Source organism: Zalophus californianus, chromosome 4, assembly GCF_009762305.2.
Source record: "Zalophus californianus isolate mZalCal1 chromosome 4, mZalCal1.pri.v2, whole genome shotgun sequence".
Lineage (NCBI taxonomy): Eukaryota > Metazoa > Chordata > Mammalia > Carnivora > Otariidae > Zalophus > Zalophus californianus.
Window position 1 is genome coordinate 21,625,245 of NC_045598.1, and position 241,924 is coordinate 21,867,168.

General features: G+C 41.8%; 3 protein-coding genes, 1 non-coding gene and 1 pseudogene across 24 annotated transcripts; 4 read left to right on the plus strand and 1 right to left on the minus strand.

Annotated features, from left to right (window-relative positions):
• Positions 1–14,568: 14,568 nt before the first annotated feature.
• On the plus strand, positions 14,569–210,293 carry EPB41 (erythrocyte membrane protein band 4.1). 18 transcript variants are annotated; one of them, XM_027571680.2, is made up of 23 exons: positions 14,569–14,788; positions 18,409–18,515; positions 100,765–101,225; positions 106,772–106,984; positions 109,303–109,407; positions 121,339–121,381; positions 129,301–129,376; positions 131,879–132,097; positions 139,883–139,970; positions 142,783–142,935; positions 145,029–145,126; positions 147,686–147,858; positions 159,022–159,191; positions 163,125–163,181; positions 163,334–163,372; positions 164,331–164,393; positions 169,459–169,635; positions 193,902–194,351; positions 195,568–195,696; positions 202,446–202,547; positions 203,694–203,774; positions 206,686–206,790; positions 207,247–210,293. In XM_027571680.2, the coding sequence occupies exons 4-22, from the start codon at positions 106,931–106,933 to the stop codon at positions 206,782–206,784; spliced, it is 2,376 nt and encodes a 791-aa protein (XP_027427481.1). In that variant the 5' UTR covers positions 14,569–14,788; positions 18,409–18,515; positions 100,765–101,225; positions 106,772–106,930; the 3' UTR covers positions 206,785–206,790; positions 207,247–210,293. The 18 variants fall into 18 exon arrangements, 17 of the variants coding, with proteins under 17 accessions (XP_027427481.1, XP_027427509.1, XP_027427456.1 ...); XM_027571645.2 differs by having other exon boundaries at positions 14,709–14,788; positions 18,409–18,504; XM_035727259.1 differs by lacking the exons at positions 14,569–14,788; positions 18,409–18,515 and adding exons at positions 18,551–18,816; positions 171,408–171,458 and having other exon boundaries at positions 100,748–101,225.
• On the plus strand, positions 160,005–160,111 carry LOC118356942. The gene has a single exon (XR_004820051.1). It is a non-coding gene; the product is annotated as a U6 spliceosomal RNA (small nuclear RNA).
• TMEM200B (transmembrane protein 200B) lies at positions 208,528–216,058 on the minus strand. Of its 4 annotated transcripts, none has more exons than XM_027571733.2 (2): positions 215,777–216,058; positions 208,528–212,118 (listed from the first exon to the last, which is right to left on the minus strand). In XM_027571733.2, exon 2 carries the CDS (start codon positions 212,096–212,098, stop codon positions 211,175–211,177), a length of 924 nt encoding a protein of 307 aa, XP_027427534.1. In that variant the 5' UTR covers positions 212,099–212,118; positions 215,777–216,058; the 3' UTR covers positions 208,528–211,174. The 4 variants fall into 4 exon arrangements, with proteins under 4 accessions (XP_027427534.1, XP_027427525.1, XP_027427552.1 ...); XM_027571724.2 differs by lacking the exon at positions 215,777–216,058 and adding an exon at positions 214,084–214,184; XM_027571751.2 differs by lacking the exon at positions 215,777–216,058 and adding an exon at positions 212,618–213,374.
• A 3,736-nt stretch (positions 216,059–219,794) lies between these two features.
• On the plus strand, positions 219,795–227,946 carry LOC113926941 (annotated as a pseudogene).
• A 174-nt stretch (positions 227,947–228,120) lies between these two features.
• LOC113939770 (serglycin-like) lies at positions 228,121–228,952 on the plus strand. The gene is given in 2 exon segments (XM_035726970.1): positions 228,121–228,716; positions 228,718–228,952. Coding segments are annotated over 2 exon segments (438 nt in total). The 5' UTR covers positions 228,121–228,378; the 3' UTR covers positions 228,818–228,952.
• The last annotated feature ends 12,972 nt before the right edge of the window (positions 228,953–241,924 follow it).

Here is a 241,924-nt window from a genome sequence, read left to right on the forward strand (position 1 = left end):
AGTGGGGCTTGGGACAGGAGAGTGGAGCAGGGCCAGTGTCTTCAGGCGAAGGTAGCAGGACAGGTTCTCAGTTGGGGTAGCGGTTCTGTGGGGCTCAGAAGGAGGACGTGCCGGTTGGCCTCTGTGCCAAGCATGGTGGGTGGGCAGAGGCAGAGGCGAGGCTGGGGAGCTTCTGCTTAGACATTAGGTCCTCAAGCCGGAGGGCAGACACTTTTGGGGGTCCCGACTTCTCTGCCCAGGTACTGGAGGACAGAGGACCATGCTAGTGAGAGCCCCATGGATGGTAAGTGGCAACTGGGACTGGGTGGGGGCATCTGAAGGACCGGTGTGGACTTTTCCTCCTGCCCATCTTGGGTCTCTGATAAGAACCTCTAGGAAACCCCCTTCCTTCTCCCAACACCTGGTTGTGCCCAGTGTGTCCAGTGTTTCCAGGCAGCTGGAACTGCCCACACAGGGGCTTGTCTCTGATGGAACTGGGAGGAAGAAGGCTTTCCTAACTGCAGTGCTAGCGTCCATGTGTGCCCCTCAGGCCCCACCTGCCCCACTGCCCCCTTCCAGCTGCTGAGGGCAGGTTGTCCCGGAGCGAGGCATAGGAGTTTTTCTCTTCATGTGTTTGGCATTTTATTCAGGCATTCCCAGATCTTTGCTTTCCTATCAGGGTCTGTCCTTGTTCCCTGTGCCTCCCCCGTGCTTCACCTCCTCTCCCCGCCCCTTCCCCCCACAGACTCTGCCTCAGTCCCACACCCCTGACTCCCTATTGAAGCAGTGAGCTGACATCCTTGTAGAAACAAATTAATTTTCTTCCCTTTTTGGGACAGATGGAGAGAAACTGACGTCTTTGTCTCAAACCAAAAAAAAAAAAAAAAAAAAAAGAAAGAGAAAAAGATACCTCCTCTCCCTTTGACAGTCACTTCCTTGGAACAAAAGCTGTTCCCTTTTTGGGGAGACTGTCACTCCAGCAGGGGCTGAACTAGCATTCAGGAGGTGGGGGGCTTAGGCACCAGGATGGGCGTTGGGCACATTAAGGGTAGGGATACCCTTAGTAGACAAAGCACAGCCCCCTTCTCAGGGTACGGACCCCAAAACTCCAGACCTAGGAATTTTCTTCCTCCAGGAAATGGCTTCAGTAGCACTTTGGAAGATGCAGAGCAGTGCCCAGTGCGCCTAGAGACTTCTGTGTCTGGATGGGAGGGGAGTGTGTCAGCAAGGCGGGGACCCTCCTGGACACTCCTGATCATGTGGGACCCCTCCTGCTAATGCCTTGGAGAGATGTCAGAGAAGACAATTTAGGGACGGGGGTGGGGGGGAGACTTCTGAAGAAGGTGACATTGGACCCAGGGCTGTTGATTCTCCCCACAAGGACTGTGTCCCCTTCAACTCTCTCAAGGCTGCTCTGGGTTTGCTCACTGCCATTTCCCATGGCTATAACAGATCTGGCTGCTTTTTTACTACTCCTCATACGTAAATGTGTCCTGGGGTCTGCAGAGGCTGGATCCAGACCATGTGCATTTAAGGTAAAGCAAACTTGTACCAAAATCAACTTGATGCCAGGCTGTGCACCCCAGGGATTGGGACTTGGAAATAAGTCAGATACAGCCTGGCACTCAGAAGGTTCAAGCCCAGGCTGGGAGCCAAGACATCAACAGAGCATTGCATCTCAGTGTCATGGGGAAGTGTCTTTTCTAGCTTTTTACTAAAACACATTTGTAGCAATTCTAGAAGAGTTGGAAAAGTGTCAGAGGGCCTTAAAGGACGTGTAGGAGTTGGCCACCAAGAAGAGGGAACAGCGTGTGCAAAAGCATGGAAATGTTGAGGTGCTTGGCAAACCCGAGAAAAGCTGTGTGCATCTCGAGTATGGGGCTTTACTGAGCACTTTTGAGCGCCAGGCTCTGTGCCAAGCACTTCACACACATCATCCCATCCGAGCCTCATGACAGCCCAGGAGAGGTACTGTTACCCTTATTTTAGATAACAGGCTCAGAGGTCAAGTCACTCATCCCTAAGTCACAGAGCCTGTTGGTGGCAGCAGAACTCAGCAGGACTCCAGGGTCCGAGTTTCTGGTGAATTCTGGGCACCATTGATACAGAAGTTGCTTAGATTAGTGGCTGGAACCCCGGAATGAGGATTTCTGAAGACTTAAAACCAAATGGAAAACTGAAGGAAAAGGGCAATTTTCCATGAACTATTGTTCCTCCTGAAGCTCTCCAAACCTTCACATTTCAAAATGTACTGTGCACGATGCATTTTAAAGCTCCAAATTGACAGCGTAATTCTAGATCATCACAGGGCTCTCAAAACTGTGAAGTGGGTCTGATTCCCGCCCGCCCCCCCCCCCCCCCCAGGTTTCCACTCCTCTATTTTCAGGAGGTGGAGGCAAGTTTTGGCTTCCGGTTTCAAAATGTCCTACAATTTCCTATCTTGTGGTGACAGAGGTAGCGGTGAAAGCTGAAGTCAGATTTTGGCTTTCCCTCGCGGTGTCTCCGTTTCCTCATCTGTAGAACGGACTTCCTTCATGGGGCTGCTGTGAGGACTTAATGAGTTAATGTACAGAGAGGGTCCCGATCATAGGTAAGCTCTTAGCACATGGCAAGTAGTTGCCATTACTCAGGAGTGGTGCTGCAGCACAAGGTCGGAGCTGGAAACCTAGAGGGAAAAGCAGATGAGGCTTCAGGGGCAGCAATGCAGAGAGAAGAGACCGGGGACCCAGCCTGGGGATCCCCCCTGATTTCCAGGCTCAGGAGCCACGGCGAGGCGCAGAGAGTGAGAAGCTGCTGGAGAAGCAAGAGGAGGATGGGGGGGAGAATGTGCTGCCATAGAAACTGGAGGAGGAGGGCGTTCCCAGAGGGAGGGAGTGATGGATAATGTCAAGTGTCATATATGAGAGGTTGGAGGTGGGGAGGGCAGGAGGGTGATGGAAATAAAGCAGAGCCTTCAAGTGCAGTTTCCTACATGGCTTGGGAAGCCCTAAGTCTGGATTCAAATCTCAGCGCTGAAGCTAAGTGGCTGGGTGACCCAGGCAAGGTAGTTGCCCTCTCTGAGCTTCTGTTTTCTCTTAGATCTAAGACAAGGGAATGGGTCAGTCTCTGATGTTTTGTCTCTAATAAAGAGTCCTGATTCTTCTGGGTTCTTGGCCGCTTGCTTGCAGTGAGATCTTAGGTCACTTCACCTCCAAGAATCCCATCTGAAGGCTAGAGATAACGGCAAGTGAGGTGCCTACCAAAGTGCCTGGCACATAGTAGGCCCCCAGTCCAGAATTATTCTGTGCCAATAGTGGGGAGCGAGAGGCAGCAGTCTAAGGAGGCTTGCTTAGCTTGGAATTTGAAATGCTCCTCACGGTGGAGGAAGCCACCAGCGCCTGGAGAGGACTTGGAGGAGCCACAGTCCAGGCTAGGCCCCCACTAGGCCTCTGCCCAAAGACCAGCCCCCTATTTTCAGCGGCAGATCCTTAGCCTGGCCTCCGGCTGCCTTCCCCACCTGGACCTACTGCAGATCCAGGCTGGGAACCAGCTCAGAGGCTTCAGAGCCCCTAGGAGGTAACCCCCGCCACACACCCCCCACCCCCCAGGTCATGGTCCCGGCGCTCACACACAAAACACTACATGCATCTTTTATCACTTATTTATTATTACATATTCCTTTATTTCATTCCTGGGCACTGAGCACATAGTGCGGGCAGCTCTGGGGAGGGAGCCCAGCTCCGAGCTTACAGATGCTGGGAGTCCAGAGGAGACTGGGGTGTGGTTCTGGCGGCAGGCAGCTGGGGAGTTCCAAATGGGGCCCGGAGGGGCTGGGGAGAGCCTTTGCTTATCCTGACGTGGCAGAGCGCTGGGCCCGGGGGAGGGGGGTGGCCCAGATTCCAGCCCCATCCCTGGCGCTGGCCACGAGCCCCACCTGGTGCAGGGTGGTGTCCTGCCACCCTTGGTGAGAGGCCAGTGGGGTAATACTAGTATCAGATACACAGCGCCCCTCTTTGTTCTAAGCACTTGACATGGGTAATTTACTTAATCCTCACAGCTCGACTATGGGGTAGGCACTACAGTAATTATTACCCCCACTTTATAGATGAGGAACCCGAGGCTCAGGGGAATGGACTGCCCAGGGCCCGACAGCTTGTCCGTGGCTGCACCAGCCAGGATCCCATCTTAGATCTGTCAAGTCCACTTCCTCTGCTCTCCTCCTCCTGCCTCCCACGAGGAAACTGATGACACAGAGGGCACCGGGGAGACTTGCGCCCAGCTCATGGTCCCGGACGGAGCCTTCCTGGTGCTGGGTTCTGTGCCTCATCACCTGGATGGCAGAGGCACATGCCAGCCTCCCAAGAAACTGCCGAGACCTTGGCAGGTCCCTCTCGCCATCTGCTCCCTCCCTGCCTCGGAAGGCTTGCTTGTTGTAACATTTTTCAGCTGCCTGCTAGCACTCTGTGGTATGACCTTGGGCGAGTCACTTCACCCTTGGAGCCCCTTTTCTCAGTCGTGGATGACACCACTTACAAGAAGTCGCGACGATTTACAAAAAGCCTTGTCTGTTTTGGTCACACAAATGTTCCCAGCAAATGTCACTGCAGCTGGCGCACACAGTTACTCCACCGAGTGGATGGATGACGTGCCTGGTGCATAGTAAATGCTCGAAACGTGGAGCTTTTAATGTGATCGAACGTTTGAGGTTATACCTGCTCTGACCCACATCTCTTAATGCTGTAGGTGGGTCAGTAGCAAGGGACTTTGTCTTTTAACCATCTCCTTGAGTTTCAGAAGATGGGACAGCATGCGTTGGAGAAGGAATTTTCAAGAGGACATCTTTTCTCCAAGTTCTTTATACATAGCTTTCCCCTTTTGTCCTCACCAAGCCTGCCCTCCCTGGCACCCAAGAGAGGGGCCCGGTCCGGAAGGAAAGAACAATCCCTGGGTGGCACTGGCCTGGGCCTTATGGCCAGAACATTTGAGTCATGGGGATGGAGTCCCTTGGCAGGTGTCGATGCAGGTGACATCCACCTGATGGGGCTCATCTTCCAGAATCTCCCCTTGGGAATGAATAAGTCCCAAGCCAGGAGACGGAATATGGGTTTGACTCTGTCCTCTGCTTCCTTGCTTTGTGACTTTGGGTGGGTCTCTGTCCCTCTCTGGGCCTCTGCACAATGGAGGGACAGAGGTTGGAGTTGATGGGTTCTGAAGGTTCTGCCATCCTGGGAGAGAACAGAGACCTTTCCCTCATGTTCCTTGATCCCAGAAACAGACACCTACTGGTAAGACCCACTGGGCATTTGCCCAGAGGCAGAGGAAAGGGTGCCTGGGGGTCTGGTATTTGTAATTGGAGCTGCCCTACTTTGGGGATGAGGGAGGCAAGCATGTCAAAACGAAGCTTGACTCAAACACCTGGCTTTTTGCCTATCCCAGGTCCTATCTTGGTACCAAGGACCAACCTTCTGTTTTCCCAATAAAGAAAAACACTATTCTCGGTGTCCACATCTCTGGCTGTTTCCTTTGCTTACCTTCTGTGGTCTCCTCATGGGGGTGGGGGACCTAGTCTGGGGGTAAGACAGACCTGGCTGCTCGCACTGGATGGGGTGGTCTAGCCCCACCTGTGGGACTGTCTCAGAGGGAGACGCAACACTGTCCTTAAGAACCCTATCTGGGGCGCCCAGCTGGCTCAGTCGGTAGAGCAGGCGATTCTTGATCTCAGGGCTGTAAATTTGGGCCCTGAGTGGGGTGTAGAGATTACTTAAAAATAAAATCTTAAAAAACAAACCCATCTGACGAGAGACATACACAAGGCAGCTGTAGCCACTTTCTAGAGCATGCCCCAAACCAAAGCTGGTTTCTAGAAACCCCCTCTCCCCCAACCCTCCAAATTGGCTCCTCCTTCTCTGTGGCCCACCCCCAATCTCAGTCCCTTGTCCTCCAGAGCCCTGCCCACCCCATGTGCCTCTTGGGGCTCCCACAAACTCCCCCCTCCTTTTCCCCTCCACCCTACTCCCACCTCCGTTCCATGCTCCTGCCCCACAGTGGCCCTTCTTTTGGTGATAGAAGCCCCAAACCTCTGGGTGCATTGAGGGAAGCCCTGGGTGTGGGGTTGGATGCCCCAAGAGACCTCCATCCCCTCTGTGTTCCCCTACTTGATGGTTGCTGGTCCTCATGGTTAATAAGTAATTCTCTGGAAGGGAAGTTCCTGACGCAGGATCTGCCTCCCCACCAGCTGTGACCAGGTCTTTAAGAGGGCATCAGGATCTGGAGCCCCTCTTCCCCTTCTGACACAGCCTCCCTTCAGAGACCCTTAGCCTCTCCCGGCTGGGGCTGCCCACCCTGGGGCCGGCTGTGTCAAGGTACTGAGCACCAATGCGGGTGGGCTGCCCTCACCCGGACTGAGATCTCAACCCCCCTCAGCTGCAGACTGTTTGGGTGGGAGCATGGGCAGGGGGCTTGACTGCCTGGCCTCACCTTACTCACAGCGAGGGGCTCAGGTGAAGACTTCCCAGAGGTCTGGCAGCTCTGCCCAGAGCTTACTCCCCCTGAGGCTGGGAAGAACAGCTCCAAAGTGTGTGTGTGTGTGTGTGATAGAGAGAGAGATTGCACAGCAATCTCCCTTCAGTGTGAGAGCACCTCAGTGTTTATGTAAGTGCACCGTGGAGATTTTTATTCACCTTTGTGTCTGCCCTGAAGAAAAGCATATCTGCCTGACCACTCTGGGCATCATTTTCTCTTCTGTAAAATAGCGTGATTATTGTAGCTAACTTACCAGGACTCTTCTGAGGACCAGTGAGACAACAGCTGTACATGGTAAGCAGGGCACAGTATTACTGATGGGGAAACACAGTCTGCCTTTAACCTTCAATAGCTCCCAGTTGCTGGAAAAATCCCGATGACCTCTCATGCCCCTTTCCAGTGGGGGATTCTAGGAATCCAAGTTCAATCTTGCCTGCCTGCAACCTCAAATTCCCTCAGAGGGAGTTGACAAGGATGCACTTCAGGAAGAAGACTGCTGAGGCCCAGCCCAAGGGCGGGCAGTGCTCAGGGAAGTGCAGCAGGCACGGCAGACTGCGGCCATGTGCCAGCTTCCTTTCCCCTTCCGGGTCAGCTCCATTCCCTCTGCCTCCAGGAAGCCTTCTCTGATTGCTCTGTACTGCCCCTTTGCCCTGTTTCAACCTCCCACAGCTGCTATCTGGGCACCCTCATGCAGGCTGCTGGGCTGCATATTGTCAGACATATGCGAACCCTGCCGCTCCCTAAGGGGAAAGGAAAGGCCCATGAAAAGGAACACAGGTGTTTTTCCCCAATAATGTTTATGGTTATTACAGAATGCTCATTATAAAAACAGAACCCTGGTAAGTTTGGAAAGAACAGGTAAAAACATCACCCATGGTTTCCCATTCTATTGACATGTGAGTGTTCTTCCTTACCCAGGGGAAGCCCCGGGGTGGGGGGGAGGTCCACAGGTGACCCCAGAGCTCTCTGAAATGTCATATGCCCCGTGTGTCACAGTCACATGCAAACAGACCCACAGACCAGGAGGCCACACATACCTGACTGCACAAAATCTTCTGCATACACATGCTCCTTCTCTCACACAGACCCCCTCCTGGCACTTACGTACATATTGCTCACAGACACACGCACGCACCCTTCTTTGTACACACACCTCCCACCGGGGCACACACTCATTTATACACCTATGTTGGCACACAGGAAGACAGTCCGACAGCTTATCCCGGGAGAAATCCAGGGAAGGTGGCAGGACAGGCTCATTTCACAGACGCTCCTGCCACCTACCGGCCGCGCCTGGCACCAGCACCCTTATTTAGTTCACCCCTTTTCCTGGACTGCTGGCTGTGGGTTCATCCACCTCCCCAAGCCCCCTCCATATCCCTGGAAGCTGTGGACTGGAACTGGTTCCTGAAAGAGGCCTTTGAAGGAGGGAGGCATTCTGTTGGAAGACACAGGGTGAGTGTGGGCTGGCGGGAAACTATCCCGGGCCACCCATTACGTGTCAGGCACTGCTGTCCTTTACCACTATTACCTCTTTTCTCAATCCCACGTGCCTTATGCAGTGCCTGGCACGTGCAAAGTCATAACAACTATTTCTAGTGAATAATTCAAGACATGAAGGTGTTTGTTGTTGTTTTTTTTTTTCAGGGGAGGCTGTTTAATGTAAGGTATTTTTGACAAATTAAGATGGAGGCTCAGGGCAAACGACTTGCCCAAAGTCACACAACAGCTTCCTCTGTTGCTCTGAAGAGAAAGAAAAGGAAGATAGAGCAAAGCTGAAAATCTCTACTAAGCTGGAGAGACCTAGCTCAGACCCTGCCCCCAGGGAACCAGGAGAAGTGCCCAGAGGTGGATGAGGTCGACCTGGAGGGATGGTTTCTCTGCTCAGGAAGGTTCCCCTACCCTGAGCTATTGCTTCAAATGCATTCATTCAACTCATATTTATTTACCGTGTGGTAGGCTCTGGGCTCAGACTGAGGACGAGCAGTGCACAAGCAGAGGAAAGTCTAGTCTCTGCCCTCATTCCAGGGTGGCAGCTCCAAAAGGACCCCTTCCTTGCTCTCCCACCCCCGGGGCCCCTGGGACCCCTCTGAACTTCTCTTTGCCAGCTGTGCTGAGTGGATGGGGGATCCAGAGTGACAGCAGGGAGATGTGGGTCCAGGTGGGAAGGGATGGTTCACCCTAACTGTCCAGTATTGAGATGGGAGCCTTAGACCTGCAGTCGGGCAGACCTACGTCTGGATTGAGACTTGGCCATGAACTTGTTGTGTGACCTCAGTCAATCTCTTACTCTTGCGCCTCGGTTAAAGCAAAGAGCTTGAATGTCAACAGTGGTTCCAACTCAGGGCTCCTTAGAAGGGCTGGTAGAGGCCAAAGAGAGGAAGGCCAGGGGGAGGCCAAGCAAATGGGACCCTACATATCCCCTAACTCTCACTGCTTTACTTAGAACAGCTCTGCTTCCCTCTGTTTCCCAATTGGGGCTTCTGTGGCTAAGTGAGTTTGACAGTCACTTGGACTAGTTGATCTCTAAGTTATTGTTAGGCCTAAAAGTTTTAAGACTCGGTCCATGTCTTACTTGATCCCCAGATGATGAGCTAGAGGAGGGCTGGGACTAGGTCTGAGTCCTCTCGCTGTCTCCCCACCCCCATCCCGCAGGCCTGGCTACGAGAGGAGGGGCTCAGGCTGTGTCCACCCGGTGACCACACGTGGGTGACATCAGACTGATGGCATGGCAGGGACTCAGCCAACAGCTCGGTACTGACCACACACAGTGCTGGAACTGCCCGAGGAGGTAAGGGCAGGCAGGGAAGGCTGCCCGGGGCTTAGGGGTTGGACATCCATGCCTAGAAAGCAAAGGAGGGTTCAGCCGGGTGGAGCAGAGGACCCCTGAGCAGTCCTGGCTGGAGCAACCCAGCTGTTAGGATGTGGCCACAGAGAAGGTGGGGTGAGTGTGGGGTCACTTTCAGGTAGAAGCTCTGGAAGATCCTGGTGAAAGGCCTGCCTGGGGCAGTATGGGGATGGGAGGGAGACATGAAACCAGATCCTGCTCTGGCTTCAGAATCCCCAAATCTCCCGTGGGGGACCTCATACGGGACCCACTGGGAGGCTTAGGCCTGAGTCAAGACGCCCTAGAGGGATCCTGACTTTGGGTTCACAAGGTCATATATTTCTGTAAAATCTGCAAAAGTAAAATATATTAACTTGCACTGGCTGAGATCTTTCCATCCTGACTTCCCTTCCTTCCCACCTGTGTCCTACAGCCTTGAATAGCTATAGGCATTTTCTATTCTTAACCTTTCATTCTTTTTTTGTTTTGTTTTTCCTAAGTAGGCTCCACGCCCAATGTGGAGCTTGCACTCACAACCCTGAATTCAAGAGTTGCATGCTCTACCGACTGAGCCAGCCAGGCGCCCCTTCATTCTTTTTCTTAAAGAGGCCCTCAGATAAGCTTCAGGCTCCACAATCCTGGATCCACAGGGGTTCTCCATTTTCCCAGTTGCAAAGAGAGCAAAGGCTGTGGAAGGTCTCCATAGGAGTAAAGATGATCTCCCTGAGTCCTCCTGAAGGCACTGAAAATTGAGGAGAAAAGAGGAGAGACTTGTCTAGGGTCTCACGATCCAGGAGAGTCCCACCTGAGCGCCCCCCGTTTCAAGACCCCTCTACTGACCCCGTGCCACCCAGAGCGGCCACCCTCTCAGGAGACCCGGAGAGCGGGGCTCTGTGCCTCTGCCTCAGTGGCTCTAGGACCACGAGGTGGCAGCAGACACCGTGTTTCCTTCTCCCCGGAGCTCGTTCCACCACAGCTCCCCGGCCCCACAGAGCCAGAATTTCAGCAGGTTCCAAACGCCTTCTTCAGCTCTTTCCTGCCATCTCAGGAAACAGGGAGTCCTGGCCTGGCCACTTACTGGCTGTGTGCTCATGAGCGAACACTTCACTTCTCGAAGCTTCGTTTCACTCAACCATATACTAGGGATATCTCGTGGGAACAGGTTAGTGAAGCACCTGGCAGATACATAAGCTAATCATCAGCAACCGCTGCTGGTTCAATAGGGGCTTCTGGAGCTGGAGGCTTCCCTGAGAGGGAGTTCTCCCGGCGGGAGTGGCCCCCTCCCCACACTCGAGCAAACCCAGAGGAACCCCTAGGCAGCAGGGCCTTCCAGAGCCCTTACATGTTCATTGGTGGGGCACCCTCTGCGTCCATGCCTGGGTCCCTCCCCGGACCAGGGCATCTGACTTGGCTTTTCCGTCATCCTTCTCTTGGAGGGAGCTCTGCAGCCTCGTGTCCACCTCAACGTCATCCTGGGGATCTGTCCCAGGCTTCAGATGGGTTGTCCTGGGCTGGGGGTGGGGGTCCTTGAACCAATGCCTGTCAATTCTCTCTCTCCTCTCAGCCCTCCCCAAAGGACTGCGGCACCCAGCCAGGACATGGCTGTCTTTACCTCAGAGACCTCCTGGCTATCCCCAAGTCTGCTACCCACCCACCTCCCCCAGCTGCCCCCATCTAAACGTGGCATTCACTCTGGGCCAAATACACCAAACCAGCTTTTGTTCCCAGTACACTTCACCATCCAGGCCCTTATGCAGTTTGTTCCTCCACCTGGAACACCCTTGTCCATTTCCATATAGTGAACTCATCCTTAAAAATCTAGCTGGTGGGCCCCCTCCTCCAGGCAGCCTTCCCTAATCCCCCAGTTGGGGCCCCTTCTCCTCTCTGGGCTCCGGTATATTGTTTCTTTTAGGCCTTTCCCATAGGAGGCCATGAATCACAACAGGACAGTCCATTATGTTTGGAGAGCAACTCTGTTTACAAATGGCTTCCCCTTTTAGTGTCTTGGAGCTGGGCAAGGCAGCAGGGTTGCGCCATTACCTCATTTGACTGACACGGAAACAGGCGAGGAGAGAAATATGACTGGCCAGGTCCCACGCCCTCCCTCCCTCGGTGGAGTCAGGACTGAAAGCTGCAACAGATTCCAGCCACACCCCCTGCCTCAAGCCTGAGCTTGCCGGTCTCCACCATCCCTCGTGCCCTGGTCTTGTGACTCTCTTCCCCTTTTAGACAGAGCAGGGTATTGGCCTGTTTTTAATAAGGTGCTCAGTAAAATTGTGTTGAAGTAACAGATGCTCCCATATTGGCCCTGGCCCCTCGCCCTAGCCCCTAGCCCATGCCCTGGCCTCTTTATCACCCAACTCAAGACCCAATCACCCAATCCAAGCTGGTGGCCCTGCTCAGGCACTGGCAGGATAAGGAGCTGGCTGGAGGCCCAGGAAACTCAGAGGAGGAGGGGGGACACAAACAGGTTCCTTCCCCTGCCCCAGAAGCTTATCAGCGCCCCACAGGCTCCAGGCAAACTGGGTGCTCAGCTTAGGGCAGAGATCTGCCCTCGGCCTGTCACCTTCACGCCCTCCATTGCTCTTCAACTGGATGACCTTGGGTTGTCACTTCCAACTCTCTCAAGTCTCAGACCCTCTTTAGAACACTCTTGGCCGTAAGCATTCAGCGAGATCAAATGGGAGAATAAAATAACTGCCATCAGTAAATGGGAGTGGTCTCCTCTGGAGGTCTCCCCCACAGGGAGCAGCTCAGGGAACTGCTCCCTACAGTCTGGGAAGGGAGGGGACGCTTCACAGGCAGAGGTACTGGGGCAGGGGGACCCTGAAGTCCAGGCAGTGACAGCACCCCGACCCCCTTCTCCCCCCACCCCCCGCCCCGTGACCGACAAGGCCACGTTGACCCATACAAGTGCAGAAGTCACCTCAACAAGAAACAGAGAGACTGCCTAAGCAGAGAGGCCCCTGGAGCAGGGCAGAGCTCTCTAGGTCTCCAGGGCCTGGGGATGGGGGGCGGGGGCGGGCGTGGGCAGAGAGAGGGGAGGACGGCGACATATTTATAAGACACAAAGAGAGAGGGTCACACAGAGTCACACCCTTTATGCAAACTCACCAACAGGGACACACCGTGACACAGATGCAACCCCCGACCCCCCCACACACATACAAATACACAGAGCCACACAAAAAATCAAGATCACAAACACAACCCCACATGTACTCCCCACGCACAAACTCGGAAACGCAGAGCTCTCCCCGGCCACCCCAACACACACATTCCCCGGCACACACACACACACACACACACACTTATCAGGCCGGGGCACGCGCTGGCGCTGCTGAGTCACCCGCACGGCAGCTCGGCCCTGGGAGCCGGAGCCGCAAGCCCGCCCGGGGCGGGGAGGGGCGGGGCCTGCGGCCCGGCTGCGCCGGAGCCTCGGGCGGCTCTGCGGGCATTCTCCTCGCCCCGCCCCCTGGGCGGAGGCGGAGCGTCAGAGCGCCGGGAGCGAGAGAGAGGAAACCCCTTTGCAGTGACGGAATCTAGGCATTCACAGCCTGCTCTCTCCTGGGTTGCTGGAATACACGTGGGAGCAATTAAAAAATAATACTGGATGCATTACTGGGTATTTGCATATGTATTTTCATTCTCTCATTTAATTTTTGCAACAGCTCTATATAAAGTTTGGGCTGTTGTTAATCCCATTTTACCCCCCCCCCCCGAGGGAAAATGACTTGCCCAAAGGCACAAAGTGGTAAAACGCAGGGCCCAGACTCAACTGCTTCCAAAGCCTGAGAACGTAAGCCACTGGGCATTATTACCTGGTGGGCAGGTGAAACTAAGCAGGTGAAAGGTATGTCAATATGCTTGGGAGCCTGCATGTGTGTGTCAGCTTTCCCCATGCGTTCTACAGGGCTAGGGACTGAAGGGTCTCAAGTGTCTCGATTTCTGGTTAAAGGAACTAAAGCTTCTTCGGTGCTTTGGAGCCCACCCACCTATATCAGAAAGCATCCCCTAGATCTAGGGGCTCAGGCAGACCCTCTGCTAGACTGAGTTTCTTGAAGGCAGGGACCAGGGCCCTGAAGCCTAAAACAAGACCTGACTTGGAGGCTGCAGTGAATTTGGTGGGGGCAATACATTAATTTATGACCTTGATATAATATTAACATCAATAATCATAATAAGTGCTAGCAATTTTTGGAGGCTTAGGAGACTGGCACTGTTCTTAATACATGTCCTTTACATGGATCATTTCATTTAATTCTCACAACAATCCCAGAGAAAAGTACTTAAAAAAAAGAGAGATTTATTTATTTCAGAGAGAGCGAGAGAGAGCGTGCGGTGCGCCAGCGTGAGCAGGGGGAGGGGCAGAGGGCAAGGGAGAGAATCTCAAGCAGACTCCCCTGCATCCGGGAGCCCCACACAGGGCTCCACGCAGGCCTCAAACCCACGACTCTGCAGCACCCAAGAGTCAGACACTGAACCGACTGAACCACCCAGGCGTCACGAGTAAAGTACTTTTATTAACTCCATTTTACAGTGGAGGAAACAGGCTTGGAAAGGGTTAGTAGCTTGTTCAAATCAAGGGCAGCGCTAGGGATTGAGACCTACGCAGTTTGATTCCAGGGCCCATCTAATAGGAAGACCACTGAACTCCCAGGAAGTCACTTGCCTTTACTGGGCCTCAGTTTCCCCCACTTGCCCAAAAATGAGGTAGCGAGGGGAGGGGACTTGGACCAGTGACTATGTAAGCCCCTTCCGGTGCTGATGGACCCTAAGGAGGGGGAAAGTCTCTGACAAGAGTGGCAAGATAGGGATGAGAGGAACAAGAACCATACTTACTGAACACCACCTATTATGTGCCAAACCTGTGCCGGGAACTTACCATATATCACTAATTCTCCGAAAAGTATTGTAAGATTTATAGTTGAGGAAACTCAGATTCAGAGAAGTGACTTGCTCAAGGTCACAAAGAACTAAATGGGGGGACAGGTGATCTAGGTGAGTCTCACCAGGGTCACTTCCCTAGATTCCCTAGGATCAACTCCCTTCCTACCACCCTTCCAGCCCTTAGGTTAGGGGCAGCACCACGTGGCAAATTGCATCATACTTTTGCCGTATGACGTCAGACACCACACCACCCAATCCAGGAGCTCCCTACCCAATCCTCCCCTGACCCTCGGGTCAACACGGGGCAGCTCGTCCGCGTCAGACCGCACCTGCAGCCCCAACCCTTTCCCGGTTGCGACGCTCGCACTTCTCGGCACCGTCTCTTCACCGCCCCGCCGATTGGCAGTTGCCTGCGCCAATCAGGAGGTCTGCCGGGTCGGGGGCGGGGCCTCACTCCCGAGTTGCCCTGTCAGTGCAGGTGGAGGCCCCCGGCGGGGCAAAGTGGCAGGAACCTCTTAAAGGGCGAGAGCGGCGGAGAGCGAGAACGCGGCCCGGCCCGGTCCGGCCAGGTCCCCGCCCCGTCCGGCCCAGGTGAGCCTGGACTGTCCAGGGGCGATCCCGGGTCCCCGGGAGGGACGGGGTGAGGGACAGATGGACCCACCTCCAAGGGCCCGTGCCGTCCCGGTAGGGGCGAGGCCACGGTCTAAGGGTCAGGGGAGGAGGGCTCTCGGGGTCCCGGCCCCAGAACTGGGGTCCACAGGGGCCTGGACGTCTCGAAGTTTGGGGTGCGGGGAGGGGCGCGGGCGAGAGGAGGGGGGTCCGGGAGCTCGGTCCGGGGCTGGACGCTTGCGGTTGGCGGTCCCGCGCGGTCCCGGCCTGCCTGGGGCGGGGGGTCCCGGGTAAGGTCTCCGCGGGCGGGTCTCCGCAGAGTGCTGCGGCCCCAGGTACCCCCCCCCCCACCCCAGCCCCGCCCTGTCCGGCCCGCTTGCTCCTGCCCGGCCCGCCGCAGCGCTGGCCGGAGCGGGAGGGCGGGCGGCGCTCAGCGGGAGGGGGGCCCCCCGGGCCTAGAACCCCGCTCCTGGCCCCGGCCCTTACGTAACTGACTTTGAGTTTCCGGACTGAGGGACCCGTGAGCTGGGGTGCCAGCTGTGCCAGCCAGGATGGCCCTCCTGTCGCCGCCCCGGCCCCGCACGCTCCCTTCCAGGCTTGGTCTCGGGGACTTTCCTCGGTCTCTGGTCTCCCCAGGCTCTCTGTCGCTCTCAGGTTCCTGCTTGCTCTCATCCCCCCGATTCCCCGTGTCCCTCATCTCTCCTCTCTCTGCTGTCCTGTCCCTATCCCCAGTCTTACCCCGCGAGTTTCTCGTCTTAACGTACACTTTCCGGCAGACCCCACCTCTTTTGGGTAGAGCTAGAGTTCTCCCCTCCAGCAAATTGGAGGTGGGGACTTGCAGACAGACCCCAGCCCAAGCTTGCCCCAGAAGCGGGGAGGGTAGGACTGTTCCTGTAGGGTTGGTGGGGGTATTTCAAGGCCCACAGCTTCCCTGGGGTGGGAGTGGCTGGATGTGACCCCTCACGTTCACGGACTAGGGCTGAAGGCAGCACCTTCCCTGCTTCTGGAGCCCTTTTCTCCCGAAGGAGGCGGCAATGCCTGGCCAGGCCTGGTGCTCAGGGCAGCTGGGAGTCCCTGTGAGAGCTGCCTGGTGTCAGGTCTGGGTCAGATCCTCAGCTACTGAAGGGGAGAGGGAGGGCCAGAGCACTGGCACAGAGCCCCTGAGGTTTCAGCAAGCTCCCTACCTTCACCCCAGTTACAGGCCTGGGCAGGAGGCTGGGAGTGGGGAGGGTCAACAGGAGGGGGTCAGAGGACTTTTGCCTGGGGGTAGGGGAAGCGTGGAGATAGAGGTGACAGACTGTCAGGTCTGAGGAGCATGCACTGGGGTCACCCCCTGCCTTCAGTGAGGCAGACACCTCAGAAATAACTCCTGGACCCTGCTGCTGCTGGGGGTGTGTAAACAAGCTGTTATATAGCAGCCATGAGGTGGGAAAGGTTAATTCTGACTGGGATTGTGGCAGGAGAGACTTTGCAGAGAAGGGTGGAAGGTTTGGGAAGAAGGGGATCCAGAAGCTTTAGGGAGCAGAGAGGTGGGAGGAAAGGGGACATCAGGTGCCCTGCAGGCTTTGCATGCAGCAGAACTGGGTTTAAATCTTGGCCCTGCCACTTTGCTGTGTGACCTTGCATGAGTCACTTCCCCTCTCTGAGTCCCAGGTTCTTCCTTAGTCAATAATCCAGACCTCACAGGCATTAGCACAATCAAATGAGGTAATAAGTTTGCAGTGACCAGAATGACACCTGGTCCCGGAGTAGGCCAGTGAGGGTGTTTTAAGAAGGGAACGGAGTGAGGAGGCCCTGAGGTTTCGTCTGTATATTAGGAGTCAGGCCGGGCCTGCCAGGTCCCAGCAATGTGTGAGGCAGCTGGAGCATCTGCATGAGGGGGTGATGCTCAGTGAGGTAAAGAGGTGCCACACCCATCTGTCTCCGGATCAACCCATCCCTGCATGGCCTAGACTAGGCTGGCCTCCCTCCTGTAGGTTGCAGGTGCCAAAAGAAGCTCCCAGGGCTCCCAGGCTGCTGCACCTGCTAGACTGGTGGGGGTGGGTGGGGTTCCTGGTAGGGCAGGGCCGGCACCCCCTCTGCAGAGTGGACCCTGGCCAGGAGCCTGGCTGGCTGTGCTGGGCAGGAATATCCCAGCCTGGCTGGGAAGATGCTGACGCTGTATAGGCTCTGGAGGCCCAGAGCTCTGCTGGCTGGGGTTGTGCCCAGCTGATGGGACCCAGCTGCAGGGTGAGACAGAGGCCAGGGTGGCAGTGAGGAAGGGAGATGCAAGGAGACATCTCTGGAGGGGGAGCCTGAGCAGAGCTTCTCTGTAGAGCCAAAGAGGAACTGCATGGGTTTGTCCCTAAGCCCTGCCCAAGTACCACATATAGGTCTGCTAGCCACAGAGCTAAACAGGATACCCACAAAGGGCTCCCCATAAAGAGCAGAGGGAGCAACCTGCAGGTCAGGGCCCTACTGGGGTTTCCTCAGAGGGCCAGCCCCTCCTGGCGTCTGCCCAGGTAAAAGAGCTGGTCATTGAAAGGCGACCTTGGCCCACCTTTGGACCTCAGTTTCTCCATCTATAAAACACGGTTTTTAGTATAGTTGAGTGCAGACATTCCTTGGCCCATGGGTTTGTGGCTGAAGTTGGTAATGGGGTAAAAGGTGAGAGGGGGAGGGGCAGGGTAGCCATGGCTGAGCTTGTGGAAGAAGAGTTTGGGTCAGGAACAGCTCGGATCCTGGGCTGACCATTTGATAAGTATTTCAGATGAAAGGACTGGCATTGGAGAGGTTCAGAGTCTTGTCTGGGGCTGTGCAGCTCGTATTACAGACACCAGGGGAAAAAAAAACCAAGGGAAGGCCAGCAGAACAAAATCCAGGCAGATGCCTGTTGGAATCCTGGCTCCACCACTTAACTAGGCTTGGAGCTATGAAGGGACACACCCAAGCGCATGCAGAGAAGAGTCCCTTCACCTCACTGTCCTCATCTGTAAAATGGGAATAGTAAGAATTTTGCCTTTGTCCACTTCCTGGGTCACTGTGAAGGTCAAAGGAGATGAGATATTTGTAGCATTGGGTGAGAGTGCTGTTGATTTTTCAGTCCAAAGTTGCAATTCTGGGTGCGTGTTTTGGGGAGAGGGCATTTCTGACCTCCCCTCTGCTGAGAGGCTGTACCCGGGGACCTGCTGGAGAACAGCCCTAAAAATAGCACCACCGCTTACCAACTGGTTACCACGTGCCAGGCACCGGGCCCAGAGCTTCACTTCTATTGTCTCTTTTAATCCCTACCTTGTCAGGTAGGTGGTGGCCTGACCCACACTAGGTCCCTCCAAAACCCAGGCCTATAGCTCCCTGTAATGACAGTAGCTACCAGTTATGAACAGTTTACTGTGTGCCAAGCATTGTGCAAAATGTTTTCTACATATTAACTCACTTAATCCTCACAACAACCCTGGAGGTGGGCACTAATGCTATCCCCATTTTACAGATGACTCATTGAGGCACAGAGAAGTTAAGAAGATGGGCCCCATGTCACAAAGCTAGTGAGCGAGAGCCAGGGTTTGAACCCAGGTTCGTAAGCTTCCTCGTTGAGGCACTCATCACCGTTGTAACTCATTCAGGAGTCACACGCCTTCCCCCTCCCTGCACTGTATATTCCATGCGCGCAGAGGCCACGTCTGTCTTCTTCAGACTGTATCCCCAATACCCTGCACACGGTGGGTGCTCAGTGAGTATTTGTCTACAGGGATCCCGCTGCCTTCCGTGGGCTGGGGCTGGGAGGAGCTCTGGGTATGCTATCAGATGATCAGATTGCCCACTAAGGGGGTGTCTGCCCTAGCAGAGCCCCGGGGGCAGCAGCTGGGCAGGATGTTCCCCTGGCCAAGGATGAAGAGGGGCCCCAAAGAGTGTCTTGCTTGTGTCTCACTGCTGTTCTTTGTTTCCGTGTGCCCCTGCGGTCATGGTGATGGCTCCCCGGCTTCTCCCGGCTTCTCCCGGACGGGCTGCACGACCCCACCGGCTGCTGCTGGGTGAGTCCTGGTTTGCCTAAAGACTACCTCTCGGGCTTGATTCTAACGTGTGTCCTGCAGCGCTGAGGCCACTGGGAGGTGTCCAGGAGCCTAGCGGTGGGGCAGGGGGAGGGGGACTGAGGGAGGGCATTCTGTGACGTTTGGATCCTACCCCAACCAGCTGACTTCTCTCCAGATACTTAGCACACTGGGTGGTGATTTTTTTTTTTAACGAATTTATTTATTTATTTGACAGAGAGAGACACAGCGAGAGAGGGAACACAAGCAGGGGGAGTGGGAGAGGGAGAAGCAGGCTCCCCGAGGAGCAGGGAGCCCGATGCCAGGCTGGATCCAAGGCAGACGCTTAAAGACTGAGCCACCCAGGCGCCCCGCGGGTGGTGATTTTTGAGACATGTGACCCAATGCAAAGGTGTTTGGGGCCAGACATGGTCAGGAATCTGCATTCTGCCCCTTGTAGCGGGGGGGGCTCTTCGCAGGTCCGTTTCGCATCAGTAAATTGGGAATCTTGACAGCTACCTGACATGGCATGTTTGTTCTTTTCTTCATGTAAGCCCCAGGAGGGCAGGGATTTTTGTGTATCTGTTCACTGCCGTTTAGTAGCTACTCAATGAATATTTCCGAATGAATGAGGATATTTATTCATTCCCTGTCACTATGCCCCATCACCGTGCTTTGTGTTGGATTAAATGGATCATTGATAGAAAGTGACCACCATCAGAGGGCTCAGTGGACAGGAGTTCTCTCTTAGCTCCCTAGACTGGGGGGTTCCTTAGGGTGAGGGCTCTGTTTTTGTTTTTTATTTATTTGTTATTTTTTTAAAGATTTTATTTATTTATTTGACAGAGAGATAGAGAGCACAAGCAGGCAGAGAGGCAGGCAGAGGGAGAGGGAGAAGCAGGCTCCCCGCCGAGCAGGGAGCCCGATGCGGGGCTCGATCCCAGGACCCCGGGATCATGACCTGAGCCGAAGGCAGCCGCTTAACCGACTGAGCCACCCAGGCGCCCCTGTTTTGTTTTGTTTTGTTTTTGTTTTTGTTTTTTTAAGATTTTATTTATTTGACAGAGAGAGACACAGCCAGAGAGGGAACACCAGCAGGGGGAGTGGGAGAGGGCGAAGCAGGCTTCTCGCTGCGCAGGGAGCCCAATGCCTGACTCGATCCCAGGATCCTGGGACCATGACCTGAGCCGGAGGCCAACGCTTAACGACTGAGCCACCCGGGTGCACAAGGGTGAGGGCTCTGTTAAGCGAGCTCTGGGTGCTCTGAACTGAGGGTGGGGCCGAGTACCACACCCATCAATCAGCACAGAGAGGGCCTGAGCAACTAGACTCGGGGGAGGGAGCAACGGAGCCTCTAGGTTTCCCCAGGAGAGAGGGGCAGGCTGGGGAGATCTGGGGCTGAAGGTGGGAGGGGTTAAGAGGGTCTCTGCCTCCCAGTCTGCCACTTTCCTCCCTGTGTGACCTTGGACAAGTCACTGACTTCTTTGTCTTGGAGACCTCATCTGCAACATGCATATCATAACACCTCCCCCACATGGGTGTGGGAAGGAGCCAGTGAGAAGTGCCCAGCACAGGGCCCTGCTTGGTAATTGTTGGTTTCCTCCCAGTGCTGAGCTCGTTCTGGGAGGGGGCCAAGTCAAGTATCCCTCTTTTTGGCTCCTTTCACCTATTTTAACTTCCCACCCAGTTGGGACTACAGTCCAGGAGTCAGGAGCCCCAGACTCTCCAGCAGCCTGGCCAGGGCTCTGGCCGAAGGGCTGGGCTCTACCCAGTGTGGATGCAGCTCAGTAGAGGTCCCAGTCTTGCTGCAGGACTTGATTCAGTAGCCTACCTTCTCTGGGCCTCCATTGCCTCACCTCCAGCATAGGGTTACTAAAGCACACTTCCCTTGAAGAATTATTTAATGAGCAAATGGGTGGATCAGGCATTATAATCACTATTACTTTTGGGTCTGGCTGAGGAGGCTCCAGGGGAGGGCCCTGGAGAATCCCATTCCCTCTTGGCGTCAGGATCCGGGGAGTCTGTAGTCATCGTATGTATTATCGTCATCAGATGTTTCTCATATGCTGGGTGGGTTGTTACATGCTATTTCAGATGCATTATCTCATCTAGTCCTCCTGGCAATCCAGGCATTATGGTCCCCACTTTATGGGTGTGGGAACTGGTACTGAGTAAATCAAGTGAGTTACCCAGAGTCACATAGTTATTTCGGGGTAGACCTGGAGTTCAGACCCAAGTCTGCTCACCCCAAGGCCCTAATTCTTAGCGTAAAACTCTCTTACCTTCCCCTAGGGGGCAGAGACTGTGCCCGAGTCTGCTCTACCTTCAGTGCTCAGCAAAGGGCTGGTGAGGGCTACAGGACTGTTTCCTGAACACACACACACACACACACACACACACACACACACACACACACACACACACACACACACACACACCTACACCCCATACCCCCACTCAGGCCGGTGCTCTAAGAGTCTCACAGAGGGTCAACAGGAGGCAGGAGAAGGCCTGATACTGGTGGGGAGGCAGACCTGGCTTAGAATTCCCTATCTATTGCTTACTAGTTGTGTGATCTTGGGCAAGACATTTAACCTCTTGGAGTCTTAGCTTCCTTATCTATAAAAGAGGAATAATAAAAGAACCTATGTACCTCCTAGAGTTCTTATGAGGATTAAATAATGCAATGAGGTACAAGGTGAGTACCCGATGATAGCGTTGACAGTAATTATTGTTATTATTATAGTTTTGAGTGTTATTTTAGGATTACAAAGATAGCCCTCTTGGGACAGTGGAGACTGGGTCTGGGAGGGGCCTGCTGGGGACAGGTAGGTAGCAAGCTAGTCTGACAGGTTCTGAAAGACACCAGTAGGGTTAAGGGATGGAGGAGGCCTCTTGGAAGTAAGCATGTACCTCCCTTTCCTAGCCATCTGCTTTCCCTCATACCCCTCCGTGCCAGGCCCTGTGCTGGGCATGGGGCACCGAGATGAATCTGTGAGGTCTCTGCCTCCCCAGCCTGCCCCAGCTCAGAGTCTAGCTTGGGGGAAGGACCCAGAACTACCACCTCCACCTCTGATCAATGCACTGAAATGTGAACTGTGACTATCTCCTCAGGCAAAGATCAGGAGAAAGGGCATTCCTAGTGGAAGGAACTGTTTTGCCGGGGTACAATCATGACCTGCACTTGGAATGCAGCTAGAGAGACAGGCTTAGGAGAGCTAGGGGGACTTGTCCCAGAGCCAGTGGGGGGCCATTAGATATGCAACAGGGGAACGACATGGTCAGGCTTATATTTGGGGAGGATTGCCTGATATGGACAACAAATGGGAGGGGAGAGGCAGGGGCGACTCTGCAGGTGAGGGGCGCTGAGATGCAGCCTGGGACCGAGCCATGAGATGGGGAGCAGTGGGTGCATGTGAGGTCTGTTTAGGACCCGAGCCAGCAGGATGTGATCATGGACTGCGGCGGGCAGGCAGGAGAGGCAAGAGGTGAGAGTGAGCTCTTAGGGTCTGTGGGGTGACGGGGCCTGCTGGAGTCTCTGGCTGAGGCACATGTCCAGGAGGAGGAGCCAGACCTGGATTGGGGGATGAAGCCGCTTGTCTGTTTTTGCCACCTTCTGCCTCAGTTCCCCCAGGCAGCAGTAATGTCTGAGCTGGACACTCGGGCAAGACCTCAGTCCATTGAGGCCCATGCCCCCGACTCCTGCCTTGGGGGTCACTTCTGGTGACCCTGGCTGGTCCGGCTGGGATGAGAGAGCTCTTTGGGGGTGGGGGCCAGGCAGGGGCCATGTGGTGCAGAGAAGGCCTGGCTTCTAGCTCTACCAGTGTCACTGAATGCGTGACTTCTGGAAGTCACTCCCTCTCTCTTGCCCTCCTTTTCCGCGCCTCAAGAGAGAGGACAAGAAAACCTGTTTTGCCTGCCTCACAGATTCAGTGATAAAATGCAATGTCTAGAGACAACAAATATTTATTGAGCACTGACTTCGTGCTGGGTTCTGAGGGGGGTTCCTGCCATGAGCCCAGCTTCTGCGTGGGCCCAGCTGAGTAGGTGGTTAACTCTTTCTAGGCATCGGGTATCTGAGCTGGGATTTGAAGGGCAAATAAGAGCTCTCTAGGCGGGCAGTGGAGGGAACAACTTTGTAAGCATGGGGAACAGCATGTGTGAAGCCTTAAATCCACATAATGTGCTCAGGGCACGTCCGTATGTAACGTAGTTTGGTGTGGCTGGAACAGAAAAGGGTGAGGTGATGCCGTGCCGGGAGAGGAGGCTGGGCAGGAGAGTGGGGCCCAGATCATGCAGGGCTCTGGGGACGGTCACTTTGGAGGTGATCATGCGCAGAACTGCCTGCTCTTCTGGGACTGCTAGGGCTCTTTCCACCCTACTCGCCCCATCTCCCCATCTCTCCCAACCCCAGTCAGTCCCAGTGGCTGCCTCCTCACTGGGGAGTCAACCACCTGGGCTCCCTGCCGGCTCTGCCGCTGATGAGCTGTGTTTCCGGCCCTTGTCACCTGCCCTGTCTGCACCACTTTTCACTTCAGTAAAATGGGGACAGCTGGCCCTCCTCATGGGGAGGGGCAGTCGCTTCAGTGAGATAGTCCTCGCCGGTGGCCTTGCACAGTGTCTCCATGTAATGGACAACCACAAAAAGGCGCTCCAGTTCAGTCCTCAGTATTTGGATTCCTCAATCTCTTTGGTCCCACCCGCTTGTTTCCCCTGCCTCTCCTGGCGGCCGCTCTGGCCAACAAAGGGAGGAAAGGATTAAGAAACAAGCCCAAATCTCCAGAGGGGTCCTGGCTGACTGCCCAGCTCGCCCCCATCTGCCCCTTGCCCCCCTTGGCCTCAGGCCCAAGGACTCTCAGTCTTGAGACCTGGGCTCCCCCCAACTCCCCACCCCAGGGGCCCCTTCCTGGCTGGAGGCCAAAGCCAGCAGCAGCCTTGAAACCGGGACAAATATTTTGAAAATCTGTGGCTTTATTTTTTTTCCCCTGGAAGCTGATAACCAGGCCCTTTTTTTCTAGGTGACGGGGAGAAGAGTAAGTGTGGTGTCCCGTATCTGTGGGAGGCCCTAAAGTCTGGGCAGACCTGGACCTGAGCCTCCTGGAGTTTACAGTAGAGGCTGCTGACCAAGTCCTTGTTGGTACAGATGCAGGAACCCCAAATCCGAGTGGGTGGCTGATGGTGCAGGGTCACGCAGCAGGGACCCAGTTCTTGAGACCCTTTTTGTGCTACCCTATGAATGGGTGTGATGTGGGGACCTTGGCTGTCACTTCACTTTTCTGAGCCTCGGTGTCCTCTGCTGTAAAATGGGGCTGATTTTACTGTGAGGATTGGCAGTGATGTAGATAAAGCTCTTAGTCCAGTGCTGAGCACTATGAGGCTTCAGTGGTCGGTCCGTAGTGTTAATACTATTATAAATGCCGCCTCTAAGAACCTTCTTCCTGCGTCTTCCCAGTCTAGGGCCTTGATACAGTTTCTTGTTGAACAATTGACACCCAGTGAATCGGTTTCAAAGCCAGAGGCTCAGCATCTTTTACCCTCCTCCCCCGCTCCCCCTCTTCTGGTTGGCTGGAACACTCTAGCCTCACCCTCGGCCTGGTTTTGGCCCCTGCCCCCAGCCCATCCTGCCCTCCTGGCACCTAGCCTGCATCATCTCCCTTCCAGGAGCCACATGAGGACAGAGTTTCCTTCTGCCCTGCCTCTGGTTAATGCCACTGCAAGCACTTTGGGAAAGCAGAGTCGGAAGGGTCTTGCCTCACCCAGGCCTAGGCTGAGGGGGCTGAGGTGGAGGGTGAGCTCCCTGGAACTGTCCTCCGGGAGCTGGGGCAACAGGAAGACTTCTGCGGAGGTGGGGAAATGGGTAGGCAAAGAAGAAGAAACCTGGTCCACAGCCCCCATGTGGTGGAATAGAAGGGCTGCTAGACTGGGGGCTGGCGGGCCACACCCCTCCCCCAGCTCTTCACCTGCCCTGGCCGAGCCTCCGTTTGCTGGTTTATAAAAAGAAGGCAATGGATTGATGTCAAAGGTTTCTACTAATATTATAGGATTAAAAGAAGGGATTTGGGAGCCGACAGACCTCAGTTTAAATCCCAGCTTCACCACTTACCAACTGTGGGACCTCTAGGGAGTTCTACCTCCGAGAGCGTTAGTTTTCTCACTAATAACGTGGGAAAAATATTAGCACCTTCTCTTAAGATTACCTAAGGGGGGCTTTTGGGGCTAAATTAGGAAATCCAGGTAAATACTCAGTCCACAGCTGGCACATTGGAATTTACTGTTGTTGTTATTCTACGGTTAGTAGAGACAAGAAGGCCGGTCTGCAAACAGTTCACTGAGATGGCAGGGCTTGAGAAATTCATTTGTTCGTTCATTCATTCATTTACTCACTCAACAGATACTTAGGATTTGCATGGGGAGGACACAGAGAAGAGAAGCAGGGAGGCACCAGCAGGCTGGGGTCAAATAGACCTGCCCATTCTAGCTGTGTGATGTGGATCAGTTACTTCTCTTTTTTGGATCTCACTCCCTTATCTGGGAAATGGTGAGATGGTGAACGTAATCTTTGCCTCCAGAGTTGTCATAAGGCTTAAGAGAGTTCAGGTACACAGTGGGTGATCAGTCTGTGTATGATTCCTTTCCTCTCCCAGCTCTGTTAATGACTGGGCCTATGATCTCAGGCAAGTCCTTAAATACACTGGGCACACTTCCACCCCAGGGCCCTTGCACTTGCTGTTCACTCAGCTTGGAACTCTCTACCCCCAAATACTTTCATGACTTGCTCTCTCATGTCCTTAATTTTTTTTGTTTGTTTGTTTGAATGTCACCTGCTCAGTAAGGCCCTTCCTATCTTATTTAAAATGGTAAGACCCTTTCCTGCCACAACACGAACATTCCCTGTCTTCCCTCCAGGCCTATTTTTTTTCTCTCCATAGCACTGATCATTCTTTGACATACTGTATTTTAGTGAACATTTGTTTATTGTTTGTCTCCCCCCCCCCCATTGGAATGGTAAGCTCAGTGGTGACAGTGATTTTTGTCTGTCTTGTTCAGTGTTATATCCCCTGGATCTAGAAGAGTGTTTGGCTCATAGTAGGTGCTAAATAAATATTTGTGGAGTGAATTAATGAATAAATGAAGCCTCTTCTCTCTGGGTCTGGCACTATGCTATGCAGATAAATAATTCTCAATAAGTAATTGTATGAGTGGCCATCACCCTCTCCATTTGCCAGATAATACTTTGGCTGGGTCAACACTAAAGCCCTTTTGCTTCTGACATTTTCTGCCAGGGCATCAGTTTCAGCTGGAGTGCCCAAATCTTTTGTTCCTGAGCCTGAGCTATGCAGAATTTCTAGTTGGGGCTGTTTGGCTGTTGGGCCCACAATGGTTATTATGTCATTATTGGTAATTAGCACGTAGGCCCAGAGGATTGAGCTTTTTGTTTTTCAGCAGAAATCACAGCAAAGAGCTGTGCCAGCCGGGGAAGCCCAGGCCTCGTGCAGTTTCCTCTGTAACTACCCCCTTCCCAGCCAGGGGTGCATGGCTTAGGCAGACCAAGAGAGAGGTGTCCAAAGCTCTGGGCACATGGGTAGCCAGTTCACCGCTGTCTTCCCTAGGTAGTACCCTGCAAAGTTTCTCCTCCACACCCTCAGCTCTCTCTGCCTGGTATAAAGGGGGGGGTGGTTCCCTAATTCCCCTGAGGGAGCTAGGTATAAGGTTTCTAAATATCCAGTGGACAGGGGCATTTTCTGATGCTCAGGATTCAGTATTATGGGTGAGGGAAGTAACCCTGGGTTTAAGACTCAGGGGCCTGGGTTTAATTCCCTGCTTAGCTGCTTGGTTGTTGGGTCACCATAGACAACTCACTATCTCTTGCAAGGCCTCACCTTTCTCATCTGTCAGAGATAGAGACACCTACCTGGCCTCACTGGAAAGAGCAGGATAGTGTAGTGGGCAAAGGATAGGGTTCTGGAGTCAGACGAACTTGGCTTCCCAACTATGCCCCTCCCTAGCTACATGACACTGGGCAACCTGCCTCATCTCTCTGACTTCAGTTCCAAAGCTATAAGATGGTGTTAAAATATTACCCACTCCACAGGGTTGTTGTAAAAATTAAATAAGAGAAGGCAGGTAAGGTACTGAGGCACCTAGCAAGTACACTGTACATCTTTTTTTTTTTTTAAAGATTTTATTTATTTATTTGACAGAGAGAGACACAGAGAGAGAGGGAACACAAGCAGGGGGAGTGGGAGAGGGAGAAGCAGGCTTCCCGCTGAGCAGGGAGCTGGATGCAGGGCCTGATCCCAGGATCCTGGGACCACGACCTGAGCCGAAGGCAGACGCTTAACGACTGAGCCACCCAGGCGCCCCTACACTGTACATCTTTGCTGGTATTAGTACAATGACCATTGTGGAAATGCAGGCAATCTGTAAATCGTAAGAAGAGTGCTAGCAATAAAGCCAGGCAGATGTGGATTTGAATCCAGTCTTGGACACTTATTAGCTGGGTGATCTTGGATAAGTGTTTCGCTTCCGCATCTGTAAAATGGGAATTCTAGTCATGTCTTCCTCAAGGGACTATTGTGAAGGTTCACTGACGTACTGTATATAAAAAGTACTTGGTACACAGTGTTTGGCACATGTTTTCTGCATATTATAGACAAGGAAGAGAAGAGAAGGGACTTTCGTAGACTCAACTTGGCATCTCAGTGGTAGAACTCTGATTTGAACCCAGATCTGCCTGCCTCAACAGCCCACATTCCTTTTACCTCTTCTTGCCATCACCCATTTATGGGATGATGGTAATGGTGACTGTTCTTATTGTTCAGGACTCATCTCGTTCATTCTGCGACCCCCAGTGCCTGTAGGAAGGAGGTGCTCAGGCCTGCCTGCTTCCCTGTGGCTCCTCCTCTGCCCTCTCCTTGGTGAGGGTTGGGCCGGGCTGACTTTACCCGTTTTAGAAGGGGCTCAGCTAGCTGGTGGCACTGAGTCTCTCCCCTTGTTTCTTGGGAAACCCTCTAGACCTAGAGGATACCTGGCCCTGGGAAGAGAGATTAATGGGTTAAGCTTGAGGGAGCCGGAGGCTTTGCTGGATCAGGGTCATTAGGCTCACTCCAGCTGGCAAGAGGAGGAGCTTGGGGAGGGTCACCGGAGGCCAGATCCCCGTGGTCCCTCCTTGAACGTCCCAGGGCTGTAGTTAGAAGCAGTCACAACACCCTTTCCCTGGGGTCTCGGGACAGAGGTTGGGGTTGCTCATTCATAACATTTCCAAACTGCTTTTCTGAGAGTGATATGGAAGCAGCAGAGGACAGTGGTATCAGACAGACCTGGTTTAAGCTGTGCGATGTTGGGCAAATCACCTCACATTTCTGGGCTGTGGTTTTTCAACTGCAGTTGAGGGTAATGTTACTTTGCAGGATCGCTATGAGGCTTAAGGCAATGAATGCATATAAAGTACTTAGTATGTGCCCTGCACTCAGTAAATACCTAATAAATGCAGTTGTCATTATTCTTATTAATAAGTTATCTCTAAGGGCCCTTCCAGCTCAGACATTCCTAGGTTTTTACGGCTGTAGAATTTAGCTTGGCCTGCAGCTTTGGAAGGGAAATGTAGGTGGGCTCAGAAGAAGGTGGCGAACAGAATCCTGTAGTAGGGGTCAGAAGACCTGTGCTCAAGTCTGGGCTCTGCTCCTCTCTGCTGTGGGACTTTGGACAAGTCCCTTCTGGTGCTGCACCCACTTCCCAATCTGTTTAAAAGTCAGCAGCCTGGGCTTGATGATCTCTAAGGGCCTAGCCAATTCTAACATTTTGTGAATTGAGAAGCCTAGAGGAGTGTCTTAGCTACTGTCTACTGGGTCCTCTTACACTTTCAACTTCCTTCCCTTCTGCCCCTTGTTTCTTGGAGTGTCTTCACAGCAGAAAGGACCTAACTCGCCAACTCCAATGTATGTATGTCCAGTCACATTTTTTGTTCTTACTGTGCTTTAGGACCAAGCTTAATGCAATTTTTGCAAGCAAAGTGCATCGTGTCATAGAGGTCAAAGCATGCTCTGTGTTTTCTTTCTTTCTTTTTTTTTTTTTAAAGATTTTATTTATTTATTTGACAGAGAGAGAGAGAGAGAGAGACAGCAAGAGAGGGAACACAAGCAGGGGGAGTGGGAGAGGGAGAAGCAGGCTTCCCGCCTGAGCAGGGAGCCCGATGCGGGGCTCGATCCCACGACCCTGGGATCATGACCTGAACGGAAGGCAGAGGCTTAACGACTGAGCCACCCAGGCGCCCCGCTCTGTGTTTCCAAATACAAAAGACAAGGTATTGTATAAAATTACTGCACATGCTGATTTCTTTGGCCTTTATCTCAAAAATGACCAGAACAGGCAGCCTTGTATGCAATAATTAAAAAAAAAAAATGCCTGCAGTCCATGCATCCTAAAAAAAATAATCATATGTATGCTTAGAGAAAAGGATGTTTGTGGAGTAAAAGAGATAAAGATGGGCAATAAACCTAAATGTTGGACATCTGGGTTAACTAAATTATGGTATATCCACTTGAGGGCACTGTTAAAAATGGTGATGCAAATGTCACAGTATATTATTAGGTGGAAAAAAAACTCAGTCCCAAAACAGTATGATTTAAGTTTGAAAAAAGCATTAGGTTGAACTATACACAGTGGGTGCTGCTTGACCATTTTTAACTTATACAATCAGCAATTTCGTATGACTTAATTTAATATACAGAAAAAGTATTCATGTAAGAGAAGGTACTAGAAGGGAAGTCCCCCACCAAAATATTGATGGTAGTTATTTCTGGTTGATGATTTTATGGTGATATAATTTTTTTCTTCTTATTTAACTATATTTTCTTCCTTCCTTTTTTTCTTTTTTTTTAAATAAAGATTTCATTTTTAAGCAATCTCTGCACCCAACCTGGGGCTCCAACTCACAACCCTGAGACCAAGAGTCACACGCTCCACTGACTGTGTGGAGCCCCTTATTTAACTATATTTTCTATGAATAATTCAAGTACTACAACTAAAAATAATTGCCTAGAAAGACATACCACTGTATGAACAGCAATTTTCCTTATCATAGCCTGTTAATCATTTGTATTTAAAAGGTCTAAAATGACTGCAATTTTATGACCATGGGCAGGATGGAAAGACAACTCTACTTCATGTACTTTTGTTACGAGGATTGGTTTTTATTCACTAGTGACTGTTCAGAACACTTTGTTGGCAGGCCCAGCTTTTCAAAACCCTCTTCATCTCTTGCCACCCTGCACAACAGACAAATGTTTTCCATGAGTCCTGTCACTGGGGCGTAAGGCCAGCTGTGTCCCTAATCCGCCCACGTCCCAGATTTGGGAATGGTTCAGACTCCCAACTATTTCCCCCACTCTACCCCCACTCTCTCCCAACCTCATCTCTTCCAGGTCATCGGAGGCCCCAGCTACCATCCCTGGCCTTCCCCACTGTCCACCACCTAATTTCACCCTCTTCTGTGTAGCTGGTGTTTGAGCTCAGTTTGCAATGGGAAAGGATTAGGACCCTTTCAAGCCATCTTTTTTCTTCCTTTCTTTTTTTTTTTTTTTTTTCTTAGTGCCCTTGACTGCTCCAGGGGCTGACAGGCAGCTAGCAGGGCCTGTATTCCCTAGGAAGGAACAGGAGGGGTGGTGGAGGAGGCAGTGGTGGGCTCAGCTGGCAGGCGGGATAGAGATGGCCCCTAAAGACCCCAACCTGGGGCTTGGAGTATGGCACAACCGCCACCCAGATGTGAGCATGAAGCAGGCAGGCAGGGAGCTGAGTTTCTGCCTGGAAAATCAGCCTCAGGGATGGTGCTTGGGACCTTTACCCTTGGGACCCAGGGGCTGCCTCTGTAGGGTGAACTGGAACTGGATGTCTGGTTTGCAGAGGCCTCTTCTTGAGAGGGCAGCTGGGCACATGACTACGGGTAGTTTGGGTAGTTTCTCTGCCTTCAGACTGGGCATTACTTATCCCCCCACTCCCTACTGTGTGGTGGGCCCAGCTACACTCAGGGGTTGAGCACTTCGCCTAATAGGTGATGGTATATAACCTAATTAATAACAAAACCAGTCATGTATGCATAGTACTTTAGAGTTTACAAAGCCCTTTCATCTCCAGGCTAAGAACTGAAAGTGAAGACTGGAATTCAGGTCTTGTGATTCTAAAGCCTATGCCAACAGTTTTTGGTGTGGTGTTGCAGAGCACTCTGAACATGAGTGGTTTATACCTGCCTTAGTCTAGCTATTTTTTTCTTAGCCTGAGACCCCTACTTTTTTTCAGGGTGATGATTGCTAAGTACTACATACTCCATTCATCCAAACAAGCCTTTTTAAATATGATGTGTCATTGGCTAGCACTTCATAGCATAGAGACTAGTGGTTTTTATGAATCTGAATTTGCTGGATAACATAGTGGTCATGCCGAGCCATCTGGTGATTGATTTTCAGGATTTATCATTCATGGTACCAGATTTCCAGGTCTGATATGGAGGAAGCCTCTTAGGCACAGACATGGTAGGGTAGAGTTCCCTGAATCAAAAGTATGGCTTAACCTGAGAACCTGAGGCCGGGGACCAGAATATTCAAGAATAGGTGCTTCACCTCAAGTACCCAGAATGACCCTAGCCAAGTCACCTGACCTTACTAGGCTTCAGCTTCCTATCTATAAAACGGGGATAATTTTGTTCACTTGTTCAACAAATATTTATTGAGTATGCACTGTTCTGGAAGATCAATAAGAGGGGCAAAATCCCTCTCCTCTTGTCATTTAGTGGATCTAAACTGCAAAAATGTATTGAGAGGAGCAACAAATAATTAAATATATAGAAAGTCAGGTAGAAGTAAGGACTATGAAGCAAATTAAAGCAGGGCAAGGTGAAAATAAAATCTTAAAATAAAAGGCAGAGGGTGGTGCCTGTCTGGCTCAGTTGGTAGAGCATGTGACTCTTGTTCTTGGGGTTGTGAGATCGAGCCCCATGTTGGGTGTACAGATTACTTAAAAATAAAATCTTAAAAGAAAAAAGGGCAAGGGTATGTGGGTGGAGGCTGTTTTAGATAGGGTAGTCAGGTAGTCCTCAAGTGGTTCACTTAGGATGTTTCAAACAGATAATTCATGCAATGTGCTCAGCTCAGTGCTTACAACAATTGAGAGCTTAACAAACATATTATTATGTTAGCCTGCTCCACACCTCAGTCCATATTTTAGTCTCCGAATAGCAGTAATAATGAACACTTACGTAGATCTTACTATGAGCTAGGTACTGTTCTAAGCCCTTTACATATTTTAACTGATTTAATTCTTACAATAACTCTTATGAGGTAGAACTATCATTATCCCCTTTTATGGGGTTAGAAACAGACACAGAGAAGTCCAAACAGTGAGGGAGGGCTGGAGGCTGGGAACTGAACCCAGGTGTCTGTTTCTAGAGGCTGAGCTGCAGATGGGAGGGGGCTGTGATCAGATACCAGGAGACGGTGAAGTTTGCATAGGCAGTTTCTGATGTCAGATGGCCTGGCTTCTTACCCTGGCAGGTCAGAGGTCTGAGCCTCTCTGCCTCAGTGTCTTCATCCCTAGAATGGGAATACCAGAACCTATCTTACCTTATGGGGACCTTGTTTAAAACATGAGCCTTCATTCTGTTCTGGGGGGTCCCAGCCTTTTCAGAGTGTAGCCTGGCAGGGAGTGTGAAGGGTCAAGGGGCCTCTGAAACTTCGGAAAGGAAATAAAGGCACATCAGGCTAACTGTCAGAGCAACCTTAAGTTCAGCTGGAGCGCAGACCTCGGAAGCTAGGTCTTTATGATTTTGAGGGTGCCAAGGTGGAATTAGGAGACCCTTAAATGCAAAAGACAGCTGAAATCTTGGCGTGGCCACAACATTCAGCTTCCGTGTTGGGCCTTACACAGCTGCCAGGAGAGGTAAGGCCTCCACGAATGTCAAGGTGTGAATGGCGCCTAGACACCATCAAGTTAGTAGATGGGGAAACTGAGGCCCAGAGAAGCTCAGTGACTTACCCAAGGTCATGAGGTGCATTAGTGGGCAGTCAGCCTTGGGCTTTCCTTGAGGCTTTCAAATCTCTGCCTCTTACCTGGGCCTCCTCCTGGCGGAAAGGGCCTCACCTCGGTCCCGGCCACTAGCTGCCTCATTCCCCACGTGGGTGCTGCAGGGGCCGGGAACACCCGGACTCCCAGGGCGAGTTCGATGCGCTTGCGCACACGCGGCCAGCCCCTTGCCTTTTTCCCTCTTTTTCCTTCCCCTCCCCGGCCCTTACCCGCCTAGGGGGAGGGGGGAAACTAGAGGAGCCCAGAACTTGTCCTCAGCCAATGGGCTGACGGGCCGCGGGCCCGGCCCCCTCCTCCCTCAGGCGCCGTCCAATAGAAATTTACTACAATGTTGTGGCGAACGGAGGGGGAGGGGCGCGCGCGGGCTGGCTGGCTGCGGGCCAGGCGGCCTCGCCTCACAGAGGGAAGGCGGGAGGGCGCGCGCCGGGGCCGACTGCTCGCTCGCTCACTCGCTCGCTCGCTCCCTCCCTCCGCCGGTGGGTTTAGTCAGTCAGTCAGTCAGTCCGCCAGCAGCCGGCGGGCCCGCGAGCCGCAGAGGGCCCGAGTCTCGGCGCCGGCGCCTTCTCCTGCCATTGTTCGTCGGGCGGCTGCAGCGGCGGGCTCGGGAGCCCGGGCCCCGGGGACCACCGGTGAGGCGAGGCGGCTGCGGCGCGCGAGCGGGGTTGGGCGGGGGGGTGGGGGGCGCGGAGCTGTCCCCGAGGGGACGGTCCTGGCGGCCGCGGCGCCGCCGCAGCCTCTTTGTCTGCAGCCCCCCGCAGGCCCCGGGCGGGGGGCGCGGGCTCCGGGGCCTTCGCGCGCCGGAGGCTGAGGGGCTGCAGCCGGGACGCGGCCGGCCTGAGCGGAAGGAGGCGGGGGCTGCGCCGAGGGAGCGTTGCAAAGTTGGGCTTGGGGTCTATTTTTGACGAGGTCTGCCAATCACTGTCCACCGGCAGGAGCCTTGGAAGAAAACCAAAAGGAGGAGGATTGCGGGTTCCGGGCGGCGAAGGTGTTGGGTGCAGCCGCAGAGCAGTTTCTTCGTGACGAGGTGGCTGGGCTGTCTGGAGAAGTCTGGCACGATCTGAGGGCTGGAGGGGGCCCTGGAAGGACTGTGAGGCCTTCCCGCCGGAGACACCCGCCCCACTGAAAGAATTCCCCCGACCCCGAGGGCTCTGGCGCGCTCCCCTTAGTCCTCGCGGTTCCCAGTGACCAAAGGGTTAAATCTATTCTCTCAGCATCGTGACCTCCTTTTTCAGTTCCTGCATCTGTCGGCTTGGAAGTATTTCCTCCTGCTTGCTGGGCTGCTTCTACCTGTGGGGGGGGGGGGGCGGCGCTGGATGTAGGCTCGCCCTGCGAGAGGCACCACCCGGCGATTGTTCCGGGTGGGGGCTTGCCAGACCAGGTCCATCCGCCCCAGGAACGCGCGTTCTCTGGAGAGAAAGTGATCTCACGTGCAACAAATTGCTGACGGATTGGTTTCTGGCCACATGATAGCCACTGTCATCCTGTTTTTTCTCTAACTGTGCCCTACCATGAATGCTAGTCTGTGGGGACTTGCCTTTTTTTGGCACGTACTGCTGATTAGGAGATAGGTGTTTTGTTTTGTTTTAAGAGGTGCCGAGCCCCCCCTTTTTTTAGTAGTCTGGGTGATTTCACAGCTGCTGTTTTGTTCTTTCTGTTTTAAGGGGAAAATTGCAAGAAATGGTTATGTCTTGTGTCTTAGATATTATTATAGTGGATTTATGCTGTCTTGAGGATACACTGTATATGCTGTTGCTCACTACTGTTTTCTGTATTCTCAGTCCTGGCAAAGATTTTAGTTGGTTTACGCTTTTATTTATTTTTATTTTTTAAAAGATTTTATTTACTTATTAGAGAGAGAGAGAGAGAGAGTGCGCACAAGCAGGGGGAGAGTAGGCAGAGGGAGAAGCAGGCTCCCCGCTGAGCAAGGAGCCCTGTGTGGGGCTGGATCATCCCAGGACCCTGGGATCATGACCTGAGCCGAAGGCAGACGCTTAACCAACTGAGCCACCCAGGCGTCCCTGGTTTATGCTTTTAATCAAGGAGTTGATATACATATCTCCCTTACTTTTCGTGGAAACTTGATGTACTCTTCATTTCCCTTTTCTGTAAGTTGGAAACATCATAAGTTCTTTGCCAGTTGTATAATTTTTGGTTTTGTGAATAGTTTCTTGGGACGTTATTAATATAATCCATGTAGAGTAAGTAGCAGGATATCAGGCACACAGTCAGCACTCAGTAAATGACATAAAAAATGGTTATAACTGAACATCAGATTGCCTTGGAATCAAGATGCTAATTCACAGTGCTTTCTACAAGAAGGTTATAATTAAGGTAAACACAGGAGTTATTCATTTGTCTGGGGGAACCTGAAGTAGGGTATTTTTTGCCACTATTAAAAGTGAACTCACTGGCAAACCCAAGCACAGTGTGCTAACGTTCTGATTTCTCTTTCTTCTAGTAACAAAACCACACTTTTTTCCCTTATATAATTGAATTCAGGCTTGTAAATAAATGTTTTTAATTTTAGGCCTCACCAAATTTCTCCCAACATTTATACTCGTGTTTTATACCAAATATATATTAAATATCTTATAGATAAGTCCCCAATCTACCTTTCTACCTTTATTCTCCTTATTACTTGTATTTTTCAACCAAGAAGAACTGTTCAGTAATAAATCGTGCTTTCCCATCCGTGTGCCTTTGGCTATGCAGTTCCATATATGTTCTTCCTGCCTGTTTTCAGGTCTTTTACCTTAAAAATGCTCCATATATTAGTAATTTGAAGTGTGGGTAAAAGTTCCATGTGTGGAAGGAACTTGATGGAATTTTTTGTTTTGTTTTGAATTTTCTTAAGAGATTCATTTGTATGGCCAGCTAGTTCAGTTTTCTTTAGCTGGTGTTTATTAAAAGGATTTAGGTCCTAAGTGTCCCATCAATATGTGTAGCCCTTAGTAGTAGATGATGGCCGATGGTGCATTAAGAAAGCTACTTAGGGCTTCCATTCTACTCAGAGCTAAGAGCTCTCTACCAGTCGATGAGTTTAAGTTTAATGCTTGGAAACTCTGGCTGTCAGCAAATAGGCTAAGCTAATAGAAATAGACTAAGCTAGGGGTGTCTGGGTGGCTCAGTCGGTTAAGCGTCTGCCTTTGGCTTGGGTAGTGATCTCAGGGTCCTGGACTGGAGCCCCGCTTCAGGCTCCCGCTCAGCGGGGAGCCTACTTCTCCCTCTCCCTCTGCAGCTCCCTCTGCTTGTTTTCTCGCACGCTCTCTCTCTCTCAAATAAATAAATAAATAAATAAATAAGAAATAGACTAAGCTAACAGACCCATCTTTTAGGTCAGTCTCTGCTTGCTTTATGTATCTCTTCTCTTGGTGGTCTAGGGTCAACATTTCCTTAATGTTTGTTAAACACTCAAATCATATTTGTTTTCACGTAGTAGATATGTTGAACAAACCTGTTTTAAACTAGGCTTATCCTCAATATAAAATATAAAATAACAATATAATAATTTATATATTAGCAAAGTAATGCACAAATTTTCCTCTTTGCATATTTAAAAGTGCTTTTATCTTATCTTGTTTCTTTTTTCCTTATGAAACACTTCTAAGTTGGGACGCCTGGGTGGCTCAGTCGGTTAAGCGTCTGCCTTTGGCTCAGGTCATGATCCCAGGGTCCTGGGATCAAGTCCCACATCGGGCTCCTTGCTCAGTGGGAAGCCTGCTTCTCCCTCTGCCTGCCGCTCCCCCTGCTTGTGTGCTCCTGTGTGCGTGCTCTCTCTCTTTTAAGCTAATATCTAAATTAACACATGATTTTATTTTTTTTGAAAATTTTATTTCTTTATTTTAGAGAGAGAGAGCAGGGGCAGAGGGAGAGGGTGAGGGATAATCTTTAGCCGACTCTGCACTGAGTGTAGAGCCCCACTCTGGTCCTTGATCTCACAACCCTGACATCGTGACCTGATCTGAAATCAGGAGTCCGACACTTAGCCAACTGAGCCACCCAGGGACCCCTAAATTAACAAATGATTTTAAATGATTCCTGTCTCCTCTGAAAAAAAATGGTCATGGCATTTGTTAAGGTTATGACCTATATATTTTTTCCTGTTATTTTTTTTTTTTTGTCAGGTTTGTGCCCTACATTTAGAGTTCACCAGTGTGATGTTTTCTTGTGTGCAGCTTGAGTTTAACATTTTTGGAAATTACAGAGCTAGACTTCCATCTCATTCTTCAGTTTTTATGGTCTTAATTTTAAACAAATTCATATTATGGGAGATGGTGTGCTTACAGTGTTATTTGGTTTCCTTCCTACTTTTGCTAAGAAAGCTTCAGAGTTAAGTCTGTTAGAAGTGTTGGCTAAAAGTCACAGGATTCTTGGGGCGTCTGGGTGGCTCGGATGGTTAAGTGTCTGCCTTTGGCTCAGGTCATGATCCCGGGGTCCTGGGATTGAGCCCCACGTCAGGTCCTGGCTCAGTGGGGAGCCTGCTTCTCCCTCTCCCTCTGCCTCTCCCCCTGCTCATGCTCTCTCTCTCTCTCTGTGTCTCAAATGAATAAATAAAAATCTTTAAAAGAAATTAAAGTCACAGGATTCTTGAATTCTCTGCAGGTATTTTGATATGCACATCCATAGATTGTGATTTTAAAATATATGGTCCATAATTTGTGATGTGAGTGATAGGGCTTGCATATATTGTTTTCTGAATGTCCAAATCCAGTTTAATATTGGTGATCTGATTTTATAACTTTAATATCTCAATGGCCATGGGGAGGGGGGTGCTGAATTTGGTTCTGAAATCAAGAGGAGCACATGTTTAGACCACAGTCTGTTTCCCTGTTATCGAAGGAGCTGGCCAGCTCAAGTACTGTCAGTGTATTTTTCCAAGAGTCTTATCAAATTCGTGATTGGTCACATGGCACGTTCAGATGCAGATTCATCCCTGCCTCTAAAGAACTTGTTTTTTTCCTCTATTGCTTGAGAATGGAATCACCTTATTTTATTTGTGAGCTAAGCAATAATAATTTTAAGAACTTTTTTCTTATGAACAACTTTGGTTTTTTCTCAAACACCCCAATGATGAAACTTAAAACTTTTTTTTTAATTTTATTATGTTAGTCACCATACAATACATCATTAGTTTTTGATGTGGTGATCCACGATCCATTGTTTTCGTATAACACCCAGTGCTCCATGCAGTACATGCCCTCCTTCATACCCATCACCGGGCTAACCAGTCCCCTCTTCCCTCTCCCCTCTAAAACCCTGTTTGTTTCTCAGAGTCCATTGTCTCTCATGGTTCATCTCCCTCCAATTCCGCCCCCCTCATTCTTCCCTTCCTTCTCCTAGTGTCCTCCATGCTATTCCTTATGTTCCACAAATAAGTGAAACCATATGATAATTGACTTTCTCTGCTTGACTTATTTCACTTAGCATAATCTCCTCCAGTCCCATCCATGTTGATGTAAAAGTTGGGTATTCATCCCCTCTGATGGCTGAGTAATATTCCATTGTATATATGGACCACATCTTCTTTATCCATTCATCTGTTGTGGGGCATCTCGGCTCTTTCCACAGTTTGGCTGTTGCGAACACTGCTGCTATGAACATTGGGGTGCATATGGCCCTTCTTTTCACTACATCTGTGTCTTTGGGGTAAATACCCAGGAGTGCAATTGCTGGGTCACAAGGTAGCTCTATTTTTAAATTTTTGAGGAACCTCCACACTGTTTTCCAAAGTGGCTGTACCAACTTGCATTCCCACCAACAGTGTAAGAGGGTTCCCCTTTCTCCACAACCTCTCCAACATTTGTTGTTTCTTGTCTTGTCCATTTTTACCATTCTAACTGGTGTAAGGTGGTATCTCAATGTGGTTTTGATTTGAATTTCCCTGATGGCTAATGATGATGAACATTTTTTTGTGTGTCTGTTAGCCATTTGTATGTCTGCTTCAGAGAAGTGTTTTTTCATATCTTCTGCCCACTTTTTGACTTGATTATTTGTTTTTTTGGTGTTGAGTTTGAGAAGATCTTTATAGATCTTGGATACCAGCCCTTTATCTGTAGTGTCATTTGCAAATATCTTCTCCCATTCTGTGGGTTGCCTCTTTGTTTTGTTGACTGTTTCCTTTGCTGTGCAGAAGCTTTTTATCTTGATGAAGTCCCAAAAGTTCATTTTTGCTTTTGTTTCATTAGCTTTTGGAGATGTATCTTAAAGAAGTCGCTGTGGACGATGTCAAAGAGGTTACTGCCTATGTTCTCCTCTAGGATTTTGATGGATTCCTGTCTCACATTGAGGTCTTTCATCCACTTTGAGTTTATCTTTGTGAATGGTGTTAGAGAATGGTCGAGTTTCATTCTTCTGCATGTGGCTGTCCAATTTTCCCAGCACCATTTATTGAAGAGACTGTCGTTTTTCCATTACATGTTTTTTCCCGCTTTGTCAAAGATTATTTGACCATAGAGTTGAGGGTCCATATCTGGGTTCTCTATTCTGTTCCATTGGTCTATATGTCTGTTTTTGTGCCAGTACCATGCTGTCTTGGTGATCACAGCTTTGTAATATAGCTTGAAATCGGGCAACGTGATGCCCCCAACTTTGTTTTTCTTTTTCAACATTTCCTTGGCGATTGGGGTCTTTTCTGATTCCATACAAATTTTAGGATTGTTTGTTCCAGCACTTTGAAAAATGTCATTGGAATTTTGATCGGGATGGCATTGAAGGTATAGATTGGTCTGGGTAGCATAAACATTTTAACAATGTTTATTCTTCCGATCCATGAGCATGGAATATTTTTCCATCTTTTTGTGTCTTCTTCAATTTCTTTCATGAGTGTTCTGTAGTTTCTAGAGTGTAGATCCTTTACCTCTTTGGTTAGGTTTATTCCGAGGTATCTTACAGGTTTTGGTGCTATTGTAAATGGAATCGTTTCTCTAATTTCTCTTTCTACAGTTGCGTTGTTAGTGTATAAGAAATCAACTGATTTCTGTGCATTGATTTTGTATCCTGCCACATTCCTGAATTGCTGTATGAGTTCTGAAACTTAAAACTTAAAAGAGGCCTCTGAATTTATCAGTTATGGGCCTTAATTATGTAGAGAATCTAGAATTTTTGGAAGGTAATCGATTCGTTGTATTTATAATAGCTTTTAGGTGGAGAAGAGCCAGATTCTAAATATATGTGTTAATTTTTGCTTTTTATTTATGTTTGTTGTTATGTCATTGGTGGCTTACTATATGTCCTTTTTATGAGTAGATTCATGGTATGTTCAGTAAAATGCAGTGTAACAAATACTCTGGTGTACACACTGAGGTAAATTATATTTTGATTTACTCGGCTGCTATTTAATGAATACACGGTGAGAAAGATTAACGGAGCTATAGCAATAAATAGTATTCAGAAACTGAAGGCATTAGAAAGGAGAACTTTGATATTTTATTTTGAGTGCTGATCTTATTTAGAATTAACTGCCTCACTGACACTACTTTACATGTTGGTTTTAGAAAGTTTAGTGAGAGAATCTGATTATGATGAATGTCTGTTTATACTTATTTTTGTTAATTATTTTTTATTTAAATGGGATTGTATCCACCTTGAAGTATTTGAAAATAAATTGGCTAGTTCTTTGGACCTTAAAGAAAAGCAAAATACCAATATTGGGTGTGGTCAATACAATTCAAGGAATGATTTGGAAAGACTTTAACATACCCTACCCCCTAATCTTTATCAGCTTCCTCCAAAGTCACCCTAAATAAATATGCTATCCCTAAAGGTTCCTTGTATATGAAATTCCAGAGCCATTCTGCCATCATGTTTTGTTTTTTTTTTAAAGATTTTATTTATTTATTTATTTGAGAGAGCGACAATGAGAGACGGAGAGAGAGTACATGAGAGGGGGGAGGGTCAGAGGGAGAAGCAGACTCCCTGCCGAGCAGGGAGCCCGATGCAGGACTCGATCCCGGGACTCCAGGATCATGACCTGCGCCGAAGGCAGTCGCTTAACCGACTGAGCCACCCAGACGCCCCTGGCATCATGTTTATTTTATTATTTTGTTATTGTACTTATTAAGACCAGTTCTCCTGTTGCAGTTATCTCTTGATTATCTCCAGGATAAATCCATATGGATTAAACTGTGATTATTTGTTGCTGTCTCCCTTTCATGGCTGAGGGTTCTTCGGGTCACTGCCACCAAACTAATCTGGGCCCACTTCTGTCATTCAATTCTCAAGAGAATCTCTGTTTGTAGAAATTAAAATTGTTTCAGAGCTATGTGGAATGGAGCCTTGGGTAGGGTTAGAGTAATCTTGGCAGAGTGGGTAGGAAGAGGCAGAATTGTCTGATGGAATAGGTAGAACTATGACTAAATATTTATATTGATAAATAAGATTGGAAGAAGCAGTAAATGCTCTATTAATGTTATCTAATTTTTTCTATATATTCAATGTATACGTATAATTCTGTTATCTAATAATATTATCTAATAATAGGAACAGGAACCCCTCAGTTTTTTTTTTTTTGGAAATAGGTGGAAATAATAAGATAAAATAAAATAGGATATAATATTTACTCCTGAAGTTAATTTTGATTTATAAATGCAGCTTGCCTGCTTCTTGTGCCTTCCATCCTCTGCAAAAAGTATCCTAATCCAAACCAACTTTTGGTAGGCACTCTATATATCTGAATTGTAGCACTGGATACAACACAGACTGAGGTTTAAATACTTTCTACATTAATATTCATTCAGAAAACTTTTATATTCTATTTTGATAATATCTGCATTAAGTCATAAAAAAGTTATGAGTTTGAGTAATTCTCAGTGATTTAACAACATTAAAGCATAGGGTTATTTTGAATTGGTTAAATTTAAGCCTGTGACCTATAAGTAAAGTAGAAATGTATACTCTTGGTAATTTATGAATATATAGTACCATGTCAAGGTTGAGTTGTGATTGCTATTCAGCTATTACTTAATGCTTATATAAATTAAATAATCCTATTAAAATCATTTTAGCACAATGAGTTTTTTTTTTTTTAAGATTGTATTTATTTATTTGCCAGAGAGAGACACAACGAAAGAGGGAACACAAGCAGGGGGAGTGGGAGAGGGAGAAGCAGGCTTCCCGCGGACCAGGGAGCCCGATGCGGGGCTTGATCTCAGGACCCTGGGATCATGACCTCAGTGGAAGGCAGACGCTTAGTGACTGAGCCACCCAGGCGCTCCAACACAATGAGATCTGAACAGTGTATCTTTGAATACATCATCTTATAAAGAATTGCCATTTTAATGTATATGTCAATTTTTTTTTTTAAGATTTTATTTATTTGACACAGAGAGCACAAAAAGGGGGTGCAGCAGACAGAGAGGGAGAAGCCGGCTCCTCACCAAGCGGGGAGCCTGATGGCGGGGCTCAATCCCAGGACCCTAGGATCATGACCTGAGCCAAAGGCAGATGCCTCACGACTGAGCCACCCAGCACCCCTATATGTCAAGTATTTTCATTTACCAATTCTAAGTTCTACATATATTAAAGTGAGAAGTGTTTCACTTTGATGATACATTTGGGACAGGTTACCAAAATAAATGTTTCCGTCTAGTTTTGACCATATAGACACAGGCAGAACTGTCAAGAAGCTCCAAGGATTTAAGCCCTCAAATTTTATTTACTCATTTATTTTTAATTTTTGTTTATTTATTTTTAAGAGATTTTATTTTTAAGTAATCTCTACATCCAACTTGGGGCTTGAACGCACAGCCCCTGAGATCAAGAGTTGCATGCTCCACCGACTGAGCCAGCCAGATACCCCAAGCCCTCCAATTTTACCTGTCAACCATCTTAAAGAGAAGGCTTTTTTTTTCCTACCACCCACTTGCTGTTTCTTGCCCTTTATCTTTTTTAATGATTCAGAGAATTGACACTGTTGCTAACTTACTACCTGAGAGTCCTGCTAATTTTGATGGTATTATGTAATTATATAAACCTTTTGCATGGTGTCATATGATGTTGTATATATGTCCTCCCACACGTGTGTCTTTAGAGTAACTTCTTTCCATCTGGTGTTGGAAATGAGCTCTTTGTGAGGTTATTTTTAAATCTTCAAGCTTTCTGGCATCCTCAACTCTTGAAATAACATAGTTGCTTTTGAAGGCCAGAAAATCCACATAGTATATTTAGTGTTTTTTTCCCAGTGAAAATGTAAATAGTATTTTAAAAATCATATCCTGTGTTCTAAACAGGCAAAACATGTATTTTGTTTTTAGATGGTCTCCAGATAATTTTGTTAAAAGGTAGGAAATAGTCAGTTGTTGCCAAGTAGATAAAGTAAAGGAGAAGTACTTACGGGAAAGGATGCCAACAATAAGAAACCTGTTAGACGAAAGAGGTTTCAGAGATATTTATTCTCTGAAGGTTTATTGGTATCCTTTTCTGAACTCTTGCAGCATTTATTTGTTATATATCAGATTTATTGTGTGGTTTTTAAAATTTTTTAAAAAAGATTTTATTTATTTATTTGAGAGAGAGAGATTGAGAGAATGAGTGGGAGATGGGGCAGAGGGAGAAGCAGACTCCCTGCTTAGCAGGGAGCCCAATCCAGACACTTAACCGACTGAGCCACCCAGGCGCCCTGTTGTGTGTTGTTTTATATTGTATATGAAACTGCTATTCCCCAATGAGATTGCCAGCTTCTGGGGGGCAGAGGGTCAATATCATGTCCTTCATTTCTTCCTCATGCCCCAAACACAGATATTGTATAGTACAGTAGCTAGATACATAACATAGGGGACACACTAGACATATAGAAGTATAGTGAGAATATGATTTCCCAGGATAATTAAGATTTACGACCTGGGTTATAATCCTGATTGCTTCTGATTCCCTCTGTGTATGTGTGTGTGTGTCTTATTTTTTTGGGAAGTCACAGATATCATGACACTTTACTCCTAAAATGCTTTGGTATGCATATCCTACAGACAAAGACATTATCCTACATAACTACAATACCATCATTATACCTAAGAAAATTAACAATATTTCCATAATAGCAACCATATATATGGATTGTGTATTGGTGGATATTCTATATATTGATATATAATTATATATGTAATATATATTGATTGACAGTGTGTGTGTGTGTGTGTGTGTGTGCGTGTGTGTGTGTGTGGCATGGAGCCCAACGTAGGGCTTGAACTCATAACCCTGAGATCCAGACCTGAGCTGAGATCCAAGTGTTGGACACTCAACTCACTAAGCCACCGAGGCACCACAATATCCAATCCCTGTTTTAAGAGATTATTGTCATCTACTTAGCAAGATTCATCCGGTAATTCCTTTTTTCCAGATGCTATTTTTGTTGACTTATTCTTGCTAGTTATTTGTCTCTAATATGACCATTAATGAACACTGGTGTTTGTAGGACTGAAAAGACTAGTACTGGGGTAAATGATTGCATAGTGATCATAGCATCATTTATAAATATACTAAAGAATATATCAGGGGGCCAAAGGGCAAGGTATTTCTGTTTTGTTTGGTTTTTAGACTTTTATTATGCCTATTGTGGTAGGCAGCCTTTAAGATGGTCCCGAGTGATTCCTTCCTCCTGGTCTTCATGCCCTTGTGTAATCTCTTCCCCTTGAGTGTGACCTGGACCTGGTGACTTAACTTCTGATGGATAGAATACAGCACAAGTGGTGGGATGTTACTTCTAAGATTAGGTTACAAAAGGCTGTGGCTTTTGTCTTTGTCCCTCTCCTCTTGGGCACTTTCTGGCTCTCTTCCTGTCACTCAGATCACCAGCTGCCATAGCCTAAGAATGTACAGGCAGCCTATAAAGAGGCCCACATGGTGAGAAACCAAGTCTGTCAGCAGCAATGTAAGTGAGCTTGGAAGCAGATCTTCTGAGGTCTGATAACAGCCATGTGAGTGAGCTGGGAAGTAGATTCTTCAGGCAGACTTGAGCCTTGAGTTGAATGCAAACGTGGTTGACACTTGACTGCAACGTCATGAGAGACCCTGAACCAAAGGCATCCAGCTAAGTCATGCTTGAATTTTTGATCCACAGAAATTGAAATAATAAATGTTTGTTGTTTTAAGCCACCAAGTTTTGGGGGTAATTTTTTTGTTTTTGAGATTTTATTTTTAAGTAATCTCTATACCCAATGTGGGGTATTTACAACCCCAAGATCAGGAGCTGCATGTTTCACTGACTGAGCCAGCCCGTTTTGGGGGTAATCTGTAGTATAACAATAGATAGCTAATACATCTCCCATTTGTTAATTTAATAAATATTGATCATCTATTTTTTAAAAAAATTTTTATTATTTTCAATTAGCCAACGTGTAGTACCTCATTAGTTTTTGATGTAGTGTTCAATGATTCATTAGTTGCATATAACACCCAGCACTCATCCTAACACTCATCTTTTTTTTTTAAAGATTTATTTATTTTAAAGAGGGGGGAGGGGGAGAGGGAGAGAGAGCATCCTCAAGCAGACTCCCCACTGAGTGCAGAGCCTGATGTGAGGCTCCATCCCAGGACCCTGAGATCATGACCTGAGACGAAATCAAGAGTCAGTCACCCAACTGACTGAGCCACCCAGGCGCCCCGATCATCTGCTATTTACCAAGCACTGTCCTAATTGCACTGGGACACACAGTGAATAAAGTAGAGTAGAAGAAGTGTCTGTTCTGGAGCTTACATTTTAGTTGGAGAGAACAGATAATAAACATGTATACAAATCAGGGGTAAAGTAAAATTAGATTTCCCTGAGGATCAGGCCAAGTAGGATAAGGGGACAAAGAGTGAGGGAGGTGGGGTGGATACTTTAGATAGTAGGGAGCGGTCAGAGACAACCTCTCTGGTAAGGGGACTTTTGAGCAGAGTCCTGAATGCTATTTAGAGAAGAGCATTCCAGGCAGAAGAACAACCAGCACAAAGGTTAAGCATGTTTGGTGTGTTTGAGAAACATTAAGTAAGCCAGTGTGGTGGGATCAAAATGATCTTGGGGAAAATGGTAGGAGTTGAATTCAGAAAGCTTGAGGTAGGAGAAGGAGCATTTCATGTAGTGCCTTGTTGGCTATGCTATAGACTTTGCATTCTTTTCTGAGACAGGAGTTCTTGGGAGCATTTTGAGCAGAGGAATGGCATGTTCATTCACTTCATTCATATTAATTGATTATGCACAATGAGCAGGACCTTGTGGGTGTATGTGATCACAATAATGTAAAGACGTGACCCCTGTCCTAAGAAAGTTTAATGATCTAGTATTAGTAGAAATGACTGGGCATGCACAAAAAATTAAAAAACAAAGGCACTGTGTTGTGGAAAGACATGTAGTTACGGGGAAAAGCACAGAGCAAAACCTAGATTAAAATTCTGGCTCTTCTACTTGGTTTAATACATTTCAGTGACTATTTACTGGGTGGTATTATATGGGAGTTAAAATAATAATGCTAGTATTTATTGATGACCTATTATGAGCTGAGCTCTGTGCTGTGTGCTTTATAGATAATGACATAGGTGTTAAAGAGTATGAGCTCCAGGGCTAGAATGCCTGGTTTTAAATTCTAGTTGTATCACTCTTTCGCTGGTGACCTTGGGCAAATTACTTAATTTCTGTACCTCAATGTTTATTATATAACATGGAGATGATGAAAATATTTGTACTTTTTAAGGTTGTTGTAATGATTAAATGAGCTTATGTATGTAAAGTAGTTAGAACATCGGCACTAGACAAATGTTAGCCATTATTTTTGCATTTAAACCTCACCACAACACCTATGCAGCAGGTGTGATTAATCCCATTTTACATTTCCAGTAGCAGGTTAAAAAGTAACTTGTACAAAATCACACAACTAGCAAGTGAAAATTGTCTTCAAAGCCACATTCTTTATGGCTGCACCTTTGCTTACTCAATATGTCCGTGAACAAGTGGGGAAGGAGAGATCTGGATACAAGCCTTCTGTTAAAGCTAATGATTTCTTTTTTTTTTTTTTTTAAGATTTTATTTATTTGACAGAGAGAGACACAGCGAGAGAGGGAACACAAGCAGGGGGAGTGGGAGAGGGAGAAGCAGGCTTCCTGCCGAGCAGGGAGCCCGATGTGGGGCTCGATCCCAACCTGAGCGGAAGGCAGACGCTTAACGACTGAGCCACCCAGGCACCCAAAGCTAATGATTTCTTAATGATTGTGCTCTTGTGAAAGTACTTTTCCATGCCTTAGTTTCCCCTCTTCTGTAAAATGAGGATCATACCAACATTACACAGAATACGTAGTAATGACAAAGAAAAACAAACTTTATGGTGTGCCTGTTACCTGCAGATACTAAGTGTTAGGTCCCTTTTCCCCTTGATAAAATATGGCCTCATGGAGATGGGAAATAATCTATGGGTAAGAAAAATAATTTTTGCATCTTGACCCATATCTTTTTTCTACTTAAATTGTGTATCTATGTGTCTATATGATTATTAGATGTAAATGAATATAGCTATTCAGAAATAAATATGGTTTTGTCTAGTGGTGATCTTTGGATTTGATTCAGACTTATACTGTAATATTTTTAAGCCTGTGTGTGAGTTTTCTAAAGACCCATTTCACAGCAACTCTGGTTTCATAGCTTCGTTTCCGGGTTGGTAGGACACGATCATGTGGTTGATGTCCCCATTGTTGCTTTTATCTTTTGCAGCAAATATGAAAGTAAACATACGAGGTTGAAAAACAGGAAGAGGTTTGGCTGATGTTCGTTGGTAGGGTATTTTTGCAGGGGAGCATGTACACAAGCCACCTGAAATCTGAAGTGCCTTGAATCTTTGTGACTTTAGCAGATACAAGAAGAAATACCTTATTGTCGTAATGTAATAAAAAAACAAATGATTGTGCAGTTTAACAAATTAATGAATTTGCAGATATTTCTGCATGTAAACATTGGAGAAATGAAAGAGTGTGTTCCTCTTTTTGTTTGAACAGCAAACTGATGTATAACTTTATAGTCACCCCAATTCTGGGTTCTTTTTAGCTATGGAATAATTTTTCAGTAAGGAAATAATAGAGTTTTTTGTTTTTGTTGGATATCTGTTCTAATATCATTACTTTGAACTTCTTCAAAAGCCAAAACTTAAAACAGCATTTTTCTAGTTAGCTCTTGTCTTTGTTCCTAAGGAAGGGAATTAACACATATCAAATGCTAGCTATAGATCAGGTACTACTGTCCATATATGCTAACTAAGTACATATATTAAATGTAAATTTTCCATCTTTGACATTCAGTTCACAATGAGTTTTTATTGCTTTGGTGAAATCCCTTCCTCTTTCCCTTTTTCTCCTTCCCTCTTCTACCCTCCCTTTCTTCCTTCCTCCTCCTTTCTTAAATGATTCTCTCCCATACTCTTGCTGAACAGTTTTCTATTAATAGTATTTCGGAGGCAGTGTGATGTAGCAGCCAATAAAGAGAGGAGTTTTGGAATCAGATAGACCTGGGTTTACAATAAGGTTGTTTTTGAAAGGGAAAAAACTGCTTTCTATTTTAATAAAAGTCAGGAACCTCCAAAGTTGGCTTTAGAAGATTTTGCACATGGGGTGGAATAATTGGAGCTCACAGCAAGGACTTTTGTTCCTGAAGATTCACCTTCTGAGGAATGCCTTGATGACCTCAGGGAGTACTGCTTTCTCTCTAATTTTCTGCCCCGGACCTCAGGGAGTACTGCTTTCTCTCTAATTTTCTGCCCCGGAGGTGAGTCTTCTCTTAATACTCCTGAAGCACACAGCTGAGACCAGGCTGGAACATTTAGTACTTTACTAAAGGCTAGGAGATACAAAAGGGAAATAAACACAATTTACTAGTATGCTTTGATATAATCTGGCTCACAAGATAAAACTCCTTTTCTTTTTTTTTTTTTTAAAGATTTTATTTATTTATTTGACAGAGAGAGACACAGTGAGAGAGGGAACACAAGCAGGGGGAGTGGGAGAGGGAGAAGCAGGCTTCCCACTGAGCAGGGAGCCCGATGCTGGGCACCATCAATAACAGGTCTATACAGCCCTTAGGAGAGACCACAGTTAATCATAGAATATCTAATTACCAATCACCGAAGAGAAACACAAACAGTAGAGGGATTTGGGGGTAAAGTTGGGAGGGGGTTTCATAATCTCTGATTATAGTTTAGTAATTTGGCACAAAATAGCTCTCAAAATATTCCCTTCCCATTCCTTAATTATTAATACCACGTGATACCCAAGGAGCTACCTTTTCATTGGTTGTAATTTTATCTCAGAGTTTTGCCTGAGGAGATTCTGGTACTTAATCAGGTCCAAAGTTTGGCTGAGAACAGTGGTGATAAACATAGCTTGGTGTGATCAAGAGGAACACCTGGTGCCCTGAGCAGGCTGAGTTTAAATGTTAAAGGAGGTGGCCTTTGTATCACAGACTATTAATTCTGGAAGAGGGTATAGAACTAGGCTATTGATACAAGGTTCCTGAGCTTATTTCTAAGATAGCCAGAGTATTAGGGCCAAAGACCTTTGGATTCACAGACCTGGTTTAGAATCCTGGCTCGGTTATTGATTAGCTGTGTGTAATTGGGCAAGTTATCCTTCCTGTTTCTCAGTTTCTTCATCTGTTAAATTTATACAACATTTAACATTATAAACCTACTTTTTAGAACTACTGAAAAGATTAGAAATAGTTGACCCTTGAACAAATTGGGGGTTAGGGACACTGACCCCATGCATGGTCAAAAATCCATGTATAACTTTTGACTCTCCAAAACTTAACTACAGCCCTTAGGAGAGACCACAGTTACTCATAGAATATTTAATTACCAATTTATTTTTAATTTTTATTCAATTTTAAAAAATTGAATTGGCTGTTACTAATAGCCCACTGTTGAACAAAAGCCTTACTGATACATAGTAGATTAACACGTATTTTGTATATTATATGTATTATATATGAATTCTTATAATAAGTAAACTAGAGAAAAGAAAATGTTATTAAAATCATAAGGAAGGGAAAATACACTTACAATACTCTATTTATCAAAAAAATCCACATATAAGTGGACCTGTGTAGTTCAAACCGATGTTAAGAGTCAACTGTAAAACGTAATATGTTTAACATAGTACCTAGCACATAGTGGGCACTTAACAAGTAGAAACTAATTATTATTATTATTGTTTTAAATGACATTCCTTTAATCCAGCTTGTACTTTGACATACATGTTCTGACCTTGGCTTTTATTGTTTTTGACACGTTTATTGAGGTATAATTTACATACCATACGGTTCATGGTATAAATGTATTTACCATACATTTCTAGTATAATTCAGTGTTTTCTAGTATGTTCACAGGGTTTTGGAGCCATCATCTCAATATAATTTTAGGACCTTCTTGTCTCCCCAAAAAGAAACCCCAAACCCATTAGCAGTCAATCCCCATTCCCTACTCTGCAACCCTAGTGCTAGGCAACCACTAACTATGTTTCTATTGATTGGCCTGTTCTGGGCATTTTATATAAATAGAATCATACAATATGTGGCCTTTTGTGACTGGCTTCTTTCACTTTAGCATAGAATTTTCAGGATTTATCCATATCGTAGCATGTATCAATAGCTCATTCCTTTTTTTGATGAATAATATTGTGTGGATATATACCACATTTTATTTTTAATTTCTATTCAATTTTTTTTAAAATTTCTATTCAATTTTTAAAAATTGAAGTAAAATTAGGGCGCCTGGGTGGCTCAGATGGTTAAGCGTCTGCCTTCGGCTCAGGTCATGATCCCAGGGTCCTGGGATCGAGTCCCGCATCGGGCTCCTTGCTCAGCAGGGAGTCTGCTTCTCCCTCTCCCTCTGCCTCTTCCCCTGCTTGTTCTCTCTCTGTCTCTCCCGCAAATGAATAAATAAAAATCTTAAAAAAAAATTGAAGTAAAATTAACATACAATGCTATATTAGTTTCAGGTGTACAACATATTTATTCAAAAATTCTATGCAATACTCTGCTCACCATGATAAGTATAATTACCATTTGTCATCATACAATGTTATTGTAATATTATTGATTCCTTATGCTGTACTTTTCATCTCCATGACTTATTTTATAGCTGGAAGTTTGTGCCTCTTAATCTTTATCTATTTCACTCCCCCTCATTTTATTTATTCATTCATCAACTGATAGACATTTGTGTGGCTTTCACTTTTTGACTGTTATGAATAATGCTGCTGTGAAAATACGTCTTCATTTTCCCAGGTATATACCTAGGAGTGAAATTGCTGGTCATATGGTAGTTCTATGTTAATGTTTTGAAGAACTGTCCTTGGATGTTTTTTAACCACTCTTTTCTCTTTGATTTCATGGTCTCCTGTTTTCTGTCAGCCTTCTTCACTGTTAGTTACCAGTAGCTTGCTGAACTATTTTTTTTTTTTTAAAGATTTTATTTATTTGACAGAGACACAGTGAGAGAGGGCACACAAGCAGGGGGAGTGGGAGAGGGAGAAGCGGGCTTCCTGTGGAGCAGATACGGGGCTCGATTCCAGGACCCTGGGATCATGACCTGAGCCGAAGGCAGACACTTAAGGACTGAGCCACCCAGGCGCCCCTTGCTGAACTGTTTTTGATTACATTCTTTTACTGTTTAGCCGTATCCCATCTTGCTTAAAGAGATAATGTCATTGCAAATGAATCTCTTTTTCTAAACATATATCACCTATCCATGAGATGTTCTTTTCCATTTCGTCACCTTTTTTTAATCTGTTATTTCTCTCTGATTGAAAATGTTTTTTTTAAAGATTTTTATTTATTTATTATTTGACAGGGAGAGAGAGAGAGACAGTGAGAGAGCGAACACAAGCAGGGGGAGTGGGAGAAGGAGAAGCAGGCTTCCCGCCCAGCAGGAAGCCTGATATGGGGCTCTATCCCAGGACCCTGGGATCATGACCTGAGCCAAAGACGGACGCTTAACGACTGAGCCACCCAGGTGCCCCTTGAAAATGGTTGTTGTTGTTGTTTTTAAAGATTTTATTTATTTATTTGACAGAGAGAGACACAGAGAGGGAACACAAGCGGGGGAGTGGGAGAGAGAGAAGCAGGCTTCCCGCGGAGCAGGGAGCCTGATGTGGGGCTCAATCCCAGGACCCTGGGATCATGACCTGAGCTGAAGGCAGACGCTTGACGACTGAGCCACCCAGGTGCCCCGAAAATGGTTTTAAGAGATAAAAGTTCAAATAAAATTCCACTGAAATTTGACCCATGCCTTGGTATGTTATACCTGGTGATGAAAACTCAAAATCTGTGATAAGAGGAGAGATCTTCAAACAGGTCTTTAATACAGTGATACTAGAAGTATGAGGCAGGCTAAATTACTCCATTGGTACTTGAAATGCTTAACAACAGGGGCACTTTTTTTTTTTTAAGATTATTTATTTGAGAGAGAGTGAGTGAGACAGACAGCACATGAGCAGAGGCAGAGGGAGAGGAAGAGAGAGAAGCAGACCTTGCTGAGCAGGGAACCCAACCAGGACCCTGGGATCATGACCTGTGCTGAAGGCAGACATCTAACTGACTGAGCCACCCTGGCGCCCCACAACAGGGGCTTTTTAAAGAAAAAGAATATAAAATTATGAATACAAAATTAGAGATGAAAACAAATAGAGTGAGAAAATAAATTACAACAAATTACATATTTTTAGAAGTTGAAAAATAGTACAAATGTCATAAAATTCAGAAAAATAGCATAACATTTTTGATTTTTTTCCTATTTTTTTGGCTTCATACTCTTCTAGAGATTTTCATATTATGGCTTTGAAATATCACTTGGCCTTGGCAGGGGCCAGTTTAAATGAGGGCCCTGAAGCTTAAGCTTCTTTAGTTTTACGGTAAATCTCGCTCTGCATAGTAAGTAATATTAAGGTATTAACCAAGAGGTTGAAATATGCCTTTTCTGTGTTCTAATCATTGATTGCAGTTGTTTCTTATAAATTACTTGTGAATCATTGTTTTTTGGACTTAATGTTCAATTATACTTTTTTTTGTGTACATTTCTATATCTTTCAGGAGTGTGTGGTACTAATTAGTCATCTTTGATTGCAAAAGGCTTTTTTTTTTTTTTAACACCTCCCTCCTACCCCAAATGCAGGTATCTTTCTTTCGCAAAAAGTTTGTTAGTATTAGTGTGGGGATAAAAAACAAGCCAAGCCTGAGTTTGATATAGCCATATAATTTTCAGCCTGAGCTGTCTCTTCTGTTCAGTTTCAGACTAAATAGTCTATTTTTTCAGGCCCTCAGTACATTTACTCTTTCATGTCAACTTTAATCTTATTTATCTCTTCTTTTGGTATTAGTGCAGATCAAGTACAGTATTAAAAGACTCTATACTCTGCAAGTCACTTAGAAGTAAACTTGCTCCATGACAGTATAACCTTATTATCATTAATATTTTTGGCCATTTAGGTTTTTGGAATGACTTTCTGGAGGTCAGTGGTTTACAGATAGCACAGACAAATATGAAAAGTTAGTACAGTAGAAGAACTAATGCTTTTTTTCCAAGGCACATACTCTTGTTTTATACATAAAAGTTTAGACATTTTGCTTGATTTTTAATCTCAATTGATAATTTAAATATGGAGATTTAAATAGTTAACACTAGACTTATTGTGGGGATCATTTTATAATGTGTAAAAATATCAAATTGTGTTGCACATCTGAAACTAATAGGGTATTGTATGTCAATTGTAATTCAATAAAAAATAAATATTGAGAGCATAATACTGTTAGATTTTTTCAAAAGTTTTTATTTAAATTCTAGTTGGTTAACATATAGTGTAATATTGGTTTCAGGAGTAGAATTTAGTAATTCATCACTATATGTAAAACCCAGTGCTCATCACAAGTGTACTCCTTAATACCTATCACCCATTTGTTAGTCCATTCTCTGCCCACCTCCCCTCCAGCAACCCTGTTTGTTCTCTATAGTTAAGAGTCTCTTAAGGTTTGCCTCTGTCTCTCTTTTTTTTTTCCCCTTCCCCTATGTTCATCTGTTTTGTTTCTTAAATTCCACATATGAGTAAAATCATATGGCATTTGTCTTTTTCTGACTGACTGACTTCGCTTCGCATACGATTAGATTTTGAAGCTGAGAATATTTTGTATATTTAGTTTGTATATAGTTGTGTATTTATTTATATATTTAAGTTTTGAAGCACCACTATGTCTTCTAATCCAAATTTAATTATAGGTCTGATAATTTACTTCTTAGTGCATTATTTTGCATACTATATTGTATTTTAAACATTCAGTTTAATATTTCAAAAAAGAAAATGATTTCCAAATCACATTGAAAAGTGTCTGATAATGTGTCCCAGTGAATATTTGAACTTTGTTTTGTCTTTCATATATATATTTTTACATTTGAGCTTGAATCAATAAAAAGCAACATCAGGAAAGCATTTGGGATCAAAACATATTTGCTGTATTCATTGTATTTTGATGTTGAATAAATGGCAACATTTGTCTTTGAGTCTGTCTTGTTCTGTTCAAAAAACAGAAAGGGAAGAGGGAAAGAAATAAGATTAATTGCGTATACTTGCGCTAAGTACTTCACTTAGTATTCTTACAGCAGTCCCATGAGCTCGATCCCATGACCCTGGGATCATGACCTGAGTGGAAGGCAAACTCAACCAACTGAGCCACCCAGGTACCCCTTCACTTGGTATTCATACAGCAGTCCCACAAGTCCGGTGATGTGTCCTCATCATATGTCAGGGGATGTATGATATCAATAATTATTATTATTGGTTATATCAATTATTACTGGTTAAGGTAATATCTGCCAGATTTCTCCACTGTAAAGTTACTATTTTTTTGCTTTCCATATTCTAAGAAGCAAGTCACTAAGTCCAGCCTACATTCAAGGTGGAGGGAATCAAACCCCATCTCCTGGAGGGGAGAGTATGCAAGAATTTATGGATATATGTTAAAACCACCACAGTAATTAATAAATATTTTGGGGGAAATACTTTGAAGCTATGCAAATTTCATGTTTTTTAAAGTTTCCACAGATTGATTGTTCTCTCTCTTTTTTTTTTCCCACAGATTGATTTTTATCTTTGTCAGGGATCTTGCCTGAAGTAGTTATTACTATGGTGTTCTAATGATGATTTTCTATTTTTGGAGGGCTTTTTAAAACCAATTACTGGGGAGCTCCTGAGTGGCTCAGTCAGTTAAGCATCTGATGCTGGTTTTGGCTCAGGTCATGATCTCAGGGTCCTGGGGTTGAGTCCCACATGGGGCTCTGCACTCAGCATGAAGTAGGCTTGGCATTCTCTTTCTCCCTCTCCTTTAGTCCTTCCCCTTCTTGCAAGCATGCACGCTCTCTCTCTCTCAAATAAATAAATCTTAAAATAAACAAACACAAAACCAATTACTGGGACTTATCCCCAGAGTTTCTAATTTAGTAGATCTTAAGTGGGGCCTGAGAATTTGCATTTCTAACAAGTCCCCAGTGATGCCAATGATGCTGGTCTGGGGATATGGGAACCACTGATTAGAATGTTATCTTAATCTCAGGGAGTTTCCTCACATCCTTTCCCAGTTAATTCCTGCCTACTCAGCCTTCAGGAGCAACCACTGTTCTGATTTTTATGTAATTACATTATAAACATACTGAATCTATTTAGGAAAGCTCTACTTATGAAAATTCAAATTTTAAAAAAGCTAAATATAGGGAGAATTGATTCTTATCAAAAAAGTATTCCTTTTTGGAAAACAAGGAGGGGAAGATTAAGGGGAGATAGTCAGTAGGCATTTCTAAGGTCAGCCTCACTTCTCCAGTCTTGTCTTTCCTGTTTCACTTGTTTTTATAATGGCGATGATATTCTTCCCTTTCCCAGACTTAATATTTTACTTTTTTATATCCTTCATCCATCATATTCTCTTTTTTGTCATCAAGTTCTGTTATATCTTTCATTTTAATATGTCTTGGGTTTGTCCTTTCATTTTCATTCTTTTTATTTTTTTATTTTTTTAATGTTCTTTTTATTTATTCATGAAAGTCAGAGAGAGAGAGAGAGGCAGAGGCAGAGGGAGAAGCAGGCTCCCCGCCTAGCAGGGAGCCCAATGCGGGACTCGATCCCAGGACCCTGGGATCATGACCTGAGCCGAAGGCAGACACTTAACCATCTGAGCCACCCAGGCGCCCCTTTTCATTTTCATTCTTGCTGACGGAGCACTAACCCAGACCAGGGCTAAATTGGTGCATTAACTTCTTTTTATATATAAACTTATATTTTAGGACAGTTTTAGGTTTACAGGATTATTGAGAAGATTGTACAGTGTTCCTGTATACCCAATACCTAGTTTTACTTATTAATATCTTAGTATGGTACATTTGTTAAAATTATTAAACCAGTATCGATACATTAGTATTATTTTTTAAAGATTTTATTTATTTATTTGAGAGAGAAAGCACGAGTGTTGGGGGGGACAGAGGGGGAGGGGGAGGGAGGGGGAAAGAATCTCAAGCAGACTCTGTGCTTAGTGCAGAGCACAACTGGGGGCTCCCTCTCACCACCCCAGATCGTGACCTGTGCTAGAACCAAGAGTCGGTCGCTTAACCAACTGAGCCACCCAGGTGCTCCCAATTTTTTTAAAAAGATTTATTTATTTATTATTTTAGAGCATGCATGGGTGGGGGGAGGGGCAGGGGGAGAGGGAGAGAGAGAATCTCAAGCGGACTGCACTAAGTGCGGAGCTGAACGTGGGGCTCAATGTCACGAGCCTGAGATCATGACCTGAGCTGAAATCAAGAGTCACCACTTAACTCACTGAGCCACCCAGGTGCCGCAATGCATTATTAACAAGTCCAACTTTATTCAGATTTCTCCAGTTTTTTTCCGAATGTCCTTCTTTCTATTCTAGGATCCACCCAAGATACCTCATTGCATTTAGTAGCCAGCCATGTCTCCTTAGGCTCCTCCTCTTGGTTGTGACAGTTTCTCAGACTTTTCTTATTTTTGATGACCTTGACAGTTCTGGAGATTACTGGTCAGATATTTTGCACTTGTAGAATGTACCTCCGTTGGGATTTGTCTATGTTTTTCTCATAATTGGACTTGGATTATGTGGTTTTCAGGAGAAACCGCAGATGTAAGGTGCCTTCTCATTGCATTCTAACAAGAATATGTACTATCACATGACTTTTCTCTGTTGATGTTAAACTTGAGTTTGACTTGAGGTAGTTTGTCAGGTTTCTCCACTCTAAAATTTCTCTTTCTTTCCCCTTCCTTTCCATACTGCAGTGTTTGAAAGAAAGTCACAATCCACAGCCTGCACTTAGGGAGTGAAAAGTTATGCTTTTCCTCCTTGGGGGCAAAGTATCTACCTCAGTTACTTCTGTTCTCCTCCAGTTATCTATTCAACCATTTATTTATATTGTATAAATATATTCGTACTGATGTGGGTATTTATTTATATTTTGGGTTATAATTTAATACTACTTTATTTTGTTGTTTAATTATTCCAGCTTTGGCCATTGAGAGTTCTTCCACTTAGCCTCTAGGTTTCTTTGACATACTCTTGGTGGGGGTGGGGGTGGGGGGGTGGGAGTGAGAGAGAGGGAGAGATCAAGCAAGTTTTAACACTTTCTTACTTTCTGGCAGTATAGGGTCTTCCATGTTTATGTAGCATATTTCCTGTCCCAGTTTTGGAATCAGTAATTTCTCCAAGGAGCGCTGGTTCCTTTTTTTGGAGAGTAGTGTTAGAAACAAAATCTGTACATTAACAGTTTAGTTGATCTTATTGCCTTTAGTCTTTTTCCTTCCCAATTTGTCCTGCCATATTTATCTTCCTCTAATAGAGCTTCAATGGCATAATTTCTATCCTTAAGAGTTACTGTAGCTCAGTACTGCTTATCTGATCAGATATCCTTAGTTTATCTTTTATGGCCTTACCTAATTTCTCTCATTGTTAAATTGTTTATCTCTCATTTCTTCTTACGCTGTTCTAGCCTTGGCATGATTTGCTTTTCTTCTCTAACCCTTCAAGTCTAATTCCCACTTTCCTTATTCTTCTCTTTGGGTTCTTTAGGTTTATGAATGGTTAGACTTGTATGTTTATCATATCTGATAATTAATAGTCAAAATTAGAACTCAAATCTCCAGAAGAAGTTCCAGACATCACTTGGCCCACGTTTTCATTTAGAGATAAGGAAAGTGTGGCCCCCAAACCTGGAGTGACTTTGAACACTTCATGGCAGAGATAGAACTTGATCCTTGGCATTTTCTCACTTTGTATAGTATTCTTTTCACCATGTGCAACTGTTTCTCCCATTTCTGTATCCTGTTTTTAAAAAATTGAGATATAATTTACATACCATAAAATTTACCATTTAAAATGTATAATTCAAAAAAATATATAATTTAGCACATTTTAGTATTCATATCATTATTATTTAATTCCAAAATATTTTCGTTACCCCAACAAGAAAACTCTTACACATTAATAGTCACTCCCTATTTCCCTCACCCCCAGCCTTTGGCAACCATTATTTTACTTTCTCTCTCTTTGGCTTTGCATATTCTGGATGCCTTGTATAAGTGGAATCCTATAATATGTGGCTTTTGTGTCTTTTACTTAGCATAATGTTTTCAGAGTTCATCCATGTGGTATTTGTATCAGTACTTCATTCCTTTTTATTGCTGAATAATAGTCCACCATATGGGCATACTATATTTTGTTTATCCATTCGTTGATGGATAGTGTCTTGCTTGTATTTCTGACTATTATGAATAATGCTGCTATGAATATTGATGTACAAGTTTTTGTTTGAAAACCTGTTTTCAGTTCTCTTGGGTATATACCTAGGAGTGAAATTGCTGGGTCATATAGTAATTCTATGTTTAACTTTTTGAAGAATTGCTATACTGGTTTCCACAGTGGCTACACCATTTTTTACATTTGTACCAGCAACATATGAGGGTACCAGTTCTTTACACCAACAGTTGTTATTTTTCTTTAAAAAAAAATTAAAGCCATCTTAGTGGGTGTGAAATGGTATATCATTGTGGTTTTGATTTGCATTTTCGTAATGACTAGTGATGTCGAACATCTTCTAGTGTACTTATTAGCTATTTGTATATCCTCTGTTGAAATGTCTTTTCAAGTCCTTTGCCTATTTTTTAATTGGATTGTCTTTTTATTATTGAGTTATAAGAGTTCTTTATATATTCAGTAGACCAGACCGTTATCAGATACGATTTGCAAATATTTTCTCCCATTCTGTGAGTTGTCTTTTCACTTACTTGATGGTGTCCTAGGAAGCACAAAAGTTTTTAATTTTGGTGAAGTTCAGTTTATCAGAATTTTTTAGGTTGCTTGTGCTTTTGGTGACAAAACTAAGAAACGGTTGCTTTATCTAAGGTTATGAATATTTATTCTTATGATTTCTTCTAAGAGTTTTGTAGTTTTAGCTCTAATATTCATATCTTTGATCCATTTTGAGTTAATATTTTATATGGTATGAGGCAGGGGTCCAAATTCATTCTTTTGCATGTGGCTACCCAGTTGTCCCAGCATCATTTGTTGTAAAGACTTTTCTTTCCTTCACTGAATTATCTTGGCACCCTTGTTGAAAACCAGTTTGGCATAGATGTATGGGTTTATTTATGGACTCTCTATTTTATTCCATTGATCTACAAATGTGTCCTTATGCCAGTAACCACAGTGTCTTGATTACTGTAGCTTTGTAGTAAGCTATGAGTCCCTTACTTTTCAAGATTGTTTTTGCTGTCCCTTGCATTTCCATATGAATTTTAGGATCAGCTTGCCCATTTCTGTAAAAAAAGAAGTTGGGATTTTTTTTTTTTAAGATTTTATTCATTTGAAACAGAGAGATAGAGAGAGAGAGTGAGAGCATGAGCAGGGGAGAGGCAGAGGGCGAGGGAGAAGCAGGCTCCCCGCGGAGTCAGGAGCCAGACGTGGGGCTCAATCCCAGGACCCTGGGATCATGACCTGAGCTGAAGACAGATGCTTAACCATCTGAGCCAACCAGGCGCCCCAAGGAAGTTGGGATTTTGATAGCAACTGTATTGAACCTGTAGATCATTTTAGGGAATATTGCCATCTTAACATTGTTTATTAAGTGTTGTAATCCATGAACATGGGATGCCTTTCCATTTATTTAGGTCTCTAATTCTTTCATTGATGTGTTGTAGTTTTTAGTACAAGTCTTAGACTTTTTTGGTTAAATTTATTCCTAGGTATTGCATTCTTTTTGATGCTATTATAAATGGAATTATTTTCCTAATATAATTTTCAGATTGTTTATTGCTGATGTATAGAAATACAGTTGATTTTTTTTTAAGTAAGCTCTACACCCAATGTGGGACTTGAACTCACGACCCTGAGATAAGCGTCTCATGCTCTACTGACTGAGCCAGCCAGGCCCCCCAGTACAACTAATTTTTTTTTTAAGATTTACTTATTTATTTTAGAGAGAGAGAGAGACAACATGAGCATGGGGAGGGGCATGAGCATGGGGAGGGAGAGAAGCAGACTCCCTGCTGAGCATGGAGCCTGATGTGGGGCTTGATCTTACGAATCTGAGATCAAGACCTGAGCCGAAACTTCCTGTTGTTCCACATTATCCCCAGTATTTAGTACTGTTAGTGTTCTGGATTTTGGCCATTCTAATAGGTAGGTAGTGGCATCTCATTATTGTTTTAATTTGTATTTCCCTGGTGACATGACGTGGACCATCTTTTCATTTGCTTACTTGCCATCTACGTATCTTCTTTGGTCAGGTTATGTATTAGGGCCTTCTGCTTATTTTTTAATTTATTTTTTAAGTAAGGTCTATGCCCAGTGTGGGGCTTGAATTCACTACCTGGAGATCAAGAGCCACACAGGCAACCCTCTTCTACTTATGTTTTAATTGGATTATTTGTTTTCTTTTATTGTTGAGTTTTAAGAGTTCTTTCTGTATTTTGGATGACAGTCCTTTATCAGATAGGTTTTTTGCAAATATTTTCTCTCAACCTGTGGCTTGTCTTTTCATTTTCTTGATAGTGTTTTTCATAGAGCAGAAAATTTTAATTTTAATGAAATCTGGCTTATCTGTTCTTTCTTTCAGAGATTGTGCTGTAAATGCTTAAGACCTTAATATTTTTCTTGTATTTTTGAATCAAAAGGCCTCATATCAGTTATCTATTGTTACACAATTAATTGCCTCAAAACTTAGTGACTTAAAATAGTAACTATTTTACTGTTCATGATTCCATGGGCCAGGAATTTGGGCAAGGGCTCTGTGACAATGGCTTGTTTCTGCTCCATATGGTATGGACTAGTGCAGCTTTTCCTACTTCATGTGTAGTAGGAAGTAGTAGTAGTGTAAGTTACTGAGGCTGGGCGGGAGCTGAAGGATGAAGATAGCCTTACCCTCATGTCTGGTGGTACAACTGGGACAGGTGAATCATTCAGAGACTGGCTGGGAAGACTGGGCCTCATTTTGTGACTTTAACATTTTGTAGGAGGAATTGTTAGTGGCTATCTTTGTAGCCCAATTACCATAGCTCTTTTTTTTTTTTTTTAAAGATTTTATTTATTCATTTGAGAGATAGAAAGCACGAGAGGGAAGAGGGTCAGAGGGAGAAGCAGACTCCCTGCTGAGCAGGGAGCCCGATGCGGGACTGAATCCCGGGACTCCAGGATCATGACCTGAGCCAAAGGCAGTCGCTTAACCAACTGAACCACCCAGGCGCCCTACCATAGCTCCTAAATAAATGTTAAATTAGGTGGAGAATTTTAATCTTGAATTTAAACTGCTGTTTTCTGTTTTGGATGTTACTTTCAGAATAATTATTGGAAGCACCCTGATGAAACTTAGGCAACTGACATTAAAATATATCATCTGGGAAATGACTGAAATAACTAGTTTTGATGTTAGGTTTGGTTGGTTCAAAGACTAGTGTTTTTTGGGGATGCCTGGGTGGCTCAGTTGGTAAAGTGTCTGCCTTCAGCTCAGGTCACGATCCCAGGGTCCTGGAATTAAGGCCCGCATTGGCTCCTTGCTCATTGGGGAGCCTGCTTCTCCCTCTGCCCTGCCGCTCCCCCTGCTTGTGCTCTTTCTCCCTCTCTCTCTGACAAATAAATAGAATCTTTAAAAAAAAAAGATTAGTTTGTTTTTTTTTTTAATCAAGTCTTGGGGAAACCGTTCTAGTCTGGTTACAATTATGTCTGATTTTGAGATGAGTTTTTCTAGTCTTAAGTTGGGAAACCAAAATATCCAGAGACTGCCTGCACGTTGTATAACCAAAGAAAATGTTTACAAGGGTCTGACATGTGTTATGCCAGGAAATACGTATTAGGATATTCAATGTGTTGCTTGATAAGAAAATGAAAGCATGACTTTTACTTTTCTTACTGGGGACTTTTCATGTCTGCAGGTCTTAATCAGTTACTCATTACCCTGAGGTATGGGATGTGAAAAGCTCATAGAAAATCACTAGGTGGTGATTTTGGCCTTCAGTATGTATTTTGCAGTGTGTGACCAGATTATCATAACGTTTAGTGTGGAGTCAAATATTGAGGAAGAATGAGTTGTAGGTAGTTATAGGCAGATTTTATTAGATGAGTGTTCTTTGGAAGAACTGTTTTAAATGAGTTTATACTGAGTTATAAGAAATGCTTGTCAAAAATTACCTAAGCTGTGGGTGCCTGGGTGGCTCAGTTGGTTAAGCGACTGCCTTCGGCTCAGGTCATGATCCTGGAGTCCTGGGATCGAGTCCCACATGGGGCTCCCTGCTCAGCAGGGAGTCTGCTTCTCCCTCTGACCCTCTTCCCTCTCGTGCTCTCTCTCATTCTCTCTCTCTCAAATAAATAAATAAAATCTTTAAAAAAAAATTACCTAAGCTGTGGTATTAATTTATCAGCAGAGTTTTTCTGCAAAGAAGATCCATAGAAATAAATGACGTAAAATGCCTTTTCCTCCTCATTTTAAAAGTAATAATTGTGGAGTTTTAGAAAACTTGGGAAAGTATAAAGACAGAACTAAAAATTACCCATAATCTTATTAAATAATGATAATACTATAAACATTTTGGTAGTATTTCTCTCTGACCTTTTATATTTTTCATTTGATGAGGTAATATGAAGCTTTATGGATTTCATAGCTCCGACCCCTCCCTCTGATTTTATTGGGAAATCTTACTTTGTTCTTCTAGTTCTAATAGGAACTAGACAATAGGAAACTCAGTTTATTGGAAGAAAAGAGAAAAGAAAAAGTTCCTCTTCTACTTACATACTAGGAGTACGGGTTTTAACCCTGGTCATTGGAACAAACAAACAAATGAAATCTGATGTTCGTTTGGCAAAAGCTTTCAATAATAAGTTTATTTGAGTCTAAGGAAAGATTTCAAAACTAATTTGAAAAACCAGAATACAGTTTTATTTATAAATCTATAAATTTGGAGGAAATAAAAAATAGTTCCTGCTAGTGATGATATGAATTAAATTAGATCTGATTATGCTCTAATTGACTTAATTGACCAGACTGTCTCTCTAGTTACTTGGTTAGTTATCTTGTGATAATCACATTCAGACAATTCTTAGATAATATGTGTTCCTAAAGAGAACTGCACCTGGGACATAAGACTTCTTTTTTAAATTTAAAATTTTATTTTATTTTATTATTATTTTGAAAAGATTTTTATTTATTTATTTGACAGAGAGAGACACAGCAAGAGCGGGAACATGAGCAGGGGGAGTGGGAGAGGGAGAAGCAGGCTTCCCGCTGAGCAGGAAGCCCGATGTAGGGCTCCATCCCAGGATCCTGGGATCATGACCTGAGCCTAAGGCAGATGTTTAACAACTGAACCACCCAGGCACCGCTAAGCTGATGATTTTCAAAGGGGCTATATCTCCAACCCAAAATATTGTTAGTGAGAGTAGATCTAAGAAGGTATCTTTTACACTGTGACATACCATCACTTTAAAGGAAGAAAAGGACTTTCGTAACTCTGAAAGAAGAAAGGGAATGTACTAAGTATAGATATTTAGTGTTTCTTTTTTTTCTTTTATTTTCTTTAAGTTAGAAAACGAGCTAAAGCTATTGGATTGTTGTGCATTGTGAAGTTATCATTAGAATACTACATGTTAACAGCAGAATATCACCCATTTTAAAAATTGTCTGTTTTAGTGGGGTTCCTTAAGTAGATTTGGCAACAAAATTAGAAAATAAATTTACTTCAATGATACAAATCTTGTTGGGCAGACTGAATTAGATTGACAACTAAAATTAGTGAAGATTTGCCAAAAATATTATAGTAGTACTACTTAATGTAATCTAATTTTGCAAGATAGCCTCAGGCTGCTGTTACACTTACGAATCAGTCAGAATGTCCTGACTGTGACAGGAGAATGAACATCGTATGGTATATGGAAAATCTTTTTTTTTTTTACAAAACATTTTACAAAATGTATACAAAGCAATTTCAAGTGAGACATATTATACAAATAAAGGTATTTAAGCAAATAAAGCCCACACCATGGTGAGTGATGCATTCTCTACAAGTCAATTCAGTCTGTAAGGCCTCCATAATCTAACAAAATCTACTAAATTCTTATGAGCTAAAATACTTCTTTTTCATAATTGCCAGTTTAAAATTTGCTTTATCTTTAGGCAGTACTTAAGGACACAGAAAATCAAGTGCTTAATAAATGCACATTTTGGAAAATCTATTTTTGAAGAACATGAGTTTATATCTTTCAAATAGATATTGTGACTGAATATAAGAATAAATATGGCACTGACACAGATTTGGGTTGTTGATAATGGGTAATATTTTATTCCTTTAGTAAATGTTTGTTGTTTTTTTACTAATAGTTTTAATACTTTCATGACTGAAAAGAATCTTAAAATTTATCTATTTCAACTTCTTATTCAAAATAGCAATCTCCTCTGCTATCTCACCTGTTCATAGCCAGTTGGAGTGGAATTTGGCAAAATGTGGCCATAAACAATTCAGGATAATAAGGCATGATGTGAAAATTTTGGATATTTGATATTTTATTTTTTAAAAAGGTTTTATTTATTTATTTGATAGAGCGAGAGAGCACAAGTAGGGGGAGTGGCAGAGGGGGAGGGAAAAGCAGTCTCTCTTCTGAGCAGGGAGCCCAGTGTGGGCTCTAGGGCAGACACTTAGGAGAGGATTGCTGGGTCATAGAGTGTACATGTTCAGCCTTACAAGAGAATACCAGGCATGGAACTAAGCATTAATATTTAATTTAATAATCAGAACAACTCACAATTATCAACAGTTTAATAAAGAAACTGGTTTAGAGGTGCCTAAGAAGCTACATAGGTAGCAAGTGGCTGAACAAGTTCAGACCCATGTTTATCTAACTTTTGAACCAGACTCTTAATCAGTAAAGTGTTTTGATGCTCTCTGGTAAGTGTTCCTAGCCAGGTTTTAGATCTAGTATAACTGAGATGCTTTTTAGTGTGAATGTTTAAGTTAAGATCTATTTTAGAGAATAAAATTTGTTTATATTAATAAAAACTTTCTTGGTCCCATGAAGTTGGGACCTAGTCTCCTTCTAAATTTATGCTAGGCCAACCTTAACATACGGCTTTTCTTCTGAAGGTCATGAGATGGCGGCCTATACCCCATTCAGCCATCTGTGATCTGGGCAGGAAGGCAGAGTAGGGGGAAGGGTAGAAGGCGAAAGGGCAGTGACTTCCATTTGTATGTTACTGGCTGCCTCTAGCTGTAAGGAGAGCTGGGAAAAGTAGCCTTTTAGCTGGGCACATTCTGCCCTTAATTATATGGGAATTTTCTTACTAAGAAAAAGAGAGATCTTGGACAGGCACCTAGCAGTTTCTGCACATGTATATCAAGGCCAAGTGGAGAAATACAACCCTCTTCAATTTACTAAGGGTGGTATTATAGTTGTTCGTTTTCAATTATTGAGAAAATGTATTTATGAAAATCTACCTGGTATGTGATTAATAATCAGGTTGAACATTAGGTTGAACCACATGTAATTTTACTTTATTTTCACATTATCTCAATGTATTGGTGCCTGGAAGTAGGGCAAGGATTGAACAAAAAAGATATAAAAAAATGAAGTGATTTGATTTATGTTGGAAGAAATGAAGCAGAAGCCTTTTGAAAGGAGTACAATAATGGCGCAAAAACAAATCAGTTAGAAAAGACTTGAAATAAGGGGATAGCTACTAAGGGAATTTGGCCGAGGCAGACAGAAGTTGTCTAGGAAAAAGATACTGGTTTATAAATATTTCTTGAAATCAGATCTAGAGGATATTATATTTAAGAAACTAGAAAGTGGCTTGATCAGTGTTTTCTACCCTTTGAAGTCAACCTATGGAGAAACAAACAGAATGACCTTGTCTCTTCCTTCACTCCAAGAGGACTGGAAAAAGATATCTACTTCATAGTGGGGATATGAGCGAGAGTAGTGCTAGAAGAAAAAATATATATAGCTTGTATTAAATTGGGCCAAATTGAATTGTGTAATGGGACTTTTACTACATAATGTGGTAAAATAAATTTTCTTCTGCCCTAGAGTAGAGGGACACTTTTTTTTTTTCCTTCCAGTTATCTAAGTGATATGTGCCCATTGTAGTAGTTCTGGAAAATACAGAAAAGGGGAAAGGAAAACATCCCTCCATAGGAAAATAACCACTGTTATCTTTGGTATATTTCTTCAATAGTATAATTTTAGACTATATCCATAATGATGGTGTTAGATTATCAATTATGTATATTATGTAAATTTTGGAAGATAAATATTTCCAGACAAGGGCTGCTATCTGGAAGTTTTTCTCTTCTTTTGCCCATTTCTTTTTTTTTTAATTAAAAAAAATTTTTTTTAATAAATTTCTTGTGTAAATTAGGATGAAGTTAAAAGATTTAACTTGTCTTTTCTGGAAACTGTGACATTTCATTCAGGACCTCAGCTGTGATTTCACCATTACCCCATTTAGGAAGAAGTTGATAGAATGGCCCGAGGGAAGAATGAACATATGTATACACTATAACCATTTAATACCGCCTTGGGCAGCTGAGGTCATCAACATAATTATTTGTACGGACCTAGAAACTGGGATGGTAAAATACTGGTCATATAGTTGTTTTCCTAGAGAATTAAAAAAAACTTAGGAAAGCTGAGTAGCTCACAAGAATGTTCTTTAGGGGTCTCTTTCCTTAAATTGCAAAGTACAGGGCTTAGATTTGTGTATTTAAGTTCTAAAAGTCCTAAATATATTTATTTTTGAATGTTTTCCTGATGTCAGTATTTTAGATAATACATGGGACAGATGTTGCTGTTATAGCTTTGCCAATCTCTTAGCTTCATTTAGTTTAAAACTAAAAAATGTTGGATAATTTTAAACATATATAATAGTTGACAGTATACTATAATGAACCCAGGTACCCATCACCCATCTTCAGCCATTATCAATGCATGGCCGCCCTTGTTTCATCTCTATCATTTACCTGCTTTTCTTCCTCCTGTGTTATTCTGAAGCAAATCCAAGACATACGATTTTATCTGTGATTATTTGGTGTTTCTTTAAAGATAACTACACTTTAAAAAATAACCATACTATTATTATACCTAAAAAATGAGCAATAATTATTTAATAGCAAATATCCACCCAGTGTTCAAATTTCCCATTGTCTGAAATATAATTTTTTTGTAATTTGTTTGAGTTAGAATCCATTGCAGGGAATTGATATGTCTCTTAAATTTCTTTAATCTGTAGTTCTTCCTTATCTTTCTTTTAGTGTGTGTGTGTGTGTGTGTGTGTGTGTGTGTGTGTGTGTAAGAAATTAGGTGATTTATCTTGTAGAATTTCTCTTTTTTTTTTTATCTTGTAGAATTTCTCCTTAGTCCGGATTTTGCCAATTTCAATTCTATGGTATGGCTTAACAGGTTTCTTTGTTCTTTGTATTTCCTATAAATTGATAGCTAAAATGAGACTTCAGTTACTCTTAAGAATCAAGAAGGAAAAGCCCTTAACAGGTTTCTTTGTTCTTTGTATTTCCTATAAATTGATAGCTAAAATGAGACTTCAGTTACTCTTAAGAATCAAGAAGGAAAAGCCCTGTAGGGTCTGTCCCTCCCCCCACTCAAGTGTTGCAATTAATCAGCTGACTTGAGAAACTCCTGCTGCCCAGGGACCAGATGAATAGAACAAATGGCATGGTAATTTTGGATCTCTCTTCTAATACTGGGCACATTTGTGTTTAAAAAGGAAGCCTGATCCAAGAACTTGATGAATTGAACCTTTTTCAATAGAGGTCACATTAGTGTTAATTTGATGATTTGTTAAGACAAAGCTAAAAATGTTTTTCAATTAGAAAAAAATGCCTTAAGTATATTTGTATTAATTAAATCTCATTTTCATCTTAAAGAGTTAGTGAAGAATGGATGGACACCATAGTCTAAAGGAAAGTTTCTCAAACTTTAGCATGCATCACAATCACTTGAGGGTGAAAACAGATTGCTAGGCATCATCCCCAGAGTTTCTGATTCAGTGTCAGGGTGGAGTGTGAGAATTGCATTTCTAACAAGTTACCAGGTGATGTTGATGCTACTGGTCAGGGGAACCACACATTGAGAACCTCTTAGGTGCTTAAGTTTAACCAAGGGTCTGCATTAGAACACCTTTGGAGCTTTAAAAACAAACAAAACAAGACACTCTTGAAGATGCTAGGCTGCAGTCTGGGCATCTATATTTTTTAACATTTCACAACAATTCTGATGTGTGCCCCAGATTGAGAACTGCTGCTGTAATTATTTATAGTTTATACTTCCATATTTTCTATTGTTTTCCAAGAAATGTGCATTCATTTTACATTTTAAAATGTTACAAACTTTTGATATTGTCATGAATGAGGCAAATGTTTCATACTGTGCTATTTATTATCTAGAAGGCAAAGTACTAACCAACAAAGAGCTCTTGGCACCTGTCCTCAATAAATCAATATTAATGCTCTTGCTTACTGCAGAGCATATCTGTGCTATTTCAAGATTATTAATATTTCCCAAAGGGAGATTGAAAATAGTTTGGTCTGAGGGACCTCAAAGCAGGGAACCCCTTTGTTTAGCATTAGATCCTGAACTTTTCATTAACCAGTGTGTTGCATGAGCCAATGATGAGTGATGACATTTCAACCACGTTTACAGTAGAATCTTATATATCAGACATGCCTGTGAGTGTGGTAAGAAATTTTAGCTCTTGAGTAACATTTTCTAAGGAAAATGTCTTACTTTATGCGATATATTAATATTTTTACTTTATACTTCACAGATTTCCCAGTTTTAGGGTTTAAAAATCTTTTACCAACTTGAAAAAACATGCAGAAAGGTGATTCAGAGTCCCCACGTTTAAGCACATGTATTAAATAACTGGTGTGTGTCACTGGCAACAACGCTAAGTTATACACAGTTCTAGTTCAAGGAGTCCAGTCCCATGAAGTGATTTTCAACCTTAAAAGTTAAGATTTTCAACCTTCGTTTTCAATGTCAATTTTTTTAAAAGATTTTATTTATTTTTTTATTTGACAGAGAGAGAGCAGGAGAGCACGAGCAGGGGGAGCAGCAGAGGGAGAGGAAGAAGCAGGCCCCCTGCTGAGCAGGGAGGCTGATGCGGGACTGGATCCTTGGGATCATGACCTGAGCAGAAGGCAGATGCTTAACCATCTGAGCCACCCAGGCGCCCTTCAATGTCAATTAATAACCATTAATTATGTAGACATTTTAGGTAAAACATTTTAGTGGATTTTCATGTAATAGTAACTAATTTTAGTAATTCTTGATTAGCAAAATACATGACAAAACTTATAAATCAGTAAATCTTTTAAATATATTTGATTTTATTAATCATAACAGCATCTATATATTGAAAAATGGTAGTCTATATGAAAGCCATTGTTTACTCTATAGGCGATATTGGTGTATACAGCTTTTTGAACCCCTTGTTACAAATTCCAAAGCTCTTAAGGGTCCATGGCCTTAACTTTCAGTGAAGTAAGTTGGTTATTTTTGTTCCTAGTAAGAACACTTGCTAATGCAAGTACTGAAGTAATTTTCATTCATATTGCTACAGTGGGGAAGGGGTAAATCTCTTCTTCGTTTTGAATTATACTTGTAAATTAAATGTTTAAGAAATGAATTGTTGGTTTTATCTTTACAGTATGATGATTTATTCTTCTACTTGACCCTCGCTTTACTGGATGGGTGTGGGTGGGAACTTGACAGGGTTAATGATAAGCTGTGAAGAAGATTGAGTGCAAGGTGATGCTGGATGGGAGTCAGGAGACTGGATGGTGAAGGGAATGTAGAACAGGATCCAGAGCCTACATATATAAATTGTCTGACTGTCTAAAGCACTAATTATTCAATTTGACTGAAAACTGTGACTGTACAGAAAAGTCACAGTAAGCTGTTACCTAACAAACACCACAAGTTTAGTAGTATTTGAAAAAAAATATTGCCTTGACAATTGTGGTTTACCTGCTAAGGTTTGCTTTAGGACTTGTATTCATAATTTTACTCAGTCTTGGATTGTTTCCCTTGAAATCAGGTGTGTGTGCAGTCAGAGAAAGGGATGAATCAATCTGCAGTCAGTGTTGTGAGTCAGTTTCAGCTGCCATGTGAAATGCTCCCATTTAGCTGTTGAAGGCTTGCATGTGTAAAATACTGCTAATTGGTTAGGAACACACGTGACTGTGTGTGTATACATGTCATAGTGCTGTAGGCTGTTCTTTATTAGAAAAGTATAGATCCCGGTGGGGTACTAATTACAGCTTTGGCTAGCAAGCTGCAGAAAGGCAAATAACAAAGGCAAGAGAAAATAAAAAGAGGAGAGTGGAAGAGCTCTGGGCTTCGCTATTTTACACCTCTTGCATAAATGAGACATGGTGTGAGTAAACACAGCTGTATGGAAAAATTAGTTTTGAAGAATTGAAAGTAAATAACTGCTGGTTCATTCAGCAGATCTATACAGGTTTCTAAGAACAAGAACTTTGTTTTGAAACTAGAGAACTGTCACAGATTAAGCTATTTGTCTCCTGGAAAGTTGCTTGACAAATTAGTCTTTGTGTTGGGTTGTAGTCAGTTATTATCAATATTGCCTTATGTAACACATAACTAGAAATAAACTTTAGGAATTCCATGATTAGAGAATTATGTTTGAAGATTTAATACTAACATTACTATAAGATACTTCACAGTAAGAATCATCTAAAAATACTATTTATTGAGCACTTACTATTCAGTTCCTCTGAATAGGTATTATAGGATAAATGGGCATTTAGGATATAAGCCTTGCCTTCAAGGAGCTCGCAGTCAAGTAGTATATGTGAAATAATAGAAGACAAAGTAGAATTTAATGAAACACTGGATAATGTATAAATGAGCTCTCTCAGTTCCAAGGAGGGGAAGAAGGCTTCCTGGAAGGGCTGCAACTTTGAGCTTGGCCTTGAAATAGCAATAAGATTCTGTAGGCAAGACATGAAGAAAACATTGCTTAAAAAGACTAAATTGTAATGTGAAGAATGGATAGGAATGCGGTTGAATCTGGAGTAAGTCAGCCCTGTTCAGAGGCTTTTGCTTTAAAGCTTGGGTTGGTGTAAGCAGTGTATCCTATAGGTATGGCTTACATCTATCATCTGGTTGTGACAGGATAGAACCACACTATGTAGTAAAAGCCTTTTCTACGAGGAATACCATGTAGGGGATGTTAGAGCACATTTGAAATAGTTTTTAGACATCTTCATGGATATGTACGTTGGTTTTGCTAATGACTGGTTGCTTCTGGATAACCATTTTCCCCTCCCCTATATGGAAAGACTATCAAAATAAAAAGACAGGAAGGAAGAAAGAAAACACGCATTTTGTCTGAGAACATTTTTATAACCAGCCGTTGTTTTATTTATTTATTTACTTATCATCAGAGAGAGCACAAGTAGGGGGAGTGGCAGGCAGAGGGAGAAGCAGATACAGGACCTGATCCCAGGACCCTGGGATCATGACCTGAACCGAAGGCAGATGCTTAAAGACTGAGCCACCCAGGCGTCCCTTCCAGCCGTTGTTTTAAAGAGTGGGTCTTTAAAATGGCCCATTTTGCAAAATGGGGAGATAAGAATCAATTTCAGTGAAGTGTTTACAGTTAGCTGAACTTGTGCTGCTCCCTCAGTTCCTCAGACCCTCTTCATACTCCTCTAATTTGATTCTCTTCACCTTTTACTTAGTTGAAGCCACTATTATAATTTCTAGCAAATACTTTTCTGTACTGTTTGAATTTTCTAACTATGAGCATGCATTTCCTTTTTTTTTTTAAGGTTTGTTTGTTTATGTAAGTGATCTCTACACCCAACTATGGGGCTCAAACTCATGACCCCGAGATTAAGAGCCACATACTCCTACTGAGCCAGCCAGGTGCCCTGAGAATATATTACTTTTATTTATTTATTTTTTAAAGTGTCAACAGGTATTAACTGATCAGTGGAATGACAGGATTATTTTTATGTTCTTTACATTAAAAAATCAATGCTTTAAAGAATTGTACGCCTTTGAGTAAAACCTGTGGCACTTCTACAGTGGAATACTGTGCAACTATTAAAAATAATGAGCTGGATATTTTTGGAAAAATGTCCAGTATATCTTAAGTAAATAAATAAGCTTAGACGGAGGGATTCATTCTGGCTGGAAGGATTAGAGAAGTTTTTCTGGAAAACATGGTATTGGAACTGGGCCTTGAAGGAAGGTTAGAATTTCAGTAGGTAGGGGATGCAGGCATAGTGGATTACAGAAAGCGGAGAGGCAGAATCAGGGAAGTGCAGGCTGTTTTAGGAAACAGCAAGTGGTTCCAGGTGGGACCAGTGGGAAAAGAGACTGTAGAGGCTGCTTTTAGGCAACAAGGTTGAGCAGTAGAAACTGGAGTAAGGTAAAAGGGCCCATCGCTCTCTACCGAGCTGAATGCAGATAGGCTTATTAAGCGATCCCCTTCTAAATAGCCATAGGCCCTAACTAACCAATGGGCTACTTACAACCAGGTACAGTTACCAGAAGGAAACTTCCATACATCCCCATCTATACTCCCTCCCTCCACCCTAACAGCTGTGGCTCCTCACCTTCTTCCTCTCAGACAGTCTCTCCTTTGATGTCCTGCCTGCTGCTCTCCTGTGGTGTATTCAAAAAACTTCTTTGTTCTGCCTTGGCTGAACTCTTTCACCACCCAAGCGGTTGGCCTCCATGCTATCAGAGCATCCCACATTTGGTGCCCCCCCCCCCCCGCCCCAATAGGGCCACTCCACAGAGACTAGAATGGTAGGGAGAGGACAGATCAGAGCCAGGCTGAGGTGCTGTGGAACAGGAGTTTGGATTTTGTACTGTAACAACTACAGAGCCTTTGTAAGTTGATCTTTCAATAAATATTTCTTAACTGAATGAATTAGAGGGACATAACTAAATCTTTATTTTAGGAATTTAACTTTTATGGTAGGAGGGACTGGAAATAGTGGCAGATTATTTGTAGTATTCTTCAGTGCATTAGAGCAGGAAAAGTAAATTGGAAACAAGTAATGCAGAGTTGGACTTAGGATCAGTAGGATTTGGCAACTGATTGGATTTAACTAATTGGAAACAAAAAGGGGAATAGAAGAATCTAGGGTTGAGTTTGAGAAAACAGGAGTTAACATTCTTCCCTGCCTTCTTTAATAAAGTATGTGGAATTGGGTCATTCTTTTATTGGTGATTATGGATTATTATGAACAATAATAAAGACCTTGAACGATGTAGGATTTATTACCCCTACAATAAATGGTTGAGATTGCTATACCTTTGGATTTTTGTGTTTCCTTCATTGTATGCTGTTACTTTACTTTCAGTGTGTATATCTAATAGAATCAGAACTGCTTCTACTTTTATCTGTTGGCAAATAAGCTTGTTAGAATTAGGCTTAAAACAAAAGTAAATGGACTCTGAGTGATGGCCCAAAGGAGCTTTCCTATGTAATAAGTGTGTGTTTTACAGTGTTGCTTATTTATTTTTTTTAAAGATTTATTTATTTTGAGAGAGAGAGCATGAGCATGAGGGGCAGAGAGAGGGAGAGAAAGAATCCCAGACTCCCCACTGAGCATGGAGCCCAATGTGGGGCTTGATCTCCGGAACCTGAGATCATGACCTGAGCCGAAACCGAGAGTCAGATGCTTAACCAACTCAGCCACCCAGGCACCCTTCTAGTGCTGTTTATTTGAATTCCTGTGACATTTAAGATTTTAAGGTCTAAGGTCTTAGATGAATAAGGTGTTTTATTCCTAATAAGTGTGCTTTATTTTCTATGTTTTCAGAGTATCCTGGTTTATAAATATTATATACTATAATAAGAATTGATAATGCTGTAACTTGGAGATTGTTTTGTTTTTCCTACAAACAATGTATTAAAGTGTTTGAGGGACAGACTTGTTGAATGAGAGAGGAAATAGCACACTAAAACTAGAGAACTTTAATTTAGTGAAAATAAACTAGACTGGGAGTCAGAATACCCAGTTTAGAGTCCATCCAGCTCAACCATCCTTAGGACCTTGAATAGGTCATGTTACTGCTCTGAGATTATCTTTTTTTTGATAAAATGGAGATAATACCTGTTCTATCTACGTCACAGAGATAAAGTGAGATAACATTGTTGACCAAATTGTCCTTCTTTGTATGCATTAATATGTAATACATTTCTCAGGAAGAGGTATATTAACACTTACCTCAAGATTCTCATACTCTCACAAAGGAAAAATAAAAAATTCCATTTTAATGCGTTTTACTGTCATAACTCAAGTTTGATTCTCCCTTTCCAGATCCAGATCCAGGAGTCCAATACAGCTTAAGAGTGCATTTTAAATCTTTAGAAGGAACTCTGATCAGTTTGCTCTTCTTTTGGAGGAGAGCAGACAGGTTCCACTTCTGTATGGAAACCCATCATGGGTTTATAGCTTTTTTGGCATTGGTGATTTCAGGAAACATGTTGTTATAGTTCCCAGACCTATAGATAATTTTTAGGTTGGTTTTTGCTCTTACTCTTAAGTAGATTTCTCTAGTTGATAATAGTGGGGGTTTTCTGCTTGTTTGTTTCTGTTTTTTTTAATTGAGCTATAATTCACATATCATAAATTATACACTGATTGTATACTAATGGGTATAATTCGTGGGTTTTAGTATGTTCAAAAGTTGTGCAACCGTCACTACTGTCTAATTTCAGCCCATTTTCATCACCCCAAGAATGGTTGAACCATTTTACATTCCTACCAGCAAATTATGAGGGTATATTTTTCCGCATCCTCGGCACTTGTTATTTTCTGGGTTTTTGTTGTTGTTGTTTATATTATAGCCATCCTAGTAGGTATGAAGTGGTATTGATGCAGGCTGGCTGGGTCCAGGGACCCGGCGGGGGCAGGTCTAAAAGGAAGAGACTCCGAAAGGAAAGAGTGAGTCTTCTCTTTGCTTGGAGCCTGGAGTTTTTATTGAGGTGGGTGGTCTGGTGTGCTTTTCTACTCAGTAATCCAGGAACAAAGTGTTTAGCTGTTCTCCATAAGTCACTTATGATCTGGAGCCACGAATCTTGATGAGTCAGTGGTCTTGGAAAACTTCATGATGGACCCACCCAGTCACTCCTTAGATGTTATCTGCTGTGCTGGCAGATTCCAAAGAAATCATTAAATCCTTGACCTTTACATTATCTGTTCTATAAGGCATCTATAAGGCAGGCGTGTAGGTCCTAGCAAGAATAGAAGCAGGAAAAAGAGCAAAAAAGCAGTTTTTTGTGGGGTCCCTTTAGTTTCTCTGTCTCAGTATCTCACTGTAGTTTTGAGTTTTCATTTCTTTAATGAATAATGATGTTGAGGATCTTTTCATGTGTTCATTGGCCATTTGTATATCTTCTTTGGAGAAATGTCAAATCCTTTGCCCATTTTATTTTATTTTTTTTAAATTGTATTTATTTATTTGAGAGAGAGGGCATGACCAGGAGACGGAGGGGCAGAGGGAGAGGGAGAAGCAGACTTCCCACTGAGTAGGGAGCACAACATGGGGCTCAATCCCAGGATCCTGAGATCATGACCAGAACCGAAGGCAGACGCTCAAACGACTGAGCCACCCAGGAGGCCCATGCTCATTTTAAAATTAGGTTATTTGTCTTTTCATTGTTGAATTGTAAGAGTTCTTTATATATTCTGGATACTAGGCCCTTATCAGATAAGTAATTTGCAAATATTTTCTCTCATTCTGTGGGTTATCTTTTCACTTTCTAGATGGTGACCTTGGAAGCACAAAAGTAAAAATTTTGAAGATGTCTCTATATCTATTTTCTCCTTGGTTGCTTGTGCTTTAGGTGTCTTATCTGAGAAACCCTTGCCTAATCCAAGGTCATGAATATTTATACCTATGTTTTCTTCTAAGAATTTTGTATTTTTAGTTTCCTTGTTAGGATTTGATACATTTTTTAAAAAAAGATTGTCCCTAATTAGGCATTTTAAATGAGTGTTGGCACAGAGGTGTTCTCTCTATTCCTTTGCTTAAACTTTTAGGCATTTGTTTGTTTTACTTTTAATAGATTACCTTGGGATTCTTAGGTATATTTGCATCTTTAGGGCCTTGTAGGTAGTAGGTGACAATAGCATTTATTGAATTAAATTGTAATAACATTCTTTCTATTTAAAGAAACCAGTTCCCATTAGGAAGGAAAGTTTTTAAAAACTAAAGTACCTTTTTATTTTTGAAAAAGAGAAAAACCAGGACACTGGGTAGCTCAGTTGGTTGGGTGTCTGCCTTCAGCTCGGTTGTGGTCCTAGGGTCCTGGGATCGAGTCCCGTGTCTGGCTCCTTGCTCTGTGGGGAGCCTGCTTCTCCCTCTGCCCCTCCCCCTGCTTGTGCTCTTTCCGTCTCTCTCTCTCTCTCTGACAAATAAACAAAACCTTTGAAAAAAAGAAAAACCAAAAACAAAGAAATGAAAAGACCTTAAAACCAATGCTTCTACTTATTTTGAATGCCAATTCTGTTTACATAAATGGGACACAGTTGACTTTTAGGAAATGCCACTGGATCAAGAAAGCCTGATGATGTCTTAGAGCTGCCCTCAGTAGTCTGAATCCTGTGTGTGTGTGTGTGTGTGTGTGTGTGATTTTCACCTTTTGTGAATGACTAAATATAAATTTGAAAGAATCATTTCAAGTTGCTGGTAATAGTGGAGAAAAAACATGAATTGAGAGCCTGGGTTTTGATTTTGGCTTTGCTTCTAATTAGCAGTAACTCAGCCTAATTAGATCTTAGTGCCTCTTGAGTGGGGGGATGGATCCAGGGGGTTTTCAAACCATTGTTGCAAAATTTTGTTTTTGAAGATTTCTGAGGAGAAGGTCTATAGCTTTCATCGGATTCTTGGATGGTTCATGACAACAAAAAGATGAAGAACCACTCAACTAGATGATTTATGAGTTCTGGTTGAGGTTTAACATTCTCTGATGCTTTATTATAACCCTGGTTAGATGAGTTTACACGTACAGGGTTATGTAAACCTGTTGTGTTTACACTCAGCATTGCTTTTGAAAACTCAGAATTTAAATGCTAGCACATTTAAACTATTTTGGGTATCCTGTAGACTCCTTGACATGTCAAAAACCAAAATAATCACCTTCCATTTTAAACCTATTTCTTCTTTTACATTTGCACTTATCCATTTATCACTTTAGTAAAAACCTGCCTGTCAATCCTGATTTTTCTCTCATGACTTCGATTCAATCACTAGGGCCTCGCCACTTTATCTTATGAATAATAATTGCTGCCATAAAATGAGTATTTATCAAGTGCCAATTACTGACCTAAGTGATTTACATTTCTCATTTTATCCTTCAAAACCCTTGGAAATAGGGAAGATTTTACAGAAGGGGAAACTGAGGCTTAGAAAAGTTAAGGAACTTGCCAAAGGTCCTATCTAGTAAGTGGTTTTTCTTGTCCTGAAACTGGCATTGCAGTCTACTCTGTTATACTGTCTTTCCTCAGTAGTTTTTTTTTTTTTTTAAGATTTTATTTATTTGAGAGAGAGACAGAGTGAGAGAGAGTACAAGTGGGGAGGAGAGGGAGAAGTAGGCTCCCCACTGAGAAGGGAGTCCAACGTGGGGCTCAATCCCAGGACCCTGGGATCATGACCTGAGCTGAAGGCAGACGCTCAACCGACTGAGCCACCCTGGTGCCCCTCCTCTCAGTTTTTTAATCCAATCCTTTTTTTCAGTCTCAACAACTCTGGTTCAGGCTCCAGTGGTCTTTCATCAGGCCTGTTACGAGAGCTTCCCACTAGTCTCTTTGTTTCCATATTCTCCCATCTCTTATACTCACTCACCAAAGAAAATTCTCTTAAAAGCAGATTTTACTGTGGCAGTACCATATTTAAAATCTTTTAATGGCTCCCTATTTTACAGAGGGTAAGGTATAAATTTTTGAATGTTGCAAAGGAAGGTCTTCCTTAATCTGCCTCTACCTAGTCCCAAACCTGTCTCATCCTTTATCATTTTCTGTCATCCTATATTTTATACTCTAACTATAGGGAACTGCTTGTCATTTCCCATTCAGCTGTTCATATGCTTTTACTGCTTATCCAGGTGATTATGCTCTTTCCTTCATCTAAGCTCACTCTTGGGGTGCCTGGCTGGCTCAGTCAGTAGAGTATGCTACTCTTGATCTCAGGGTTGTGAGTTCAAGCCCCACATTGGGCATGGAGCCTATGTTATTACAACTTAGCTCAGGTTGTGTCTAAAGGGACTTTCCTGATGGTTGGTTTCGATGCTTTTTTCTCTGCACTCTGCTTGCTTTCTGCATATATTACTACATTATAGCTTGCTTTTGCCTGTATTTTTAATAGACTGTATGCTTTGAGGGTAGAAGTCACATCTTGGCTCTCAGCATGGTGCCTAGAATATTAGGATATGTTCAGTAAATGTTTATTGAATTAGTGCATAGGTTTACTTGAATTAGTGAATTTTTAAAATATTACTTGTAATTATGGTAAAACTTTAATTTTATTTTTCCTCAAAGGAGAAAAAAGAAAAAGAAAAATATGTAGTTGTTTAAATATGGAAAAAATCTTTTTTTGATACTGTAATTCTCATTGGCCTTCAATGAGAATTTTATTACATTGTTTAAAATTTTCCATAGAACCTAAATAATCCAGGAAAGTATTTTATAATAACTTTTTAAGAATTTTTTGGGAAAGTTACTTCCTGATAGGGTTTCTTACAGGGTAACATTACTTAAGAGAATAGGTGTTGGTCAGATGGAACCTGTATCAAAGAGAAAGAGGATGAATGAATCAGATGCAGAGATACAAAATGAGTTAATGACGTTTCTGGATACCTCTAGGCAGCAGTGAAACAAAACCTCATTTTTTCCAGAATGCATATAAATGAAGAATGACCTAGAGGTTAAGTAGTAATGACTACGCCAGCTTCTGTCTGGACTCAGACTCCTGGGAGCTGACCCAGAGCTATATACCCTTTGGGAATCCGAGATCATTGCCACTTGGCGTTGATGCTCATTACTCTGATTTCCTTTTAGTGTTACCTTTTTTAGAGACTATCTGGACTACACAAGAAAATATTTGGAATAGACTTGAGCAGTTTCAGGGTCTTGGCATTTTAATTTCCTTTGCTGGTAGGCAACACAATAATTTAACTAATTGTTTTATAATTAAATTGCAAAAGCAGGGGTGCCTGGGTGGCTCAGTAGGTTGAGCATCTTCCTTCAGCTCGGGTCATGGTCCCAGGGTGCTGGGATTGAGCCCCACATCAGGGAGCCCGCTTCTCCGTCTCCCTCTGCTGCTCCCTCTGCTTGTACTCTCTCGGATAAATAAAATCTTTTTAGATTTTTTTTTTTTTTTTAGATTTTATTTATTCATTTGTGAGAGAGACAGAGAGAGAACAAGCAGAGGGAGAGGCAGAGGGAGAGGGAGAAGCAGACTCCCTGCTGAGCAAGGAGCCCGATGTGGGACTCGATCCCAGGACCCTGGGATCACGACCCGAGCCGAAGGCAGATGCTTAACCATCTGAGCCACCCAGGCGCCCTCGGATAAATAAAATCTTAAAAAAAAATTGCAAAAGCATTCTTCTGTGAGTGAATGTTTTCTTTAAAATAGTATTTACTGTGGGGTGCCTGGGTGACACAGTTAAACATCAACTCTTGGTTTTGGCTCAGGTTATGATCTCAAGGTCATGATCTTGGAGTCATAAGATCAAGCCCTGCATGGGCTCTGCGCCCAGTGGGAAGTCTGTTTGAGGATTCTCTCTCCTTCCCCCACCCCCCCGTCTCAAATAAATAAATCTTTAAAAAAATTAGTATTTACTGTGTAAGTTAAAAAAAAATCTTTAGAAGAGTAATATAAAGTTTCTGATATTATTGCCCATCATCAATTTATTCTAAAAGAAGGAGTCATCCTCTCCACATCTGAAGTATTTGAGTACCTTGGATATGTAAATAAGCCTTTTGTATTCCTCTTGAATATGTCTGGAGTCTGTTTATTTCTTTACCCTTCACCAAATGACTCATGTACATCTTTTATCATGAGGAAAATAGTTTTTGGCCTTTGTGGGTATCAAGATCAGTTTCTTTCATTTATTTGCTCATTTATTTGTTCAACTGATATTTATTGGTGCAGTCTTGTAAGTACTAGGGATGTAGCAATGAACAAAACAGGTAATATCCTTTATTCCAAAGGAGCTTACATTCTGGTGCGGTAAAGAGACAGTAAACAAAATAAGCAAAAACTATACAGTATGTCACTAAAGAGTAATAAGTGCTACAGAGAAAACTAAAGCAGGAAAGGAAAAAGAAAAGAAGTGCAGTGGGGGCTCTAATTTTAGGTAGGGTGGTTGAGGAAAACCTCACTGAGAAAGTGATATATGAGTAAAGACCCAAAGGGAGTAAGCCTTGTGGCTATCTGGGAAGTGCTTTCCAGGCAGAGGAAGCAGCAAGATTTGAAGGCCCAGATAGAATGTGCTCAGCATGTTTAAAGAGCAGTGAGGAGAGGGGCGCCTGGGTGGCTCGGTTGGTAGAGTATCCAACTCCTGATCTCAGGGTCCTGAGTTTTTTGTGTTGTTTTTTTTTTTTAATTTTTATTAAGTAGGAATCCTACTTAATAAAAATTAAAAAAAAAAAAACAAAAACCCCACAGATTTTATTATAATAAAATTAAAAATAAATTTTAGCAGGATCATTTTAGCTCCTTTTGAGAGTTTGCTGTTCAATTTTCAGTTCAGCAGCAGGTTATAAAATAGGATTCATATTAGAACTTTTCTGATTTCAGTCATTTAGAAAAACGTGTAGTTCTGAGTACCACATTTGAAAGAAAGATACTGATACTCTGGAAACTGTTTGGAGGAAGTTGGCCAGGATAATGAGGAACTAAATATCCTCAGATATAGATATGAGGAATAGTTTAAGGATCTGGGGATATTTGGCCTTAGAAAGGGAAGACCAAGCAGAGGGGAGCAGTACGAGGGGTAAAAAACAATATATTGGGTTGAATTATATGAAATTGCTGTTTTTTTTTAAGGTAAAGTTGAATATTGATAATTTCATCTGGTTCAAACTAATACTGTCTTCAAAGATTTGAAAAACTGGAATGGAATCAGAAGTAGGCTTATTTTGGATGATCTAGTGGCTCAAATTAGGACTAATGTGTGCATATTATAGAGAGGCAGATCTGGGTTCAATGTAAGAGAAGATCTTTCTAGAGCGAATTACCTAACAGTGGAATATGTAAAGTCAGCGTCCCTGCCATCAGAAGTGCTTAAATGAGGGGCACCTGGATGGCTCAGCTGGTTAAGCTTCTGCCTTCTGCTCAGGTCATGATCCCAGGGTCCTAGGATTGAGCCCCGCAACCAGCTCCCTGCTCAGAGGGGAGTCTGTTTCTCCCTCTCCCTCAGCCCCTCCCCCTGCTCTCTCTCAAATAAATAAATAAAAGAAGAAAAAAAGAAGTGTTTAAATGAGAGCTAGATTGCATGCCTCTGGTTAGCAATAGGTCAGAAAGGGTTCCTGCACTGAATGAAAAGTTAGAGTCGGTAACTTACTAAAGTCCTTTCCATGTTAAGAGTCTATAATCTTTATGTAATATGAACAAAAATAAAGCTTTTTACTTATGATCATGAAAAAAATTGAGATTTTTAACTCAAAGCTTTTTTTTCCTTCACCGAAGGAGTAATGTTTTTGGAGAATTGCTCCTCCCTCATCTTGCTATAAATTGAAGGTATAATGGATATTTGGTATAAAAATTGTTTAGCTATTCTACTTCCTTAAAGAGCTGTTCCTGTTACTGTAGGAAAATTGTTATTTTAAACAAATGCTTTCGTTTCTGTTTATAAACAATTTAAAAATGATTTGAACTTGATTTTTATAGTATGTGATCTTTATCTGCACAATGAGTGCAGATGGTTGAATTACATTTATAGACAACTTCAGGTCCTTTGTTTTCAAGTATATCTTTCTCATACCACATTATATATTGTTTCCACTGCTGATTTCTATACTTGAAAACTGTTTTCTCATATTTTTAATATAAGCAGCATTGTAACTTATATTCCTCCCTCATGATGGCTACTAGATAAATAGGTCATTATGTTGGTCTGGGATTTCATGATACTGTGTTCGAAAACAGTATCTGCAGGAAGAATTGTATTTAAAAGATATAGAGAAAAAAGGAATGAAGACATTTTTTTGCCCCTCTCCTAAAAGGAACAGGGTATTTTTAGACATGCTAAAATGTGGGGTCATGTTTTATTTCCTAGTTGTGTTTCAGTGTTGGACTCAGGGCTATAGATTTACGTCTTTAGAAATAAACTCGATAATTTCTATTTCACCCATATCCCATGACGTAGGAAGTATGGACTTATTATGTATTTCTAGAACAAGGATTAAGTCATCTCTTTCTATTTATACAAACTGATTTGGAGACATTGGTGTGGAAAATTGTGTCTGGGCAATATAATGAATACACTGGGAGTTGATAAATGGAGGATATAACCATTTCAAATGAAACCCCTCATGACTAAGGGATATAATTCAAAGAACTCAGAGTGGATTTTTCTAACTTACTCTTGTATTTTAGACCTATAAAGATTCTGTGGAAGTCATTTACATAGTTCCTATAGTTCTGTGATGGGGAATCCTTATGGAGTCCTGTAAGTTACTTGGAAGAAAGCATGTTCCAGTAATTTTGTTTTTATTATTATTTTTTAAAGATTTTATTTATTTGACACAGAGAGAGAGAGAGAGAGAGAGAGAGAGAGAGAGAGAGAGAGCACAAGCAGGGGGAGCTGCAGGCAAAGAGAGAGGGAGAAGCAGGCTCCCAGCTGAGCAGGGAGCCTGATGTGGGCTCCATCCCAGGACCCTGGGATCGTGACCTGAATCGAATGCAGACGCCAACCAGCTGAGCCACCCAGGCACCCCAAGTTCCAGTAATTTGAACACCCATTGTTAGAGTGAATTTTTATATCTTCAGCTTTTTTGTGTTGCCAGGTTCCCACATATTGCCTCATTGGGAAGGGAGATTGGAGATCAGGTTGAAATACCGGTCGGTTGTGTGTGTGTTTATGCACATGCATATGTATGCATGCTTCATGGAAAAGGCTTAAGTTTCCAGGATTCTAAGTTCTTAGGATTAGAGCTGATTTATATGATGCCAACTGTCAGGATGTTAGACTAGAGTGTTATAAATATCTTATTACAGATATGTACACCCACTCGCAATTTTCCTTTCAAATACAGACAAATATGTATTAAAAGCTTTCAGTTCAGCAGGATAAGTTGCAGAGGACAATTGTTACATATGGTGTACTTGACAGCCCAACTTGGCTGTAATAATAATTGGATGGTGCTTGGAGGATTGGATTAGTGGGACATTTAAAAGGATGGGACCTATGGCTAGGATTTCCCATTTCATTTGGATAGACTATGGCTTTTGAATTAGAAGCATCTTTTAGGGCATTTGGTATTAGCTTGAGATCACATATAGCTAAAAGGAGACTCATCTTCCTTAACTCTGTCTTGTGCACTCTTAACCCCCGTTCCAATGGAATTTTGATTTGGTCCGTAGGGATAAGGCTTTATGATGTTGTAATGGGAATAGCGATGGCCTGAGGGTCGTAAGGCTTGTGTTCCTACCATTGCTGGCTTAGTTATGAGCTAAATTAATAGTTCTTAAGTTATTGGTTATTAAGGTCACTATTAGCTGAGTGATTTTAGGTAAACAACTTTACTTATCTTCTCTTAGTGACTTCATATTTGAACGAATTAGATAGTTGATAGTTAAAGGCTTTTTCAGTTGTAGATTTACATGATTTTAACAACGATACCAAATTAGAATGAAGGGATAGCCATTTTAACACTAGGTTACCAAGTCAGAAAACAAAGAATATATTTCTATACTGAATTGTAAGCTTATTGAAGGTAGGACTTTATTCATTTTTGTATCCCCTAAAGTATCTAGAAAATGTTTTTATTTATTCATCAAATACTTGAGTGTCAACCATTGTGATAAATGCAAAGAATGTGAAGATTAATAAGACAGTTGCTGCCTTTGTGGAACATTTTATTTTTATTTGTTTATTTTAAAGATTTTATTTATTTGACGAGAGAGACACAGTGAGAGAGGGAACACAAGCAGGGGGAGTGGAAGAGGGAGAAGCAGGCTTCCCATGGAGCAGGGAGCCCGATGTGGGGCTCCATCCCAGGACCCTGGGATCATGACCTTAGCCAAAGGCAGACGCTTAACGACTGAGCCACCCAGGCACCTTTTGTGGAACATTTTAAGCAAGCAATTACAATATAGTACAATGTAATAAATACGAAAATACCAGAACTATAGGGGTAATAGGAGGGATACTTAACAAGGATTTGGAATGTCAGAGAAAACTTACTTTTTCCTTTTCTTAAAAAAATTGTGGTAACATATGCGCAACATAATATTTACTGTCTTAACCATGTTAAGTGTTCAGTACATTAAGTATATTGACATTGTTATGCAACCATTACCACGATCCATCTCCAGAACTTTCTTATCACCCCAAACTGAAACTCTACCCAATGAACAATAACTCCCTATTCTCCCCTTCTCCCAGCCCCCTGTCCCACTATGAATTACTACTACTCTATTTGCTGCCTCTAGGAATTTGACTATCCTAGGTACCTCATAAGTGGGATCATACAATATCTGTCCTTTGGTGTCTGCCTTAGCATAATGCTTTCACTTAGCATAATGTTTTTAAGATTTATCCATGTTGTAGTACGTATCAGAATTTCATTCTTTTTTAAGGCTGAATATATTCCATTGCATATGTATATTCCACATTTTATCCATTCATCTTATTCTTGCTTTTATGTTTAGACAACTATATGGTTTCTCCCTTTAGTCTTAACTATCCTTCTGTCCTCATTTCCTTTGGTGGATTATCTGAGATCATGGTCTCTAGACTCCTATCATTCTAGTCATTGAATATACTGTTTTGTTAATGTCCTGCTTAAAGTGTAGTGCTCAGAACGAAACAGTGTTCTGTGGTTAACTAGAAAGAATATAGTGGCTCAGTTATTTCCTATAATCTGGATACCACACTTCTGTTAAGATTATGTTAATCTTTTTAGAAACCACATTGCAGTTTTGGCTCACATGAATCTTTGAAAAATGATGTTACCAAGTTAAGTCTTCCTCATAATATAATTATGTAATTCTTTAAAATTGTAAAATATTTAAGGAACAGAAAAAGATAAACATTACCCAATTTACAAAACTGAACATTACTGATATAGCAGAGAGTCCTTCTGGTACCTCTCCAATCTCATTTCCCTCACTGTCTCTGGAGGTAACCACTATTCTAAATTTTGAGATTATACATTTCTTTATACTTTCATTATATATGTATTTCTAAGTCTAATTAGAGTCTAAGTCTAGTTAGTATTCCTGTTTCTAATTATATATATATAATTGTATTGCTTCTTTTCCATTTTATATAAACAGTATTACATGAAGTATGTAATACTTCAGTCTTTTTTTCATCAAACGTGAGATTCATCTATGTTGATATGTGTAGTTCTAGGTCATTTTCACTGCTGTAGTTTTCATCCTGTTAATTGACAGTTATTTTATTCATCGGTTCTCTGATCGATGAACATTTATTTCCACTTTTTTTTCTTTGTAATTATTTTTCAAACCTCAATACAGAAACCTTACATTTCTTTAAAATGCCACTTTGTTGGTTTTGGTCTCTCCATCTTGAGATAGTTTTGAATTATGATCCAATCATACAGCTGCAAATTTGGTACGGACCCATGGTATATTAATGAATCTGAGATTAAATTTGCAAGTTACTTCTGAACTTAGGGCACCTGGGTGGCTCAGTCATTAAGCGTCTGCCTTCGGCTCAGGTCATGATCCCAGGGTCCTGGGATCGAGTCCCACATCGGGCTCCCTGCTCCGCGGGAAGCCTGCTTCTCCCTCTCCCACTCCCCCTGCTTGTGTTCCTGCTCTCGCTATCTCTCTCTGTCAAATAAATAAAATCTTTAAAAAAAAAAAAGTAATACAACTTTTCTAGGACTGGAGAACAAAACACATTTTAATGTATAAGGTTACTTATACTAGCATAAACTGTCTTTGATGGTAAGTTCTTCTTTTATATTGTTTAGGTTTTAAATAACATAGGTAATTTTGTCCCTGACATATGTCAACACTATTCAGTTTCTTTTTTTTCAAGCTATAGTTTCAATTTGACTTTCCTTTCTTTCTCCTTCCTTTTCACCCTTTCTTGCCATTTTTAGGTTTTCTGCTTTTTCTTTTCTTTTTCTTTTTTTTCTTTTTTTAAATTTTTTAAAAGATTTTATTTATTTATTTATTTGAGAGAGAGAGAATGAGAGATAGAGAGCACGAGAGGGAAGAGGGTCAGAGGGAGAAGCAGACTCCCTGCTGAGCAGGGAGCCCGATGTGGGACTCGATCCGGGGACTCCAGGATCATGACCTGAGCCAAAGGCAGTCGCTTAACCAACTGAGCCACCCAGGGGCCCTCTTTTCTTTTTCTTAAAGCTCTATCCTTTAGTGGCCTTGACCTTTGGACCATTATTTTTATAAGTATTCCTTTGCAATGCTACTTTTAAAAACTTCATTATTGTACATATATTCCTGTAATCTCCATGCTGTTCATGACTGTATCTTTAATACTTTATGTTTTTCAAAAAATTCTAATTGTATAAAGAAAGTTTCACTGCCATATCCCCAGGGCCTAGAAAAGAACCTGGCCCTTAATTATATCTGTGAACTATAGTGAATGAACTTCACTTTCTAGAATTGCCTTGTCCTTAAAAGTTCTGTATTTTTGTAGAATCTTTGGCCATGTCATCATGCTTTTTCTTTCATATGTTTTAAAATTTGTTTATAATAAGCTTATACATTTGACTGACCTACCTCTTTTCTCAGTATAAAAACTTTGTGAAGGGTGCCTGGTGGCACAGTCAGTCAAGCATCCAACTCTTGGTTTTGGCTCAGGTTATGATTTCAGGGTTGTGAGATCGAGCCCCGAGATGGTCTCCATGCTCAGTGCAGAGTCTGCTTAAGATTCTCTCTCCCTCTGCCTCTGCCCCCCTGCATTCTCTCTCTCTCTCTCTCAAATAAATAAATAAATCTTTAAAAAAAAACTTTATGAAATTGCTATTTTCTGCCAAGTTTCCAGATATCATGTTACCAACAAATTTATTGCTCAGAATTAGGTACACAATAATAGGGCTCTTCTCTTTTGAGAGAGAGAAATGTCATCAAGCTTAGTCAATACTTTAATTGAATTCTTTTAGCAAATAGTAGGTTATCTGAAATACTCTACCATTATTATTATTATTTTAAAGATGAAGGAGTTTATTGGATTTTTATTTGTTATTATGAAAACTTGTACTTCTGTATGTTGTTTAGACGGAAGACATTCATTCTTCATTGGATAACAAATCATAACCTCCTCAGATTTACAGCTGTAGAATATTTATTTTTAATTAAAAAATTTTAAGTTTTTATTTAGATTCCAGTTGGTTAACATACAGTGTAATATTAGTTTCAGTGTACAAAATAGTGATTCAACACTTTCATACATCACCCGCTGCTCATCACAACAAGTGCACTCCTTAATCCCCATCACCTATTGCACCCATCCATCCTCCCACCTCCCTGAAATACACCACTGTTATTAAATCTTGTCTCTGTGCCAGTGTTAAAACTGTGTGAAGAAGCATTTTACCTTCTGGTAGTCTGTAGTATATTTTTCACATGATCCATGGTGGGAGACAACCATAGCATCTGTTCCAATCTTAGAATGTTTGCTAAAACAAGCCGTGATCCAATGCAAGTTTCTGATTCATACTTGCATACTAATCAGATGATATTTGATGTTCAGTTAATTTACTGTAGTCTTTGGGTCAAAGTGAAATTTTACTCATATAATAAATCTTAGAGAATTTCTTGAGTTTAGAAATTAGTTAAGTATTGCTAGTTTGGATTGGCTCTAAGATGATAAAATGACAATCAGAGTGTAAGAAAAGTTCCATAAGTCTTAGGTAAAACCACTTTGCAGCTAGAAATTTTCAAGTTTTGTTTGCATTTACATTGAGATTTTTGAGCTTTGGCCTGGGTGGCTCAGATGGTTAAGCGTCTGCCTTCGGCTCAGGTCATGATCCCAGGGTCCTGGGATCGAGTCCCGCATCGGGCTCCCTGCTCCTTGGGAGCCTGCTTCTCCCTCTGCTTCTCTCTCTCTCTCTGCCTGTCATGAATAAATAAATAAAATCTTAAAAAAAAAAAAAAAAGAAGTTCTTCCTTTTTGTTATACTTTCAAACTAAACCGTTACTTTGTTTTTGGTTTTCCAGAAGAGTTTATATGAATATAACACCTTATGTAAATAACAGCATTAAAGACTTTTGGTCTCTACTTATAAAGACAGACAGTGGTCTTTATATTGGTGTAGTTTATTCACAGCCTCTACTTACTAGTCACAGTATAATGGGAACCTCATAGTAGGCTTATATGGTACTTGAAGGGCCAAAATATGTTTCATAAGATACATGTGTTGAAGTTAAGACTAATGTCTTATTCTTCCTTAGCACTTATTCTTATTTTAGACATGATTTAATACACTTGGATCTTTACTTTCCTAGTCAGTGGTAGATTAGTGAATAGCAGATTAGAAGAAGAGATGTTGGAAGCTACTTGTTGGTAGGCCACCTGGAAATCTGGGTTAATTCTGCAAATAAATGAATAGGAAAACTTATGAAAGGGAGATACAAAAAATAAAAAACCACAATGCTCACGTATTCTTATGGCAGAGCTCACTGTCCCCACAGACTTTAGTAGCCCTTGAGGACATTAGCACTGCATAGTAATTGAGGTTCATGATGATGACTAAATCAGGAAAGATTTAATTATGTTCTGTAGGTTATTTAGATGAAACAAGGAAGCACATCCACTTATAAAGATTTCCATACAGAATGGCTAGCCTGACACATTTTGACACCCAAAGGAAGTAAAACTCAGTTCTTTGGAAAAGAACCAGTTCCAGTGATGCCCAGTAATCATGGAGGTAGTGTATCCTTCTGGGAGAGCCCAGGTGGTATACTTTGAGAATGTGTCTAGACATCATCTAAGTATGAGCTTGAAGTCTATGGAGAAGTGAAGAACATTTCTTTGGTCTTCTTGGAAGGAGATGAGTAAATTTGTTTATTTGGAAATGTCTTTGAATGAGTTGATTCAATGGTGTTAGTCATCACAGAAATGTCTTAAATTAAAAATTAAGTTGTTGAAAAGAGCATGTTCATGCTGAGTGACATTTCTGACTCACTCATTATGGCAAGTATTCTTTAAAAGTCTACATAAGGAGTAGTTTAAGGTCAAAATAATTTCAGGAAGATGGAGGGAGAATCACAAAGAAACTTTTTGTGTATTTTAAATTACCATTTTTATCTGAAAGCCACATAGGTGGTTATTCTTATTTTTCTAGTAATTAGTATAGTTAAACGAGTTATCAAGGAAAGATACTTTCCTGTGGTCTTGAAGGGATTAATTTTTATTGGGAAACTATTTTCTGCATATTTTTTGAAACTTTAATACTTGAACATTATTTCTTTTAATCAACAAGAATGCCACTGGATTCTGTTGTCTGATTAGAGAAGCAAACAGGCCATTTATCCTTTATTTTTCTGTTTTTTCCCCTTCTAACCCAAATCATTACTCTGACTTTATAATATAGCCTTTTAAAAATAACACAGTTACATCACTATTCTAATGTCCCTTTTATTTTCTTCCTTACCTTCCTTCCTATCTGTAAAATCTTAGCATTGGGTGGAACCTTAGAGGTCAGTTAATGTAAGCACCCGCTTGATGGAAGAACCTTTTCTCTGGCATCCATAATTGGTGGTCATTCATCTTCTCATGGAATATTTCCAATGATCATAGGCTCACTACTCCTAAGCAGCTCATTTAATTATTGATATCTCTAATTATTAGGAATTTATTCCTTTTACTTTGTTGAGATGAAAACTTTGTAATTTGCAAAGATTAATCTGAATTCTGCCATTAGAAATAACATAGAATTTGGCAGCTCTTGAAATTCATGAGAGCAATAATCACTTCCCTGCTTCCTATTCTCTTTATCTAGGTTAAGCATCCCAGTATATATATATTTTTAACTAAACTCTGTGCCCAGTGTGGGACTTGAACTCATGACCCCAAGATCAAGAATCATGTGCTCTACCAACTGAGCCAGCCAGGCTTCCCAACCATTCCAGTATCTTTCAATTATTTATCTGATGACGTGATTTCAGATTTCATCATTATCTTCTATCTCTTCTTCAGAAAGATTCTGGTTTTAAAAAATAAACTGTCCAGATTTGAAGGTAAGGTTGAAGATGTCATATAAATAGTGATAAGTGAGGGATTGTTACTTTTCATGGTATTCTGCATGGAGAGTGATGCTCAGGATGTCAGCAACTGTGTTTGTCTCGCTCACTGTTGTAGCTCCACAACTTACCATATTGCCCAGAACCTTATAATGTTTTCAGAAAATATATGTTGAGTTAAATGAGTACTCTGGTCACTGTAAATCTAGAAATGCAGCTAAAGATTATTAGCTATTTTTAGAATTTTATCTCTGTTGGAGCACATTCAATCAAGACCTTAATATCCTTGTCTTATGAACTATTGTTAAATTGGATAACCTCCATCCTGTATATGCATAATATATGGTTAAACCTAAGTTATTCTTTTTTCCTTATGTTTATTCATTTACTGAACAAAAGTTGAGTGCCTACAGTGTTCTGTGCTAGGTAGCACAAATTCTATGCTAAGTGTGAAGTTCTCTGCTAGGTAGCACAAATGCTATGCTAAGTACTAAGTTCTGTGCTGGGTTGCACAAGTTCTGTGCTAGGTACTAGGTATACTGTGGAAGAGAAAACAGCCCTGTTGTCATGGGTATTAACAGTGTAGTTGGTCATGGTGGAGTGGGAAGACAGACATTAAACAGTAAATGTCCAGTATGTTCTTATCCATTGAGAGAGTCTGTGAAGGAAACAAGTAGGTTCTGGGTTAGAGAACTGGAGAAGGGACTTATGGGGACACTTTGTAGATATTAGAGCAGTCAGTGAAGGTTGTTTTGAGGAGGAATTATTTAAGCTGAAACTTGAACCAGACTTTTTGCAGGGGGTAGGGTGTCTTCCAGTCTAAGAAAATTGCATGCACAGATGTCTTAAGTCAGGAAAGCACTTGGCTAGTGTGACTAGAATATAGAGGACAGGAGGAAAGTGGAACAAAGTGAGGTCATTGAGATTCAGGGGACTATAATTCAGGTGAGAAGTGAAGGAACCTTGCACAAACATGGTAGCAGTATAGAAGGAGAAAAATGGACCGATTCTAAATACACTTTGGAGGTAGACTCTACAGAATAATGGATGGATTGAACTGAGAAGGGAAATGTACAAGGCTGACACAAGGATGGTGCTTTGGTTTCTGGTTTGAGCTACTAGATGGTAGGTAGGTAGGCTCTTTACTGGAGATAGGAAAAAGAGAATCAAGGGTTTAATTTTGGGGGGGCACCTGGGTGGCTCAGTCGGTTAAGCGTCTGCCTTCAGCTCAGGTCATGATCCCAGGGTCCTGGGATTGAGCCCAGGAGTCTGCTTCTCCTTCTCCCTCTGCTGCTCCCCCTGCTTGTGCTCTCTCTCTCTCTCTGTCAAATAAGTAAATAAAATCTTAAAAAAAAGTTTAATTTTGGACAGGTTGTATTGAGATGCTCATGAGATAGCCACCTCTCTTTCTCTTCTGTTTTGGTTCTGTTGCTATATCTCTTTTATCAGAGTGGGTCAAGGAAGGTGTGTTATAAAAATGCCTCAGACTGAGACAGGGGACTGCCTGGGTTAATGAGAAGCATACTAATGAAATCAGCTAGAAAAACTAAGGGGGACGGTAGTTCTTAAGCTTTGGTTGCAAGGCTTTTCAAGGCTTTTCAAGTTTCTCTGCCCCGTATTGGTTTCAGCTTCCCTAGGGATCCCCATTGTGAATTTTTTCCTTGATAACCTGAATTTACCCAATCATGTGTTGAGTTTCTCTCTGCCTCTAGCCTCTCCTCTACTTTGTTTACCTACTTCCCTGCTTAAAAACCTCCACTGCCTTCAGGATAAAGTCTGAACTATTTTTTTTTTTTAAGATTTTATTTTCTTATTTGACAGAGAGAGAAAGCGGTGGGAAGGGGCAGAGGGAGAGGGAGAAGCAGACTCCCTGCTGAGGGCGGAGCCCCGATGCAGGGACCTTTGCAGGGGCATTGGGGTGGGGGGTTTGAGGTGGGACCAATGCCAGGACCCTGAGATCATGACCTGAGCCCAAAGCAGACACTTAACCAACTGAGCCACCCAGGTGCCCCTAAAGTCTGAACTATTAAATATGTTATTCACGTCTTTCATGATCTGTCTTCTTTTCTTTTCTTTCAGTTTCTCCCCATTCCCTCTTCACATACACTCTATGGAAAGAGAAATATGTACATGAGTGGGGGACAGGAAACTGGCGAGAATGGAGGTGGTCTTGGCCAGATTGAATAGCTTGTACATTAACAGAGGCTTCTTTAGCAGAGAACAGTGAGGTAGAAGCATCTGCAGTACCAAGTTGTAGAAAACAGATACTATTCTGGGATTTTACAATAGAATCACTACCCTGTTGTGTATTAATAGTTTTATTAAAGCATGGCTTGGGTCTATGATCTGAGGCAAATTTTTAAACCTCCCAGAACCTGTTTATTTATATGGGAAATGAAAACACCTACCTTATAGAGTAGTTGTAAGATAACATGGTAAGGTATGTAGGATAGTGGGTGGTATTTAGTAGCTACTCAGTAAATGTTATCTACTATTATTTCTATTAGAATTAATTTTCTTTTTTAAAAAATTTTAAAAAAAGATTTTATTTATTTGAGAGAGAGAGAGAGCATGAGAGGGGGGAGGGTCAGAGGGAGAAGCAGGCTCCCTGCTGAGCAGGGAGCCCGATGCGGACTCCTCTTGGGACTCCAGGATCATGACCTGAGCTGAGGTCATGACCTAAGGCAGTCACTTAACCAACTGAGCCACCCAGTCGCCCTGGAATTAATTTTCAATGGTAACTCTATTCTAACCTTACTTCCTTCTACTTTCCTTTTGTAGCCCTATTCCAACCAGTAGGGACTACTTACTAGTTCCTGAATAGTTACAGTATTCTTAGTCATGCCAGTTCTCTTGTCTGCAATTCCATTTGCCCTTTGCACTTCAGGTTTCTTTCCATTGATATCTTATACTCACCCTTCAAAGCATAACTTAAAAACCACCTTTTCTGTGGTGACTGGGTGGCTCAGTTGGTTAAATGTCTGACTCTTGACCTCAGCGCAGGTCTTGATCTCATAGTCATGAGTTCGAGCCCTGTGTTGGGCTCCATGCTAAGCATGGAAAAAACAAAACCAAACCACCTTTTCCACATGGCCTTTTGTGATCACTCCTATTGAAAGTTCTTACTTTAGGGGCGCCTGGGTGGCTCAGTGGGTTAAGCATCTGCCTTCGGCTCAGGTCATGATCCCGGGGTCCTGGGATAGAGCCCTGAGTTGGGCTTCTTGCTGAGCAGGGAGCCTGCTTCTCCCTCTTCCTCTGCCCCTGCCCCCTGCTTGTGCCCCTCCTCTTTCTCTCAAATAAATCTTTAAAAAAAAAAGTTCTTTATACTTTTTAATGCTTAATTGGTTCTACTCTCGAGGCCTTGTCTGATTAAGCACCAGGTACTGTCTGGTGTTTTAGTTATTTATATATATAGGTTGCCCCTGCTATCTGAAAGTAGAGTATTCCTGTCCTTTTTGTAAGCCAAAATGGTGAAAAACAAAGAAGCAATTACCGTTCATTTATATGGAAAATTTTTTTATTGTTCCCAGACCCAAAAAAATAACCACTCTTAAAGCTTTTCTGATATCTTAGGACACATCTTGCTAATATGCACAAAAATAAGTCAAGACAAAGCACAGATACTCATAGCACAGTTCAAAGCTATGGTGGTGACTGGATGCTGAGATGCTGAGTGTAGTTCCTGAGAAGCAGCTTGGTGGTGCCACCCTATCGCTGCTCAGGGTGTGTGCCACCTCTGTAATGGCTTACTGCCAAACAGATGCGGGGGCGCCTGGGTGCCTCAGGTGGTTAAGCATCTGACTCTTGATCTCAGCTCAGGTCTTGATCTCAGGATTGTGAGTTTAAGCCCCACACTGCGCTCCACGCTAGGCTACTTGAAAAAAAAAATTAATGGCCTACCTTCTGAAAAAAAAAAGGAAAAAACCCACAAATGTTGAATGCCATTTTTGCTTCTCAGTTTTTTCGTAAAAGTGCAAATCCTCTTCAGACTTCTTTCAGTTAGTGAAAATAGGCATAGATGGTCCCCAGTTTATGATGGCTTGATTTACGATTTCTCTGACTTTACAATAGTGCAAAAGCTATTATGCATTCAGTAGAAACTATGCTTTGAATTTTGAATTTTGATATTTTCCTGGGCTGGTGATATGTACTACCATACTTTTCTTGTGATAGTGAGAAGCAGCCACAGTTCACAGTCAGCCATGCAAGCATGAGGGTAAACAACCAATACCCTTAAAACCATTCTGCAACCAGTTTTTCACTTTTAGTACAGTATTAAATAAATTACATGAGACATTCAACACTGTATAATGCAGTAGGCTTTGTCTTAGATGATGTTGCCTAACTGTAGGCTAATGTAAGTGTTCTGAGGACATGTAAGGTAGGCTAAACAATGATGTTCTGTTTGTTCTGTGGAGCCTCCTTGAAAAAACAAGTGCACTCTCAACTTAACAATATTTTTAATTCACTATGGGCTTATCAGGACATAACTGCATCATAAGTGAAGGAAGATCTGTACTAATGTAGGTCTTTTTTAAATAAGTGAAGTGGCATAACTTGAACTTTTGAAAAGCGGGGGATACCTGTATGTCTTGTCTCCCGAAGAATTGTGTATTATTCTTCTTGGGTTCCTTTCAGTTGCTAAACCCAAACCTTGTACATGATTAGCACTCAGTAAACCTTGATAGATGTTCACAGAGCTAATTTGAAGAGTGTTACTGATACCTAAATCATTACCCTTCATCCATAAATGGTGATCATAAAGAATTTCCTTAGTGGTACCAAACTATAGTTGTTTTTTCAAAGTTTTCTAACCAAGAAGCATTAATGGAGTACCGACTGTACTAATGTTAGAGAGAAGTATAAAAAAGATGAGAAATACTGTCTGGCCCTCACAGATCTGCTCAGCATCAGATTTTTAAAGATCTGATTTGCCTCAAGTCAACAGATGCACACTGTTAAAACAAGTGTATCTTGTTTTGTACCAGATGGGGTGTAATTCCAAGGGCTTGGAAGATAAGGATTGAGATGGAATTGGAACTCATTGCTTTGTCTAAAGTGCTTATTATTATTATTTTTTAATCAAAAGACCTCTTTCTGACATCAAGTAAATAGATAACCTCCTTTTGGATTTTGTATCCAGAATGAAAGGAATATCATTTACTGCAAACAGGAAGGGCCCGTTTGTAGAGCATTTATCCTGTTTGCTCCTTGGTTTCTTTGTATCTTTTCCTCTGGTTACCCATCTTATTATTTGTAACAGAAAGAACTTGGCTGCAGGTGTAACAGATTTGTCAGGGTGAGTTTGAGCTTTTAGTAAAGGGTCCATAGGATATTTTCTTTCTGTTAGTTTTTGTTTAATTCTGATCAGCCTCAGAGCTAACTGGAAATACTTGCCTGGTTTATTGTTTGCATTTAATATTCTGGCTACTCCCATTCCCCTTTGCTTTTGTGGCGCTTACTAATAGTGTTGGTACCCATGAGTGCATGGCTGGAAAGAACATGCATAAAAGCTTTCCTTAATAATTTATTTTTATTTTTCTTTGTATACTCTGAATTGTAGCATCTCTGCTGAATACTAACTACATTGTCTGATTCCCTGATTGTTTTCCTGCATTTAATATATGATATTACCTAAAGCTGGCTTCAGTATGTTCCTTCCAATAGAATTCTTTTGCCCTTCTACTTGTATGTCTGTTCCTTATACTGCGCTCTAATCCGTTCTTTACTTACATTCAGTTTTTTACATATGTCCAGTTATGCGGCAAAATGTGTCAGTTTTGCACTGATAGATGTTATTCTCTCAATTGTTATTCATGTCTTTTTTTAATTTAAAAATATTTGTTGAGCAACTTAATATTTATCAGACATTTCTACGTATTTGTGAGTTTCTGCCAAATAAAACAGAGACACTGCCCTCTTGTGTTATACATTCTATTATGGAGGGCAGACAATTCAAAACAGAGAAAAAAGAAAAGTAAATAAGCAAGGTAATTTTAGACAATAAGTGCTATGCAGAGAGTTAAAATATGGTGATTTGATAATGTCTTGGTAGCTAATTTTTTAAAATTTGAGTATAGTTGACATATAATGTTATATAATAATTCCGCTATTTAGTGTTGACCCAAAGGAAATGAAAATACTAATTTGAAAAGATACATGCACCCCTATGTTTATTGCACCATTATTTACAATAACCAGGATATGGAAACAACCTAAATGTCCATCAATAGAGAAATGGATAAGGAAGATGTGGTAAATATCTATAATGGAATATTACCCAGCCATAAAAAAGGATGAGCTTGTGCCATTTGAGATAACATGGGTGGACTTAGAGGGTATTATTCTAAGTGAAATAAGTCAGACTGAGAAAGACAAATACCATATGATTTCACTCATAAGTGGGATCTAAAACAATAACAAAACAACAATGAATGAATAAACAAACAAAAAGCAGAATCGACCTATAAATACAGAGAAAAACTAATGGTTGCCAGAGGGGAGGAGGTTAGAGGGTTGGGCAGAATGGGTGAAGGGGAGTGGGAGATACAGGATTCCAGTTATGGAATAAATAAGTCGCAGGATTAAAAGACACAGCATAAGGGACACAGTCAATGATATTGTAATGGCGATGTATTAGAACAGATGATAGCTACACTTTGTGGTGAATGTAGCATGAGGTATAAACTTATTGAATCACTTTATTCATATGCCTTGATCATTTATTCCTAAATGTGTCAAAGAGATCATACCAGTGGAGATACCAGGAACATTGATTCTGGGCAAGTGTCATGACTACTTGGACAATTTGGAATTGCCATAGCTCTATAGTTAACATTTTCAGTTACCTTTTGATTAAGCAGCAAAAAGAATTCTGAAAAATGTTAATGGTTCAGCTTCTACGTTTAACATGTTGCATTCTTTGCTTCATTCATTAACTCAGCAGGCGTTTGTTGAGCATTTATTGTATCAGGTATTTTTCACTGTTCATATTCTTTTTAAAAGTAGCATTTTGCCATCTTTATTTCTTAGGCATTTTGAGTATGTTCCAAAAGTAATAGTGTTTTTTTATGCTTTGCTACTCAAAGAGTGGTCATTGGGCCAACAGCATTGGCAATATCTGGGAGCTTGTTAGAAATGCAGAATCTCAGGCTCCATTCCAGACTTGCTGAATCAGAATCAGGATTGCTAGGTGATTCAATGCACATTAAAATTTAACAAGTACATATATAGCATATGGATGGTTACCATCTGTGTGTGTGTGTGTGTGTGTGTGTGTTTTAAACAATTGAGTACTTTTACTCATTCAGCTACTTTCTTAAGAGACTCCCTTTCATGTGAAAGCAATTATAGAAATATCCTTAGACAAGCTTTTCTATTTTTAAAATTCTGTGAAAAAATTATAAAACACAGGAGTAAGTAAATACTCTTCATTTACAGAAATATGCAAGTAAAAGACTGTTAGAAGTGAAGCTTAAGTGGTTTTCATAATCTGCTAAAATTTTCACAAAAGATTTGTAATTTTTAAAAATAGGTTTTTATGAGAGACCTTGCTGCAAAGTCTGCTGTATGGGAAGATATTAATACAGAAGTGGTTTGGTTCATTTTCCATAGGGTGAATGATAAAGTCATATCTGAAACCCATGGAAAATAATGCTAAATTCTCATCCTGTCTTCTCTTTATTTTTGCAAAGGAAGTATGAAGTAAACTGATGCTCTCAAATAAAATTATTATTCTTCTAGAATAAATAGTAGTTTGATATCCGAGTTTTCTTTCTGGTTGTTTGATTACTTAGAGATTAAAGAAAAACACTTTTGGAAAAGTCAGTTGGCTACTCCTAATATGAGGAGGAACTGATGACAATTTTATTTCTTTTATTTAAGTACAAGTGTACCTCACTCAAGGGTAACAAATTAGAATGTAGATTGGTCAGTAATATTTTAAGTAATGTTTATAAAGACTGAATTGCATATTTTATTAGCACAGAGTAATTTTTTTTTTTTTTTTTTTTAAAGATTTTATTTATTTATTTGAGAGAGAGAGAGAAACAGCATGAGAGGGGAGAAGGTCAGAGGGAGAAGCAGGCTCCCCACTGAGCCGGGAGCCCGATGCGGGACTCAATCCCGGGACTCCGGGATCATGACCTGAGCCGAAGGCAGTCGCTTAACCAACTGAGCCACCCAGGCGCCCCAGCACAGAGTAATTTTTGACTTAGTAAATGAGAATAGAAAATGTGCTTTGGCAAATTTTTTATTAAAGCTTAAAATATTTTAATATTTTTATTGCTTAAAATAGTTGCCAGGAGAAATACATCATAGGTAGAGAGAACAGCAAGTGCAAAGAGCCTGAGAAGGGAATGAGCTAAATTTGGTTCATTAATTTGGATTGTGAACATTCAAATAAAATTACTTCATCTAAATAGTGTGAAGCAGATGTGAAGACAATGTAAATGCTACTTTTTGAGTGGAGTGCTTCTAAGTATAGCAGTGAATCAAAGTGTGAGATCATCAATAGTCAACTTTATTTTCTGGTGTGACAAAAGTTTCTTGTGTGTTGGTTATTTTTTTTTAAAGATTTCATTTATTTATTTGAGAGAGAGAGAGAGAGAGAGAGAGCATGAGCAGGGGGAGGAGCAGAGGGAGAGGGACAAGCAGACTCCGTGCTGAGCACAGAGCCCAACTTGGGGCTCCATCCTAGGACCCTGAGATCATGATCTGAGCTGAGGTCAGATGCTTAACCAACTGAGCCACCCAGGCGCCCCTGGTTATTCTTTAGTAAACTAGATGTGACAATGTTCTTTGGCAATGATTGTGAGACCTAATAATACTGGGATTTTGAGGTCAAGAGACTAGAAACCCAACAATTTTGAAATATACAAGCTCTATAGCCTGCCTTCTTTTCTCTTTTGCTCTCAGCATTTGCTTTCTAAATCTGTCTTCTCTAAATTTTATTTTCTTTTTAAGATTTTATTTATTTATCTGAGAGAGAGAGAGATAGCAAGAGAGAGAACAAGCTGGGAGGAGAGAGAGAAGCAGACTCCCCGCTGAGCAGGGAGCCCAATGCGGGGCTTGATCCCAGGATTCTGGCATCAGGGTCCTGAGCCAAAGGCAGATGCTTAACCTAATGAGCCACCCAGGCACCCCTAAATCTGTCTTCTGTATTTTGTTTCTTTATTTTTCTATTTTTCTCTATTGTAATAACTTCACTGTCTACATTTAAAAATGCCAAGCATTGAAAATCATATTTTTCAGAAGGAAAAAAGGTCTTAAGGAACTTAAAGGAGGATATTCTGCAAAAGACTGTAATTTAGTATTATAACATGAAAATTTAAGGATTTTTTGGTGATTATTTTAATCATATACTTGTCATTGTTGTCTGATAAGTGATCAGAATTCTGCATTTGCTGTTCTTAATGGAGAAGACTATGCATTCTAAGAAATATAAAGAAAAAGAACAATAAAGAGTTGGGGACCTTTTAATCTCATTTCTTGCAGTATAGAGACATTTGCAAAGGATAATTCCTGCAAACTTTGGACCTTTATTAGATTGATACCCTCAAAGCATAGTATACAAATACGATCTTTTTTAGGAAGGATAAAATGGTATTTGCTATATACAGTTCAGTGCATTGAATTTGAAATATGCATTTCACTAAGTTGGCCTCAGGGGTAAGGTAATTTCTCCACGTGCATATATTTAGCAAGTCAAAGCATTAACAATTTATTCAGGATGTATAGGTGAGATATTTTTGTATTTTAATGGAAAGTCTCATGCTTAATGGACTGGAGTACTGTCTGTTGGTGATTAAATACCCAAATATATTAATTTTGGCACACTTGACATGATTTAGGGTTTTGCCTACAGTAATTGGTTTTGATTATAAGAGCTCCCCTTTTCTATCTTTTTAATAGCAACATCATGACAACAGAGAAGAGTTTAGTGGCTGAAGCTGAAAATTCACAGCACCAACAACAGAAGGAAGAAGGTGAGGGAGCCACAAATTCAGGCCAACAAGAAACTCAGCTGGAAGAGGCTTCTCAAGAGGCAGCTGAGGGAGATAATCAGTGTGAGCAGAAGCTGAAAACATCTAATGGAGATACTCCTACACATGAAGACTTAACCAGGAACAAGGAGCGGACATCAGAAAATAGGGGCCTGTCACGGCTGTTCTCCTCATTTCTCAAAAGGCCAAAGTCGCAGGTTTCTGAGGAAGAAGGCAAAGACGTAGAGTCAGCTAAAGAGAAATGTGAAGGAGGTCAGAAAGAGATAGAATTTGGAACCAGTCTTGAGGAAGAGATCATTTTAAAAGCCCCAATTGCAGCTCCTGAACCTGAACTCAAAACAGACCCATCCTTGGATCTACATTCATTAAGCAGTGCAGAAACACAGGTAAGGATGTGCGAATGTGTGGGAGGTGTGTGTAATGAAGACAAGTTATACAGTTTATTTTTCACTTAATAACATTTGGTGTTATTTCTTACTAACCAGTTGACTTTTGATAAGAATAAGTAACATGAAACTTTGGACTTTCTGTTGTAAAGAAATTAATATAGTCAATGGAAACTTGACTTTTTAAAAGATACACTCTATACATTTATATTTACATTTTATAAATCAAAGAAAACAAAATGAAAGAAAAGTATTTATCAAATAAGTTTATTCAGGCTATGTATCAGTTAGCTGTGATAATAGAATAAGTCTAAGATTTTTAATGAGAGGGAAAAGTTAGGTGGTTTAAAGTTCATTTTGTTGGAATTATTAGAAATGGGACAGTTTATCTGCAAACATGGTCCTTTTATGAAAATCCTCAAAAAAGCCATGTAATAATTCAAGCCATCCAGAGGTATGTGCTAGGTTTGAGCCATCCCTGCCTTATTTTTATTGTTTTCTCCAACCAGATCATATTACCAGAGTGTAAGTTATAGATAAGGAAGTCTAGCTCTTTATATCACCTTTGTAATATACAGTAGTCTGGGGCCTTAATTGTGTCAGTTATGCCTTGCTATTCAAAGAGTGGTCATTGGGTTAACAGCATTGGCAACCTCTGGGAGCTTGTCGGAAATGCAGGATCTCAGGCTCTACTCCAGACTTGCTGAGTCAGAATCTATATTTTAATAAAGATTTCTGGGTAATTTGATGCACATTAAAATTTAACAGTACATATATAGCATGTACTAAACATGAGTTGTGAATTTATTTATTGTCCAAAAAAACATTTATAACTGAAACTATTTTCTAGGAATCCCATATGCTTTTAGCCTTAATACCTACAAATTAAAAGCTATTTTAAAGGTGTTTTTATTTCTGAAGCATGTGAGCATTATTTGCATTGTTAAAAGTATAAATCCTATATGTTTTTGTTATAGGTCTCAGGTTTGGGCTACACAGTATTATTAGATTTTTCTAAAAATATTACATGTATTTCTAGAAATATTACTTGTATATTAAAAGTGCTAACAGTAAAATTTAGGATAAAGTTGTAATTACATACTTGCTGTTTTGTGAAACAAAGTTGAAAAGATTTACTATATAGTCTAATAGTTAAACATGCAGGCTATATGGGGCACCTGGGTGGCTCAGTCAGTTAGCATCTGCCTTTGGCTTAGGTCATGATCCCAGAGTCCTGGGATCGAGCCCCCCATCGGGTTCTGTGCTTACTGGGGAGCCTGCTTCTCTTTCTCCCTCTGCCTGCTGCTCTGCCTACTTGTGCTCTTTCTCTCTGTTAAATAAATAAATAAATAAAATCTTTAAAAATAAATAAGTAAACATGCAGGTTATGAAATCAGTCTAGAAAATCATAGCTGAGTGACACTTTTGCTTTATCAGTTTCCTCCTCTGTGCAATGAGGATAAAATTCACCTCCTTTGGCTATTAGAGGATTAAACAAGATAAACATGCAAAGTTCTTGACATTGCCTTCCAGTCATTAAATGTTAGTTATTATTACTTAGTTAATCAACATGAACAGTAAAGGCAAAGAAACTCTATGTATCTTAATATCATTTATTTTAGAAATACCAAAAGAGTTGAATTATATTATCTTTCAGGAAGCCTTGTACTTTGAGGAAGTTTTTAACTGACTTTTTTCTCCTCTGCTTTATGTAGGGAAAAACCCATATTTTGTTTTAGTTAGCATTTGAATCCGGGCTAGTGTATTTCATCTAAAGATCATAGCATTTGTATGAGGTTGAAACAGATGATGGACAAAGTTAATTTTAGATTTAACTAACGTCTCATTCATTGAAACTTTATCAAATCAGAATTGTGATAAATTGTACACAGGTGTTTATATATAAAGAAAAATAAATTAGTACTGTTAATAAATTTTAAGGAGATATTGTTTAAAGGAGAAAACTATTTGGGGTTTTTTAGAAGCTAGTAATTACAATCAAAACCTTGTGGATCAGAACCTTGTAGGTAAAGGTTTATTTGACCATTTTTCTATATGTGTGATAGAGTTTCACTCGAGTGGTCCTTTTCTATCGAGGTTTGTATTTTATTTTATTTGATTTTTTTTTAAAGATTTTATTCATTTGTCAGAGAAAGAGAGCGCGTGCGTGAGTGAGCACACAAGCAGGGGGAGTGGCAGGTAGAGGGAGAAGCAGGCTCCCCGCTGAGCAAGGAGCCCGATGCGGGGACTCAATCCCAGGACCCTGGGACCATGACCTGAGCCAGAGGTAGACGCTTAACCGACTGAGCCACCCAGGTGTCCCTCTATCCAGGTTTTTTAAAAGTAAATTTGTATCATAGGACTGTACCATTCTTTATGTATGGTACCTTGGATTTTTTGGAAGCCATACATCAGTTTTTAATGTTTACTTATTCATTCAACAAGTATTTATTGAAAACCTACTATGTGTGCCAGGCCCTAGGCTAAATATCATTGGTACAATATGACAAAGAGTTTTAAGATCATGAATTCTGGAGCCAGACTGGTATGTAACTTATTAATTGAATGATGCTGGATGAGTTACTTTAACTTCTCAGGCTTCAGTTTCTTTCTTTTTTTTTTTTAATTTTAATTCCAGTATAGCTAACATATAGTGTTATATCAGTTTCAGATGTACAATATAGTAAATTGACAGTTCTATACATTACTTAGTGCTCAATAAGTGTTCTTGATCCCTTTTACCTATTCTTTTTTTTTTTTGCAATTGGGTTATTTTTTTTTTCATATTATAAACTTAATTTCTTTTTTTAAAATTTTATTTTAATTCCAGTGTAGTTAACATGCAGTGTTATCTTAGTTTAAGGTGTATAATATAATGATTCAGCAATTCCATATGTTAGTGCTCATCAAGATAAGTGTGCCCTTAATCCCCCATCCCCTAGTTCCACATTCCCCACCCCCACCAACCATCTGTTTGTTCTCTATAGTTAAGAGTCTGTTTTTTTGGCTTGTCTCTCTTTTTCTTTTCCCTTTGTTTTGTTTTGTAAATTCCACATTTGAGTGAAATCATAAAGTATTTGTTTTTCTCTGATTTACTTTACTTAGCATTGTATTCTCTAGATCCATCCATGTTGTTGCAAATGCCAGGGTTTCATTCTTTTTATGGCTGAATAATATTCCATTGTAGATATATACCACATCTTCTGTATCCATTCATCTATCGATGGACACTTGGGTTGCTTCCATAATTTACTATTATGGATAATGCTGCAGTAAATATAGGGGTTCATATTCTTTGGGTAAATACCCGGTAGTGCAACTACTGGATTATAGTGTAGTTCTATTTTTAACTTTTTGAGGAACCACCCTCCTGTTTTCCATAATGGCTACACCAGTTTGCATTCCCACCATCACTGCACAAGGGTTCCTTTTTCTCCACATCCTTGTTAACACTTGTTGTTTCTTATGTTTTTTATTTTAAAGATTTTATTTGTAAGTAATTTCTACACCCAATGTGGGGCTTGAACTCACAACCCCAAGATTAAGAGTTGAGTGTTCCACCGACTGAGCCAGCCAGGCACCACATGTTTTTGATTTTAGCCATTCTGATAGGTGTGAGGTGGTATCTCATTGTGGTTTTGATTTGCAATTCCCTGATGAGTGATGTTGAGCATCTTTTCATGTGTCTGTTGGCCATCTGGATGTCTTCTTTGGAGAAATGTCTGTTCATGTCTTCTGCCCATTTTTAAATTGGATTATTTGTGGGTTTGGTTTTATGTAAATTTAAAAATATATATATTTTAAAGATTTTATTTATTTGACGGAGAGAGCACAAGTAGGCAGAGCAGCAGGCAGAGAGAGGGAGAAGCAGACTCCTCACTGAGCAGGGAGCCTGACGCGGGACTCAATCCCAGGATCCTGGGATCATGACCTGAGCGGAAGGCATACTCTTAACTGACTGAGCCACCCAGGCGCCCTTTAAGTATATTTTTGATGCTAACCTTTTATCGGATATTTCATTTGCAAATATCTTCTCCCATTCAGTAGTTTATCTTTTAGTTTTGTTGATTGTTTGCTGTGCAGAAGATTTTTATTTTGATGTAGTCCCAATAGTTTAGTTTTGCTTTTGTTTCCTTTGCCTCAGGAGATATATCTAGAAAAAATGTTGCTACAGCTCTGGCCTCTTTCTTATCTCTCAAGTGGGAATAACAATAGCCCCCTCCCCACAGGGTTATTATGAGGATAAAGTGAGTTCAAATAAGTAATACTTTTAGAATAGTAACTGATGCGTTTTAATTGTTATATAGTGTTGTTGTTGTTATAAAGCAAACATCCCTACTCTCGATGACTTTATAGTCTAATGGAAGAGACAAAAAAGTGGTAAATACAAAATATTTATTATAACAAATGTTATGAAGGGAGTAAGTGGGGTACTGACATGAATAGCAGAATGGGGATAGGCTAGATAGGACAGCCGATTGAAGGCCTCTCTGAAGAGGTCGCATGAAAGGGCCACGAAGGATGGGGAGGAGCCTTTTGGACCACCTCCAATATCTAATTCGGGAGCTAAATAATTAGGTCCTTTTTCCTTTATGTCAACCTTATATTCCAAAAGAAAAGAATTAGTGAGGTTCAGTTAAGAATCTTTCAGCAGTTTTATTATGTTGGAAGTAAGAAAGTATGTGCCAAAATGTTGTTTCACTTACTTGTATAACTTTGGGATGACTTCAGGATAACCCCCGGAAACCCAGATTTCAATGTCTCTTGCTTCTTTGAATCGTATTTGCATTGAGCATGATAGATAAATGATAGAAAGGAGTTAACTTGTAGTTACAGTTGTTAGCCTAGTTTATATGTTGCTTTATGCTCTAAAATTGGTCCCAAGACTCCCTCTTAGCCATTCATAAGATTTAGAATATGTGATAAATCACATCTCATTTTGCAATTCATAAAGCTACCTTGCTAAAATTGAGGAGCATGGGGCAGAGATGGTAAGGTTTTGATAAACTTTAATAATGTATAATGGTGGGATGCCTGGGTGGCTCAGTCGGTTAGGTGTCTGCCTTCGGCTCAGGTCATGATCCCAGGGTCCTGGGATCAAGTCCCACATTGGGCTCCCTGCTCAGCAGGGAGGCTGCTTCTCCCTCTGCCTCTGCTGCTCCCCCTGCTTGTGTTCTCTGTCTGACAAATAAATAAATAAAATCTTTAAAAAAATAATGTATAATGGCATAGTCAGGAAAAATACATAATGCTGAGAGCAACAGATTGGTGTCCTGTAGTTTACCTAAAACCTTCATGTATTGATTTGAAAGGTAGGATTCTACCTGAGAAGTTTTAAGGATAGCATAGTGAGTGTATAGATCTTTTAGGAGATCATAATATCTTTTATAGATTAATAATTTATTTAATCTTAATATCATTTATATTTGTTTTAGCAGTTTTTCTTCCTCACTGCATTTATTGGTAGCATTATTATAGTTATTAAAATGTATACAGCATATTTTGTGAAATGTCTTTATTACTGATTTGATGTCATGGATATGCAGCCTGCTCAGGAAGAACACAGAGAAGATCCAGACTTTGAAACTAAGGAAGGGGGAGGCCTTGAAGACTGCTCTAAGATAGAAGTAAAAGAAGAAAGTCCTGACTCCAAAGCAGAAAGAGAATTAAAAGCTTCCCAGAAATCAATCAGAAGACACAGAAACATGCATTGCAAGGTTTCTTTGTTGGATGACACCGTTTATGAATGTGTTGTGGAGGTGAGTGCATTTTAATTTCCATAGTCAGAACTCTTAAAAATTGTTCCATGTAGGGTTGAGTAAGTAGTGCCAGTGACTGTTTCTATGAACTGAAATGTTAATAGGGATTTTCTGGAAGTGGAGGCCTGGAAGGATTATGAGTGAGTCTTATTTCTTCTCCAGTTTTTTCTGTATCTGCCAAAACTTGTGAATTGAGCATGTGTTACTTTCATAATCCAAAACAATTTCGTTTAAAAACGGTTGTTATTTATAGAGTGACCTGCCATGAATAGATTTTCCAGGTAGCCTCAATTTCTGATATTAGGTCTAGCTATTCCCATAATTATATTTGTAAAAAAGTTACTGTGTGGTCATTTCTGCTGGCCCAGATCTAAACCTTAATAAGCCTTGATTTATTCAATGCATTTCTTTAGCCCTGTGAAATAGGATATAAACAGTTTAAATCAAGTAATGCCATTTTTTAAAATACTTTGTTATTTTCTGAAAAAATAAGTCATTGAGTCAGGATTGAATAAAAAATGTCAGTTACTTGGTTATTCTTTTGCTCCTTCAAGACAAGTTAAAATCCTTAAAAATCTAACCATTTTTTAAACTAGAGCAGTAATTATCAGTTATATGCTTGATATAAAGCAATTGTTGTGATTATTACTAATAATAGCCTTTATTGATAAGACATATATAATTCACATATACTTGTATTTTAGGTATGTAATTATGAATTGAATTATCTGCCTGCAAATGCAAATATATCAAAGCACTAATAGTCTAAAATGTCACCTTATATCTATTAATAGATATTCCCTCTCCAAGTTTCAAAGAAGAAATCAAGAAAAATACACTATTGTACTTTGAAAATAGCTGCTATACCTGGTAACTACCAGAGACCTATGGTCTGCTCTTTCTGCTTCTCACCACTAGCGAGCTGAGAGATGGGAAAAGCTATTCCGCACATTCTTCCCATTCAGACCAAGGTCCAGAACTGGGTTCTTTATACCTGAAATATTTGTGGGCAGATATGTTTCAGAATTCAGAATATTTTGGGTTTTAGAAAGGGAGTAAGTACTTATACTGCATATTTCATAACACACCCAGCAGGGTGTGTGGCAGTACCAAGATTCATTCTAAGGTAGGTACATAAAGACCATAAATAGCCTCATAACAGTTCAGGTCAGGATTTGCCTTCACATGAACTTTGGAATCCGCCCCCCACCCCCCGCCAAAAAGCCTAAAATTTTACTTTTTAGAGCTTCTGGATTTTGTAATTATAAATAAGGGAGTAGGGACCTGTACGTGAAGAATTCCCAAATCATTTCTGTCATTTGGAGTGAAAACATAAGAGGGAAAAATGAGGAAAATGATTACCATAGATGGGTTAAGTCTGAAAATGAATTAACATCTATGTGAATTATTAACAGTCATTAAAAATAACTGTTCATTGAGAGGACATGTCATGTGTGTGTGTCAAAAATGATTTCTAATTTTTTTGAAGTATTTAAAAAATATATTTCTCAGAGGTCATTAGCATGTTTGATTTTTTTCAACAATTCCAGTAGCTAGGTAAGATGGATATAAATATTCTTATCATTTTACATATAAGAAAGCTAATGTTCAGCATTATTAATTGAATTGACCCAGGTTGTTTTGCTTGTAAATGGAGGAGCCAGGACTTTTTGACTATGCATCTTAGCCTCTAAGTTAGGCTAATTAGGAATATTAGTACCCAAATTTGGCAGTGGTTTGATTTTCTAAGAAGTGTTTCTTTACTAAGAAGACAATTCGTACACCACTGAAAAAGCCACTGCAACAGGTAATGTCTGTTGGGTATCTAGACTTTGTGCATTTTTCAGGAGGGAGTTGAGACATAGCTCATTCTCTTAGGACATTTGGTCTGAGAACAGTAGCAAGTCTGATGGTTTCCATAGTCACTATTAACTGTCAATGTTGACACTAGATTCAGTGAATTTAGGTGGTCATGATGACAGCAGCCCATAGCAAGCTTCAGGAAATACTGCCCCAAAAATAAAGAATGTGATGTTTAAGATGGAAATAGGGAATGGTTGATGAAGGGAAGGTAAAATTATGCTTTAAATTCTAGCACTATTTCCAAGCCACTCTAAGTGTGTTGCATATTTAAGCTGACAACTGACAAATAAAGAAACAGGATTTTTATAACCCACATTGCTCTACTTACGCTGTATAAACCATCAGAAAGTGGTGGTAACCACCGATAAAAGAGGAAATTGGGAAGTGACACTTTATTTTATTTGGTGATAAATACAGGAATAAGAGGAAACCTCAAAATATGTATGTCTTTGCAGAAACATGCTAAGGGACAAGATTTGCTTAAACGAGTGTGTGAGCACCTCAATCTTTTGGAAGAGGACTACTTTGGTCTAGCCATTTGGGATAATGCAGCCTCTAAGGTGAGGAGACTGATTGTCAAAATACTTGTTTAAATTCTTTTATTGTCGTTAAGAGTGTATTTGTGCCTGCCTCTCCAAGATACAGTGTACTTAAGAGTTATTCTTGCCTATTCTTGTTTCTCAGATTTTCCCTCTAGAACATTTTAAAGAAAAGACCATTGCTGCTGTTGTGTTCTTTCATCATTGAGAGAAAGTATCCACTGTACTGTCTTTTTAAAGGACAGGGGAAGTACAGAGCTATGATGTCCTGATTAGCAAGTAGATACCAATAACTTCATATATTATGCAATTAGTATTGTATCTAGTAGGTTCATAATAAATATTTGTTGAATGGATGATCTATCAATATTATAATTATACAATAATTATATATAGTTATAACTTGAGAGTAATGTTATAAAAGAGAATAAAACCCCAATATTATTGAAACAGCCCTAAATGAATCTGACATTTTCTTCTAGCCCAAAAGGAAGTGAGTAGTTAACTTTTGAAAGAAGCAAAAGAAAGTGTGAGAACATGGAGGAGGAAAGAAAGGTTAAAAGTCAGGTATTTGCTTCAGGAAACTTGAATTATTTCCTAGGCCAATTTACTGAAAATTACAAGTATTTAGCTTAAAATCTAGTGATAAAAACTTTAGTCCAGTTTAACAAATCTTTGCAGGTGCTATCCTAGATGATATGGATAGGGCTGTGGATAAGATAGACATGGTCTCTGCCCTCTGGAACTTATAGTTTAGTGTGGCGAGTGTTATATAAAAGGAAATCTTAAGATGTCATGACAGGGTATGGCCAGGGAAGTCTTCCCTGGGGATGTGTTGCCTGAGCCGAGAATTGATGGATTAAATGGGCAAGTGAGGTGGAGAGAGATTGGATTGTATAAAGGCCTAGAATTGAGAGAGTGGCATTGGAGGAACTAGGAGCCTGGCTAAACATAGGAAATGAGGAACAGAGTAAGAGATGAATCTGGAGAGCTACACAGGGGCCAGGTCCTGGAAAGAGTTTTGTATACGATTTATTTAAAGTGAGTTTTGTTGGTTCTTTCTCCAAGGTAATTTATGTTCGTTAAAAAAAGTTAGGGGCAGCAGCCTTTAACAACTGCAGACTCTATAGATTGGATTATTTGAGTTAGAATGCAAACTTGAAGATATGGAATTGCCCTTTGCCTAAATAAAATCTATTTGTAGAATATACTAGTAGTTACATAGTAGTTTGCAATAATAGTTTGTCCTTCTATGTGAGTGACTGTTGGTTCAAGCAGAAGAACTGTGTCTACCAGCACTAGGTTAATATTGTTCTTTAAGGACTTAATCTTTGTCCTTAAAGGCTCAAACCAACTTGTACTGAAGCCTCTAAGTTCCATTAATAAGGGAAGACTGAAGGTAATTAAAAAACAATACCTCCAAAACTACAGTGAAAAACATTCAGCAGCTGTGAGCTAGAAAATTATTCAATGAATGAAGGAACGTACTCTGAAAAGTATTTTATGTTATACAAGCTCAGTGGGATAATCCAATGTTTTTACACTATGGGTGCAAAAAAAAAAAAAAAAAAGGAAAAGAAAAATCCAAGGTTGATTTGAGAATAATTGAGAATGCTTGAATTTGGCATGTCAGTAAAGTCACTGAATATCTACTTAATATAACTGGAAATAATATCTATGAACCACGCATAGTTAAATTTTGAGAAGCTAGCTCATTCATCAGACATTCAGCAGAGGAAATTCTTTTCCACTTGCAGTTGAGCTTCTTGGGCCCACATTGCTACAAAAACTTTGAGTTGCACTCTGGAAAACAGTATGGAGGTTCCTCAAACAGTTGAAAATAGAGCTACCATACAATCCAGCAATTGCACTACTGGGTATTTACCACAAAGATACAAATGTAGGGATCCGAAGGGGTACGTGCACCCCAATGTTTATAGCAGCAATGTCCACAATAGCCAAACTGTGGAAAGAGCCAAGATGTCCATCGACAGATGAATGGATAAAGAAGATGTGGTATATATACACAATGGAATATTATGCAGCCATCAAAAGGAATGAGATCTTGCCATTTGCAACGACGTGGATGGAACTGGAGGGTGTTATGCTGAGTGAAATAAGTCTATCAGAGAAAGACATGTATCATATGACCTCACTGATACGAGGAATTCTTAATCTCAGGAAACAAAACAAACTGAGGGTTGCTGGAGTGGTGGGGGGTGGGAGGGATTGGGTGGCTGGGTGATAGACATTGGGGAGGGTATGTGCTATGGTGAGCACTGTGAATTGTACAAGACTGATGAATCACAGATCTGTACTTCTGAAACAAATAATGCAATATATGTTAAGAAAAAAAAAGAAGAAGAAGATAGCAGGAGGGGAAGAATGAAGGGGAGTAAGTCGGAGAGGGAGACAAACCATGAGAGACGATGGACTCTGAAAAACAAACTGAGGGTTCTAGAGGGGAGGGGGGTGGGGGGATGGGTTAGCCCGGTGATGGGTATTAAAGAGGGCACGTTCTGCGTGGAGCACTGGGTGTTGTGCACAAACAATGAATCATGGAACACTACATCAAAAACTAATGATGTAATGTATGGTGATTAACATAACAATAAAAAATTATAAAAAAAAACTTTGAGTTGCATTAATAACTTTTCACCATTGGTGGTGCCATCCATAATTGTCCTGTTGGCAGGTTTTATTTCCTTTATAATACTTTTCAAAATCACATATTAAATTGCTTTATTTATATTCATTTAAATATTTATGTGTAAAGTGATATTAAAAGTGGCTAATATAAAAGCTGAATAGCAAAGTATAAACCTGGCTGTATAAAAAAGGGCATTATTATCCCTCTTAGATAAAATATTTCTAGAAGAGAAAAGCTGTTGTTTCAGAATCATAATCTAGTTTCAACTTCCCTGATAGTTTATAAGAGCCCCTTTTGGGGAAGTCAGTGGGCAAGTGAATCCTGGGAAATATAGGGCTTATCATATTCAGAGCATTTGTCAGGTCTATAGTAGGCTCCAGGTTCTTACAGGATATCCAACAGAAACATGGTTAGAGGTGATGAACTGTTCTATATTTTCTGCTTTTAAATTCAGTGTGACCAACCTCCAGCTTTGAGAAATAGGTCAAAGCAGAGTTTTTCTTTGGGTTAAAATGAGGGTCTTTGGGCTGATCTGGGAAGTAGGGCATAGAAGGGAAAGCAGGTACTTGCCAAGCAAATCTTGTACAAAAATGAATTTGGGGAAGACTTACCTTAGCATTGTCAGGTTAAAAGGCCAATACAATAGCAAAAGCCATCTTGGTGATGACAGTCCTTCAATATGCTCCCTCTTGAGTCATACTTCTTTAGTATGGATGAGTTGCTCTCTCTGCTCCCGTGTAGCTGTCCCTGGTATTTCCCATCACCATCATCCTGGGGATTTGATTTGCCTCACTCCTGTGAAGTTTCTCCTATTTCCTTTGTCCTAGCTTTTCCTTGTGTTTTGATAGAGTGCTTCTTCTAAGAAATGGCATGTGAGACATAATCTTTTTGAGACATTATATGTCTGAAAAATGTCTTTATTCTACCCTCACGTTTCGTTGTTAGTTTGGTTGGGTATAGAATTTTACACTTGAAGTTATTTGCCATCATAATTTTGGTGGCATTGCTCCATTGTCTTCTAGCTTCCAGTGCTGCTCTTGAGAAGGCCAAAGCCATTCTGATTCATGATCTTTTGTGTGCCCTTCCCTTTGTAGAATTAAGCTAGTAAAATCTTATTGTCTTCCTCCCTTCCTTCCTTCTTTCCTTCCTTCCTACCTTCCTTCCTTCCCAAAATGGAGGTACAAATTTAACTTAAAACAATAAGGAGAGACCCTGTTTCCCCACACTCCTTACCAAACCACAGTGGCAGCAGACTTTTTACTTTTGCCATATGAATAGGAGAGGAAAACCAGAGCCAGGATTTGCTTTGTAACCACAGCTCCAAGTCCATGGTTTGGAGCCCATTGCTAACTCTCTGTGGATGATATCTTCCCCTTCCCAAAACAGGTGAGGAAAGAGTTCCTCAGCCTTATAAGTTCGAGCCCAGCATGGAGCCAATCTCCTTGCCAGCCCAGCTTAGAAATGCCACCTCTTTACTGACCCAGGCTGATGGCAGAGAGGACCATGAGCTAAGGGGAGGGCTCGCTCATGCTGCCCTGGGCTGTCAGCCTGATGCTAGCTGCATTGATGAAGGAGCAGGACGGGTCTTTAGCCAAAGGCCTAGGTTCAGCTTGGAGCAGCGATGCGGGGCTGTGGCCTGGTGGCCTGGCACCATGGGGGTTGTGACACAGGCTTTGTGCAGCCAGTCTGGAGGGGAATGAAAAAGGCTTGTGGCAGTGTGGGCAAGGAGAGGGATGGCATTGGTGGCACATGTGGCCATGGGCTGCAAGCTTGGAGGGATAGCAGAAGACCTTGGGCAGTGGGGCATGGATGGGGGGGAGGCCGCCATGTGCCAGCCGGGTACATGGCCAGCTTGGGCCGGTAAGAGAAGGCCTTGTCACAGGAACAGCAGCGATGCGGGCGCTGGGCCGGGGCTGCTGTCGGACCAGGGAAGGTGCCCCCGCAGAAGTGGCAGGCCCTGGAACCAACTGGCTGGGCTTCTGCGGTGAGCCCTGGTGGGGCGCTGCTCCCTTGGTTACTGGTTCCTTGCCGGTGGGACTAGGATCCGTGTCCCCCCAGCCGTGGACTCCGAATCTTGTTCCAGCATCTTGCTGGCCCAGGAACCCAGAGGGAGTTCGGCGACGCTGGGGATTATCAGGCTGATGGGGATAGGGCTGTAGGGCCCCGGTATTGGTTTAGTCTCAGTCCACTGACACCACGTGAACTGCTTGCTTCTTGTTGCTAAATTTTATCCCCGGTGTGGAGGGGAGAGGGGGGACCTGCGGAAGGCCCCTCCTACAGTGGCTGGTGCAGCTGCTGAGCTGCCCTTGGACATGGTGCAGTTGCTCCGCCCGTCATGCTGTTCGATTTCATTTTAGTCACCATTACCTATGTATATCTACTGGCAGTAAGCCAGATTTCCAGATAGTCTCTTTAGAAGTATATAGAGAGTCAGGAAACGCTTAAATGTGTAAAGCCATTAGTGTTGTTAGTCGTTTATCCAAATTTTCTGTCATTCTGAAAACACAAAGAGTACTAGAGTTACAAAATCTCCTGGGGTTCAATCCCCTCATTTTAGAGATGAGAAAACTGAAGCATATAAAGGCAGAGTGGCTTCCTCCCAGTCCATTCCCTCCTGAAATTCCCTGCGTCCTGCTCCTTCCTAAATGATTTTCTCCTTCAGCTTTTTATTCCTCTTTCCTTGAATTTTACGTTTTGTTCTTGTTTCTTGGTTTTTGTTTCCTACCTACCGGAATTAGTTCCTGTTAAATTACAAAAATTCAACCAAGTAAATTTTAAAGATCTAATTGCCCTTGGTAATCATTTCATGAATTGGGCAGCGTTCCACCTAGCAAGTAGAGGGGAGCTCTGAAGGCTTACAGGAAAGCAAAGGTTTTTTAAGGTAAAGAGGGAATGGAAAAGAGGAAATTATTAGCCAAGAATCCACTGTTTTAGGCAAGGTCACCCTCCAAGGGGAACAGACAGGGTCTATTAGTAAATATCTTAGTGCTGACCAGGAAATTCCCATGTTGACTAGTTAAAGGTTACATTTCTTGGTGGTTGAAACTGTAGTTAGGTTAGATATTAAGTCTTGGTTTACTGATTTGGTTAACCTAGGTGATGCCATTTTGGGCTTATGGTTTTCTTTTTAACGTTCCTCAAATTGTGGGGAAAAATGTGAACCATAAGACAAACAGAGATGACTATCCTCTTTCCAGTCCCAGTCTATTGTCTGTCATCTTTTTTTGTGTGTAAAGATTTGTCCTTTGTATATGTAAGTTCTCTCCTTAAGAACTTCTGGATTGTTTGTAGACAATTGGGTACCTTTAGCAGGGAGGAAAGTTAATTGAATTGACCTTTTCCTCACATGGAATGGCTTGCTTATTCTCTTTCCCTACTGACTACATAATTAACAGGCCTATTGCCAGACTAAGTCTGGCTAGAGAAGAGGAAAGGCAGTTAGCAGCAAAATTCTGTAACCCCATGAGACATTTATTACCACTATGAATCAAAGTTATATGAGTTAAATAGTTGTTTCCTACGTTTTATTCCTGCTTGGTTGTTTATGAATGAATCGGATTTTTTTCCTTGGAGAAATGTCACCCACATTAATTCTTACCCCCTCCTCCCCAAATTCCCTTCCTAAGCAAAAATCTTGAGCTCTTTTGGTAAATACTGAGAATTTTAAATGAGTAGTTCATTCAGTTCAGTCATGGTCCTCTGTCTTTTCTTTTATTTCTGTGTGGATGAATTTTCTTACCTTAGGAGTCAAATTTTTAACTCTGAATAGGTAATCAGTCATAGCCAGGAGGGTCTTTCTTTCACCTTGCAAAGGCAAATAGCAAACACCACTTGAGTGAATATTAAATCTGTAGTGTGAGGCATTTAACTTATTGTCATCTGAAAGAATGGATTGTTTTAAATTGATTCATGACTAGCTTTGAAGCAAGTACCAATAAGGATTGTATCTTTATTGTCTGGCAAATCAGAAAGACTAAGATGAATTTTGTAAACATACTTGCAGAGTAGGAGGCTGTATTTGGGATCTTGTCTTTTGCTCCAAAGATTTGGTTTGACATCTCCAGTGGATTTAAATGTGGCTTTTTTTAACACTTAAAGAGTCAGACCTAGAATTACTGTGCTAGAGTTTCTACAAACATCTTGGAGCAGTGATTTGAAGTCAGCATACTAACAGAAGCATAAACAATGGTTATTCCTCAAGTTAAGGAAGACAGACTTGTGGAGCTTATAGATAATCCTTTTACCTCAAAAGACGAGGGGCTCCTGGGTAGCTCAGTCGTTAAGCATCTGCCTTCGGCTCAGGTCATGATCCCAGGGTCCTGGGATCGAGCCCCACATTGGGCTCCCTGCTCGGTGGGAAGCCTGATTCTCCTCCCACTTCCCCTGCTTGTGTTCCTACTCTCGCTGTGTCTCTCTCTGTCAAATAAATAAATAAAATCTTAAAAAAAAAAAAGACAAGGATTTGTCTAGATCACTTATATGTATGTGCAGGGTTTTAGGACCTCCAGATAAAGGTAGCTGATGGCCAACTCAAGGAATGTTCTTTCTTAGGGTTTTTTCTTAAAACTTTATGAACCTAAGGTTATATTGCCACAAAAGATGTGAAAAGTTCCTAGTCATTTTACTTACTTAAATGACATTGCCTTAGTTGAAACTTTATCATCTCTATACTGGTTTATTTCAGTAGCATTTTTCATTTGTTTATTCATTTATTCATCAAACATTTATTGAGTCGACTGCATGTGCCTTGTGCCAGACAGAACTATAAAAGACATAGTCTCTTTGCTCAGGGAGCTCCCAGACTGATGAGGAGGCAGCAGTAAGATGGGAACCCACAAAAAAAGGGGTTTTCTGTGAAGGTAACATAAGATCTGAATTAGATAGTCAAGAATCTTCCAGATGAAGAAATTGGGATAGAGTATTCCAAGTGAAAGGGACAACATGTGAGAAGGTGTTTTAAAGTAGGAGAGTACATGTGAGACCTGTAATTCTTCAGTTGAATGAATAAAGATCTGTATCAGGCTATTACTGTTATTCATCTCTATTATTTCGAAACTTTTTTTAAGCTCAAGAAGGAATGTGATACTTTTTTTTTATGTGATACTTTTTTAAAGCACAATTTAAGTTCTGTTAAAATGTTAATTTAATAAATAAATAAATAAATAAGATGTTAATTTATTTAACTCACAGGAAATGATCAGCAAAATGGACCCTTCAGAAGGAATCCTTAAAAAAAAAAAAAATAAAGGGAATCCTTGCAACTGAAAGTATTCAAATAGAAACCAGAAGATTATCCAGACTTGCTATTTTGGGGACATCTTAAGAACCCTAATAATTGGTGCCTGAGTGGCTCAGTTGGTTAAGCGCCTGTCTTTGGCCCAGGTCATGATCCCAGGGTCCCTTGGATCAAGTCCCGCATCGGGCTTGCTGCTCATGTGTGCTCTCTCTCTCAGGCTCTCTTTCTCAAATAAATAAATAAAATCTTTAAAAAAAAGGATCCCGATAAGATACAATTCTATAACTTTTGTCCTCTCAATATTTTGTTATTTTATAAGTTAATTCCTATCTTTTTCCCCTAGCTATAACCCTCTCTTTCACCTCTCCTTCAAAACCATTCTCTTGAGAAATTGGTTTACATATAACTATCTCTAGTTCCTCACCTATTTAGTCTAACATAATACAGGGAAGTGTGTAAATCATACATGCGTATTTCAAAGAATTTTTACAAAGTGAACACATCTGTAAATACCCGCAAGATTGAGAAAATAAACATTACCAGGACTCCAGAATCCCCTTTTGTGCCCCCTCCCAGTCACTCCCTCCATCCCCTAACAATCATTACTCCCACCCCACCCGGTAAAAGTAACAGATGTCTTCCTGACATCTATTACCGTCAGTTAGCTTTGCTTGTTTTTAAACTGTATTGTAAAAATGAAATCATACATATGTTCTCTTAGGTCTGGCTTCTTTTATTTTGTTCAGTATTGTGTTTTTGAGATTCATCCGTGGTGTAACAGTAGATCATTCATTCTCATTTCTGTATAAATGTTCATTGTTTGAGGGGCGCCTGGGTGGCTCAGTCGTTAAGCATCTGCCTTCGGCTCAGGTCATGATCCCAGGGTCCTGGGATTGAGCCCCACATTGGGCTCCCTGCTCCGCGGGAAACCTGCTTCTCCCTCTCCCACTGCTTGTGTTCCCACTCTTGCTGTCTCTCTCTCTCTGTCAAATAAATAAAATCTTCAAAAATAAATTTAAAAATATAAATTCTTAAAAAAAGTTAATTGACTATACCACACTTTTATATATTCTACTATTGATGGATGTTTGGCTTGTATATAGTTTGGGCTTTTAAGAATACTGCTGTTGGAACATTCTGGTATATGTCTTTTAATGCACATATTTCTTTTCTGTCCCATAGACTTCATCCTATCAAGCCCTTTTGATGATCAGTATCAGCACAATTTATTGAGTGTTGCTTATGTGCTTTTTATATACATCAAATAATTTAATCCATAAAAACTCTGAAGAGAGTAGGTTTTTTAAAAAACGATTTACTTATTTATTTGAGAGAGAGAGAGAGTGGAGGGAGGGGAGAAGGAAAGAGAATCCTCAAGCAGACTCCATGCTGAGTGGGGAGCTCAGCGTGGGGCTTGATTCCAGGACCCCAAGGTCATGACCTGAGCTGAAACCAAGAGTTGGACACCCAACTGACTGAGCCACCCAGGCACCCCGAGGAGGGTAGTTTTATCCCAATTTTATATATGAGAAAATTGAGATTTAGATGATCTTATATAAGGTTACACAGCTATTAAATGGTAGAGAGGTTGAGACAGGATTAGAACTCAAGACTATCTGACTTCAAAGCCTGTACCCATAACTGTTATTCTCTCCTGTACCACAGTTATCGTTCTCAACAGCAACCCCTCATTTTGTCTCCCTTTATATAGTCCTTCCTCTAATTCATGTCACTCCTTTATTTTAAATCCTTCAATGGCTCCCCCTTGCCTGGAACTTGAAAAAGTCAGAGTTTCTTACTGTGAAATACTGAGTTCCCCCTGATCTGACCCTTACCATACCATTCTCTTCCGTTTTGTATCTCCCCTCCTCACTTCTTTGTTCCAGCTATGCTCACCTACATGTCACAACTGAGACATGTTCTTTTATACCCTGGGCCTTTTTATTTACTCCCTCTTCTGTTTTGCCTGGCTAACTCTTGTTTGTCCATGAAGATGCGGCTTAGGTCTCCCAAACATTCTCTTGAGAAACATTTCCTAACTGCCTCTTCTCCCCAGTCCATTTTGGTGCACCTCCTCTGTGCTCCTAGAACACCCTCATCATAGCACTCTCACACATTACTATAATCATCATTCTCACACTTAGAATAAAAAATCAGTTGTTCACTTTTCACCTCTTCCATTAGACCGACAGCTCGTTGAGGACAAGTACAATTTTTAAATCCTGTTTTGAAACTTCAGTGCCTAGCACATGGGGTTACTCCTCAAATATTTGTTGGCTAAATAAAATGCTGTGAATTGAATCATTTAAATTGAGCATAAAAGTACCTATTCTTGTACACATTGATTTTTATTATCTTGTACACATTGTTTTTTATTTGGATTTGGAGCTCTAGGTACTGAAGCAATAATAATTTGTTCTATAACGTCACTAATACCTTGGAGTCACATGTGATTGACACAAATCTGGGTTTGCCCTCGTTATGTCAAATTGGTGGGAATTCTAGCTCCAGAGTCATAGAATGGCTGAAAAATCCCTGTAAGACACTTGGCAGCTTCAGGTTACCTTGGGAGATTTCTCTAAAAAAATAGTGGAAAATATAGAGTTGCCTCATTATGGTGAGTGATGTTTCATTCCAAAGTGGTAAAAAGTAGTCTTTCTTAAGAGTTCTGGGTTGCATGGTATAAATGATGATTCTCAGTGGTTCCATGAAACTTATTAATTGGACTTTTTGAAGTCTTCCTTTGCCTTTGGACCTGTAACAACTTAAAGTTCTTTAATCATAATGAGAAATGAGAGTTACTGCCTTTCTGACAGGGCTTAAACAAGTGTGTGCTTAGTTTTTATTCTAAGGAATAATTTTATATTAAATGGTATATTTTTAACACATTTCTTAATCTTCTGTGTTAATTGTGGAGAAAGGGGACAGAAAAGGAAATTAATCTTCACTCTTGTGTTTATTGTCTGTTGTGATGACTACCTTTATAAAACAGTTAAAGTAGTATATAATCAAATATAAGGTTGTGGAATTCAAGTTCATTTCTTGGGCAGGGCAGATAGAATGGTAGCCTTGTGCCTTTTGTCTTTGTTGATAGAGGGCGAGGAAGGGGTACTTTACTCTAAATATCACTAAAATTCAGTTTTAAACCTTTTGGAGGAGGGTATGGAGAGGTATTGGGAGGAAGCAGGAGAGGGGCTCCTGGGTGCTGACAATGTTAAACTCATGTGTTCACTTTGATAAGTTATTGAGCTATACACTTATGTTTTAGGTATGTTTTTGTATGTCTCTTATATCAATAAAAATATTTTAAACAATTTAATTTAGAAATTTCTGTCTTTGAACATTTCCCAAGGAGCCTGCAAAAGATGTTAATGGTGAGGCTCTTTCCAAGTGCCATTATTTTTCATGGTCCACCATAAATTGAAGAATCCTGCCCTAATGGTGTGTAGACTCTAAGTGGGGTTGGAGAACAGTAAAAGGAGAGATTAGTGTGGGCAAGAGTAGTCAGGGAAAACAACATAATCACTCATCCAATAAATATTAACTGAGCATGAAACATGTACCAGATGCCATGTTGACATAGAAAACTTAAATGAGATTGGAGGTCAGAGTTGGAGGGAAAAATAAGATCTGGGTGATGTTAATTAATCCTGGTTATATCTCTACTACTCTTTACAGAATGATAAAAATAGCAAGTGCTTATTTAGCATTTCTTCTTTACTAAAAGTTTTACATGTATTAGCTCATTTAATCTTCACAATAAGTGTATGAGACGGGCACTGCTACTAGTATCTCATTTTAATTTCCTCTAGTAGATGAGAAAACAGATACAGAGATGCCTAAAATCGCTCAGCTAGGAAGTAGTGGAGTTAGGATTCATTCCTAACTGTCTGGCTCCCTATTTCTCTGCTCACGTTTACTATGCTGTGTGAAATTAATGCAGAGAATATCAGAGATATAGATTGACCTAGAGAATCTATTCGAAAATGTCCAGTAATCCTGCTCTGGTACTCTGTGCTTTGTGTGTTTTGGAGCTGTGTGTGAATGCCTTTTCTTCTTTTTACAGACATGGCTGGATTCTGCCAAAGAAATAAAAAAGCAAGTTCGTGGTAAGTGAATCTAGCCCTTTTTATAGTTCTTTCTTTCTTTTAGTAGGTCAGAGGATTTTCACCCATTTTCTGGCTATGAGTCACTTTAGAATCCTGGCTATGGCAGGTGGCTCTGAAATTGAGATAAAGCCTTCCCTTAGAAGGAGGAGATTCCATGATAGAGAGATACAACAGAGGTGGACATGATTGAGATGTAGGTCAGATCTTGATTTTTTTTCTTTACAACTAGGCAAAATTGGGGAAGATTGGAATGGTTGAGAAAAACAAGTTTGAGAAGACCAAAGATGAGAAGAGAAAAAGGATATGGGAGTCAGTTCTCAAAGGAGTTTGCTGTCTGGTCCTGGTCCTTTTAAATTGTTCTGGACTGTTGCATTCTAACCTTCTTCATGTTTTCTTCTCTAGTTAGTCCATTCTCAATAATCTTCTTCCAAACAGTTCTTCTGTTAGTAGAAAAATGAAATTTCCTTGCCAATGGCCCTCTGACATTGTGACTTTTCTCCTAACGCCAAGCCCTCTAGTATGTTACTGTTGTACCCCTGCTCAGACGGCTCTCCTGAGATAAATATTTCTAGGTCGAATAAAGTGTAAATTAGTATTTTGTAGCTCCAGGCCCAAAGGGCTAGCTAAGGGGTAGAGACTCTTTTTCTCTTGTTTACAACTAAATGTCTTTTTGGTTTATTTTTAAGGAAACTTTTAGGAACTGCAATAGAGGTTATTCATCATGGTTAGTAAGTTTTAACTCTATCACCTAAAAACAAATTTTATTTTTCATTTGTTTCTTAAAAGAAAACAATCTTGCTGTAGTGAAATGTTTTCTTTTAGACATATTTATAATTTATATTCCTTGAGATAGAAAAACAAAATACTCCTTTGGACTGGCAACTCTCCATATTTGTTCTTTGCCTATAAAATGTTTTAAAATCCAAGTCAGAGCAAAATAAATAAATAAATAAATAATAAAATAAAAAAAATAAAATGCAAGTAAGAGCAATACATTTTTGGAATATTTGAGGCATGACAAGAAAAACATAACTCCAAGTCCCCTTCCTTGAAAATTCTTTTAATATTCAGTATTACTCAGGAACAAATGATTATACAAGAAGACTGGTTAGGAAGAAAAGTTAAAGCAGAATTTATGATGAGTGGAGAAGAGTATCTAGTAGATTATATAGATGTAATGATCTCTAGATAGAATTTCTAGCTATAGAAAAAAATCTTGCTAAGAAAAAGAACCAGTGTTTGTCATTTAAAAAAAATTTACAAAATAATAAGAACCCTTCCTTTAACATGGGAAAGGAAAACCTTGTCTGTAGCACAAACTTAAATAGGGAATCAAAATGTAAACATTTCATTAAGCCAAAGAGAAGATCAACATTTATCTGTTGCAAAGATTTTGTTTTTTTAAAAAAATATTTTTTGTCACACAGATAATATTTACCCATTGTGAAAAATTTAAACATTAGGGAAATATATCATGAAAAAAGTAAAAGGCCCCTAAATTCTATCCTCTAGATACAATTACTGTTAAGTTGGTATAAGCTACAGGATTTTTTCTAGGCATATATAAATTTTGCCTTTCAAAAATAGAATTATGCTGTATAGTATTCTTGTCCCCCCACGTCCATAGGAGATACGTTCCAGGTCCCCCAGTGGATGCCTGAAATTGTAGATAGTACCAAACCCTGTATATACTGTGTTTTTTTCTTATACATATGTATCTTGATAAAGTTTAATTTATAAATTAGGCACAGTAAGAGATTAACAACAATAACTAGTAATAAAATAGAATAATTATAACAATACGCTGTAATAAAAGTTATATGAGTGTGGTCTCTCTCTCAAAATATCTTATTGGACTGTACTCACCCTTCCTATGATAATGTGATGTGATGAAATGCCTATGTGATGAGACGAAGGGAGGTGAATGACGCAGGCATTGTGACCTCGTCTTAGGCTACTATTGATCTTCTGACCGTATATCAGGGGGATCATCTGCTTCCAGATCGTGGTTGACCATGGGAAAGTAAAACCATGGATAAGGGGGCACCTGGGTGGCTCAGTCAGTTAAGCGTCTGCCTTCGGCTCAGGTCATGGTCCCAGGGTCCTGGGATCGAGCCCCGCATCGGGCTCCCTGCCTGGCGGGAAGCCTGCTTGCGTTCCCTCTCTCGCTGTCTCTCTCTGTCAAATAAATAAATAAAATCTTAAAAAAAAAAAACATGGATAAGGGGGGACTGTTGTACATTGTTATGTATTATATTATCTATGCATTATGTATTATATATAGTTAAAAATTTGTTTAAATAGGTGATACAAATATGTGGAATAAAATTAAAAGATACAGATGAATCTAATGCCAGGTAAATCGCCCTTCTACCCCATCCTTTAATTCCTTGGGTTCTTTCCAGAGATGTGCTGAGTGTACATAGACATACACGTATTTTAATATAAATATGTATTTAACACATATATGTTTACATGCATATCATATTTTACTATGTACATTTACATAAATATGTATTTAATAGGCATGTTTTATATGTATTTAATATAAATATGCAACCAATATTTTTATTTAACATAATTTGGAGTATTCTTCATATCAACACATATAAATTTGTTTAAAAATTTTCTTGATGACATAGTTGTTACACAATATATATAAGCAGTCATTTTGATGGCCATTTTGGGTTATTCTCAATAGTTTGCTATTACAAACAAGGTTGCAGTGAACGTTTATATAGGTTCACGTTCACTTATATAAGTGCATACATATATATGTTCCTGTAGGTAAGTTCCTAGAAGTAGAATAAAAAATACAAATATCTAAAATTGAAATAGATACTCACCAGAAGGATTTTTTTTCCATATGAAAAACATACAGAGAAGTATGGAGGCTAATGTAACAAATAACCCATGTACATATCACCCAGAATTAACATGTGTTAACATTTTAAATTTAAAATAGGACAGTACCGGTAAGTTCTATCTTTTTTGTTTTCCTCCTAGTCCTGCCCTCTTTTCTCCCTAGCCACTGAAACCTGTTTTCATGAATTTGGGGTGATTCAGTCCATGGTTTTTTTTATGTTTTTTCTTATATATCCATACCTATATACCATAGATAGTATTGCTTTGTCTGTTGAAGTTTCCCTCAGACCCATTTATTCATTTGAACCTCTTTTGGAGGTTTATCAATCTCTCCCTTTCCTCCCAGCTTAATTCCCTTGGTTGAGAATAAGAGAGATCTCCCCTACTCAGTGTGGCTATCCATCTCTGCCCCTTTCTGTAATAGTGCAGAGCAAAAGCAAGAAGTCCTTATACCTTCAAAAAAGGGAGGGAGGAAGGAAGGAAGGGAGGAGGGAGGGAGGAAGGAAGGGAGGAAGGGAGGGAGGAAGGAAGGGAGAGAGGGAGGGAGGGAGGGAGGGAGGAAGGAAGGGAGGGAGGAAAGAAGGAAGGAAGGAAGGAAGGAAGGAAGGAAGGAAGGAAGGAAGGAAGGAAGGAAGGAATCAATCCTTATACCTTCTACATATACCGAACAATACAAATATATAACGTACACAACTTATGCTTAAAAAATTCTCTAGTCCAGGTGTAGTTTTTATAAATGTGTCTTTCTCTCCTTTCCCTGCAGGGGTCACAACTGTCCTGAATTTTATGTTAATGATTTCATTGTATTTTTAAGTAGTTTCTGTTACCTATGAATGTATACCTAAAAATATTGTTTTACCTTTTGAACATCATATAAATTTAATTATTTAACAGTTAGCCATTTGTGATTTGGTTTTCTTCCTCAACATGATTTTTGAAATTCATCTCAGTTGAAAAGAAAATTTCACAAAACGATTCTTAATCTTTACTATGAGGGATATCCTCTGACTTTTTTTGTTTGTATTCTATTTCATTTTTTAAAATGCTGGGTTTTTTTAAAGATTTTATTTATTTATTTGAGAGAGAGAGAGAGAATGAGAGATAGAGAGCACAAGAGGGAAGAGAGTCAGAGGGAGAAGCAGACTCCCTGCTGAGCAGGAAGCCCAATGTGGGACTCGATCCCGGGACTCCAGGATCATGACCTGAGCCGAAGGCAGTCGCTTAACCAACTGAGCCACCCAGGCGCCCCTAAAATGCTGTTTTTGACCTACTAAACTGACTTCACAATGGATCATGATCCACAGTTTAAAAAAACACTTGAGGGCGCCTGGGTGGCTCAGTTGGTTAAGCGACTGCCTTCGGCTCAGGTCATGATCCTGGAGTCCCGGGATCGAGTCCCACATTGGGCTCCCTGCTCAGCAGGGAGTCTGCTTCTCCCTCTGACCGTCTTCCCTCTCGTGCTCTCTATCTCTCATTCTCTCTCTCTCAAATAAATAAATAAAATCTTAAAAAACAAAACAAAACACTTGGTTGAGGATGTATATCTGTAAGTGGAATGCTAGATTATAGGGTATGTTTTACCAGATATTGCCAAATTGCTCTCCTTTACGTTGATTGTAACAGTTTACCTCCCCACCAGTAGGAGTAAATGAGAATTCCTAGTTTCCTGTGTCCTCAGAAGGCAGGAATTTTTTTCAATTATTAATTTAAAATATTTCTTGACATAATTTCAGACTTAACAGAAAATTGAAAGAATGCTACAAAGAATTCCTGAATATCCTTTACTCAGATTCCTCAAATGTTAATATTTTACTACATTTGCTTTTTCTTTTCTCTTTATCCATACGGTCACACACACACACACACATATACACAGAGGTTTTTTTTCTGAACCATTTTAAAGTTGCATCATAGCAACATTATTCACAATAAACAAAAGGGAGAAACAACCCAGTGTCCATCAACCCAATGCCCATTACCCAATAATAGGTAAGCAAAATGTGATACATACATACAGTGGAATATTATTCAGCCTTAAAAAGGAAAGAAATACTGATACATTGATACATGTTCCTGTGTAGATGATCAATGAAAACATTATGCTAAGTGAAAGTAACCAAATGTTTAAGGTCATATATGATTCTATTTATATAATATCCAGAATATGTAGATCCACAGAAATAAAACAGATTAGTGGTTGCCAAGTGTTGGAGGTGGAGGAGGTACGGACATAGAGGGAGTGACTGCTTAATGGATACAGAGTTTCCTTTGGGAGTGGTAAAAAGGTTTTGGAAAAAAAAAGAAAAGAAAAGGTTTTGAAACTAGTTAGTGATGATGGTTGTACAGAATTATGAATGTACTGAATGCCACTGAATTGTACACTAAATATACTGAATCGTATACTTTAAAATGGTTCATATTATGTGAATTTCACCTCAATAAAAAAGAAAATAAGTTGCAGTCATGATATCTCTCTACCCCTAAAATATCCTAAAAACTATGAATTTTCATATATAGCTATAATACAGTTATTAAAAGCAGGAAATTAACATTGAAGCAATACTGTAACGTACAGATCTAATCAGTTGTCCCAGTAATATTCTTTATAGCAAAAGAAAATCTCCGGTGATGTTTTGCATTTAGTTGGCAGATCTCTTTAGTTTTTTTGATCTGGAACAGTTCCTGAGTCTTTAAAGTATTTTATAACATTGAAAGTTTTGAAGAGTCCAGGCTCATTATTTTATAAGTGGTCACTTTGAGGATGTTTGATATTTCTTCATGGCACATGAATCTTCAGATTATGCGCTTTGGTGGGAATGTCATTGAAGTGTTGCTGAGTTAGAGGGCAGAATTTTTTTTTTTAAGTAAACATTTTTTGTTTTAAGATTTTATTTATTTATTTGTCAGAGAGCGAGAGCATGCACAAGCAGGGGAACGGCAGGCAGAGGGAGAAGCAGGTTCCCTCCTGAGCAAGGAGCCCAATGTGGGACTCAATCCTAGGACCCTGGGATCATGACCTGAGCTAAAGGCAGACACTTAACTGACTGAGCCACCCAGGCATCCCAAGAGGGCAGGAATTTTATTTATTTTTTATTTTTTTATTTTAAAAATATTTTATTTATTTGACAGAGACACAGCGAGAGAGGGAACACAAGCAGGGGGAGTGGGAGAGGGAGAAGCAGGCTTCCCACTGAGCAGGGAGCCCGATGCGGGGCTCGATTCCAGGACTTCGGGATCATGACCTGAGCTGAAGGCAGACACTTAACGACTGAGCCACCCAGGGGCCCCAAGAGGGCAGAAATTTTAATGTTAAGATTTTTTAGAGCCTTTCCAGCCACCTTCCCCCCCCTAAATATTCTCCATAAGGTATTACTAATTATATGTATGCTATTCTAGAGACTGTCACTAACTAAAGCTTAACTTTAATATTTTTTTAATTCCAAGTGATTGACTTTTTTAGTCTCTATTGCATTGAACCCTGAGCTAGCTTGCAGTGAACCTGAATATCTTCACTAGCAACATACCAGACTTGTATCTCTTACATGGAAAAGAATAGGAACTGAAAATTTGGGTTCCTCTTCTTAAAATTGCTGTTAACAAAAGTAAAAGAGTTAATAATTGGGACATTTCTGTTTAGATGTGGTTATTTATAATACAGTTAAACTTCCTTGTTTTGGGTTAAATGGAGTGAAAAATTGAACCAGAATACAGGCGTTTTTTTGGTTTGTTTTCATTTGATTAGGTGTAGTAACATAAGGTCATTGGTGGATCTGGATTAATGGGTAATTTTAATATATTAGTGCCTTTTTTCTGCCCCCTGGAGCTGTAGCATCCTCATATGACCTTCACAACAATGCTGTGAGATCAGTTACTTTATATCATTCATTCACTCAACAAATATTTCTTGAGCATCTATGATCTACCAAGCACTGTTTTGGACACTAGGGATACATACCAAATAAAACAGAAAAAAATTTTTTTGCTCAGTAATTTGCAGTTTAGTAGGAGGAGACAAAGATTATTCTTTAAAAAAGTTATATGTTTATATCTAATAAGTAGTATATGTACAAAATTCAAATGGTATAAAAGTGTATACAGTGAAAATAGGTCTTCATCCTATTTTCCCCATCTTCATTTTCCTCTCTAAAAGTTCCCCTTCCTAACTTCCTAACTACTATAAATGGTTTAGTATATATCCTTATAGGGATTGTCTATGCATATATAATCATACCCTAACATATACTTCTTTCATGGTTGCTTTTTTTAAATTTAAATTTTAGCTTTTGAAAGATTTTTGTTTATTAGAGAGTGAACACAGCGAGGGGAGGGGCACTCCGGAGGGAGCGGGAGAGAATCCCAAACAGACTCCATGCTGAGTGAGAGCTCTATGAGGAGCTCCATCTCACGACCCTGAGATCATGACCTGAGCCGAAACCAAGAGTCGGGCATTTAGGCGGCTGAGCCACCCAGGCGCCCCTTATGGTTGCTTTCTCTATGCACTGTTCTTGACCTTGATATTTTTTTCACCTAACACTGTATCTTGGAAATATATCTTCTCTTGCTAAATAAGTAAATATTTAGGTTGTCTCCAGACATTTGTTATTACAAACAATATCTTATGCATATACCATTCGGACCATGTTTAGGCATATGTAATAGACACATTTATGGAAATAGAGCTGGGAGGTGAAAGAATATATATGTTTTATGTTTTGAAAGATATGGTCAAATTGTTCTCCTTAGATATGGTTGTTGTATCAATTTATACTCATATTAACAATAGATAATTGTTTATTTTCCCCACCAATTCTGGATGTTATCAAGCTTTTTATATCAGTTACTTAACACAGAGCTCAAAGAGAAAAAAATCGCTTTCAAACTCTTAAGTGGTTCTAAATAACTTTTTCTTTCTTTAATAAAAATCAAATTTTTTCCACAAAGCATGAGAATATTTAAAAAACCTCAGGAAAAGAAAACTTTGAATATTTTATGTACTTTTAACAATCAGAAACTTAGATATAAGCATACAATTCTTTTTGTGTTTACTTTTACAGGTGTCCCCTGGAATTTCACATTTAATGTAAAGTTTTATCCACCTGACCCAGCACAGTTAACAGAAGATATAACAAGGTAAATAATTGATTAATAGTTAAATATATAATAAGTAATTCTCATTATCATAAGCTCTGGGAATTTTTCTATTTAGGAACTGAAGAAAAATGAAGTGCTTTTAAACTTAGGATGGAAAGCATCTGGCCTCCTCAAGACAGGTTTGCAAATAAGTGAGCCTAGAAGACTCATATATCTGTGACATGCCCAGAGGAAATTGGCAGGGGAATTAACCTTGCTTATCATGAGTACTATGCCAAGGTGTGTATAGGGCATCTATGAACCACATGCCCTCCAAAGGGCAAGACAAAAATATAAGTGATAAAATAGCTCTAGTACTTTCTCTTTTTAATACTGCTTCCCTACCGGGGGGTAGGGGGATGAGTTAGCCTGGTGATGGGTATTAAAGAGGGCACATTCTGCGTGGAGCACTGGGTGTTATGCACAAACAATGAATCATGGAACACTACATCAAAAACTAATGATGTAATGTGTGGTGATTAACATAACAATAAAAAATTATTTAAAAAAATACTGCTGCCCTACCATGTTTTCTGTTATAGGGATTAAAAAAGCTGAAATCTGATTTATTATTATTTCATGCGTGTGTGTGTATGTGTGTGTTATTATTTCTTCTTATCTCTCTTTAAAGTGTATGATTAGGTGCATAATCCTCACGAACTGAATCTTCCTCAGTAATTTTTAAGCCCACTTAGTTTATGAAATAAATCTTGTACCCTTTGAAAACAACTTCCTGATTTTAGGAAAGTGGCCTTTATTGGGTTCTATATAAATACTAATTTAAAAAAAGAAAATGGAAAAGCAGTATCTTAGAATGCTACTGTACATATTTATATCCATAACACCTTGCATGATCCTTATACATAGTAGGTGCTTGGCAATGGAATTGTTGGTTGCTGAGAAAATGCTTTCTAGTTCTGATTTTGCTGTCCACTATCTGACTTCAGACATATATACAGTCTCTGTACCTCAGTTTTCAGATCTCTCAAATAGGGGGATAGCCTAAGTAAACTCTTAAGTCTGATTGTCAAGTACAGTGAAATTTTTAAAAAATTATTCTTTGTCTAGTTAATCCTTAGTACATGCTTGAAGTTGACATGCCATCTCTGCCTGAAAAAAAATTGTTTTTTTATTTCTTTTTCTCAGGTAATATTTGTCTCTTAGAGTTGCTTCTTAGTCGTCTTTCTTCATTGAGGTTATGTATAAAACAAAACAAATCCCTAAAATTCTTTGCTAATTACCTACATTTTAGAGGAGTTTAAGATCCTTGTGATTTGGTTGGCATTCCTCTTTTTTTAAAAAAATATGTAGTGACTAATCATAGTTAGCAGAAGCGGTTGTTGATACCTACATTATTCAACATCTTGTTATGGTCAAACCAAGGATATAATTTGAATCAATACAGGAATTTTCAGTTGCATCATATCTCCCAGCTTTCCTGTTTGGTAAAACAGTCTATATTGGTCAACTCAGCTAGAAAAAGTGCTAAGGAGGTCAGGATCATAGTTGTAAACATGATACTGATAGAGATGAGTGTCTAACATATGTAGGCGCACTCTGTTCTATTGACCAGTTTCAAGCTCAGTTTGAATTCCCAATACTTTAGCACATGGATGGAATCAGTCCTACAATATGATAGTGTGTGGAAGGCTACATGCAGCTTAGCCCATCTTGAAGGGAAAAGAACTGAAACTGTTCATCCCCTGGTAAAAATGTGTCAATAATGTCATTGTTATATATGAAGGACAGTATCTACACGTTTGGCAAAGCAGTATGATAGAAGGAGTCCAGTTTTGGAGCCAAACAACCTTTGTTACTATATGACATTGAGCAAGCTTAGTCTTTGAAGCTGCCTCCCTATCTGTAATCTGGTAATGATACCCACTTCACAAGTTTTTTTGTGAAAATTAGGTGAGATAATTTATATGTATATGGTACTTAATGTACTCAATAAAATATTAATTTCCTTACCTCCTTCAGACTTTTCCCAACTTTACCTCTTTTCTTTCTTTCTTTTTTGTTATTGATATATAATTGACATATACCATTGTATTAATTTCAAGTGTCTAACAGAATAATTTGATATTTGCATGTATTATGAAATGATCACCACAATAAGTCTAGTGCATAACCATCACCATACATAATTACAAAAATGTTTTTCCTGGTGATGAGAACTTTTAAGATCTACTGTCTTAGCAACTTCCTCTTTCTAAGTTGCCTTCCAAACATGAGTCCAACATAGTTACAGGGTTGTTGGGTTTTTTTAATGTTTTACATGGAAAAATTTTAAAACACATGGAAAAGAAAAAATAATAGTATGATGAACAATCATATAACCACTACCTAGATTGAACAATTACTAATATTATTTCATATTTATTTAATCTCTCTTGTTTTTCTCCGTCCTTCCCTCCCTCTCACTCCCCTTTTCTTCCTCTTTCTCTATATTTTGTCTTTGTTGTTGCTGACATGGTAATTTTTTTTCTCTTTTGCCTGTAGATACTATTTATGCCTTCAGCTTCGACAGGACATAGTTACAGGACGTCTGCCCTGTTCCTTTGCAACCTTAGCATTATTAGGTTCTTACACCATCCAGTCCGAGCTGGGAGACTATGACCCAGAACTTCATGGTGCCGATTATGTTAGTGATTTTAAACTGGCCCCAAATCAGACCAAGGAACTTGAAGAGAAGGTCATGGAACTGCATAAGTCATACAGGTAAATGTCTCCAGGTTTTTTCTGTGTTTGTTTTGGAATAAGTTTAAACCGTTGGCCTGGTTTTGATTCAGTGTTTGTTTTAGAGGGGATGTGGTGCTGTAGAGTCAGCTCAAGCCCCTCCACTGTTCGACTTTGAGCAAATCACTTAAGCCCTCTGAACCTCAGTTTTCTCATCAGAATAACAGGTGTTGTGTTGAAGGATGAAAACTAAATGAGGTAATAGATGTAAAGCACTAAGCACTGTGTCTGGCACATAATAGGTGCTCAGTAAATGTTAGCTCTTGTTGCCTTACTTTTTTTTTTCAGATTTTAAACTTATTATGCTGAATTAGGTACTTTAAGATCCTTAAAGCAGGGGTTCTTAGGATCTGTGTACATGGATAGACTCCAGAGGACCCATGAGACCCCTGAGGGAATTTTGAAAAGTCTTTATTGAATTCAATGCTTTTTTGCATGGAAATAATTAGTGATGTTGGAATGTATCATAACAAATTGATCAAAACCAAGGGCATATGGTCAGACTGAACTGGGTTGAGATCTTGGCTCTGCTTGGTCCTGGCCTTGTGACCTTGAGTTATTCACTTAACCTCTCTGAGCCTCAGGTTCCTTATATGTCTGATGGAACTTATTTCCTCAGAGGAAATAGGGTGATGGATGGGATTAGAAAAGGTATTATGTGGAAAAACTTTTTTTTTAAGATTTTATTTATTTATTTGTCCGAGAGAGAGAGAGAACGAGCACAAGCAGGGGGAGTGGCAGGCAGAGGGAGAAGCAGACTCCCCACTGAGCGAGGAGCCCGATGTGGGACTCCGTCCTAGGACCCTGGAATCATGACCTCAGCCGAAGGCAGATACTTAACTGAGTGAGCCACCCAGGCATCCCTGTGGAAAAACTTAATACAGTGTCTTACACATTGTCAAAATTCAGTAAATGTTAGCTAATATTAAAGTGCCAGAATAATTTGTGTTTCTTCCTACTATACATCCCATGGTTATTTGAGGGACTTGCTAACACTGCATTTTACAGGCTACCTTAGCTTATTAACGTGAATATCTGATGTTGGTCTTGAGTTAGTAGTACCCTGAGTTATGTTAGTCTGAATTAGGAGAATCCAGATATCTTCTAAATCAGATATTTAAAAAATTTATAAATATGTGAAACAATGTCACTTTTTTTTTTTACTACATTTTGGGAAAATATTGTTATTTTTCACACAAAAAAGTTATGAACGTTAAAATATGAGCTTATTATTATTTAAAGATTTAATAAGTGTTTAAAAATCTTCTTAGTTTTAATTTCTAATGTAGTGAGTATTGATAGATATAACCCATGTAAAGAAAAGCTCTTTGGAGACCTCAATAATTGTTAAGAGAGGGAAGGGATCCTAAGGTCAAAAAGTTTGAGAACCACTGAGCTAGGCAGTGGGAAGCATGGGCTCTGGAATCAGCCTGTTGTACTTTGAATTCAGACTCCATTCCTTATTAACTTTTTGACTCTTAGTAAATGACTTAAGCTCTCTAAGCTTCAGTTTTCTCATCTGAAAAATAAGCATAATGATATGAATTTTGTGATTGTTAAAAATGTGAAGCGCATTGCATGATGACTAGTAGTATATAGTGAGAGTATTTGCTAGGATAATAATTCTTAACGCCATTTTACAAGTGATGGATGTGAATCTGGGTTTAGAGAACTACTTTTTGGAACTTAACAGAATTTAAACCCAAATAAGTGAAATGATCTCAAAAGACAGGTGGATATGGTCCAGTTGATGTTCTTTTAGATATATGGGTAGAAATTAAGCAATAATGGATCTCCATGACTAGAAAATGTAGAGGTCTGACATCTTGGAATTTACTTGCTCCTTTTTGGAAAGATTGGCACCATTTACAAACAGAAAGCCTAATGGAAAATTTAATTATGTCCAAAATTAATTTCCAGAGAAACTTCTACTGAGGCAGAAGCATTTTACTATGCATTGAAAAGTACAAGCAAATACCACCCTGTTCTCAGATAAATAGAAGACCGCCTACTTACATGGAACCCTTAGTTAGTGGCCCTTTGCCCAGATAGACTTTGAAGTTATAATTAACACTGTAAATTTATACTAGCAAATCAAGATTGCTTTAAAATTAATTGCCCTCCATTGATGGGTAGTAGGAAAGTATGTAAACTTGTCAGTTGTCCCCCACTTAATTATTTGAAATCTCAGTCCTTAATTAGGGGATGTAACAAACATTATTAAGAGGCTGTCACATACCGTTGGAACTCACTGAATGGCTTTGTATCCAGACCCCACTTGCTCAAAATAAATACAGAGAAACTTTGTTTTAACTTCTCTTTTTAATGAGCAAGAGTTAACCAGTGCCAGAACTCTCTGGTTAGATACTTTTGTAAGCTTTCAAGTAGTAAATTATTGGGTGATACTGAATAAATTCTTAATGGCTTAGAGGTATCTAACGTCTTCCTAGCTAGTTTATTATACTTCAAGAGTCTTTGAAAATCTAGGAGAAACCCTGATCTTTTAAAAGTTTAAGTTGAAAATAATTTGAATTTAATTTGTGGTATTAAATTTGTAAAATACATGTGTTGTATTTACATGTACAGTTCTGTGGGTAGTGGGAATATGAGAGATTTTCTCTCCCCCCCACCATGTGCTTATACAATGAATGTATGATTTTATAATCAGAAAAAGCTTCCTGAAAGAATTTTGTTTTGCTATTAGGTAGGGGAGAGCAAGATAGTCATCCATGCAGAGAGGCAGTCTGGCTGGGGATATTGGGTCTAAGCAGGGTGGTGGGAGTATTCATGGGTAGGGGGCCAGCCTGGTGTGAGGAGTCAGAGCTCAAGCAGTACAAAGAGGGTAGTCATGTATGGGCCTGTGGTGGTAGTTATCAGAGGCAGAGCAGATTGAGAAGGGCATCCATGTGGGGGTAAGGCCTGCATCGGGTGGAGGCATTCGCATGGAGTGGTACCTGATACAGGGTGTTGAAGCCTGAGCAGGGTGAAGAACATGTCCATGAAAGGGATAGTCTAATACCAGGAGTCAGAACCTGAGTGAGGTAAGGAGGGCATCCCTGGGTGGGGAGCAGCCCCACATGGGGGAAGTTCAGAGTCCAGTCAAGGTGAGGAAGGTATCCATGTAGGGGAGGAGTCACTGGCAGCGGTGAGAGATTGGTTATATACAAGGTGTTGATCAAATTAGTCAATATATTGATGATGATGGGAGTCAGGTTTTTTACTGTCAGTAGAGGAAGATTCACATTATGAAGAGGGAGAAACCCTGTGGTATTGCATTGAAACTGGAGGTTTCAATGCTAACTCATGATTCCCAATGATAGGTAGCTAGGTAGATAGCTAGCTAGCTAGATAGGCAGATGTGTAAATAGGCACACACACATACATACATGCATGCATACTAACATACTATAACTCTACATTGTTTGAGAAAGGAGTGCTCAAAAAATGACAGAAATGATCAGAAGGATACAGAATCCAGCTTGGAGAGGCTCCTACTGACCAAATCTGGGCCAATTTAAGCACTAAAATAAATAAGGACAATTGATTATATTGCATTGAATGAAATGAAATCTGTGAGTCCATACCGATATAAATGAGTAAATTGGAAATTTGATAAGGAATAGGATATTCAGAAGGTTTCAAAATACATTCCCACAGGGATGCCTGGGGGGCTCAGTCGGTTAAGCATCTGCCTTCAGCTCAGGTCATGATCCCAGGGTCCTGGGATCAAGTCCCGCATCGGGTTCCCTGCTCTGTGGGGAGTCTGCTTCTCCCTCTGTCTGCTGCTCCCCCTGCTTGTGCTCTCCCACTCTTTCTCTCTGACAAATAAATAAACAAAATCTTAAAAAAAATACATTCCAACAAAATGGTTATTAATTACAAAGAGATAAATAGGAATTTCACAGAAGAGAAGCCTGGCAGACATCAGTGATCAAAACGAACATCATCCATGAAGGGACATATTGAACACGGAGCCACTTCTGTGCTATTCCTGTCAAAGATGCAAAACCTGAATCAGTTCATGGAGAAACATCAGACCCAAATTGAGGTGCATTCTATAGAATAAATGGCCTGTAATTATCAAAAGGTCAAGATTATGAAAGTCAGGGCGCCTGGGTGGCTCAGTCGGTTAAGCGACTGCCTTCGGCTCAGGTCATGATCCTGGAGTCCCAGGATCGAGTCCCACATTGGGCTCCCTGCTCAGCGGGGAGTCTGCTTCTCCCTCTGACCCTCTTCCCTCTCATGCTCTCTATCTCTCATTCTCTCTCTCTCAAATAAATAAATAAAATCTTAAAAAAAAAAAAGATTATGAAAGTCAAAGGAAGATTAAGGAACTGTTCCAGACCGAAGAAGACCAGAGACATGAACTAAATGAAACTCATGATGCTAACTAAACTGGGCCTTTCTACTGTACAGAACATTTTTAAAAAAACTGGCCAAACTTGAGTGGGGTCTGAGGATTAGGTAGCAGTAATGTATTAATAATTATTCCCTGCTTTTGATGGTTGCATAGAGGTTATATAGGAGAATGTCCTTGTTCGTAGGAATTACACATTTTCAAGTGTTTTGGGAGTGATGGGTCATCTGGTTGACAGTTTGCTCTCAGGTAGTTGAGGAAAAAATGATTGGCATTGTAGCTAACTTCTAAGTTTAAGCATGTTTCAATAATCAGCCAAACTTCAAATATAAGTATTATTTTCAACTAACAAGAAAATTCATAGTTTTAAAAGTTAAAGATCTCTTCTTACTACCTGCCCTTAATACAGTTTTATCTATCTATGTATCTATCTATCTTTTTTAAAAATATATAGTTATTTAATTAATCTCCACCCAGCGTGGGCCTTGAACTCACAACCCCAAGATCAAGAGTCGCGTACTCTTCCAACTGAGCCAGTCAGGTGCTCCTGCCCTTAATTCAATTTTATTTTTATTTTTTATTTTTTTTTAAAGATTTTATTTATTTATTTGAGAGAGAGAGAAACAGCATGAGAGGGGAAAGGGTCAGAGGGAGAAGCAGGCTCCCCGCTGAGCCGGGAGCCCGATGTGGGACTCGATCCCAGGACTCCGGGATCATGACCTGAGCCGAAAGCAGTCGCCTAACCAACTGAGCCACCCAGGCGCCCCCTTAATACAATTTTAAAGCATGCTTACTTAGAGAAGCATTTAAATACATAGTTTGAAACTTAAATCTGTATTTAAATTGACCCCATTAACGTCCCTTAGAGTTGGAGGAGTAACTAGAAAAGATTTTATCACAATTGCCTCATTTAATGTTTTAAAATGTGTCTTCAAGTTCAGGTGATCAAAATTTTTCTCTTTTATAATTGTGTATAGATGTTCCACTGTACTATCATCAGAAACTGAAAGTTACAGGGGTGCCTGGGTGGCTCAGTCAGTTGAATGGGTGACCCTTGATTTCGGCTCAGATCATGATCTTGGGATCGTGGGATTAGTCCCGGTGTCGGCTCCGCACTCAGTAGTGAACCTGTTTGGGATTCTCTCCTCTCCTTCTGCCCCTCCCCCACTGCTCACACATTCTCTCTCTCAAATAAATAAATCTTAAAAAAATTTTAAAAAAGAAACCTAAAGTTGCAATAATAATAAACATATTTTGCAGAGCAGTTTCACAACCATTATCTCATTTTTATCCTACATAGTCACATTCATTCATTCAGCAAACAAAAAGGTCATTGCCTATCCTAGTCTCTGGAATTAGGTATTATCATGGATCTTACTTTATAATTAAGGGATTGAGGGAGACACCAGGTCACCACTCTTAGGTGCAGGAGGCATGATTCCAGCGTGAGTAATGTGACTTGAAGTCCAGTCTAAAGCCTGCCGCCTTAAGAGTCACAACTGCGCATGACTATGTGATCCCTCAGGGCCTTATTTCTTCATCAGCAAAATCAAAGTGTTGGATTCTGTAATCTTCAAGCTCCATTCCACCATCAAAATCCTAAAATTGAAGCCATTGATAATAGTAACAACAACAAAAACTAAAATGATTGGGAGTAACCTTAACTAGAAAAGTATATAACTTTATATGGAAAAAAAACCCTATAAAACTTTCCTGAGATGCTTTATTTTTTATTTTTTAAAAGATTTTATTTATCTATTTGACAGAGAGAGACACAGCGAGAGAGGGAACACAAGCAGGGGGAGTGGGAGAGGGAGAAGCAGGCTTCCCACAGAGCAGGGAGCCTGATGCGGGGCTCCACCCCAGGATCCTGGGATCATGACCTGAGCCGAAGGCAGATACCCAACGACTGAGCCACCCAGGCACCCCACCTGAGATGCTTTAAAAAAAGATTTTATTTATTTGAAAGAGAGAGAGAAAGAAGGGGCATTAAAAAAAAAGATTTTATTTATTTGAAAGAAGGGGCAGAGGCAGAGAATCCCAAGCTGACTCCACGCTGAGTGCAGAACCCAACACAGGGCTCGATCCCACGACCATGAGATCATGACCTGAGCTGAAACCAAGAAAAGGTGGCTCCATCCACTGAGCCACCCAGGCACCCCATTCCTGAGATGTTTTTAGTGACTAGAATCACAGACTTGCATATGTATTTTCCCATTCTCCTTTTGTGTGTGTGTGTGTTCAATTTTAGATCTACTAAATAGAACTCAGGTGTGATGATTAGTGCTTGTAGGAAAAAAAGTTTATTTGGGGAGGCTGAGTCATTAACAAATCTGCAGACTATGTCCTGAGATTTTGGTGGTTGTTCCAAGGAACCCTTTGTTCTTTTTAATGAAAGTAAAGACAGATGGGTTTAGAAGAGACTTTCTTCTGTTAAATGAATAGGCCACTCCTGCTTTGTTTAGTTTAAGGCAGTCCTCTGGGAAACAGGCATGTATACCGTTTTTCTTTGGGGGTGTGGCAGCATTATTGTTAGTATGAAGTTATATTTGATTGGCCTGAATTGTGCAGCGCTAGGAGTGATATCTTTTTCTTCAGAGCTCAACATAACAGCTCATGAGTGGGGAAAGTTACAAAGGAGAAGGAAAGATCATCACAGTGAGCATTTAGACAGTGAGACTGATTGTTTTCAAACAAATCTAATTCATTATATGCCTAGTAATGAAGACATCTTAATAACAGAGAAAGCAGCCCCATTATCTACATGCTTCTATTAACCAATTTATTTTGTTTAGATTAGTGGGCAGGACACCATCTGTTACCAGAAAATTTCTTTTCATCAAGCTTGCTCCCATTAAGTCTCCAGTTAAGTAACTTCAGCTGCCCTCCTGTTTCATTTCCATAATAATTCAGGAGTATGGAAAGAAAAAGGCAGCTAAGAGGATATTGTAAATTGTACCATGCCCTCAGAGGATTTAATTTGGTCACCTCCTTGGCAAGAAAAACTAGTAGGAGGAGTTTGTGTGTGTTAGAGAAAAAGGCTGAGAGGAGAGGGAGGGTAGAGCTGATGGTGGTGCGGCAGCTATAAGGAAATTGTTTAGCAGGATATTTTTTAAAACCTTTTTTTCCTAATAGTTTTTTGGTGACTTTGTTTTTCTCCAAGATCTCTTTTTACTAAGACATATATCAATGATTTAGACACAGGTAGTGATAAGAATCCTTTTCCCTAATATTTTACTTTCAGGACTATGAAATATATCCATATCCATATTGGTGTGTGTGTGTGTGTGTGTATACATATATACAATATATATATTGTGTGTTTATATAAAGTGCAACTAATATACAAATGTTATTATTGTAGAAGATGGCACTATGATGCTGAACTTCTAATTTTTATTTTGCCAAAGGTCCATGACTCCAGCTCAAGCTGACCTGGAATTTCTTGAGAATGCCAAAAAGTTGTCTATGTATGGTGTTGACCTTCATAAAGCAAAGGTAATGAATGATATCTTTGGCCTTTATTAATATACATGTATCAGAACTGGGTCATATAATACTTGTTGCCAACTTTTATCTGGGGTATTGTAAAACATTCAAAAGAGATTGTTCTTGTTAGAATTTTAAGTGTTTAATTTGAATTGCCCCTTTGCAGTTCCACTGTCAGAATGAAATTTCACATTGAAGCCCCTGTAAGGATCAAAGATATTTCACCTAGAGTGGAAGAAGTGATATTTTCCTAAAATGCAGATGCATTTGAAACTATAAAGTGGCAGCAAGGCATGTTTCACAACCAGCATCACCTACATCAGAGTCACTGGGGCATTTATTAGATATGCAGATTCTCAAGATCCTCCCAGATTTACTGAATTACTTTGGACAAGACACCAGAGCTCTAACTTGAATGAACATGTAAATTACTCTCACTCACACCTGAATATGAAAACCATTGGCCTAAGGTAGTGGTTCTCAAAGTGTGGTCTCCTAATCAGCGTTTAGCATCATCCAGGAATTTGTTAGAAATGCACATTTCAGGCCCCATCCCAGACTTAACTGAATCAGAATTGCTGCAGGTGGAGCCCAGCAATCTGATTTCACAAGCTCTCCAGGTGATTCTAATGCACATGGGATGAACCACAGTGGCTCATTTGGAAACTACTGGGTCAGGGAATTGGAAACTTAAGCTTTAATCCTAGTTCTGCCTAATACAACCTAACAGGATAAACTTAAGGGAAGTTGCTTGACTTCTCTCATCTTCACCTACTGAAGTGTTTGGGGGTGGCAAGGGTGTGTGTGAGGAGTTTGTGAGGGAATGGGCTCAAGGGATGATGTGAGGTTCATTTAGAGGAACTTAACTAGGGTGTATGATGAGGGGACTCAAAATCATGTCCAGTGAGAAAGCAAAGGAATAGGGATACTTAGCCCCTAGAAGAGAAAGTTTAGGGAAGACATAAAGCCTGTCTTTGTGTATTTGAAGGATTGTTGTGTGAAACAGAGATTTTACTATGGCTCCAGGTATAAAGCTAGAGCTAGTCAAATGGAAATTACAGGGAAATACCATTCAGCATAGTTTGACAAATTGCAGAACAGTCAGAGCTTTACTAAGATGCAATGGGCCCCTAGCTACCATAGTAATTATTTCATGCCTATAGCATGAAAGGTCCTTTTAGTCCAGTCACACACCAGATGTTTGAATGTCCTTTTTTCTAAATTCCCACCAAGCGATTATTCCACCTGGAATAGCTCCGTGACAGAATGCTCACTACCTTCTATTCCAGGATAGGTAGAATAATTGCTTGGTAGGAATTTAGAAAAAAGGACATTCAAACATCTGTTGTGGGATTGGACTAACAAACTTTCATGCTTCTCCCACTCTGAATAGCTGATATCTGAAGATTCTTCCTTCTTTAGATTCTGTTAAATCTAATAAAATTTCATTGCATGTTAGTGGTTTTTCGTAAAATGTTGCTCTGGATTGTTTTGGCCTGGGTGCTTTTGTGAATCTCTAAAGTAGATGATAGAAAGATCAGACCAGAAATTGTTTGGTTTTGCTTCTCAGTTCCTGCTGTAGGCTGATGTCGATGCAGTAATTATCAGGAATAGATGAAGAAGTCAAGCAGCATATTCCTTTCCCAAATGTTGTAAAGCAAATTGTTTCTCCAAAACATATAATTAAGAGAGAAATAAAGCCACAGGTTTTAAGAATTTAAGAGGGCATCTTCTGGGAAATTCTGAGTTATATAGTCATTGAGTTAGAGCTGTTAATAATTTTTACCTCTCAGTTGTGTTTGTACATAACATATAGGCACTAACATGTTTCTCTATGCTCAATTTGGGAAAAGGAATAGTCAAGAAACATTTAACTGTGTTTTGATTACCTATCTAGTCATTGGTAGAGATTTACTCAGGTGAAATTTATTTTCCTTATTTGCAGACACAGATTAATATTATATATTTAATTTTTAAAAATTACTAAGGAGGCATAGAAATGTGGCTTTATCTTGCTGTTCCTTCTTAACTTTGGGATAATATTTATAATTTAATATACTTAACATCAATAATTACAAGAGTCTGAGATTCTCTCATACTGAGTTTATACAGGAATAGAGTCAGCTCCTTTACTTATGAATTTTGGATGAATGACCACATTATCATAAAAAAATATAATGGTGCATGTGTATTTGGTAGTAGACATACTCCTCAGCCCTAGCCTCCAGAAGTCATGTGGTCTACAGACTTAAACCTACGTGTATAGGACATAGGTAGCTGCTATTAGCCACCATAGTAATTATTTACTGATTATGATAGTGACAGATTTGAATATTTAGAATGAGAACATGAATGTTTACCCTAGAATTTTCATATACAGACAGGCATGGTAAAAGCAGATGAGTGTCTCTTTTTGGCTTATTAAGGAACACCTTTTTGGAGAAAACAGAGGTTCAGTTTTATGGGAGAAGTGTTGTAAAGTTAGATGAAGTGCAAGCCCAATGACATTTCACGGTGGCTTTGAGGGGTGGCTGTGGTGGCTGCATTGCTCCTTCTAGGAGTTAGTTCCTTCAGTGGGTAAGATGTGTACATCCATGTTTCTTGGACAAGAAAAGAACAGGTGTTCACTCACAGTGGTATGGTAACATTTTTACATGGACTCAGTAGTCCCATGACTTATGATTGTAAGGTCAGGCTTTACTTTTTAATGTATGCTTTGTAAGTGTTTTTGGTTATTGATAGGTTCAGATTATCAAATAATAGTCAACCATGTGTTGGGCACTTTGCTGAAGACTGAACTGCCAACACTTTTCTTTTTCAGGACTTGGAAGGAGTGGATATCATCCTAGGTGTCTGTTCTAGTGGCCTTCTGGTTTATAAAGATAAGCTGAGAATTAACCGCTTTCCTTGGCCCAAAGTGCTGAAGATTTCTTACAAACGTAGCAGCTTTTTCATCAAGATCCGTCCTGGAGAGGTACAGCATTCATGCTTCTTTCCTCCTGAATCAAGCATGGACTATGTTGAAAACATCATTTCATTCTCTTATTATGTCATCTAAGACGTCTCTCTGTAGCTAACTGTTCAGGAACTGGTAATTCTGTTTTCTAAATTAATCTGCCCCATAATGCTTCTTGTCTTCCTTACTACTGATCTTCTGGACATTTCTCTGTATCTAAGTAAATACATCACGGCCAAAAGTGAATCTTGGATTGATAAACTTGTTCCTTGTTTACTTCAGGTAAAATCCTTGGTGGGAAAATATTTATTAATATTTATAAATTAAGTAGCAGGAGATTTTTAAATTGTGGGGTTAAGATACTCATGTTTTGCACCACCAACACCTTACCTCATATAATTAAGATTTATTTGTATGTGTAGCTCCTAGTGGTTACTAAGAATGTATTCTAGGTCAAGTTCTAGATTTTTAATAGAGTTTGTTGTTCAACTCATCCAGACAACCCAGTTATTAGTTGGTGTTCAAGATTTAGGATATACTAATGCTGACCAAACTTAACTTTTACATTTAGGAGCCATCAAGGCACAGCAGAAAATTATTTAAGTAGGCATTAAAACAAGTTCTAGCTCCTACTCTGCCACTGCCACTACTAAGCAAAATACCCAGGACAAATCTAGGACTCAGCTTCCTTATCATTGGAGTGGGATAATACCTTCTCTGTCACAGTTGATTTGAAGATCAAATGAGATGACAGCTGTAAAAGCTCTACACGAGAAAGTAATGCACTAATGTATATGGCTTTGTGTGTGTGTGTATCACCATCTGCTGGTGGAAAATGGCTCGTTATTTTAGCTTGGAAATACTGGATGTGCGGCCTTAAAAATCTTGGATAAGCTCAATGAAGCATTTATTTAATACCATCATTACTTACCTGTGCCTAGCGAAGAGGAGTCAATGTCTTCCCTCAGAAGTTTCAAATCTAAGAGGCATTTAGTCACCAAATATTTATTGATTGAGGGCTTTCTTTGTGCCAGGCACTATTCTTGGGTCTAGGAATATAATAGTGAATAAAAGAGTTCATCCCTAACCAATCTTACATTTTAATGTGGGAAGGCAGAAAATTTATACACACACACACACACAAATAAATAGGGTAAAGGAAGTCCTTGGGTTTTTTGAATGTCAACTATATGATACATACTAAAACATAGAATTCTTATTGAAGAAAGCAGTTAGGAACAACAAAAGGATTTTGAGATGTGGAGTGTTATGTCTACAGAGGGTGATATAGCAGTAGCATGGTATAGTAGAAACCATGAAAATCTGGTTCTGCCACTTGATAGCTATGAGACTGAGCAAATAACTTCTCTGATCTTAGTTTCTTCATGTGTAAAAATATAGATGATACTATCTAATCATAGTATTATTGGCAATAGTAGGCACTAAATATAAATGTCAGTTTCTTTTCTATCTTATAAAGTATGCTTAAGGTAGAAACAAAGAGGCAAAAGACTAGCAGGACAGTGTTTCTCGTATCCTTGGCAGGTTATGATTTGCTTCAGTCAAAGAGGTCTCCAGATAAATAATGGTCAGTCAAAGGAAAAAAAGAGAAAACATTTAATAATTTGGGAATCTAGTTTGAGCCAAAATCTTTAGCTCCTATTACTAAAAACAATTGCATAATAATATTGATTGATTGGAGGAATCATGTTTTCCCATTCCCTGATCATATTGTAGTCAGGTATCCCAAATGTAGACAGTGACCAAGGAAGAGTAATGTCCAGACAGTCAAAAGGTCACTTAATTATGTCTCAGAAAAATGTACAGTGTGTAGGGGGGAATGGGTTCTGAACAAAATAAAATGCATAAATAATATAAGACGCATTCCCTGGCTTCTCTGCTGTGGAAAAAGCCACCTTCAGTGAGTAGATCTCTTCTGGTAAGTAGGAAAAAATTTCAAATGAAAATTTTCAATTTCAACTGAAAAATTTCAATTTCTTAGACTAGTCGTAACAGTCTTTATAATGTCCTCTTCTGTAACACTGTATTTCTCTGGTACTGGATCACTTTAGTCAAATAATCATGTTTCATGTTTATTCGCATTTTTATAGCAAGAACAATATGAGAGTACCATTGGATTCAAACTTCCCAGTTACCGAGCAGCTAAGAAATTATGGAAAGTCTGTGTAGAGCATCACACGTTTTTCAGGTATTGTTCTCACTTAAGTATTTTTCAAGGATAAATTATTTATGCATGTTTCTATTTTAAGCCTGCTATTGAAGTTCCCTTCTTTGTATGGCTGGCATTCTTTTATTTAGCTCAGGTGAGATCATCTTAAGCAAGACAAAATAAATCTAGTTCTCCTCCCTTGGGTTGAAAAATATTCCTTAACATTCCCAGAGCATCTTTCTGTGTGTGGTAGAAGGAGAATAGAAGGGAGGAAAAGGAATCTGTGTTTACTAGGGGCTCTGTGATCATCCTAACTGGAGCTAAAATCAGTCTGTGAGGGGGAAATACCCTGACTTACCTCCACATGGAATTTCTTAAAGCATTGCTTCCCTACTTTCTGTGGGGCTGTTAGATTAAGAAGGTGAACGGTAGGAAGGTGATGGCTCTAATCAACCCCCGAAAAGAGGCACAGAGAGCCATCTTTGAAGCCCAATTGTATCAGATAATCAGAAAATAGGAGGAAGTTTCATCTGCTCTGCTTTTCAAGAGGCCACATCATTAACCCCTTGTATTCATTTACCAAACATTTTTTTAGTGTAGTAGGCATTGAGAATATACCACAGGATAGTTCTAGTCCCTGTCCTGAGGGAATAATCAATCTAGCAGAGAAGACAGACTTTAGACAAGTAATCACCGGCACTGAAAGGAGAACCAGCTAGTTGCTGTCAGCTTGCTTTTTAAAGAAAATTTTCTTTATTATTGTAAATTGCATACGTGGTCATAATAAAGAAAGTAGTATAATGAACTACCCTGTACCTACACCCACCTTCAATATTATCACCCCAAGGCCAATCTTGTTTCGTCTATACCCTTACCCATTCCTTCCCACTCCTTCCCAGAGTATTTTGAAGCAAATCCCAGATCTCATGCCATGTCATTTGTAAATAAACTTGGCTCTTTATGAATGGCTCTCAAGAGAGATGACCATAATATCTTTTTTTTATAATATCTTTTATTTCTATTTGTGTTTTCATATCACACTTAGCACGATAGCACAGTAGACAGGAAGAAAACTCAGGGAAAAGAACACTTTAATTCTCATTTCAGGGCACCTGGGTGCCTCAGTCGGTTGAGTGACTGCATTTGGCTCAGGTCATGATCCCAGGGTCCTGGGATTCAGTCCCATATCGGGCTCCCTGCTCCGCGGGGAGCCTGCTTCTCCTTCTCCCTCTGCTTGCCGCTCCCCCTGCTTGTGCTCTCTCTCTCTCTGACAAATAAATAAATCTTTAAAAAAAATTATCATTTGAGAATAAACATGAAGGTATACTTCATAACCAGTTAAGGAATCTTAATTTTTGGCATTGATATATTTCTTTATGTTTTTATCATCCTCATTTTAAAAATCAAACCAAGAAAATAGAGTTTTTAAAAAGGGTAAGGGTGGGGTGCCTGGGTGGCTCAGTCAGTTGAGCATCCAACTCTTGGTTTGGGCTCAGGTCATGATCTCATGGGTTGTGGGATCGAGTCCTATGGCAGGCTCCACACTCAGCAGGGGTCTTCTTGAGATTCTCTTCCTCTGCCCCTCCTTCCGCTTATGTGTGCTTGCACACTCTCTCTCTCCAATAAATAAATCAATAAACCTTTAAAAAAACTAAAAGGGTACAGGTGAGAAAGAGTTTTTTGAATGTTTAATATGTATGGTATAGATTTCAACTACATCCTAAAGTATTTACTTGTAGGACAGCATGTTTGAATCTGTTTTATCAAAATAAGAGAATATATTAATATGTGATGCTTCATCACACAAAAGAAAGTAAATATTTACTGAATTAAAATAAACTATCCCAAAGGGAAAAAGTACTCTCTTTTTGGTAGTGTTTGATGTAGCAATTGATGTATTTATTCAGCAAACATTTACTGAGTGGCAAATTCATGCTAGGCACTATGCCAGGAGTGAAAATACAAAGGTAGATAAATCATAGTCTTTATCCTTTACCCATAGAGAGCCCACAGCCTTGTAGTGGAGACCAGCACATAGATGGTCTCAGGTCAGTGCAGTAAATGCCGTGGCAAAAGAGATTACAGGGTATAGCACAGAGAGAAGATGGGGTTCCTAACTGCGATAAATATACCAAATAACCTATTAAATAGGTTAACAGGCACTAATTGAATTTGGAGTGCATTTGACAAAATCATTTTAATAGAGTGGGAAAAGTGCTCTGGGCTTAGACCCTGTTATTGCCCAATCTCGGCTATGTGATCTTAAAGCAGTACCTTCTTTTTGGAAGTTCAGTTTCTTGTATCTGTAAAATGATGAAAATATTACATGGATGTAATGAAAATATTACAGTGCTATAAAAGCATTTTGAAAACCATAAGGCCCTATCTATAGGGATATATTATAATATTATTAATATAGACCACAATTAAATTATACATGTTGCTTTGAGAAATGATGTAGAATTAAAATAATGATTGTTTGATTGGAACTCTGTCTTAGTAACTATAAGGAAATGAGATTAATTCATGATTTTTGTCTTTACTCTCCCAGTCTCATTAGAGTGAGATAATACATATAATTTTGTTTTTCCACCCTAGACTGACATCTACAGACACCCTTCCTAAAAGCAAATTTCTTGCACTGGGATCCAAATTTAGATACAGTGGCCGGACTCAGGCGCAGACCAGGCAAGCTAGTGCCCTGATTGACAGGCCTGCCCCGCACTTCGAGCGTACAGCAAGCAAACGGGCATCCCGGAGCCTTGATGGAGGTTTGTATTGAATATTAATGATTTCTTGTGATCCTAACTCATTAGGGAAAGATAAAAGAAGTTCACTTGTCTATAAGGGAGCCAAATTAAAGAAAATCAGTGGTAAATGAAATGGATCTTACTAATTGTTTCAGTGGAATCATCTTAAGAAAAGTAGAACTGAGGTTCTGAGATCAAGGTTCTGCTGCTAGGTAGTAGTAGATGAACACCACTAGAATCAATTCAAATGCAGAATCTCTACCACAGCATGAAAACCTAATGTCATATACCGAACTAAAACCTACTCTTTAATGTTTTTAAAGAGTAGTTTTTTCAAGTAGGAAAGAGGAAAAGGGTCTGGCTCACTAGAGCATTCATTTAAAAAGTTTAGGTTATTTGCCCTGTGGCAATTAGAGACAGAAAAAGCAGTGGTGTTATTGGAGTCTCTAAATTTTGTTTAAATAAAATAGGGAGGAAATAGATAATTTTCATGATTGTGTATACCAACAGAAGATCTTTCTGAATTTTTCCTAGTCTCAAGGATTTGAGAGTATTCCTGAAATGAAGTAATAAAGCCATACTCAGTTCTTTATGCCACTTAAACAACAAAGGTGGCTAATAAATAAAATTTCAGAAGGCAGTAACCAAAATATAGAGTATTGTTGATTATATTTATTAGGGAGTCATCAGGGCCCAGCTCTATGCTATCTACTGTAAAAGGAAACTGCATGTTACAGAAGTTAAAGGTTTGGTTTCTACCCTCAGATAGACCTGGGTCCAGCTCAACTCCTGCGTTTATGATCTGTCTTCTTGGGCAAGTTACTTAATCTCTGTGCCTTGGTTTTCTCATTTATAAAATGGGCATGGTGATAATATATTAATACCTCAAAGAGTTTTCGTGAGGAATAAATCAGATGATGTATATATGGTGCTTAGCATAATGGCTTAATAAGTGATCCCAAAATAGTAGTTATTATTAAGATATTGTTAATTATTCTGGCCACAGCATTATTATTTTGTTTTGTATCATCCAGAATTATGCTATCATATTTTGGTTTGTTGCATTATGGGAGCATGTATCAGAGCTACCTCGCTCAGTTTAAGAGGAATCCAGAATGAGTCAGCCACACTTGGAAAAGAGATTACCCAAGGAGTAGAACTTTTGTGCTTCCATTTTGCAAGTCATGCTTCTGTCTTTCTGATGTTTCTCTCCTGTCCTGAGTTTGAAGGGGATGCTTTAATAGTAAGAGTACAAGGCAGATTACAGGCTTTGTCTTATTCAATCATCATGAAGACACTAGGAATTTGGCTCAAAGATTAAGTAAGTTTTGTTAAGATATGATAGCTGATAAGTGGATTGGAGTACAGGTTGGTTTAACTCCAAAACCCATGTTCTTTCCGATACTTACTCACTTATTCTTTTGTTCAACAACTTACTTTACCTTCCTACGTGTCAAATTTTGTTCTAGTCACTGGAGAGACAGCTGTGAACATACAAACATGGTTTCTGCCCTTGCAGGGCTTACATTCTTTGGGTAAACAGATACAAAACAAAACAGTTTCAGATAGTAATAAGTACTATGAAGAAAATAAAACAGTGATGGGTAAAGAGTGTCTGGGGATGGGGGAGACCAGGGAACGGTTTGAGATTGAGTGGTCTATATCTAAATTTAGAAGGTCCCTCTGAGGAGCTTTGTTTGAACTGAGACCTGAATTATGAGAAGGAGTTAGCCATCCCAACATCCGCGGAAGAACATTCTCAAAGGGGGAGTAGCAGGTACAATGACCTGGAGGTAGGAATGAGCTTGGCATGGGTCTAGATCAGTGCCATCCCAGAAAACCTTGTGTTCTGAGGGAAATCTGTTTGGTGATGTCCAATTTGGTAGCCTGTGGCCACATGTGGTCAATTATGAACATGAAATGTGGCTATATAACTAAGGAACTGAATTTTAATTCAGTTTAAATTTAAATAGCCATGTGTGGCTGGTAGCTCCCATGTTGGGTAGTGCAGATCTAGATCCTAGTGAATAGGGGAAAGGAGTAAAATAAATAAATAAATAGAATAAATGAGGTCAGAGAAGTGGGAGGGGCCAGATTGTGTAAGGCCTTGCAGGCCATCTAAAGAATTTAGATTTTTATTTTGGTTGCAGTGGAAAGTGGTTAGAGGGAGTGATATGATCTGATTTCCATTTTTAAAAGACCACTCTGACTGCTGGGTGAATGTACCACTGAATGGGGAGTAAAGCAGAAGCATGGTGAAGTCTGTTGCAGGATCTTGGTGCGAGGTGATGACAGCTGGGACTTGAGTATTGGCAATGAAGACAGGGGAAACTAGTCAGAAATACCTTTTGGGGACGCCTAGGTGCGTTAAGTGTCTGCCTTTAGCTCAGGTCATGATCCCAGGGTCCTGGGATCGAGTCCCGCATTGAGCTCCTTGCTCAGCAGGGAGCCTGCTTCTCCCTCTCCCTCTGCCTGCTCTGCCTGCCACCGCCCCCCCCCCCCCCCCGCCGATTGTGTGCGTGTGCTCTCTCTGCCAAATAAATAAATAAATAAAATCTTAAAAAAAAAAGACATTTTGGAGGTAGGCCTGACAGAATTACTGATAAATTAAGTGTTGGAGATGGTATGGAAAAGAAAATCGGGGTTTATTCCTAGGCTTGATCATTTAGTCTGATGGGAAAGTCTGAGAGAGAGGCACAGTTGGGGGTATGGAAAATCAAGACTTCTGTTTTGGACAAGGTAAATTTTAGATATGATCACTCAATCCTCGTGTCTGCCATATTTATATAATATGATCAGGCATCTCCTTCCTTGTCCAGTAAAGCATCCTACTTTCAGTTTACCTTGAGTTTCGGGAGCTATTATTTTTATTGTTTTTATCCACAATTTTCAGTGAGAAACTGAGGTTGGAAAGTTTAAGTGACTTGTTCAATATCTCTCACAGATAGTAAGTTGCAAAGCTAGACCTATGTTTGTCTGATACCATATCCCATGGCTTTTTCCACTAAATAGAAATTCTTCATTATTTAGATACAATGCCTGATGTGTCCTTTCTAATAGCAAAGATAACCAAAGATTCAAGTGTTAATGAGCTTTGGTATCTTAAACAAATTGGAAAGCTTTATTTACAGAGACTTATATTACTTTTAGAAATTATATCCCGACTGTCTTTTTCTAGTTGTAGAAATGTCACAATTCAAGACATTAAAAAATCTTGTTGTCTCTATTGACCAACATTAGCTAGTTCTTATTAAATTATACTCTATGCCCCTGGGTGGGGGGGAAGTCTTCAAAAATTTGTCTTCAGGGTGCCTGGGTGGCTCAGTCGTTAAGCGTCTGCCTTCGGCTCAGGTCATGATCCCAGGGTCCTGGGATTGAGTCCCACATCGGGCTCCCTGCTCGGCGGGAAGCCTGCTTCTGCCTCTCCCACTCTCCCTGCTTGTGTTCCCTCTCTCGCTGTCTCTCTCTCTCTGTTAAAAAATAAATAAATAAAATCTTAATAAGCTAACATCTTTAAAAAAAAATTTGTCTTCAAAATGCTGTGGTAATTGTTGAGATTCTAAAACAAAAGCATGTAAGACATTCTAAGGAAAGATAGCTTTGGTGGCTTTACCATTAGTATCACAGAGTTTGGGGACTTCAAAATAAATTTTGGAAATCATTTATTCCAGCCACCTAATTTTATAGAAGTGAAACCTAAAGCCTAAAAAAAGTTTGTCCAGGGTTAACATAGTCTGTCAGTACAAACTTAGGTTAGAATCCTGTATGTTGGGGCACCTGGGTGGCTCAGTCAGTTAACCATCTGCCTTGGGCTCAGGTCATGATCCTGGGGTCCTGGGATAGAGCCCCGCTTTGGGCTCCCTGCTCAGTGGGAAGTCTGCTTCTCCCTCTCCCTTTGCCGCGCCCCCCCCCGCTCGTATGTGCATGCTCTTCCCCCCCCCGTCAAAATAAATAAAATAAAATCTTAAAAAAATAAAAAAGAATCCTGTACGTTTTCTGGTACCTAGATCAGTCCCCTTTTACCTTCATATATTCCAGGTTGCCCTCTTCCTATCTTTACATTCTGAGGATTTTTTTTAAAAGATGCATGATCTTTACTGGTCTTCATAATTACCATAATTCTTGTTACACTGTAAGTGCTTAATAAATAAATGTTGAAAATAAGATTATATTTTTCCTGTCAGCTGAATGTGAGCAGGATCTTATGTTCCACTTGCCATTGGATGTTTTAAGTGCATTAGAATATCCTATTTCAGCTGTTGTCCCTCTCTTTAATTTCTTCTACGTGGGAGAAAAGTACTTCTTTTTTGTTGCTTAATTTTTCAAACCTTCATTCAAATCCTGATGACTAATGAAGTTGAGTACCTTTTCATAGTTTGTAGGTCATTTGTGTATCATCGTTTCTGAAGTGCCTGTTCCAAACTTTTGCTCATATTTTTATTGTGTTGTCTGTCTTACTAGTTTGTAGGAGTTCTTTTTAAAATTTTTTTTTTAATTCAGTTAATTAACATATAATGTATTATTGGTTTCAGAGGTACAGGTCTGTGATCCATCAGTCTTATATAATATGCAGTGCTGTAGGAGTTCTTTATACTTGTCTCACTCCCAATCTCAGGGACAAACCGTCAGTATTTCATAACTAAGTGTGATGTTTATTCTAGGTTTTGTTAGCTACCTTTTATCAGTTAAGGAAGTTTTCTCTTATTCCTAGTTTCCTAAGTTTTTATCATAAATGAATGGTGACTTATCAAGTGCTTTTTAATTCATTGATATATAGTTGACTTTTGAACAACATGGTTTTCTACTGTATGGGTACATTTATAGGCAGATGATTTTTGGTAAATACAACATAATACTATCAGTGTATTTTCTCTTCCTTATGATTATCTTAATATTTTCTTTTCTCTAGTTTATTGTAAGAATATAGTATATAGGGGCGCCTGGGTGGCTCAGTCGTTAAGCATCTGCCTTCGGCTCAGGTCATGATCCCAGGGTCCTGGGATCGAGCCCCGCATCAGGCTCACTGCTCTGCGGGAAGCCTGCTTCTCCCTCTCCCACTCCCCCTGCTTGTGTTCCCTCTCTCGCTGTGTCTCTCTCTGTCAAATAAATTAAATCTTAAAAAAAAAAAAAGAGTATAGTATATAATATACCTAACATACAAAATATGTGTTAATTGATGGTTTGTGTTTTTAGGAAGGCTTCCAGCCAACAATAGGCTATAAGGAGTTAAGTTTTTGGGGAGTCAGAAGTTATATACAGATTTTCAACTGTGCGAGGGAGTTGGCACCCCTAAGCCCAGTGCTGTTCAAGGGTCAGCTATAATAATATGATTTTTCTCCCTTTTTATATTATGCGGTGGATTACATTGATTGACCTTCGTTCCTTAAACCAACTTTGCATCCTCGGAGTAAACACAATTTGATTATAATGCTTTTCTTATGTATTATTTTAGAGTTTTTGGCAACTATTTTCTTTCTTTTTTTTTAAGATTTTATTTTTTTTTTAATTTTTTGACAGAGAGAAACACAGCGAGAGAGGGAACACAAGCAGGGGGAGTGGGAGAGGGAGAAGCAGGCTTCCCGCGGAGCAGGGAGCCCGATATGGGGCTCAATCCCAGGACCCTGGGATCATGACCTGAGCCGAAGGCAGATGCTTAACGACTGAGCCACCCAGGCGCCCCCAAATATTTTCATAAGACAGATAGGCCTGTTATTTTCCTTTCTTGTAATGTTGTCAGGTTTTAATTATCAAGTGTATGCTGGCCTCATAAAATAAATTGAGGAGGATTCCCTCTTTTTCTGTTTTCTGGAAGAGTTTGTGTTAAGATTGGTGTTACTTCTTCCTCAGTGTGTGGAAGAATTCACCGATAAAGTCGTCTGGTCCTAGGGATCTCGTTGTGGGGGAGTTCCTTACTTTCAGATTCAATGTCTTTATTAGATAAAGGACTATTAAGATGTTCTAGTTTTTGTTTCAGTTTTGGTAATTGTGCTTTTCCAGGAAATGTCTATTCCATCTAAAATTTTTAAAAAGATTTATTTATCTATTTTATTTTATTTTTTTTTAAAGATTTTTATTTATTTATTTGAGAGAGAGAGAATGAGAGAGAGCACGAGAGGAAAGAGGGTCAGAGGGAGCAGCAGACTCCCTGCCGAGCAGGGAGCCCGATGTGGGACTCAATCCCGGGACTCCAGGATCATGACCTGAGCCGAAGGCAGTCGCTTAACCAACTGAGCCACCCAGCTCCAGGATCATGACCTGAGCCGAAGGCAGTCGCTTAACCAACTGAGCCACCCAGGCGCCCTTTATCTATTTTAGAGAGAGAGAGCAGGGGGAGGGGCAGAGGGAGAAGGAGAGAACCCTAAGTAGACTCCATGCCAAGTGCAGAGCTGACACTGGGCTTGATCTCACAACCCAAGCCGAAACCAAGAGTCAGACGCTTAACGAGCTGCACCACCAATGTGCCCCTCCATCTAAATTTTTAAATTTATTCACGTAACATTGGGTATCTTTTTAATATCTCTAGGAACTATAGCAATGCCCCCTTTTGTGTTCCTGATATTGGTAAGCTGTGCTTCTTTTTTTCTTGAATAGTCTTGCTACAGATCTGTTAATTTTATTAATATCTTCAAAGAACCAACTTTTGAGGGTTTTTTTGTTTTGTTTTCTCATATTGTATATATTTTAATTCATGCCAGCTAATATCTTCATTATTTTCTTTCTACTTTTACTGAACTACTGTTTTTCATTTCTTGAAATGGATACCCACTGCTGTTCATTATTTCTTATACAACTTAATCTTAGAATTTAAGTGACTTGCCTAAGGTCACATAGCAACAAAACTAGAAGTAGAGTCTAGGACTGTTCTTTCAGACCCATGTTTTTTACTCTTCACCATGATGACTTTTTTTTTTCCTAGAAGAGGAAGAATAAAAAATATTAATATTCATTGAGCACTTCGTATGTTCAGGCACTGTTCTAAGTATTTTACATGTGGTACTATCTTTTAAGTCTCTGAATTACAAATAAACTGAATAGGACAATATTTTTTAGTGTTGTTTCCAAATATCTTCTTTCTCTGTGTGCTGTCTTCTCAGTACAAGAATTAGAAACAGGTCTATGGAAACTGTTTTCCCTCCTTTTCCTAGATCCTTCTCTATTCATCTTAAGAAAGAGACTTTTCCCTGTTAGGCCCTCCTCTTTATATATATATATTTATATAAATATATAAAATATAAGCCTCTAAGCTAGAGATGGTGTATTAGGGAAACTTTTACAAGAATTGTTTTATAAAGGCCCTCACTTTAGTGATACAAATGAACACTCCCTTTTGTGTTCTATCTGCTGCTCAGAGCATCTGCTTCACCAGCTGAGACGCTAAAACTGGTTCTTCAGATCCCAGTTTATACGTTGGAGTGGTTAAGTCACAAGGATAGCTAATAATGATGACAAAGATTTTTCAGCTTACATTTTTGTTGCACTTTTTGCTTTTCAAACCATTTCTGTATATTCCTATTTAGTACCAACAACCTAATGAACAAGAAGCATTTAGGAATTCTTGGTTTAATCATGAGGAAACTGGGGCACAAAAAAATTATATAACTTGTTAGGGTCACACAACTAGACAGTTTATCCGCTTGGTGAATAGTGGTTGCAGTGATTCTTGCCAGGGGAATACACCCATATCATCTTTGGAGCTTTAAAACAAAACAAGTACCCAAGCTTCACTTTTAGATACCTCATCTGTCTGTGGTGGACCTGAGCATCAGCTGGGTTTTTTTTTGTTTTTGTTTTTGTTTTTCAAGAGCTGCAGTTGATTCGAGTGGGCCCTCTGATAATGGAACCACTGATCCACTACATACCTCTTGTGCCCATACCACACTAGCAGAGATTGTGCTAGTAAGTTACAGGGCTAGACCTAAAATTTAAGTCTTTTACTCAGTATGATGGTTTTGAGTTTTACTCTTCACTGCTCTAATATATAACTGTCTTAAAGTTTCTTTTATTTTTAGACAAGAGCAATATAATACTGAATTAATGGGTCCATAAGATTATCACAGCACTCTTCTTTGTCTAGACATTCAGAATTGGGAAATAATTGAATTTTTAAAGTTTAAGCATTCTCTATGTGCACCTAAATCTTGTAATAGCTAACAAATAAATTCACAAAACTGAAGAGCCCAAACATCTTAAAAAGCAATTACTACCCCCAAAAAATATACAGAAAAGCATTGAATTATACAATGAAAATGGGAGAATAATATGGTATGTGAATTATATCTCAATAAAGATGTTTAAAAACAACACTAACACGATTTTCTGCTGTGATCCATACTTTGTAGTCTTCTTACTGAGAAAAGGAAAGAAATTTCCTTCTCTCTAGGGCTCCCAGGTGAAATCTTTCACTTGAATTGCCTATCAGTGTGTGCATAATTAATTTTTTTCCCAGCATACTATTGAAATTTAACCCATAACAAAAAAACACAAAGACTTAGAGGTATGACATTAAAAGTTATTAATATTTCAGGTTTATAAAATATTTTTATATCCATTGAGTATGCCTTCCCTAACTATTCTATAGAGTTAATACCTTCTATATTTTACAAATGGTGAAACTTTATGCCTCTCTTTCTAACTGCCAGTTTCCAGAGTTATACCTACTTTTCCACAGACAGTACAGATTGCCAGGGCTAGGAATACCGAAGACATAAATCATTTGGCTCTGCAGTATTAGTATTGGATTAAAACCAAATGCAAGTGGCAAAATAACACATGGTGAAAGCATGGGCTATGTTTCTATGATACCAGGCAGAGTTGAATTAATTCTTTGAGAGGAGGTGTGAATACACATGTATAATGATAGTTTAACACAACTGTGAGCAAAATATTTTGTCACATTCTCCTGTGTTGTTAGATTTGGTCTGCCATCTGCCATTCTTGCATTGAGTAGCTTAGAGCACCCATGAGTAGCAAGGACTTGCAACAGGCCACAGAATTTTCACTGGAAGGTAGATGATTCCTGTGTTTCTCCTGTTTTTCCTGTGTATCCTTTGAGGAATGATTTCTTTCACTGGAGATCATTACTGGGTAACAAGCATTTTTTTCTTGGAGTTGTATGTACGAAGTAGTTGTGAATTCTAATTTTTTATCTGTTCTGATTCATGGAATTCCTTTGTTTTAGCTAATATTTACTACTTATAAATCTAAATTTATCAAGATAAATTAAATTCAGAATTGCCTCAGTGGTTCGGTCAGTTAAGCGTCAGACTCTTAATTTCAGTTTAGGTCATGATCTCAGGGTTGTGAGATGGAGCGTGGCTTCGGGCTGGGCATGGCGCCTGCTTAAGCTTCTCTCTCTCTCCCTCTGCTCCTCCCCCCACTCGGGCACGTTCTCTCTAAAAAAAAAAAAGAAAGAAAGAAAGAATAAATAAAATCTTTTTAAAAAATTCAGTATATTCAGTTTAAGAAGGCAGGAAAGCATACAGTAAAAGTTGTAAGGATTTCCATGCAAAATAATTAAAATTTAAAAGTCTCAGTACATGAAAGGATAATGATCTGTCATCAGAAATATTAAATCACATGGAGGGGCACGTGGGTGACTCAGTTGGTTAAGCATCCAACTAGATCTCATCTCAGGTCTTGATCCTCAGGGTCGTGAGTTCAAGCCCTGAGTTGGGCTCCATGCTGGGCGTGGATCCTACTTAAAAATAAATAAACAAGGGCGCCTGGGTGGCTCAGTTGGTTAAGCAACTGCCTTCAGCTCAGGTCATGATCCTGGAGTCCTGGGATCGAGTCCCACATCGGGCTCCCTGCTCAGCAGGGAGTCTGCTTCTCCCTCTGACCCTCTTCCCTCTCGTGCTCTCTATCTCTCATTCTCTCTCTCTCTCAAATAAATAAATAAAATCTTTAAATAAATAAATAAATAAATAAATAAACAAACAAATCATGTGGAGACACACTGCATTCCCAGACACTGGCAGATAAGTGAGGTTACTATAAAGTATGTATATGCGAATTATTAACTCTGAAAAGATCAAGCTTTTGTCATAAGCCTATATTGCATGTTGTCTCTAGAACAGTCTATATACAGCCTTTTCCCTAAGTCAAGATTTCTTAATCTCAGCTACCTTGGCCAGTACCCCCTCCTGCTTCTCTCCCCTGTTGTGGCAATCAAAAATGTCTCCAGACATTCCCAAATATTGTCTGAGGGACAAAATCACTCCTGGTTGAGAACCACTGCCCTAGATATGTTAGAGAAGAGGGACTGTAATACAAATTATAAGGTTCTGAGAGAAGGTAGGAGAGAACTCAAAGAAGGTTTTTTTTTTTAAAGGACTAAAGGCCAAAGGTTTTGAATTCATATTATTTTAATCAAATGACTTATTAAAAGGGCAAGTATCTGGTTCAAAGATTTGCCTTTAAGCATCAAAAAGTGTGCATATCTTACAAGATCGGTTTATCAAGTTATTTTGTAATCATTCCAAGCAGGCTTCATGGAAGAAATCAGACTTGATTCTTTTTTCCTAGAACATATTTTTTAGGTTCCTAAAATCACCTGTATATAAATGGATCTGTGTGTCAATATGGCTTCATGAAAGAAGTCAGACTTAATTAACCTCTTTTTTTTCTCCATAGACTACATTGCAGGTTCTTAAAACTAACAGAGTACAAGGTTAAACAATCTTGCTAACTTTTTAATAAAAAGAGTTTTTAATTTCTTTTCTTATTTTGATCCCCTCCGCCCCCTTATGGAACATGATAGCATAGTTTAGCTTTTCTGTTTTAGCTTTTTTTTTTTAAAGATTTTATTTATTTATCTGAGAGAGAGAATGAGAGACAGAGAGAGAGAGAGAGAGAGAGAGTGTACATGAGAGGGGGGAAGGTCAGAGGGAGAAGCAGACCCCCTGCTGAGCAGGGAGCCCGATGCGGGACTTGATCCCGGGACTCCAGGATCATGACCTGAGCCGAAGGCATTCGCTCAACCAACTGAGCCACCCAGGCGCCCCTGTTTTAGCTTTTTTAATGCCATCAGTTACCTGGCAGAACACTAATGATTTATTCTTTACTTTCTGTATGATAGCCCGCTGGATACTATGTCCTGGATTCACAATTATTTTACCTGGTGACTCTGAAGTAGTATTGTGACTCTGGCCTTCACTTACCTTTCTTTTTCCCTTTCTCATGTAGCAGCAGCTGTTGATTCAGACCGAAGTCCCCGGCCCACCTCTGCACCAGCCATTGCTCAGAGTCAGGACACAGAGGTTTCTAAAGCACAGAAGGAAACAGTGAAGGTTGAAGAGCAAAAGGAAGAAGTGCCGCCTGAGCAAGCTGAGCCAGAGCCCACAGAGGCGTGGAAGGTATGCCGTAAGTCCAAATATCTGGCTAGTTCACTTTCCGATTTTTTAAAAAATTTTTTATTCAAATTCAGTTAACACTTTCTGATTTAGACATGTTAACTCCTTGGCCAGGAGGGTTTTCAAAGCATTGATTCTTGTAGAATTCTAACAAAGTTATTTCTTCTTTACTCTTTCTAAAAGAAAGTATTCCCCATGAACCTGTAAAGTATTTTCATAGAATTATATCATGAAGACTAAGCCATCTGAGTTTTCAGGTGACCTACCTACACTGTTATCTAACTTATATCTAAAAAAAAGAGTTTTTAACACTGTGATCATCTGCTTTTAAAAATAATTTTTATTCAACCAGAAGGAATCTCCACATTCCTTTTTAAGAGTAAGCTCTGCTAATAGAATTAAAATGTAATTTGATTTCCTAAGATGAGTATATGTGCAACATACCTAGAGAATATCCCAGTTAGTATTACATAAGGCACATCCATGTGGTTGTTCAAATCAAATTGTTTACAAAAAGGTGAAGATCCTCATGTAGGGGCGATTATGCCACTGAGTTGCTTACAGTTCTGAGTTGACCCACAGTCACTGACCTTGTTGAAAAATCACCAATTAGTAGATTTCCCAGGATTAACCGTAACTGGACTGATCTTTTATGTGTTGATAAGCTTTTGAAACACATTTAAGCAGTGATGGAGTTGAGATGTTCAGATTTAATGACATAAATACAAGTATCACTGTTGACAACAGGAATTAATAGAGGCAGTTTTTAAAAGAAAAAGTACATTTTTATATGTCTGTTAAGAAATTTAAAACAAAGTGCTCGCTTCGGCAGCACATATACTAAAATTGGAACGATACAGAGAAGATTAGCATGGCCCCTGCGCAAGGATGACACGCAAATTCGTGAAGCGTTCCATATTTTTGATGATGGACTCTGAAAAACAAACTGAGGGTTCTAGAGGGGAGGGGGGTAGGGGGATGGGTTAGCCTGGTGATGGGCATTGAGGAGGGCACGTTCTGCATGGAGCACTGGGTGTTATGAACAAACAATGAATCATGGAACACTGCACCAAAAACTAATGATGTAATATATGGTGATTAACATAACAATAAAAAAATTAAAAAAAAAAAAAAAAAGAAATTTAAAACAAAAAAAAAATTTTTTTTAAACCATGTAAGACCTTAGTAAGTGCTCTCATCTTGGCAGATGGATTAATCCTGTTCTTTTGGACCTGGTTCAATATCTAGTTAATATCTGTAGAGCAGTGGCCAATTTGGCTTTGTTTTGACTGTATTTAAAAAAAAATAAAAACTGTTGAACATGACATGCCATTTTTACTGTCCTTTGAGACCAACTTGAGTCCAAAGAGAGAAAAAAATTGAGCAAATGGTGGATATTTGTATTTTTTTTTAACCTAGCCAGATGTGTATGATACTGACCATCAGGTTCAGTATCAACAGTGCCTTTTTAAGGTTAGACTACCTTAGTTTTTTGCTTTTTTGTGTTTTTTTTTTAAGATTTTATTTATTTGACAGAGAGAGACATAGCGAGAGAGGGAACACAAGCAGGGGAATGGGAGAGGGAGAAGCAGGCTTCCCCGTGGAGCAGGGAGCCCGATGTGAGGCTGGATCCCAGGACCCTGGGATCACGAACTGAGCCGAAGGCAGACGCTTAACGACTGAGCCACCCAGGCGCCCCTAGACTACCTTAGTTTTTAATGTTAGAATATCTCATCTGGCACTTTTGACTATCCCTCCATTTGTTGTACTAAATGGGAAGTGTTGGATTACTGGAGTTGGCAAAGGAATCTTTTTGAGTGGCTAAGATTCCTTTGGTGTCCTGCTAACATACTTGTTCTTTTTTTTAAAGGTTTTATTTATTTATTTGAGAGAGAGAGAGCAAGCATGACTGGGGGGCAGAGGGAGAGGGAGAAGCAGGCTCCCTGTTGAGCAGGGAGCCCAATGTGGGGCTCAATCCCAGGACCCTGGGATCATGACCTGAGCCCGAAGGCAGATGCTTACCCAACTGAGCCACCCAGGTGCCCCGATACTTGTTCTTTAGCCTATAGGTCAGACAGAGGTATCTTCAAGAATAGGTTCCCGTTGCTCTTGGGACCTTGACAGAGGGGAGAGATCATTTCCTGGTATATGCTTCCCATTTAAGTGCCAGTAGGTGGTTTTCTTGCTGATTAATTCTGTGTACATACATGTTTTGAGATACTTATGTAGAGATCAGACTGAAAATCACCTCTGATAACCTTCTATTACTATAATAGTAGTGACAGAATGAGTTGATTTTATTTGTAGCAGTAGAAAATAATTATGGAATTTACCTGAAGCCGTAGTTATTATGTAAAGCAATAGTAGTAATAAAATAACCTTGTAACACTATATAAATTTCATTATCTAACATGAATTTGGTGCCAGATAGAGGTAGCTTTTTGCATCTTGAATCATTTGACAAGACCTGTTTTGTGGGTATGGAATAGTACCTCACCCCTATGTTCTCATATAATGTTCTCTGAAGGGGCACAACCACCTTTGCTACTTGGCCTCCACTCTTAGACTGAAGTAGAGTCTCTCAATTTCTTGCTGCTAGAAAAAAGCAGGTCATTATTCATTGAAATAAGTAATTTAAGCTTTACAAAATAATTTAAAACTACCATTTGCTAAACATTCCCAACTCTGTGGATATATTATCTCCACTTTATCAATAAAAAACTTAGAGAGGGGAAATAACTTGCTAATGACCATACAGCAAATATAATGGGATTCATAATAGAAATGACCCAAATTGTCAGTTATCCTGGTAGTTAAAAGTACTGTAGCTGGATGTGCTTATGATTTATTTGACAGTATCACAAAGTTTGGTGTTATGTTCTCTACATTCTGTCCTAGGGAAAGTAGCACAATGACATTATACTCCAAGGTAATGCTACCAAGTGTGATTAAAAAGAATGTGTCAAAACCACAGATTGGTGGGGTTCTATAAAGAAGTTAATGATAGGAAGTGATTGACTTGATCCTTAATGAAAAGTTTTCTAATTTTGAAATACCTACTGCTTTAGGCATTGCTCACTCTAAAATGCCTCCTTTTAATTGTCTGGGTTTCTTAAATTTATACTTACTCCATTTTGGGTGTATAAAATGACTATTAGTAAAGGTATTTCAAAGCTAGGCAGGAGGCCTTAGTTATTCTCTTCCTACTATTAAGGATGAATCTTGTTCATCCACCAAACACATGGGCTCCGTCTCCCTGGAGAGGAGATTACAGAGTGCTGAATGTTGCCCCTGAGCCCTATGTGTGCTTATTTATAAATCAGCCTTGGAAGTAATTGCATGCATCAGTAACAATTTGGATTGAGTTTATTTTGATGTTTTGTTGTCTAATAAACTCAAGGATGAAACTGCCTCCTTAAATATATTGATCAACTAACAATTTTTTTTTTGTATTTACCTGCTTTGTGTCATATGTGGTTTATTATATGTGTGCTTTAACTGTAAAGATTTTCTTTTTGTCATGTATGTCCTACCTTGATATCTTCATTTGTAAATTTGTTTTTAAATGTTAAAGAACTTCTAGATCATAAAAAAAAGCCAAAACAAAAACACATGCCTTATTTAAGCCCAAATTATTTTTTGTATAAGTACTTTTTTGTTAATTAAGTGTAAAAATGTTTGCTTTATCGATGGAATAATTATCTTAATTTTCTTTTATGATCATGTGGCTGTCCATATTACCTCTTCAGCCTTGAAAATATGATGGCGAACTAACAGATGACCGTTGAGAGTAATGTCCTTTCCTGTCACACCCCCATAAGACTGCATCATGTTGATTACACAACCAGCTTAAAGATGCAGTTTATTTGGAAATAATGCTTCTCATAGAAACCTACTAACCTAAAATGTTTTTACCACTTTATTTCTTAAATATAGGTGGAAAAAACCCACATCGAGGTCACAGTACCCACCTCAAATGGTGACCAAACACAGGTTTGTGCCAACAGACCACTTGTTCCTTTTCTCCTCCGTCCTCAATTTTTTTCTTCTCCCCAACTCCCTTCCCTTAAAAAATATTATAAAGGTTCAAACAAACTTCAATAAGCCAATATTTTATTATTTTTCTTTTTTTTTAATAATGGCAGCTTGCAGAAAAAACTGAAGATCTGATAAGAATGAGGAAGGTCAGCCATTTTTCACTTTCACAAAACTGCATTACCATCACCCATGCTGACTTCTACAGTGTGTTAAAAAGACAGTGATCCATTCTTTTCATTGATTTCTCTTCATCAGAAATTACTTTCAAATCGCAGATATATATTTGCACATATACATATTTGTATACACTCGCATACATATGTATACCAAAGAAATTATAATCCTATACTATTTGTTGAAATTCCCAGGAGGAAGATATCTTTTTAAACACAATGAAATAACTAGTGAAGACCAAACCTACCCTTCATGTTTAAACTTTATAAGAAATATTTCAGTGGCACCATATTTTTGGAATCATGGACAATATTTGATACATACTTACTATGGAAACCATCATAGCAGCAACTCCTGGTTTTGTTAATAACTGTGTGTTTTGCTGCTCTGCACCCATTCTTCCCAACTATAGAGTGGGATGTATTAGTTCTTACTGAAGAGAATATTGACTAATCATGTATTAAGTGCCTTTAGATCTTTCTTATGAAAAGTATTAGAGATGTACATACTGTGGTATTACTAAGTATAAAATATAGCTCAAAAAGGTAAATAATGTTTTAAAGCATTTCTCCATGCCATGGAACATGGAATTTCAAAGCTTCTTAAAATCACGTATTTTAAGATAACCCTCAAACAGTTCAATTTCAAGAGTGAGCATAAAACAACTTACGTAAGAAGCCAATGAAGCCAGGAGCACTGTCTGTTTAAATAAGGTCATCACTTTCTTCCATCATTCATGAATAGGGTCATCTGTTTTCTAGTGGTAATGTGTTCTGTGTATGTCCTTGTAGTTTTGTGACCATTTCATGTTGGCATATGCTGCGCTGTGGACATTTAATTTTTTTGGTTTGCCAATTTGCAGTTTTTTCCCGCAAGAACAACATTTTAATTTTTTATGCTTTTCTGTTTTTCCCTCTTTCATTTTCACAGAAAAAGAGAGAGAGACTAGATGGTGAAAACATTTATATCAGACATAGCAATTTAATGTTGGAGGTTTGTATGAACTTGAAGCTTATTTTAGTTGGTTGCCTATAACCTTCTGCATTCTTTGCAATCATCCCTTTCTTTATGCTGCGTTTGGTTTTGCATGCCATTGCATGAAAGAATTTTAGGTTTAAAATGCTTTTGCATGTTGGTAAACATGAAGATATGCAACCATCTCTCCTTCTGACTCTTTTTAGTTTCCATCTGTCATACTTACCTAAAAAATATATGATTGGGACTACCCCTGCTTCTCACGGTTCCATTGTTCTATGCACTTGTAGAAAATTCTACATCACTGTCAAAAATTCCTTGAACTTTCCAAGAATATAAACTCCTATATGTCCCAAGCATCAAATTTGTACTGTATTTTTCATCTTCTGAACTGAGAGAGTGTGGAAAAGTAGGAGAAATGATCACAATTCAAAATGGAGTTAAAAATTGGGGAATACCAAAAAATGACAGGACAGTCAGGAAAGAAAAAAGATACAGGAAGGAAAGAAGGGACCTGGTATTTAATCCGTAGTTAATATGATATAAGATAGTTTAATTACAAAAACAGGTCTGTGGCCATAAGATTATTATTTTAAAGATAAGAAAATTGATGTTAGAGAAATTTAATTTGTCTGTGGTCACAAAGCCAGTAAATTGGTAAAGCTAGGATTTGAGTTAGGGTCTATCTATCTTTATTAAACTATACTTTTCCCATTCAGAAATAGCAAGATACTGTCTATTATAGGAATTGTGAGGTCATTTTCTCATTACATTCAACAATAATTTGTTTTTTACCAGAGTTATATTAGTATACTTATCTGGTTTGGGGCTCAACACTGGATAGGGAAATATGAAGCTAATTAGAAGGGTAGGGGAACTCTATGAGGAAAAAATAAAGAACATGGAGTTACCTATGTGGAAAACACTGAAGTGACATTAGTTTATAACTCACTAAGACTCTTATATAAAAAAGTTGACCAGATTATCTTAACCATCTGAGCCACCCAGGCGCCCAAAAGTTGACCAGATTATCTTATGATTTTGCTCAAGACAGAGCCAAAAGAAAGGAATATAACTCTGATACTGGGGATTTTAACTTAAATTTGAAGGAAATATAAATATAAATACAGAGGAAGATGAAGTAGGGAGGAGAGAGACAGTAAACAGTTAAAAAATAGCAATGAAATTATTTCAAGTTATTATAGAAGCTATGAAGGAAATAAGCAGTATGCTGTGCTGAGAAGGGAAATCTACTCTGAATAAGATGGATGGAAGTTTTCTCTGGAGAGATAACATATTAGCTGAGACCTGAAAGATGAACGTATGAGAAATGTGCTAAATATTATTAAACTGGATATCTGAAGAAACTTTTTAAAATAGAACTCTGGTTTAATGTAATGGCCTCTAATAGTTATTTAACTGTGTCTTATTTTTTGTCAAAACATATATTTTGAGTGCTTCCTATGTATAAGGTACTTTAATAAAAGTAATAAAAATTATGGCCAGCCTTCATTAATCACGTACTGTACGATGGGCACAATATCAAATGCTTTATGTACACTTACCTCATGTAACATGAGGTTTTTTAAGGCTGGACTCTAGGACATCTCAAACTCAGCAGCTAGATCTCTGCTTGAGCTCATAACTAAAACTAGACGTGAATGGTTCTGCTTCCGGGATTAGGAAGAATTACAGAGGTCAGTTGATGTACTTGGCAATGTAACATCTCCCAATCCCAAACATGCCTTTTTCTTCACTAGTCCATCTTTAGTGCTTTCTTTTGTTCTTTTTTTTTTTAAAGATATTATTTATTTATTTGACAGAGTGAGACACAGCAAGAGAGGGAACACAAGTAGGGGGAGTGGGAGAGGGGAAGCAGGCTTCCCGCTGAGCAGGGAGCCCGATACGGGGCTCGATCCCAGGACCCTGGGATCATGACCCGAGCCGAAGGCAGATGTTCAACGACTGAGCCACCCAAGCGCCCCTTTAGTGCTTCCTTTTAACTGGAACCTGCAGTACCAATCATATATTTGTCATTTGTTCAATGAGGTGTGTTATGGCTTCTGAGACTCACAGAGTCCCTGTGTGTGATGTGTTTTTTTCCCCCAGCATTGCATTGATAGCCACAAGAGGGGATTTCTTAATAAGTGTGTGTTTGAAAATTAAAACTACTAACTACTTTTTGAGAACATTTTGTATTTAATGGTTTGGTTTGGCTGCTGCTAAAATTATAAGATGATAAGTATCAAAAAGTATCTAGCCTAAAAACAGCCAAAGTAATTTGGCTAACCATCATTCTCTAGTTACAAGTAAAAAAAAAAATTTTGTCTCCCTTCCACCCACCCCCCCCACCCAATAAGGATGTTCTCTCAAGTTATCTGTCACTCTAGCAGAATTTTTTTGTTTTGTTTTGTTTTTTTAAAGCATCTCTCCTACCCGACCCCCACTAATGCTTTGTTCTGGCCAAATAAGGTCGAGTTCATTTTTAGATCTACCGCCTCCTCCTCCATCTCCCAGAGAGAACCTGTAGCAAGTGTCTATGACAAATTCTATTTGGAACAGGTCCCTTTGAGATCTTAATTTTACTCTGTGCCCCCACAGGTTTCTAACAGAGCCAGCTAAGAAGGATGGAGAAAGCTCCTTCAGAAGCTACTGATTTTATTGAAACATTTATTTTTCTCAGGTTCCAAACCAATCAAAAGCTAGGCAAGAAGAGTAACAAATCACCACTCTCATATTAAGAGGCTAACCCAGAGAGTTATGGTTTTACCATAGCATCTCTTGCTCATTTTTGTTTTGCTCCATTCATACTTGTAACTCTCCCAAATGTGTTAAGTTGTTCTTGGACCAGGCAGATTTTTTTTTTATAGATTTTATTTATTTATTTGACAGAGAAAGACACAGTGTGAGAGGGAACACAAGCAGAGGGAGTGGGAGAGGGAGAAGCAGGCTTCCTGCTGAGCAGGGAGCCCGATGCAGGGCTCGATCCCAGGACCCTGGGATCATGACCTGAGCCGAAGGCAGACGCTTAACGACTGAGCCACCCAGGCGCCCCTTGGACCAGGCAGATTTAATTTCCAGTTAGGAGCTGGGTCACAGGGCCTTACATGCCTTGTGGGTCTCAGTTGCTTAGCCTACTACTGAGTCTTTGACCAAGCTTATTCATGCTTTTCTTTAGCTAGTAAACATGCTTTTCTTGCTTTCAGCTAGAATAAAAGTGCACACTGTTGTTTCCTCATGGTGAAGCCCATATTCCTGGGCTGTACTCACATTGCATCCCAACAAGCAAGAGGTAATTTTATGGGGAAGCTACAGGATTGCCCTTGTTGGGTTAGTTTTCTCTTTGATCTCAAAGCAAATATACATGGTTTAGTCTTGCAAAAATAAGAATGGACTAGTAAGTGAATTTTCTGAATGAATATCTCCAGAATCAAAATTATGTTGTGTGCCTCACCAATTCTTTTTCCTATGCTATTTTCCCTTTGACATTGCTTTCGAAAAAAATTTTATTTAGTTGAAGCATACGTTGCTCCAGAAAAATTTTTCAAACAAATTTTTATTTAAATGAGTTCCAGTTTTTTTTCCCAAAATGTGGTGATTTCCCACAGAGAAAGAAAGAAAGAAAGAAAGAAAGAGGCTAATCTCAAAATTTACACAGCAGATTAAAAGATATATTTAATATTATGCTTTTCTTGGATACAGAGCTGCCGTGATATATAATAAACACAGAATTTTTAGCATTCATCAAGTGACAGGTTCCCACATATTTTGATCTCAAGCATAGATCTTCTGAGCTTTTTTGGACAAGTATGTTGGACAAAGAACATTTCAGTTTTTGTCTTTAAGTTGTATTTCCCATTTTATTTCTGGCCAAGTCGCCTTTTAAAAGTTTTATATGCCTCCTGTTAAATAAACATGAATGTTATTTCTAGCTTTATTAACCTAAGTTTTGATCCTTTCTCCCTGTAGTATCCCATTTAAGGGTTATTAAACCTAGTTGTCCAGTATCCATATCTGCTGGAACAGTTGAGATGTTTTAAATTGTTGAGAAGATATATAAGGTATCTGATGAATTCTTGTTAAATTACTTCCAGTCCATTGAAAGTTACTGGAAGAAGGTCCCTATTTTGAATTCTACTAAGGGATGAAGTAAAGCTGTCAGTAGCTGAAAGGCATAAAGCTTTTTTTTTTTTTTTAAGATTTTATTTACTTGAGAGAGAACACAGAGGGAGAGGGAGAAGCAGACCCCTACTGAGCAGGGAGCTGGATTCAGGGCTCGATCTCAGGACGCTGGGATCATGACCTGAGCTGAAGGCAGACGCTCAACCAACTGAGCCACCCAGGCGTCCTGGAAGTCATAACGCTTTTAGTTTGCATGAATAGTATTGGTAAAGAAAAAAAGCCATTATATTACATACCTGAGTGATTTTTCATAGGTGGTAACAATTTGCTCTCAAGGCTTGAGCCAGAAATTCTAGTAATAAATTCTTATAACAAGAAAGGGCTATTACTGTTTATCAAAACCAGTAATATCCACCTAGTAATAAGGAAGCAAAACTGTCTCTAGGTAGAAATAGAGGGATGCTGTATGATTGCAACTCACCAAAGCAAAGCAGCTTTGGTGGCAGTTGCATCTTTTATCATGTCCTTTGTTTAATAGTTGCTCCTTATCTATTGCTGTTTCCATCCTGCCTGAGCAGAGCCTCAATCAGTTCATATCAAGCCAAGGCTAATTGAGCTGTGAGATTACCCTCTTAGGATGAGGAGTTGGAGATCTAGCGCTGCGTCCTAATGCGAAGAAAAGTTGCAAAATTAAGGAGCGAGGTCTCTGGATTACAGAACTGCTAAGAGCTGTGGGGTTATGATGCTTCACTGCTTCCAAGAAAAGCACCTCATTAAAAAAAAAAAAAGCAAGCAAATATACCATGTCATATATTTAAATTTTAAATGCAATTTATGGATTAGTAACATCTGCCCTGGATGTGGTGTTTTCTACCAGTGCCCATAGTCTGGTGGGCTTCCCTTGATGTGTTTTTTTCCTCTGAGTATTTATAATTTTGCATCTTTGTCCTTTCAACTACAGGATTTAGACAAAAGTCAAGAAGAGATAAAAAAACATCATGCCAGCATCAGTGAGCTGAAAAAGAACTTCATGGAATCTGTACCAGAACCACGGCCTAGTGAATGGGATAAACGCTTATCTACTCACTCCCCATTCCGAACACTTAACATCAATGGGCAGCTTCCCACAGGAGAAGGAGTGAGTACTTTGTCCATGTGACCACCTGTGAGAATGAATGAAATAAATGTATTGTATAGTAATGTTCTGTATGTGAATAAAATAAGTAAGTTTAGAGCTGAAATTTAGCTTTGGTTCCTCACCAGTTCATTGCAGCTTTAAGGTATTCATAATCAAACACTTGTTTTTTAAGTCATATGGGCTACCCAGTCGAATTACAGGAGCCATTTAGAGCTACCATTAGATGACTAGGCTCTTGAGAACTGCCTCCTTCTGGCTAGTGTGTGTTTACAAATTGACCATAAGCCAGTGGAACTTTATGTTCAAACTGTGCCTCCAAGGACCAGAGAGTTTACTAAATTTAGTAAGGTCAAAATTGGAACAGGATAAACATTTTTTTTAAACTTTATTTGAACATTTGTACAACTTAGAAATGTCTGGAATGGTTGACCACAATTATATAATAAACCAAGGAGGTCTCTAAGCCAGAGAATGCAGAACACCACATATTAATGATTGTATTTCAATTTCAGAAAAATTATTGACGATTCGTCTTTATTGAGCAGCATCAAACTTTTAACATGTTGTTTTATAAGATAGTCACAGAGGAAGTTGGAGATACCTTTCAGAGGCTGCTTTTTTTGTGTTGTTGTCATTACCTATTGTAGAAATCCTACATCTGACTAAGTGAATCTGTGTGATGGACACCTTAAAAGTTACCTTAAGCATATATTTAAAAATTCTTTACTTAATTTTTAGCCTATACAGGTTAATATTTATCTAAGTAGTCACAATGACTTAATGAGTGATGATAATGATTTTTAAAATTATATGCCTGGTTTTCACCAATAGCAATAGCAATTCTAGTCAAGAAAGGTAGTGATGTCTTAATAACTTAAAAAAACTTGTTTTTATATTTAGAATTCATGGTAAACTATTCAACTTTGTTTAGTTTCTGGAACTGGAGAAGATGATAAAAGTTGACTCATAAAGGGTACTTTTTATATTTCTCAAAATGTGATTGAAATTGGCTAAAAATTCCCCGAGTAGAGTCAGACCAGTTTCACCAAGTAAGACTGGAGAATTCTTGAATGATGGGTAGCTAGTTACCGGGGGTGATAGGATGCAGTTGTTTTTATTCACTGTCCTCTTCAGCCTCCATTCCCTGATGTAAATGGACGTCACTTTTATCTAGATAATGTGGCCTGAACCTCATGAGACAGTGACTCTGCTTTCTATAAGCAGGAGAAAGTCTTGTTGCCTTGTTGCTATCTTGCCTGGTTAACCCTCTCTGTAAAACATAACTGCATATTTTCTAGAAGTTTTCTTTTTGACTCTGTGGAAGTAGTAAAAGATGCTCAATTTCTTTGAAAAAGTAACTTAATGCTCTCTTGGATGAAGTTTGGTAAATTTGAATCAGTCTCCATTTCCAGAAAATATCTTATATCTTAATAGAAACCTTCCAGAAATCGTCTCAGGGCTGGTTGGAAATGGGTATGTCATTCTGTGGACTTTAAAGAAAGGACTTTTATAAATTAGATTGGTGGGGAGTACTTGAGCCACTTTAGCTCTATGCTTCTGTATATTACTCCTCTAAATGAATAACAGAATAAATAAGAAGAACTGTCCTATATAACCTTTTATAAAGGATAACTCCACTTTCTGGCATATCTTACTTTTTCTTTAATAATTAGGGCAATATTTCTGTTCTCTGGGGATACCTCTTCCATCTTTGGCAGCATTGTTGTTGCATTGCAAGGCTACTGAATTTTACATAATTTGTGTATGACCAGGTGAAGAAAACCTCTGTCCTTCCCTCGGAAAGAAAGGTTGGTGGGCCAGAGGTAAAGCTGCTGTTATGACTTGTGCTTCTCAATCCAAATTTGCTCTTGTCATGGCACTAAGCAGATATTCCCCCCAGAACTGAACAGCAGCTGCTGAGTAATTTTTTTTCTTTTGGCTCTACTAGTAAACACCCCACTGCCTTTTGACCTAACACATAACATTTCCACTGCTGCAGCTTTTGCAGCTTTCAGTTTGCTTATTTTGGCGCATGGCTGGTTGAAAAGCTGCATGAAGATGTAAATATGTATTCAGAGAGAAAATGAATTTAATTGTACCCTATTCTTTTTATGTTGTCTTTCTTCTCCCTCTTTATATTCTTTTAAAAATCATTATGATTTTGCATCCTTTCTTTTCCTTTTTTCTTCTTTGCTGACCAGTCCCCCAGCTACTTTCTCCCTGATACATATCACTTAGGGGTGTGCAAAGAACCTGTGTCAAAATTCCAAACTGATCAGAGAAGGCTGGCCCAACTGAGAGAACTTAGAGCCAAGTTTTTCCTTTCATAGATAACATCTCTTGACTAGATGGCAGAGCACAGAAATTGTCGGGGGAGAAAAACTTCTCAGTTGGACAATTGGAAAAGACAACTTACCTTAAAAGTGTCAAAAGTACTTTGCTTAATGTGATGTATAAACCTTCACGATGGTGGTTATTTTTAATCATGATTCTGCAAGAGGGGGAGGGAGTTTACAGTTGTTGAGATTTGTGGGGGGTTTTCGTTTGTTTTTGATAGACCTTGGAGGCACATATAAACTTTTATACTTTTGTTTTTCTTTTGCAACCTTTAAAATGTATGGGATTAAAATTTTCATTCCCTTCAGCAAAAGCTAATTGCCATACTGAATGAACTGTTGCAGCTTTTAAAGTGTATATGAAGGGATATGAGGATAACTTTTTATATTCTGCCATTCTATTTGTAATAAAAGTAACTTTTCTGTTGGCGAGAAGAATTCTTCATTATTGGCTTTGCCCAAGTGATCTAAGAAAAATTGGCAGCACTAAAACAAGGAAAACTGACCCAAAATTCATATGTGAGTATCCTTCAAGGAAGAACAAATATTGTAACTAAGGAAGTCGAGCAATTGCTTGAACTTTCAGGACTTCTAATGTTCATTCATTCAAAAAATTATCTATTGAACACCCTACTGTGTTACAGAAACTTTGCTGGGATAAATTGCCAAAGTAAAGTGAAATAAAGAGTGTCCCAAAAAGATCTTCCCAAATCCTTTGCACATCCCCAAGTATCATTTTTGAGCATTTTTCCATCTGTCATTTTGTTCATCTTTCTCTGTCTTTCTTGATCTTCTACCGTGAAAGCAGACACAGCAACGTGCTCTGTTAGTGCAGGATGAAGAGAAAATTAAAAGGCAAGAGAGATCTACTGAGAGAGCCTTGCCCCAGCAAGACAATGAAGAAATTCTTCCCAAGGTTTCTATTCCAATCCCTGAGGATCACAAGTCTCTCAAAAAGTGCCGCCTCTACTCTAGTACTTTTCCATCTCCTCGTATTCCTTTCCTGATGTCTTTTCTCGTGATTCTTGCTTTGGCTGTTTGGTGGTTGGTCTTTCTGTGATCGGAAAACAGGGTGCTCATCTGAAATGTCAAGACTAAAACCATTGAACTTTTGTCATTTAATTCTACTATGTTATCTCCTGTATGATACCCTCTGATCTTGACAGTTCACTGTCCTAGGGGAGCTCTTTGTGATCATTTTTCTGTCAATAAAATGTTACTCTTTGTAGAATGTGTATTGTGGGGTACAAAGGAGTAGCAATGGATTGCCCATGCCAGCTTTCCTCCCTGACATTGAACAAGTTCAGACAAATCAGATTTAAGCATATGACACTTGGTACTTTCCCCAAAAGGTTTAACTCTTTTATCCTGCATGTTCGTATTGTTCTCTGCTGTTGTGTCCTCTCCACTGTTACACGCAAAGTAGGATACTCTGTAGAAACATTTGATGGAATATTTCCTAATCTTCTATAGTCATTTGTGTGGCATGGGCTCTGTAGTTTAAGAAAAAAAATTCAACTTGCTAATTTTTCAAAAGCCTTAAAATGATACGTTTTAATCTATGAATCCATAGCCACTCCTTTTCTTGAGATATCAAACCAGTATTTACAAAGGCCTTTTTTGGAAAAGGGCTTTTGACTTCTGTGGCCTTCTTATGTGTACTTCTGAAATGTGCAGGGAAAAACACCTTTGTCCTGCCTGGTGTATAGAAGGGATCTGCAAAGGTTAAATGCCAACTTTTCACAAGTAGAATGTTGATGGTTTAAGGAAAATGGTGCTGTGCTGGTGCCCCTTAGCCTCCAGCCAGGGCTGAATTTCCAGACCACCGGTACCCATCTTTAAAAGTCCTAGAATACAGATTTATTCAAGATCTGTACATAAATATGCCCTGTCTGAGTTAATACTGTGTTACTTCTTTATGACTTAAGTAATTACATTGCTAGAAGCAATATTTAGCCATTATCACAAGCTTAAAATATATATTGATATATTGTTTTCCTGATAGACTTCAGACCTTGTTTATTCTTACATTTGTGTTGAAATCAATTGTTTTTAATTGATGACCTTGTGAGCTAAAGTTCTGTTGTGACAAGTATGTGTCCCTGTTTGCATGTTGATTTTTAAGGCTTCCCTGAAGTAAATATGAGTGTGCTTTGTTTTCACAACACAACTCAGATGCCTAACCTGTTATTTTTTACCTCGGTATTAATGACATCTTGCATGTAGCTTACTTTTTATGGCACTTGAATGTACGAATATGGATGATTTGGTTAATGTTGTCTCAAATATTTGTTTTAAAATCTGAGTTCATGGGGTTATCAGACTGAGATTTTTGCACTTTGTTTTACTTCTCAACACTTTTTAGTTGATGAAACTTCTAAACAAGACTTTTTGTTTTTAAGATGATGGCTTCTTACAGCAAAAAAAAAAAAAAAAAAAAAAAAGGGAGAGAGAGAACACTAATGCCAAGAATCTTTTGTCCTTCAAAACCCACCACGATCTATTTTCTCTGGAGACATGTAGAAATAATTCTCTGGTATTTCTTGAAAACTGCTCTTCTGTCATTATAGGCTTTCCCAAAAAATGGGAAAAGAGGTAAGGGGTGGGTTGAGTTTTAAAATCTGTTATGGGTGTGTATCTTTCATGTCACAGGCTATGTCTGTTTATAACAAATATTTTGTAACTAAGCATATTTCTTGATTCACTCATAATAAGAAAAGAGAGACCTCAATCAGCCTGACACGTTGCGAAGCTGTCCTCTGACACAGAAAGTGATCATCATAAGTACTCCCCTTTATCTTTAAAGTAGAAGTGTAAGAACTTTCCTTATGAAATAACAAAACTATAACATTGGTTAGAGTCTTTTAAAAATTTTTCAGGGAACTGAAAAGGAATTAATCAGAAGCATTTTAGAACTGTTTACGATTATATTTCCAGTTTTCATCCTGGTACACAGCTTTTTAGTAATTATTATTGTAAACTTCACCTTGGATTTTGTTTCCCTTTGTATTAGAGTTATTCCAAGTCCATTAAAAATCTAGCATAAGCCAATAATATTTTTCACTTTTTTGAAGTGCAGCAGGAATCCTCAGAGATCCTTACTGACAGTTAAAGAAGAGGCCCTTTCTTTGATTGATAGGATAAGAATGGTTGAGAGAAGTGCCAAACCTTTGTATTGGATTAAGCTGGTCAGTGCAGGTTCAAAAGATATACCCATCACAGTTATCAGAGGAAAAATACTAGACATTACAGCTTTGTATTAACTAACGTTGATACTGCTGATATTTGTAACAAAGCTGTAAATAGTCTTAGTTTCCTTCTCACATCTCATTCCATTCTGAATGCCAGAGGCAGATCCAAATAACTGTGTATTGGTTTTATCCTGGTTCAGCTTCTTAATGGCCAGTTGATAAGTAAAAACAAAACAAAAACAAATAATTTGAACTAAAAGTATCAGTACAGACCAGTAAAAAGTCTTGGGTTTTTTTTCCTCGGTTTTACTATTAATCATTTCTAGGGTGACTCTGAGAAATTCACTTAACTACTTGGTGCCCAGATTTCCACCTAGTAACACAGAGACAAACCTACCTCATGAGAATGAATCTGTAACGTGTTCTAGGAACCAGAAGCTCTGGTTGTTGTTCATTTCTTGGTCTTTCGGGGACTGGGAAGATGAAAACTTAAAAACCAACAGACAGTAATTTCTTGGAATTTTTCGTATGAAAGCAAGCAGTTAAATAGTTGTGTTAATTTCCATCTACTTCTTACTGGTATTTGACCAAGCATTTAAAACTACTGAAGGTAGAAATGTCTTTCCAAATTCATCATACTCTTAAGCAATTCCTCTTATCCTTATGGTATTCTTACAGTGGACCAAACTTGAAAATAAACCCAGCATCAATCTTTTGGACCTATCTTTTAGCCATTTTCTTATGCTATCACTTAGAATATGAAGGAGATTCAGTTTGCATGGATCAATTTTACAACTTGTTTACATCTCTGGTAAAAGTTTTGTAGGGAGAATATACTGACTCTGTTGAGTAATACTAGACTGGGGATTTTCTGTGGATTAGGTTTCCACTTGTCATCCTAGATCCTAGTACATTTCTTTCTAGTAAATGTAAATTTTTCTCTGAATTTTCTGTGGATATAAGCCAATTTACTGTCTCCTACATTCCTAATTTACTTTCATAATATTTCCTGCAGATAAGCATGGAGAATACAGTAGGCATAAGAGGTTTGGTTATTTTTTAGAAGGCATTAGAAAGCAAAATTTATGCTTGGGCTTTACCTAGTGATTACTTATTTACAAAAGGAAGACAGAAAATTCAAAAATAATATGAGACACTTTAGCATTGTTGCTGTTTTTTGTTGTTGTTGTTTTTTGCCAAACGTATTGAATATAGTAAAGATATATAGAACTTCTCTCCAGTTTCCGCCCCTTGTATTCTTCACAGAAATTATAAAATCCCAAACTTCTTTACAGCATTCTCTACCACACTGAGAAGAAAATATTGCTCGTTTTTATTGCACTCAAACTAACCCTGTTGTTTGTAATTTTGGTACTAGAAATGGAGACGAGTCCTTATTCTAGTCTCCATTGCGCATGGCATGTGGGATAACTGTATTGGCCTCCTCCACATTGTAGTGGAGAGTGAGTCAATGAGTCGGCTCTCATTTCTGTTTCTGTTACCCCTCATGCCTTAGGATTTCCTTCTTTACTGCAACAGAGCATGATACAAACAAACATTGGTGTGGACCTGGGATTGGGCACCGGAAACGGTTAAGAAGGGATGGCTGTTAGAGCGAGGAAGCCAGAAGGCCATCAGTGGTGGCTATGATCAACAATTACAAATTCATGGAGTATTTCACTATTCATAAATGAAATTCTTATCATACTAGAACTTGAAAGACAAAAAGAAGTAGTTTGTTACTCCCACAGATCAGAAATACAGGCTAAAAGCTAAATAACTTCAGTCATAGCCTCACTAAATGTGTGGGTGACAGGTCGTTAAGGAAGTGTATGCTTTAGAAATGGTTTTCTGACCTTTTGTGATTGATATCCTAGAGGACAGCCTTCCGCTTTATCATAGTCAGAATCCTGTTTGCAGTAAATAATAGAGTAAGTCTAACATTTCAAAGATTACAGGGCAGGAGAAGCATGAGTCCCAACTATCTCTTCAGGTCCCCCCCATATCATTAAAGGGTGCAGTTTAGTCTCTCATTTTCTCCTCTGTCTCCTTAAAGAAGAGTCTTCATATGTACAGGATCCTATCTCAATAAAACACAGAGACTAAAAATTAAGAGGAAACCATGGTTACTACTATGCATTTGTTCATTGCCCTCATTATGTATTGCAGAGATGCGAAGAGGCAGCATTATCAGAATTTTAGGGTTGGATAAGCCCCTAATCTAACTCTTCTCCACTCCAATGCTTGACTCTTCTGTACAATATCATTTAGTGACTTAAAACCATGTATAGACCAAGTGGTCTCTAGCCTCCCAAGATACAGCATACTACATCTTTGGACATCTCTAATTTTTTGCATATAAATCATTCTTATATTAACTCGAAGTCTGTTTCCCTATAGATTTCAATTCTTGGTCCTGAATGGAGGCCTTCTGAAGAATTTTCTATCTTCCATATTATAAACTCTTCACATAGTTAAATGTAACTCTCATGTTGGAATTAATCATAGTTTTGCACTCTGATAACTTACCATCTGATATAAAGATCTGCCCCAGTCTTCCTTCTAGCATGTTATCCTGCTTTCTTCTTTCTTTTTTCTAGCTGTTCTTGTTTTATCAGCTCTTTTTCTTTCTGGCTCCGTTGCCCATAGGTTGCTTGCCAATGGTTTATTCATCTTATGTTCTTACCCATTGACTTGCCCTCTCTTTTAAAAAGAACATCTTGAAATTCCTGGAAATTCCTGAGCTTCTTCACAGATGACACAGGCACGTGGGATTTTTTTTTTGTTTTGTTTTTAGATGGAAAGAGTGGAGGTGGGATAGTTGTGTAGCTTTGGAAACTTCTTGTAGCTCAGAATCTGTTGACAAGACAGAATCCCTATTCTAGTTTGAAGAAGCATACTGCCAGAGCCTGCATTCTAAGTTTGCTTGCCTTCTCTGACTAATCTTTACGTACTTTAGCACCCCATGTGATTTAATTTATATCATTGTGATATGATAAACTTATGGAAACTTACTTTCTGTTTAACGTTCTGATTATGGCTGAGATCCCCACCAGAAAGTGGTATTAAAAATTTGAAATGTTGTTAATCCATCTCTTTTAGCTTGTACCTGTCTCCTCAAAACTGTGAGATTCTTAAAGGTGAGAGGTTTTGTTTTTATTCCTCTTTGCCAATCTGTCACCTTTGTATCTCTGATACATAACAAATAATTAAAACTTGTTAAATCGGATTAAATGATTAGTCACAGATAAACTCAAACTTTTCACGTAGAATCTCTTGTATTGGGACACAAATTTATGCCAGATTAATCACCATATGCCTAATCAGTATATGCAAGTAGCCCAAAAAACCATATATGGGCCAGAAGCCACTGTCTCTCTTATTAATCCTGTAGTGTGGCCCGTGGTTTCTTCAAAGAATCTACTGTGGTAGGTGTCAGTCTCTCTTGTTAATGTCTGGTAATTTGGTTCATTTAAAAGCTCTTATCCATTTACCAAAGGTAATAACCATTTTCCCTATGGAAGGTATTATTGAGACTGGGTGCTTGTTTATATGTATAAAATGCATCTCGGAGTGTGATACCATAAAGGGAAACCTGATATTTGACAATTCGTGTTTATCTAAAATACATTGCAGGGAAGAGTTTGATCCTTTTTTCTTGTGTTTCATATGGTATAAAAACATCAAATGTATCAAACTCTTGTGATATCAAGGGTTTTGTATATCAGGTAGACCAGGAGTTGGCAGACTTTTTCTATAAATGTCCAGATAATAAATATTTTAGGCTTTGCAGGCCATATAATCACTGGCGTAAACACTCAACTTTGCCATAGACAATAAACAAACAAATGAACATGAACGTATTCCAATCAGACTTTATTTATGGACACTGAAATTTGAATTTCATATAATTTTTATGGTCACTAAATATCATTCTATGTTTTCCAAACCATTAAAAAATGTAAAACCATTCTTAGCTCAGAGCAATACAAAAACAAGGAGCGGGCTGGATTTGGACTGTTGGCTGTAGTTTGCTGATCCCTGATAGAGGTCTAGAGAACCAGAGAACTGATTAATTTACTTTCTGACTTTGTACTATTTGAAGAGCTGTAGATGCTCTTAGCATCTTTATTCAGTGTTGAAGTATTTTTGGTCTTGTTTATGACTAGAAATGGAAAACAAAATGCAAGGCATTTGTTTCTGTTTATTTAGCAATTGGGGTGCACCAGAACTGTAATCTAACATATCTGTAGCCACCACAACACCCCTGCCTCTGTTAGTTTTCCGGGTTGTTCAGTGTTAACTGTGCTCTTAACATATTTAGTGATAAATTCAGCTAACCCCTTTGTGTGGTTTGGTTTTCAAGGGTCTGCCTTCATTTTCCCCTAAGGAATAAAGAAACAATTCTCAAATTCACTTTCTCTTTAGATAGGTTTCAGAGATATCTAACAAACATGGTAAAGAACGTGAAATGTTTTTTTACTCTGAAGCTTTGGTACACCTTAGTGTTTCAAGCAGTTGTATAAATTTAAGGTTGGGAATCTAAGGAAAACATTTTAGAAGTGTTCCTTTTTCTAAATAAAGAGATTTCCCTAAGAGGAATTCCCCCCGATTCAGGGCCTATTGGGGAAGTATTTACCAATAAATCAGAATAAGATAAATTTATATTCTTTCAGAAGTGTCTTTCCTTCCTAGTTGACATGGACATGATTGTGTTCTGAAGGAGTCCTTGGTCTGTGTTTAGCTTTGGGAGGTGCTTTTTAATAAATCTGTGAACTTACGTTCCTTACCGTTCCCTGGTCCAGGATGCTTTAGCTCTGATACTAGGCTGAATAAATTGTTTATCCCTTAGCAGTTGAGCAAGATATTTAAGCCTAAAGAAATCGGCTAAGAACTTCTCTTTGGAACGTTTTCTTTGATATTTTTCTTACATTATTTGCTGTTAATATGTAAATTTATCATGAATAAATCTTACTGAAAATCTGATTCTGGGTGATAGTAGTCATTAAGGAAATAGGAGCCAGGAATGCAGTATAGAGACCCACTCAAAAAAAAAAAAAAAAAAAGGAAAGGAAAAGAAACCTCTGCTTCAGGGGATTAGCAAGAAATATTGTCAGCCAGTCTTTCTAGAAAAGTTCCCTTGTTTTTCACTCTTCTCTATGTCCCAGTAATTGTCTTTTGCTCAGTCCTAAAGCAGAGATAACCTTGACATGTGTTCAGTTCTTAGACTATTAATGTTTTAAAATCAGCTTCTAACTCATTTGACTTATTTATACCAAGTTTTATAAATAACTCTTTTCTAACCATCTTAATCAGTCACTACAACACACGAAATTGTCGCATCTGTTAGAAGCATTTTTAATATGCCGAGTTTGTCTTTTGTTTTTTTAAAAAGCACTCTACAAATTAGTGGTTATTAACCATCCAATATTGCCACTGTGATCATAGTGAAGAGTGAAGAGTGGAGTGGGTGTGGATATGTGGGTGTGAGGAGAGCGTGCTCCTGTAATGTGGAATTAACAGAAGGTATACCACTTTATCTTTCACTTCACCTTGGGTAAACCTTGTCTCTTATGTTACTCTGACAGTTCTAGATTCTATTGTATTACCCAGGTAATTACTTAAAGCTAACACTCCACATTTTGAAGTGGTCTGTTTACTAGCTCAAAGTATGTACTTCATGGCCATGTCTGAGTAGTATAAAATTTTGAAGAGTTTCTTCAAAGCCATGTTCTTCTTAGGAACTTGTTGAAAATGTTAACATGGAAAGTCATTTTCATTATTATAGGATTTTTCAGGAAGAGAAGACGCAGCTAGTTAGTATCTAATAATAGTTTCCTGTTGTATTTAGTTCTGTGGAATCAAGATGCTATTTTCTAGATATTAAATTGGGCCATAATGTTTTTCTAAGTACTTATTATGTATTCAATCATTTTTTGAATTGAGACCTCTGAGAAATCCTGCCAAATATATTTAATTGTGTTCCATACTAAATGATCAGAGTTTTTGTACTGGTTATAACTCCTTCCTCTCCATCTCCATTTCTCTATCTTAGCCCTTCTTAGTATCTTGAAATAAAATTGACCAAACAAAGGCTTCTGGTCTCCTAGACTTGTTTAGTATAACTTTTAATATTTGCTGAAAACTTTGACTTCTATAGCTCTATTCAGGTTTGAGAACACTCATATGATCTGTGGAGTCCTTGCTGGTGAGTGCAGTGTTAAGGCAAAATTTTCTATTACTAATAGATAAAATTTTGCATCAGGCACTTTTTTTGAAGCTGTTTGCTTTTACAGTCACCTTTTCTGGGGATAATCTAATAACAGCACTATTAAGGAAATTATAAAAACCATGTTTGAAGGATAACTGTCATTGGCAAATTTCGTTTGCTGGCATTTGTTAAGAGGCTGCATTATGGAGTGATTTTCTTATAATAAGCAGTTTTACCAACTGTAATTTAATAAAGGCCAACATCTAAGTAAGCTCCTTTATCCAGATGTAATCTTTATACGCCAGAGAATAGCAATGAACCATGAAAATGACTCAAGTTTTGTGGAGAAGCTAGTGAGCACTACCAGGATGTATTTCTAGAGAGGGACCAATAGCATACTAACTTTATTTTTAAAAGAAAGTGGGGGTGGATATAGCCAAGAGAGAAAATTTAGAATGAAGAGAAATGTATTGCAAGATAAAGAATGGCACACTAGAGAGGAAAGACAGAATTTTTAAATCATCTTTTGCTAGCCACATGGTTACTCTGTTGTTAGTTTATCCCCATCCTGAGTGTTTGTGATTCTAATGTCCTTTTTCAAACTGTCGGCTGGCCTGAGTTTTCCACTGAAAGCGTACCCAAACTATTATTTATGAGGCTTTGGGGGTTGGGGGCCAGGGAATGATTTTCTTTTTGGTGATTTTTGTTCTTTCTTCATTCGTTTCCTTTTTTGGCTGAAGAATGGGCTATTGCTGCTTGACTTGTCATCTTTATGTGCTGTTAATACATGGCTTTTACAAAAGAAGCTATTACCACGTCTGATTTATCTCTTATTGCAAGTGCCCATATAAAAGCATTTGTTTTAACAGGTTTTTGAATCATCAGGTTGACGTTCCTACTGATTATTATACAACCATAGGAAACACCAATAGTATTAATTTTCAAAATAGGAATAAGATTACAAATACTGAAATTAATATATAAAGACATATGTTTTGTTTTGTTTTAAAGAGCTTTCCCCCAAGGCATTTAAAGCTGTTCTTTGCTGAAACATAAACTTGCCCTGTTTTGTTAAAGAGAAGAATGTAGAAACAAAGCACTCGCAATTAACTGATCTAATCAGGATTGGATTCTACATTTTTTAGTTTGCATGTTGCAGACTATTTGGGGGTATTACTTAAATAGACTGTTGATAAGTTAAGTGACTGTAATATTTATTGTTTACTTTAGTAAAGAACCAGGAGCTGGACACTTCTGCTGGGTATCTTCCTTCTGTGCTTAGCAAGATAACCTCAATTCCTGCTGGTTCTGTGGGCATTTGCGGTGCAAAGCGTTTCTTACTGGGTTTGCAAACAAGGGTAATGTGCTCTGTGGGTGTATGTGTGTCTGGGCACAGCCCTGTCCCTCAATCCTATTGCCACCTTCTACTCACTCCCTTTTTCTCATCAAATTTATTTTTTTAATTATATAAATCTTATTAAAAAGTCCAACGAATACCCAGATCCCCTTTTTGTGACATACGGAAACACCAATAACAGTTTAATGTATTAACTTTCCCTGAGGTATTTGCATTTGAACAGGTCACAAAGTCATTGCAAAGATGATAACATTACAGAGCTGATCATATCATTGAACAGCATGTGTAGGGCCAGTCTAGGTCTCTGGTAAATTCGAGGAGTGCCTGGCTGGCTCAGTCTGTGGAGCATGTGTCTCTTGATCGTGGGGTTGTGAGTTCGAGCCCCACATTGGGTATAGAGATTACCTAAAAAAAATTTTAAAAAAGGAATGGTAGGGTGCCTGGGTGGCTCAGTTGGTTAAGCGACTGCCTTCAGCTCAGGTCATGATCCTGGAGTCCCTGGATCAAGCCCTGCATCAGGCTCCCTGCTCAGGAGGGAGTCTACTTCTCCCTTTGACCCTCCCTCCTCTCATGTCTCTCTCTCTCTCTCTCTCTCTCATTCTCTCTCTCAAATAAATAAATAAATAAAATCTTTTAAAAAATAAAAAAATTTTAAAAAGAATGATAAAATAGAATGAAAAGAATGTGAAAACCAATGGTAGTTTAATAGATGTGGTTGATTTAGGGTTCCATTGTGGAAAGTGACTATAGAGGTAGTATGTTAAATCTTAGACTCTTTTTACAGAAAGTTTAATAATTTCAGGAAGCAAAATCTGTGGGTAGTAACATAGATATGATTTGGGCTTAGAAACAACAGTAAATCTATTAAGCTTTAAATGATTATAAATTTTGGGACTAATCAGAAATGTTTTTCCTAATTTTCTTTCTTAACAGACAGTATATATCTCAAAACTTTCATGAAGCTCTCGGCTCAGGAATATTTATTAAATAGTCTCATAGTGTGCGTATTTTAATTCTTATATTCTGTCACAATTTCTTTCTTCAAAACTCTGTCTGGTGATGTTCTCTAAGATATAAGGAGAACCTGGCTGAGAACTTGCTAAGCCAAAAGGAAGACCAGCCTTAGTTAAATCTATAGGATTGGCCCACCTTGGGTGCTCAAGAAACACTTCCAAGTAGGGACTAGGTGTCTTTATTGCTCTGGTTCATGTTTCTTTGCAAAAAGTAAAATTTTAAGAAATAGAGTACAAAGACAAATAGTATCTAGTATTTGCCCATCACTTCATTGGGCAAGTGAACCCTCATAATAACCATAACAGTGATGTTCTTCTTTTTTTTTTTTTAAGATTTTATTTATTTGACAGAGAGAGAGATCGTGAGAGCAGGAACACAAGCAGGGGGAGTGGGAGAGGGAGAAGCAGGCTTCCTGCTGAGCAGGGAGCCCAATATGGGGCTCAATCCCAGGACCCTGGGATCATGACCTGAGCCGAAGGCAGACGCTTAATGACTGAGCCACCCAGGTGCCCCTGTTCTTACTTCTTCTGATAAAACAGAGTCTCAGAGGTTGAGAGGCCTGCCCAGGAACGAGCAGTTTTTTTTTTTAATTTTTATTGTTATGTTAATCACCATACATTACATCATTAGTTTTTGATGTAGTGTTCCATGATTCATTGTTTGTGCATAACACCCAGTGCTCCACACAGAACGTGCCCTCTTTAATACCCATCACCAGGCTAACCCATCCCCCCACCCCCCTCCCCTCTAGAACCCTCAGTTTGTTTTTCAGAGTCCATCGTCTCTCATGGTTCGTCTCCCCCTCCGATTTACTCCCCTTCATTCTTCCCCTCCTATCTTCTTTTTTTTTTCTTAATATATATTGCATTATTTGTTTCAGAGGTACAGATCTGTGATTCATCAGTCTTGTACAATTCACAGCGCTCACCATAGCACATACCCTCCCCAATGTCTATCACCCAGCCACCCCATCCCTCCCACCCCCCACCACTCCAGCAACCCTCAGTTTGTTTCCTGAGATTAAGAATTCCTCATTATCAGTGAGGTCATATGATACATGTCTTTCTCTGATCGATTTATTTCACTCAGCATAACACCCTCCAGCAGGAACGAGCAGTTTTTAAGTGAAAGAACTGCAACTAGAACCCAGGTCTTCAATGTTTTAGTCCGGTGACTTTCTATCATGCCACAGCTGTCTCCTAAGTCACTCAGTCCCCAAATGAAAATGTGGTAAAAGTTACAGAGTGTGAATTAAGGAGAAAGTTGGAATTTGTGAGACCCTAATGATTTATGAAACTGGGTATTAAAAATGGTTCTCAGAAAAGAAAATAGTTCTAAGATCCTGAAGCCACTGATGAATTGATTCATTAATGCTGGACTCCCTTCATCTTAAGTTAAATCCCCCAGGTTGAGTCCTGCAGAATGTCCCAGAACCTGAGATAGGATCTCTCTCAGTGTATAGGAACCAGAAGATAAGGATGAGGCCTGGCCTGGGGTTGAGACAGAGGCGTCAGGGCTTTTGTTTGGGGTGGGATGATCTGGGATGATTTGTTTGGGACCTGGGATGATCTGGTTTCTGGTATTAAAATCATTCAATAGGGACGCCTGGGCGGCTCAGTCAGGTAAGGGTCCGACTCTTGATCTCAGCTCAGGTCTTGATCTCAGGGTTATGAGTTCAAGCCCCACGTTTATATATTTTATAAACATAAAAATATATTTATTATTAAAAATAAAATAAAAAGCAAAAAATCATTCAATAAAAGGAATTGAATTTTTTAGAAGAAAATAATTAGTAGTTTCCTTTACATGTTTATTGGAGATATTTAGATCAATAGCTTAAATTCCCATCAATTAAATCAGACCTCACACACAAGCTCAAAAGAAAACTCGATTGATATCCAGAAGGAAACAAACCAAAAACACCTCATTGTCAAACCAAATGACGTTTTGTATCTAAGAATTATTCAAGCTTCATCAAAAAAAGTATTTTTGGTATTCTGTGCCTGAGTCCCCAAGTATTATGTCAGGGTCAAACCCTTGCTGACTTGGAGTAGAATGTTCGAGATGGTTTAAGATGGTGTTAGTAAAGTGTGTTAGACCAGGATATTCATGCAATTTAGTAACAGAATTTGTATTTTGGTCTGGCTGGACTATGAACATTTTTTTGCAGTTATTATTTGTGTTTCCTACTTCTTAGTTTCGTCCATTCAATAAAGTAAAATGTCACCTTAGCATGTTAATAGCCCTCTCTTAAAATTTGTCTGGTTTTTAGCAAGTAAGAACACCCATATTTATTCATATTTGTCTATACTATCCATTTGAACATGGACATATATGAAGATAAATTTTTCATAGGTATTCTAGAGATAGATCTTTGGGAACATTGAATAAAATATTAGGGAAAGGCATTTTTTTGCAAACTCAAAATTCAACATATATTGATTCCCGGGCTCTCATTAGAAGTTAGCTTTATAACTGACATGATTATTTTCTTCTTTCAAAATTGTTCTGTCAACTGTCTAATTCTGCTTGTATGGACTCAATAACATTACTGACTGGCTTATTTTGGTGCTTAGTGTAACAGTATCATACCTGAGAACGCACTAAAAAATTAACAAGACACTGTAATTAAACTCGAGACCAGCTCTGATAAAAGTTGCCTTTTTCCCAAGTTTCCACCATTGCTGCCACCATAAGATGTATTTATCTTGTGTAAATATACTTAACTGCCATCTGTACATATCATTGTCAATATCGTCAATTAATCTAAGCACCCTAGGATTGGATCACTTCTTTCTTTCATCTACCCCCAAATCACCTAAAAGACATTTCTCTTCCGAGATGACAAACAACCGTTTATTGAATTTATTCAGTCATTCTTATGTTTTATACTTGATTCCAATAAAGTAAGATTTAAGCCTGAGGTGCAGGGCACTCAGGCAAAAAATAAAGAAAGAAAGAAAAGAAAAATATAAATCATTCTGATTGAAGTGTGATAGTGTTGATTTGTAGTATATATCACTTAATCTACAGTTACTGTTCAGGTCAAGTTTTAGGATTCTTTGATCTTTAATATTTTATATTCCCAGTTGCTATCATGACTGGCAAGAGAATGATAATTTTCTTTGCATGTCTTGACTGGTTTCAGAGGCATGTTATCTAATAAGAAAATCTCCTAAGGAATTAAGTCACAGATACAACCATATTTTCATTCACATTCCTGAGTATAGCCTTGCCATCTTTAAATCAGAAAACGTTAAAACATAATGAAGCTACACCTTAAAGTTGAGCTATTTCTTTTCCACCCAGATACATAAGTCCACAGTCATTGACTTTGACTTTCAGAATCCACTTGCTAAATTACTAAGGTTTTATATTATCCTTATAAAAGAGAATGTTTGCATTAGTTACCAGTTGCTTACATTACTTACCATTCTTTCTATCAACTACTTTTCCTTTTAGGAAACTGTTTTAACTGTTTTTATTTAAAGATTTTACATATTTATTTGAGAGATTGAGAGATAGAGAGAGCATGAGCGGGGAGGAGAGGGAGAAGCAGGGAGCTCCACAAGGGGCTCAGCACAGGGCCTGACCCCAGGACCCTGGGATCATGAGCTGAGCCGAAGGCAGATGCTTAACCGACTGAGCTACCCAGGTGCCCCTATTTTTAACTGTTTTTAAATGGTTGGAGGACATTATGGATTTATCAGCACTTTTCATAAATTGTTTACCAGACTCTTCAGGTTTTGCAGATTACTTCATTATGAAACCAGATACAAAAGCTTGCTTATATAAGAAAATAATTAAATAACATTTTTTATAACAAAAGTAATGCATATTCATTTAGAAAGGTTAGGAAATACAGAAAAATACAGAGAAATTAAATTATTTGCAATTCTTGGGGTGCCTGGCTGGCTCAGTTGGTAGAGCATATGACTCTTGATCTCGGGGTCATGAGTTCAAGTCCCACGTTGGGCATAGAGTTTACTTTAAAAAAAAGTATTTGCAATTCTGCTACTACTACTACTGATATTTTATTTTTAAGATTTTATTTATTTGACAGAGAGAGAGACACAGTGCGAGAGGGAACACAAGCAGGGAGAGTGGGAGAGGGAGAAGCAGGCTTCCCGCTGAGCAGGGAGCCCGATGCGGGGCTCGATCCCAGGACCCTGGGATCATGACCTGAGCCAAAGGCAGACGCTTAATGACTGAGCCACCCAGGCGGCTCTAGTACTGATATTTTAATATGCCCTGAAGTCTCTTTCATGTGTGTAGTTATACCTAGGAAAATATAACTTTTAAATGGGTAAGAAATAAAGCACATAGCACATTACCAAGGGGAGGGTTTAGTCTTTGAAGTTAGCATTTTTGCCTTCTTCCCTCATTCCCACATTTAATTATGGTCCTGAGATGAAAGTGGTTCCCTGAAATCACATGGCAAGTTGGCAATGATACTGCTGTTCTTCACTTGGACCTTATTGTGTACCCAGGATTTTAATATATAGAAAGATAAAATGAGACAATAGCAGGTCCTTTTTTTCCTTCTAATACAGAAAGGAATTGCTTTTCCGTTGCCACCCAGAGATAAAAACAGTCTTCACTAAAGCAGGAAACAGGTGATCAAATGTGTGTGGGAAAAATTACTACATGGCCCCTCCAGAAACAAAATACGGTTTTTTTCTTATGTGGCAAAATTTTAGGAAAGTTTTCAGGACTTATTTTCATTGTGATGTTTATAGGATAAGATAGTCTTGTAAGCATAACTGTGTTTTTTTTCATTGGTCTAAGGTATAAGTACCTTGCTTCAAAAATAACCTGAAGAGAAAAAGTCTCTGGATTGCATTTAATGGAGTGGTACTGCTCTTAGTGATGTCTGGGATCTTTAAGTCAAGGGAGAGGTAATTTATAACTCATAAGGGCACATACCTACACAGGGTTTGGTGATCCTGAGACATAATCCTTCTAAATAAATAACTTCTCAAGAGAAAACCTTTAGAAAGAAAAACATTCGTTTTTTTTTCCCCCAAAGAAAATACTTAATTACCATACTTAGCAGGTACCATCCACTTTTTAAATAAAATTGGAAACTTTCCAAGAATATTCTCAGTTAAATAATTGTCTCACATTCTTGCTTCTCCTATTCTTGAGCAGCTGGTCTTACTATTGTAGCATCTTTCTTCTTCTAGATCCCCCATCAGTCCAGATAAGCAACGTATGAATTAACACCTTTGAATCACATTACGTCTCAATTTTGTCAGTTACTGTGGGAGGTTCAGACGCCGTCCTATATTTGTTCATACCCTGACAAGAGTCCTTTAAAGTTTCCAGGCCAATTTGGTATATGCTGTTGTGCAGAGTCTTATATGATCCAGTGGCCCTTGCTGATGGCAATAGCTAAAGGCACAACACTGTCAGTTAACATTCCTCACTTAACGTTACTTGCCCAAGTTTGGGAGTTGTGTCGTGGAGATTTTAATATCTTCTTTTTGTCTCTGTCTTTTCTTCTGGCTTTTCAGCCCTCTTATTTTTAAAATTATAATGTTGGGCACTGAAATCAGACTCTGCTAAGAGGACTTTGGACAATCTTGGTACTTCTCGAAAGTATTGTCAGGTTTGGTGCACATTCTTTTGAACATAATAAGACATGTCCTCTGGTCTTACTTGAAATATTTTGTTGCCATGGATGAAATGGGCTTTAGAACCAGAAACCAACTTGAGTTTAAACCTAGCTCCATCACTTCACTAGCTCTGAGTTGCTTAACCTCTCTATATCTCTAAAGTAGAGATAGTGACTACTGCATAGTGAGGTTATGAAAAATTAAGTGAGGAAACCTATTAAAGTGACTAGTGTACTATCTGGCATGTTGTGAACATGAATAATGTCAGTTTTTGTCTTATTTTACTGATGTAGGAGATAAAATCCTGGATGAGAGAGTGGGTCTGGTCAAGTGGGCCACTCTCTATGTTCTTTCCTTTCCTTTTTTTTTTTTTTTTTTTTTTTAGTGTTTGTGTGTGGGATGGGGTGCAGGGGAAAGGGAGAGAATTTTAAGCAGGCACCGTGCCCAGCTGACAAGGGCCTTGATCTCACAACACTGAGATCATGACCTAAGCCAAAATCAAGAGTTGGATGTTTAACCAACTGAGCCACCCGGGGCGCTCCCACTTTTTGTGTTCTTTCTCAACATGCCTTTTCAGTTTTTAAATAGCACAAGGCCAAGTAGAAGTTCTCAAGTCACCTGGATTTATTGAATATACTTTCAACAAGTTTTTACTGAACATTACGTGCCAAAAACTGAACAAGAGAGATACAGAGCTAAGTACCGGGAAATCCTTATCTCCACTACCCTCCCCCACCGACCCTCCCGCCGCCGCCAAGGAACTCACAGTCTAAGGGGAAAGGTGGATTACTAAACCATTAATGACAAGGTTCAATAGGAACAAAGAAGAATAGTATCTACATACTTTAGGTAGTCAGGGGAAAACTTCCAGAACTGACACTTGAGCTGGGCATGGACTTCCAGGCAGAAGGAACAATATTGACAATATTTACAAAGGCAGGGAGGTAAAAGAAAGCATGCTCTGTTCCAGGAACTGCAAATAGTTTTGAATTAATGGAAAGAAGGTTATCTGTGGAGGTATGACAGGGTGAAGCTGGAGAGAGAGGTAGGAGTCATATTTTAAAGTATTTTCTGTCTTACTAAAGGGTCTGAACTTTAACCAGAGGCAGTGAAGAACCAGTAAAGGGTTTTAAGCTGCAAAATGGAGTTCTCAATGTTTCATTTTAGAAATAAACACTTTACGGGCACCTGAATGGCTCAGGTCATGATCCCAGAGTCCCAGGATTGGGAATGAGCCCTGAGCAGGGCTACCCCCTCAGCGGGGAGTCTGCTTCTCCCTCTGCCCCTCTCCCAGCTTGTGCTCTCTCTCTCTCTCTCTAAAGATAAATAAAATCTTAAAAATAGAGAAATAAACACTTTAGCAGCAGAGTAGAGGATGTGTTCAAGGAAGGTTTGAGATGAGAAAGAAGGAAGGAAAAAAGCAAAGAAGAAAAACTATTTAGGGCATTAGTAGTAAGCTAAGTGAAGCATCACAAGGGCCTGAATGAAGGTAGTAAACGTGGGAATAGAAACAGATAGATAAGGGGAATATTAAAATGGAATGGAAAGCCTTGCAGTAATTTACAGGGGTTGGTAGATGAGTATAAGGAAGGCATTGAAGATGATTTCAGGATTCTGGCATGGAAGCCTGGATGGATGATGGTGCCATTTATCAATATAACAGAAATGATGGAGGAAGTTGGGGTGGCAGGTCCAGGCAGCAGCAGAGATGAGCTTAGTTTGGGGCATATTGCATTCCATATGGCTGGGAAGATGTCCAGTAAGCAGTTGGCTGTGTCCAGATCTGGACAGTAGCGCCAATTGGGGAGGTTGTGGTAATCTTACCCAACTGTTATTAATTTTCCTTTTATTTCCAGTGACTGACATGTATTAAGTGGTCAGTAAATATTTGTTGATGTTACTGTGGCTGCAGCTTTTATCGGTGGTCTCCTCTGTACATGCTTTGAAAAAAAAATCATTGCTCAATCTAGTTTTACTCAACAGTAGGCAACTTAGGGCCAGATGTTGCTGGCCTAAGCAGTGTTCAACTCACAAATGGCTTCTTCATGACAGACCACCACGTATCACTTGAGCAGACTGGTATAAAATTGGCTCTAACTTGATTTTCTTTGGTATTTTCCTGGTTCTAAATCAGCCTTCTCAATTGTGACAAAATTGTTTGGAAAAGCCATGAAGTTTTTCTCCATGTGTGTGGGTTTGGATATGCCATTCACAGTGCTAAAACTAGCATATAGCAATTTAAGAAAATCTATTTGTTTATTACCAGCTGATCTATTTTTGGACAGCTCTAACAGCTTGTCTGACTCAAAAGAAATGGTGAGAAAAGTGCCCTAGAGAGTAATACAGTGTGTAAATAATAACAACTAATTTATTCTAGTAAATAAGGCCCTAGCATATTATAGGTACTCAGAATGTTGGTTGAATTAAGTGACTGTATATGATACTTAAGAATTTACAAAGTGTTGGGCGCCTGGGTGGCTGAGTCGGTTAAGCGACTGCCTTCGGCTCAGGTCATGATCCTGGAGTCCCGGGATCGAGTCCCGCATCGGGCTCCCTGCTTGGCGGGGAGTCTGCTTCTCCCTCTGACCCTCCCCCCTCTCATGTGCGCTCTCTCTCTCTCTCTCTCATTCTCAGTCTCTCAAAATAAATAAATAAATCTTTAAAAAAAAAGAATTTACAAAGTGCTTTCACATATATTATTATTTTTTTTGATCTTCAGAACCCCATGAGTCAAACCAGGTATTATTCTCATTTTAAATATGAGGAAATTCACATGCTCAGCAATAATATTTTATGTATCTCTGATTTGTCTGCAAACAGAGACAGTTTCTGTTGTCCTCTCTTAGTCTCATTTTTCATGCCCTATGTAATCTTCATAATCAGTCCATGAAAGACCTGCCTAATCTGAATTCAGCTTGTACCACTCTGAGATACACTTGAGTTGATGGTTTCAAGATGGCTTAGAAGTAAAGTTGGCCTGATACTCTTGAGTGTGGTGCATCTTGCCTTGCCTTAATAGGGCACTGGTTTATATTCATCACAGTGTAGTTGGCTTACAAGTTAAGGTTAAAAAAATATAATGCATGTCATGTGATTTGAGTACTAACATGTAAGCTGATCCAAGCACGTGTCATTGACTCCAGGAATACCTTTTTAAAAGAGTCATTTTCTGTTAGTAAGTTACTAGGTGGTATGTAATACGGGAAGTTGATCTTACCAAAATTTCAGGCCTGCGTGGCTTTCTGGTGAGCACATGCACATGTTTACTTTTCCTGACATTTGGCTTCAGTCAGCCTGTTGGTTTTTCACATTGCTCATATTCTTTTTTTTTTTTTTTAAAGTTTTATTTATTTATTCATGAGAGACAGAGAGAGAGGCAGAGGGAGAAGCAGGCTCCCAAGGAGCAGGGAGCCCGATGTGGGACTCGATCCCAGGACTCTGGGATCATGACCTGAGCCAAAGGCAGGCGCTTAACCATCTGAGCCACCCAGGCGCCCGCTCATATTCTTTTTTTACTCTTGTGAATTCCTTCTCTTCTACCTTTAGCGCCTTTCTTTAAACTTTGGGATTATGTCCATTCATGGTGATGTTATCTCGTCATCCACATTCTTTTGGAAGTACTTATTTTAGGTCTGTTTTTCCTGTGGTGTGAGGCACTTGGCCCAGGATGGGACTGTTTCCAGAACTTACTTCTTAGGCGTGAAGATAGGTCATTCATCTATGAAGAACTATATCTCGGGGTGCCTGGGTGGCTCAATCGGTTAAGTATCTGCCTTTGGCTCAGGTCATGATCTCAGAGTCCTGGGATTGAGCCAGCCGCATCTCAGTGGGAAATCTGCTTCTCCCTCTGCCCCTCCCCCCTGCTTGTGTGCTCTATCTCAAATAAATAAATAAATAAATAAGTAATCTTTTACAAAATGTATCTCAGCTGCTGGGTCACTTTTATTATGTTTACAAAGAAATACTTCACTATTTGTGGTATTTAATTTCATGACAGTGATTGGATTAAGTTTGTTCTGGATGTATTCGATGTTTTAATGCCTGGAGATTTTAGCTTCTCTATCAGGGGCTGTTATGATGATATTTATGGTTTGGAGGTATGAAACATTTTTCAAACTGATCAGGCTTCTGGAGAATATGTTTCAATTGGCTCATAAATTGCATTGTTCCCTGTGCATAGTAATGAGTTAGGTATTTAGGAATGGCAAAGTAACTCCTTTAAGTATGAAGAGTATGTGTTATACAGGCAAGATCATAGTAACACAGTAACACAAAGTGCTTGGTACTGTGTGAGGTACATCAAAATTATCTCTCAGGTTAACAGGGTTATAGAGATAAGACCAAAATGAGGTTGGAACTGCTTAAGCCACTAATATATTTATCAGTGAAGAGCAGTTGTTCCTTTTGGCTACCTCAGGAGCCAAGATTCTTGGTTTATATTAATACTAATATTTTTGAGACCTCTTAAAAATTATTGTTGATTCTCAAGAGTTCACTGATATTCCCTACTTATTCCTAATCTTCTTGCTTCATTTGTAGAATATAAATGGCATTCGAACAGAGGAGGTGGCTGCCGTGACAAAGGGGCCATCTACCAACCCTGACTCTGAATGGGATGGTCCCAAGCACTCAGTAATTCCTAGTAAGAGCCAAATGACCACCCCGTCGGAGTCTCCACAAAGCTTTGAGTTTGGCTCCCTTTCCATAAGCAGCAAGGAGACAGAAGAGAAGGAGCAGGGGGCAGCTGGCTATCTTGATGTTAAGGAAATGCCAAGAGGCTTCAGTGGGGAATGTATAGGAGTGGAGGAACAGGCCAGTGCCTTAAAGTTCTCAGTATCACCAGCTTCCTCTCAGCTGCAACTTGGTGAAAAAAAGGCAGAGAGTAGTGAAGAACATGTTACACCAGGAGAGCCACTTGGAAAGCAAAATGGATCATTTCATGACTCTCGTGTGGGTAACCAGTTCCCCACCCTCATTCGAAGTTTCCAGGTAGTAACCAATTCAGTGATGCAGGTCTAATGACTCACTGTGGGAGAGGGCCAGAATCTGTTCTGTGGAGGAGGTGGTGGTGGTGGTGAGGGCAGTCACCTCTCTGCTTTTTTGAGAATCACAGAATAAAATCGAAGCCCTTGATTACTACAAATAAATTTATTCAGAGGAATTAACTCCATGGCTAGAAATGCTTTCTCCCCTGAGGACTTAAAACTCTTGGGGGTAAATTCCAGCTGCTTATCTTTATGAAGCTGATGTGAGTGGGTTCCTCTTTTCCTTGCTCAAGTATGGGCTATATAAAGAGGTGAATTTCTGAGACTTCTATGATGAAGAGCCATTAGTGTTTTGGGGCCATGCTCAAAAAATTCAAATATTTTTCGTTAAAAGATACAACTGATTTTTTTTTTTTTTTTTTTGAGATTTCAAACTCCAAACAATTATTTCTGTATTGCGGCCACATAGTATAGCCCACCACTCCCACTGACTCCACTCACAAGGGCTTCCATGCTCACAGGCACTAATCTCCTGTGCTAAGGTGGATGGCCACTTAACTTTATCACAATCAAATGGTAGTTTTAGGGTGATTTATAGTCTTTGGCAAGGTGAGCTGATGGACAAGAAGCCTTTGATATTCCACTAATGTTCATTCTTCGGAAATTCTGAGATTAATCACCAGGTGGTGGTAGAAGTGATGATTTTCTTTCCAGTTTTCCAAATACTGTTCCTTCTCAATAAATCCAAAGTGAATGTCTGACATTGATTTGAAAGAAGTTAATGAATTCCAAGATAAAGTATTCCAATGCCATTGCTATTTCATGTCCCATTTTTAGTTAGTGGAGGAAATGTGACTGATTTTCTTAATTACAATGGCACAGTCACAAGGACAAACAAAAGGGACTGCTATTTGGCAAACAGTTTTATATTCAAATTCTGAAGGTCAGTCTAAAGTGTTTTGTATCACTGATCATAACCGTCTGATCTTATAGCTTTCCATTAAGTATATGAAAATGATTACAGTAATGCTGTTTTTAAATATCCCTCATGATTTGACACCTTGTCAAGGCTACTTGGAATAGTGTCCAAGTCTTGGGCAGAGACTGAATTAGCCCTTTGCTTGATTAGAGCTATCACTTTGATCAGATCAATGTCAGAAGATTAGTTCTCCACAGCCTTTTGAAGACTCTGGTAACTCTGTTTCTTTACTGCTTCACAGCCTCCGCTGGTGAAGACTCAGACCGTCACCATCTCAGATACTGCCAATGCTGTGAAAAGTGAAATCCCAACCAAAGATGTCCCTATTGTTCACACTGAGACCAAGACCATCACTTATGAGGCTGCCCAGGTGGGACATGATGTGCTGTTTCAGAAGCAAAGAGTAGAGTAAACACAATAAATAACCTTCATTCTTTAGTCTCTAATCATTTGCTGCAGGTAATGCTAGGCTTTTCTGGGGTGATTCTTTTTATTTATTTATTTATTTATTTATTTATTTAAAGATTTTATTTATTTGATAGAAGGAGAGAGACAGTGAGAGAGGGAACAAAAGCAGGGGGAGTGGGAGAGGGAGAAGCAGGCCCCCCGCGGAGCAGGAAGCCTGATGAGGGGCTCCAATCCCAGGACCCTGGGATCATGACCTGAGCCTAAGACAGACGCTTAACCAACCGAGCCACCCAGGCGCCCCTGGGGTAATTCTTTTTAGAAGAGGTTACTAATCTAAGGATGTCCCAAAGTACTTCACTAAAAGCAAAGTTGTCTCACATCTGATTGCTTATATCCTCCACCCAATTCAATTAGGGAAGGCTGTCTAGTGTAATGGTTCAGAACATGGGCTTCGGGTCACACAAACCTGAGCTCAGGTTCTGGCTTCTCCACTTACTCCAATTGCTACAAGTAATTGAATGTCTCTGAGCCTTGATTGCTGCCCCCCCATCTAACCCCCCCATCCATGATGTTAGTATCTGCCTCACGATTTTATTTTTAAATTTTTTTAAAAAGATTTTATTTATTTGAGAGAGAGAGAGCATGAGCAGAGGGAGGGGCAGAGGGAGAAGCAGACTCCCTGCTGAGTAGGGAGCCTGACACAGAGCTCAATCCCAGGACCCTGGGATCATGACCTTAGCCAAAGGCAGACACTTTAACTGACTGAGCCACCTAGGCACCCCGCCTCATGATTTTATTATGAAGATTATATAAGATATGACACTGTATGCACTTGACTTGAGCATCATGCCTGAAAGTGTAAATAAGTAACAGCTACAATATAATTTATGGGGTGCCTGGCTGGCTCAGTTGGAGGGGGATGCAACTCTTGATCTTGGGGTTGTGAGTTCAAGCTCCATGTTGGGTGTAGAGATTACTTAAAAATAAAATCTTTAAAAAAATTATTAAAATTTATTACAATTAAATTTAAAATCACACAAGAATTTAAGTATTTAAAATTTTTGTTTAAATAAAAATTTTATTTACTTTTAGTAAAAATCCTCCTCCATTATTGTCAATTTGAATGAGCTAAGACTTGTTTTATGTTGAACTGTTTTTTTCCTTCCTTTTATTCGTAGAAGCCAAAAGTTGGAAAAAGTTTTCCCCCTATAAACTGACAAGCAAATATAAACAGATATTTGTTGAGCATTTATGTATTAGGCCAAAGAGACTAAAATCGGGTGAAGAGTTAGACAATGTGAGATTATATGAAAGGTTAACCATTCCTCTGAGGCTAGCGTAGTCAGGAAAATCCACTCTGAGGAGGCCACATTTGGGCTGAAGCCTGCATGGCAGGAACAAGGCAGCCGTGCGAAACTCTGGCTGAGTGATTTCACCTAAATCCTTACCGCTGATCCTCACACCATGAACTGGAAGACAATATCCCTTTCAGGAAACGGCGTCACTTGCCAATTAAGAGCACGTTCTGCATGGAGCACTGGGTGTTATGAACAAACAATGAATCATGGAACACTGCACCAAAAACTAATGATGTAATATATGGTGATTAACATAACAATAAAAAAATTAAAAAAAAAATAAATAAAGAGCATGTGCTTTACAATTAGAGTATCCTAGCTCAACCACATACTAGCTGGATAACTTTAAACAAATCGCTAATCTCTCTCCCTCTCTGTTTCTTTGGCTGTAAAATGGGGCTGGTATCATCTTCCATTGCAAGATTTGGGGGAGGATTCAGTGAAGTGATGTCTGTAGAGTGTTTGGTGCATTCGTGGATGCTCAGTCACTGTTAGTATGCTTCTCCCATCTCTCTTGGTCTAGAGTGTGGAATTTGGTAAATAATGAGGTTGCTTAAAAGTGTTTTAGCAGTGGTGATAAAGCAGCATCACTGAGGCAGTGATTTTTGGAAAATGATTCCTAAGGCTGTGTGCTGATTTTTTAAAGTAGGGGGATGCCTGGCGACAGGGATATGACTAGAGCAAGTCTGGGGAGCTGCTTATAAAGAACTGAAGTGTAGCGGGAGGAAATGAGAAGAAAGAGCTGTGTCAAGTCAAGAGAGACAGAAGTGAATGAATAGGACTTGGCAGTACAGGGGTTTGAAGAAGGAAGGAATAGGAAATAACTTTAAGATTGTGCGCGTCATTAACCAGAGGATGTAAGAATTACTTTCATATGGTAGGAAACTCTTTAAATTGTTACTGCCATGGAAACAACCTAACTAGCCATCAGTAGGGAACAGGTTAAATAAGTTATGGTATATCCAATTAGTATAATTCTGCGCAGATATTTAAAAAAGCTTCTGATGGGAATAATCTATCTGATAAATTAATAGATAAAAAAGCATGGTGAGGGGCACCTGGGTGGCTCAGTTAGGCGTCCAACTCTTGGTTTCAGCTCAGGTCATGATCTCAGGGTCATGAGATCAAGCCCTGCATCAGGCTCTGCACTCAGAGGGGAGTCTGCTTGAGATTCTTTCCCTCCCTCTTGTTTTGCCCCCTCCTTCTCTCTCGAAAATAAATAAATCCTTAGGAAAAAAAAAGCATGGTGGAATATGGTGTAATAATATGCTGTTTATAGGAGGGAAAGGGGAGGCTTGTATATGAATATATTATCTCCGAATGGGTACTCAAAAAGAAAACCCAAAAAGCAGTGGTGGCCTCTGATGAAGGGACTGGGACTACAGGACTGTGGTCAGGGGTGGGAGGGAGACTGACATTTCACCGTATTCTGTTTTGAAGTGAATTTTGTAGCATATAAATGAAAGTTGTTAGGACCAGGCTGCCCACAAAAGCCCACAAGGTTTGAGAGTAGCCCCTTAAAAAAAGGAAAAGGGAGCAGTCATTGTAAAATATACTCACGTGTAAGAGAAGTGGAGAGGCAGCTTGATGTGCTGGGTAAAGCATGTGGACTTTGGAGTTAGACTTGGATCTCAATTCCAACACTTGCTAGGTTTGTGACCTTTGGCAAGTCATTTAAACTCTTTGAGCCTTAGTTTTCTCTTCTGAAAAATAACTTTATAAGGCTATTAAAAGAAGGCTAATATTTGCCTGGCATATGGTAGGTAATAAAAAATGGTAGCTGTATTATATTGTTACATATCTACCTTTATTTCATTTTAACCAGGCTTGAGACAGTCAACCAAAATACACATGACTTCTTATTCATGCTAGACAGTGGCGCATAGTGGGGAAAGTACTAACTTTGGAATAAAATTTCCTGGGTTCGAACGCGCTCCATCACTTACTGATGTGCGGTCAGGTTAATCACTCTGTGCCTCATTTTCCTCATTTGTAAAATGGGGCTAATAATAGTTCCACCTTATAGGGTTGTTGCAAGGAATAAAGTAATGTGCATTTCAAATTAAGTTGTCACCTCCATGGAAACAACCTAGATGTCCATCAATAGCGAACAAATTAAATAAATTGTGGTACATCCAATTAAGGTAATTCCATACAGCTATGAAAAGCCTCTGATGGGAATAATCAATATGATAACTGGTAAATAAAAAAGCATAATGCAATATGGGTGTAAATGATATCTAGAAAAAATGTGCCTGGCACATAATAAACACCAGATAATTATTTGCTATTGTTGTTATTTATGTACGATAACTATTTCTGCTTCTGTTTTTATCTTGCCAAACAGGTTAGCCCAGGTACCTTTTTTTTTTTTTAATTATTCTACAGTTCCCACACTTTGGGGAATGTGGTGAGAGGAGGTGGGGAGCCGGAACAGGATTTTACTGTTTGTGTCTATGTGCATGTGTGCATGCTTGAGGTAAAGCCCACCTATATACAGGGAAGTGCACAGTTTTTAAGTGTTCCATTTGATTGATTTTTTTTTTAATGATGCCTACTTTTTTTTTAAGATTTTATTTATTTATTTGACAGAGAGAGAGAGAAGGAGAGAGTGAAAGAGAGAGAGAGAGAGCACAAGCAGGGGGAGCGGCAGGCAGAGGGGGAGGGAGAAGCAGGCTCCCCACTGAGCAGGGAGCTCCATGCAGGACTCGATCCCAGGACTCCGGGATCACAACCTGAGCCAAAGGCAGACGCTTAACCAACTGAGCCACCCAGGTGCCCCCATTTGATTGATCTTGACAAATATAAATACCTGTGTCACCAAGACACATTTGGGATACAGAACACTTCCACTGCTCTTGAAACTTTCTTCATAGCCTATTTTAGTTACTCCCTGCGCCTCGAGGCAGCCACTACTTTGATTTCCATAACCATAGCTTAGTTTTGCCTGTTCTTGGACTCCATATAAATGGAAGTGTCCAGTAGTACAACTTTAGTGTCTGAAAATTTTTTTTAGGTTCATCAAAGTTATAAGAATCTGTAGTTTACTGGTTTTTATTGTTGAATAGTATCCCGTTGTATGAGTGTACCACAATTTGTTTATCCTTTCCTTTGTTGATGGACATTTGAGTTGATTCCAGTTTGGAGCAAATGTGAATAAAGCTTCTGGGAACATTCATGTGCAAGTCATTGTGTAGACATATGTTTTCACTTATCTTGGGTAAACACCTAAGAGTGGAATTGCTGGATCATAGGATAAATGGATGTTTAACTTTATAAACAACTGTCAAAGCCACAGCACCATTTTGAGGAAACATTGGTTACAGGGTCAAAGAAAAGAGTCCACACGTGGGAAGAGTGTAAGTCAGAAATCATAACAATGTCTCCTCCATCTTCCACTTCTTCAGAGACAGAAAGCAGGGAGGAAGGGAGTCCCGGAGAGGTAGGAGAATATGATAGAGTCACCCATTTAGTAGAGGTAGAGCTCTTCAAAAAAGTTTAACCCTCCTGGCACATAAATTTATATTCTTATAACAATGTAGAAAGTACTTTTACTTCTACAATCTCTTTAGATCTTCACAACCATGCCACGGTGGGGGCAGAGCTGTGTTACAGTACTGCCTGTTACAAATGAGAAAACTAAAGCTCAGAGATGTCAGAATGACTTGCCCGAGATCCCATCACTAGTTACATCTGAGCTGGGGTCCAAACCTCAGTCTACGGATGAGAAGTTTCTTGCCCTAAGTTCTAGTTCAAACACTGATTAGCTATAGAACCTTGACAAAATTATTTAACTTCTCTGGACCAACTATACAGCGAGGATAATAATAGTACCCACTTCAGATATTGGGAGGTGGAATTGAGGTAACAGTTGCATCCTGTGCTTGGCACATAGTAGGAGTACAATAAATGTTCGTTGAGTTTGAATCTAAGGTAGGTAGGTGGGTCTGGGCCGAAGAAAGCATTAGTGTAAGATTTCAGTATCACAGTCATGCCCCCTCTCTTTGTTTGGTCTAGATTCTTACCTGGAAGGGAACTCAGCCAGAGACTCTTCTTCCTAATTCTCTTCTGCTCCTCCTATCTCCCACCTTCTATATCTCAACGTTTTGCCTCAGTGAAATGTGCTTCTGCTCAGAAAAATGTTGGAGGCCTCTGCTTATAATACAGATTATAAAGAGGGCAGGAAAAGATAGTAATGTAACACTTTTTTTTTTACTGCGGGGTTCTTTTTGAAAAGAATTGCAATCCTCTAAATTTTTTCTGAGCCTGTGTGCAATCCCGGAACCAACCGGTCATTATTTTCTGGACAGCGTGTTGGCTCTGGGCAGCCTGCATCCTCCTAGTCTCCTCCGTTTCCCTCCCAGTCACAGGACTGTCGGCAGCTCTGAGTCCTGCTACCAGCCCAGTGGCTACTGATAACCATCTCTCTTCCTTTTTGCTAGTGTCCTTTCTCAGCCTGATCATAATACATTTGTTTTGGTCATAATATGGCGAGCTCTAGAGAAACAAGAAGTCGCCCCAGCCCTGTTCTCTGTATAGATTAGTTGCATAGCCCAGCATTCTAAATACTTTTAAACCCTCCCTAATCAGGATGGTCCATTTCAGTAATAGTTTTGTTGTCAGAAATGTCATTGAGGTATCATGTAGGTTTCCTCCCATGGTGTTGTCTTAAAGGGACATTTCCTGCCTCCTTGGTTCCAGGCTCCCATCTCAGTCTTCAAAGAAGATAGCCTGAGATTCCCTGGCCCCTTGAGCCCTGGCAAGGACCTTTCCTGGTCCTTTCTGGAAAGTTCTGCCCTATGATTCAGAACCTACCCACGTCTTAGCACACAAGAGCTTATACTTTTCCTGCATTGGGTGATATGTAAAGAGCTTCCAGTTTGTGGAGAGGACAACTTCCACTTACAAGTTTTGAGTCCTTGAGCAAATCATTCGCCTTCTCTGGGCCTGAGTTTTCTTACCTGGGAGTGCTCATCAGTCTCTGCCTTTACTGTTTATTTCACAGGGCTTGTGTGGGCATCAAAAGACAATGTTTTGAAAGCCCTTTGTGAACTCTAAAATGTTGTACACACGTGTGCAGTCATTGCCGTTCCTTTTGGAACTGTGGCTGTAATCCTGCCTCCTCTTCCTGACCTGCTCCTGTCACTGACCCCCGTGCTAGGGAAACTGACCCATCCAGTGTTCTTAGAGGGAGCCTTGCTGCCGGGGGATTGTTTTCTTTATGAAGCGATCACTGTAAGGGAAGCGGGTTTTTGCTTTTGAATGTACAGCTGAAGAGCAAAGCTGCCTCCTGCCACATTTGCCCACAGGGCTTCCTGAGAGGCATGATGATGAGTTGCATTTTTTTCTGCAGACCGACGACAGCAATGGGGACTTGGACCCAGGAGTCTTGCTGACAGCTCAGACCATCACATCTGAGACCACAAGCAGCACAACCACAACTCAGATTACCAAGGTAACAAACCAGTTAGAACTTCCTTCTGGAATTCAGTGGCATGCCAAGCTTGCTGCCTCTCTCTGCAAGAAGGACCCTGGTCTAGAAGCAAGGGTTTTCAGCTCCATCCCTACCGAGCCAAATGAATCCAAGTGTCACAGGGGGAAAGGCTCTGCTGCTTCCCCAGCAGTAAAGCTAGGGGGACCCTGAGGGCACCCTTGCCTAGTTAGTAGTCTCATAAAGTCACCTGTGGCTGTTCTCTTTACACATCCACCTGTCTCTCTGGTCATTCCCCTATCTGGCTGTGGAGGTAAGTTTAAAAAGTCAGTTTAAGGACAGGTGTCATTGGTATTATTGTGCAACCATATTTTCCAAGTAAAAAATTAGAACTCAGGGCCCAACAAAAAGTTTTTATATCACGTCCAGCATCAAGGCCATGGGAACTATAGTTTGCATGGTGAAATATTGGAATTATTAGAATATTGTTTATGGGGGCAAGCAGGAAAAATTATCTAAAATTGGAACTACTCCCTGAAAATCAGAGACAGTCCATGTTTGCTGCAGCACTAGAGGAAAATATATTTGCTTGTAAGTAAGAAACTAGATTTCGGACCAAGCTCTGTTATCAAAACAGAAGACTGGAAGCTAGTTACTTAATGTGTCTAGACCTTGGTTATCCTCATCTGTCAATTAGGGAAACCTACCCACCCTGAGGGGATTACTTGAGGATCTTTTGATATCAATGATATGAAAGTGCTTGAAAATAAAGAGCCCAGTTTCAAGCTGCGTGACATTTTTGGTCATAGTCTTCTGAGTTTCCTCTTGAAAATAATCAAAATGTACAGGAAAAGAGCAGAAAGAAACACCTGTCTGTTTTGTTTACTCACTGAATTTCTGTGATGTTTGGGAGGAAGAAAAAGGGAAAAATAGAGATTTGTGACTTTCCATTTTGCTTATTAAAGATTTTAGCAATCTACGGAAATAGAGGTGTGCTCATTTTAGCAGGTGCAGCCAAGAGTTTGGACAAGTGGGTAAGAAAGCTATTCTAGACAGTACCCAGCAGCAGATGAAATTTTGGAGTAGAGCTTTCAGAATAATCTTTTACTGTTCCCCACCCCCTTCCTTCTTTCCTTTCTTTCTCATGTGACCACCTCTCTTTGGTTTCAGACTGTAAAAGGTGGGATTTCAGAGACCCGGATTGAGAAGAGAATTGTGATCACAGGAGATGCCGATATTGACCATGATCAGGTGGGACTGCTGAGGAGATTCTGGGCATGGAAGAGGTCCCTGGGCAGGAAGATGGCTGGATATAGGAGTTGGCTTTCAGAAGACACCTCTGCCAGCTTCATCCCCAGGGACCCCCTGGGCTACTCTAGCGCCTAAATGAGAAGGATGAAGGGAATCAGACCACGGAGGCCTGTGGGATGGGGGCTGCAGGTGGGGGGAGCGTGAAGTGTAATAGAAAGAACATGGGCCTTAGACTCAAAAGGCTTGGGTTCAAATCCTAGGTCTCCCCATATTCTAGCTCTTAACTTCCTAGGCCTCTGTTTCCCCATCTTTAAGATGGGCGTTATGTCAACTTCCCCTCAAGGTGGTTGTGAGAGTTGTGGGATATGGGATGTATGGTGTGAGGGACATGGTAGGCTCTGGGTGGGTGGAGCCGTTGCTGTTCAGGGGATAGTGTGTACCTCAACCTGTGCTGGAGACAGAAGAAGATAGCAAGACAGAAGGAAGGGGTGATCCTTGTCTGCAGAGGGCTGTAGTGGCAGAGGGGGTGAGGGAAGCAGAGTGAGGTGGACTGCCTGCGAACAGGAGCCTTGACTTCAAGTCTGTCCTACATCTGTCACTAGCTTACTGTGTGACCTTGGGCAAACCACGCTACCTCTGATTCTTTATTGTCTCCTAAAAGAGAGTAGGTTGATCTAGATAATTTCTGGGCCCTTCTGAGCACTCAAATTCTCTGTTTCTATATTAATTAGGTGCTAATTGTGTGCTGCAAGCAATTAGCAAATAATAAGGTCAGGATTAATGCTCCCAGTTCTCTGCTGGATGAGGTTGGAACAGTAAAGCTGCAGAGAAGAGGGGGTGGAGGGACTGCATGCAAATGCTTCTGGAATCATTGACAGCAGTGCTGGAGCAATAATTCCGTGGCCTTTATGCTGATACGTTGAGTGCCTAAAAAAAAAAAAAAAAAAAGGAAGCCTGAGCCACACTGCTGGCGGTTCCCTTGGTAGCAGGGTTGAGACTCCCAGCTGAGAACTCAGGCTCAGGGTCCCGGCAACAAGGCTGAAAAGCCCAAGTGCAGCCTGTTAGCCCCCAGCTAAGTAGATCCTGCTGCGCTACCAGCCTGCACCCACCTACTTGGTCTGGTTGATTTGAGCCCCAACTGTGTGCTCAGTCGGTGCTGGACAGCAAGAGCCGTGGGACCAGAAGGTGTTTGGGTTTAGAGTGAGACAGCCTTGGGTTGACTCTTGATGCCGCAACTTACTGGTTGTGTGCCCTTGAGCAAGTTATTTTACTTCTCTGAGCTGTAGTTTTGCCACCTGTAAAATTAAGATAATCATAGGTTTCTTTCAGGGTGGTTGTGACAAACACACTTGATAGCTCAGAGAGATGCTGCTATGTCCCTCAGTTCTCCTGGGTATGAGGGCTACATGGAAGGGCTAAGAGGTGGCATACTGTGGATGGGTGGAGAGGCACTTAATCAAGAAGTTGTGTGGTGCAGGCTTTCATTGAGAGATCGGTGTAGGCCAGAGTAATCAAAGAGAGGGCTTGGGCTGGGCCTTGACCCACGATTGGTGGGGTGGGCAAAAAGGATCAGGGACAATGACTAGGGGCCTATAGAGGTGGCACTTCTAAGAATGGCTTTCATGGAGTCAAGAGACCAAAAGAGGAATTTCCCTACTAGAAGTAGTTCTTTAGAGCCAGGGTCAACAGTCAGGTGGTCAGATCTAGCTAGAATCCCCATGTCACCATTCCCAAAGGCTCTTCCACCTTGGTGCTGTGAGCTTGAGGCTCAGAGACTTGCTGCACAATGAGAGAAGTGGTGTCATTGCTCTCACTTTCCCTCGGCATCATTTAGCTTTTCTAAAATGATCGAAACTCCTCCAGGTGTTAATACAGGGGCTCCCCAAAACTAAAGGACAGTGTAGTGAAGAAGAAAGCCTTATAGATTTAAGTTAAAATCCCTGCTGCATTACTTACTAGCTGTGAAACATTAACCACTTTATTTACCCACTGAACCTCAGTTTCCTTGTCTATAAAATGGAAACAATGAGGGGCGCCTGGCTGGCTCAGTCGGTGGAGCCCCTGATTCTTCATCTCGGGGTCATGAGTTTGAGCCCCACATTGGGCACAGAGCTTACTTTAAAAAAAAAAAAAATGGAAACAGTGCTACTACCCTAATTCATTTAGTTGTTCTGAAGAGGTGGCTCAGTTGGTTAGGCGTCTGCCTTCAGCTCAGGTCATGATCCCAGGGTCTTGGGATGGAGTCCCGCATCAGGCTCCCTGCTCAGTGAGGAGCCTGCTTCTCCCTCTCCCTTGGCTGCTCCCCCTGCTTGTGCTCTCTCTCTGTCAAATAAGTAAGTAAAATCTTTAAAAATAAAATAAAATGAAAAAATGAAGATTAAGTATATAATAATAATAATGTGCTTAGGCCAGTGCATGGCATGTAATAGGCTGTCCCACTCTTCCTCACTTACTTCCCTCTCTCTTAGCCAAAGAGATCTCTTCCTTTTTGTAGCATGCTTCTTTAGTTCCCTCTTCTGTTCTGAACTTCCCGGTGACCCTACGTTGAACACAGATTTTGCTTTGTCCTTCAGGCTCACTTCTTGAGTGAATCCTCTCAAACCCACCCAGCAGGTACAGCTATCACTCCTGAAGTCCCTTTATGATTGCTGGGCTAACCTGTTTGGCAAGATAAAATATGTCTGCTTAAAGACAACTCTAGCCTTCCCTGTCTCTGTGTTTTCAGTCCAAGAGCCTCTCTCTTCAGGATAGGGGAAGGAAGGCTGTTATCAACTCGCTTAGCCTAAATGCTGCCTTGGTAGTGCAGACAGAAAGATTCAATTTGCCAGAGAAATGATAACCTGAGACCCCTGCCTTCCTTCACCAGTCAGGCTGCTCTCTGCTTCACGGGCATGGTTTCTGTCTTTCTCAGGTCCTTGTACAGGCCATCAAGGAGGCAAAGGAGCAGCACCCAGACATGTCAGTGACCAAGGTGGTCGTCCATCAGGAGACTGAAATCTCTGAGGAATGACCTCAGGTAAGGGCTATTCTTGGTGGGGGGAGGGTGTTCACTGTCCCAGCCTCAGAGAGCCCTGAATAGGAACAGCGCCCAGAGGTGTCCACGCGGGGACTTAACCCAAGTGAAGGCTCTCTGCTGTCACAGGTATCTCTTGAGTCCAAACCTGAGAGGGCCAGAGGAGAACAAAACCAAGAAAAGCAGAACCTAGTGGTCTAGAAATGGGGGCTTGGGGCATAGAGGAGAGAGGGCTGAAGCTCGGAGGCCAGACTCGAAAATTGGAAGCAGGTAGCTGCTTTTGGGGAACCAGGAATCCAGATAAATTTACGCCTAGAAGTAGTTTACAAGTGACTCAAGCCATCAATCGCCAGGGGGCCTGGGCTCCTCAGTAAAACTGCTCAGGGCCTGCTTGGCACCTGGGACTGGGTGGCTGTCTCCCTTTACAGGATTTAAAAAGTTTGCTTTCTTTCCTCTTAGGAACTATCCTACCCCAACTCCCTGCCTGTCTCCCACCCAAGAGAAAACCAGCAAAATGATAAAGAAGCTTACCTGCAATAGTCAAGACATCAGGCTTTCACAATTACTCTAAACCACCAGAAAATTAATTTCGTTTTCTATTTGGAGTTTATACTGAGAGAGTCTTCTAGACATTGCTGATTCTTTTAATACCTTTTTCTATATTGTGATACCAGAAATTGTTCAACTTTTCACTCTATGGACTGTTTTTAAAGAGCTTTTTGTTTTTTTATGCGGTGGTTTGTAACCCCTTCAACCTAGCCTCTCCCCATTTATTTCCAACCCAGATACTGACAGGTCTACAGAATTCTTGAGGAAATCCTCCAGAGACTCTGTCAGCTGTGTTGGGGGCCAAAGCCAGCTTAATGGGGCGTCCCTGCTCCTCCCCTAGTTTTATACCCTTTCGACGTCAGCAGAAACTTCATGAACCAGCCCTTTCTCAGAGCCAACGATGTGACTTTACCATGTGAGGCAGGGCACCTGTCCTGATCCGCAGACCCCAGGGAGACATCCCTGCCCTTCTGTTGAGGGTGGTTTTGGTGAGGCAGAGATCTCTGCTAAGAATGTAGTATTGTTTTTCCTTCTTTCCTCCTGTTCGTTCTTTTTGGAGCTTCTTTAGATCAAAGACGTGAGAAGTTGTTTCAGATATATCTGATACTGTGAATGTTTGAACTGAACAAATCTGTGGCCTTCACCTTCCTGCCCTCCTTCCCCTTTTACCTCATCAGAAGCAGTGGCTCTGCTAAGTTCTCCCCCCACTTCCCATCTCAGGAGACCAAAACTCACACAAAAATAGGCACTTTTGGCTAAAAGCTCTAATGGCACATTTTTTGTAGTGATTTGGGCAAGGAAAGTTGATGAAGTTAAAAAAAAAAAAGAGGTTTTCTAGTTCTGGGAATGTGCACTTCACACAGGGGAATGGCTGAGTTTACCTCAGTCAGATCCCGCTAAAAAGTATTTCCAGGTGACCGACCCTGGGCCTTTTTCTTTAATCGTGGGATGACCAGAAATGTGACTCGGAGAGGAGGCTGTGTTCCTTGACCTTTCTTCTCCTGACCAGTACCTGCCTGCAGACACCCTTCTGGAGCAAGAGAATTGACTTTTAGGGGCCATCCTTCCCACAAAACCCCACGTGACAGGGAGCACAAACACCAGCTCTGCTCATTCCCACTCACCATCTGAGGTCTGTCGGGTGTTGTAGGCTTGATTTTTGTGGTGGTTGTGGGTTTATTTTACTTCTAATTTTTTTTTTTTTTTTGCTTGGTTTTGAAAATGGGACTGACTGATGAGCCCAATTCCACCATTCTTGGTAGATCTGGGGGCATTTTTATTCAGTAGTGCTTCTCTAATCTTCCAGCTGGCTTCCCACAAACACATCTGCCTGGAAGTTCTTAGAATCGTATGGTGGGACAGAGGTGGACTTCATGAGAATAGACGGCAGGTCACATTCAGCAGTCTCTGGGGGCTCAAGAGCCGTGAGCGAGAGAGAAAACTCTAAAACCTCTGCTCCCCACAGTGGGAGCCAGCCACATGTGTCCAAAGACTGGCTGAGTCTTGTTTTAGACAAACTCAGTTGGTTTGAACTGATTTCAGATGTGTGCATTTTGTGCATTTTTCGTTTAGTACTTCTGTGAGCCTGCTACTAACCATGAGGCAGCTCTCTCTGGAGAGGGACAGGAAGAGCTCAGGTGGGGCGCGAGACAGGCCTGGGGGAAAGGATCATCCTGTCTCAGGAGCAGACTTCTGGCCTGTGGGCATAGGGTCGGAAATGGTGGGGCTTGCTTGTTGGTGCCTAAGCCTGGGCCGTGCTGCCAGGAGTGGTAATGAGGTTGGGAATCCAGCTCACATCAAACAGCGTGTGACAGGAGCTTGCTTTCCAGTGGTTGTCCTGCTCAAAGAGCTACCAGCTCCCAAAGCGGACAGCTGTGGAATGAAGAGGGTGGGGGTGAGGAAGCGGGCCCAGCGTGAGCGTCACAAACCGGGCCCCCTGAGTTCTTGCTGTCCACACCGCTGACGGGGGCCTGCACGCCCCCTCGACTCTGTCACCAGCTCACTGTGCTTGTCTCTGCTTCCTTCACTCTAAGTTGGGCCAGAAGATCTCAAATGCCCTTCCAGCGCTGAGAAGCCACAGATTTGGACAAGCTAGGAAGAGGGTGTCCTTCCAAGACTCTTCCCCTGTCCTCCCGCTCTGGGAACAGATGTGGGGGTTTGACAACTGTTTGGATTTTTTTTTCTTCCTGCAGTTGTGTGTGCATTTGTGTGTGTGTGTGTGTGTGTGTGTGTGTGTGAAGAAAAACAGATTCTGTCCAGGTGGAAATGGTGAAGAGGGGAGGAGAGAGCTTCATTTCCAGGGTCAGAGACTTGGCAGCCGTTTTCCTGAAGTGACTCAGACACACCACAGTGACAACTCTCACTGCAATTTTATTTTTATTTCACTTGAGAAGACTTCCTCCAAGCCACACGAGGTCTCTGCCACCCACCCACCCGCCCGCCCACCCGCCAAGCAGGACCTAAAAAGCCAAGGGCCCACAGAACCTGGGTGCAGGGACCTCTCGGAGCCTCCGCGCCTGCCTGCCCAGGCCCACCCATCGCATGTTCTGCAGGCAGCTGAGGGGGAGGGGCCCCAGCCGCCCTGGGAAGTAGAACCAGAGCTAAGGCCTGACTGACACCAAGGAATGCTCCTGGGAAAGATCTGCCCAGGATCTCAGCCCCAGGCTGGTGGTTTTTACAAATCTTTCTGAAATGTATTATTTTGGTGACAAAAATGAAGGAGCTTTGTAAATTTTTTTAAAATTATGAATCATGTCAAGTAGTTGTTTACATTTCTTGACAAAATAGAACTATGGCAGCAGAATCAAATTGGCAAGATCCTTAGATTAAAAAGGCAATAATTAGGTCTGCTGTTTTGGCCTTTTGTAGTAAGAGAAGTGGTGTAGTGTTTAGATACGTGTTTGGTCTTGCTTCTTGTATTGCATTTTTCAATAAACTAAAAAAAACAAAAACAAAAACAGAACTGAATGTGTGAGAATTGATCAACTTTTAAAGTTCTCTTCTCCTACCAGCAGTCTGGGAAAAGTTCCACATGGGTAAGGGAGACTCAAATTTTTGACCCTAGAAAAGACCCTTTTCTAAATTAAGCTACCCACATTGGCCGAAGTGCAGCTTCAACGCTGTATAAAAGGAGAACTGGCAGATGCTTTTTGCCAGTTGGGGGAGATTTTGCAGCACAGGCCATGACGAAGGAGAGAAGGGGGCTTCTCAGACCTGTTCAGGGAGGGGCCGGACCCTCCGGAGGAAGGCTTTGGCAGTAGTGTAGCCCTAGGGGGTGGACCCTGCATGGCTGAGGGGAGAGAGGGGCTGAGATGGTGGGAGTTAATGCCTCAGCCCCCATCCCAGATGGCAGTGGAGGGTCTCAACTCTACCCCATTGCCCATCTCCCCTAACCCCACAACCGGTACTACCGTGGAGGGAGCCTGGCCCAGCCTGTAACATCCCAGCCAACCTACCTTACAAGTCTTAGGGGTCCTTGCCCACCACTTTGGATCTGCCGAGACACCTGCTGTATCTCCCAATCACCCTGACCTGGACCTCCAGCTGCCTCAGGTACCTGTCCAAGGCTAAGGCCACTTTTGGAGGGTTAAAGAGTTCCCGAGGCCGAGTCATGCTAGTCTCCAGACTCCACATGAAAACATTCACTCCAGCTGATTGAACCCTTGTGCAGTTGGCATTTCTCTGCCGACATGCAAGTCAGGATGCCTTAGCAGCTGCTGGGGCCAGAGCATCCATCTCCGGTCTGGGAAGTGACTGATGCATCTACTAGACTTTGGGACTTCTGGTCCTGTTACCACGGTCCATGCTGCAGCCCTCTTAGCAGGCTGTCCCCTGCTCTTCAAACCCGCGCTCCCAAGTTCCCTCCTCCTTCCAACTTGGCATAACCCCCCAGACTGAGGCGGTCCAGCCGTGGCCAGCTCCGGTGAGCACAGTCTCGAGCCGCTGGGGCCCCAAGCAGGAGCTCCCCGAGGCCCAGATCCAGAGACTTGGAATGTTCAATGCAGGAACCAGAGGGCTGCACGGTGATAATCACATGGCCAGTCTGGGTCCGTGGACCCCAGGGTGGGGGCAGCCCCGGGCCCTTCAGCGGGTAACTGTTGAGCAGGGCAGGTAACCCCAAGCGAGGATTAGCAGGCTCTGAACGCAGACTCCGCACTGATGGGACGGGTGAGGTACCCCGACGCGGGGACAGGTCCCAACTTTCTGGCTCTGTGCAGCCCATGGCTCCGGGAGTCCTGGGTCCAGGGCTGGGGAGGAGGGCGCAGTCCCAGCCGGGGCCGTCAGGGGGCCGGAGCGCCTGAGCCCGCAGCACCCCCTGGCGAAGCCGTCGCGTCTCCAGGTCGCGGTTCTCGTAGAGCAGCGTGTTGGCGCAGATGAACACAAACAGGCCGACGCCCATGACCACGGGCCCAAGGAGCCGCAGCCGCTCGTGCGGGCCGTGGCCCCGGCCGGCGCCGCGACCCTCGCGTCGCAGCTCGCTCAGGGGGGGCGCGCTGGCATTGGCAGCGCGCGGCCCTGGGACCCCGGCGCGGTGCGGCCAGTAGCCGGCCACAGCGATGCCCATGCCCACCAGGACCACGAGCGCCCCCAGCGCCGCGAACGCCCCCGACGGCGAGCGCAGCCGCAGCCGTGCCCGCACCCGCAGAGGCTCGGGCGGGGAGCGCGGGCGCCGGCGGCGGCCCAGGCGGCGGCCCAGGCGAGAGACGCGGCCCTCCGGGCTCCTCCGCACCTCCCCGCAGTCTCCAGGGCTCCCGGATGTCATCTCGCCGTCGTCTGGGCGCTCTGCGGAGAGATGAGAGGCAAGGACTGAACCGACGGGCCTTGGGTCAGAGCGCCAGATTGGGAGGCAAGATCCGGCTGCCTCGCCCAGGCCGCTTGGAGATCCCTGGCGGCCACCCCCGGATTTTCCCCGGCCTCGAGGCGGGAGCCGCCCCCGCTCGGGTTTTCCGCAGCGGAGCTCCGAGCCAGGGACGCGCGGCAGAAGCCGGACTTGGCCGGACCCGCGGGCGGAGAGGAGGGAGGGGGGCGCGGACTGCTACCTGGCGCATCCGCAGCTGCGGGGCTCCGGCCGCCTGCACCCTTTTCGCCAGCCCGCCGATCCCGGGTCTCGGGAGGTGTGCGGGCCCCCGGCAGTGGCGTCTCCAGGGTAAGTCCCGCCCGGGATCGACCTCACCCCCGCACGTGGGTGCACCGTAGTAAAGGAGGGAGGGGGCACTCACACCGCCCGGGTCAGCTGGGGTCGCTCGCGGGCCCCGCCTCCCCCCTACTGCGCTTTACATACCGCACCGGAGGAAGGAAAGGGTGTCACTGACTCCAGCCTTTTCCTGCCCGCCCCCTCCTTCAGACCTCCTCAGCCTGCACTGAAGCTGCAGCAGGAGAGACTTGAGCTAGACTCCGGGAAGACCGTTCTGACCAAGACCAGCGGCAGACTTTGCCCAGGATGGCTTTCAACTCCGCGTAGAAGAGGCCTCCCCTCCCCCAGCGGCCGGGCAGTGGCCAGGGCAGGAGGCAGGGGGCTGCAGGTGCTGGGCTGGGGGCCCTGTGGGGAGAACTCCCCCCAGCTCTCCCGTCGGCCCGGGCAAGGCTGTTCCCAGGTTGCAGCGTTTCCAATTCGAGCTCCTCGGGATGAATCATCCCCCTTTCCCGCCGCCTGTCCTCCTTTCCGGCCTCCTCCACCCGAGGCCTCAGTGGCCCGCGTCCCGGACGGAGCAGCACCGCCCCAGCACCTCAGGCCGCCCCAGTTTGGGCCGCCTGGCTTCAGCCCTTCCTGTTCTGGGGCCTAAGAACTGAAGCCGGGCCGGGTGAGGAGTAGCTGGGCTGTGTGTGGTGTGGCCCCCACGGAAGGGAGGTGTACAGTGTAGGAGGAAACGGGGGCCCCAGTCCAGACGCCCTGGACCGCAGGGGGGCAGGGCTAGGACCTCGCTGTCCAGTGGTGCGTCTTCACTCCCCCAGTCTGGTTTCTAAACAGCTTCAGCGCTGGAATGCGTGCCGAGGCCCCAGGAAGGAGGTCTTGCTACCCGACTCACTCCCCATCCGCACCCCGAAGCTCAAGGCACGACACCCCATCTCTGCCTCTGACAGGAGTGCCAAAGGCCCAGGGCCTAGCACGGAGCCGCAAAGTCTACGGCGTCCAAAGCCTGATTGTCACAGATGGAAACTGCGGCCCAGAGAAGGCAGAGCCCCCTGCCGGGGTCACACGAGGAAGGGGCTCCCCGGGACCCGACGCCGGGCCTCCGGACCCTAGCTAACGCTGTGCTCTTCCCGGCACAGCTACGGGAGCGTCCTGGGAGGAGGCAAGGGCCGTTCCCCGGTCGTCTCTGAATGTGGAGCCTTTTCCCCAGCCCGAAACCGCAGAAGTGACCACCGCGCCCCAGGCCAGAACTGGTGCCCCAGCCCCAACTCCGGAAAAGTCGCCCGGAGCCCCCGCGCGTCCCTGCGGGGAGGGAGGCGGAGGAGTGCGGAGAGACGGGCGCACACGTAGAGACCCCGACTCTGGAGGGCGTGAGTCCACGCTGGGACCGCAGGGGGGCAGAAACTTGGAGCCACAGTCGGAAGGTCTCAGGCCGCGGGAAGTTGCTCTGGGCCGGGTCCCTGGCACTCTGGGGTCCCGCCTCCGCCCGCGCCCACACGCCGCCCCGGGGGAAAGGGCGGACCGGGCTCCCGCCCCCCAGGGCCTTTCCGGAGGGAGGGGCCAAACAAAAAGTTGAGGAAAGCGGAGGGCGAACCCGGGGCCCTAGTTTTGCTCACCTGGCGCCGCCGCGCCGGGACGGGTCCTGATCCGAGTCCGCCCGCCGCGGCTCGGGGAACTGCCGCGGTCTCCTCGGAGCCCTGGCCCCCTGGCCCCGCCCCCTCCCCAGGCCCCGCCCGGCCCCGCCTCAGCCCCGCCCCCCGGGAGCCCCGGGGACTGACTGGCTAGCACCCCGCCAGGCCCCACCGCTGGAAGCAGGCAGCAGCTCGGGTCTGAGGGTCGCAGGTAAGCGCTGTGTGCTCGCCTGGTGACTCGGAGGATCCGGGGGCCCGAGTCCCCAGCTTGTGTCGTTCGCAGAGGCCTGGGAGGACCACCTCCTCCCACGTGGGTAAACTGAGACCTGGAGCTGGAGAGCCCTGACCGGCTCCGCAGCGAGCGCGCAGACAGGATTTTCGAAGCCCGCACGCCCTCCCGCGCCTGTCTGAGCCCCTCATTCCAGGCGCCCGGGAGAGGACTCGCGGGGGCGTCTGTGAGAGCCCACTGCTGCCCCGCGCCGTCCGGGTTGCTCCCCGGAGGAGGCGGCCGGGTCCCTGCTCCGCCCGGCCCCCAGCCTTTCCCCTCCATGATCCTCACTGCCTTCACCTGGAAAATGGGCTTAATGGTGTCCGCCTCACAAGAGGCGAAAATCCAGCGTTGGGGGCGGGTACACGACACGGGGCGCAGCCCCGGTAACCCCGCGAGCGCTCAGTGAATAGGAGCCCGCGGCAGGGGTGGAGGCGGCGGGGCTGAGCCGCCTCTCAGAGCTGAGTGAGTCTAACGGAGGGTCACGGGTCCCGCCGGCCTTCCCTCGGAAGATGCGCCCCATCTGGAGTGGGGTGGCGGCGTCGGCCTCCAACGCCGAGGCCCTGGGGGCGCCCCCCGCCGCGGGCCTGACCGGGCCGCCCAGCTCTCGAGCCCCGCCCGCCCCCCGAGGCAGGAATGCGGAGAGGAGCGAGGGGGTCGGCTGGCGGCCCAGTTTCCATGATGCGGGGGGCGGGCTCGGAGGAGGAGGAGGGGTGGCGCGGGCGGCCGGCCAGGCTCCGAGCCGGCCCCCCCCCCTCCCCGGGCCCTCGCAGCGCGGGCCCCTCGGGAGGAATTTCCGGCCTGGAATTGATTATAACCCGTCCCTCCCCCGGCCGTCAAGACCCCCCGGCCCGCGGGGGAGGGGGAGGGGCGGTAATGAGACCCGGCTGTGCGCCCGGGGCGGGGAGGGGGGAGCTCGAGGAAGTCCCCGGCCTGGGCCACCCCACCTCGCAGGGGTCACACGGCGCGGCTAGGCCTCGAACCCAGCTCGGCCGAGGAGACCGGGGGTGGCCTCAGCGCCCCGGGAGCTCCTTGCCCAGCCCTCGGGGACAGGCATCCCTGGGAGCGACCGAGGCCACCCCTGGTGGCGGAGCCTCCTGAGGGACCGACCGTGAGGCTACCGGCCTCCCGCGGAGCGGATGGGGCCGAGCCAGGGGGTCGTGTAGGGTCGGAGAGCCAGGCCGGGGTTGCCTTCCTGCCCCCGCGTGGGGCTGAAAGCTCCTGCGGCCTGAACTCGAGAGAGAAGTCCCTCCGCTCTGCGCCTGGGCTGTGGTTCAGGCTCCACTGAGGCGGTGGCCTCCTTCCTGTCCCCTCCTGCCACCTCCTTTGCTCGAGACCCCCAGTCGACTTCCATTCCCGCACATCGACCCCTCTACGCCCCCCACCCGGCCCTCGGGCACGCCCACCTACCGCTCGCTCGACGCCCCACCCGACGTCGTCTGCGGCCCTGTCCCCCGTGGCTGCTTTTCCTGGGGACACCACCTCGAGGCCAAAGCGCGGACAGTCTCCCGTCTTTGTCCTTGCGACGCCACCGGCCCTGGCCTTTACCGCTTGCTCTGCCTGCCCCTCCCGACTTTTCTTCCTCTGGGCCGCCTCTGCCCTCCCCTGACGTTGGGGCTCCGCGGGGCTGGGCCCACAAGCCCAGCCTCACTTTCAGCAACCAGACACCTCCCCAGAAGGGTCCCTGCTCCGAGCGATCATGGCCCATTCCTACTCCTCCTGTTCCCCGCCCTGTGAAAGACCCCACTGCCCACCAGAGGGCCACGAACACGGCAGGGGGAGGGGGTGTCACCTAGGCTCCTTCCTCTCCCCCATACCCGCCAATCTCCCAAGCCCTGTGCATCCTCTTTGGATCCCCAATTAGCTGCCTTCTCCCCTGGACCTAAACCACCCACTCACTCTGCTTAAAACCCTCAGTGGCTCCCGAGCCCTGTCCGAATGGAGCTTAAAATCCCTTCCCGTCTGCACACACTGGCTCCTGCCCCCCTCCACTCTCCTCCCTCCCCTGGTAGCTGAATTTGTTCTCATCCCCATATTTGTGCTCTGGCCTTGGGGCTTGGCAGGAACTCCCACTCCCCATCATCCCCTTGGTTCCTTCCGGTCCTTCAGACCTTATCTGCACCTCCCCTGGGCCCCCAGGGCTCATCAGCCTCGCCCCTCCCCACCCGGCCATTATACACCCTGCCCCGAGCTCTCCTTTGCTCTGCTCACAGAACTGAAATCCGTGTTTGGGATTTGCGCCTAGATCCTGTGTCCCCTCTGAGGGGAGGACTGGGTCTGTCCTGCCCCTCCCTGAGCCCTGGCCCTCCACTGACCTGTGTCTCCCCCACCCTGGGGGTCCAGCCCAGACAGCAGGAAAGGACTCAGCTCCGAGTCTGTTTCCCCATCTGCACAAAAAGCGGGGACTGATACTTAACCTCCCGGTGCCGTTTTGAAGCTTAGGTGAGAGCACAGATGTTCCGATCTGGCACGAAGTGGCTGCCCACCGAACAGCTGGTCCCTCCTCTGACCCCGGGGTTTGGGGCACAGAAGCCGGTATTTGGGAGTTGGAGAAACCTTCCCTGGGGTCATCTGGAGTGGTAGTGAGAAAAGGGCCGTCTTTCCCTCAACATAAGCCCACTTGATTCTCTCGAGAGCTCTGGGAGGCCTGTGATAGGCCTAGTTTACAGAAGCGGAAAGCGCCTCAGAGAGGCCGCGCAGACACACAGCCAGGCTGCTAAGTGCTCTCCCCCTCCACAGAGGGAGCGCCATGGCAGATGTGTGGGAAGCCAGTGGCCTTAGTACAGGGACATCGGTTCCCTCCTGGATCTGCCTCTGTGTGACCTGGACTCCTTTACTTCTGCACCAGGAGGGGCCTGGGCGAGGTGTCCCCTGAGGCCAAGGTGGTCAGCATTTCCACCCCAAGCTTCTCCCGGGGCGGGGGGGGGGGGGCGGGGGCGGCAGGGAACGGGACACAGGGATCCTGAGGTCCCTGCCTCCTTGAGGCTCCCTGTCCTCTCTGAAAGCCACGATGGGGAGGGAGCAGCTGTCATGTCCTGCCTGTCACAGCCCCACCCGGGGCCACAGAAGAGCCAGGCCCGGGGAACTCATCTTCTCTCATCTCCAGTTTAGGAACAACCCTGCTGGCTGGGTCCAGGCTGCCCCAGATTTCCTGCCTGAGCCCCAGGGGTGTCTAAAACCATCCTTGTCTCTGGGCCGTCCCAGAAGCACTTAGAGGACACAGCTGAATGCCCATGGGGCCCCAGCCCAGCAAGACCACAGCGTCAACTAAGAAGGAGAGGAGAGAGCACAGGGGCTCCAAGACCCAGTTTTGATGCTACTGCTCAATCACTGGGTGAGTCCGGGCACATGACAGGAATCCCTCCGTGCTCCTGCCTCTGGAATGGGTCCTTCACAGGAAGAACTGGTGGGCCGATTCAATAAGAAATGATTGGCAAGTAGAATCCAGAACCCCAGGGCCAATGCCCCATTTTATAGGGGCAGAAACCAATGCCCAGAGAGGCACAGTGATTAGACCAGGGTGACCCAGCCTGTGAATGACAGAGCTGGGCTTAAGGCCCCACAGTTACAAGTCCCCACCCCGGGCTCAGGCTTCAGGGGTTGCTGGGATGGGAACCCCAAGTCCATCCCCCCACCCGTGGAAGCTCTGAGCTGGGCAATGGCTTCCCTGGTATCTCTGTGCCACTGGCAAAGCTCCTGAGAAGAATGAGCTCCCCATCTCCATTGCTCTTCCAAGCCCAGAGAAGAGAAGGAGCACAGCCTGGGTGACACTGGGAAGGCCAAGGAGATGAGACCCTCCTGGGGGAACAGAGCAAACCCAGCCTCCTGCCTGAGTCCCTAGGGGAGGGATGACGGTAGGAAGTCGCCATCTTGTCAAGCTCCCCCTGGCTACCAGCCCCTTCATACCTGTTACCTTCCTAAGTGTGCAAGACAACCCTGAGAGGGAGGTGACACTATCACCCCTTGTCACCCATGCAATATTACACTACGTCCCACTAGCCCTGCAACCGTGGCCAAGTCAGTTCACCCCTTATGGCTCTGTTTTCTCCTCTGCAAAGCAGGGACAATGGCAGCAGGTGGGCAAAGCCTCTAATGAGGAGGGTGCTCCGCAGGAAACACGGTGGCACTGGAGCTTTTCTGGTCTTCGACTGGCTCTTGTCCATCAGTTTCCTCTCCTATATAATGTGAAAATGAGGCTAGTATCCCTTCAGCCACCTGCTCTGGGGACCAGAGAGGAGCCAGCCCTGGGCCCCATCCAGTTGAGTCAGGGGGTGAAGTGAACAGAGCATCCACCAAAAGGTGAGGAAGTGACAGCCGACTCCATGTGGGGGGCAGGCAGCAGGGAGGACTTCATGGAGGAGGGGGCCTTCCTGCTGGGTCTCAGGGTCAGCAGAGTTACCCAGGCTACAGAGGGGGAGGATATTCCAGGCAGCAGGAATAGCAGGTGGACAGCCTGGAAGCATGGGCGGGGGGCAGGTGCTGGAGAGGGAGCGGGGAATGGGATGAAGGGCTCAGGGCCTGATCACAGGCCTCCTCAAACACCAGGCTTGGGGTGTAGGGCTCAGCCCTCTGGCACTGGGAGCCATGGGAGGTTTTAAAGCAGGGGAGTAGCCTGATCCCTATGTACCTGGGGAAGGACTTCACAAATTGTGAGCGTGGCACCTGTAATAGTTTCTTGAGCACAGAGAGAAGGTGCGGGACATGGAGCCCCAGGCCCACCCAGGGGCAGGTATGGCGCTGGGGAGGCTTGCCCCCTGCAGTTGGGCTCTGGTGGCCCTGGGAAAGAACAGCAGCCCACTGCCTCCCCATTCCCACTGCCTCCTCCTCTGGTTCTGTGCCTGAAGCCGGCTGCTCTGGCCCCCTCCCACCCTGACCCTTCCCAGCTCTCTTGCTTTGCCCCCTCCCCTGGGACCCTCGAGGCAGGAATGAAGGAAGTGATTTTGAGAAGAGCCCAGACTTAGCAGTCCATGACTAAGGCTTGACCTGTGGCCGGGCCACTTACGGGCTGTGTGACCCAGTGAAGATGGTTCTGTCTTCCTGAGCCCTCTTTTCCATGCTCTGTAGAATGGAGAGATGCTGTAAGCCCCCCAATCCCAGAAGCATTGGGAACATGAAGTGGGTGGTTAAGGACCCAGGCTCCTTCCATCTTGTTGCTCTGCCATTCCTGAGGTGTGGCACCCACCTTGTCTTCGTGCTTGAAAATGCTCACTATCCCCCCTCCCTGAGTCTGGGTACCAGCCAGGGAGAATGGGGCTGGGAAAGGGGACTGTGCTCCCCACCCCTTAAAAAGGCACAGCCCCGCATGCGCACGTCCAGAATGCTCCCTTCCCATTGGTCAGAACAAGGTTGTCGGCCACACCCAGCCCCAAGGGAGGCTGGGAAATGCATTGGGAGACAACTAGGAGTGCTTGCTAGATAACCACCGGGGATGGGGCTCCTCCGTTTGGTGACAAATCACACTGGTGATGAGGCAGTGGGGGAGCAGAGGTTGACCCCTCTGGAGCCAGGGAGTCAAGGTGAGAATCCTCCAGGGCAGGTCGGCGAGGGCAAGGGAGCCCGGGAGTTGGCAGCAGGCTGGCCAGCCATCTTCCGCCCTTTGATTGTGCCAAGAGAAGCCAGGGGCTCCCTGGGAGCTCAGTCCATCTACTACCTGTCTGTCACCCGGCCCTGCGGAGAGCAACTCTCAGGCTCTCAGGCTCTCAGGCTATATGGTCGTTTCTCCCACCCCAACACTACAACCCTGGGCCGGTCCCAGTTCTGTCAATATCATGGAGTCAAATGCCAGCTTCCGGATCTTGAATAAAGTACTTTGTAAAGTCAAAGTAAGAAGGCCCACGGAGGGTGAGTGACATGCCCAAGGTCACACAGCTAGATCATGTGTCAGGTCGCCCCGATTCGCCTTTCCCCATCCCCAACTGCAGGACTGCAGTTCCAGGGCTTGGTTCCCAGGCCTGGGGGCGGCGGGAAGTACGCCAGAGACACAGCGCTGGAGCCAGGGCGCCGGTGGGGGTCCTTGCAGAAGCCTGGGCACCGCAAGCAGGCGGGGCTCGGCCGAGGCCGGCGTCGGCGCCACCTGGCGGCGAGGCCCTGCACCTGCGCCCGCGCAGCCCCCGCCCCACCCGCGCGCGTGCCTCCCTTCCCGGTGCCGAGGGCCGCCGCGTTCGCAGCCGAGAAGCCGGGCCGGGTCCCCAGCCGGCGATCCTGGAAGCGCACGTGTGCTCCCCGGGGCCTCATCCGCGGTCACGGGCCTCCGACAGAAAGGACTCGGCCTGGGGAGGCCGGGCTGCGCGGGGAGGGAGGACACAAAGGTCTGTGGCCGAGCCGAACGGGACGAAACCCGGGGCGGGGGGTGGGGAGGGTGGAGTCAGATTTACCCCGCGTAGGAGCCCCTTCCAGGCGCTCCTGGAACACGGGCTCCCGTCCGCAGCACAGGAAACTGAGGCACAGAAACCCCAAATGGTAAGTGACCGAGCTGGGCCGGGCCCAGGACTGCTTGATTTAAACCCAAACTCTGGCCCTGGATTACCTGCCCGGGGCTCAGCAGTGCCCTCCCTCCAACCAAGCTTGCCTAGCCCAGCCCCTAGCTTGGGTATCCAGCCCAGGCCTGTAGAAGTTTGCTTTTTTATCAGACAGGCCACAATCCTGAGATGTTTGCGAGGACTGTCTCACCACTGCAAAGCGGACCAGAGGGCCAGGGAGCTCCTGCCCTCCACTTGGAATGCTGGCGAGGCAGGGAGCAGCCAGACCCCGTGGAGACCGCATCAGCTCATGTTAGGGACCAGGAGACCCAGGAGGTGGCTGGGCTGCAGTGGGCCCCAGCAGGTGCCTCCCTCCCTGTGGCAGGGCTCCAGGCCAGGTCTGTCTGACTCCTGAGCCTCCACACAGAATTGGGAGATAGGGATACGAATTATTGTCCTTGTTTTACAGATGGGAAACTATGACGCAGGGTTAAGTAACTTGTCTGAGGTCACATGCAAGAAGGTAGCAAGGATCCTACCCTGCCTAGAATCTCATGTCCTCCTCTAAGATTGGGACAGTGTGCTGACCTCACAAGGGTGTTATGAGGACCAGGTCACTTGACAGGTGTAAGCCCCCTCCGCCGGGCCTGGTGTGGAGTCGGTGCTGGATCAGTATTAGCTCAGTCACTTGACCTCCTACTGACATTCTGCAGGAACCTCATATCTTTTTCCAGTACAAAGAGATATTCCAGTAAGAAGAAGTAGCCAAAAGGACAAGGAGAAAACGTCCTTGGACGGTCACAGGTCCTGGCAGTTTTTTCACAGGGCCCCCAGCACCTCCAGTCACTAAGCTGAGGTGGCCCTGCGAGGGCTGCCAGGCACCCGCCTCGATGTTGAGTCCAGCACAGATTTCGGGCTTGGAAGAACCACTGATGATGCTCTAAGAGGCTCCTCAAATCTCTTGTCAAGAGAAGCTTGAGAGAAAACATTAGGATGACTGAAGGATCATTGAAAGAACCTACAGTCAACTTAAAAGCAGCTAAAGGACAAAAATAACACCACGTTGTAGTCACTGATGTGTGTGGCCCTGAATTTTTCATCTTTTTCCAGTAATTCGCGTCTTCCCAATGAAGGTGGTTCAGTAAATGATATTTAATATCCAAGCCTTTGTAAGACTTTTCATGGAAATAAATTCCTGAATGGGGAAGGGGACTTCGGAGGCTGGCTTGAGTGGGTGTCCTGTCGGCGTGGGCAGCTCTTGCTGCCCATCCTGTTCTAAATACCGCCTCCCGGGGAAACACCTTTGTGCTAGGGACTCGCTCCTTTGTGTTGTCCCCTCAGGAGGACAGCAGTCGGGAGTCCAAGCCCTGCAGCCTCCAGACTTCCCTCTCCCTTCTGGAGCTTTCTGGCCACAGGTCAGGATCACAGTGGGGCCGCAGGTTCCATATTGAAGGCCAGGTGTAATGCACAATGGGGGTTCTAATGTGCATTTCTGTAGGAACGTCCCCAAGGTTCTGATTAGACTAAGAAACACCCGGGGTTCCTGGAAAGTGGGACTTGAGGATAAATTATTCCATCTCTCTCAGGAAGAAAGAGATTTGGGTTCTGATAGGATCTGATTAAATCCCCACTTGCCTTGGGGTGAGACTGTTGCACTGTGAGTATAATACACCTCCGGGAAAGCGGTGACACCTGACCGCCCCTCTCAGTCAACTGGCAGGAGGCGGCGTCCCCTGTCGCGGCCAGCGCGCGCAGAGGCCCCCGTGTGCGCCGAAAGCACACACAACCTCTAATACTATAGTTTTTTCAAACAGCTACCGTTTAGCGTGGCCTGACTGAAAAGCTTACACACGTGGAATGAGTTTGTGCGCACGTGTGTCGGGCTCTCGGTCTGCGCCGTCCCCGGGCTGCCTCGGGTGGCTGTGACCTGCTCGCTCCACCTGCGGGGTCCTCGGTGCCAGAGACGCGCCGCGGCTTCTCCACGTCACTGGGGGGCAGACTCTGGGGGCGCTTCTCGTTCGGGGCTGTGCCAAAGCCAGCGGCGCAGGGCCTTCCTGTGGGCGCCGCCTGCGCGCTTCTGGCCGGTGCCCCCTTCCCCCGCCCCCCCGGGGCCGGGCTCCTCCCGCGCCTCGCAGCCTCGTGGCGCCCGAAAGCTTCCGCGTGCCGCAACCCGGCCATGTTGCCTCGCCAGGTTTCTCTCCGGGTTCCCGTACCGAGCTTGGAGTGATTTCCGTTTCTTCGGGCGCTAGCGTTGACAGGGAAGCCCTCTGTAACTTGCTGAAGCTTCTCGAAGACTAGCCCGTGTCTGGTTCATCTTTTTTAAATCCTCCTCAAGACGGGATAGCACAGCTGGCGCCGAGGGATCTAGGCTCGGCCCTGCCGCGTCGCCTGGGTTCTTGCCCATTGTCCAGGCAGGTCGTCCCGCTTCCGCCGAGGGGGAGAGGAGGCGCCCGGGCGCCGGGGGGACCGGGAAGCACAGGGTTCGGGGCCCTCATCAGCGCAGCTGCCGCTCTGCCCCCAGAGCTTCCCATTTGCCCTCAGAGGCCCCTGACGCTCCTTCAAGGAGGCCGCTGGGGGGCGGGCTGGGGGCGAGCAGGGATGGGAGTGCCGTGCGGCCGCCTCGGCTCTATCCTGGGGACCGTCCCCAGGGCCCCACCCGACGGGGGCCACCAGCCTTCAGCGCCTAACTCCACGCTTGCGACAAGGACACGGTTTGGACAGACCTCCCTCGGTGAGCGTGTCTTGTGCGGTGGCCCCTGAGCCCTTCCTTCCTCTCGTTGGTTTGGCTCTCCTGGATTTCCGCCTCCCCTCTGGTGGCCTGTAATTAGGGGGTTTGAGTTGTCGTCACCTCCTTTTCTTGCTTAAGAAAACGCAGACTAGGAAGCCGCGGGGTTCAGCTGGTGAGGCCCCGCCGTTCCCACCTGCGCTCGGGGGGCTCCGGTCTGTCTGCCGCTGCAGCTTTTGGGACCTTTGGATAAAGCTGGCTGTGTTCTAACTGGAAACGGGGAAATGACAATTCGATTCCCGAATGCAGCCCTCGGGGCTGTGTTCTCCAAAATCGGGCCATCTCTTTTTGCCGCCCTGCTTGGCCACAGTATTCATTAGACTCTGGAGAAAAATGACCAATGAAGGGATGCATAAATTATAATGTATTTGGAAATATGGGCGTCTTGTTTGCATATTTGTGTGTCCATATATGTTGTAAATGTGAGCTATCTTCTCTACCTCGGGATGGTGTTGCTAAAATTAGTTTGTAAAAGATCTCTATTTAGTTGGTTTAAAGGCAAGTACTTGTAAGGATTGGGCATTCTAAAACTCAAGTTGCCATGATCTGGGAAAATATTTGACATTAAAGCTAATTTAAGGTCGGTGGTTTAATGAAAATGAACAGATTTTTAGAGTTGTCAGCATTAGATGGAGAACTGTTCTGCCGTGTTTACTGCGAGCCGGGCAGGTTCAGGTCACCTCTCCTGCAAAATTTGTTAGGAAAGGGGAAAAAAAACCTTACAACTTTGTCTAATGTCTCAGTTTTATGGGCAATCTACACGTAATTGTTGAACAAATAAGCAGATGTAAATAATTACTAAGCATAGGTTTATGTGCTCGGCTATTACAGAAAAACTAGTACAACAAACTGCTCACGATGACTAGTAGAAACTAAGGTTTTTAGGAGCTAAGAATAAATGTAATCACGACTACTAGAAATAATAAGAGAAAGAGCTCGATGCAAAGAAATGAGATTGGTTATTTAAAGAGGGAAAATGTAGGACGAAATCTGAACGTAAAAAGCATAGCTGTAGAAGGAGAAGGCATCTTTGCCTTCTTTGCCTTCAACAAAGAGAATTTGTTGTGGCTGGGACTGAGGATGAGTTCAGAGATCAGTATGTAAAGCTTGTTAAGGAGTGATCAGCACCCGGGGAAGGGAAATGTGGGGAAGAGCAGGACCAGGTAGATGTGGTGCAGTGAGCCAACATCCACAGAAGCCTCAGCTCATTCTCTGAGGTTCTAAAAGTTAGATTACCCTTCAGAACTGTCGTAAGTTGTGGCAAAGGGCTGGACTTTTATACCCTCCTACTGAACAGTCATTGGATGTGACCACCTGGGAAGAGGGCATGACCTTGACAAGGCAGCTGTCTGCAGTCAAGGCAGTCCCTGATGGCATCTAGCTGCTGAGGATTGCGGGCAGCTTCCCCACAGCTGAGAACCCTTCATTTCTGGTGGGGATTCTGGTCAGCACATCCCAATACTCACACAAACTCAGATCCATGCAATGCCCTGCATGTTCTTGTCTCAGTAAGTATATATCGGGGCACCTGGGTGGCGCAGGTGATTAAGTGTCCGACTCTTGGTTTCGGCTCAGGTCATGATCTCGGGGTCGTGGGACTGAGCCCCAAGTTAAACTTTGCGCTCAGTGCAGAGTCTGCTTCAGATTCTCTCTCTGTCCCTCCTGCTGTGCGCGCTCTCTCTCTAAAATAGGTAAACAAGGGACACCTTGTGGTGGCTCAGTTGGTTAAGCGTCTGCCTTCAGCTCAGGTCATGATCTCAGGGTCCTGGGATCGAGTCCTGCGTCAGGCTCCCTGCTCTGCAGGGAACCTGCTTCTCCCTCTGCCTGCCACCCCCCCGCTTGTGCACGCGCGCGCTCTCTCTCTCTCTGGCAAATAAATAAAATCCTAAAAATAAATAAATCTTAAAAAAATAAGTATATATCAACATAGGAGCTGACAGGGAGAGAAAAAGGAGGAACTGCATAATTTAAAAAAAATTCATCTTATTGGAGTGCCTGCCTGGCTCAGTTGGTGGAGCAGGCAACTCTTGATCTCAGGGTCACGCGTTCAAACCCCACTTTTAATTAAACTAGAGTTTACTTTAAAACAAATAGGGCACCTGAGTGGCTCAGTCGGTTAAGCGTCTGCCGTTGGCTCACTTCATGATCCCGGGGTCCTGGGATCGAGTCCCACATCGAGCTCCCTGCTCGGCAGGGGAGTCTGCTTCTCCCTCTCCCTCTGCGCCCCACCCCCTCCCGTTCGTGCTCTCTCTCTCTCTCAAATAAATCTTTAAAAAACAAAAACAAATCAGGGCACTTGGGTGGCTCAGTCACTTGAGTGTCTGACCTTGATTTCAGCTCGGGTCATGATCTCAGGGTCATGAGATTGAGCCCCACACCAGGCTCTGCACTTGGGATTCTCTCTCTCCTTCTCCCACCGCCCCCCCCAAAACCCAAATAAACAAAATTCATCTCTAATTATTAAAGTGTTAGGTGTCACAAAAATAACCACATTTCCTTGATTGCATTGTAATGAACTCTAACCACATCTTTAACCACAGCCGGGTTTGAGTTTTTGGTCATTTGCGGTTCTACTCTGACACTCTTGCAAATGTCTCAGTTTTAAGAAGATTCATGGAGAGGACTTTGACAAATACGGGGCTCTGATAATTTCTGGAACTAATGGGAAGACTGCATTCAAATAGAATAAGATTTGATAACATGTGACTGGATGATTTGAGGAAGATGAGCTGTCAAAGTCTCAAATGCCAAAGAAGGTTCTCGAAATAATGACAAATGCATGTTCCTTTTGTACACTGGAGGAGGTTTTGTTAGTAAGAGCAAAAGACAGAAAACAAAGGCTTCCGAAGATGGGTGTAAGCTTGGAGCGTTGATGGGGTTCTTATTTAAGACCTTTATGCCCTCCGAGAGATTGAGGCTGAAAACCTGTTTAAACTCTTTGTCAACCTGCTTTGCCCTGTCATTTTTGCTCATGAACCTTTTTTTTTTTAAAGTTTTATTCATTTAAATAATCTCTACACCTAGCGTGGGGCTTGAACCCACAACCCCAAGATCAAGAGTCGCATGCTCTTCTGACTGAGCCCGCCAGGCACCCCTGCTCATGAACTTGTTAAAGCAGGTCCAGCAGTGGCACTCTTTGGGGGAAGCCAAAAATAGGCAGATGACAAAAACAGAATTCCGATTGGAGGAGACTCACATGTCTTTGTAGTTGGAGATGCAGGCTTGGGAAGAGTCTGACCCTACAGGCAGCGTGCAGCATTGCTCCATGAGGCGTGTGTTTGTGGTGAGAACACACCTCTGGCTTGATGGTAACTCTTTCAAAAGCTAGTTTTTCTGGAGATTTTGCTTTGGAAGCTGGTGCCCTTCTACTTGGTGATCAGAGTATTTGTGGAATAGATGAATTTGAGAAGATGGCTAATGAACACGAAGTCTTGTTAGAAGTAATGCAGCAGCAAAGCATTGAGGCTGGTGTGGTTGTGCAGCCTCCCTGCGAGAACTTCCAGGATTGCTGCTCCAAGGCCAATTGGAGGACACGACAATGAAGACAAATGGCTCTGGGGTGCCTGGTGGGCTCAGTCGGTAGAGCATGCAACTCTTGATCTTGGGGTCATGAGTTCGAGCCCCACATTGGGTACAGCATTTGCTCAAAAATTAAACAGCTTCTGAGAATTTAAAAAGGGAGAGAGCCTTGTTGTCCAGATTTGACTTTGTCTTTAGCCTGGTACACTCCAAATGAGAAAGAAGCACAACCACTTTATTGTGATTGTGTGCACATGTGATTGCATTAAGAGCTGGAAAGCAGAGAACCATGGCAGCTCATATGAATCCTCAAGATTCAAACACTTCTGTACTTGAAGTGGTTTCTGATAAAACATCATGAGAAAGATTAAAGGTGGTTCCTGGAGAAACCCAAGATCCAATCCTCACCCATGATTGAGAAAGCACACTGGTTATGCTCGGCAGTACTTCCATCCGAGGCCATCCATGGAAGCTGCTCACATTCCTCAAGATTTTTACCTGGAGCTCTGGAAACAGAGCCAATTGTTAAATGGCCCACCAGTCACTACCAGGCAGCTGGGATCTCTTATTTGTCTAACAGAGGCCCAAGCAAGGTCAGAAGGGAGAGAGGAAGCAACCAAAAAAGATGCTGAGGATTTCAATTTCATCAGCTTCTGCAGATTGCCAAAGAGCAATAAACATTTCAGGATGCTGATTTTGAAAATTTTCTTGGATCACTAAATGACCAAGGTTACTTCTTGCAAAAAGGCCCAAAGGTTTACCACCTTCAAACTGGTAATTTTGCTGAAGGACTACCTGGGACCTCCTGGAGTTATTAAAGAATATGGAAAAAAACAACCCCCAAACTTCTGGAAGATGAGATCCCAAAAGTAGTAATAGGAAAGGTGTTGATTATATATTATTTTAGTGATTCTTGTTTGAAACATTGCTGGTTCTCTGATGTTTGTTCTTCCAGATTTAAGAACATTTTTTTCTCTTAAGCTATCTATGACTTTCAGAAATTTGATAAAATAGTCCTTTGTAAACACACATAAAACATTTATCTTTCGACCCTACTCCATCCCTCCAAGATTCAGAAACTCTCAGTGAGTATTCTTACGTTGGGGGCCAGGACACAGACAAGGACAGGAGCGGGGAGGGGAAATTGACATGTGTTCTGGGCAGGGTTTGAGGTTTTTGAACTTTTTCTACAAGGAACAGAGTGCATGCTGCTACATTTCCTAATCGTGAACTGAAGTGAGCTGGTCACCATGCGGCTACTCCTGGCTCTTGCTGTCCTCCTGGTTTTGGATTCTTCAGTTCAAGGTTGTCCTGTGCAGAGAGCCAGGTACCAGTGGGTTTGCTGCAGTCCTGACAGTAATTCTGCAAACCGCATGGATGAGAAGGGGCCAACATTCAACCTACTTCCTGGTGAATCCAACAGAATCCTTCCTCCAAGGACTGACCCTGCTTCAATGACAAGATCCCAGAACTTGAATGATGTCTTCCCTCTTTCTGAGGGCTATTTTGGATCTGGCTCTGGCTCTGGATCAGGATCTGGAAGTGGCTTCTTAACTGAAACTGAACAGGAATACCAAGCAGTAGATGAAGAGTGTTTTTTATTACAACTTTAGGCCTCTCAAGAGAAATCTGCCATCAGACAATCAGGACTGGGGCCAAGATGGACCAGAAGAGGATTTTATTATATGAAAGAGAGGGTTTCCCATCTTCATGTCAGGCAATACATCCAGTATATTTTATGTACCATAGTTAAATGATTAATTTTAGAACAAAGTTTTATAGAAATTTTAAAACATCTGAAAAAGAAGTTTAGGTTTTATCACCTTTCCCCCTCATGAATTTTTTTTTAAAGATTTTATTTATTTATTTGACAGAGAGATAGCACAAGTAGGGAGAGGGAGAAGCAGGCTCTCTGCTGAGCAGGGAGCTGGACGTGGGGCTCGATCCCAGGACCCCAGGATCATGACCTGAGCCGAAGGCAGATGCTTAACCGACTGAGCCACCCAGGTGCCACCCCCCCATGAATTCTTAAAGCTTCCTTTATCTATCCTATTATCCTGGAAAATACCTGTATTTCCTTTGTATCATATTCAACCAACATCACTATGAAATTAACTAGACTGCCCATGTCTATAAAATTGCTTTAAAGAATAAATTATACTGGCTTTTTAAAAAAGATTTTATTTGTCAGAGAGGGAACACAAGCAGGGGGAGGGGGTGCAGCAGGCAGAGGGAGAAGCAGGCTCCCGGCTGAGCAAGGAGCCCGACATGGGACTCCATCTCAGGACCTTGGGATCATGACCTGAGCCCAACCAACTGAGCCACCCAGGCGCCCCTATACTGTTTTTGTTTTTTTTTTAATTCAGTTCAAGAAGCAAGTTGACAGGGAATACTTCATATCTAAGTCTTCAGAACTGACTCTGATTGTGAATTACAGATATGCCTCTTTTCTTATGAAAAACCCGGATGAAACAGAGTGAAATTTATGGAGTGGGTATTTGACAAGACCAGTGTAAAGTGTATTGCTTAATGTTACCATCAGTTGTGTTTGCAGAGCTGATGGACATTGTTGAGAAGTGTGATTGCTGTTACAGTTAGAAACTGAAGACCCAAATTAAAGCAAAATTGTGCTCTCAGTACTTCCTACTGCTTTGCTTCCCCCCCCCCGATATCTGTGTATTTTCAAATCTTACTGTATTAAAGCAGAACTATAATAATAAGAAAAAGACACAATTGGAAACCTCATACGACCAAGCCACTGGAATGTCGTACTTGAGAGACAAAAGCACAGACTCAGATCTGACCAGACAGCTTTTAGGAGCTAAGGCTGACTTGGGGTGCCTGAGTGGCCTCAGTGGCTCTCCCTCTGTCTCCCGGCTTGTGCTCTCACACTCTCTCTGTCAACTAAATTAAAAAAAAAAAAGGAACTAAGGTTGGCTTTATGGTACCAATGAGCCCCTTGGGAAAACTGGCCTGGTAGCTTGCCTACAGTGTTCCCGGCAGCCTTACCAATGAGTAAGGAAGGTCATTTCCTGGCAGGTGAAGGAACCTCAGGATACTTTGGCACCTTGAGAAGAGAGGATTTCACATGCCTGTCACTCTGTGGGCCACTGAGAAAGATCAGTGGAGATCTTCAAGTTGCAAACCGGGGACATCTATCCAGTTGTTACTGCCTGCCCCCGTTCCATCTGAAGATGTTCCAAGTCAGACCTCTAGAACTTAGAGGCACCGAACCTGGAGAAGCCTGGTGGGTAGATTTTATCATGGTGCCAACACCGACTGGTCGTTTTTGATATTTGCTAGTTGCTGTAGATTCCTGTACAAGTTGGGTTGAAGCTTTTCCATGCATTCCAAGAAGGCCTTAGAAGTTGTCATAAAATAATTCCTACATTTGTATTGCCGCTAACAATTCAGAATGACAAGGGAGTGGCATTTGTGCTGAAAGTCACTAGGTGTCCAGTGTCTTGGGCATTCACTGGAAATTACACACTTCCTGGAAAAATGAACCATCTACTTAAAAGAACTCTGGCAAAAAATTTGCCATGAAACCAACTTGGGAAAAAGCCTTGCTGGTTGCCCTGCTTTGGATAAGAGTGGCCTCTAGAAGTAGGCATGGTTTCAGCCCCTCCAAGATATATATATATAGATATATAATATTCTCTCTATTCTGTACTCTTTTCATGGCTTAGGCATTCCAATGGGGGCTCACGTTAGGGAACTGGATACTCTCAGTCTTTGGGAAATACTCTAAGTTTGCTTCTGGCAGGTTGATGAACACCACAGATGTGTCCTTAACACCTGTCTAAATGCTGGAGACGTGGTGTCCCAAAGACCATAAGAGCTGGCACCTGGAGGACCAACTCTGACCTCATGGAACAGGACCTTTTACGAGGTGCTGTTGACCAGCCATTCTCCAGTGAAACGGAAGAGAATTAAGTGGTGGATTCAGCACCACATTAAGCTGGTTCCCCAAGAATACTCAGGTCCTCAGCACCCTGTCCAGGAGAACATCGAAAGGAATCCTGCTTGGACTGTCGAGCCACTGAAGGACCTGAAACTACTATTTTGGAGAGCTGGTTCCAAGAAATCAGAGAATCATTCTAAATACATAAAGTTTCCATTTGTCAACCCCGATCTAACCCCATTTCAGCAGGAAGGAACTAGAGTGGTTCGTTGTCCCAGTTCCCTCATGAGTGAGGAATGATTAAAAGGCAGTGGGGATTGAAACCGGTGACCAACAGGACTAAGAAGTGCACCTGCAACTTTTTACCCAGGCCTTTTCTGTTGGCCTTAAATACCCCTCACTCTTCTGCTCCAGGAAGGTGGATTTGAGCCTTGCCTCCTGTCTCCTCGTTGGGCTACCTCTCGAATAAACTCTTTTCTTGCTGCACACTCGATGTCTCTGTGATTAGCTTTGCTGTGTATTGGGCAAATGAACTTGAGTTCAGTTACACTAGGGACATGATTGTCCTGTAGCTTGATGATAGGTGGCCTGCAGAGCCTTCTTTTAAAGCATCAGCTTCATTGAGGTGTTATTTATGTCATTAAAATTCACCCATGAAGGAGGGAAGAATAAGGTCAGCCAAAGTCTTCTGACTGGTTACAATAAAATAGGACCATACCTATATTTACTTTTTAGATAACAGCATGTCCACTTATATCCATTTATATATATATATTCACATATACATATATGTATATATACACACATATACATATGTACATACACATACACTTCCCAGCCCTTCTCCTTTTGCACCTGGATGGGGGCCGTCAGACTAAGCTTTGGGCAATATGGCTGGTCCATAAGACCTCTGGCATAATCCTCCCAACTGCCTACCCCCTACCTGCTGGATAGATGCCAAGGCCCAGCACAGCCTTGGAAATCACGTCGGAGATGGCAGAGCCTTGGTCAGCCCCAGTCTCTGCATGATCGTGTGGAGCAGTGACTTCCCCCGCCACCATTCCCATCGCTAACTGAACTTCATATGAGTGAGAAGTAATCCTAACATTGTGTTAAGCTCTGAGATCTCAGGGTTTATCTGTTAGAGTAGCTAGAATTTCCTTAACACATACAAAAGGTGAAACATCTTGAACAGTATTACGTAAAAATATGTAATAAATGTCATCTTTACCATCATCTTCATCATAACCATCTTAATTCACCTACTCTGTGCTCAGACAGACAAATATTTATTTATTTGAAGGGGGAGGGGCAGAGGGAGAGAGGACCCTTGAGCAGACTCCCTGCTGAGCAGGGCGTCCAACGCAGGACTCGATCCCAGCCAGGGCCCTGATATCATGACCTGAGCTGAAACGAAGAGCTGGTCGCCTAACTGAGCCACCCAGGTACCCCTCCATTTATATATTTTTAATAGTTTTCTTTCCCTTTTTCCTCATTATCATATGTAGGCTTTGGTTAAATTTACCATTTTGTATGGGAGTCAGAAAACTTTCTGTAAGGAGACACACAAAAGTATAAATATTCTGCCCCCCCCCACACCAAAATGAGCCACACAGTAAATATTTTAGAATTTGAGAGTTGCTCTGTGTTTCACAACCGAACACCGCTGGGCACTGAGGGTGCGCAGTGCAGCTTATATTTGTATAACTTCCATGTATCATGAAATGTTTTTTCAACCATTTGAAAATGTAGAGTTTATTCTTAGCTCATGGGCCATATGAACATAAGGGAGTAGGCTGGAGTTAGGCACAGGTTTTCGCTGACCTTACTTTAGTCCATAGGCTGTGGAATACGAAGGGCCAACTAAAAGGCCACGTGTGCGTGTGTTCTGGCTGTGGACCTGGTCCTGACGCAGTACTGTTCACTGACGCCTGTGCTCCGTAGGAGGGTTTGCTGTGTTGTGCGGCCGATGGGCTTTGACAAACGCATGCTGTCATATATGCACCAGTGCGGTCTCCTGCATGATAGTTTCACTGCCCTAAAAATACCCCTATGCCCCACGGAGTCCCTCCCTCCCTTTTCCCGAACCCCTGGCAACCACTGATCTTTTCACTGTCTCCACAGTTTTGCCTTTTCCGGAATGTCCTAGAGTTGGGATCTCACTGCCTGTGGACTTTCAATCAGCTTCTTTGACTTAGTGATAACATTTGAGGCTGCTCCCTGTCTTGTAATGGCTTGATAGCTCACTTCTTATCACTGAGTAACGTTCCATTTTATGGTTGCACCACAATTTATCTGTTCTTTCTCCTGTGGAAGGATATCTTGATTGCTTCCAGGTTTTTTTGAAGAAGGCTCCACACCCAACATGAGGCTTGAACTCACAGCCCTGAGATCAAGTGTTGTGTGCTCTGCCGACTGAGCCAGCCAGGCGCCCCTGATTGCTTCTAGTTTTGACAGTTATGAACAGAGCTGCTATAAACATTCATGTGCAGGTTTTTCTGGGGACATACGTTTTCAACTCATTTGGGTAAATACCAAGCAGCATGACTGCTGGCTGATAAGGGTACGTTTTAGCTTTGTGAGAAACTGCCCGAGTGGCTGTACCATTTTGCATTCCTTCCAGCAATGAGTTCCTGTTGTTCCACACCGGCATTTGGTGTTGTCGGCATTTGGTGTTGTCAGCGTTTTGGATCATGGCCATTCTAATAGGCGTGTAGTGGTATCTCATTACTGTTTTACTTTGCATTTCCCTGGTGACAGAAGAGGTGGAGCATCCTTTCATTTGCTTCTTTGCCATCTGTAGGTCTTCTTTGGTGAGGTGTCTGTTCAGATCTTTTGCTAATTTTTTAATTGGGTGTTTGCTTTCTTACTGTTTTAAGAGTTGTGTGTTTTGGATACAAGTCCTGGGTTGGATCTGTGTGTATTTTGCAAATATTTAATTCCAGTTTGTCACTTGTCTTTTCACTCTTTCAGCAGTGCCTTTCACAGAGCAGAAGTTTTTAATTTTAATAAAGTCTAGCTTGCCAATTTTTTTCATGGATTGTGCTATTAGTGTCCTATCTAAAAAGTCATTGCCAAGGGGCACCTGGCTGGCTCATTCAGAAGAGCATGCACCTCTTGATCTTGGGGTGGTGAGTTTGAGCCCCATGTTGGGTATAGAGATTACTTAAATAAGAATAAAACAAAAGTCATTGCCAAATGCAAGGTTACCTAGATTTTCTCCTAGCTTGTAGCAGCTTTCTGTTTTATGTTTAGGTCTGTAATCTATTTTGAGCTAGTTTTTTTGTGTGTGTGAAAGGTGTAAAGATCTATGTCTAGATTCATTTTTGTCCATGTAGATGCCCATTTGTTCCAGCACCATCTGTTGAAAAGGCTGTCCTTTCTGTATTGAATTGCCTTTGCTCCTTTGCCAAATATCAGTTGACTCTATTTGTGTGGGTTTATTTCTAGACTCTCTATTCTGTTCCATTGATCAATTTTATGTTTTTTGTTTGTTTTTGTTTTGTGTTTTTTAGCCAGTACAACTCTGTAGTGATTATGGAATCTTATAGTCAGACTTGAAGTTAGGTTCAGTCCTCTGACTTTGTTCTTCTCCCTCAATACTGCGTTGGCCTTTCTTGCTTACCCCCCACCTCTGCCTTCCATATAAATTTTAAAATCAGTTTGTTGATATCCACAAAATAACTTGCTGGGATTTTGATTGGATTTGCACTGAATCTGTGGCTCACTTGAAAAGAGCTGACATTTTTACAATATTGAGTCTTTCTATCCATGAACATGGAGTATCTCTCCATTTATTTAGATCTTTGATTTCTTCTGCCAGAGATCTTGTACATATTCTGTTAGATTTATATAAATATTCCATTTTGGGGGGTGTGCTAATGTAAATGGTATTTTTTATTTCAAATTGTTTGTTGCAATTTATTTTTTTTTTTTAAAGATGTATTTATTTATTTGAGATGGGGCAGGGAGGGGCAGAGGGAGAGGGAGAGAGAGTCCTAAGCAGACTCTGCTGAGGGTGGAGCCCATCATAGGGCTGGATCTCACAACCCTGAGATCAGGGCCTGAGTGAAACCAAGAGTTGGTTGCTTTATTTTTATTTTTTTTTAAGATTTTATTTATTTGACAGAGAGATAGTGAGAGCAGGAACACAAGCAGGGGAAGTGGGAGAGGGAGAAGCAGGCTTCCCGCCGAGCAGGGAGCCTGATGTGGGGCTCGATCCCAGGACCCTGGGATCACGACCTGAACCGAAGGCAGATGCTTAACGACTGAGCCACCCAGGTGCCCCTGTTTATTTGATTTTTTTTAAAAAAGATTTTATTTGAGAGAGAGTGCATGAGCAGGATGAGGGACAGAGGAAGAGGGAGAAGCAGATTCCCTGGTGATCAGGGAGCCTGATGTGGGGCTCAATCCCAGGACCCCGAGATCATGACCTGAACCAAAGGCAGACACTTAACTGACTGAGCCACTTGGGCACCCCTGCAAATGACTTTTGTATATTAATCTTGTATCCTGAAAACAACTTGCTTTAGTAGCAGGAGTTTTTCTGTCAGTTCTTTAGGATTTTCTACAAAGATGATCATATCTTTTGTGGGAAAAAAAAGTTTTATTTCTTCCTTCTCATCTGTATCTTTTATTTCCTTTTCTTGTCTTAGTGCATTCCTTAGGACTTTCAGTATGATGTTAACTAGGAGTGGTGAGAGGAGGTATCCTTGCCTTGTTGCTGATCCTAGGGGGAAAGCATCTAGCTTCTCACCATTAAGCATGATGTCAACTGGAGGTCTTTTGTAGATTTATCAAGTTGAGGAGGTCCTCTTCTATTCCTAGTTTGCTGTGAGTTTTTTGTCATAAATATATTTTCTTAAGTGCTTTTTCTGCACCTATTGGTATGCTCATGTCATTTTTCTTCTGTAGCCTGTCATGTGATGAATTAATTGAATTTTGAATTAGTCTTGCATACATGGAATAGCTGGTTGTGGTATATAATTCTTCTAATACAACATTGGATTCTATTTGCTGCTATTTTGTTGAGGATTTTTGTATCTATGTTCATGAATCTTGGTCTGTAGTTTTCCTTTCTTGTAATGTTTTTGGTTTTGGTATTGGGATAATGCTGGCCTCATAAAATGAGTTCGGAAGCATTTCCTCAGCATCTATCTTCTAGAAGAAATTAAGAATTGGTATGATTTCTTTCTTAAATGTTTGATAGAATCCCCCAGTGAACCATCTGGGCCTGGTGCTCTCTGCTTTGGAAGGTTATTAATTATTGATTTAATTTCTTAAATAGATATAGGTCTATTCAAATTCTTTCTATGTCAGTTTTGGTAGATTGTGTTTTTCTAGATTATCAGATTTGTGGGGAGAGAGTTCATAATATTCTTTTATTATCCTTTTAATATCCACAGGATTAGTAGTGATGGCCTCTTTCATTTCTGATATTAATAATGTCTTTTTTAATTGGTTAGCCTAGCTAGAAGTTTGTTAATTAAAAAAAATCATTCTGGGGTGCCTGGGTGGCTCAGTCAGTTAAGCGTCTGCCTTCGGCTCAGGTCATGATCCTAGGGTCCTGGGATCGAGCCCCGCATTGGGCTCCCCACTCAGTAGGGAGCCTGCTTCTCTCTCTCCCACTCCCCCTGCTTGTGCTTGCACTTTCTCTGTCCAATAAATAAAATCTTTAAAAAAAGATAATCATTCTTTGATTTCATTGATTTTTTTTCCCTCTACTGATTTCCCGTTTTCAATTTCATTGATTTCTGCTCTAATTTTCATTATTTCTTGTCTTCTGCTTACTTTGGATTACTTTGCTCTTCTTCTAGTTTCCTAAGGCAGAAGCTTAGATTACTGATTTTAGATTTTTTCTTTTCCAGTAGGTTCACGCCCAATGTGGGGCTTGAACCTATAACCCTGAGATCAAGAGTTGTACACTCCACCAACTGAACCAGCTAGGCACCCCTTTCTTTTCTAATAGGTGCATTTAATGCTATAAATGTTCCTATAAGGACTGATTTTGTTGCATCTCACAAATTTTAATTACTTAAAAATATTTCTCTTGAGACTTCTTTGACTCATGTTAGTTAGAAGCGTGTTGTTTAATCTTCAAGTATTTGGTGGGATTTTCCAGCTATCTTTCTGTTGTTGATTTCTAGTTTAGTTTCATTGTGGTCTGAGAGCATACTTAACATGATTTCCTTCTTTTAAATTTGTTTATGGCCCCAAGTGTGATCTATTTTGGTGAATGTTCCATGTAGGCTTGAGAAGAATGTGTATTCTATTGTTAGATGAAATATTTTATAAATGTCCATTAGATTTAGTTCATTGATGACACTGTTCAGTTCAGCTGTGTCCCTACTGATTTGCTGCCTGCTGGATCTGTCACCTACTGAGAGGGATGTTGAAGTCTTCAACTGTGATAGTGGATGTCTTTTTCTCCTTGCAGTTCTAGGAGTTTTTACCCCATGTATTTTGATACTTTTACATCTTCTCAGAGAAGTGACCTCTTTATCATTATGTAATGTCCCTCTTTACCTGATAATTTTCCTTGCTCTGAAGTCTGCTTTGTCTGAAATATAGCTACTCAAGCTTTCTTTTGATTTGTGTTATTGTGATGTATCTTTCTTATTCTTTTACTTTTTTTTTTAAGATTTATTTATTTGAGAGAGAGCAAGCACGTGAGCAGGGGGAGGGGCAAAGGGAGAGAAAGAGAAGCCGACTCCCCACCAAGCACAGAGCCCAATGAGGGTTTTGATCTCAGGACCCCAAGACCATGATCTGAGCTGAAATCAAGAATCAGCTGTTTAACTGACTGAGCCACCCAGGTGCGCTTATCCTTTTACTTTTAATGTTTCTCTATATTTAAAATGGGTTTCTTGTGTACAACATATAGTTGGGTCTTGTTTTTTAATACACTCGAACAGTCCATGTTTTTTAATCATTGATATTTGAAGTGATTATTTTTTCATTATGGGGAGGTTGATTTTTTAAAAATCATTTTAGTTTTCATCATAAGTAAGTGTACCCTTTTAATCCCTTCCAGTATTTTCCCCATTCTAACCCCTCCCCCCACACCTCTGGTAAACAATCAGTTCTCTATAGTTAAGACTCTGTTTCTTCATTTGTCTTTGTTTTTTCCTTTGTTTCTTAAATTCCACCTATGAGTGAGATCATATAATTCTGATTTATTTTGCTTAGCATTATACTCTCTAGCTCTATCCATGTTGTTGCAAATGGCAAGATTTCATCCTTTTGTGGCTGAATAATATTCCTGTGTGTGCGTGTGTGTGTACACACACCACATCTTTATCCATTCATCTATAGATGGATATTTGGGCTGCTGCCATAATTTGGCTATTGTAAATAATGCTGCAATAAACATAGGGGTGCATGTATCCCTTTGAATTAGTGGTTTTGTATTTTTTAGATAAATATCCAGTAGTGCAATTACTGGATCATAGGGTAGGTCTATTGTTATTTTTTTGAGGAACCTCCATACTGTTTTCCAGAGAGGCCGCACCAGTTTGCATCCCCACCAACAGTGCAGGAGGGTTCCTTTTTCTCCATATCCTTACCAACACTTGTTGTTTCTTGTGTTTTTGATTTTAGCTCTTCTGACAGGTGCAAGATGATATCTCATGTAGTTTTGATTTGCATTTCCCTGATGATGAGTGATGTTGAGCATCTTTTCATGTCTTCTGCCCATTTTTAAATTGGATTATTTGGGGTTTAGGGGGTATTGGGTTGGAGCAGTTCTTATATATTTTGGATACTAACCCTTTATCAGATATGTCATTTGCAAATACCTTCTTGCATTCAGTAGGTTGCCTTTTGTTGATCATTTCCTTCGCTGTACAGAAACTTTTTATTTTCTATGTAGTCCCAGTAGTTTATTTTGCTTGCCTCAGGAGACATATCTAGAAAATATGGCTGATGTCAGAGAAATTACTCCCTGTGCTTTTATGATTTTTATGGTTTCAGATCTTACATTTAGGTCTTTAATCCATTTTGAGTGTATTTTTGTGTACAGTGAAATACAGTGGTTGTTTCACTCTTTTACATGTGGCTGTCCAGTTCTCCCAACACCATTTGTTGAAAAGACTGTCTTTTTCCCATTGTATAATTTTTTTGTTGAAGATTAATTGACCATACAATTGTGGGTTTCTTTCTGGGCTTTCTGTTCATTTTCAGGGATCAATGTCTTTCTTTTTAGGCCAGCACCATACTGTTTTACTTACTACTGCTTTGTAATATAACTTGAAATCTGGAATTGTGATACCTCCAGTTTTTTCATTTTCAAGATCGCTTCGGCTATCTGAGGTCTTTTGTGGTTCCATACATATTTTAAGATGGTTTGGTCTAGTTCTGTGAAAAATGCTGTTGGTTATTCTGAAAGGAATTGCATTAAATCTATAGATTGCCTCGGGTATAATAGGCACCTTAACATTATTTGTTCTTCCGACCCATGTGCATGGAAGGTTTTTCCATTTCTTTGCCATTATCTTCAGTTTCTTTCATCAGTGTTTTATAGTTTTCAGAGTACAAGTCTTTTGCCTCTTTGGTTTATTCCTAGATATTTTATTGTTTTTGGTGCAACTGTAAATGGGATTGTTTTCTTAATTTCACTTTCTGTTGCTTATTAGTGTGTAAGAATGTGACAGATTTCTCTACATCTATTTTTTATCCTGTGACTTTACTAAATTCATTTATCAGTTCTTAAAGTTTTTTGGTGGAGTCTTAGGGTCTTCTGTATATAGTATCATGTCATTTATAAGTAGTGAGAGTTTTACTATTTCCTTACCAATTTGGATGCCTTTTATTTATGTTGTCTAATTGCTGTGGCTAGGACTTCCAATACTATGTTGAATAAAAGTAATGAGAGTGGACATTCTTGTCTTGTTCCCAACCTTGGGGAAAAAGCCCTGCTTTTCTACATTTGAGTATGTTGTTGGCCAAGGGGTATTTTTTTGTTTTGGTTGTGGGTTTTTCATATAAGGCCTTTATTATGTTGAGGTGTTTCCTCTAGACCTACTTTGTGGAGGGTTTTTTTTTTTTTTATCATGAATGGATGTTATACTTTGTCAGATGTTTTTTCTGCATCTATTGAAGTCATCATATGGTTTTTATCCTTTCTCTTACTGACAGTCACAAATGGTTTGCAAATATTGAACCAGTTGCATCCTGGGCATAAATCCCACTCAATGGTGGTATATTTTTTCTTAATGTACTGTTGACTTCTGTTTGCTAATATTTTGTTGAGGACTTTTGCATCAATATTCATGAGATATTGGCTTGTAGTTCCTTTTTGGTGTTTATCTGGTTTCTTGAAAAAATGAATTTGGAAGTTTTCTTTCCTCTTGCAGTTTTTGGAATATCCAGGTTGAGAAACATAGGTATCAACTCTTCTTTAAATGTTTGGTAGGATCCAGGGTGCCTGGGTTGCTCAAGTCAGTTAAGTGTCTGCCTTCAGCTCAGGTCATGATCCTAGGGTCCTGGGATCGAGCCCCACATTGGGCTCCCTGCTCAGTGGGGAGCCTGCTTCTCCTTCTGCCACCCCCCGCCCCGCCGCGTGTGCTCTCACTCCCATTCTCAAATAAAATCTTAAGAAAAAAAAAAGTTTGGTAGAATTCGCCTGTGATGAATTACTGATAGTTTATTATCTACCGCATTTGTTACTTTCTATTCCTCACCCTTTTCGTTCTCATTTTTGTCTTCCACTCTTTTCTTGGGTGGGGATGGGCAACAGAAGGAGATAAAGCATGGAAAAGGGAATGTGTGGATTTTGAGCATCCAAAGAGGTGACAGAGGAGTTCGTATTTCTTTGGCTGCCTCCTACTTTGGGGAAATTCCCTATTGAGTGCATTTTTTTGTGGACTTCAATGCACGTTTCCCACTGTAGAAGCTAAAATGTGCCACCGTCCTTCTCTTCACTCCTTGGCATGTAGAATGTGGGATGATGACCTGGGCTTGGACAAATGGGCACCCCCAGGCAAGACTTTGAGTCTTGATCAAATGATGGAGCAATTACAATGTATTCACAGCAGGGGGTCAGTAGCATTGTCCTGCAGCAACTTAAGAAACTGTTCTAGGAAAACAGATTGTCTTGTAGAAACCCTGTGTGACTTGAACATGAGTTCAAATCCTAGCTGTTGTGACTTCAAATATCTTCCTGTAATTATATCAAGTGATTAATTTTTGAACTTCTCTTTCTACTGCCTTGTAAAATTTTATCTAGTTTTGTCACTAGCTGTGTTACATTAGGAAAATCACTTCACCTCTCTCAGCTTTTGTCTTTGCCTTTTAAAAAGGGACCAGGTACTGATGTACATAAAAGCACCTAGCTCATAGTAGACAGAGGTAAGCAAATGAATCAAGGCTTCCTCTTCAGCTTCCCAAGGTCTTTCTTCCCTTGGGCCATGGGTGGGGGGCAGGGAGGTGCAGGCAGTACCCAACTTTACCTTCAAACGTTATTGCTGTCTTCTGGTCCAGAGTTATCTGGAAGAAACAGTACAGCCTAGAACAAGCACTGCATTTCACTTTTCTAAGGGCTGGCAAGAGAGTGCCTTGCAGTGATTTGCCAGTGACCGCTGACTGGCCTGGTATCTGGCCCACAGTGGGCACTCGGTACTGATCCCATCATGACAAGCCCTCTGATCCCAGTGTCCATAAGCAACAGATATTGTTCCATGAGAAGAGGGGCCTTCTCCATCTTTTCATACACTATTCCCAGTGCCCGGCATACACTCAAACAGGAACCTAACATTATTGGGGCTGGGTGGACAGCGTGCTGCAGTCTCTTCACCTGCAACTGAACCTAACAATACTGATCCCAGGGTGGCGTGAGAACAGGATGGAGAATGGATGTGACAGTACTGGTCTCTGGTGTGTGCTTGTAACTCCAA

Coding starts and splice junctions, on each gene's coding strand:
- TMEM200B (XM_027571733.2), bottom strand. CDS start 212,098: ATGACATCCGGGAGCCCTGGAGACTGCGGGGAGGTGCGGAGGAGCCCG.
- EPB41 (XM_035727259.1), top strand. CDS start 18,590: ATGATCAGATTGCCCACTAAGGGGGTGTCTGCCCTAGCAGAGCCCCGG. Junction 121,382..129,300: donor AATAAAAAAGCAAGTTCGTG/GTAAGTGAATCT, acceptor TTACTTTTACAG/GTGTCCCCTGGAATTTCACA. Junction 164,394..169,458: donor ATAGCAATTTAATGTTGGAG/GTTTGTATGAAC, acceptor TTTCAACTACAG/GATTTAGACAAAAGTCAAGA.